General features: G+C 46.9%; 4 protein-coding genes across 6 annotated transcripts; 1 reads left to right on the top strand and 3 right to left on the bottom strand.

Annotated features, from left to right (window-relative positions):
* Positions 1-12,496: 12,496 nt before the first annotated feature.
* GDPD5 (glycerophosphodiester phosphodiesterase domain containing 5) lies at positions 12,497-72,224 on the bottom strand (the record flags this gene model as incomplete). Its single annotated transcript, XM_082279470.1, has 15 exons — positions 12,497-12,625; positions 13,954-14,066; positions 18,547-18,629; positions 19,591-19,738; positions 21,532-21,689; positions 22,387-22,605; positions 23,015-23,165; positions 26,081-26,163; positions 30,461-30,606; positions 32,391-32,484; positions 33,721-33,819; positions 35,861-35,920; positions 36,544-36,637; positions 40,089-40,192; positions 72,108-72,224. 15 exons carry the CDS (start codon positions 72,222-72,224, stop codon positions 12,510-12,512), a joined length of 1,785 nt encoding a protein of 594 aa, XP_082135596.1. The 3' UTR covers positions 12,497-12,509.
* A 68,478-nt stretch (positions 72,225-140,702) lies between these two features.
* On the top strand, positions 140,703-146,934 carry SERPINH1 (serpin family H member 1). Of its 3 annotated transcripts, none has more exons than XM_082279324.1 (5): positions 140,703-140,831; positions 143,427-144,040; positions 144,276-144,374; positions 144,720-144,952; positions 145,101-146,934. In XM_082279324.1, exons 2-5 carry the CDS (start codon positions 143,458-143,460, stop codon positions 145,401-145,403), a joined length of 1,218 nt encoding a protein of 405 aa, XP_082135450.1. In that variant the 5' UTR covers positions 140,703-140,831; positions 143,427-143,457; the 3' UTR covers positions 145,404-146,934. The 3 variants fall into 3 exon arrangements, with proteins under 3 accessions (XP_082135450.1, XP_082135451.1, XP_082135452.1); XM_082279325.1 differs by having other exon boundaries at positions 140,785-140,831; positions 143,424-144,040; XM_082279326.1 differs by lacking the exon at positions 140,703-140,831 and adding an exon at positions 142,247-142,274.
* A 2,565-nt stretch (positions 146,935-149,499) lies between these two features.
* Positions 149,500-154,331, bottom strand: RPS3 (ribosomal protein S3). Its single transcript, XM_082279351.1, has 7 exons — positions 154,268-154,331; positions 153,304-153,434; positions 153,103-153,196; positions 152,378-152,472; positions 151,649-151,836; positions 150,275-150,471; positions 149,500-149,568 (listed from the first exon to the last, which is right to left on the bottom strand). Exons 1-6 carry the CDS (start codon positions 154,295-154,297, stop codon positions 150,278-150,280), a joined length of 732 nt encoding a protein of 243 aa, XP_082135477.1. The 5' UTR covers positions 154,298-154,331; the 3' UTR covers positions 149,500-149,568; positions 150,275-150,277.
* A 12,882-nt stretch (positions 154,332-167,213) lies between these two features.
* On the bottom strand, positions 167,214-287,449 carry FCHSD2 (FCH and double SH3 domains 2). The gene is made up of 20 exons (XM_082277343.1): positions 287,318-287,449; positions 284,974-285,071; positions 260,926-260,971; positions 225,630-225,706; positions 224,370-224,514; positions 221,416-221,549; positions 220,511-220,565; positions 219,985-220,113; positions 198,856-198,978; positions 194,696-194,791; positions 186,058-186,174; positions 185,253-185,357; positions 175,472-175,633; positions 171,368-171,502; positions 170,977-171,060; positions 170,674-170,851; positions 169,814-170,034; positions 168,764-168,893; positions 168,536-168,618; positions 167,214-167,501 (listed from the first exon to the last, which is right to left on the bottom strand). Exons 1-20 carry the CDS (start codon positions 287,336-287,338, stop codon positions 167,418-167,420), a joined length of 2,223 nt encoding a protein of 740 aa, XP_082133469.1. The 5' UTR covers positions 287,339-287,449; the 3' UTR covers positions 167,214-167,417.
* Positions 287,450-288,358: the final 909 nt, after the last annotated feature.

Raw genomic sequence — 288,358 nt, 5'->3', positions numbered from 1 at the left:
GTAAACACAAGCGTGGTGCAAACAGCAGGGCTGATTTCTCTCAGAGACTGCTGAAGTTCTAATTTGCAGGACATGGAAATAATTAGCAGAGCAAATATAATTTAACCACGTTATTGATTAATTTACAAACCCATTAAAGCTCCCATATAAATTCATGGTGGGATTGTGTCTGAGCCAAGGATTCAGTATTCGTACATTCTTGGAAGGATTAAATTTAAGTGCCTTATCTTGCTCAAAACCATTTTGCGAAAGAAATGAGGGGAAATCTTATTTAATGTTATGAATTGCATCTGCTTGTTTATAATTAAAACACAGGAAAGGGGTAAGTGATGAATCTCATTATTCGTTCTCCTCTCTATTCAAACATGTCATTTCATCATGGGGAAATATCAAAAATGCCTGTGAGTAGCTAACCACAGCTCACTGTCGGCCACAGGATCCTAACAGTGTGTTAGAAAACAAATATGTACAGGCAAAATCTAGCCTTTCCTTTCCTCCTTCCCTTGCCTTCCCTTTCCCACTACGTTAAGGAATTAATACCCCTGAAGTCAGTGTCCAACTTCTCTGTACAACCTGTGTGTTTTCCTGCTCTGCGCTCCCAGCTCTGCCCTCCTCCCCTTCCTGCTCCCCAGAGCAGGTGAGAGCTGAAGCACTTTTATTCTCTATATTTGGACCTAAAATGTCCTAAAAATATGGGCCTAAAGCAACTCCAGCTCTGCCTGGGCAGAGAATACACAACATTTCAGGGCTGCTTTGGTGTGTGTTGGCTCCAAACAGGTCCCCATGCTCAGGACATTCTGTTCCCTGTCCCTTCGGCACTTCGTATTCCGGTTAATCCCCTCCTGTGGGAGCAAGAAGGGATTGTTCCTCACCCTCCTCATGGCTCTCCTTCCCCTGCTGCTCTCTTTGGGGAGGAGGTAACCCTGTCACAGCCCCCTTTCTCACAGCTCCCCTGGGAATCCACAACCCCACTTAAATCCCACCTATCAAACAGGTGACAAAGTGATGATGCCCCCCTTGGATCAACACGTGGTGCAGGAAATTCAGTTTCCCTGGTTTTACCTTCTGTGTGTTTTGTGAGGTGCTAACACAGGACATTTTCCAGGCTTGGAACAGTGACCCTGTTCCAAAATAGGATTTCTGTAGGCACAGTGGCTAAAGAGCTTCAGAGGCTGCAACTCCCTGAAGCCTCAGAGCTGCAGCCTCAGATGGATACAGACACTGCCTGAGCTGATCCGATTAAAAGTTTCACATCTGTGGACAAAACCGATCATTTGTGGCCCTTCTGCCCCAACCTACTGGAGGTCACAACACCATGTTACATCTCATTTCCTTTTCTAACAGCTCCCTGGGGTTTGGCATTCGGCATTCCTGACATTCTTGCTGTGAAGGGCTGCCCATCCTGAAGGGCCCTCCCAGCACTTCCACAAGTGTGACACGACAGCTCATTGAAGATAAGAACCACTGGCAAGGCTGCCCTTCTGTTACAGCCCCAGTGCCTCGGTGGCTGCAGCAGGATTTCACAGGTGGGAATTAGAGCAAAACTTCCTATTTACCTGCTTGCCAAGAGCCTGTACTGGGAGTTCAGCAGAGGAAATGCTGACTGGGCAGAGAACGGATGGAGAGCCCCTGTGCTCAGGTGAGACCCCACCTGCAGAGCTGCCCCAGCCCTGGGGCCAGCAGCACAAGGACCTGGAGCTGCTGGAGAGAGCCCAGAGGAGGCCCCGGAGATGCTCCAGGGCTGGAGCCCCTCTGCTCTGGAGCCAGGCTGGGAGAGCTGGGGGTGCTCACCTGGAGAGGAGAAGGCTCCAGGGAGAGCTCAGAGCCCCTTGCAGGGCCTAAAGGGGCTCCAGGAGAGCTGGAGAGGGACTGGGGACAAGGCATGGAGGGACAGGACACAGGGAATGGCTTCCCACTGAATAAAGGTAGACTTAGAATGGATGCTAAGGAAGGAATCCTTCCCTGGGAGAGTGGAGTGGCACAGCTTGCCCAGAGAAGCCTTTGTTACCTGCCCAAGCCCTCTCCTGAGAAAGCTTCTCCCTGCCCCCTTCCCTGCTCTGCCCCCAGGTGTGGAACCCCTCCAGTGGGAGGGCACAGCAGCTCCAGGGCAGTGCAGGTTCACATGTGGGACCATTCTGAGAGCTCAGCCCTGACAGGGGGAGCTCTGCTTTTATCTGAGACACGAGAGCCCTCCCTCAGCCCCGAGACGAGGAGCACACCTGCAGCAGGGATCCAAGGCAGCCTCTGACTGCTCCTGGGAGGGCTCACACAGCCACAGCTGTTCCTGGCATCCCCTGAGCCCCGGGAAACACGCAATGTCCTGGGCTGGAAGGGCCCCACAGGGATCACCGAGTCCGGCTCAGGGCCCTGCACAGCCACCCCAACAAGGCCACCCTGTCCCTGGGAGCACTGTCTCACAGGAAACACAAGGGAATTGTCCCACAGCTCCTCTGCCCTGACGTGCTGCTCCTCAAGCACTGCAGCAGTTTGCTGCCAGCAGCAGTGAGAGCGTTCCTCCTCCTGGCAATGCTGACCAATTCCACTCCAGTGACTTGAAAAACTGCTGCCCCTAAAATCACTCTCCTCGGCAGATTTAAACAAAACCAAATTTACCTTTTGGTCAAATGCCTTAGACAAAATCAGGAGTGTTGGCTTCTATCGTGAAATTAAAGATTAAATGGGTAATGGCTGGGAAACAGCTCACACCCATGGCAAACTCTCATCTACCTTGTTTTTGCATTTCCACATTTGTATAATAAAATAATTTTTATATTCCTGTTTTCTATAAAATACTGATATCAATAAATCTATGACACAGGTGTCATTAACCCACAATTTCCCCTCTGTAGGGAAGCAGGGACAGGGAATTGCTCTTGTGAAAAACCAGCCAGGTCAGGTTCCTTCCCTTGGTGGGTTCTGCAGCGCCGTCCTCGCTCAGTGACGGAGTTTTTGTGCAGCTCCAAGGAGAACAAACACAGGGATGTGCTGGAGAGGGGTGAAGGGGATGAGGAGCATGGGGAGGAAAAGCAGAGCCCTTCACTTCCAACCCCTTCTCTTCCCTCCCCTGCAGTGTCCCAAACAATCCATATCTCAGTATTTTATTCTGAAGCTGTGTTGCCTCTTACCTTGTTACACCGTGGTTTTGTACTTGATCTTAATCTTCCTCTGTTTAGCGGGTACCAGCCTCCGGCCTCCTCGCATTCAAGGATTTTCTGTCTGCAGAAATTTCCCATTAGGAGTAGGGAAAACCAAAGTGTTTCTGTGGAGAAATCATCACATAGGATCCAACGTTACACGGAGGGGGAAAAAAGAAAAGATAAGGCCATTTTAGCATGAATTCATTTTCCTAAAGCTTAAAGAAAGATCACATCATTTATTTTTTGCTTAATGCTGCTTCCCATAGGATGCAGGCAGGATGGAGGCAGTGCAGTGAAATTACACCCATTTACAATCCTGCAGCACAGCAGACTCCAGGCTTTCTCCAGAGCGTGCCTCCAGCTCCCACCAACAGCTCTGGAGTCCTCTGGAGGGAACATTCACTTCATAATTTCACCACAAACCCGAGAGTCAACATCAGCTCTAGTGCTGCTAAATTATTCCCCCCTCACAAAAGCAGCTGTGAAAGAACATTATCATTACAGATCTCAAACAAGCTTTCCTTTGGTTGTTGTTACAAATTCTCATTTACGACTGTTGATGAATATTAATTCTCATTATCCCAAAATACCACCGAAGGTGCGTTCAGTCACGAATTCCTCACAAAGATAATCAGGACTTCATACTTGCAGCCTTCCAGGACCTACAAGTAAAATGGAGAGAGATTGTTTACAGGGGCTTGGAGTAGCAGGACACAGGGAATGGCTGCAAAATGAAAGAGAGTGGGTTTAGATGGGATTTTGGGAAGGAATTGTTCCTTGGGAGGGTGGGCAGGCCCTGGCACAGGGTGCCCAGAGCAGCTGTGGCTGCCCCTGGATCCCTGGCAGTGCCCAAGGCCAGGTTGGAGCAGCCTGGGACAGTGGAAGGTGTCCCTGCCCATGGCAGGGGCAGGAACGGGATGAGCTTCCAGGTCCCCTCCAACCCAAACCACGTTTCTATTTGAGCAAAGACAGCCGGTGTTGCACTGATTCATCTGCAAAAGCTCTGCAAAATATTTACCGTGACTGATGAGTCCTCGGGCTTTTATTTCCAGGAATTTGGCCTCAGCTTTCCTGGTTTCATCGTTTCCCAGAGACCTCCTCCCACTCAGCCACCCTCACACCAGGCTGCCTCAGCTTTTCTAAACCCAGGCAGCAAATGAAGGCACCAGGGTCAGGCAGAGCTGGGAGAGAAACAAAATGTGCTCTAATGAATTCTGCCTGGCCGTTTCTTAATTCTCCTCCTGCAAAACACCCAAACAAACCCACTCAGGATGTTGACCTCCAAGCAGTGCAGGCTGAGGGCTTAATTAGCCCAGAGCTCCCCAGATCAATCAGCACTGCAGTTAGAACCCAAGAAAGGAGGCAGGAATGGCCCTAGGATCTCTCAGTGTGCCCTGGATCAAAGGAGATGCTGAACACCTGAGATCAGGTGATAACATAATCCTTCTTTTAAAATCGTGAGGAAAACTGTCACTGCTGGCCTCAGGTCTCTTTGATCTGCTGGAGTGGGGCCCTCCTGGAGAGCAGCAGGGACATCAAACCCCTCGGGCACCCTGGGGCTGAGCTGTAGCTGTCACATCCTCATCCTTCTGGGGCTGCTTCTGGGAAAGGTGGAACATCTTGGCACACGGGGTCACAGCTGCCTTTGGATGAAAAATAAACGGGAAAGCCTCAGGAGCAGGTGAATGGCTGCAGCCACGGGTGTAAAGGATGCTGCTTTAGGAATTCTCTCTGGAAGCCATCCCTTCCCTGAAGATGAGACTCCCAAAGTGTCTCAAAAGAGGCGCCTGCTCTGTTTGTTTGTCCTGGCTCCTCCTGGCTGGACTCCTCAGGGAACCCTTGGCAATGCAGCTGTCTCTGGTGACAGTGCCGGCTGTCCTCCTGCCTTCCCAGAGCACCAACTATCCTCTCTCTGCTGCCTTGGACAGCAGCATCCTCTCCCTGCTCTGTTTTGCATTGAGGCCCCCATGGCTCGGGAAGAGCCACTTAGTGCTGGGAAATGAAGGGAAATCTGTGCCTGGAGCTCGTGCAGCTGCTGATCCGATGTGAGAGGCTGGAATCATTGCAAATCATTTCAAAGCAGGGAATCAGCCAGTCCTGCTTTCCTGGAGGCTGAGGTGAGGCGCTGCTTTCCCTCAGCTCCTCCCGGCCCTGGGACAGCGTTTGTGCAGCACCTCCAGCCCCCAGTTGGCCAAGTAAAATCAGGGGCTGCTCCGTGCATCCTCTGAGGAACAGCTCCCCTAAAGCTGCCCCTTTGTGCCAGCAGCACTCCCTGCACAAGGGGGTCAGAGTTGTCTTTCTGCTCAATGCAAAGTTTGTCACGGGAGGATTCTGGCTGAGATTGATCAGATCTGAGATTTGTCATATCTGAGCTAAGCCTCTGGTCTGCCAGTGACAACCTGTGCCAGGTTTCCTTCCCTTCAGTGTCCAGCTGGGAACGGCCACAGCAGCACCTCTTTTCCTCACAGTGAGAATAAGCACCTCTCTTGAGGGAGAGAAGGTTGTGAAGTGCAGAAATCTGATAGCAGAACCAAGAGGTTCATTTCAAAAGGAAAAAAAAACTAAAAGAAGGAATTAAAAAGGTGCTTACAGTAAACATCCAAGGAAAATGCCCAAGTTCTCCCTCATCCTATCTCCTCCAGGCTTCTTTCCCAGCCTCCCGGCAACCAGGTTTTCCCTGCTGCACCGAAGGCAGCAGCGCAGCTCCAGGCAATGCAGATGGAATGATTGTGAATTGTGTGCCCATCAATAGACTCCTGATTAGCAATTTTTCTTCCATTTATGCCTGCAGTGATTAAGAAACATCCAACTGTTTCTTTCTTTTTTTAGGAAGAAACCTTTTTAAATCATTTTTTCCTCTTCTGCTGGAAAACGACGCGTCTGGGTTGGCCTGAGCTCTGCTGTGGCCACACAAGGAGCCGGAGGGGCTGTGAACGCAGCCCTGAGCGTCTCCTGTGCCCCCCTTGGGGATCCCTGCAGGACAATTCCTGGGTTTATCTCCCTGCTCGGGGGCTGGGCTGGGGCTGAGCTGCTCAGCATCTCCAAAGCTCAGCTCCTGGTGGATGGGTTCTGCCATTCTCTGGACTGGTGGCAGCTTTAGTTCCACAGCCCAGGCTCTCCCATTTAGGGGGAGCTGCTGCCCCTCTAAATATATTTGCTAAGGCAGGTTTTGAGTGGTTGTGTCAACACTCCCGTGGTACCAAACCCTCTTCTAACATCCCTTTTTCACTGCCAGCGAGTCAGGGGTGCCTTTATTCCCGGCCAGGGTCTGTGTGTGTGGCTGACAAAATTCCAGCCTCCACACGGACACTGATACAGAACTTTTCACTTATTTATGGATTTTTAGCAAAAAAGAAGAAATTCATGCTCATTGGTTCTAGATTACATAATTCTCTTTCAATAATTAGTATTCTATCCTCTATTGGTTATTATTTCTCACTTCTCATGTTAATTAGTCTGTATTTTTAGTATCTTTTTCCTCCACTTTCCCAGACATCTACTGAGTCTTTTTTAGCCTCTCCTTTATCTTCTGCTTTCTTCAAAATGTCCTTGTGGTCCATAAATTCTGCATTCCAGATGTCCAACCTCACCAATCCATCTTCCTCTCCCAGGCTTTGTTCATCAGAGCACATCAGAGTTAGTTATCAAAAGTCAAAGTTTCAGTCATTTTCCCCAGCTGTGTTCCCACAAAAGTAACTTGTGACAACTTTGCTGAGATTATTCTAAGAATAACACCCTGTTTATAATTTTTATATGTGCTGGTTATGATTAATTAAAACAAGGATTTAAAAGGGTAATTAAAACCATTACCTACAATTATTTAAAAGCTCTCTCGTTTCCGGCACGCTCAGACCTCCCGCGTTGTGTCAGCTCAGGACTCCAGAGGTGGCACAGGAGCTGCCAGCAGATCGCAGCCTGGGATTCTCCTCCTCTGTTCCTGCGCATCCGCAGCTCACAGAGCCAGGGTGCCACCAGGAGCACCGACGTGGAACCGCCTCTGCCAGAGCAGACAGGGAATTCCAAAGGGCGCAGAGCTGCTGGGCACACCCAGCCCCTTTCCCAGGGAATTGCAGGACACAAACACAACCCAGGCCCCGCTTTGCCTGGGGGCGAGTCCCCGTGGGCTGAGCGGCACCGACCCGAACACAGCTGAGCTGCAGCCAGTGCCTCTGTGTCCACCGGCTTTCCTCTGCAAAATGGGGAACTTAACCCCAGGACTGGGATGCACAAACGGGTCACAGTGAAATCAGGAATTTCCCTAAGCCCCAAGCCAGACAAAATCCCCCACCATGCTGGAGAAAAGGTGTATTTGTTGGAATGTATCTCACACAACCTAAAGATCTTCTGGTGTTTTGTCTTTCAAGGAGAAAATGAAGCTGTTTGCCCTCTGCACTGGAGGGACCTGCACACCCCAGTCCCAGCACACCTTCTCACTTCAGCAGGGTAGATTTATTTGTGCTCCCTGTGAAGTCTGAGTGGGAAGAGCTTTCCCCAGCCACGGGCGGGCAAACTGAGCTACCAGTGTCCTTTGATTTTGGTTTACTCCTGTTCAAATTGAGGCTGTCGGGGATGCACTGAGCCTTCTGCCTTCTGTGGTGTTTCCCAGCTCCTGTCTCGATGGTCTGACAGCAGTTTTCACAGGAACTGGTGCAAAACCTCCTCATTCCCTTAAATCCATTGCTGCTTCTGGAAGGGCTCTTCTGCTGTCACCAAAACAAGAGAGCCACCAGCAAAGATGGCCGTGGTGGGTTTTATCACCCTGTGCTTGAGCACAGGCGTGTGTACCTGCATCTCTCAGCATTTCTGGGCGCTGTGCTAACAGTCCCTCCAGGCCCAAACTCAGCTGAATTTCATTAGATCAGCAAAGTGACAAAGTGACACTGTCCCTTTGCACCCGCGCTTTTCAGAAACATGCACGATGTCCCAAGGCTGTTCAGTCAATAACCTGCAGGTGAGGCTGGCTCTGGCTGCTTGGACAGTGATGGAGGAGTCCGAGGAAGAAAATGCTCCCTCAAAACCAGACACCAGAGGTGAGCGATGCAGCCCTCAGCTTGGGGGGACTGTTGTTACCTCCAAACGACGCCAGTTCCTTATGAGGCAGAGAAAAGCCCTTTCCCTCCTGAAAAGAAACATCATTAAACATGAGGACAGCCCTTCCTCACCTCTTCCTGATTTCCTTGCCTTCAGGACCGGAGAGCAGGAATCCAAGTTCAATCAATGTGCTGTGCCTCCCCAAAAAGATCTGTTCCAGAGTCCAGGCGTAACTGCAGGTATTGCTAGCAGGAGGATGTCTGGCAGGTTCAAGCTATTCAGCCTAAATAAAACAGCCCTAACTCCCCCACAACCGAATACAACTGCTCTGTGGGGCTTCCTTTTCATTCCTCTCCACTCCCCAACCACATTTTCCCTCTGCCCACCCTCTCACCCCAATCCTAAGTCTCCACACTGATGTTCCTGGCCTTCCCCTGCTCCTGCCCCAGCACATCAGCATCGTTCTGAGCCACCTACAGAAGCGATGCCAATAATTCTTTCCCTGCACAGCCTGGAAATCCGGTCCTGAGCTCCCTGGGGCAGTGCAGAGAGCTGAGCCCACAGCTCCAATGTGTCTGTACCACGCTGGGGGAATCTTCCCACACTCAGCTACTGCGACTTTTATCGCCACACTCTCTTTTTTATTATACCTTTAACAACAGTTCTGCCTCTGCCTTTTACACAGGAGACGGGCAAGGAAGGGTCATTTATAAATCTCTTCATTACCAGCTGCTCATTTTCTCGTGTTTTGTGAGGGTTAGAGGGGGCAGAGGATTGGATTTTCTTAACTTTTCAAGTAACTGTTCTGTTACAGCACCGGTTTTTTTGATGGGAGCACCTGCTGGACGTTTTAAGGTTGGACACTGGGATCTGACAGTGAAAAAATGCGAGGTGCACCCAGCTGAGAAGGAAGGCGCACAGCCCCAGGGTGTGGTGTGCTCATGGAAGGCTGCGAGGCGGAGGGGAAATGGAGCATCTGTGTGTGTCCCGGCACATTCTTGTGTGCGAGAAGCGCGTCAGGCTCTGCGAGAATCTAAGTGTTGGTGCACAGCTAAAAAGGCCGTGCAGAGCACCACGGGCTGTGTGCAGTTTGCAGGCTGCAAAGGAAAGAAAATCGTCATTTGGTTGTGGAGTGAATACAGGTTTCCAAATACCAGGCGCAAGGTCTGAGCAAACGTTTTGTCCTCGTTTACCTCTCTGCAAGATGTAGCTGGAAACTTTTCAAGTGATCACTCCTAAGGGGGAAGGTCAGCGAAGCTTTCCGTGCTGGCACATTTTCCTTGTCGAGTTTTCAGCCGGGAGCAATTTGGTTTAGCTTCGCACTCCGCGATTCCGGGAATGTTACGGTCCGTGTCGCCGAGAAGGGCAGTAGGCAGCGCAGCGGCGTGTTCAGTGTGGTTACAAGGGGACGCTGCAGACCAGTAGCGGATCTGTCTTTTAGTACCTTTTCTGCGGGAAGAGCTGCCGGAATGGGAAGGTGTGGAACTGAAACACCCTCCATTCCCGCAGCGGCCGCTCATCCCGGGATGCGGCGGGAGCATCGCTCCGGGCGCCGCGGCGGGGCCGGGCCGGGGCTCGGGCCCGCTCCTGCCGGTGTCCGCCGGGCGGAGCGCGGGTCCCGGGCCCGCGGCACCGAGGCGGGATCGGGGCCCCGGGACCCCCCCACGGAGCCCCGCGGGCGCCGTCTGGCGGACACGGAGCGGCGGGGCCCAGCAGGGCCCTCCGGTGGGCAGCGGCGGAACGGCAGCGCCTTTCAGGGGTTAATTGGTTTGTGGCTATTATTTATTCACTTACGTGCACGTTGAGCTTCTCCGCGCGCACAGGAGATGACGGGTTTCTTGCCAAGGGCTCCAAGTGACCAGCTGAACCCATGTGACACCATCCCAAAGCACCCTAAATAATTTGGAGGCTTTTTTCCCAGCCTAGGCAGGGAATTCTTCTCTGAGAAAAACTCCAAATTAGAAGGTAGAGGCTCTGAGGGGAAGAGAGGGGTTCTGCGTTAAATTAAAAGCGCACTGGGAAAAGGAAATACCTGGAACATCTCATTCTCTCCCAGCCTGGCTTTTGTGTGATTTGCTCTGATTCCAGCTGCTCCCAGGGGATTTTCAACCTGTGGGGTTAAAATGAGCTGCCAGGTGCTGAGCACAACAGAAAATAATGGGAGAACTCCCTGGGTCGGGCGCTGGAGCCCCTGTGTAATGCCATAACACAAAACAACGATAGACTGGCAGGGGAATACTGACAGTTTATTTCACAGAGCATTGCAGAGTTTATTTTGGTCTAGCTCTATTCTCATCAGAAAAGTATCATCCTCTTTTTTTTCCAAAAGAAAAAAAAAGGTAGCAAATATTCAGGACAGTAACAGTCAGTGCATTATGCGTGAAATTTGGGTCTTGTCATAAAAAAAAGAAAAAAAGTTAATTGTGAAAACAATTCTTTGTTGGTTTGCTTTCAACACTTCCAAGCTTTTAAGCACTTAACCTCTCAATAAAGTCATCTCCAAGGATAAAAACAGAACATGCAGGTGATCACCAACAGATGCCGAGGTTTAACAACATCTCTCACTTGGCAATGACAATCCACCAGGAATGTTTCAATGCAGCACCACATCAAAGGGAGAAGCAACTCAGTTCTCAAAATACCTTCAAATCCACCAAAATCTTGCAGTTCTGCAGAACAAGACACACTGTATTTCACAGACTGGGGAGTACCATGGAGGAGGAGAGTATTTGGGCAAGGTAAGAGGGAGCATGGACCAGGGCCTTGTTCCACATACATTCCTAAAAACCCAGGGAAGATGCAAAGGAATAAAGTTGGATTTTACGTGGTGCTTTTTTAGGTGGTGGAGCACCAAAATGCACACTCTCATTATCAATGGGGTTTTTCACAGAGATAAGTCGGCCACTTTTGTCCCCAACTCTTACACACCAAGCCCTAAACTCCAGGGCTTCAAAATGCCACCGGATCTCAGCTGAAAAGGCCAGAGCAGTTCCAAAGCAAGAACAAACTGCTCAGGGCTGTTTCTCTCCTGCCTTTAGGTGTGGAATGTGAGGTGTATCGGCATCCCCCGGACTGCCTTCTCCTCTCCTTTTTCAATTTATCTTTTTTTTTACTTTTAACCACTGGTCTAAGATTTTGGTTTAAAGCCTTTTGCATTGGAAACTTGCTGATGGGAGCTCCTGCTTTCAGAGCCCGTCAGCACTGGCTGCAAGACCATCGCTCCTTTGGAGGACATGAACCTGCAGCTGTAAAGATCCTGCTTTTACAGCAAGGAGCAAAGGTCTCCTTGCAGGAATACATCATATCCCGGGGTTGTTTTGCCTTCCAAACTATTTACAATTTCTTCACCCACGGGCATCTCCTTGGCCCAGACAGAGGGAAATCTCCCACTGCACCACCACATCCTCTTCCAGAAGGGAAGCAAGGAGTGACTGTAAATGCCACTTGGAGTGGCAGGCACTTCAGCCAGATGCCAGGAGTGATGGTGCCCATGGCACTGCCTGTCTGTCACAAGCCATCTGGGCTCCCAGCAGAGCCCAGCTTGGGGAGAAGAGAGGAAAAAAAGGAGAAAAAAAAATCCAAACCTGCTGCCAGCAGAGTCCAATCTACAGGAAATGCTCAGGATTTGCCTTCACAACTCTGGCAGGACATTCCAAGAAGGCCATTCCCCATCGAGCATCCAGGCTTTGGGGAAAGAGGATGGGACAAGGAGCAGGTGCCCGAGCGCCTGAGCCAGTGCAAGCCCTTCCCCGGCTCTGAACTTCAGCAGGGAAGAGCAGCGTGAATTCCTCTCCTGGCAAGCCTCTCTTCTCCCAACAGCCTCCTGGTGCATCAGAGCTACACTTCCATTGCCCAGGAAAAGGGGAATGAGGGAAAACCAAAAGAAAATAAACCATAACAAAAGGAACACTTCACAAGAACATCACAACATTCAGCTACACAGTCGCTGCACCGGGGAAGGACTGGATTAGGGAACGGGGGAGAAAGGGGACACACGTCCACCGTGTTGCTCCCAAAACCCCCCAAGGGGACTCAGGCTCTCACATCAAGATCCAAAGAACTTCAGCCATAAGGTTGAGGATTTAATGAACACAGTGTTTCCACTCATGCCCTGGAAAGAATTACACTCAAAAAAAAAAAAAAAGACAAAAAATTCATTTTTTCTACATATTTACAAAAATAAGCCCCCCAGCCTCACAACCAGGGAGGTGGAGCAGCCAGTGGTGGGGAGCGGGAGGGGGTTTCTGCCCGACCAGCAGTTCCTCGGAGGTTCCCATCCCGCAGGAAGCAGGAGAGCACGGCTCTCGCTGCCAGAGCGTGCGCAGGGCCGGAGCAGAGTCCTCAGTTGAGCCGGAGTTTGGTGTCCCGGTGGTCCGTGGGTGTCACCATCTCGTTGGCATAGCCGTTCTCGGAGCAGAAGGACAGCTCGTCCGTGGTCTCCACACCGTTGCTGATCTCTGGGAAGGGCAGAGAAAGCAGGGATGTCACCGCAGGAGCATCCACCCTGGATGGAGAAACTGAGGTGCTGAGCAGCCCTGCAATCCCAGCACGTGGGGTCCATCAGATCCTACAGGGACTTAGGAACACTGCACTCATTTCCAACCACTTCTGAACCGGATCTGCCTCCAGTTTGGAGCTCCACATTTCAGCTCTTCACCGTGGTGCCACCACCAGAGGCAGAGCTGGATCCCCCCCTACACCTGATGTCACTGTCACAGGCTGAGCAAGGCACCTGTGGGAGAGTGGTACCAAGTACTGAACCAAATCCCTGCCCAAATGGCCATCCTGGAAAAGGACTGACTCCTTTAGTCCCTGGTTTCACTGGGAAAAGCCTACACCCACTGATGTTTTAATGGCAAACATCCACCCTAGGCAAGAACAATTGTTCCAGAGGCACAAAACTTCAATCTCCATCCCCCACCTTAAGGATATTTTATGTCTGGAATGTTTTACATCTGGGACACATTAGGGAAGCTTAATTCTGCTGTGCCCAAGCTTTCCTTGTCTGGGTTCCCTGGATTTACACCTGATTTTCACCACCTCTGGTTGGCATTTCACACAATAAGCAAAGTTGCCTTTTTTCTGTGTCTGTGCCCAGTGCACTAAACCCTGATCCCTGCTGGGCATCTCCCGACCCTAAATACAAAAAAAAAGAAAACCCATAACAAAGCTCAGGGGGTGGAGGGATTATATTCACATTCCTTCAAAGGTGAGTTTTTCAGCTTCATGCACCACATTTAACCTTTTAAAGCTAAAACATTTCCATCTTTGCTCACAGTTTTGATATCTGTCTTAGAGGTGGCATGTGATGGACACGTTACAAATTTGTTCCAACAGAAATAAACTCTGGAAGGAGCACAAGGATATCAGGAACCCCTCAATCTCTAATGCCACTGAATTTCAGGTCTACCCCAAACTCATCACCGTATCTGTGGCCACATGTGCCATTATTAGTGGGTTTTATGGCTTTTGACAATGGAGAGTGGAGAAGATGTGGGACAGTGTAAGATGGGATAACTTGGGAAGCTAAATGCAGGACTTCTGAGCGTATCAGTGCTCAGACATGAACCAGTTTGGGATGGATCACAGAATGGTTTGGGTTGAAAAGGACCTTAAGGCTCACCTCATTCCAACCCCCATGAGCCTTGCCCATATCCCTGAAGTGCAATGCAGCAAGGTCAGCCCAGTCCCCTGACCCACAGAAGGAAAAGACCCCCAAATCAAGACCAGCTCCTCCCTCAGCAGGGTGACAGCTGAGGGAGGGACCCACCAGCCCCATTCCTACCTGAGAAGATCAGCTTCTCCTTCATGATCTTGACATCCTGGCTGGAGCGGCGGACAGCAGCGCTGAGCATGATCTGCTCCGGGTTGTAGGTCCTGATGCTTCCCAGGCGCCACCTGCAAGACAGGAGCAGGATTTCAGGGACTGGTCTCTCCAGATACAGGAGCATCCTCTGTGCAAGAGGCCGCCAAGTCCCTTTGCTCCCTTGCACCTACACAACCCCACATGGCAGGAGGACGCTCAGAGATCAGAGTGTTACCTCAGGAATCTGTAACCACCCTTCAGCACCCAAATTCCACCTGGGAATTTGACCCATGCATTCACATATCCATGAACTAATTTCCCCAAGAACTGCAGCTTTTCCACAGCCCTCTCCTGCTGTACAAAGGAGACAGAGGTATTTTAACTTTGAGAGGGAAGAAACAAGAGAACAAGGCAAGTAAAGAAACCACCACCTTTCCCTCACTGAGTGCCAGTCAGGCTTGTGAGAGAAGAGAGCTCAGAGACAATTTAAAGTCTCAAACCTGAGACACAGCAAGGAAATGGTCTCAGATTGTGTCAGGGGAGGTTTAGATTGGGTATTAGGAAATATTCCTCCCCCAAAAGGGGCTGCCCAACCCCGGCACAGCTGCCCAGAGCCATAGTGGAGTGCTAATCTTTGGAGGGATTTAACAGCCATGCGGATGTGGCACTTGGGGGCACTGAGAGCAGCCCTGTGGCAGACCCTCATTAGGAGGGGAAGATGGGCTGCTGGAATAGGGAAAACATGGCCTGGTGGGCTCAGCCAAGGCCCCTGTACCCAAGAGCCCACCACAATGGGATTATGTTTAGGCCAGGCTTTCATAGTCCACACCCCACTGACCCATCAGTAAATCCCACTCTCCCTGCCAGAGCCAGGGATGCTCTAAAGCTATTTAATAAAGAAACAGCAGGGATTTAGGGTGGCTTATGAAGTTTCTGATCTGCTGGCACCATCTAGTGGCTCACCCACACAAGAGAAGGTGATCAAAACAATCACCTTCTCTTCAATTTCTAACCCCCCTACCCAGCAGATTTGAGGAGCTCACAAATCTTCAGCCTGGGTCTACAGCATGAGCCTGACAAATCAATATCCACAAAAGAGGTTCTGCAATTTTTTTCCCCCAGGTAAATCTAGCTGGTGTCAGTTTTGTGGACTCCTTCCCAAATCCCAGTGGTTGACACTGGGTGACCATCAGGCTTTGACCAGGGTACAGATGAAGGCTACACAGAAAAGAAGGGGTGGGATGGCAACACAACACAACTCACAGACCCATGGACAGAAGCAATGAAGAGGAAGCACAAGGAGGCAAAGACATTAAAGTATAAAACAAAAATTAATTTTTTTTTTTCTATCATCATCATCATCTAAACTGAGCCACTCTGACCTGGAACATATTTTTGGCCTTAGTGTCCCCTGCAGGCAGATCCCACTAAGGCCAATGTGATTGCAAGATCACACAGGATAAGATCCTCCTTAAACTCTAAATCAGGACCAAAACACATTGGTACAACAATGAGCCTTTTCTTTGCCCACCACACCAGGCTTTTCAGCATCAAGTCACTCTGTGGCCAAAGGCGACCTCTTGCCCACAGATCCCAGCCATTCCATGGAGGACACGGGTCATTCTGAGGCACAGAGACCCAGCCTCAAACATGTGCAGGGACCAAGGGCTTTTCTCCTCCTGCCAAGAGGAACAAGCAGTGCTCTGTGCTCTCCATCTCCCGTGGTGGCTGTGGGCAGCCCCAGAGCGGTAAAACATGCACAAGGAGATGATGGCTCCTCTCCCAGGGCTGCATTGCTCTGACTGAGCCAGGAGAGGGTAACCCCATCTTCCAGGGGTGCTTTGAAATATCCTCTTAGAAGAGCCACCAGTACATTTAACCACGATGCAACTCCAACCAACACCACGTGAAACATTCTGTGCTGCGCTCAGTAGCCCTGGGGTCTCCAAAAAGCTGGTTGAATAGAAAATAGCACCTCTCCTACCCCCTTGGACTCTGTTGTGATGGACCAGGTTTGGGACTGCAGCGTGCAAAAAGGCCAGAGAGACAGCAGGAAGGTCCTGTTCTGGGAGGCTGGCGTCAGAGCAGACCAGACGGACACGGGGTGGGAACAGACTAAAAAATACTGGGACAACAACACAGAGACAGCATACACCGGGTTAGGGCCACAGCCAGACCCTGGGTGGGAGGGGAGATGCTCAATGCCATGGAAAGGGGCTGGGAGAGGGGTCGAGATAAAAGTGGGGTTGATCAGCACTGAGGTGATAAGATGGAGCGAGCACAGAGCCAAGCCAGCTGCAAAGAGTTCCCCTCCTGTGCCTGCTCCTGCCTAAAGCCTGCCCAGCTCCTCCATGCTGGCCTTCTCTTCATCCACAAGCAACAGGAAGGCGAGAAGGGGGGACCACCCGACCTCCCTGCACCCACAAGAGGGCTCTGCCCAGCCCCACAGCCAGGCCCTGTTTCGGGGAGATGCCACGAGGCCATAACACCGCGATCCAAAGCACCTCATGGACCCCTGCAAGGGCCAACCCTGACCCTGAGGCAGTGGGTGGGGGCAACAAATTCCTCAGGAATACAAGCCCATGGCACAGAGCGGGAGCAATGGAGAAGGGAACGCGTGGAGAGTTTGGTCCGAGTAGGGCGGCAGCGAAGGCTTTACTGCAGACAAGCGACAGCGCTTCCCTCCAAAGGGATGGCAACAGCCAAGGCCAGGAGAAACCTGGGAATCAGACTGCTGGCGCTTCAAATCCAGCGCCCCAGGCTCAATTCCCTCCCCTACCACAGTGCTCTGTATTTTCACACTGTATTTCCAGTTTCACAGTGGTGTAACTTGGGAAGATCCCAAGCACTGAGGGCAGCAATTGATGAGCCAAACCTTTCCAGTTATCAGCTCCATTAATTCAAAGAATTAATTAGAGAAGCACTATCGTATGTAATTGACTAGATTCCATGGTTTTCTTTAGGATAGGCCTGTTCAGAAGAGGCTGATCTCAAATACCTGTGGTAAATACAGGAAGGAAGGGGATATTTTGCATGGGATTATTTCCACAGAGAAAGCATTACATCCTCTGGGAATCTCCCAATTACAACATGCCCCAAGACCTCAGAACTGGGCTGTTTTAAAAGGCAGTGACTTAGATCATTGTAACAGAAGGTCAGATTGCCTTCAAAACATCCACTGGCTTCAGCATCAGACCTCCATGGTAGCTCATGGCTATGGACTATGCAATGTTCAAACCCTCATGGTCCCTTCCTGAAGCCAGATGTTGGAAAGCATCAGGAAAAGCTGCATCCTACCCTGTCCATCTGCAGTGAAGCCATAGCAGAGAGGGAGAAAGAAAGAGAGAAAGGAAGATTGAATGAAAAAGAGAAAGAGGAGGAAAGCACCAGAATTACCTGATCATGTGATAGCTGTGAGATGCCAGAATGCAGCAGAGAGAGAAAGAGGAGGAACATGCACAACAGTCAGAGCAGTAAGAAAATAACAAGGCAAAGAGGCAAAAAAAGGTTAGTCAGAAGTCATCACAGTTGGTATTTCCCCTCTGGAGAGGCTGCCACGATCCTGTCACCGGGGCTGGAGCAGAAGAGCAGGAGCAGCCCCTGCCCTCGGCTGCGGAGAAGAGAAAAGCCATGCGGAGGAGAGGACGAGCACATCGAAGCCGTGTCTCTGCTCCCACCCACCCCCTCATCCTGCAGCTCTGGTTTGCCCTAAAAAGGACTTGGGGGAAAAAACCCAACCAAACCAAACAAAGACACACCAAAAAAACCAACCATGACACTGAAGGCTAAATGCCAAGCCCAGCTCCCCACAGCTGAATCCCATCAGCAGGTGGTCATTGGGCAATCCTGCTCTGATTTGGTTTCGACATATCCTCAACGCTGCTACCAATTCTTTCATGTGGTGGAGAAACTGGAACATCAGGGAAAGGGGTCTGTCCTGCAAAAGTCTTTTGGAAGAGCAAGCCCTTTGCTGCAGGAAAGTCCAGCTTCTGGAGTAGAGCTTCTCCTCCTTCTTTCTAACAAAGCAACTAATTTGAGTTGCAGTATCGTAACATTTCCCATAATAATTCCCTGCCTCTGGCAGGGGGGTTGGAACTAAATGATCTTTAAGGTCCCTTCCAACCCAAACTATTCCAATTACTCCATAATATTTCTAGTTCTTCATCCAAACAGGAATAACTGATTTAAGAGAAGTGTAACGGGTTCCTTTTGAACACTATAATGGTGGAATCTCAAAAGCCCTCTCCTCTTCTCCCTTTAAAGCACTGTAATGTCTTTCTCAACACCCATTTCCCTAAAGCATTTACAGCTTCTCTTCCACAGATTTTAGGAGCAAAGCAAGGCATCTGACACTACTAATCTGTGATCTCTCGTTCTGAAAAGGTGCATCCAATTCTACATCCCATCTTGGGAGTGAAATTATTGTTTGCAAGGATTTTTTAATAAATATTTCCTCTGCTATTGCAATCCAAGAACTGAGGGTCAGGGTGCTTCTCTCTCCCATCTCCACCCGACAATCTGGACAAAAACACAGGTCACAAATACCCAAGAGCAGAGCTGTAACAAACTTACTTCTGGAATATAAAAACTCCTACAATTACGAGAAATGAAATGAGATCAGACGTGATCCAGATTAGGTGGTACTCGTCTGGAGGCTGCAAGACAGAAAACAGAAGCAGACCTTAAACATTTGGGTTTGTGCAATCACAGGGAGACCACACATGGCTGGAGTTACCACCAAGGAGCAAGAAAAGCACAGAGCTGCAGGGGTCAGGTATAAATCACAACATTTATGACCTTCCTAATGCCAGGCTGTCATCCAAAACTATCAGGGAAAACTGCAAACGGGAAGAATTTGAAACTCTCCCTCCTTTTGTATGCTGACATTTTCTCAGAGCTTTCTGGGCTGAAAGTTTCCTGTCTCAGCTGTACCTAAGGGTGAGGGCAAGGTGCTGTTTGGCAGTCCAGGTCTGGAGGAAAACAGGGAAATATATCCATGCAGGGTCCATTTTAACTGCAGATGGGAGCTTTTAGGCACAGCCCCCATGCTGCAAATGCAGTTTCTGTCCTTTCAGGCACTGGTAGGTGTGGTTCCAGGTGCCAGTCTAAGTGGTCATCACACCAGCTGAGGCCAGGTGAACCATCATCACTGGGTCTCTACTTGTTCTTGCTCAGCAATGGGGTAGCCAGAGGTAAAACTTGTCTTTAATTTGGGATTAAGAACAGGCAAAAACCTAATTTTGCAACTTGGCCAAGACAGAGGCCTGGTTTGCTGGTTCACCTGCGTGCCTGCTTCTCCTGCAACTGTAACAGCTGCTCAGCAGGTCTGCAAAGGTGTTTTCCCTCAGAGGAAAACTGGAAAAATCATGTGGGTTAAACAGGGAATGCAAGGCAGTCTCCAAGGGTCCCACCCAAACTGAAAGGACTGTGCAAGAGGAGCATCAATTCATAACCATCTCAGGGCTCAGCTCTACAGAGGGGGGAAAACCCTCAAGCCCAACCAAACCTCCCTGGAAAATCCCACTGGACACAGGGCTGCAGTGGCCAACACCTCTACACCCCCCCACTGCATTTCCTCCTCCCAGATCCCCCAGCCCCTCCCAGGGTGGTGCTTACCATGAGCCAGATGGGGAAAGGCACCTTGCGGAGGACGTGGGAGCTGTCGGAGGTGACCGAGGGGACGCCGGCGCACCACAGGATGGAGAACAGCCAGGGCTCGTTCACCGTGTACAGGTTCACACTCAGGTTGGCCATGGCATAGTCCCTGCCAGGGGACACACAGCGTGACATGCAGGACCCCACCAAACCTCATCTCCAAGAGCTGCTCTTGCCATCGACCACAGACAGCTTTATGTGGTTTGAAACGCGTGAAATAGAGTTTTGAACAGGGCGTGGGCACTTCAAGAGCGAGCCGAGGGCACTGCAAGCCAATGGTTTGATCCTGACAGCTTTCCTCACCTCTTGGCTGCTGTCTGGCACAGGCCACAGCCCATCTCAGATGCCTCCCCAGGAATGATGGACATGGTGTGTTTCTGGAACAACCATCTCATCATGCTGATGCAAAATTAGCATCTGCCTCAGACGCCTGTAACACTTCAGGGGCAATTTGCTTAATTAAACACTGACAGACCTGTCTCCAGCATCAATTCCTACAACTTCCATGCCTTTGTTTTGGGGACAATTGCAGAGTTACAGCTCCCAGCCTCCTGAGGTCATTTTCCAAGTACCTAAAACTGCCAGCTGGAGTCCGGGAGCTGCCAGCAGCAAACCAAGCACTGGCAGCCATATTACCAATTACCTGGTACCCAGATAATACACATAATCTGTTTCCTTATCTGTGAAGCAGAAGCATCAACAATCTCCCTCACACGGGCAGCACAGGTTAATCCCTGCAATTTAACACTGGCAAAACACTTTGAGGTGGAAGGCCACAGTGCAAAACATGGACATCTCTAAGCTCACAACAGGAATAAGGTGCTCCAAAGGGGTTCTCAGGGGCAGGGGTGGTTGCAGCAGTGTTACATCCAGGTGCTGGATTTGGGGAGAACTGAGGGAACTGTGTTAAACCAGGACTGCAGCAACATCTGACTGGGCACCACAGGGTTCAAGAAACATTCAGGTGACAGCTCTTACAGCTCAGGTGGGATTGATGGGAGATTGAGGCTGATAAACTGGGATAGAAGAGCAAGTTAGCATAGAGTCCTCTCCATGGGACAAAGAAAATAGGAGGAAAAATAAGCAGGAATTATTCTGCACGTAAAGCAGAACCTTGGTTTTAAGGAGCTGGACTGACTGCTGGCAGCCACAGAAAGACACAGCTGGATCACCCTGAACAGGGCCATGCTCTCAAACAGCTGCAGGCTCAGCTCTTCCCTACTTCCAGCTCTAACATGCAGCAAGACAGCTCCTTTGGAGGTATTTCTCTTCTGCAAACCTGTTTAATTTAGATTTTAAAAACCAGGAAAGCCCTACTAGAAACAATCTGCCCTCCCTGAGAAAGGGGGGCAAAGCTGGGAGCTGAAACACCACAGAGTTCAAATACAGGCTCAGGCAGGACAGGAACCCCTCGCTGTGCCAAGGTCATTACAGAGAAGAGCTGATCAGTCTAAATGGATGATACAGGACAGGAATTCCTCTTCCTGCAAAGAGAACTTTCTGAAAGCACATCCAGACTTCAGGCTAATCAAAATTCTGTGCTAGCAGCTCTGGAGCAGACAAATGGACGCAAAGAGCAGCTGCTAATGAGGATGAAGCAGCACTCGGAGGGAACTCAGTGTGAAAGGCCTTCACTTTTTCCCAGAGCTGTGAACGTAATAAGAATCAGCCAATTCACACATTTGTATTTCAAAGAGGATCAGCATATCCTGAGACAGCATGTAGACATGTCAGAGGCAGCTGTGCACTCCCAGAAACAGCCTGGATTCCGGATGATGGGTAGTGAAAAGCTTGCACAGCTCAAGCTTTCAAGAGCAAATCCATCTGAAAAGATCCCTCTGTGCAGCCAGACAGGCTGGGACGCTCAGGAAAGGATGGTGTGGGCTCTCACAGAGGCAGTACCTGACATCCTCGTTCGTGACCTTGGTGTAGCGCAGGTTGAGCTTCACGATGCCCTTCTCCCTCAGGCGCTCTGCATCCAGCTTGAGGCCAGAGGTCTGCTGGAAACCCGGAGCAACCCGTCGGACCAGCTGCCGCTCCGCGTCTGGCAGCCACATCACCTGTGCGGGGTGCGAGACAGGGCACCGGTTACGGCAAACGTGGCTCCCGGATCTGGGAACACTCCAGGGCGGGGCATGGAATAGCCCTGAGCTCACACCACGATTCCAAAGCATGTCAAATCAACAGCTCGTGGCCAGCTGCCAGAGGTGAAGTGGATCATTGGATCGCAGAGTGGTTTGGGTAGAAAGGGACCTTCCAAGTCATCTCGTTCCAACCCCTTGCCATTCCAACACCTTCCTCTAGACCAGGCTGCTCCAAGCGCCAGCCAGCCTGGTCTTAACTCAGTGACACTCATCTACCAAAGCATCAGAGTAGCACAGAAACAGCCATGTGCATTTTCAATAGGGAACCAAAAACCTGAGGGAGAAATCCCACTTCACATCCCCGTATCTATGTTTCAACTATTTTTCTCTTGCTCTTCAGCTCCATCTCTGTTGTGGCTTTAGAGGGAGCTTAAAAAAACAGGGAGAACCAGTTTCCTTATACCCAGAGAGAACCTCTCCTGAGCTGTACCAGGTGGTCCATTCCAGCCTCTGGGACCACTGGTACAGTGCCCAGCACAACTTCCTGGCACAGGCGGCATTTCAAATTAGAGTGAATCACCCAGGGATTGATGCCCAACTGGAGACACCCAAGGATTCATGGAAACCATAAGGAGGCTGATTCTGGAAACATCCCCAACCCCACAGAACTCACAGCCTGCTGCCGAATTCCCGATGCCAGGATGGTTTCCAGGGTGATGTTGATGTAAGTGCTGTAGTAGGGATGAGCTGCTGGCAGGTCCTGGAAGTTCAGGATGAGGGATGTGTTGCCCTTGATCACCTCCAGCATATCTTCCAGCTTGCAGACTGACTGGTTGGCAGCCTCCAAGTAATCAGCCCTTGAGAGAGACCCTGCTGTCCAGAAAGGGTCATTCTGAAAGCAGAGCACATCCCAGGATTACTGCCACAAAGCCCAGACTCCCCCAGTGCAAAGGCTGAATTTCTTACTTTATCTTTGTGGAGATGATTGTCCCAAAATTAAATTCAAAAGAAGGGGAACAGTGTATAACACACTGCTTTTTCTGTCTTCCTTATAACCACATTCACCCTCCTGGGGGTCTTAAAGTTCTTTGTGGTGTCAGCCAGGCCTAAGGCCCCTTTTTCCAAGTGGCAGAAGAGGCACAGAACTTAGACCAAGCCTAACTTTAATAGAGACAGAACTAAACGTGGTCCATGGACACCTGGTCTAGCTGCACCACATCACTGAAGAGATGGATCTACACCTTTCCCCCTCAAAGAGGACCTGGGAATGAGCTGTGATCCCATGGCTCCTTGGCACCCACCTGCAGGAACCACTCCCCAGCATTAAGCTTTTCCAGGTCAGTCCAGTTGAACATGGAGGAGTGCTCGTAGGCCCGCTCTGGAAACACCTCCTCCACGTTTGTTGTTCTCCTGAGGGTCTTGTCATGCATCAGAAAGGGCACCCCATCATAGCTGCAAAGACAGGCCCTGTTACAGGTGGAGGAGAGAAATGCCCCTTTCCCACTCCAACCTCTGTTAGGGCTTCACATCAAAATCCTTGTCCAAGTGTCAAGCAGCCCAACAAACCCCCTCCATCCCCAAGAGCACCTGAGGTGCATGCAGAGGAGAACATCTAAGAGATGTTGGCAGTCATTGCTACACTGACATAACCCCATTCATGCCTCATCCACCTCTCCCTCTCTCCTCTCCATTATCCCCTCAAAATTTCCAGCTCAGGTAGCTTTGACAGGAACACCCACCCTGAAGGCTCATCAAAGCTTCTGCAGCTCCCCAAAACATCAGAGGTTTCCCTGGATGCACAGACACACACAAACTCTCCTCAATCTGTCCAGAGCAGATCAGGAGGGAGATTTTCAAAGCCTCTCAGACTATATGTGAACATCAGGCTTTCAGTGAGATGCAAGGGTTCCAAACTACCAAAAATGCTCTGAAATTGCCTTCTCCAACTGAAAATTGGTTTCATGCCCACATGAGTTAAGTTCAAGCTTAAAAAAAAAAAAAAATCACCTCTCAGATGAAACTGAACAGCCAAATGCATGCCCTGGGGTTTTTAAGTCACCTAGATATTACGGAATAATGGTTCTGGAAAGCATAAAAAGCTTTTTAAGCTTTCTTCCACTCAATTTTCTGGGACCAGATCAGTGTAAAACCACGCAGGGCAGTGACAGTTTTTATCAAGGGCAGGGGCAGTTGTCTGCACCCAGAAATCAAGACAAACCCAGGGCAGCCAGCCTGATAACAATGACATTTTCCAAAGCAAGGAGACGCAGAAGAAGTCTGAAAAGAGGATGGAGCGAAATGACAAATCCCATTTGAATTAGGAGATAATCCAGAGCTGTTTCCCAGAGGGAAAATGAAACCCAGTTGTAGATGATGGAGCAAACATTGCCTCAGCTTTACCACTGCCCTCACAAGTCCCTTCTCACAAAGGTCACTGGCATCTTTATTTGCTATTTCGGGCCTGTGCTGTGCCAACTCCTTCCCCCCAGCCCAAAGCAACCCGCTGACACGGCAATCCCACACTGCTGCAGTCGGAAGGGGTTTAATAAATACAGTTAAAAATAAAATCTAAAAAAAATGCCAAGCAACTGCAGAATGAAGAGTGTGGAGTGTTTAAAAGAGACAGGAGCTCGAGTTTAACATCTCATAGAAGAGCAGAGCACTGCTAAGCCTTAAACACAGTGCAGAAATCCTGTGGGGCTCAACTTGACATTTGCTCCCTCCTTTCCAATCCTCCCCTCACAGTCACCCAGCACCACTCAGGGCTAACCACAGCGTCTTGGCAGGCCTAGGTTTGAAGCAGTAATTCAGAGACAGGAACCAGAGCTTTAGAAGAAGAGATGTGGCATGGGGTAGAAGAGAGAGAGGAACAGGCAGCAATTCCAGGCTTCTGCTGCTTGGAGCAAAGCTGGCTTTGTAAATGGTTTGGGATGTGGAATGGGTATGGAGCAGGATGTGATGGCTCTGAGTGCAGGTCCAAGCTGCCCACCCATGCTGATACATGCCTAGAAGAACATGGAAGTATTCCAGGAGGGATGGACCCATCCAGCCACAGGCACAAAGAGCATCTTCCTGAGGGATAAGGACAGCAAGGGGTGTTGTGCTGCAAACCCTTCCTGAGGGTGCTGCCAGCTGCACCAATATCCCACTTTTCAGTCTGAAAGTCAATGGAATCCTCTTTTTCTGAAGGCACTTGGGTCTCTTGGAGAGGGCTCAGGAAACTGGGCCATCAAGGGCATTGTTTAAGCCTGGAGTGCTCCTCTGGGATGGCTGATGAGTGGCAATGGGGAAGGATCTTAGAGCTTTTCCAGCTCTCCTCCTCCCAAAGCCCACCTTTCTCCTTGGCCAGTGTTAATGGATTCAGCCACATGAGCCAAGTGCTCATCTGGGAGCTGGACAGTCAAGTACTTGTCCCCTCACGACAGCTGATGAACTAATTTTGGAAAAAAACAAGAACTGTATAACATACATCCCAATTCATCCTTCCACTGTGACCTTCCACTCACCAGTGGAAAGAAATTCCTTCAGTTTTTAAATCATTTTCTCTCAAAAAAAAAAAAAAAAGATGAGAAGTAAAAACAAAACAATTAACAATTCAACTTCCTTCTACCAGGCAAAAATATGTATCCATTGACACAGACCTCCCAAGCAGTCAGGGAAAAAAATAAAATACCTGCTTTGAGTCTTTCTTGTATTTATAAGTGGTACCAGGAGAAACTGGGAGCAGGAATATCAAGGAATATTAAGGAGCTATCAAACTTCTGGAACAAAGCACAGCTCTTGAAATAATCCTCTCTAAATTCTCTTTTAATTGGTCTTGTCCACTCAGCTCAACACTTGTCAGCAAGGAACAACTTTCTGACAGTCACTAGGTTCCTCCTTCCCTAAAGATTAATGCCTTGGGAGGGAGATGAAGAGGAGAAGGAAGGGTTTCCTCCTGGTGTATTCTTGGGATGGTTTTTCAAGGTTGGTGAAGACCCTCCTGTGCAACAAAGTCAATTTGGGATCTCTGCTCTGTCTGCACCTGGGGTATGCCAGAAAAAGTCACATCTAAGCAGCTCTGTCTCCTCCCAAGGCCAGGCTGTTTCACTGGAATAAAACAGGCTCTAGGATCAACTACAGCCTTCCTGCAAATGAAAGTGACAAAGGGATCCAGGTTCCCTCATTTGGACAACTCCACCTTGAACCATCACCTCAGTGAAATAATCAGCAGCATCTGATGGAGACGCAGGAGTTACTGGAGGAGTTCACCAGGACAGCCCTTCCCAATGGGAAAAAGCTGCAATGACCAGACACTGGATATGCTGGACCATTCCTGGCTTGGATTACCCACAGACAGCCTCAGAGCAGCCAGCACACTGACCTACCTCAATACCACATCAGCCTGGACTCCATGCACCTTCTGCTCCACTGCCTTCTGGAAGGACATCAGAGTGTTTTCTGGTGCCAGCTGTTAGGAAAACACAAAAAAAAAAAGCAATGAGAGATCAGCAGCATGAGGGAAGTTTACAAAGCAGTGTCAGCGAGGATGCTGGGAGAAGGGTTTGGAGATATCAGGGTGTCCTAAGTGGCCCAAAATGTTATTATTCCACATCTCTCCATGCCCAAAAATTCCTGTCTCTTCCATACCATGGAGAACAACTAGACCACATATTCTGTAAGATACATTCTACTCCCACATCTACCCATTCCATGAAGTCAGCTATTAATCTAAAAATCAGACAGTTTCTCTAATAATAAATGTTCTAGTTAGTTTTAACAACAATTTAAAAAAATAGCCTTAAGCCTAGAAAATTTATCCCTGCGGCTATCAGAGAGAAGGGCTCAGATTTTACTTGATATTCCTCCCTGTTGAGGAGCAGATGGTAAGAGAATTAGGGTTCCTTTAAAATAAAAATGGTGTGGAGACAAATACTTTGCTTTTCTACAAAAGCAGTACAGTACAGCTACTCCCAAAACACCCATGAAACAACAACAGGAAGACCAGAAAAAAAAATACAACTGTGGAAAGGAAACCTGGCAGGTTTTCTGCACTGAATCGCATCAAAATAAAGTTATTTTTGAAAAATAAATTACTTTTTCCCCCAGTTTTTTCAGGCTTAGAGCACCTGTAGCACCCTGGTTTTCCACCACCAGGATCAGTTCCATCAGGACATAATAAGCATTCAACAGCCCATGATTTACTCAGGGACTGCAAAGAGCAATAATTAAGGGCAAAGGCCCAACTGCACCATGTGAGCAAGATATAATGATAAATATAAAAACTTGCTTAAGCATTTAGAGTGTCTCTAAGTGACATTTGTTTTCTGATCACTTCACAGGCTCAGGTCAGCAGAGCTTCAGAGTAAAACAATCAGAGCAAATATCAGCACCAACCTTCACCCAGCTCCGGTATCTCAGCACTGAATTCCTCTGGCTCCAGCCACACATCAACACAAGTTCATTTTTATGTTTGCTCATCAAAGGCAGCACAGAGCCACATTATCTTCCTAAAACAGCTCCCAATCAAAGCCAGACTTGTTTAGGCGAAGACAGAGGCGACACCCCCAGCGCACAGCCCCGCGCTGGGTCACCCAAGGTCGAGCTCCAAGAGGAGTTCTCCACACATTCCCAGAGCCGTCAGCAGAGAGCAGCAGCCACAAGGATCTGGAGAATCCCAGCCAGACTTGCTCAGATGGCCTTGGGTTGCTGTCACCAGCTCGGGTGTCCCTTCCTGAGTAGCTCAGGTTTCTGCAGGGTAACCCTGCAAGGTGATCCTCTCTCTACAGTTCAATATTTGCTTTTGCACCCACCCTCCTATGAAAACATCTCCTACAAAGACAGGCTGGGAGAGCTGGGGTTGTTCAGCCTGGACAAGACTCTGGGGAGATCTCAGAGAGCCTCCCAGTGCCTAAAGGAGCTCCGAGGAGACCTCATTGCAGCCTTGCAGTATTTAAAGGGGGACTGGAAAAAAGGAGAGCACATTTTACACAGGCAGACAGTGACACAACAAGGGGGAATGGCTTTAAAGTCACAGAGGGCAGGGATGGATGGGATATTGGGAAGGAATTGTTCCCTGGGAGGGTGGGGAGGCCCTGGCACAGGGTGCCCAGAGCAGCTGTGGCTGCCCCTGGATCCCTGGCAGTGTCCAAGGCCAGGCTGGATGGGGCTTGGAGCAGCCTGGAATAGGGGAAGGTGTCCCTGCCCATTCCAGAGCAGAATGAGATGAGCTTTAAGGTCCCTTCCAACCTAAACCATCCTGTGATTCTGTGATTATAACCCTTCAGGCAAAGACAGATCTCCCTGTGAGCATGTGGCGAGTCCCCAGCCTGTCACCCTCACATAAATAATTGCCTCTCCCAGTGGAGTGCCTCTCCCATCATCGATCCAAAACCTGCCCTCCCCGGCTCCTGAACCTCTCGGTCGATCCCAGCCCTGAGGGAACTGCACAGGCCACTGACACCGATGATGTAACTCAGTAAAGATCAGCCAGAAAGCCAGGAGAGCAAATTTAACCCTTCCCACCAATATCAGATGCTGCCTATTCCCAGAGTTGGCACCACTCTGGAGGCAGGATTGCTCTGTACTAGGAGTTTATATACCCTGCCATGTGAGGGGTTTTGTGAGAAAGGACAATGTGAGATACAGGGATTTGCATCCTCCCAGCCTGTCTATTCTGCTAAGAGGGAGCTGAAGCTCCAGATTCAGCATGTTTAAGGCAAAGATGCATCCAAGCGGGGCAGCTGCTGGTACAGGAATTAATTGCTTGGATTAATGTTATTTTTTTAAAAAGGCTTTACAGCCAAACTGAAATAACTACAAAAATGCACAATCCTTCTGTTCGTGTTTCTCGCTGCCTCTCTCCAGGTTGTTTTATGGGACACCTCCTTGGCACAATATATTCAGGTGTGCTATGCCTAAAACCTAAATCCAGGTTTGTAACAAGGGACACAACCAACTCTTGAAGGGAAAGAAACCTTGGGGCACAAAGCAATGATTTCCAAACCTCCTCTCTTTTATAAACCATGCCCATGTCACTGAGAGCCAGACAGACCCAGCACAGGATTTCTGTGAGCTCTTCCACCTCTCTGTGCCTGGTTTGAGAGACTCATCCCCCGCAAAAATCAGGCTACTATTCATTTCTTCCTGCTGCAGAGACACAGCAAGTAATTTCTAGAAAATTACCGTGAATGAACTCATTTTGGTTATTTTTGTGCTTACAAATCAGTTGCAAATGCATTCAAACAGAGCCAGGAGCTTTGGGGACCTTCCTTAAAGAAGATTATGAAACTGTGTTAGAGCAGCACAACCTTGCTGCAGCTGGACATCACCACATTGTGTTTTTCCCTTGATTAGCCAGGGCTTAAAAAAGAAACTCATGGCATCATTTGTTGGGGAGGTTAATGAAGAAGCCTGGACAGAAGAACCCAATTTTATTCCAAACTAACTGCAGCCGCTGCAAACCTCTGGATGGTCTAGGGGAAAGTGTTGGAACGAGGTTTTTATGGTCCCTTTCAGCACAAACCATTCTGGGAATCTGAGATTATGCACTAAAGGATCTGATCTTTTGTTTCATCAACAAGATTTAAGGGTATTTTCTTGTCCTTTTGGAAATATGGCCATCCTTTTGATTTATTTTTTATTAATTTTTCCTCTTTATCTCTCCTTTCCCGTATTAATCTCCTTGTGAGCTACAAACTGGACAGAAAAACCCCACAAGTCAGGGTTAAAGTGATACCTAAGAAATGGAATTTTCTTTTTGTGTAAAACGATGCCCTTTGGAAGTTCCCTGTGTGGGGCTTAGTGTGGGATCTGCTACTCCACTGGATTTCTGCATTAGTGTCCCATCATGCCAGGTGAGTAACGCGCCAAGGCAGTGACAGTTCTGTTTAAAACATACAATAAAACATACCTTTAATCCCCCTATTTTAGAGAGCATCCATAACTAACCCTGCCCATGGAACTCAATGGCCTTAAGGTCCCTTCCCACCCAAACCATTCTGGGATTCTGAGGCCTAACTTTTCAGGAAATTGCTCACCCGGACTGAAAGGAAGTGAAAAAGCACAAAACAAACAGGAAAAACAACCTGCCACGGACAAGAGGATAAACTCATAAGCAAAAGGCATTAGGGATTTAATAACTAGATACAGGAGATGAGACCTCATTATTGTACTGCCCACACAAGAAAACTGAAGCTTGATTTAACAAAAGCTGACCTGACCTGACACAGATTTATTTCCCAGACAAGCCTTTCTCCTGCTCTGGCAGAGATGTTTATTGTGTTTGCTGCTATCAATCAGGCCGGCAGCCAGGTTAACTGCCCTTATTTTTAATATGTAAAGAATGTGTGCAGCAAAGCAAATGCTTCTTGATTTCACCTGCACAAGCAGCACAAACCAAAGCTCTTCAGAGTCACAAAAAGAAAAAAAGGCCCCCTCAAAGATGGTGGCAATGTTTTGGTACCTAAGAGAAGATGAAAGGAAGGATTCCACAATTCTAGGAAAAGCAGCAACCAGAATAATGCAATGGCACAAACCAGCCTGAGCAAGGCAAGAATTGCCCTTTTGTTTGTATCTAAAGCATCTGGGGTGTCACTTGACTCTGGGTTCAAGCCCTGCTTTACTTCCATGGATATCCTAGGCAGGAGTGCCTCCAAGTTGTATTTGTTGTATCCATTCCCTGGAGAGCAGCCTGGAGACTGCCAGATCCAGCAGCACCCTTCGCACGGGCAGAGGAGCCAGAGCACAGGGCTCTGGTCACTACTCACCATCGGTGCCCCACGGTGCCCTAGGATGGCTGGCTTGGGTCCCAGAGCCTTCTTCTCCATGATGCAGGGGGAGGAGATGGTGAGGGGGACGAGGTAAAGTGCAACTACAACCGCCAGGTATGCAGTGAACATCAGCATCTGGGAAGCTGGGATGGAGAGAGAGACAAAGAGCTGGTGAAACTGTTGGCCCTGACCTCCTTGTGCCACAGGAGCACATTCTAGAATGCCTCTGTCTTCCTCCGGAGGGGAGGACTGATCTACTGTCAGTGCCTCTAATGTAAGAGCAGAGCTCTGTGTTTAGGGGAAAACATCTTCTGTTTAATAAAAATCAAGCCCTGAAGGAGGTTTTCACTTCATTTTGTATTTGGGAAACAGTAAGTTAAGTGAATTGCTTAAACCCCAGAAGTGCCACCCAAAACACTGTTGGCTTTTCCACTCTTTGGGTGGGACAGCACCAAATTTTTCCCTGCCTGACAACAGAAATAACTCATCAGTCACTCATAGCTAAAAATAAACCATGGCACCACACCAGTGCAATTAAAGCTTATATTGGTGGTTTACCACCACCACCCACTTCAGCCAGGGCAAGGCCGCTTCAGCTGCTTCTGCCTTGAGATTTGTGCCAGAAAAATGTAGTAATGCTTTACTGATCAAGTTGGAGACCTTTAAATAAATCCCTGGGCTGTGATGGTGCTGCAGTGCTTGGGGCCAGAGAAGCCCCCACACCACCCATCAGCCACCCAATTCCATTTATCAGTGACTTCCCACAAAGTCCAGGCTCTCTGGGAATCTTTGGGAGGTGCCGACAGAGCAACAGAATCACCCCTTGTACCCCACAGACATGTGTTCCTTATAAAAAACAACAGGCACCTTTGAACTCCTAAGATATCTGGAGCCACTAGAAACCACAGATGTTACAGCAAAAGACTTGATGTTTAAATTTTTAAATTATTATTTATTATGCAAACTCATTAAGGCTTTGGAACTTAAGGGATAACAGCCAAAAAAAAAACCCCAAACCCCTTAAAACAAATATTTGCAATGGATGCAAGATAGAGAAGGTGGGGTGTTTTTTAAGGGAAGGACAGAACAGCCCAGCTCTGCTCCTGGCCACAACTGATCTGGTTTCCCTCATAAATAGGCTACTTTTTGCTTCCAGCACCTAATAGGCTCATTCATACGTGTTCCCACAAGCCAGAAAGTAACTCTAGGAACTCTGCCAGGGCTTTTTCCTCCTCTCTGGCAGAGATGTCAATCACTCACGGAGCACTCAAGGAACTCAATGGTACCTTGCTAAGGGAACTCACGCCGTGTCCTGCACCTTAAAGGCGTCACACCAGCACCCAAACCTCCAGGCAGACACAGAATGTGATCCTGACCCAGTTCCTGCTCACCCCAGGAGCACCACACACCAACCATGCTCTGAAAATTCAGTCTAATCAGAACAAAAAGCCCCAAAAAATTTGCTCAGAAAAAAAGCTGAAATGCCACAAAGAAACGGCAAGAAGAGGCTTGCACCAAGGCCGGCAGCTGCACCTCATTTTTCCAAAAGATTGAAATCCCATTTTCCACTAAAAGTGACTGTAGTTCACATTCTCACAGATGTTTTGGTTTTTTTCTTCTTTTTTTAACACCACCATGTCTGCACCAAAAAGTCTGTAAACTATTCCAGGTAAGATGCCTTCCACAAGTAAAACGAGTCTGAAATACTCTTAAGATCAAGTGATACCAATGTTTTTCCTTAAAAACAAACAAAACAATCCAGGAACAGAAAGAGAGAAGGAAAACAGCTCCCTGGCTTATTCAAAAGAAAATAAAAAGGTAAAAAGTAAAGGAGAAACAGGGGGGGAAAAAATAGAATCAAGGAGGGAAAGAGAAAAGCAAGAGGAGCAGCCACTCCCCACCCTGCAGGGACACAGGAGGTACTCACTGGCTTTCTCCGTCCGTGCAAACTGCCCCGCCACCAACCACGACAGTGCTGTGACAGCTGCCAGGGCTCCTATATGCAAGAAAGGGGCTGTGGCCTGCAGGGCACAAGAACAGGAGAGGAAAATGTGATTAAAAACACCCCAGCACCTTGAAAATGCGTTGACTTCACAGGTTCTGTTTCCAGGTGGATTCTGCAGCATTCCTCCATCAGCCTCCTGCAGCTGTTTTGGCCATTGTTTCTTCCAAATCCTGTCATTGCCTCTGGCATTCTGGCTGCTCTGAAGGGAAAGGAGGAAAGCTCTAACCCCCTTTTAGGGGAATTTCCCCCTCAACAACAGAGATATTTGGAATAAGGGCTGCTGGAGTGAGTCCAGAGGAGGCCGCAGAGCTGCTCCAAGGGCTGGAGTCCCTCTGCTCTGGAGCCGAGCTGGGGGTGTTCACCTGGAGAAGGCTCCAGGGATAACTTATTGTGGCCTTTTAGCACTTGAAGGGGGTCTGTAAGAGAAATGTGGACAGCCTTTATTAGGGCCAGCTGCAGTAGGACACGGGGAAATGGTTTTAAACTGAGATAGTGCAGATTCACACCACATATGAGTGGAAAAAAAAATTATGATGAGGGTGGTAAAACACTGGCACAGGGTGCCCAGAGAAGCTGTGGCTGTCCCTGGATCCCTGGCAGCGTCCAAGGTCAGGCTGGACAGCACTTGGAGCAGCCTGGGATACTGGAAGGTGTCCCTGCCCATGGCAGGGGATGGGAATTAGATGAGCTCTAAGGTCCCTTCCAACCCAAACTCTTCTGGAATTCTCTGAACACACCGGTCTGTTAATCACCAGGGTGCATCACCATGACACAAAGCTGGAGATGTATCATCTGAGTCGTGCTTCTGCTCTCCAATTCCCTGCCTAAATCTTAAAAAAAAACCGCAGTAAAATAAAGCACTTCTGAGAAATGTTAGTCATTCATGTGAATGCCACTTCCACCCCCTGTATTTGCATAGATTTGCATACTCCCAAATACATGTCAGTGATCACCTCTTAAGCAAGATAGGCAAAATATTTTGGGACTTTTTTTTGAGGAAGAGGGGAAAAAGGAACAGAGAGCAGATCTAAAAGAAATTAAGTTTGTAAGTATTTTCCTCTGACACTTCTACAGCCCTGCAGGATACCACAAGTCTTTGTTAAAACAATTTTCTCATTGCCAAGATTTCAATTTGGGGAGTGCCAACCATCAAGACAGAGTTTCATCTTACAGAAATTCATAAAACACTCATGGCATTCAGCTGCTCTGGCCCCTTTTCCCTCCCAGGGAAACATCCTTGCAGACAACTTACCTGCAATGAAATAAATACCATCTCCCACTCATCGTCCCAAAGCTGTGCTATCGATGACATGGTCACCACAGTAGTTATCAAGGTTGTCACCAGGCCAATCTGCAACAAATCAGAGGGTATTTGCAGCCTGGAGACTGTGGTTATTATATAAATTGTATAGGTTGGGAAATGGAGAGAGAAAACCATTGCATGTAATAAAAGGCCTGAAAAAAGCAGCACGAGGACCCACAGGGAAGGAGGTTGGGCTCATGTGCTGTCACGTTGTGACCTGTTATACCAGGGCCTGAGAAAGGACTCTGGATGGGACAGTGGTGGCATGGAGAGGACAGACCAAGACCCAGCCCATCAGGACCTCCCCCAGCTGCCCTTTCACATGGAAGCACTCAGAGGTCTGAGCAAAGCAGGCAAAATGAAAACATGACCTCCATGGGGAAGGTAAAAAGTTCAAACCATCCAAAAGTGCCACGGAAATAACTCCAGCTGCAAAGACTGAGAATCTGGGCTGTCTGTCTAAAAATAATTCCCACTCTCTGCTCTGTCTGGTATCCAGCCCCTGCTGTTCTGCCAGAGCCAAAGGATGCTGCTGCAGATCCAAAATCTGTGGGGGAGACTTGGCAGAAACTGATCCCCAGGAAGGAACTGATCGTCTTGGTTGCACAGGGCACCTCTAGGCCAATTTCAGGTTTAATATCTCAGACCAGCAAATAAAACCCCGCATTCCCAACATTTACAGAAATCACTTTGGTACATATAAACAGGATTCCTCTTTCTGCAGCCCTAATTGCCCTTGGTGTGGCCGTCCTGTGTGGCACAGAGGTGTCAGGACACAAATCTCCACTCCTCCCTTTCCTCCTCCCATCAACTCCAATTTATTGCTTCTACCCCTCCCCTCACACCCATCTTCGACTTGGCTTACAACCCTCAGCTCTTCGCACAGAATTGCAGGAGAAAATTGGACAGAGTTGTGTGGTTTGCACATAGCAGCCTTTCCCCCACACTTTAATCTATATTTGAAGTTAATTCAGTAGAGTTCAGAGAAAAATATTAACTTATTCCAGTCGTGTATCTCAACCTCCTTAGGAAGCTGAGGGAGGTGTTGGGGAAGGGAAGAGACAGAGCAACACATCTGAGCTGTGATGAAAAGGGGGCTTCTTAGGAAGAAGGGGAGGAAAGGTGGGGGGTCCACAGGGTAGAACTGATCTCCACCAACACACCCCTCTTCTGGACTTACTCATCTAAGCCCACCAGGGTGCCTGAGAAATACCATTTTCCCTGCTGAAGAAACATATGTCAGGCTCAAGAATTGATAAAGTATTTGCAGCAGCAGTCAGACAGTCCCTGCCCCCTCTCTGATTGCATCCTCCTCCTCCTCCCCTGAGGAAGCATAATTTCTACCATCTCTAAGGGAAAGAAATAAAGATAAAGGAAGGGTGGGGAGGTCTCTGCTCTCCCTGTCCTGGGAGGTGTTCAGGCTGTGATCCTGCAACACCTCATCACGGGCAGAATTCCAGGAGGGGCTGTGTATTGGCAGATTCAGGTCTGGTCCCTTCATTTCCAATTAGCAGATTGCCTGCTACAGTGGGATCCTGCCAACCCATTTTCTCTCCCTCCATACCCTTCCTCTCCCCTTCTGTGCTCCAAAGATCTTCTCTAGTGTTTCACAGCAGTGTTTTTCAAGCTGCTTTACACACAAATCTCCTTGGGCCCCGCAAACCTCACCCTGCATGTTGCCCACCCCCAGTTTTAACAGCTACATCTCCTCCCAAGGCTTTTCCAGCTGGTCTCTCCAAGCACACTCTGAACAGCTTCACGTCTGCTCAGCCACTCTCCAGGGCTGGGTTCAGCACAGAAAGGAGCCCCAGAGAGGTTCATGGAGCACCTGAGCTGGGACTGAACCAGGCTGCTCTAACCACTGGTGTTTCTCCATCTTCACGGGTGGCCTCTCTATCAGCAAGGGCCAAAAGCATTTCACCAAATTCTTTGCCCCCAGGCTTTGATGGCCTCTCCTGAGCAGTTTGCTCATCCACCACAGTCATTTTGTGCTCTTCCCAAAGGCACAGTGACAGCAAGTGCCACCCCCCGCCTGCTCCTCAGGCTCCCGCATTCCCGAGATCCTGCTCCCCTTGAAGCTGAGATTTACCTTGTGCAGCCAGTGCAGGTTCATCTGCTGTCCCACAGCTATGTGACACAGTGCCAGGATCTGGGAGGGAGAAACCAGCAGTCAGACAGAGGCATATCACCACCCTGAAGCGCTTGAGCACATAGGGACACGTCACCCACCCGAGGGGACAGCCACACAAGCCAGGGCAGCCAGCAGGAAGGGAGGCAGGATGGGCCAGCAGATCCTCTCCAAAGCCAAGGATGTGAAGGAAAAGGCTTTGCAGGGAGCTCAGAGTCTGGCCCAGGGGTGCACAGCCCCTGGGGCTGCAGGAAGCAGTGGCCACCTGAATGGACACCACCCTGAAGGTCCCAACCCCCTGGGATGAAGGGCAACAACTGCCCCTTGTGCCTGGAAGTAGAAACTGGGCCATACCATGGGAAACAAGAGCTGTATTCCTCCTCTGAAGGTATCTGTCTTTTACTTTTGATCATCTGAGGCCTAAGAGTGTCTATTTTTCACTTTTAATTTTATGCAAATTAAGGCTAAGAAAAAGAGAATAAGAAAGAGAGAAAGAGAACGAGAAAAAAGAGAAAGAGAAAAGAGAGAGAGAGAGAAATCACTTCTGAGGGAAGATTGCTCAACTTGCAGATGGCCTGAGAAGCTCGTGGCCTTTTTAAAGCCAACACACAAACCTCTGCGAAAGGGGATTTCATTCTACTCACCAGTAACATTGTAATGTAGGTAAAGCCAGCAGCAGTTGTTACAAGGATTGGAATGGACCAGTCACTCCAATATCCCATTCGGTTATATAAAAACCTGGAAGAGAAGTGGGAAGGATAGATTAAGAAGGGATTCAACAACAGAACAGCTTCACTAGGATTAGACAAGACTTTAGAAAATGGATCTGTCAAGAAAAGAGATAGGCAGCAAAAAGCACAAGTGACAACCCAGTGCTTTAATCCCTTATGGAAATTACCTGGATAGAGAGAGGCAGAGAAACCTCAGAACCCTCCTTGCAGCTTCTGAGAGTTCAAACCCAACCTGGATTAAAGTTTTTCCAATGGATTTTTAGGAAAAAAAAATCCCCAACAGCATCCCTAACTTGGATTAGGGTTAATGTTACCTCCATGCAAACCCTTTGGCACAACAAGGACAGGGTGGTTCTGGGGGGAATCAGCTCATGCAGTGAACTGGCTGGGTTCTTTTGCTGCCTGCTTTTTGGTTACAACAGACAGAAATGCTGCATTACATACATGCAGGTCAAAGAGCCAACCTCCTCCCCAGCACTCAAATCCAGCATCAGTCATCAGACAGAACATCTGCTCTGTTTGGACAAACTCTGGGGTGATTTTTGGGGCTGTCCTGTGCAGAGCCAGGAGTTGGAATCCATGATATAATCTAGGATATTCTCTGATTCCAATTCTGTCCAGGAGTAAAGCTCCGCTGTGGGATCTGGAAAGCAAATCCTTGGGCTCAACAGGCATGGCCCGTGTCCAGGTTTTGCTCAGGAAGTCAAAGAGCACAAAACCAGGGATCTGCAGGCATTCAGACATGCTGTTAGGAAAAAAGAGGGAAGAAAGGAAAGAGGGCTCTTCTGAAGTCTTTGCTGATGCCACCACCCAGAGCTTCCTTAGCTCTCAGTCCATTTAAGTTTTTGCTCTGATGTCCCTTCAGTGCCCCTCTGAGAGCACCAGGCCTTCACTTGATGTGCAAATGAATGTTTTAAAATGCTGTGTCCATGGCAGTTATGAAGCAGGTGAGCTTTCTCCAGAACTGAGGAGGAACACATATGCTACAAGCCTTTCATTTATGGTCCTGCTCCAGGGAAACACAGCCAGGTTCCCAAATTACAGCATCCTCCACAGCCCACCCGAGCCAGAACTGGTGCAGTACAAACCTTATACAGTGCAGATCTAAATTATAATGCAATCAAGTGTAGACATCAAAAAGGGACATGCCAGAAGCAATAAATTAAAAAAAGAAATTTACTTAAGGGATACAAAGCACCTTCACTAACAAGGACCTCACTGATACCCAGCCTCAAGGAAAAAAAAGCTGAAAAGCCTGAAGCAAGACATGCTGGGCCACAATTTTGCCTTGTCCTTCTAAAGCCCATTTCAATCCCAGAATAGTCCCTTTAGTCCTTACAAGTTGAAAAGCCCCAACTGCTGCCCAAGATGCCTGACAGACAGGTAAAAAGATGAAAAACCTCCTCAAGGGTGGCAGAGGGAAAAGGCCCTTAGAGGTCTGGGTTGAAAAATCTCTTCCCAGAGGGTGGTGCAGTGCTGGAACAAGTCCCAGAGGGGGGGAAGTCTTCATCCAGCCCTCAAGCCGACCTGCTGCTGGCAGTGCTCCTCCTTGAGGGGCTGCTTGGACAGACACCTCCAGTCTTTCTTCACCTGGTGGGACAGGCTGAAGGAGTTCAGTGCAGCTGCACATGACATGAGAGAGAAGAGCTCCCAAGGATGAGCTCTGGAGGGTGGGAAGAAGCTCAGCAGCTCCTGACACCAATATCACAGCAATTCCTTCTCCCAGTTCCTCTGGAAGGCCCTGGCAGCAACTCAGTGTGCTGTTTGCCCCAAAGAGCCCTTCCTCTCCTCTGGGGGAGCTCCCAGCTTCCCAGTAAATCAGAGAGGAAGGCAGCAAGAACAAGCAGCAAAGAAACTTCGTCCAAAAGCATGGCCCAGAAGCGACGACCACAGAGGAACAGCAAAGGCGCCATTTCTAAACACCAGCCCCTCACTGTGCCTCATCAGCAACAGGTTCACAGCCCCACTGGGAACAAAATGATGCTTTCAACTCCCTCACACCCTGTCTGGCCAAAACTGCTCTGTTTTCATGGAGCCCACGCAGCTGGAAGGGAAGAGGGCCAGGCTCAGCCTGCATGGACCCAGTGGAAATTACTTCCCCCTTGCCTGGAACTGGCATGGCTGTAATGAAAACCTCACCCCGTGATCTTCTCCTCCTCCTTCCCAGCCTTTCCACAGCTGTTCCCAGAAACCCTGCTCAACCTCTGGTGCCAGTGCATGGAGCAGGGATCTCACTGGGGTTACAGTACACACATAGCACCAACCCATTTCCAGCACTGAATGGCAGTGCCTGAAATGCTGTTTTCCATCCAGAGAGCCTCTCCAGAACTTGTGCACAAGAGGGAATCCTTTCCCAGTGTTGTGCACAATCCAGATGTGCTTCCAGCACCCTGGGTTGCATGGCAGGGACAGGGCTTTGGGCTGCAGGTGACATCTGGACGTGTTAAATCCCAGCTGCCTCTTGCATCCAGAGCAGACCTGCAGATGTCCCCCCTTTCCTGCAGGAATATCTGGGGAGCCACGCCTTGGCAGCACTGCAGCTCCAGTGCCCATTCACAGCATTCCCAGGGCTTTCCTTCATTTCTGCAGGATTGTTTTTAGCCCTTTCACAACTTTGAGCTCAGTGTTGGTCTCGCACTGGGGCGGACTTGGAGCACTCACATCCTCTCTGAAGGTTTAACTGAAGAGGAGAGAGGTTCCAAAACACCATTTTAGAAAAGGCATTTTTATCATGCTGCTGTTACAAATAATTCACAGCAATGGTGATGGTTTCACTTGCCACAGTGTGGGTGTGAGCAAAGAGGAAAAACCCATTTCCTCCTGGGAGGAGCCAGCTCACATCACCATGTTGGTAAACACGCTCCCTTCGCACAGCTCCAGCATCTAAAGCAGATGATTTATTTAAGGGATCAGCTCCCCACTGTGTTTTAAAATACACTTTACATCTTATGTTTGACAAGAAGACGATGTCAAAGCAGTTTGGTTAGAACACAGCCCAAGGTGCTGTCAAAATGTTTTAAGATGCGGGAATAATAAAAGGGAGTATAATTTCCAGCATTGGAGGCAGCTGGCAACACCCTAAATTCCAGCACATCCCACAGCAAAGCTCCTTTTCAGCTCCTTCCAACTTTGTATAATATTTTCCACACCCATGTGCTTCAGGCTGAATTTTTGCCACGGATATGTTGTGGAATAGTTGCAGCCAAATTGCTCAGCCACTTCCAAACCCAGCCGACCATAGAGACAAACAAACAAAAACCCAGCCACGCAGTGGAGATGTGAGGCCACGTTACATCTACACATGGACCAGGCAGAAGCAGCTCTCCTTCAGTCCCACTTCCCACCTCATTTTCCCTTTATCATCTTTGCAACTCCATCCAAAGGATCCAGATGAATCCAAAGCTGGGTTGAGCAGGTGCGTGATGGCAACCAGATTTCCTAAGGGAAGCTCTACTCACCAGTTGATTTCATTGTAGTCATTGTGAACTTCCCACCAGAAGTAAAACCAGACCAGGGTGAGGAAGAAGGATGAGGTGAGGATGAGGAACCAGAGGCGCTCCCACTGCAGAGAAAAAGAGAAGTCAGTGTCCATAGGATGCCACTTGATCCCAGCTGTGGAGTAAACAGGCACTTCCAAGGGCAGGTTTCACACCTCTGCTCCCTGGGAGATGCAACCCTGTTCCCCAGCTCTGGGCAGAGGGTCATTTATATAGATACATCTTATGGAGGGCTGGAAGAGCATTTCTCCAGCTGTCAGGGAAGAGGGAACACTTCTGGATATGGAGCTGGGGTTTTGTTTGGTGAGGGGTCTTTTGTTGAAATAAATTCTGCATGGAAAATATTCTAATGAATCCTCTCTTCCCACAAGGAGCAAGGAAGGATGAAAACTGGAAAAGAACAGGAGCAACTCTACCACCGTCATTCCCTTCTGGACCCTGAGCACACATTGATCTTCTTGGAAAATGCTCTTTTCTCTGGTGAGCTCTCCTGGATTTTTAATTATGCAAAACACTGTAACCAATATAGCGAATAGAAACACTAAAATTTACTAATTTTTGCGTCCCTTTCCATGCTAAGGGCTGGAGTTATTTACTTAACTGTGTGTTGACTATTTTGCATCACCCTGGATACCAATCCTGTGATACACAGCTCCTCCTTGTATTCTCCACCACAGGAAAAAGAGCCAAAAGAAAGAAATAAAAAGGGTTGGAATTGTTTCATTTTTTGCTATGCCAAAAAATGATGTTTTCTGCTAGAAATTCCAAATTCCTGGCTGTATAACTCAAATCAAGACACCCAATTTTGCCCAGAGAAGCCATGGCTGCCCCTGGATCCCTGGAAGTGTTCCAAAGGCTGGACAGGGTTTGGAGCAACCTGGGATACTGGAAGGTGTCCCTGCCCATAGGACTGGATGAGCTTTAAGGTCCCTTCCAATCCAAACCATTCCCCTCCTTCTGGATGCCTTGCAGCCTGCACATTTCCAGGATTCCAAACCTCACTTTCCCCATTGTTTGTTGGGATTCTCTTTCCCCCTCTCCGCTTGGGTCTAACACCTCCTTGCACATATAAGTTAAATATGGGTTATATTCCCATATATATTTGGGGTTCTCCAAGGCAAGTGAGGTTTTATGCCCTTTTTATGCTGAAGACCAACATTGCTAAAAAAATCCCACCCTCCAGCTCTTTAAAGGTCACTCTGGGCTGAGCTCTGCTGATGTTCGTGCACTGGATGACACTGATTTGATAAACAAGCCAAGGAAAACATTTCAAAACCTTTGAGCTTTTTTTTCCCATATATATAAACACAATTTCCCCCTTCTTATTTACATGCAAGCAGCAGAGCTTGTGGCAAGCTCTCCAAATGCTATTTTGGGTCTGCCCTTGAGGGTGCCCTTGCCATGCCTTGCTGGTTTTGTGAAAACCCAGGCAAATTCTTTTATCTTAAGGCATCCTTTAGTGAGTTCAGGCACAGTTCTGGGTGGGCTTTCAGAAAAACACAGAATATTTGATCTTTAAGGTCCACTCCAGCCATTCTCTGATCCAGTGATCAACAGACACAATCAGAAGAGCCCCAAAAGGAAATTAATGATGACAGAGACATTTTACCAAGTTGTAGTTTGCCAGAAAATTTTTGTCAGAAAAAAAATCATAGAATCCTTAATAAGAAATAAATAAATCAATCAGTGTTTCACACACATTCTCCACCCCTTTTGCACATCCCCAGTCCCCACACTATGCCAGGTGGGAGCAAAACCAACTCCAAGTTAAGGGATTTAGGGGGAAAAAAACCCCACAAATTAAAGGAATTTGCCACAGAAAAGCCAATGTTTGATTCATTTGTGACGCTGGCTCACGGATTTTACCCACTCTTGTGCTGGAAGATTGAATCTTGTTTAAAACAGCACTGAAATTCATTATCACAGGGGACAGATTTTCCAATTTAGGGATTAGTTTTGGTCAACTGAAGTCTCTGCCAGTCCCTTTTGCTGCAACTCCCCAAGCCAGACAAAGCATTATTTACTGCAGTGGCACAGCAAAGCAGAGAAGGTCAGGAAGTTTATTTATTCTAAGATCTGTAGGAGATGTTATGAGGTTTAACTATACACGCTCCCACCAACCCCTCCTACGAGGACTTTCTCAATTTAGTCAAACTTCCTATATCAGAAACAGGAATTTCTCACCTATTTCATTCCAGATGACCACACATATGCCAGGAGACACCTCCCAGCATGGTACCACTTGTGAGCTAAAGAAATCCTTTGACCAGGATTTCTAAAAAAAAAATTCCTTTAGAGGAGGTTTTCCTAGAAATTTATCCTCTGCCAAATCCAACCTGCAGAGCCAATGCAGGTTTAGCCTCTGCCCCTGTGCTCAGGTGAGACCCCACCTGCAGAGCTGCCCCAGCCCTGGGGCCAGCAGCACAAGGACCTGGAGCTGCTGGAGAGAGTCCAGAGGAGGCCCCGGAGATGCTCCAGGGCTGGAGCCCCTCTGCTCTGGAGCCAGGCTGGGAGAGCTGGGGGTGCTCACCTGGAGAGGAGAAGGCTCCAGGGAGAGCTCAGAGCCCCTTGCAGGGCCTAGAGGGGCTCCAGGAGAGCTGGAGAGGGACTGGGGACAAGGCATGTAGGGACAGGACACAGGGAATGGCTCCCCACTGCCAGAGGGCAGGGATGGATGGGAGATTGGGAAGGAATTGTTCCCTGGGAGGGTGGGCAGGCCCTGGCACAGGGTGCCCAGAGCAGCTGTGGCTGCCCCTGGATCCTGGCAGTGCCCAAGGCCAGGCTGAACAGAGCTGGGAACAGCCTGGGACAGTGGAAGGTGTCCCTGGCCATGGCAGGGGGTGGCACTGGATGGGCTTTGAGGTCTCTTCCAACCCAACCCACTCTGCAAATCTATGGATTTGTCTGCCAGACCTGTTCCCTGCTGAATTACGGCCAAATTCCCAGCTTAACACAACACAGTTCTAGAGAATTCTAGAGAAGCCACACTCGTGGTCCATTTGATGTCTACTTGATGATTCCTTATCAAGGCTCCAGATCACCAAACTGCCCACTTTCCTCCCATAAAGCAGATCAGCACTGTATCAGGATTCAGAGTGTGATTTGGACTTAGAACAGAGAAGCAACACTTCAGATCTTAAAAACCAGGACTGCCCAGGGTGAGACTGCATTGCTCTGAAGTGGTGATCACTGCATTTACATGTGCCCCTCTTCCTGAGGTTTAAATATTTTAACAGGATTATTAATCATAGACTTAGAAAGGTTGGAAAAGAACTCTATGATCAACAAGCTTAACCGTATAATATAATTAATATTCTTCATAGTATGTCTTAAGAGTAATATAATTAATATTTATATAGTGATAGAAGCTATAAATAAATTCAATATATTTATAATTAACATTGACTTAAATTACATAATTAAGCTGGTTCTATCAGAAGTATGTCCCAAATCCTGCCTGGGGCCTGCAGGCAAAACAGAGGGTTCAACATGTGAGACATATTAAATTCCTTATTTACTACCACATATATTCCCCAAGGTTGCTGAAATGCTGCCCCATGAGCTCAGCTGCCCCCTCACTGCTCCTTTGGACCCAGCTGGGAAGCAGGGGCAGTGCAGCACTCTTGGCTCAAGGTCTGATCCATGAAAGCCAAGAAAATCCAAGGCCAGAGCCAGATGATCCCCTGTGGAGTGACAGTCCGTGGAGTAAACAGAACAGATGGATTTTGCTCCACTGAAGCTGCTGGAGTCACCCCAGTTGACACCAGTCCTGAAATGCCATCCTCCACCTGTGCTGGTTCCTGGAGTCCTTGTCATCTCATCCCAAGCAGGATTAGCATCCCTGAGATCCACCTACACCTCCCAGCCTCGGGATGAAACAGCAGAACCCTGTCCTAAGCAAACCCACGCCTCCAGCATCCGCCCTGGCACCCAGAACCCACACAGAGCTTGAAAAGGAACTGGAAAGAGAGAAGCCTGCTTTGAACTGGGAATGGGTCTGAGGAAATGCCAGTGCTGGATGGATTAGGGCTCCATTCCCACACAGATGAGCTCACAGCAACCATTCCATCAACGTGGGTGAAGTCCAACGTGTGCACCCACAGGAGCTTTCCTGTGAAGGAACTCAAATGTCACTGCTGGAGCGTGCTGCAGTTCATCCCAGTACAGCTCAGATGGGAACAGATGGATTTTACATTCCCTCCACACACAGCCAAGTGTGAGGATTGCGCCGTGCTCACGTCACCCCCGCTCTGCCCCCAAGATCTCCCAGAGCAGCTGAAACCACAGCAAAGGGTCCACCAAAAGATGCCACCTAAAGATTCCACCTTAAATACAGGGAGGAGGCTGTGGGTGCTTGGAATTGAGGAGATCCACCTCAGAGCAGATGGATCTTCCTCAATAAAAGGTATTTTCTTTGAAAGACCGAAAACCAGAGAACATCAACAGCTTGGAGCAACCTGGTCTGGTGGAAGGTGTCCTGGCCCACGGGCAGGGGTTGGAACAAGATGATCCCTAAAGTCTCTTCCAATCCAAACCATTCCATGGCTCCTGCCAACTTTAGAAGGAGCCACCACTGATGCTGGGCAGAGGAAACAACCTAAAGTTGTGCAGAAGTTTAAGTCAGATGAGTGCGGCAACTGGGGCATGCCTTTTGTTTTAATAAAAAGGAAAAAAGAGGAAAAAGGGAAAGGGGGGGGGGGGGGAATGAAAAAAAAAAAAAAAAGAGGGGAAAAAAACTGGGGAAAAAGAAAGAAAAATGGGGAAACGGGGGGGAAGGGGGAAGCCAACCCTCTTGTTTCTGGAACTCACAGTCATCCACCACAAAGAAAGCTCTTATTCAAGTCAAAGCCTCTGGGAATTCATGGCTTTCAGTCCCTGTGGAGGACTCTACCCATCCTCTGTCTCCTGAGCACAGTAAACCTCCTGTTCATTCATTAAAAGTAATTAAATAATGAAATAAAAATCAAACTAGAACAGGAAGAAGCTTTTTAACAATGTCTGCCCCCTCCTCTCCCCCCGCTTTTTTTTTTAAATCAGAAAAAATCCAGTTTTGTAAAACAGAAGCCTTTTATAGAAAAGCTAATATTTTAAAGCAATTTCTTGCTGAAGGGCATCTTGGCTTGAGGATGGAATTTCTGCTGAGAGGAAAGTGGAAGGAGACTGAGCCCTCCCAAAAATCTGGCAGTGCACTGGGCAGGCAATGCACGAGCAGATGGAAAACAACAGTACGTGGAGCTGATCACACACACAAACAAAATCCAGTTTGGGCATCTTCCTCCAGCTCCACACTGTAAATCTCCCTGCTGGAAGTTCTATGTGCAGACAACAATCAGAGATATCCAACACAACCACACCCTCCAACTTGGAAATGCAACAAGGCCTCAAAGGTGTTTTATCTCCCTGCAATGCACACCATCCTTGTGTCACTAAATATCCACCAGCCCAGGCACCTGCCTTTAGCAAATAAATGGGTTTTGTTGAGGGATCAAGGCCATGCAGTCCTGAGCAATACCTCTCTACCTCAGGAGCAAATCCAAGACCTGGACTCTGACTGGAGCACCACCATCACCCAAGAGTGTTTTCAGATCATTTTAATTCACTCCTGGATACAAAAAAGAGTTTATTAAGGAGTCTGCACTCCACTGTTTTCTGACATTTTCAAGAATCAGTCTGCTGCAGGCATTTGTCAGTATTAGTTTGGAGAGGAAAGGAGGAGAGCTAACATTTATCCAGAGAATACAAAGGAAAAACTGACGGCGCCATTCTTCATTTCGGGATTACCCAATCAGACCTCGTCCAAACAAACAAAATATTATCTTCAAGCAAGTTCTTAAATCATCTCTGAGGATGAAGGATGACTCCATCTCCAACAGAACCAGAAACTGAGGATCACCAAGAACAAATGTCAGCTGGAGCATTTTGTCAATGGGAACAACACCCCAATTCCTAAGGAGAAGTTACAAACTTTCATTACAAACTCTCAGTATGTGAATGCAGAGTCCTTAAAGCAGTGGCTTGTTTTCAATTCCCACTCTCCTCTGGATTCTGCTCCAGGGTTTCACCACCACCCTCATGGGGAGAAACTTCCCGACTGTCTGACTGGATGTTCCTTTGATGCAGACTGTTCCTGTTGCCTCTTGCCAAGGGCCATTATGGCTGAAGGTCTCAAGGCCAGCTTGGATAGGGCTTGGTCCAGTGGAAGGTGTCCCTGCCATGACAGGGGGTTGGAATGAGATGATCTTTAAGGTCCCTTCCAACCCCCAAAAAATTATGATTCTGTGACTTTCTCTACAGCTACTCCTTAGCTGCCAAGAGCAGCAAAATCCTCCTTTCCCACCTCCAGCTGCACAACCCCAGCTCTCAGCCCCTCCTTCTCTGCCCCTGGCTCCTGTTCCAAACAGTTTGGTGGCCCCAGTGGGTTCACTTCTGTCTGTTCTAAGCCTGCCTTAGTTATGGGGAGCCCTCAGTGCTCAGATGTCTTCTCTCAAGTGTGCCTGGAGAGGAAAACCCACATCCGGCTGCACTGTCATCGTCACAGCCCAGGATGCAATCAGCCTTCATTGCCAAAAGCACATCCAGCAGCTCAATCTCATCTTGCAGAGGAACAGAACTAATGGAAAGCACCTTGCACTCCAAGGATTTGAAGCATTTAAGTGAGCAGATCAATATACTTCAGCAGCAAATGTTGGCCTAAGACCCTGTGCACACCCAGAGCAGAACCAAGGTGCCTGGGATGAAATTCCCTCACCTTGACAGGCTGCAGAGGGATCAGGCTTTCATCCTTCTCTTGGACTGAAGATTTAGGGACACAAGAGAGCAGGAGGAGTCTGCAGGACTCCACAGTGCATCAGGCAGCTCCCACAGGACTTTGTAACCTGCCCAATGGTTTTGTTTTCTCTCCATCCGGCAACTGCGACCATCTGGTGCAAAGCTCTGCTTGAACACCTCCTCCACCTCTTGCTTTTTACTCCTCATCCTCAACTTTCTGCCTTCTCCCTGTCTTGGCTTACTCCCTCAAACTTCATAAGGAATGAGATTTTCCCCATTTGCTATGGCCCTCTCCAGGCAAGAGAGGGACTGACTGGAAGGAGAAATTTGGGAGCACAGCAAATTTGAGCCAGTCTGGTCACTTCAGAAACACTGCCAAGGTTTTTTACTCCTTGTAACACGCTGTGGTTTTGCATAAGAGGCACCTGCCAATCATTACAGAAACGGGAAGAAAAAGGAAGAAATTGGGTCTGACAGACAATGGGTCTGAAGTAAAGAGCAAAGAGAAGAAAACCCTGCTGCTCTGGCTGCTGAGGCTTTGACACTTAACCAGATGCTTCCTAAAGCAAGTCAGTGCACATCTCAGACACATCTTACTTGATTATGGCAAAGGCTGGGCTAATGGTTCTCTGCACACCTTGTTAGAAAAGGCCATGAATGAGATTTCTGAGCTGTGACACGCTCCATTTGCAATTCCATTTAGCAGGTCACAGAAAGTGGCGGAGAACATATTCCTGAAATATGTGCTCCTGCTGGGGCTGCTGGAGCTGAACTGCAGCTCAACAGATGCAACTAAAAGAGAGCCAAATCTCTAAAAATATCATTGTTACACTTTGTAAAACACCTCGAGCTCCCAGACTCCAAAAACACAACCAGAAAGGGTAGGGCTGATTCCCTCCAGGCTCCAGGGCTTGCAAAGCTGGGAGCAATCAGGCAGTTTTCCTTGCCTAAATAGCAAGGAGAGGGATAAAGGGATCCAAACTGAGGGATAACCCACAGCTGCCTGCCCCCCCCTCCCCACACAGTCTGCCAGAGGACCAGTTTCTCTCTAGGTGTCCATCACCCAACAGAGGCAGCATTTCACTGAGTCCCCAGCATTCATCACAAAAAGCACAGGCAACCCTTGATGGCACCAAGATGGGAATTCCTGTGCTGTTCCAGACACAGAGCACAGCTGGAGCCAGGGCTCTTTCTGGCTGTTAGTGGCCCCTGGGGACCTTCAGCAGCAATAATCATGTCCTGGACCAGCTCTGCCTCCAGCAATTACGTCCTCCCTCTTTCATTGAAGGCAGAGGTAAACAAAAATCCCTGAGGGAGCCTCTGATTCATGAGGAAACAGGACAGAGTGATAGGGGATCCCCAACCTATCCCCCACAGAATGATTTACTCCCGCAGCTCCTGATGATGTGTTTTTAACTGACTGGATTCTGCCCAGCCAACGTAACCAGGGCTTCTGGGCAAACTCATGGAACGATCCAAGTATTCCAAACCCATTCCTGATGCTAACAATGCACTACAACCTCCTTTTTTCACCAACACTTTGCATATTCAGATGCCAAGGGGAGACAGATTTCTTTCCAGACGAAATAGGTCCAGATTTTTCAGTCGTTTCTGATGAGGCTCATCTAGGGAAGGAAACCAAAATACAGCCCATGGTTCTTGCAGAGACCAACTGGCTGAGGTCCAAGGCTTGCCTGAAGTGGGGCACCTTGCTGGGCACAGCATCCCTGCTGAGCACTCATCAGCATCAAGCAGCAGGAGGATTTCATCCCCAGTGCCTCCTGGGGGTGTTATTCCTGCCAACTCATCCCAGCCTCCTGACAGTCCTTCGCAAAGGCACATGATGTTGCTGACTTGCATTCAGCTGATGGTCCACTTTAATTAAAGCAGCAGCATCCTGGGGCAAGGGGGTGAGGATTAAAAGCAGCTTTAATAAAAGCAGGCTCAAAAAAAAAAAGGACTATATAAGCTACCTAAGAACACAGCCAATGAAGGCTATTAAATGTAATGGCCCCAGTGTTACATTTTACTCAAGAAATCTCAGAAGAAAATTATTATCACCAGGAGGAACATTTTGTGCGTATCCTGGGGGTTTTAAAGGCATTTCCTTAATGGCCAGCTTCTGGCTCCAGGTGGAAATAGGACATTTGGGCCCTATACCAGGCCTAGAGAAGATTGCAGTCTCTAAAAACCCTCAGCAAAGCTGTGACCCAACTACTCCGCACCTCAGTGGATCACTCAGTGCCAGGGGAACCAGCTCTGCATTTGCCTTTGCTGACCCTGTCTCTGTCCTGGCCCCAGACTGCTTTTGCCCTTTGTCCAGCTCAGGCTCAGATGTGTCCCCAGCTCTCTCCTGTTGGGTGTTGATGAGTTTAGTAAGCACGGCTTAAATATGGGAAGAACAGTGGATGAGCGAAATCCTGAATATTTATCCCTATTTCAAGAGAATGACTATATTTCAGAAGCATTTACAGGAATTCTGTTGTAAAATGCTCTGTAAACTATCCTAAATAATCTGACATAGATGTCAAATAGATCCAAGGGCAAATGATTGGACTGGGAGAAGAAACACACAGTAAATTCATTCCTTGGACAATTTTTCCCTTGCATCTTACCCTTGGCAGCAAATGTCTGCAAGACAACATCTAAAAATACTATTTTGTCATGATGCTTGGCACAACAAAAACAAACCAAGGATTTCTGTGCTGGTTGAAAGGGCAGGAGCAGCAGCCCATGCTGGAAGACAAAGTCCTGACAGTAAAAGAGGCAGTGGGTGCCACTCTTGGTATCAATATCCACTTTCCTTGGATTACACCCAGTTTGGGTCTAGGAAAACCTTGCTTGACATGACCAACAAATATCAGCCTGTGGTACCTCCACAGCAAGCGACATCTGCCCTCCCCAAAGCCCCCCTTGTGTCACAGTGGTCACTTTGATGTGGCTGCAGAGTGCCCACATCAGCACATGCAGAAGGACAATGCTAAACCAGGAGCATCAACACCAAAAGGCAAAGCAGAACACTTCCCCACATGGAAACCCACACAGGTTCATTCTTCTCCTTCCATTGGTGGCACAAGCGACAAGGCAATGACATCTTAGAAAAGCATTTGCAACGGTTGATCATCCAGCAATTCTGCCTGAAGGGTCAGCTGGTCTCCAGCTGAGGAAGCAGCAAGGAAAATGGTAAAGCAGTAGGTGTCTAAATGTTTGTGTTACTCAGAAACCACTGGGAGGCACAAAAATGAGGACTAAAATAAGCAAAATTTATAGGCTAATAAAAGCTGCATCAAAGAAATGGAAGGTCTGACTTACAAAAAGTCCCCTTCCCACTTCCCAGCAGCTCTGACACATCACACTCACATCACTGTTGTTGCAAGAGGACATCTTATGTGATGTTGATAAATTCTGGCATGGCAAAGTTGAATTATGTAACAGCTCTGCCATGCGTGTCTAGACAGGAGCCAGGAGGTTCCCCTGCAGCTATTCCCTCTCAGTACCCATCACCATGGCTGAAAGGCAAGCAGCCAACTCACAGACAAGAGGAACAAGTTGTTACCATCCTGTTTTAAGCAGGAGCAAGAGCCTCAATGCTCTGTTGAAAACCTGAAATGCCTCAGTGCATGTGCTGAAAAAGGCCCTGCAACTGCTTAATCTCCTGCTGCTTTCCAGGGCCAGGGCAGCACCTGAATGGTGCCAAGCCCAAGAGAGGGGCCATGCCCAGTTAAATCTGTTTTCTCTCTCTTCATTTAAAGTTGGAGCATCTGCAGCAAAAGCACAAAGACAGGCTTTGAGCAAGAGACACAGCCTGGGAGATGAGGAGTTCCCAAGGGAGGAACATTCCTGAGTCACCTTTCCGGAACCAGAGCAAATTTAACATTTCACAGAATGAAAGAATGGTTTGGGCTGGAACACACCATGGGCAGGGACACCTTCCACTGTCCCAGGCTGCTCAGAGCTCCATCCAACCTGGCCTTGGATACTGCCAGGGATCCAGGGGCAGCCACAGCTGCTCTGGGCACCCTGTGCCAGGGCCTCACCACCCTCCCAGGGAACAATTCCTCCCCAGTATCCCATCCATCCCTGCCATCTGCCAGTGGGAAGCCATTCCCTGTGTCCTGTCCCTCCTTGTCCCCAGTCCCTCTGCAGCTCTCCTGGAGCCCCTTTAGGCCCTGCAAGGGGCTCTGAGCTCTCCCTGGAGCCTTCTCCTCTCCAGCTGAGCATCCCCAGCTCTCCCAGCCTGGCTCCAGAGCAGAGGGGCTCCAGCCCTGGAGCAGCTCTGGGGCCTCCTCTGGACTCTCTCCAGCAGCTCCAGGTCCTTGTGCTGCTGGCCCCAGGGCTGGGGCAGCTCTGCAGGTGGGGTCTCAGAATCCCCCCTCCCCTGCTGCCCACGCTGAGGGATGAGCCCAGGAATCTCTGCTGGGAAGCAAAGCAGCACCCCAGAGGGCTGCCCTTTGGGAAGGAAACTCAGTTCATTTCCTTGCCACAAAGTCGTTTGCAATCCCAGAAAAGACATTTTAACCTGGCTCATGTTCTCAGCTCTGTGGAAGTGGGAATAATTATCCCTCTCATCAAGAGCTGCACGTTGATTAAAGCGCCTCCAATGGAAGGTGGCACAGAAATAGCAAATCTGCCACACTGCTGCTCCTGCACCTTGCTGCACTCCAGAGTTTGTCAAACACCAGCACAGCCAGCCTGACTTTCCACTCCCCTTTCAGAGGACAACCTGGAGAGGGCAATTTCAGCAATTTCAAAAAACGCTGCACTGAAAATAACCCCAAGCTCAAGGTTTTTCCTACCCCATCACTCCCTGATCGTAAACCATGCCAGGAAAAAGGTGCTAATCCTGCAGCTCTCCCACATGACTGGGGACAATTTGGATGAGCAAACTGCTCTCAAACCATCTCTTTGCACAACCCAACGTGGAATTCAGCAAGTTGGAGATAAAGCCCTTGTGGTGGCCAGGAGAGGGATGGACCAGACAGATCCCAGCTTGGAGAAGAATGCAGGGAAAGAATTCCCACAGCACCACTGGTCTGCAGCCTGGAATTTTACAGACAATGGCAAACGTGGCTTTTGGCTTCACATCTGGGATAGATAAGAAATAATTTCCAAGCTAGTAACAAATATTTCCAAGCACAGGAATAGATCATGCCCAGAGTGTCCACAATGCCATCCCAAAGGAAACTTGTATCCCAACCACACAACCTCTCTCCTGCTTATGGAAGAGACTGTGGCCCAAAATGAGGCACAACCTGTGCCATACCAAGGTGTAACACCTGCATTCAGTGATCCTTCTCCACCTTTCTCATGGAGCAAAGCAGCTCTTCAATCTACTGCATGGAAAGGAACCTTGGCAGACATCAAAATGCTCTAAGGGCTGCTGACCACACTCAGAACCAGTTTTTTCTCTTCCTACTCTCTTCAGATCTTGACAAACATCTTGGACCTGAAGGAATCTGAGATAAATGCATAGTAAAGAAACAAAAGTCGAATTTTACAATAATGTGATTTTTACCTCCCCTGCAAAGAAAGCTTTCCAGCCCATTTCTCTCCTTCTTCCTGCAAGAGCAAAACTGCTTGTGCAGCAAAACCCATGGCAGGGAAGTCACCTGCAGAGTCACTGCAAAGTCATCTGTCACCTTTGTGAGCTTTGTCATCACAATCACTAAGCAGAGGTTTGTACCATTGAGAAAGGGAATTCTGGGGAGGAATGGCCTTGAACAACTTCTGCCTTTGGCTGGGCTGGGTTTTTTCAGTGCATCTGAGAGCATCAAAGCAGCTTCAGTGAGAAGCAGCTGGTGAGAAAAATGCCTAATTTTTCAATCAACAGCTAAAGCAGTCATGGTTCTTAATTATGACTAATTATATCAAGGCACATTTGGTATAAAACACCTGTTTGTTTTTCAAAATGAAAATACAGCCAGCACTGCCTACACAACACACAGGAAAAGTAAAACCTCATTTACAAACCCACTTGAGGGTGTCAACTGTCTGCCTGCAGGACACCCACCCCAAAAACTCCAGTCCTCTGTCACAGGAAACACCAGGATTATCCACGGCTCCCATTTCATTGGGACTGATGGCATTTCTAAATATAGCATGTGCTAAGCCAGATTTCCCATTTTTTACAGCCTCGTCAGCAGTGTGGTTATTATTGCTCCAGATCTGCTGAGAGAATATCAGGAGTATTTCACAGAGATCCATAAGGACTCTCTGTTCCTTCCTCTCCGAAGGCAGGCCAGGAAGCTCAGAGGTGGGAGGTGCATCTGCTGTTTCAGCCCACAAGGAACCTCGCCTTGGATTTACTCCAGCACCAAAGAGGCTGCAGCTTTCAGAAGAACCAGGAGAAAAGGGAAAGCAACAGCTCTGACGCCAAGCAGGAGCAGACTCCCTGAGGGATGTGATCTTTTACATTTTCTTGTTGCATTTAATACCCAAACCTGGCTGCTTTTTCCCTTACCTGTCTCATCACCGGGGGCATTTCCCAAAGCATCTCCTGGGCTGTAGCCAGCAGCTCTGGGAGCAACACAAAGGATGGAGACAAAAACAGGGAGGCCTGACATTTAAAACATTTTTTTTTTCCACCACACAAATCTTTGATGAGCAAAGCTTTCCTACCAACTGTTCATCCATCAAGGAAACAACATCAGAACTGATATTCTCCAGCCTAGGCCCACCCCTCCAAAAGGTCCTGCCTAAAGCAATGACTGCACCATGCCAGAGTGGAAAAAACCAAAAAAAAAAATAGAAGCAGTGTCAACAAATCTCCTGGCAGCAGCCTGTGACCACAACCCAACCTAATTTACAGCTGACCTCGCAGGAGGAAGGAGACAGGAAAAAGGTGGAATATGCCCCCACCCCAACCTCAAATTAGGAAGCCACAGGGAGAACTGCATATGGATGTTGGCATTCCCAGCAGGAGAACTGTTGCCAGAGGCAGGCACAGAACCATCCAGTTTGGCCAAGTCTCCAATAGTACAGATCTGGACCATTTACAGGAGCAGATCAAGCTTGAGGTCACTTATATGATCCATTAAAAAAAATCACACTTTGGAGCATGTCCAGGGAAGGGAACGGGGCTAGGAAGGGGCTGCAGCACCAGGAGTGGCTGAGGGAGCTGGGGAGGGCTCAGCCTGGAGAAAAGGATGCTCAGGGGAGATCTTTAGGCTCTCTGGGGGTTTTGTCTGGAGAATCTTGTCCAGAAGTTTGGGCTCTGCCCACCAGACAGCCTGATGTTTTCTCCTCACACACCACATGCATTAGAAGGTCTCCAGCAGAAAATCTGGTCTTGAGAGGAACTGGAAGATTTATTTCTGTGGCCAAGTCTTTTTCTTCTTGCTGTGCTCCATGCTGAGTGCAGAACTGAGTTATCAACATGCAGTGCTCCCAGCTCACACAGCTGATGCATATGGGAAACCAGCAGACAGACGTGGCAGCTGCCTGAGGCCGTGCAGGAACACAGAATAAATATGACAGAATCAAACAGTAGCTCAGAGAGGGCTGAACTCTGCTTTCTGTTGGCAGGTGTTTAAAAGAAGCAAATAAACCTTATCGATAGAGCCTTGTCAAAACTATGGCCTGTGGCACACAAAAAATGCTTCAAAAAACAACCAACCAACCCAAAACAAGCCAACCAAATAAATAAACCAACCAAAGGGAAACCTAAAAACCCCACAAACCAAAACTCAACGAACACCAGTTACAGAGTGAGAATCAGCAGGGCACACAAACAGAATCACAGAATGGTTTGCGTTGGAAAATCCAGCTCCAAACCCCTGCCATGAGGGCAGAGGTGTAGGAAAGCAACTCGTGTCACCACTGGACAGCTCAATTCCCCCATCAGGAGCAATCAGATGAGCTACTGCTGGGATGCAGCCATGGATTCAGGACACAGCAGCACCCGGGGAATAAACCAGGTGGTGCCAAATGGGACACACCAGCCCATAAAAGCAATTGCACCTTAGATGCTATTGAGCTTAATGAACTGCTCCTAAATTATTAGGCCTGGCCTGATGTAATATCCCTGGCCTGCCCTGAGCAACAATCTATAGGTTTATTGGATTATAAATTAGAGTCAACAACTCGAGCAGGGTACAAATTAAAGATCTGCTTTGGAAGCAGAATTACCATAATGCCATAAATAGTGACACATTGCACCTCCCTTCTTTTATTCTTCATTACATCAAGGCTGTGCTTTAATTTTACAACAAGAACCCTGCAGCTTGTGAATCTTCCCTCCAACAGCATCGTTTTTAACCAAATTATCCTTCTCTGCTGGCTGAGAACATCGGGACCAGCACCCCCGGGTCCAGCAGCTGTCTGGCCACTCATCCCCACTCCCAGAGCACTGTGGGGACCCAAGGGCACTGGACTTGTTGAACCTCATCCCACTGGCCTCAGTCCATGGATCCAGCCTGTCCAGACCCTTCTACAGAGAATTCCTGCCCTCAACATTCCCACCCAACCTGGGGCTGCGAACTGAAGGTGCCCTCAATCTCCTCCTCCAGATCATGGATATGGATATTAACCAGGACTGGCTCCAGTCCTGAGCCCTGGAGGGCACCTCTGCTCTCTGGGCCCAGCCGGTTTTTGACCCACTAAACAAGCCATGAGCAGCCAGTTTCTCCTGGGAAACGCTGTGGGAAGCTTTACTGAAGCCCAGATGGGAAAATCTCCAGTCATCCTGTGGAGCTGACACAGGTTCCTTTGTCCCTTGAGGACACAGCAGTGTTTGGACACGTGGCAGACACTGGGCAGAGATTTAGAGCTTGTTTAGTCCATAACTCAGCCAGCTCTCCACCCTTTCCGAGCCCTACCAGGAATTCAGTCGATCCAGTCCCCACCACCTTGGGTACCTGCTCTTCTAGCCTTGCACTCTCCAATATTCATTTTTAGTGTAACATATTCAAAGAAAACCCCTCAACCTTTCCCAAAGGTGAACCATCATCAGATGCTCCAGAGGGAAAGTCACAGGGAGGCCACGGGAATCAACAGGTCTCATCAAGGCTCAGGGAGCAGCCAGTAAGTAACAGCTGGAAACCACTGGATTGAACATCCCTGGACACAGAGTGAAGCCAGGAAGAACCAACCTGCCAGTAAAACACTGGGATTTTCCCTAAAAAATCACCACCACAAAGCTTCTCCAGAGGAATCATTACAGTCAACAACTTCACACAACATCTAAGCATCTGTATTTTATTTTTGCCCCTATCCTGCAGTTCAGAAAACAGGGAAACGCGGTTAAATCTGGAATTTTTACTGCCATCTCGCTGCCTGTAAAAGGCACAATACTCTTTGTGAGCCCTGAAAACAATTAAAAATATTTCCTGCTCAGGTTGAGGCCACTACAGGGTCCTGCACTTGCTACAGACACAAGCAATTTCATCAGGATAAGCCAACCCATTCCATTTTGCCCACCAGCCTTCTCATCATCCCTACCGGAAAAGCAGTGTTTCCAGGAGGAGACTGATCTGGATAAGTTGGTTTTCAATATTCACGAAGCCTCTGAAGAGACAAACAGTGACCCTGAGTTTGTCTTTCATGCTCAGAGGCCACAAAACCAAAGCCTCTATTTGCAGACAGCAAATCAATCCTGACACCCTCTCCAAACCTCTGAGAAAATTAAAATCATTTTTAAACCCCAGAAAACTCTGACATCTGGAATTTGACTGCAGCAGGACCTCGAGGAGGATAAATAGCTGCAATTTTGCAGGCAGAAGTGACAGCACACAGCTACCGAGGACTCCTTTCCTACCACTGGAAATAATTAAATTCATATTTAAATCACCCTCCTCCCACCAAATGATATGAAAGCAAATCCGCTGTAGAAAGTTCTAACAACCAAAAAGCAGCAGCCAAGCACACCAGGAGCACATTACTTATTTCCCCAGCTTTCCTCACCAGTGTCAGTGTTCCTACATAGTAAACACGGCTTAATAATGGAGCTAAAGTCCTCCTTAAGCAAAATTTCGGGAAGCCAAGGAAAACAAACCCTAATCCTATTTCAAGCCAGCGCTGTGATGACAGACAAAAGTGTTTAAACAAAGCTCAAGATGTCCATACATTAATTATTAAGCTCAAAGCCTCTTTTCCATCAATGCAAAAAGCATTTCATCCCAACCCCACAAGCAAGGCAAGAGTCCAAAAACTTTGGAGTGCATGAATTGAATGATTTTTCCCCAAAGTATGTCCACATATTTGTTTTTTCTCCCCTTACTAATTCCTTCCTGGTCATCTTTTGAGGTGTTTGTAGAAGGTGGAGCCTGCCAAGATCAAGACCTCCATTAAAAAGGCACTGTAATTCAGAAAATATCAATTTTCCACCCGGAAAATGACTTTCCAGAGGTAACTGGGTGGCATTTAATGCATCTCCTGATTCTGAAGGCATCCACAAACTTTAACCTGCTCCAAGGAGGACAAAACATGTCCAGAGGAAACAATGATATCTGAAATTTTAGTTTTCTGTTCTCCACCAGGAGTTCCCACCCAATTTTAACACCCAGCAGCCTCTGAGCAGGTCAGTTCTGAAAAAGTAAAATAGGAAAAAAAAAAAAAAAAAAGCATGAATAGCAGAAGGAACACTCTGCCTGTTTCTGAGAAGCACCATGAAAGTCACCCAGATCTTTTCTTTACAGCTCTCAGAGCAGGGCAAAATAAAATCTCTTTCTTAGTCCGGTGTTGTCTTTAAATCAGCATCATCAGGAACAAGAGGACAAGAACTCCTTGTCCTCAGCCAGCTCTGGTGCAAATGAGATACCTGAGTTAAAAGGGGTTGCCTTTGAGCAGTCAGTCTGGTGTTACTGCAGCTCTTAGGAAAGAGATTTTGGGTATTTCTCTCCTTTCAAGCAAATTAAAAAAGAAAAAGGAGATCACAGAAAGAGGAAGAAAACCAGAACAGGTTAAAAAGAGAGGGAAGGAGGTGAGCACCAATTAAATAAAAACCACAAAGCGACATGAATCATTGTACTGCCAAGAAATGGGGAAAAAAAGGAAGAAAAAGTTCACTCAGGGCAAGATTAGCTGTTGAACAAGCCCATGCTGGTGGAAGCAATGCAGACGTGGAAAAACTGGAGAGTTTCTTTTCCTGACTTCAAACACCCTGGAGGCTTCAAAGGCACTGTCCCCTCACCTCACAGAGCATTTCAGTACCAGCGATGGGAGAACTTTCTCACCGACCACATTCACCCCACCCCCCAAGCTTCACTGAAGGCTTCTGAAGAAGGCAAGTCCAGAAGTTGCTTTAAAAAATTCATTATTGCCACCTCTGAAAAACCCTTCAATCAGTGGTGAAATTATAATGGAGGCCATTTCAGCTTTTTACCCCTCTAATAGCTTTAAACATTGGTTGCAAGTGTTGAAAATCTCAAATTTAATTTGTTTTCAAGCCACAGAGGCACTGGACTAATAAGAAGCTAAGTGCTGGCTTCTCATAAAGCTGTTTTAGTGCTCATAAACCACTTAATGTGCCAGCACCAGCAGATGCTTCCCAGATTCTCCCTGGGGTGCAGTATCCAGGTTGGCGCTGGGATCCATTTACAAGGCACAGGTAAGAGCAGCATCTTAGGGGGAAGATGACAATTCCCATTTGGAGATAAGTCAGAAAGGAGGAGAGGAAGACAAGTCTTCATCTCCAAAGCTGTCCTGCAGTGCTTTACAAGCCCTCAATAATAAGGGGGTGCAAGATTTGAGAATAAAACAGATCCAAGAGCATCTCGTGCACAGCAGAGAAACAAGCCCAAAAAGGGCCCAGAAAAGCGACCAGAAATTCCCTGCAGCCTCCACCAGGAGCTGCTGCAAACCCCACCCCTGCAGTAACAGACTGCCCCATCCATCGGGTCTGATGTGCCTGCCCAGCATCATTCTGAAAGGAGCGACGGGAGCATTTCTAGGCAGCACCTGACTCGAGGTGAGCCCATCCATCACTGCTGGCAGCGTCAGAGGCAAATGCGTTCCCTTGGGATGCCACTGGGGCCAGCTTCCGTGAAATGACAGGCTGGAGAACAAGTGGTAATTGATAAGGAAAACAATTTGGGAGCACAGGCAGTGTATCAACTCATGAATCACAGCCAGACAGAGAGGGCAAAGAACTGCTCAACTTTAACCCTGCTGCAAAATATAATTGTTCAGCAGCAGTTACCAGTTGATTTAATACCTTAAAACATCCTGACAAGTCTGTGAGGCCTGGGTCACCTCTCCATCACTTTTCCCCAGCTGCAGCTGCTTTAAAGCTCTCACACGGATCTGCTTTGGAGGAACACATTCAGCCCAGGAAAGCCTTGTTTTCCAGAGCAAAAAAAAGTGTTTTCCTAAATTTTGCAAGATTTTCTAGAAAAATGAGTGAGAATCATGGGAATATACAATAGTTTGAGTTGTAGGGGACCTTCTAAAGCTCATCCAGTCCAACCTCCTCAGCAATGAGCAGGGACACCTTCCACTCTCCCAGGCTGCTCCAAGCCCCAGTGTCCAGCCTGACCTTGGACACTGCCAGGGATCCAGGGGCAGCCACAGCTGCTCTGGGCACCCTGTGCCAGGGCCTGCCCACCCTCACAGGGAACAATTCCTGCCCAATATCCCATCCATCCCTGCCCTCTGGCAGTGGGAAGCCATTCCCTGTGTCCTGTCCCTCTATCCCTTGTCCCAAGTCCCTCTCCAGCTCTTTTGGAGCCCCTTTACGCCCTGGAAGGGAACTGAAAATGTCTATTTCCACTTCATTGACGTGACGAAGAAACACTGACACCTTTGAAGGCAAAGATTGGTGAGGTGAGGGCCAGACCCCAAGCCTACATTTAGTTCATCTCATCATATCCATCATTCAGGGCTTTGAGTACAATTAAAAAGAAAAAGCCCAGAGGAATACCAGATATTACAAAAAGCAGCACACAGTGGCAAATCCCAAACCCACACAGAAACCTGAATAAGGAACTTGGGTTGAAAGGAACCACCAAATGCAAACATTTGGGTTTGCATCACCCAAGAAGTGGTGACAGTTCAGTGTGTGGGTTGTTAAGAGCATTATCCTACAACCAAATCAGAGCTTGGGGGGTTGAAATGGCAACAAATCCATTGCATCAGCTCTGCCCACATTCCAGAAGTGGGGAGAGGAAAGGCAAAGCACTCTGCCTGCCTGAATTATGATGCTATCAAGAGGCCTCCAGGCTGGCATGTCACACTGCTGAATTACAACGCCCTTTTCCCAGCACACATTTATCTCCGAGGATGGAGGGCTGGGACAGAATCCCAAGGGAAACACCCCTCATTAGTTCCTCTGACCCCACTGAACCAGCTCTGTTCTAGACGGAAATGAGACTGAGTGCCCTGACTGCACATCCCCCACTTAGGAAGGGGCTTCTGCAAAGATGCACAACAGAGCCAGGGCCAGAAAACAGCTCCCAGTTCCTTCTTCTGCCAGTTCCCCCAGTTCAGGTCAGTTTGGGCTGCTCTGAGACTGAAACAGGAAAGGACATGAGGGGAAAAATACAAAGAAAAAACCCCAAACACCTTGAGATTAGCATTTCACAGAACCACAGAATGGATTGGGATTGAAGAGACCTTGCTGGTGTCACCAGTGATGAATTCTGAATCCCTGGGATCATCCTTCTCCCTGGAACCTGGGAATGTGCTCAAGCATTTCCCAGTGGTGCTGCCTGCTGCCTGTTGGTTTGGAGGTGAGGCGTGTGGCACTGGGGCTGATGCCACCAGGAATCACAGCTAACCTGGAGGTTTTACAGGGGTCTTCTCTGCACTTTTAGCTGGTTTGCCTTCATATCCAGGCTCTGGATAATATTCCAAGTGGCCCCTGAGCAGGACCAACCTTTTTATAGGTGATTGATTGGTTCCTATAGCAGTTTCAGAATTTCTAATCCTAATTTCTAATCTGGGCACCCTGTGCCAGGGCCTCCCCACCTTCACAGGGAACAATTCTTTCCCAATATCCCATCCATCCCTCCCCTCTGGCAGTGGGAAGCCATTCCCTGTGTCCTGTCCCTCCATCCCTTGTCCCACATCCTTCTCCAGCACTCTTGAATCCCCCTTTAGGTATTGCTTTGCAATTAAGAACTCTTGCAAATCTGAAGCTTGTGAAAGCAAATACCACACTCACATCAATCTCTTCATTAGTTATTCCCACTGAAGACAATTAAAACCCTTAAGAGGCTCACTCCAGCTGAGTAACTATTTAAAAGACAACTCTGAGTAAAATTTTTCTTCAATCCCAAAGAAATTAATTTACCACCCATTCCTCTGTTCAGCTTTGTGGGCTCACCCCAGTGAAACTGGTGCTAAGATGCCAAAATAAAAGCAGAGGTTGCTTTAAATTTTTTGGCTGCCATTTCAGGCCAGGCTGAGCAGAAGGATTATTTTTATTTGATTTTCTCAGTTTCCTTTTATACAATACACCAAGCCACCTCCCATTTGGTTTAATATCCTTGCACAGGGCAGACTGGCCCCATCCCCAAATGCTCCCATCACAAGACCAATAATAAAGTTTGAAGCAGCAGCAACCCCAGTTTTCAACAGCTGCTGGTGAAAATTAACTGTCACTTCACTCTTCTTTCCAATGAATTCCCACATTCCACAATCATAAACTGTCCAACTCAAAGAAAGCAAGAAAAGCAATTTTTTTTTTACTTATCCTGAAATAAGAATAATATAAAGTTCACCTTAAACAATTGAATATATAAAATTCTTCCCAGATCTCTGCTTGAGGGCTCCTACATATGCAAAAAAAACCAACCCAAACTTTTCACAGATTTATAAATGTTGTGGAAACAGTGACAGGCTCCTGGCGAGGAACCGGTGCCAGAGGTGATGGAAGTAAACCCAGCAGGAACAGCCAGTGAAACACAGAGCAGGGAAGGAAAAAGGGAAGGAAAAAAACAATCACAATTTCCCAGGTTGGCTGGAAGCTTTAAAGACTTGAAGTTGTGTTTCAGACTCAGCAACAGGATTAAACAGAAGAGGAATAACTCAGCGACTTTTGAAGGAATTTTTGCTCTCAGAGGAGCCCCGTTCCCCAGCTCACCTGTTTGGTGGAGGATAAATGGTGCCCTGGGTTGTTTTTCATGCCAAGCATTACAAAGATGACCCAGGCTGGCAGACACTGCTCATGTCGCCCCTACTGTGTTTCTGCTGTCAGGCAACTATTTAGCTACCAGACCCAAAATCCCAACCAGCTGGGGCAAGTTCATCACAAAATAAACAAAAGCAACCAACAAACAGAAAATCTTTAAGCAACAACAGCAGAAATCCAGCAAAAATACAGCCAAAAGGTGATGATCCTGAATTAATTTCGACTCCCAAACAGGTAAGCTCTGTCTGAGTCCTACAAAAGGCTCAGAGCAGCTGAACAATATCCTAAACTAAGAAGTATATGAAAATACAATATATAGAAGGAGGTCCCTGGGACCATCTCCAGTTCTCTGTTTCTCAGAGGGAGTGTGCTCAGGAATAGCTGCAATGCCTTTTTATCTCTCTAAGAAGTCCACGTGACCACCCAAAGCAATCTCCCTAGAAAACATCATTTTTTCCAATTAAGATACTTGTCAGATTTTATCTATTAAACTGGAAAGGTTTCTCCACTCACTCTTCAGGTGAGCTGATGGACATCAGATAACTAAAATCAAGACGAACAGACAAATATTGGATCAGATTGGATCCAACTACTGGACTGCTTTATTTCCTTGCCCTTCATCCTCCCTTCCTCTTCCCTAGGCTGTATCTTAAGTTTTCCACTCTCCTCTTCCACAAAATCCCAGGATGGTTTGGGTTGGAAAAGACCTTAAAGTCCATCCAATGCCACCCCTGCCATGGGCAGAGACACCTTCCACTGTCCCAGGCTGCTCCAAGCCCCAATGTCCAACCTGGCCTTGGGCACTTCCAGGGATCCAGGGACAGCCACAGCTGCTCTGGGCACCCTGTGCCAGGGCCTCCCCACCCTCACAGGAGGGTGTTCCTTCCCAACATCCAATCTTTATTCAACCCTTGCTTGCACAAAGGCAGGAGGGGGAAGGAAGGAGCCCAGAGCCCAGCAGGCTGATCTCCTGCTCCTCCCCAGCCCCATCACTGTGCCCAGGCACAGACAGGATGTCGGGCAGGACGACCTCGAGTCTGACCCAGCTGGAAAATCCTCAGTGCTCGCATTTTGCTCCACAAAACGCTGCCCCATCAAAACACAGACTTATTTATCCCACAGGATGGTCCAGAGGGCAGAGACACATCTGGTAACAAAAGCCACTGAATGGGCTAATGTGCCAAAGGCTTTCTGCGCCAGCTTTGGTGGCAACCCAGTGACCTGAAGGCCTAGAATAAAAAAAAAGAATTAGAGCAAGGAAAAACTGAAATGCCTCTCTTTCAAGGGGAAAATTGATAAAATCAGGGTTTTGCCCAGCCTCCAGAGGCACAGGGGACATGAACAGAGGCTGTCTGAAACAGTGGACATGTCAGATTTACCAGCAGGAGGTTAGGGCTTCGCTTCCCAGAAACAAGGGTGCACTTGTTCCTGTATCTGCCAGACAAGGGGATGCTTTGTGCAAGTCACAGAAATCGTGCATTTCTCTAATACTTGACATATGGAAGGCATTCACCTGTTTTTCCCTAAGAGAGTTCTGAACGGGTTCGGTGCACTGCCAGAGGGAAACCAACAAGGCCCAGCAGTGGCTGGGTGTCCAAAGCCAGCATCCCTCTGGAGAGGAGGCAGAAGCTTGGCTTATTTATTCATTACTGTTTTTTAAATCTCAAGGGTGAAGTGCTGGGGAAAGAAAATAAACAATCAGCCATCCTGGGAGTAATTTAAATGCTGCAGTTGGCTCATCACACAAGAACTTGGATATTGCAAGCCCAGCACATGACAGACACTGGCCCATCATAGGTTCCTCTTTGCCTTCTGGTGTTTATCCCTCGCTTCTGGCTGGAGAAGCAGGAATCCCTGATGGCTGCAGACAAGAGCAGCAAAATAGTTTGGTCAGACTTGAGCACACAGCTACTAAATCCTGCAAACACATACAGAGTAATTCTGCATCAACCTCGAGGGGAAAAAAAGCAGTGAAATGAGAGACCCTTTCCAGATACTGCTCAGCTAAAAGTTCCACCCCCACTTCTGATACAACTTGATGCTCTTGAGCCTTTTGGGGAAGGAAAACACTCAGACAAGGAGGCGCAGTCACAGAGGGCCGGTTTGCTCAGGATGTGGGGTGGTTTGAGTGGTGACAAAGCAGGCGTGGTAAGCAAAGCCTCCAGTAAGGCACCACAGCGAGTTCTGAATTACAGGAACCAGGTTTGTTTTTCCAGAAAGGCCACAAGAAGTCACGTCAAAAAACGTCACACGTGAAGGGACAGCAGTGAGCAAGAACCAAAGAGCTTTGTGGTGAAAGGAGCAGTCTGGGGCAGCGGAAGAGCCGACACGTCACCAGCACCAAAAACATCCACCTCTCCCCCAAGCATTATTAGATGGGATAGTGGGAAGGAATTGTTCCTTGGGAGGGTGGGCAGGCCCTGGCACAGGGTGCCCAGAGCAGCTGTGGCTGCCCCTGGATCCCTGGCAGTGCCCAAGGCCAGGCTGGACGGGGCTTGGAGCAGCCTGGGACAGTGGGAGGTTGGAATTACATCATCTTTAAGGTGTCTTCCCACCCAAACCATTCTGTGATTACAATCAAGGGAAGGGTTGGTTCCTACCAAAAGGGATGAGAAGAGGAGCTGGGTCTCCCCCCTCTACCTCTGCTAAGCATCCAGCTAATTTCATCCCACTGAAAAGGCTGAGTTTTAAATCACTTTGGGAATTTTAGCCCAGCTAAGACACTTTTGCATAAAGGGGATGTTAAAGTCACCAGACTCCTGCTGTTCACATCCCCCTCAGATCAAGAGCTGTCACAGCCTGGTCCCTGCCCAGCAGCCTCAGACACCCAACTGATGGACAGGGAGGTAAGAGCTGCTCTCCTCGGACCCAAGGCCATCTTTGGCACATGCAAAGTGATTTACCACCCACCCAAACTTTACTTGTTGGTCACCCAAAAGTCAACCTTGACTTTACAACCATCTTCAGGAGAGCTCACGAGGAAGCTGATTCAGTTTCTAAGGGTCACTGGCTGCAAGCCTCAGTTGTTTCATTTTTTGTTCCATAGTTCTTCCTGGAAAAGGGCCTCATCTGATTTCACTGAAGGCAATTGACTCTCAAGTGCTTGCTGACATCACCTGCAAATAAGTATCTGCCAAATAAAGGCTCAGAACTGCACATCAGGTGGAAATGATGGGCCCAGGGCAGTTCATGAGCTTCTCTCTCTCTAACACTTCACTGCAGACATGGCACAAAGGCAAAAAAAAAAAAAAAAAAAAAAAAAAAAAAAAAAGTTAGAATAATTTTCAAGGTTGAGATGAGTACAAAGAGTAACAACCAAAAAGTAATTAAAACCTCCAGCCATGGACAAGCACATCTCCAGCTGCTGTTATACCCTTGAAACCCCACTTTGGAGCCTGGCCATAGCTCTTCTGGAAACAAGCTGGAGAAAAAGCTTAAATCTGCAACCAAACACCCCTAAATCCAAGTTCCCTTTCCCAGAAGGACTCATGAGACAGCAAATACAGATTAAAATCACCAATCAGCTTCACAGCCAACAAAGAAGAGTCAGTATATTTTTCAGCTTTGCTAATCAATTTTGTTAATAAGACATGTCAGCAGCACAAAGGTTCCCAATTCAAAAACCACAAGCATTCCTGGAACCCAAGCACTTTGGATCCCCACCCAGACCCCACAGGCAGCAGAGTCCTCTCCAAAACAACAGACTGGCAGATGACTGAAATGCCTTGTGATGAGTGCCAGGAAAGCCACACCTTCATGTATTACCAAGTTCTTCCCTGCTGACCATGATTTCAGAGAGGGCATTTGACAAGGGCCTGGAATAACAGCACAGAGGAGGATGGCTTTAAACTGAAAGAGGGCAGGGATGGATGGGATATTGGGGAGGAATTGTTCCCTCTGAGGGTGGGGAGGCCCTGGCACAGGGTGCCCAGAGCAGCTGTGGCTGCCCCTGGATCCCTGGCAGTGTCCAAGGCCAGCCTGGATGGAGCTTGGAGCAGCCTGGGATGGTGGAAGGTGTCCCTGCCCCTGGCAGGGGGTGGAATTAGGTGGTCTTTAAGGTCCTTCCCAACCCAAACCAGTTTGTGATTTACTCCCAGACTATTCCTAACTTCCACCTCTTCCTCTGCACACCCTTCTCAAGGCTCATCACCACAAGCTAATCCTGCTCCCCTCCTATCCCCTTCATGTCATTCATTTACTCCCACGGGGGCCAGGTTTCCTTCTTATCTAGGTAATTTTCGTGGTCATTTTGGACCCACAAGCATCCTTGAGGCACTTCCACAAAGTGCTTTTTTGAAAGACAGGAAAAAATACCTTCTATTTGGATAGGGAAAAAAAGAAAGGACCAAAAAAAGCCTTTTCCACTGGCGCCTGCACTCCCCCAGCGCATCCAGCCACCCAGTAAGGACACACTGCGAAGCTGCTCTCCAGCATTTTCTGCTCTGTCACCGCCCAACCGTCCTTGGATCTATTCCAGGACACCTGGGAATTCACGAGAGAGGCTGGAAAAGCAGAGCTGGCGAAGCAGGAGACTGGCAAATGCAACCCCAAATGTAAAGGAAATCACGCGAGTCCAACTCAAGGGCAGCAAGGGCATGGCTCACTTCCCTCTGGGTGAGAAGAATCCAGTCTCCTCTGGAAAAGGGCCACAATTTTTCACTCTTCTGTCAAGATCAGAGAGAGAACTTCTGACATCAAGACTCCCACAAGTCAACCTCCCATGATGTTAATGCCATTTCACTTCTACGCTTTTCTCTCCTCAAAATTCACACTCATGGCTCCACCCCTGGGAAAGGACTAAATATCAGAGTAAAGAGAGACACAATGAATTACCCTGGGATTAATTAGCTCACAGGTTCCCACTGCCTCTTTGGGAAAAGGAGTTAGATAATTCAATTGTAAAAGTCTAACTGTGACAACTACACAGCTGAGAAGAAAAATGCTTGTTTAGGAAAACAAGAAGAAAAACCACCTCATTTCTCCCCTTCTTGGAGGGAATTTAGAAAATATTGTACCTTGATGCTGTGTAAACAATCTTCAGCATTAGCTGTAACACTGTTACAGTCAAACCCCCAAAATTTAGCACCATAGCAGCTGCTGCGCAGAAAATTAACTGTATCCCAGTCAAAACCAGTCCAGGGAACTCACAGGGGGAGCCTGGAAAGGCTTTGCCATGTGGGTTAAACCAGGAGTTTACTTGGCATCCTTCAAACCAGTTGAGATTTTACAAGAGCGGCTGCACCACTGTCCTGAGACTGGAGGAGTGCTGCTGTACCCAGGAGTCCAGGGGAAAGAAATCCCCGGAAAAACCCAGGGATGGACCTGCCAGCTAAACACAGGGCTGGCTCTAAGGGACCATGGCCCAAAAATCCCTCCTTGTCCCCTCTTCTTCCCCCTTTCTCCAGAGGCAGCTCAGTTCAGTGCTGGCTGTTCAGAGCCCAAAGCCCCATTTTGCAGATGCTCTGCAGTAAAAACCTTTGACACCTCTAAAGCTTTATAAATCCCAGGGCACGTTAATCCCCCAGTCTGAGCCCATAATCCCAACCCAGGCCCCACAGTCAATGGGTTTTGCAGACTCTCCCCCACAGGCATTCTGCCTGCATCAGGACTACGCCAGAAATTAAGCATTAATCAAACAGCCTCACCCTGACAATATTTAGGGTGCACCACAAGATTAGGCTCTAAAACTGGGGTTTCAGGGACGTGGGATTTCCCATCCTTCAAACCAGCATTGCCGAAATAGGGAACCTCGTGGGCACAGAACACCAGGTTCATCCCAGCCTTTCTAGGAGCTGTGTGAGGGTGTGGAAATCAAAGAGAAGCAAGCTCCTGGCAGGTTAATCCCTGAGTTCCTGAGGCTGGAAAAACTCTCTGCTCCTTGCCAGTCCTCTACAGGACCCTGCCCTGTCTAAGAGAGGTCTTGCTCCTTCACGAAGGCCAAAATCACAAAGGCCATTCCCAGTCAGACCCAGTAACACCCCGGCAAAGTCTGGTCTGATGGCACCACACACAGCAAATGCAATTCCTGCCTGGCTCAGCTGACACGTGGATCCCAAACAGCTTCCCTGGATAAGCATCCACCTCACAGCCTCCCTGTCAAATGAAGGACTCAAAGGCCAATTTTAAAGGATGTTTAAGTGATGTGTAAAACCCTAAACAAGCCAAAACAGGTTTTGCTTTCATTTCCAAGCATCAAGGGGAAAAAAAAAACCAGATTCATAGAAGCAGAATAGTTTGGGTTGAAAGGGACCTTTAAAAGCTATCTGGTCCAGCCCCCTCTAGTGAGGGGGGCACCTTCAGGAACAATAAGGAAAAAACACATCTATATTTGATGGAATGACTGGATTTCCCTGCATTGAGCCCATGAAGCCAACATGATTGGACACATCCATTCATGGGGACTCAGCTCTGAATCACTGGTCACGGCCAACGTGCAGCATCCAATGCTTCAGTGCCCAACCTCCAATCAAACAACCTTGAAAGAGCCTCTTCCCCTCAAAAGCTCCTGTGCCCTCAGGCCTACGGTCTGGAACACTCACAAACTGAAAAACACATGGAAAAGGGCAAATTAACCCATCCTCTAATAGCAGATTTCAGCAAAGCAAGCAATTTCTGTGACCAGTGACCTCTGGCCGTTTGGGAATTAGCACTGACAAAGTCCCAGCTCCAAAGCCTGTGGCTGAGATCATCTGTTCAGGTCATTTCACAGCTCTGGCCAAGCGGGAATTACAAGAGCATTTCACCAGAGAGTGAATTAATACACGCAGCCCAGACACAGCTCTGCAATTCATTATGCTGATGGATCACAGCTCCTCATTTATCTTTGCACAAAAGGACCCCAAAAAGCCATCAGAAGCCTCAGTTGGAGGTCACATGATGCATTTAACCAAATGGACTGTCTTGAATCACACACATTTCACTTGAAGGGCATAAATCCTAACAGGGACTGCCCAATTCATGGGAAGGGGTTGGGATCTCGTTTATACATCTGCAGCTACATGAGCAGCAGCAGATGAAAGCAGGGAGAGGCTTTATTGGATATTTCCCCTCATCTCCCCTCCCACATGCTCACAGTTCAGACAACTGGCAATTAAGAAGAGGATTAGGAGATTTGTGATGTACAGAAAGACCATGCTTTGATAGCTCAGCCCAGCCAGTCAATCAGAGTGGCTTCTTCTTTTTACTGGATAGAATAAAAAATTATCATTGCCATTTCCTTTGGCAGGAAATCTCTTTCCCCTCTCTCATTTCCAAGGTGGGATATTTGCTGTGTACAAACAACAGGGGTTTGGAAGCAATAAAAAAATGGTTCCATGCACTGACTTCATAATATCCTTGGTGGAATATGTGATGAACAAGCTGTGGTTTGATCAGAAAATCCTTCTTCACCCCAGCTACAGAGATTATAATGATCTGAATCTCAGCAAGACCATTTTCTCCTCCTTCATGTGTCTTTCATTTAAAAAAGCACTAAAGATTTAAAAGATAAATGTGAGAGGGGGTCTTGCTGTTAAAGCTGAGGGCCCACAACAGAAAAAAGGAATTTTGCAAACGTTCAAAATTTAAAAAGGAGATTGGACTGTATGGGTTGTGTGCCTTCAGCCCCACTCTTCCATTCTCAAAGGTCAGAGTAAAGCAAGAGATAATGACAATTCCAGAAAACTGCCTCAGAAAAACTAGAACTCAGGTGTCCAATTAAAATTCTCATTCTCATGTAAATTTTAAATGTGGAGTAGAAAGCTTGATGTGCATTCGTTTGAAGGAAAAAAGAGAGGAATCATTAAAATTCTGGCTGTTGAGGTGCAGCACAATTCAGACAACCAACATTCACAGGCATCAGCTGAAGATATCACAGAGGCAAGGCTGGGTCATGCCCCAAATTGGGGTGAAAGCCTTTCATTCTGGGGAGTTTGATGCTTTAACAAGAAAAGCAGATAAACACGCTGTGGTCTACACTAGAAACTCCTCTTTGAAAGCAGGACTTGCTTGCTGAGAATTAAAAAGTAGGAAAACAACTCGTGCACGTCCAGTTCCTTCCTTTCCGGGTAGCTCTGGATTTTTGCAAGACTTGAGAACCTCCCTGGTGTGCCACGGCCATTTTTATGCTCAGGAAAATGTGTGATGCTACAGCTGCTGGGTTTACAGAGGCTGAGGTAGGATAAGGTCACATGTTAGGCCATACTAGAGGTGTTTTCATCACTGTGTCACTGCCTTTGTGTCAAGTAAAAAGGCTCCTAAGCTGTGGTGTTTTCTTTGTTGTCCTTTACAGATCAGTGTTTTTAAAAAAAGTAATAAAATCACAGAGTGGTTTGGGTTGGAAGGGACCTTAAAGCCCATCCAGGGCCACCCCCTGCCGTGGGCAGCAACACCTTCCACTATCCCAGGGTGCTCCAAGCCCCGTCCAACCTGGCCTTGGACACTTTCAGGGATGGGGCAGCCACGGCTTCTCTGTTTTGCACAGCCTGCAGCTCGTTTTAGGCTTTCTTCTCTTACTTCTGCTGTTGTCTCCATCTCTCTTTCACCAAAGTGGAAGTTGAGGCCTCACACAGACTTTAAAAAGAGCAGCTCAGACTGGACATATTTTTATGCCTGGATCAGCTACCTTTAAACACAACTAATTCCTTTCCAGCACTAGGAAAAAACCAATGGAAATTCCAAGTAGACTTGGAAAGCTGCCATCGATATTTTTTGGTAGCGCAAGCAGAGGCAGATTTCACTGAAAAAATTCATGGCAACTTTCCTGTAAATTTTTAGCTAAGAACTGTAATGTTCTGCTGGCTCAAAGTGGTCACCCAGACCAAGCTGGCCAGGCTGAAAGCAGAGTGAAAACAGCACCAACATTCCTACTCTGCAAAAGGAAATTTGTTTTGGGCTGCACAAACTCAAGCCGTGACTTTCCAACTCACAGGGGAGCTCCTGGCCAAGCTGCACCACCAACAATGGCTGCAATTCACAACCAGGAGCATTTCTGGCACAGGGTCTGCCACACAGCCCTGTTTGCTCCTTCACAGCTGCTTTTCCAAGAGGAAAAGCACTCCAGAGCCAAGAAGATCCCTGGTTATAGACTTAAAAACAGAACAGAGGAGCCAAGCGATACCAGAGCAAAATTAAGCATTCAGAAGGCAACCAGAGGGTCTCCAGGGAGCACTTCCAGATGAAATGAGATTTAAAGAAGAAAAAAAAACCCCAAAATTTAACTTGTAAGCACACTTAAAAAAACATCCCAGGCAACACGGGAGTACAAGAGAAGAGTGATACAAACTCCTTGCCCAGAGGATGTAACGGGGGGGCTTTGACAGCAATATTTTCACACTTCTCCTATCAACACATCACAAGACCTCATCTCCCAGCCCAGAACAAGAGAGGAGGTACAAGTCGAGCCTCACTGCCCGGATTCCCTCTGCCAGAGCTCGTACAATCTATGTTTATCCAGGGGAGGGAAGAGTCACCTGCAACAGTTTTCCCATTTACCCCCAGCTTGCTCTCACCTTCTGTTGCCTTCCATCAAACCACAGAAGGGTTTAGGCTGGAAAGGACCTTAAAGCCCATCCAGTCCCATCCCCTGCCATGGGCAGGGACACCTTCCACTATCCCAGGCTGCTCAGAGCTCTGTCCAGCCTGGCCTTGGACACTTGCAGGGATGGGGCAGCCACAGCCCACCCTGTTGCCTACCTACAAACTCATTTTCACATGCAAGAACAGAATCATGAAGGTTGGAAAAGGCCTCCAAGATCATCAAGTTGCCCCTTGGACCAAATACCACCATGCCCACTAAAGGCACACCACAAAGGCAGAGATGCTGCAGAAACACAGGACCTACAGATCCAGCCAAGGGTGCTGCAAGCACCAGCAGGACACAGAGCAAGGAGAGAAAAACCACATGGAAAGTGTTCCCCAGGACCACAATATGGACAGATTTGGGCACATTCTATCCCCTGGAGCTCCATGACCAACCTCCCTGTGCCCATCTCTACATCAACCACGTGGGGAGGACATCTCAGACCTCCTGCAATGGGGTCAATGACTCTCATCAAACCTCCAAGCCAATAAGTAAGAAAAACCCCAAATATTTAACACTTTCAAGGAAGACCTACAATGCAGCAGCCCAGGGAAGAGGTGCCAGCCAGCTGCTGTCACCTGCTCACCTTGGTGGTGTCATCATGTGACCGCTGGTACCGTTTCCAGCGGCAGCCGTAGATCCCGGTCAGACAGGACAGACATAGCTGGGGCTCGTAGTACTGCAGGGGTTGGTGTTTAACCATGCTCCTTCCAGCCCCTCCGGAGCCAGCTACCACAAATCCATCAGCTCCTGGGAGCGCCCTGAGGCAAAGGAGAGAAAACAACAAAAAAAGGAAATTAAAATCCCGAGCGATATTTCAATACATTAACACACAACTTCATAATTAACCATGTCCTCTGGCTACTGAGAGGAGAGATGAGAATCAGATCTATTCCCAGCCCTGCCAACATCTCCCACTCGTAACTCAACAAGACCAAGAAGTTTAATTAGTTTGCAAGTTTGATTTCCTTGTGCAGCTTCTCCCACACCACCAAAAGCAAATGTGTTCGTAGGAGTTATCGGTAGGGAAAGCCACGTGAGGACAAGAGCAGGAGGACGACGATCTGCAGCCCAGGTGATTGGGTTTTTATGAATGACTGAAGTGTAAAGACCCAGAGCCCCTACAAGAACAACCTGAAAATCAATTCGGAGACCTCCACAAAGCTGAAACCCAGCCAGGCTAAAGCAGTTCATCTGCAGCATCCTCTGGAGCCTGCAAAACAGTCCCAGACAAGGAATAAACACTTCCATGCCTCCTGCAGAAGGGGCATCACAGAATCATGGACTATCCTGAGCTGGAAGGCATCCAGCAAGGATCAAACTTCTGGCCCTGGACAGAACAGGCCAACCCCAAGAATATCGAATATAGTGTGTGTATACACAAAATATACAATACAGATATTACCCTCTCCCTTTATACAGCTCTCAAGCACTCACAGGAGTGCAGAGCTGGATGCTGTGCCTGACCCCACAGTGCAGGTTTTCCACAGCTTCCTGAAGCGCAGGTGTGCACCCACAGCCCCACACACTGCTGCTGTGTGGATCATCAGTGGGCTGGGAGTGGAGTTTGACAGCAGCTGAGCTTGCAAAGTGCTTGCCCACCTTTCCCGAGAGTGCAGAGTTGAGTGCAGGGTGTGTGGGCAGTAAATCCTCCCCTCTCCAGGGGAAACACTTCCTTACATGTGGGATTCCCAGCACTCAGGTCTTGGGAAAAGCTGCGAGAGCTGAGTAGCAACATCCTCGCTGGCATCAGCAAAGCGTGGCTGGGCTTAGGGAGATAAGCCAGCCACCTAAAAGCTTTTCCTTGACACATGCCATGGAAGGAAGCCTCCAAAAGCAGGGCTGACCGTATTTTTCAATCCAGCTGATGCACAAGGGGATGCTGCAGGCAGTGCAGACACGGTGGTGGAGTCTAGAAATGTCAGCAAGGACACGGACAGCTCAACCCTCCCAGCTCCTGCCCGTGTCTATGCCCATTCACGCTCTGTGCTGACAGCCCAGGACAGCCTTGCCCTGACTCTAATCAGCACTCAGCAGCCCGGAGGCAGGAGGCTGGGGTGGCTCCAAGCCCAGCAGAGTGTCACCACGCTGTCCCCAGAGCCCGCAGCCCTGTGCCTTCCTGTCCCCCGGACACAGGGGCAGCTTTGTGCTTCCAGCAGAGCTCTCTGTGCTGCTCGAGGCGCTGACCCTGGCAGGGGACACGAGGTGGGCACAACTCACTCACGCATCCGTGTGTGGCCAGCCCAGCTCCCCACGTGGCTCTGCCCATGCCCTCGGGGGTGACAAGCAGGACAGAGGCACAACCACAGCCAGCCTGACACTGTTTTGGGCTGACCACGGCTCCCCCCCAGCTCTGCTGTGCCACCTCTGTGGCCTCGTGTCGAGGTCACCTCCCTGCCCGCATTTCACCTCTCCTCTTGCTATTTATAAAGCTCAGCATTAGTCACTGCTCAAGTTGCCTCCTATCTTCAGCTTCAAGACCATCCCTAGGAAATGAGTCCCCCCCTCTGCCTTCCCACCACGGATGCAGAAAAACCATTACAATGGGACAGAAACACTGAGGATGCGCAAAACTGGATGCTACTTAAAGGTCTTGGGCAAAACCATCCTCTCTGCCCTGAAGATTCCAAGTATGGAGTGATATACAAGACGCTGGGGCATCTGTGCAAGATGTAAAAATCATTCGCAGCCTATTAACAACTCCCCAGCCAAACCCCTTATTCCCGCCCTGAAAACCTAGAAGCCAACAGTTGTTTCAAGTAATCCTGCACGAATTAACTTCCAAAGGACATCATCTCTCCTGATTTCCACCTCTTCCTGCTTTAGTCATGCAAGGCAAGAGGGCAGACAGGTCACCTCCACCTACAAAAGCTTCCACTGGGTATTTTATGTGATCACTTGCAAGAATTGTGTCGATTTGATGTTAGGGAGAAATCCTTCCCTGGGAGGGTGGGGAGGCCCTGGCACAGGGTGCCCAGAGAAGCTGTGGCTGCCCCTGGATCCCTGGCAGTGTCCAAGGGAAAAAACAACTGAAAAGGCTGTGTGAGGCACCAAGTGAAGCTCCCACCCTGGATCCTCTCACTGCAAAGGCAGGCACTGTGGGAGCCCACAATTCCAGGCTGCTCTCCACAGAAACTCAGGAAAAGCACAATGACAAAAAAATCTAAGATGAGTTTTAAATAATCCCTTCCTAAATACAGTGTAATTGCATGAGGCACAACCAACAAGTCTAAAACCATTCCCTCTTCTCCATGAGCATCACAAACAGATCCATAAAAGTCCGAAATAGATGGGAAAGGACAAAATGCAGCACCCACCCTCCCCTCCACACACACGGACACCTGAGCAGGAACAGGAGCTGCAGGGAGAGAAACCACACTAATACCATCTGCCCAGAGAACCTCGCTTGGCCAAGAGCATGGACTCAGTACTTACTGCTCCTGCTTCCAGAAATGGATTTAGAAAGTCTGCAGCACCTCACAATCACTGTTCCCATGACATCTCCAGCTGTCGAGGTGGAGAAAGCAGCCTATGAATGATTCAGCCCACTGCTGGTTAGCATTACATACAGAAATGAAAACAGGAAGCAAGACAACAGGCATTAATTATTCAAATTCAGCAACGTGCACCAGGAGGGAGGAGGGAAAAAAAGAAATAGAAAACACAAACCCACACATTCTCAACCTTGACTTTAAAAATGCATCATCTGCCAATGGCTATGAGCTTCTCAGAGCTGAATAACCAGCTCGCTTGTCCAAAAAGGGGCAGCAGGGTAGATTCCATCTGCAAATACAATGGGAGCGTTTTCCAAAGGCTCCAGGATGCCTAATTAGCACACACTGCACTTCTGAGATACTGAAGTGGAGGTATCTGTTACACATTATTCCTTTCCAAACAGCTTTGGCGAAAAAGAAAGAAGGGAGAATTGGAGTTGCAAATTTAAAAGTGAAGCTCTCTGGGGAGATCTGGCCTAAAAATTTTTGATTTTTGTCTCTCTGAGTTAACTCCTCCATCCCTGTAGTCTCCGGGCAATATTCAGAAACCTGGAGTGGAGAGGGAAGGCAGCAATCAAGACCAATCACTAAAGCATCTCAGTGCCCTCATTTTAGTGAAGGGAAGAGCAACAGCACAAGTCCTCAAGTGCACTGAGTAAACAGTGGGGCTGAAGCCCCAGAGGAGCAGGTTTAACAGCCTTTCCCAAGGCTTGCTACAGTCCAAGCCCTCCCCTTTGATCCCCCTTCGAGGAGACTGAGGGGAGACCTCACTGCAGGTACAACTTCCCCATGAGGGGAAGAGGAGGGGCAGGCTCTGATCTCTGCTCTCTGGGACAGGGACAGGACCCAGGGAATGGCTGGAGCTGTGCCAGGGGAGGTTTAGGTTGGGTATCAGGGAAAGGTTCTTCCCCCAGAGGCTGCTGGGCACTGCCCAGGCTCCCCAGGGAATGGGCACGGCCCCGAGGCTGCCAGAGCTCCAGGAGCGTTTGGACAGCGCTGCCAGGGATGCCCAGGGTGGGGTTGGTGGGGGGTCTGTGCAGGGCCAGGGGTGGGACTGGATGATCCCTGTGGGGCCCTTCCTGCTCAGGATATTCTGTAGTTTTTAACAGCCCAGGGACAAGCAGCTTTAGTGCATTTCCAGCCACAACATGGACAGCTCTGAACACCCACCACGGTTTGCTCAGGATGCCTTGGGTCAGCATGTCCAAGAGAAAACCCAAAACACAGCCAAGGATGCTTTGATGGAGGCTTATGAATAATGAAATCACAGAGTCATTAAGGCTGGAGAAGCCCTCTAAGATAATGGAGTCCAACCATTAACTCAGCACTGCCAGGTCCACCTGGAATAAACTAACCCATGGAATCCTGAAGCCTCAGGAGACATTGGAGCAAAGCCAAGCACTTGGAAAGAGGCAGACACACATTTTTCCCCAATAACTCCAGCCCTCCAGATGTGGAAGACACCTGTGGTCTCCTACAACATCTCCATCTGCCAAGGCACAGCTGGGAACATCCATCCAATGGAAAAACTTGGCCTTCCACAAGGAGGCTCCCGTGGTTTCAGAGAGGCAAAATTGTGGGGAGAACCACGTGCTCCCCCCGTATCTGGAGAGGCAGTGGGACACTCAAAACCAAAGCAAGCCCTGAGCACACAGGCTCCCACCTCCCAAAATGCAGGCCCAAGGAAACACACCCCACTTGCACTGTAAATAAAAATAAAAAATAGAGACTCATGGGGTGTTTGAGATGAATTTTTTAAGTTCACTCATTTCAAAAAGAGCTTTGACAGATTCTACTGATTTCCATATTAAAAGAAATGTTTTTCCTCTTGCTGGTGACTCCTGGGATCACTGTTTATCAAGAATCTCTGTAAATTCAACATCTCCGTCTCTACTAAAATTTATATCAATCTAATTATGCTTAAAGCCATGTTAAGCAAATAATTTCCTATGCCAATTAGGTGAGAACATCCCTGATAATCAATTAGCCCTATTGATATGCTTGTAAGCCTGCTTGTCAGTCATTTCCCTAATTACACTGGAAAATCCCGATTTTCCTTAAACACTTTCTAAACAAATTGGGCTATTCCAGAGCAAACTCTCAGCTCTGTGAACAAGAAAAAAAAAAAAAAAAAGACAATTAGAAGAGAAATCTCTATTGCCCAGCCAGGGCTGAATTCATGTAAATTATCTAAATTCTTGTGATTTTCATGGACTCTCCACTGGTTTTCATATACATCTTTTTATTAACATACTGAACTCCTCCAAGCCAAAGTAATGCAATTTCATTTTCCCTGGCTTGGAAAATGGAAATGGAAGAGGGTCAATATCCCCATCTGTTTAATAACAAGCTGTTACTGAGGGCTGTTTGCTCTGGCCACTCCCACGGGAGGAAATCGAGAAGCACACACACACACAAACACACACTGAGCAGCATTTTCCACGTTTTGCTGGCACAAACCCAAAGCAGCTCAACTTGCAAGATCCCAGATTTCATTTCAAGGTGGGAATGGGACACCCCAAAGCCATAAAACGGCCTCAGGTGATTCATTCTGGGGGTGGAGGATGCGCAGGCAACGACCCCCTTGATGACCCAGCAGGGTTATTCTTCCCAACGCACTGTTATTCCCCACTCTGGAAATTAGGGTGGCTCAGAGGTCTCCCACCCACTTTTTCCAGGCTGTAAACATTCCTTTTTACACTGATAATCCTGCACAAATAAAAGCAGCAGATAGATCAAATCTCCAGTCAGCTTCCATATTTTTTTTTCCCCCTGGCAAACAAACAGAAAAGATAAACTGCAGCAAAGCATCCCTTGCCACGTGCATATGGATATATGGAATCCTTTGGATGAGAACTCAGGCAGCAAAGCACAACATCCTTGTCCTAAAAGCTGAGTGCTGCTGCCTCAGTGACAGAAAATAAGGGGGGGGGGGGGGGGGGGGGGCGGGGAGAGAGGGGGGGAGCAAATTAAAAAACTGAAAGCAAGGTCTACAGGCCACGTGCTGGTCTAGCAGAGCACTCAGAAGGGGAACATCACTGTCTCCCTGAGATCCCAAAAATCCATGGCTACATCCCAGCCCAGGGAGACAGCCTGCAGAGCCACTTTGATTCCCCAGAGTGGCAAGGGATGACCCAAATAGACACATCCCAACTGGGATGTGGCTGACGTGGAGCCCCGATGGGTCTGACCTGTTGTTTATTGTTCTTAAATGTTTTCTGCAAAAAAAATTACAGCTTTGAAACTAGGGCAGCGTGTAGTTTGGGGTTTGTACACTTCCAGTTAATGAAAATTCAGACTTCAAAAGATAAATACTTCAAAGGGATTACAAAAGAAAACCTTAGACTTTAATCTCCCTAAATAAATAAGCACAGGACGGACTAACGCCCTCTGCAACAGATCTTCTTAATGTTTTCCACGAACTGAGGCAGGAATGGGTGCCTGGAATTTTGAAAGGGTGGAAGAAGAGGAACAGGGCACCGGAAAACCCTGTGTAAACTTCTGGCAGAGCAATAATTAAACACAATCTCTGCTTTCTGCACAAACCTTGCAGGTCAAGGTGTTGGCACAGCTCTGAAAACCCAAAATCTGCTGCAGATCTGAAAATACGAGGTGAATCCACAAGCAGGTTCTGAAGTGACTCCAAGCAGCAGACAAAGCACAGGTGGGACACGAGGAAAAACGTGGGACACTTCAGGTCCCCTCTGCCAAAGACTTTCTGACAACCTGAGTATAAAAAGAGCTTCATCTTCTGGGGGCTGGTGGAGAGATGGGCAACAACTCATCTATTTCTCATACCTTTAAGTCTAATGAGGCTCTTGGCTTCTAGAAGCAGCAAGGAGAAATGTTAAGCAGCCCAAAGTGCGTGAAATCATGTTTCTGGCAGAGAAAGTCAAACCTTTCCACCTCTCCAAGGGTATGTCTGGTGGAGTCTCTTTGGGACAGCATTCCAGAAACATTCAGAGCAGCACAAGAACCCAGCAGTTCAACAGCAAAAAATCTAAAATAGCAGCTAAGGTAGGTGAGACACCACCAGGAGCCAGACAGCGCTGTTGATCTTGGCAGAAGACAGGGAAGTGCAGGGAATCTGAGCCACAAACCCAAAGATAAATGCAGGAAAGCACCAAACAGGTCTGGGAGAAGTGGGAAGGGAAGGGAAGGGAAGGGAAGGGAAGGGAAGGGAAGGGAAGGGAAGGGAAGGGAAGGGAAGGGAAGGGAAGGGAAGGGAAGGGAAGGGAAGGGAAGGGAAGGGAAGGGAAGGGAAGGGAAGGGAAGGGAAGGGAAGGGAAGGGAAGGGAAGGGAAGGGAAGGGAAGGGAAGGGAAGGGTTCGAGTAAGAGACCCCATGTTCAACCTCTGCTGTCTGAAGATCCTCTGACAGAGAATGTCCTGTGATGTTGGGGTATGGTCTGGGTGATGACACCACATCAGCAGGGCTCAACAGAGACAGCCCAGGTGAGGAAAAGCCAGGAAAAGCCAACAGTGGAAGAATGAGAAGATAACCCAGGAAAGCACAGCTGGATGCTAAAGAAAACTCATGTACCAACAAGGAATTTTAAAATATTCAAAGAATTAAAAAGATTACACAGTATTTTTCCTCTCCACAGACTCCAGCAGCTTTGCCATCCTCACCAAGCTGCAAAGCAGAAGTTTGCACCAAGCTTTACCCACTACTAGCATGTTTTTGCTGAGGAATTAAGTGGATATAGAGCTGGGTTTGAGCATGCACACCCTGACAAGCAGCTTCCTCTTCAGACAACCATTCCTCCCTCTCCTGGTTTTCCCTTTCCAGACACAGCCCTGAAGAGTTCACCACGCATTGTGTCAGCTGGCCCTGCAAGGGGCAGGTTCCACCTTCCCTGCAAGGTGCCAGCAGCTGGAGCCTGTCCCACACAGGGCTGCAGAGCTTCCCTCAGACACATTCCCTGCTGAAAGCCTGGCTCCTGCCAGCAGGAAAAGAAAACTGCACGAACAAGCCCCGGACACTCACCGGAGAGGGAGCCAAGCGCCTCCACACCCACCACACGCACTCCAGTGGAAACAGTGAGGGAGGGGGAAGCAAGGAGAACAAAACCAGCAAGACTCACTTTCCAATCCATACCCTGCACATCTGCTGTGCAACTGCTACCCAGAGAATTAGGCATGAACGTCTCTGGCTTAATGAGAGGTGGAAAGTCCTAGTTAAATGGATTACAGGCTCTTTATTTCCTATGATTGATTCCTTCCATGTGGCTGCAAGAAACATCACTCACGAAAAAAAATGTTCTTAAGCAGCAGAGGAGCTAAATAAATAGAGAAGGAAAAACCTGCTTTGACTTCCTGAGTAACCTGGGATAGTGGAAGGCGTCCCTGCCCATGGCAGGGGGTGGAACTGGATGAGCTTTAAGGTCCATGAGGTAACTGATGAAGCCCAGGAGAGGTTCAAGAAGCAAAGTCAGCCCTTTATCACCCCCACTTCAGCTTTGTGATCGCTTGAAAAACACGGAAGCAAAAACAATATTGGAAAAATGAGATGTATGCATCCCCCATCCCCTCCTTACCCCTGGGGCACAGAAGATATTTGATTTCTACCAGGGGAAGGGCTAACATCCACTTGATCCCTCTTCTGTTCCAATGAAGCAGAAGTTTGTCTCATGTTCCTAAAGCCTCCTTCCAGTTATTACTGATTTTTTTCCAGTTCTGCACCAATCAGTCTCTGCTCAATGCAAGGAGACGGACAGGAGAGTTTCCCTGTCATGAGGGAAAGGAAAATTGCATCCAAAGGAACAAACAGGTAACGAGAGACTGGTCACAACCCCCCATTCCAGTGTCACTCAGCTCCAGGTAAATGCCTGACCCTGTCAAAAGCTGGTGTTGATCTTTAGGAAGATGTGAATAAGGGCAAAGGGATTTCACTCTGTGTGCTGCAGCATAAATCCTTCAGGAGAAAGGAATTGTCTCAATTGACCTGGCAAGCAGTCGCATCAGTCTTAAATGCTTCTTGCTTTCCAAAAAACATCTCCAAATGCTGGCTAAGGTCACCCTGACACATCAAGGGGTGGGAGAGAGGGTGAAGTCAGGAAGGGAACCGCCCCTCCATCCACAGGGTCACTCCCAGAGTTCGAAGAGGAGGCTCACAGGCATTTCCAGCTGCTGCCTGGAGAGTCCTGCTCTAAAAAAAACCACAAAACCAAGGCTCCATCTGCCAGTTACATCAGCTCCTATCTTGTTTTCCTTATGGAAAGGCCCAGTCATGAGGGATTCATAAACTCATTTACTGATGCAAACCCAAGGCCTATTAGTCCAAGTGCTTTCAATCATTTTTTGAGAACTTTTAATAGGATGAGCATTGATTCTCTGAGCATTAACCCACTGTGTCCCAGGGCCCTTTCCAGCACCAGTGACACTCTTCCAGGTGGTCACCACTGGCACATTATCAGCAAAATGATGTTTTCAATATAATCAGTGTTAGAGTGAAACTGGGACACCTGCAGACATCTGTCTTCAAAGTGAGATAGTCATCTTCCCTCAGAGGCTGCCCAGAGAAGCCGTGGCTGCCTCATCCTTGGAATTGTTCAAGGTTGGACAGGGTTTGGAGCAACCTGGGATAGTGGAAGATGTCCATGGCAGGGGGTGGAGCTTGAAGGTCCCCTCCAACCCAAACCATTCTGGGATTGATATCAAAGGCATCCAAAACAAACCTTTGCAGGGTCAGGATGAGCCTGGGGGCTGGGGATGCTGGCACAAAGTTCTCTCCATCTGGGAGTCCTGAAACACTAATCCCAGTGAGGTCATTATTTATGACCCTCAGCCCCGTGCTCCAGAGAACACAACCCTGAGGCAAGACCCCCGCGGGTCCATTAACACACAGCAGTTTGGTGGGAACTGCTTCCAGCCCAGAGCAGCTCATCCAAACATCTGGAGCAGCTAAATCCCACAGGAGCCCAGGATGCAACATCATTTCTCTCTCCTCTACACCACTCTAAGCTTTCTAGGAAAAGGCCTAGGAAAAAGGACAAGTTGGAAGTTCATTTTTTTAAAGTAGCTCTGTGATGCTGGAGGAGCGAAAAGAAAATACAAATACCCAAGAGATCTGGAGCAGGGCAGGTGCTCAGCAGCACACACTCAACACCAGCTCTGCAAACATCCCCAGGTCAGTGAGGCTGACTACAGGGAACACATCCATTCACCACAGTGACCTGCCCTGTCCATCCCAGAAACACATCCATGGCACCAAAACACCAGGACACTGCTCAAGGCACACCTTTGAGCACCACACAAGCAAAAAATTCAATGAAAAGGCTTCCTGCACATCTTCTGATGAGCCAGCCCTAGGAAAGCATGAGAAAAGTGCAATTTTCAAGGTGACATGCATTCTGAAGACAGAACCCCCTGCCCATGTGGGTCAGGCATCTCCCACCTGGAATACAGACCAAACAGTAGCCACATCCCAGGGAAGCAGAGAAGGGCTTTCCAGAGAACAGAACTCCCACAGAAAAGCTGTTATTACTATTATTTTTATTATTATCATATCCATTTATTTAAGAGGTTCCCAGGAAAATTAGCCTGTGGAACTTGAAAGGGCAAGCCAGCTCCACAGAAACACAGCACTTTCAGGATTAAACAGCTTTTATCCCACTTCCAGAAAGCCACTCCAGATTTCCATCTTAAATCCAGTCAGATTAAGAGCCCGCCTTGAGAGCAACTACTGTCTGGGTAGGAGACAAGCAGCCTTCCTTCCACGAGCCAAAATATCTTTATTTCCAGCTTATTTTCCTACCAAAACACAGTGTGATTGCATAAGTACCTCTGTTCCTGTTCCTTGCTTTCTCCTACCTTTCCTTCCCTCCCCAGGCAGCAATTCCCTGGAGCTTCAGCCTCTTGCAGCCCAGCTGGAATGCTCTCCAAGAGTTGCTGCTGGGTGGGAAAAGATCAAATAAACCTTCCCTCAAAAGGAAGAGCAGCTCTAGCCCAGCCTGCTGTCAAAGACTAATCAGCAAGTACAGCTGGAGAGGGGAAAGGATGGAAGTGGGAAGATTAAAGATTTGAAGTAAGTCCCAAAGCAACCGGACCACGCTTGCTCTTGAGTCAATATTGTTTGGTTAAGTAGGAAAACACAGAGGGCATTGGATAATTAACTTCACACTGAATAATTTGCTGGCCAAGCTAGTTCCTGCCACTGTTTTAAACAGACTGAAAAGGTCCTGAAAAACACTGGGATATTCATCAAATTAAGAGAAAACACCAAGTACCCAACAAACGATCGCTGCCAGTGGGAAATTTCAGCAAGGAATTGCAGGATTAGGCTTCATAAGCATCAGAAGCAAATAAAACAACAAAAAAACCCCAAACCCAAACCCAAAGGAAACAAAAAAGATCACCAGCAATACCCTTCTTTGTGCTGGAATGGGTCTTATCCATTATAGAGACTCAAGGGCAAATCAACATCAAAATTGCTGCTCCCTGGATGAGCACACCAGGGTTCCAAGCCACCAGAATCCAGACTGGATAAACCACAATTCCAGAGGCAAAGAGCTGGCCAGGAAAGAATGAAAACAAAAGGTAGAGAAGTGGAGGGGTTTTTTCCCTGAGAAAGTATTAACTTCCAGACTAGCAAAGTACACATGGGAGCAGGAAACAGAAGGAATCTCTGTGCCATATGAAAGCAGAAGGAAATGGCACAACAAATCATCAGGCAAATCTGTCACAGGGAAGGGGAAAAAAGGCAAAGACAATTGGGAAGAGGGGGAGAGGCAAGTCTTGGTTCCCAAATCTAGCAGTGTAGCTCTTTGTCCGTGTTTCAGGAACCGTTTTCAACTGAAAAGAGTAATCCATGGATGTGTTCAAGACCAAATTGGACTTGGAGCAAGTGGAAGGAGCCCAAAATGATCTAGTTCCAACCCCGTGGCAGGGGGGCTGCAACAAGATCGTTTCGAAGTCTCTTCCAGCTCACCCCATTCCATGATCCTCTGGATCTGAACATTCATTCTGCTTCACCCCTGCAGCAGTGCCAGACCCTCCAGCTCCCCCTGCATGCCTGGGATGGGAGCATCCTGGTCCAGGTGAGGCATGGCCAGAGCTTGAGGAGGTTTTTCTTTGTCCACCCCAGCCAGGACACAATTTATAAACAGCACAGGTATCCTCACAGCAAGATTAGGGCCCAAGATTGGGGTTTGTCTGGCTCAGGGCTCATGTGAGTCCCTTGAATGTCTGTCAATCTCCAGATATTACCTCCAGCAGGTTCTCCTTTGTTCCCCGGAGCCTGATCCTATTTTTGGATTCTCTGGGCTTATCAGCAATCTTTCACTAGTGTGCTTTTTTTATTTCCCCTCCCCACCTCAGCTCTCTCCTAAGCTGGTTTAGAACAGTTACGTAAGAGTCCTCCAGGGTTACAAGGAGAAGGAAGCACTTTCCTCCCTGACCTCAATCCTGGCATTATCAGCACCTCTTCCAGACCTTTACCAAGCCCAGCCTTACTGAAACTCCTTATTCAGAGACAGAAACCAAACACTTCACCTTCCAAATTCAGTATTTGAGGCCCCAGAGCAGTTTCCTAAGCAGACTGTGACTGTTTCTCCTGACAAGGCACTGGATGGAAGCACTGAGAAACACCCCCCGAAGCAATGCCTTACTTTGTCCAGTACAGCTCTTCAGCCAAGAAAGCTGGGAAGAAACAAATCCATGGATCCTCAAGGCAGCAAGAATCAGGCCAATAAATCCTAAGGATGGATGAGACAGAAGGTGCCTCATTCATGGAAAAAAAGCCATTTTAACCTCTGCGCCAACCAAAGCCAGTGGAGTGAGACTGGTTGCCTTCCTTGGCTCTAAGCCCACAGGTGAGAAACACGAATCCAACTTTCCATGTTCTCTCCCTGTCCTTTCCAGCTCGATAAAAAGATGGAAGTGGATAAAAATAAAGGAATAAAAATAAATACAGTGATTTTATTATTTTCATCTCTAAGGAGGAGAAAAGAAAACCATGCAACTGCTAGGAGACATCTTTTTCAACCAATTCTTGATTTAATTTTGTGATTTTTGTGAATCCTGGTGAGAATTGCCTATCAGTCAAAATTAAAAAAAAAAAAACAAAAACCCTACAGACTCAGACCCCTTGGCTCACACTCTTTTAATACAGGCTGGAGTTGTGGTGGTTCCTGCTCATCCTCCATGCAGTGCTTCTGGAGTCAGCCTGCACATCCTTCTAGATCACACCAGGCTCTGGCAATCCACAGGATCCAGCTGCCAAGGTTATTCTATCAGCTTGCTCTTCAGATGATTCCAGAGCTGACCTGAGCAGCTGCTTGGGCTGCTGAGCTCCTCCCAAGCTAAACTATTTGTTATGTGATTTTTTTATAAGCAGGGATCACTTTCTTCAAGGAACGTAAGGAAGGCACTGGAAAGAGGACGCAGCAGGAATTTTGTATTTTACCCCTTTCCTTCCTTGGAGAAAGTAAGCCTTTCTTCAAGTTTTAAACCAGCCTGGGGTTTACAGCCAATATCTAAACTCCAACAGAGCAAGGCTGCTCAGGTTGGAAATCTCTTTTTTTCCCCAGCAGAAACCCCTCAAGCCAGCAATGTTGACAAAACTGCTGCAAGTCATCATCTCCTCTTTAATCCTGGCTATTCACTTTCAGCTTTCCAAGGAATTTTACGTATTCCAGCAAGCTGGGGGTTTGGGCCATGCTGCTTTCCCAGAAGGTTCATTTCTCTCTTTAGCAACTGCAAGCTTCGGAGGAGCCTGTGAGATTCAGTTCAAGCCCTCATCCCTCAGCTTGGATCAGCCTCAGCAGTACTTAAAAGAGGGTGAGAACATGTTCACTGAGCTAAAAATGAACACACTGTCCCAGCATTTCTAGTAAAATCCTCTTGAATTCCAGGTATTCTCCAATGGAGCTGTTTGCTGTTCAATCTTCTGCCAAGCCCTCGAGAAATTCAAGTTTTCTCTTTTTTTCAATTTTATTCCAGTTCCTATGGGCTGACTGAAGCCCCAAAAACCCTTCCCTTTTTGTTTTGGCAGGCAGCTGACACCACCTGCTTGCAGCAGCAAGGCTGAGTTTCTATTCCAGGGACATTACCCAAGTGCTTTCCTCACACACCACCCACGCTTGGGTCCCCAAATCTGTTGGGCTCCACAAGATGCCCACGGAGCGAGGACGCGGAGGCGGCTCCGTGTCTCGTCTCGCTCTGTCTCTCAAGAGGCTCTTTCACAGCTTAAGGACATTCTCTCCCCCACACCAGATCATCCTTGCCACCCAACCTGTTCAGCCCCCAGGTGTAAAGCCACAGCTCAGCCCCGCTCCAGAGCCCTCTCCCTGCAGCAGGTGGCTCAGGTTTTGTGGGGATTTGAGTGTGGTTCCTCTTAAAATCTCTCCTTCAGCTCAACAAAGGCATTTTAAACACAAGCTTCTGAATGTTTTCTCCTCAACTAATGCGGCTGATATGCCAGCCCCCCCTCCAGCCAACACCACAGAACAGCGGCTGGAGGTCCCATCACGAAGTCACCGCACAGGGAGTTCCCTGCCACATGCTGGAGCAAAGTCCAACAATCCCAGTACTGCAGGAGAGGTCAGAACACAGCTGGAAGAGGTGCAGAGGAGGCCATGGAGATGCTCCAGGGGCTGGAGCCAGGCTGGGAGAGCTGGGGGTGCTCACCTGGAGAAGAGAAGGCTCCAGGGAGACCTCAGAGCCCCTTCCAGTGCCTAAAGGGGCTCCAGGAGAGCTGGAGAGGGACTGGGGACAAGGGCTGGAGGGACAGGACACAGGGGAGGGATCGTTGGGATAGTGGGAAGGAATTGTTCCCTGGGAGGGGGGGCAGGCCCTGGCACAGGGTGCCCAGAGCAGCTGTGGCTGCCCCTGGATCCCTGGCAGTGTCCAAGGCCAGGTTGGATGGGGCTCTGAGCAGCCTGGGACGGTGGAAGGTGTCCCTGCCCATGGCAGAAGGGTTGGAATGAGATGATCTTGAAGGTCCCTTCCAACCCAAACCCTTCTATGAATGTGTTTAAAGCTTCCAGCCCCAGTTTAGTCTCGCCACACCACAGGCTCCATGTTTATCTCTGGGAAAGTTTCCAAAAAGAAAAGGCTGCTCAGCTTTCAGGCAGGAACAGTCAGTGGTGGTGGCCAGGGAAATGCTTTTGCTTTCTTCTGGAGTAAGATCAAAAGAGCTGATCTGACTCTCAGCTGGGAAACCCCAACCCTGGGCCACCAGCTTTCACCTCAGCTTCCCCAGCACCTGGTTCCCTGGTCAGAGAGTTCAGGAACTGGACAAGATGCAGAGTAATGGGATTCTTTGTCAAGATGAGGAGAAAAGGACAGCGATCCAGGATTATATTCATATTTTTATTTCTATTTTTTCATTATTACTATTTTTTAAGAGGAGTGAGCTAAGTGGCTACTAACTTAATCATCTTGAAAGAGCCAATACCCCTAATTCTCAGAGCTTCCTCCTGGTACTGACATTGCTTTAGGATGTGCAAAATACACAAACAGCAACATCCTCAGAGCTTCAGCTCCAAGCCCCTGCTGAAATCCAGGGATATCACTGGAGGAAAGAGCTGAGCACAAAGGAGACTACTCTCTCCTATCACATTGAAGAGCCAACAGGATCATCTCTTTTGCCCCAAAAGAAAACCGAAATCATTTCACCACCTCAAAGAACAAAACAGTAACAACAGGTACAGGATCAGCTCCAGCAGATCCAGTGCCACCACCCACCAGACAATCCCAGCCGCAACAAGAAGTCTGAGATTTTCATTTTTTAATTCACATCCATGCTTTGTACCAGCTGGGGAGGCTGAAGCACTGGGTGCCCCAAACCAGGAGCTGTCAGCAGCTTTGCTCCTTTTTATGGGCAAATACTCTCCAGAGCAGCTTGCCACTCCTGCGCTCTTGATTTTTAGCTTGGCAGCCAGGAATCGTTTTCAGGATACATAAATTGTGTTCAGGATCGGCCCCACCTTTGTATTCTGACAATTCTGAATTTTTGCTTTAAGTTACAGTGCAGTTTATTAGTCCAAAGCATTTCCAGCTCCAGTTATTGCCTGGTAGGAGCTGAGCTGATACCCATTCATCAGTCCCCTTGCTTACAAGACAGGATTGTACAAGGAAGCCAAAGTTCACATCGATTTCCTGCTAAAATCAGGTCCTAGGGACAGAAAATGCTTCCTTGTGTATTTTCATCTTGTTGGGCTTGGAAATTCTGCTCACGAGACAAGCACGAGGTGGCCAAGACTTCAGCACACAACAGCCCAAGCATTCTGCCTGCTGTTACCCACAGAGAGGAGACTCCAGATCGAGGCAGGGGATGGCAGGTTTAGGCCTAGATTGAGTTTAAACCAGAGGTTAACTGGTTTACTTAAACCCCACCTGGAGGTGAAGAGCAGGTCAGATACAGCCCAAGAAAAGCTCTTTACAGAGACAGGAGTGTCGAGTGAAGGATAACAAGACCTTTGCAGCACTCTGGGTCGACCACAGCATGATCCAGGGATTCCAGCCACATCCCACATTTCCAAAACCAACACTCAATTCCCCCTTTTGTTTGCTGAAAACAGGAACACACAATGGAGGAGGAATATGACACCCTCAAATCCCAGGGCAACAACGGGACATCCGTAGGATTTATGCAAACAGCAGGTACAGGACAGAACAAAGAAATCAAAAGTGATTTCACTGCAACTCCCAAATCTACCCTCCAGTAAAGTTCATCCAGCTTAAAAGTAGGGTTTAAACCCAAAAATTGGGATTGAACTTGAAAAAGACTCAACCTTCTGTTTATTTCTACTCAGCCTTCCGACTGTCAAGGCCTGAACACGCCAAAGCCTCAAGGAAAGAGATCAAACAGCAAAGGCAGGATGGGGAAAAGCTCAACTCCCAAAAGATCATCCCTGTGCAGAACCCTCCCAGAGCTGCTGACACCTTTTGGCAGCTCAAGGGGGCACAGGTGGGAACAGACATGACAATTCCTGCTCTCTGCACAAGGCTCAGACAGATCCAGGTGGCAGCTTCACCAGCATGAAGCAGACACTGCAGAAAAGCCTGAAATCTCCTCGGGAAAACAGAGGGTTTTGGCTAAAAACGTGTACATGTGAGAAAAACAAAGCAAAATCTCAGAGAAGTATTTAAAAATATTTTACTTTAAAAATGTAGTGGAAATTCATTAAAATAGTGATTTTGTCATGGCATTTCTGTCACTTGTACCCATCCACCTGCCTTCAGACCACACAATCTGCTTTATTTCAGACTGACAATAATGCAAACGAAGCCTCTGGAGGATTGAACCACAAAAGCCCAAATCAAAAATCACCTGCACAGATGGAGAAAGACCAGAATCGTGCAGCAGGTCTGTCTTTCCATCACCCTCTGGAAAAATCACCCAATCTCAGGATGTGACATTCCCTTTTTTGCCAGATTACTGAAAAATCTGCCAGAGATGCTGAATCACACATGAATCACCACGGATTTGTTTGGGTTGGGAGGGACCTTAAAGCTCATCCCATTGCACCCTGCCATGGGCAGGGACACCTTCCACTGTCCCAGGCTGCCCCAAGCTCCGTCCAGCCTGGCCTTGGACACTTCCAGGGGTCCAGGGGCAGCCACAACTTTTCTGTCCCATCACATCAGACCTCATCTGGCTCATCACAGCAAAGCTCTTTTTTCTCACACTGCACAAAACGACGCCAAAATCTTCCTTTGCTGCCCTGCAGCAACACTTGGATGCTTCTCCCGTTGCCACAATCCTTCTGTGCTCCATCTCTCCTCCCCCACCCAATCAGGACATTGCAAACCAGAAAAAAAACCATACAGGGAAGCACTGAAAAGAACTCTCACCATCCCAGTCTGCAGTACAGATGATTTCACCCCAAATCCTCGCTCTTGTCATGCAAAGAAAGAACGAGAGGAGAAAATTTAACTCCTGATCTAGACAACACAACAGCCAAAAATGGAAGATGCTGCCCCCAAGCATTTCTTCCAGATTCTTACACACTGGGATTGGTCTGTCAGCATGTCAGGAGTCTCCCAAAAGTGTTTTTGGAAGGAAGACAGATATTAAAGCCCAATTATACATCCGAGTTTGAGTCTTTACCCTCTAATTCAGGGGAGCCCGAGGAACTCGCATGTACAGGAACAGGGCATTTAAAAGAGGAGGAAAAAAATGAAAAAGTGCTCAAGTTATGCAGAGAATCCGGGCAAAGAATGCAAATCCTGACCTACTTCTCCCTCCTGGCTGGGAGAGGGCATGAGGCAGCTGCTGCTGCTGCTCTGCAAGCTCAGGAGAGGAGCAGAAGCCCTGCCAAAATTGCTGCAGTGATGCCTCTTCTGGATGCAGGAAGGTGAAGGCCACCGTCCTTCTGCCCTGGCAACAAGGCCACAACCCTCCAGCCCAGCAGCACCCCCTCCCAGGGAGCTGGGAGGTCTGGAACCTTCCCAGAGCCTCTCTCCAAACCAGTTCCCAAGGTGGGAAGGGGACAGGGACAAAGCCACAGAGCGGACGGACACAATGGCTTGACTGCAATGCCAGCCGGACACACACAGAAAGCCAAGGTCTCCATGAGGGCCATCCACTGTCCCAGGGGCAAGGGAAATTCCAGAGGGGAGGAACAGCCAGCCAGGAGAGGAAGTTTGGCTCAGCAACCCCCTCCAGCAGAGGAAGATTCCCAGTTTTATTATCCAAGCTGAGGCTCTCAGCCACACCTTCACAAGGAGCCTGCTCAGGAGCCACTGACCTTCTGCAGGAAAATCCCGGCCTTCAGCTACTCCTCACCTGAGCAGGATGGTGCTCATTCAGCCCAGTTCCTGATCCCAACTGGAACCAGCAGCAAGATTCACCCAGTACTTTCCACCTCAAGGGTCAAGAGTTGTCTGTGCGCTCCGAAAACCAGAGCGACCTTCAGGAGCCACGAGAAGTCTTCCTCCCAGTACAGAACTTTCTACAGGAGAAAGCCTTTATGGTGTAAAAAAACCCATCTGATCTCCCACAGGACAGGAGCTGACCAGGTTATCCCCCAGCTTAGGTCAGAGAGCCCAAGATGTGTCCCTGCAGAAGGTTTTATTAAAGCACTGAGCTGCATCAGCACAAGGTGACAGAGAACAGAAGCAATCAAGAAGAGGAGCCATCAGTGTCACCCCAACCAGAGATCCAACTCATTTCCCACTCATCCCCATCTTGGAGCAACCTGGGATAGTGGAAGGTGTCCCTGCCCATAGCAGGGGGTGGAATTAGAGATGGTCTTTAAGGTCCCTTCCAACCCAAATTATTACATGGCTCTAAAACTGTCTCCAGTGAAGAATTTCCATAAAAACACTGAGTTTTCGTCAGGTTCTTGGCATGCCATTCCTATCATAAATTATACACATTCATCTCTTAATGATGCAGTCTAAGGTATAGGATCCAGCAGCCCCCAGACCTCCTGCCCTTGGCATAAATGCAATTATGGATAGAGCCATAAAATCCGTGCTGCACTGGCCAGGAATTGCAATTTCTGCCCAAAGCCTCCTGCAACCTGTGATTATAGAGAAGGCTTTGTCCAGGCAGTCTCCTTCTTTTCCCTTGGGAAACCTACATGTCAAAAAACCAATAAATGCTGGAAATTTATTACGTGGAAAGACAGAACTGGGATCTAAGCAGAGTTTATGTTTGAAATGGTCACAGAGCCCTGGGATGGCAAGTCAAAATTGTTGCTCTCTGTTTAGACACACATAAATACCCAGGGATGAAAGAAGGTCAAGGAAAGAAGAATTATCAGCATCACAGGAGCATTGAGCAAAAAAATGTGGTTCAGATTTAAAGGTTGTCCAGGGATTGTACTGCGAGAAAATAAAAAAACTCAGGGGAAAAATTTATAAGGAATAAGATAGTTTCAGTTTGAAAGTCTATTTACCTGCATCGATTAAGGAAAGATTTGTTTGATCCTAAAGGAGAGCAGGTGAATCACTACAAGGCCTTGAAGTTCTCCTCCATCACCCACAGATGCCCCTGCCCTGGGCTCTGGAGGCATGTGTGGTGTAACTGTGATGTTTGAATAAACAAGAAACACACACACAGCATTTGGGTGTCTTCCAGCCTCCCAAACATCCAAGAAATCCTACAGCAGGCCCAAGATGTGGAATCCTGCTCATCACCACCTACGAAGACACCCAAAGCACACCCTGCCAGCTGATTCCTCATTTCTCCCTGGCCTCTTCCCCAGGGTTTGGAACATTCCAACACCTCCTGGATAACTCCCTTGTCCTTGCCTTTTCTGTACAGCTGCAGGCAGGGACACTTTCTCCAGCTCCATGGAATGCAGATTACAAAAATCTCCCTCACCCTACAGAAAAAAGACCTGGAATATTAAAGAAAACATTTAATCTTTCCCACCAAACCCAGACTGTAAACAGCCCGAGGGTTTAGCCAAGTACCTGGGATGTGGAAGAGACTTTCCAATCTGGTTTCTTCCTCCCATATGCCAGGTGAGCTTCCTGCCTAATCCATGAACAGATTTCCCACACAACCCAAGAGGAAGGGAGCTCTCAGCTCCGGGATGGATTCCCCAAGCACTTTAAGCCCCTGCTGCTTTGGGCTAGAAACAAGGGGATGCTTGGAAGAGCTCCCAAGGAGATCTGTCCCACCAGTCATTTGGGCAATGAAGACATTTCACTCCACGTGGATTTTCTTTGGGTTGGAGGAATTTAAGACACCCAACTTATGTACAAAGAATGGGAGGGGGGGGAAAAGGGTTCCATAAGGAGCTCAGTGCCTCCATTCCTAAGAGGAAGATGTGGAGATGTGGGAGATCGACTGGGAAAAAAGTAGAGACAATCACACCCCAACCACTCAAAATAAGGTCCTTTTTTGGTAACAACAACTTTGGCTGCAGGAGCTCAACAGCACAGCTCAAAACAGCCAGGGAGGCAGGCAAACCCAAAATCACCCTGATCCTGCTCCGTGAAAACGTGGCAATTATTGCTCTAGGGAAGACACAGCAATTTTTGTGCAGACAATTTTGTGCCTGCTGGATAAAGCACTGCCAGAAGCTTGGGTGGTTCTGCCCTAGTCGTGTCCTCAGCTTCTCTCCATAACTGAAGGCAAAGCTTTGACTGAAGGCAGAATCCTCTAAGCTGCTGTGCAATTCTGACTGTGGATTTCAGGAATACCAACAGCCACCCATCAGATTCAAAAAGGGAGGTGGAAATCAGAGCTACAAACCCATCACAGTGTGCCCCAAGAGGCTGGAAACTGGTCCCTTCTTCCATGGCATCCCTGGCCTCTCAGCCAGGCAATGGAAGGAGTTCTCAGGGAAATGAGGCTTCATAGCCATCCTTCCTTTTCTCCAAATTCTCTTCAACTCAGCTGGGATCTTTTCCTGGCCTTTTCCAAAGAACTTTTACTGATGCACTGATATATCTGAATTCAGGCACTAATGCACACAGACTACCTTTGGGACTCTCCCCAGCCTGTGCCAGGACTGAACAACCTTTTCCATGAAGAAATTTTTTCTCATCTCCAAACCAAACCTCCCCGGCACAATGTGAGGCTGTCTCCTCTTGTTCTGTTGTTTGTTACCTGGAGAAGACATTGACCTCCCTCACCACTTAGGAGGACAAAGGCACATCAACCCTTCCGTAACATTTGGAGGGACATAAGGATGTAAATTAACTGCCCAGCATATTTGCCTCAACATGATTTAACTGTGTCCCTTATAGGCAGTTGTAGGAGTCTGAACTGCCTCAGGTTTTAACAAGAAGGTCACTTCTGCATCTACTAAGACAGCTGATTTTGTTCCTCACCACCTTTAGCCTTGCTAGACTCAGAATTAAAGTCTTTTCACGTAGCTTAGAGCAAGATGCTGTGTTATGGACACAGGGGAAGAGGAGACTTCAAGGCACCATGCCCATTTCCCTTTCTGCATCCTTCTGAGACAGACTAATTCCATCCTCTGAAGTTTTTATTAAACCAGGGAGGTAAAACAACCTCTTTTTGCGGCCCCAACAAGAAGGGCATTCAGCAAACAAGAGACAGTGGTCATGGGGGATCAACACAGCACAAACATCCCATTTTGCCAGTTTAATCCCTCCAGCAGCCAATTAACATATTTCAGAACAGTTATCAGCCAAATATCAGATTTTCATTTGCACTGGACAGTAATTAGGACTCAAGTCTCCAAGAGTCAATAAAATAGCGTGAAACCCACGAAAGGTCTCAGCTTGGCCTTCTGTGACAGCTCTATGTCCCACCAAGCACCAGAAATGCTGTGTTCAAGGCTCTGCCTTTGCTAAGGTTTCCTTAATCTGCCCCAGAGGCTCATAATCAGAAGGAATCCTCCCCTCTGAGGGTGGGCAGGCCCTGGCACAGGGTGCCCAGAGAAGCTGTGGCTGCCCCTGGATCCCTGGAAGTGTCCAAGGCCAGGATGGACAGGGCTTGGAGCAGCCTGGGACACTGGAAGGTGTCCCTGCCCATGGAACTGGATGAGCTTTAGGGTCTCTCCCAACCCAAACCTTTCAATGTGTTCTAAAAAAAAAACTGCACACTTGGACCAAGCTGGTTTTCCAAGAGGCCAAAAAGAGGAGGAAGTTAAAGCTCTGATTTATAAAGATGGTGATTTATTGCTGCAAACACATGGCACAGGGGAGGAGGATGAATTAGAACCAACAGTGTCAGCCCAAGCTGGCACATCTCTGCTGCTGGCCTCCTGTCACCTCTGGGACAGGCATCCAGCTGCAGCAACAGACAGTGTGACTCCAACCCAGCGTCTGCGGGTGTGCCAGCCCCGGTGATTAACTCACCGATGTTAATCACAGGATGTAAACAGTGCCCTCCCCGACCCACAGCCACGCCAGGCACTCGCAGCCCCAGCAGTGCCCCGGTGGTTGCACATGTGCCACGCCTGGCACAGCCACTGCCGACCCCTCCCAGCTGGGGCAGCACGGGACACTGGGAACGGCGCCACCGGCACTTGGCACGCTGCAGTTCTGCCCCCACTTCTTCCACTCAGCAGGGAAAAAGCCCTTCTCAGTGCTGAGAGCTCACTGAGCTTCTCTACAAATAACAAGCCAAGACTAAAGCCTTGTGCCAGCCCAAACACCCAGGGAACACCTTGAGGGACACAGCTCAGCGCTTCCCAAGGTGCTGGGGGATGGACACACTGGGAAGAGCCCTGCAAGGCAGGAACTGGGAGTACTGGTGGGTGAGAGCTGGACACGACCCTGCCATGTGCCTCTGGCACCCAGAACCCCCCCATGTCCTGGGCTGATCCCCCAGCATGGGCAGCAGGGGAGGGGGGATTCTGCCCCTCTGCCCTGCTCAGGTGAGACCCCACCTGCAGCGCTGCCCCAGCTCTGGGGCCAACAGCACAAAGCTGTGGCTGCCCCTGCATCCCTGGAAGTGTCCAAGGCCAGGCTGGATGGGGCTTGGAGCAGCCTGGGATAGTGCAAGGTGTCCCTGCCCATGGCAGGGGTGGCACTGGATGATGTTTAAAGGTCCACTCCAACCTAAACTGTTCTATTATCCTCTGGTCCCTGAACCAGTTCTAGCCCACAGAAGCCACACAAGGTGGTGCTTCACTCACCATAACAAGATTCTTAAACACTTCCAAATTTGCTTTGCCACAAGAGCCCCACTGCTGTCAGTGAGGTATTAACAAGAAGGACCCCTCAGGCAGCAACCCACAAGGGCTGCCAGTTTGTGAGCGAGGCAGCCAACACTGGCAGCTTCACACGTGTCACCGTGACCTGCTGCTGCTGCTCAGGGACAGCATTCCTCCAGAGGCACAGCGAGATAACACAGAGACAAGGGCACTGAGGTAGTCATTGCTGACAAACACTCGTTAAACCCCTTTCCTTGCTATCATCTTCCCAAGCATCTTTTTGGTTTTTAACCGAAATGCCTCAGCGGAGAGCAGATCCCACCAGTCCAGGAGATACCCGGCTCTGCTAGCGAATAAACCAACGCCAAAACAAACCCACTCTGAGCCTTTCCACCAAAGGAAAAGCAAACAAGCACTCTCCCATCTCCCAGGAAGTTGTCCTCACGTTAGCTTTCCTCCCAGCCTCTCTGTAGGCAGCCTTTAAAACATGTGAAAATCCCTGTTTCATGTCAAATCCATACCCAGGAGGCAAGGACACTGAAAGAGGACATGAAGCAGAGTCAGGATGCCCAGGCCGTGTTCTGAGCTGCCAGCACTTAGAAGAGCAGATCACCTGAAGTGTGGAGGGCTGGTGTTGGTGGGATGAGCGTTCCATGTGTGGCACTGGGTGCTGAGCACCAGCTCTTGCCCAAAAAGGGGCCACAGAACTGCCTATGCCTGGCCCTTCACACACAAACAGAGGCTGAATCACCTCATCCTGCACAAGAAGATAGTTTCTGCTCCTCCATCCATCCACTTGTGCAGCACAGGAACTCCTGCTCCTCTCATTTAGGATCCGTATGGAAAAACACACAGGATCAGCAGCTCGTTCCTGCTTAAACCCTACAGTGCAGGCCCTGAAGCACAGCAACCTGAGGGGGAATTTGGTTATCCCCCAGCTTGGCCAGCAAAGCCCCAAAGCCCAGAGATTCATTTCTTCCCTGAGAGGTCACAAGGAGATGCAGAGAACTGAGCTGAGGCAAGGCATGAGCCACGTCCCTGTCACCCATCCCAGAGCCGTGGGCAAGTCCCAGGGGGAAAAGGAGTTAGAATCACAGAATGGTTGGGTTGAAAGGGACCTCAAAGCTCATCCAGTTCCACCCCTGCCATGGCAGGGACACCTTCCACTACCCCAGGCTGCTCCAAGCTCCATCCAGCCTGTGCCAGCACAGCCAAGCTCAAGAAGCCTTTGGACAATGCCCTCAGGCACAGGGTGGGAGTGTTGGGGTGTCTGTGCAGGGCCAGGAGCTGGACTCCATGGTCCTGATGGGTCCCTCCCAGCTCAGGACAGTCTGTGATTTTATGAACACTTGAGTGGTGCTACCAGAACACCTGTGGGTTTCTTAAGCCCCCCTCCCCTTCCAAAAGTTCAGTTTAAAAACTGTTTTCCCCCTCATTTCCCCCACAGGATGAACCATCAGCTACCAAGCTCCCCTCGGGCCAAACGTGCTGGGCACAGCTAAGCTCAGCCTGGTGCTTATCTCCCACAAAGCTGCCCGTTCTTAGCAAGCCAGGCTCCACTCTCCAAGCAGTGCATTAGGGTGGATCAGCCAGAGCAAGACACAGCCCAGCTGTCCCCTCGAGGGCACCTGGCTCGTGCCAGCATTCTGCAGGGGACAGCAGAGAACAGAGATGGTTCTGATGCACGATGGAGGAGTCCTTGCATGAGGCACTCGTGGCACTACAGCCCTTGAGCAGCTCTCTGTGAACTGCAGCAGCTGGTTCAGAACACAAAGCTAAAAAAAAAAAAAAAAAAAAAATTAAAAAGCAAAACGCAAAGTAAGAATTTGGGGGTCATTTTTAGCAATAGAAGATTTCAGTTTTGCCTCGGCGCTCTCGCAGGCGGCTGCATTCCCCCGTGGCTAATCTCTGCTCAGACACTCTCCAGTGACACTGATTTTGAGTAAGTCCAGGGATTAAAGGGGGTTATCCAGAGGGCCAAGGGCAGCCTGAACAAACAGGAGCTGGACCACAATCACTGCAGCCCCATTCAAGGAATTCAGTCCCCATCCCAAGGATATGACACAAAGGTCCCCCACGGCTTCCTGCAGCACCGAGCTAAGGCTGGCACCTTAGCCAGGGACAGGACAGGAGCCAAAAGCTCCCCACTGAAGGCAAGGAGCCTCCTGGAGTCTTCACATGGTTCCACCAAGAGCAGCAGGTCCAACACAGCCACCACACAGCTCCAAGGCATAAACCTCAACAATGATCACGATCCTTTAAAGCCTAAATGACTCCACACTAGGAAGGCCGAGTTTCCCAGACTTGTAATGGCTATGTGCTTTCAAGAGCAAATTCCACCAAGATTTACAGCAAAAAGAAAGAAAAGTTGTATTTAAACAGAATCACAGAATTATTAAGATCAGGAAAGGCCTCTAAGATCCAGTCCAATTATTAACTGGCAGCACAGTGCTGTCCCCATGTACCACACATTCCACACACCTTCTGAGCGCTTCCAGGTGCAGTGATTCCACCAGTCCCCTGCTCAGCCTGTCCCAAGGCCCGACTACTCCTCTAGGGAAGAAATTTTTCCTCACATCCAACCTAAACTTGCCCCAGCACTTCCTCCCATCCTGTCACTTGTTATGTTTGGGACACAAGTTTCACGCAGCCAACACAAGAGGTCCCCAAGCAGCTGGAGGCTGGAGATGTTTATCTGTTAACTCTGTTCCTCCGCTCTTTCCTACGCCCCTGGATCAGCTCTGCATTGAAGACTTTCCAGAAATCCCTTCCCTGGGGCCCAGATTCTGGAGCAAGAAAAGAAAAGGATTAAAGAGACGAGCAAACAACTTCTGCAGAGTCAGCACTGAGTTCTGGCACCAAAAATGATGGATTTGTTTTCTTTTGAGGAATTAGAAGGAAAGGAAGAGGATCAGTGCTTGAGAAAAGCAACACTGCTACAAGCTGGACCTGTGGAGCACTGCTGATCCAAAACAGGCTCCAGCACTCCAAGGGCTGCTGCAGATCACACAGGAGCTTGGCTTGCAGATTGATTTGCCATTTCTGGACACTTCTAGTGATGTTATCCCCTGGACAAAAGCACATTCATAGGTGCAGGGCTTAGAAGAGTACCCAGTACTGCACAGGACCTCTCCCAGATTTCTGCCATCTTCCTCCAGCAAGGAATGCCATAGGGAACATCACTATGGGAGTTGTGGTCTCCCAAGAGGAGGGAAGGAGGAACCTCACCCTGCTGCCCAGAGGCTAGCCAAGAGCCCCAGATCCTCTGCCTGACCAGCACCAGGTCAACACTTCAGTGTTAGGCCCTCTGCTAAAGAGACTCACCATTTCCTCCAGATCTCCTTTAAAACTGCTCCCAGAAGTAAATTTCTTTATTCATAATAACTTAATTCAAAGCAACACTAAGGAATCACAGAAAACAACCTGACAGTTCTGCTGCAGCAGCCACCACAGCCCCAGTTCCCACAGCCTGCCCATCACTCCTTCAGGGAGCTCTCAGTACAAAAAGTCCTTCGTGCAACCACTCTCGTCCCCCTGGGACAGCATCCAACAGTTTGGGCACTGCCTGTTTAAACTGGCTAAAAATACCGCTGGCTTTGGACCAGATGCAGGTAAAGCCTCGGTGACTGGGATGCAGCAAGGACAGATGCTCAGGCACAGCTCAGATCACACTGGGTCAGGGTTTTATCATCTGTCGAGTCAGCAAGCAGCAGCACTCCCAGGCAGCTCTCCAGTCAATAATCATTTCAGGGGATTACCTGCAATTCCTGACCACGGGCTGTGGAAAGGGCATAGGAAGGAGTTTTTTCAGACTTCCATGCAAGAAGGTCCTTTACTACTGCCCAAGGGAACGAGGCTTTCAACATCCACCACAGGCTTCCTTCTTATCCTGCAGTCCTGGGTTTCCATCAGAGCACCTCTCCCGAGTTCAGGCTGTTAATTACTGTGTTTACAGTGGGTGTTAGCCTTATCGACAGGATGACTGTCCTGCCTCTGCTGAAGCATGACATAATCCCTTAAAACAGGTTCTCATCAACTGTTGTTTAATTAGACCACGTGATTTCCACCTAGCCAGAGAGGGCAGAACCCCCCAGCCTGCTGCTGCCTTTCCCAGTTCACTCCAGGAGCCATCCAAATGTCATGGAATACTCAGCCAGATGCCCTTCCTCTTCCTCCCGGGACAAATCACCAACAGTTCCCGGCAGGAAGCTCCTCTGATAAATGGTGGGAGGACCTGGAAGTTCTCATCTGGAGTCTGGGGGATATTTTCCAAAGAACTAGGCCATAGTGGAGTTCCTGCAGAATCAGGTTACTTACATCCTTAAGCCTGGAATATCCAATGGTTTATTATCGCTGCATGTGGCACATGGAATTTTTCCAATCCAACTCAATTCATGGGCCCACTGTGAAGTCTAAGTGGACAGATCAGCATCTCTCCCATGCTGCTCTGTCTAGGCCTGGTTTATGACAGATTTTCCCTGGAAATGCTCCTGAAGGACAAATCCAAACTTATCTCTTGATGACTTCCAGGAATGGGGCAGCCACAGGTTCTGTGGGCAACCTGAGCCAGGGCCCAAACCACTGTCTTGGTATTCTTGGGCATTGAAAAATAAAATCAATTAAAAAATAAATTCTTGTCCCCCAAAATGGATGCATTTGAAAAGGTTTGATATCAGGCTTACAAAAAACCTATTTTTATTTCCCCAAGGAAGCAACTGTCTCTCCCAAGAGGAGATTACATGGACTCAAGGGATGAAACCTGGAGAGGCTGTGAGACTTTGCAGTCCCATGTCTCTGGCAGTAGAATCAGGAATCACCGAGGCTGGAAAAGCCCTGCAGGATCATGGAGTCATTAACCCAGCCCTGCCAAGTTCAAGGGCAAAGGTAGAAGCTGCTCTGACACTTAATTCCCTCCACCAGCACTAAAACATCTCATTTTGGCCACCCTGTGATGAGGACCCAGGCAGAAATTACAAAGCAAAACAAGAGAGCCGAGCAGGACAAAGGAAGGTAAAGCAGAGACTAAATCTGAGCCCATCTATCATCATCAGGAGAGCGCTTCCCACGATGGGGAGGAAGGGGAAGGAAGAGAGTCAGCCACGGGGAACAATTGCTCCAAGGAAGGGGAAGCAGCATTGTTTGAGAGATTTAACAGAAAAGCACATAAACCAATCCCCCATCCCTCAAAAAAAGGAAAGAAAAAACATTCCCATAGTCTTTGGGAAGGCTCAGCCCCACCTTGACATCACACCCCACTCTGAGCCAGAAGGGAAGAGAAGCTGCTTTGTTTGATGCTTTTCCCCCCAAGCTGCACTACCAGCCCTTTTCCCCAGGAAGGAAACCTTCCACACTCCCCTTCCCCTCCAATCTGCAAAGGCCGAGCCTGGCCCCTTATTCCAGCTCCCCAGGAGCCCTGACAGCACAAGCAAACAGGAGCAAAACGCAGCAGCTGCCCACTGGGCCAGGAACTTAAACCCTGGGATAGCAAGACCTCTGCAAGCTTCACAAGAACTTCATGGAACAGCCTTTCCCCCCTTCATTGAGGAGATGATCCCTCTCCTTCCAGCAGGGAAGACCTCAGGGGCAGGTGAGAGACCAGGCTGTGCACATCCAATGTGGAAGTGGCAAGAGTCCTTGCTCCATCTCGCTTATCTCCAAGCTTCCCTGCTGTACCATGACTGCAGCTGAATTTTATTCCACTTAAGCCTTTCCCAAAATACCTGTGCTCCTTTGAGGTACCTCTTCGTCTCATCAGAAGCTTTGCAGAAATTAAATCCTATTAGTGCATAGCTCTCATGCAGTAAGTGTGACATTCTGGGGACTTTCACCAGCAGGCTCAGCAAAAACCTGACCAGAGAAGTCCTTCAAACGCGAGACATCCAAGACATCTGAAGCCTCAAGGCTTCTTTCTGTGCATGGGATTTAGTGCTAATCCCAAAGCTCCCCAGCCCTTCACTGCTGGATCTCAGCTCTGTGCTCTGCCCTGTCCCATCATCCAGCAGAGCAGCTTCCCTACCTTGGACCATTCGTGTCCCGTCTCTGGAAGCATTCCAGGCCAGGCTGGATGGGGCTTGAAGCACCCTGGGCTAGAGGAAGATGTCCCTGCCCACAGCACCAGATGAGCTTCAAGGTCCCTTCAACCTAAACCAGTCTGTGATTCCATGATTCCAAATCCCTCAAAATACAGGACTTGAATGGATCTCAAATGCTGCAGGAGCCGCCCAATTGCTCTTCACCTGCTTTCTTTAGTGCTGGAAACACCCTGTCTTTGCACCTCCTCTCAAAGCAAAGTGGACACATCTGCTTTTCATCCACAAGCCCCATTATCTTTAAACCTTTTCCTACAAATACCTGTGTGTTTCAATGCTAGAGCAGCAGTATCAAGGCAGAGTCCAGTCCTTCCTAATGACATCTCCTCAAAAGCTCCTAGAGATTGCTCTGGAAATGAGCTTTCCTCCATAAGGCACCAACTGAGCAGATTTTTCAAGCTGTCCTGGCAGCATCAAGGAGAGGGACATGCCTGAAGCACAGGTGTCTGTCACCCAGTTCCTACCTCTGCAGACTCCCCAGGTCTCAGGCTGGGGAGGCCAACAGCCAGACTCTGTAAAGCAAAGTCACATTTCTGAAATTCTCCCCCCTGCTTTCCATTGGCAGCTCCACAGAGCCAGAGCCTGGTTTTTCCAGGGAACATTTTCCACCCAAACATTAGGGGAAGCAGCACCTGGTTCAACTCTGCCATCTGCTTTCCAAGGAGGCTTTCTCCTCCAAAAACTCATCATTAAAAGCACCAACCAAACAAAAAACACCCCCAAACCAACAAGCCCTCACCTCCTCAACCACAGTAGGAAGCCCTGCAACAACTTTGGGAAGCGGAAGTCTTTAAGGGCAGATCTTTTCTGTCCCTTATCTGAGACATCCTTCTAGGCTTCATTAAGCACATCACAAATTGACTTTTGTCAGTGCAAGTACAGACAGCATTTGAGCTAAAGATTAGGATCCCATTTCCTGCCTCTAAAGCAAAAGGCAAACGTTAGGAAGGACTGCTGGGGTTAACCTTGATTTACTGCATAAGAAGCCCAAGTCCACAGCTCTGACAGGCTCTTCAGACCTCAGAGCTCCTGCCAGGGCCTAAAGGGGCTCCAGGAGAACTGGACAGGGGCTTGGGACAGGACACAGGGAATGGCTTCCCACTGCGAGAGGGCAGGGATGGATGGGATACTGGGAAGGAATTGTTCCCTGGGAGGGTGGTGAGGCCCTGGCACAGGGTGCCCAGAGCAGCTGTGGCTGCCCCTGGATCCCTGGCAGTGCCCAAGGCCAGGCTGGACACAGCTGGGAGCCACCTGGATGATAAAGTGAGCTCACCTTTGAGGTTCCTTCCAACCCAAACCATTCTGTGGTTCAAGATTTGCTCCCACTCCACAGAGAGCTTGGACCCCTAAAAAAAGGGCTGTAAATGAGACAAGCCCAGCTCAGGGACAGCTCCAGCCAATGCTGAACTTAATCCCTTCCCCAACTGAATTAAACCAGGTGATAAATGAAATGGAGGCTTTGGGAACAAGGTTTGAGAGGGGCAAGTTTTGAAGCTCAGTGCTGTGCATGAACAGTGAGCACATGACAGGGGAAGAGGGGACCTCTTCAGGTTCTCATCCCTCAGATCCCGAACCACACACGAGCTGTCACATCCCTTCTCCCAGAGAAGCCTCCAGCTGTGGTATCTGGCACCAGATCACAGTTCCAGAAGATGCTTTATCACACCTTGCTCAGCACGTTCCCAAGCAGAGGCCTAGACAAAACACATCCAAGTGAGGTTTCTTCTCATGGCCAGGCTTCCCAAGACTGGAAATAATCCCTGCATGGCTCTCCACAGAGCTCAGTTTCTGCCTGTCAGCATCCAAGCTGTGGCAGCATTGTACCTTTCCACGTCCCCTGCTGTAAAATTGAGTTATTCTGGGCTCAGGATTGACACCAAGTCAAACTCCATCTGTTTCCACCACGACAAAGGCTCCTCTGAGGTTGCTCTGCTCAGTACCTGCGACGCTGCTGCCATGGCTCCCAGCTCAGCTCTCCCACAGCAGGAGCAGGCAGCTGTGTGATGCCAAAATTAGTGCCTGCACTGCTCTGGGTTTATTCTGGGCTGGGTGCAAGGCAGTGTCTTCGTGCTTTTTAAGTGTTCAAACCAGTGCTAAGCACAGCACCAGTAAGTGGGGAGTCTGGAGTAAGGACAAAAACACAACCATGCCAGGGAAAGCTCAGGAGACAGCTCCTTCCAAAGCCATTTCTGGCCACATGGAAGTTCCACAAGCTGCAGCATAGTCAGAGAAGCATCCCACCCACACAACCAAATTCAGAGCAGGATAGCAAAGCAAACCCCACGGCAGCATTATCCCTGCACCCAACAAGAAACAGGATTTAAAAGACACAAGAACTATCCCTACCCCTCAAAGCAGAGAGGTTTCATGGAGTGCTGGTGAGCTGCAGGAGCAGAGAAAGCCAAGCAGCAGCACGGCAGGAGGGCAGGCAGGGAATCAGGAGCAGGATCTGCTCCAGCCATGTAAATTATAAGCTGTCAAGTGCCCGGGTGACAAATCCATTTTTGCTGAGTAAATAAGAACAGCCAAGCCAAGCTCACCCATGGCCAAAACCAGCACCAGCAGGTCAAGGACTTCCTGCAGAGTCACTGCACTGAGGGACAGCTTGGATGTGACAGGTCACTGTCACAGCACCTTCCCCAGCCCTGCCCAGCAGCACCCTGGGGGAAGTTCTGCTGCACCCTCAGCCCTTGCAGAGCCCAAACAACCACTGACATTTCTAGAAATGCTGTCAGCAACCCCACTTGGGCAGCCACCCATCCATACACTGCCCGCAGTCCGTAGGCTGGGCAGAATCCTCACCTCTGCACTGGAGCCAGGCTGGGAGAGCTGGGGGTGCTCACCTGGAGAGGAGAAGGCTCCAGGGAGAACTCAGAGCCCCTTGCAGGGCCTAAAGGGGCTCCAGAAGAGCTGGAGAGGGACTGGGGACAAGGGATGGAGGGACAGGACAAGGGGCAGTGGCTTCCCAGGGCCAGAGGGCAGGGTTGAGGTGAGGATCTCTCTGGACCAGCAGTGCAAGTTCCTGCATTGCCAGAACAACACAAGCCTGAGTGACACACAGTTCTGTCACTGCTGTCCCAGCCTGGCAGCAAACAAACTCACACCACAGGGAAGCCCTTTGGGAGATCACATCTCAGAAAATTTACTTTATTCTCACCTTTTGGAATGGATGGACTGAGTACTTTGGCAACTCTGGATATTCCCTCAGGAATTGGACCCACCAGCCTTGGCCAGGGTAAGGGCACACACAGAACAGCCTCAAGCCTGATCACACCAGTTTTCACTTTGTTCTGTCTTTTTCCCCGTAACAGCTCACAGGTTGTCCTAAAAAGCCCCACGTTCTGTCTGAAAAAGCACATTTTTGCCAACAATGTTTCAAGAAGGCGAGAGGAAGCAACCCCCGTGCTGCTCCCACCCCCAGAGGGAGGTTATTCCTGTGAACAAGCGGATCTCCCGTGCTCAACATCCCCCCTCACTGCCACCCCCTCAGGGGAAAGCGCCGCTTCCAGATGGAAAGCAAGGAGCCGACACATTCCCTGCTGCCCTCCTCCCAAATCAGTCACAGCCACCCCCGGCGTCTCTGGGAAGCAGGGCTGGGGGAGCAGCAGAGCTGGGTTCAGCTGCCAGACACCTCCACGTGCCAAGGGCTCTCAGGGAAAAGTGGCCAAAAATAGCTCAGAGTCCTCTATCCAAGCCCCATAAGACCGGGATTTTACTCCTATCCCATTTATCCGTGGGATAAATGCCTCCTCCATACCCCTCAATCACTACAAGCAGGGAGCTGAGTGGGTTTGGAGAGCTCTGTTACATTCCCAGGCCAACCCCAAGGCACCGAAGTACACTCAGCCACCAGGATGAATCAAAACAACGCTCAGGGAATGGGTTTTAGTTGCAAAACCCCCCAGGTGAGCATCCCACGAGGTGGTGAAACACTCCCTGTGTCACTGCTGCAGCAGCAGGAGAATTTTCCCATCGCCACCTTCACACCTGGTGGTTCCAAAGATGCTCTGTGAGCTGGGATTGTTGGCTCAGGATAAATTCAGCAGAGCCCTTTGCCAAACACCTCCCCCTGCAGAGCTCTCAGAGCTATTTTGGGCAGGTTGTGTCCAAAGCTGAAGGTATTTCTGGTCTCTGCTTAATGTCCATCACGGCAGGGAAATAAGTAATAAATAATCACAAACCAAGGGTTCATCCTTTGGCTTTTGCACTGGAGAAGAGCTGCTAGAAAGGAAAAGGGAAGGAGAAAAACTGCTGCAGATTCCATTTCCTCAGTGGCTCTGTGTCACTGCTCATGGCAAAGAGTGACATTAAGATGAGGTTAGAATTAAAACAGAGCAAAAATTATGTACGACAATGTTGGAGCCAGGCAAAGGCTCCCACACAGCCTTTTCCTCATTCCCACCTCAGCCTGCACCACCCCCTAAAAATCCCACAACCAAAGAGGTTGTGACAGAAGCCAAAGAGCAGCACCCACAAAGGTGGATTAATAGGAATAAACCTCAAGGAAAAAAATCTCCATGTCTGCCTTGCTACACTATCCCAGTGTTCACACCCTCATCTTGCCCCACTGAAGCAGTACCACATCCTTGGTTTTGCAGCCATAAAACTGGGAAATACACTTTGTCCTTGGCCAAATCCACTGGTGTCTGTAAGGAAAAGAGGGATGATCCCAAATCTTTTCAATACCTGTCACCTTTCCTTTCAGAGTCATCGTCAGAGCACCACCCCAAGTTATGTCACATTATCTGAGGACAAATAACCAACACATCATTTCTTTGTGGTGCCCCAGTATTTCTCCATCTCAAAGGCAGGATAAAAAGCTCAGTCCCTCACTGTTCCCACGGAGAAACAGGTGGGAGATGGCACAAGCAAGAGCAAAACCCTCAGAGCTGCAGGATGACCATGGCAGATGGGTCTTCATTAGATTTTTCAGCATTTTAGAGTTCTCTAAAAGCCAGACAAGTGGCAAACCCTACTTTTTTTTTTTTTTGTCACATTGTAAATGATGGGCAAAACGAAGACATCAGACTCTGCAGCTGGTTTCAGCTCTAGAGCAAGAAAAATATTTAAATACAGCCCACAGGCTGCATGGCAGGGAGAGGATTTATTACTGCTGGGACACAGGACTTTCCCCACAGGCTGCCTTCCCAAATTCCCAAGCCTCCCACCTGGCAGTGAGCCCTGGGGGGAATCCAGACACCTCAGCAGTCCCTGCATATCCACTCACAGCACAATTTATTTCCAAGCTCAGCCACTTGCAGCAATATTTATTTCGTTAATCCCAGCTCCAGCACCTCAGGCCAACGCTCGTTCTCGACAGCTCTGCCACTTAGCAAGCATTAAACCTGATGGGGCATGAGACAGAACAGGGTTTTCCTCACAGCCCTGTCCAAGAGCTGCCTCAGTAGAGCTGACAGCCACAAGTCTTCTAGGCAGTATTTATTTCATACCTTTCCTTCACAGAATAAAAACCCAACACAAAACCAAAACAAACGTAACAGCCTTTTGGGCTCAAACAGATGCAATCGGTCGCCAAAGATGGCCAAATTGGGAACAAAATATAAACTTCAGGCAATGCTGAAACACAGCAAGTTTTGGAGTGGCCAGGTAAAAGCAGCCAGGAGAAGACAGACTCCAGGCTGCCCCACAGCTGTATTTCACTTCCAGCTTGAAGCAGAAAATTCCTAAAAAGCAGGAATAGGGCCAGGGATCCAGTGTGCAGCTGTGTTTAAAAGGGATTTGAGGTCACTGCAACCCCCATCCCTCCAAAGGCTGGTTTGTGTTTCCTGACTGGGGTGTTTAAACCAGAGAAATGTGACAGTGCCTTGAGCCTGAGGGGTTGGAGCTCTAAGAAGCACCAAGGATGCTCTTTTTCCCCAGCTTTAGAGTCAATTCAGACACAACAATCAGCCTAGCAAGTCTGGCACAAACCGGATAGCTTTGCCACATGAGGCACTGGAATTGAATAGCCCCAGGAACTCCTATTCCCACTTATTTTAGCTCTGGCACTCTGGGATTAGGTTGCTCTGACAAAGCCCAGTGAGAAGCACTGGAGGCTGATAAACCCCATTAGCTGCTCACACAGCTGAGCAGCAGCAACTGTTAGCTGGAAAAATTGCGAACAATTTGGGAACTCCACGGTCAGGCTGACCTTGGGCACAGCAGCAGGCAACCATCACTTGCTCCCACTTTTGTCCAAAGCCATCTCCTCCAACAGTTCTGGCCACCTGCAGTACAGCCAGGGCTGACTTTGCTCAGATAAAGCCTGGCTCAGGCACCCTAAAGCCTGGAGCGTGGCTTTGAGAGGGCAGGCACATCTCAGCCACGGTGCTACAGCAGGGACCACTCCTGCCAATTCCCAGCTCACTCCTTCCTCCATCTCCTGCCACACCATCAGTGGGTTCAAACAAACCTTCTCCCTGCCCATCCAGCACCTTCCAGTGCCTAAAGGGGCTCCAGGAGAGCTGCAGAGGGACTGGGGACAAGGCCTGGAGGGACAGGACACAGGGAATGGCTTCCTACTTCCAGAGGGGAGGGATGGATGGGATATTGGGAAGGAATTGTTCCCTGGGAGGGTGGGCAGACCCTGGCACAGGGTGCTCAGAGAAGCTGTGGTTGCCCCATTCCCTGGAGGTGTCCAAGACCAAGCAATTCTCCACCACTTTACCCTTTGCCAGCTTCGACCCAACGTTTTCCCATCCTTACAGAGGTCAGAGCCCTGAAGGAGCACCAGGATGATGCAGGAAAGCTGTGCTCCCTGCACCGCTGTTCAACAGCTGCAAAACACCTCCAGGATTTCTTTCACCAAACAAAGAGCAGCCTGGGGAGATGCAAGAACCCCTAAGTTTAACTCACAGCATCATCAAGTTTGGAAAACACCTCTAAGATCTTCAAGTCCATCCAGTAACCTGACTCCGCCGGGTCCAGCACCAAACCACGTCCCCAAGTGCCACACGTGCACCTCTTTTTGGAAACTGAACGCCTCCAGCCTGTTCAGACCATGCTGAGAGCAGCCACCACCTCATTACCCACACACAGAGCACCCAACAACCAGGCAGCTGCATTTCAGATACTCAACCAGTTCACAAACCTTGATCCCAAAATTTAAATTAAAAAAAAAAAAAAAAAAAAGCAGCACATTGGAGAGGGACTTACAGAGCAGCAGCAGTCCCAGCACAATTCCTGCTCGGATGTTCTGTGCTAAGGGACCCAGGGCAGCCTCATCCCTGAAGCCCTGCTGATATCCACGTTGAACAGTGCTGATAAGCCCGAGCAGGAACAGCTCTTGCGCACTGCAGGTTTTATCTGTGGCAGAGCGCACTTGTTACAGACCCTCTCTTATCAGCAGTGCAAGTATCAGCAGAGATAAGGAGAGGCACGTAATGCCTGGGAAGGTGCAGAAACTGGAGCTGACACATGGGGGTTTGACTCCTTTGGCCTCATCTGCCCCAGCTTGTGACCGCGAGGGCTCCCTGCTCCTCACCCTGTGTTCCCCCCACAGCCCGACATCCAGCCCCAAACTGCACCAGGAGAGGAGCAGAGCAGACTTCAAGCCAGTCCTTCAGCTCTGTCCCTCCAGGGAACACTGCAGATGAGCTGCAAAGTTCAGGGAGATAGGGAAAAAGCCATTATTTCTCCTGAGCTGGGAAAGAAGAAGCCAAGAGAGCAAAGTGATTTCCTCACGGGTCCAGTAAGGCTCAATATAATGAATTACCTCAGAAATTTGGATTTAAGGACTCTCACGACAGAAGGAATTTAACAGAGTGAGCTGACCCTTTCAAAAACATAGAGGACTCCCAAATTTAAGCTTATTGTGCTGTTAGATGTGGATCTGTAACTGCTCACTAAAGGGCAGCTCTAAAAGTCTGGAGTCCACGTTAGAGCTTCCAACAAACCCCCAGTCTTCCCTCCTGCCCAACCAACCACATTCTCACTGTAACACTGGGGTGCTCATCACATCAAGCACATCAACTCCAGGAGGGCTTTCCAGCCCAGCAGGAGCCTCAGTTTTCAGGTCAAATCCAATCCTGCTGCTAACAAGCCAAGCTTTCTCCTCACACCTCTCACCAGCAGGGACCATCCAAAGGGAGTGATCCCCCTGCTCCAGGTGACACGGGGACAGGGCACCAGCATCATCAAGGCAGAGATTCCCTTCACAGAACCACTGTGGAATGATTCTGCGCAGCTCCTGAGTCTCAGCAAAGCACAGGGCAAGGTTTGAGCTCCACGTTAACCCCTCGGACCGGAGCCAAAACCTGCCCAGGTACAAAGCCAGGGAAAGACAATCCCCTCCCACACTGCTCCTGGCTGCGCTGTCAGGGACAGCAGCTCCATCCCTCTAATCCCGCAAGCAGCTTTATTTCTCTTGGCAAAGCAAAACTGTCCCAGGAGCCCTGGCAGGGTTTGTGTTTCGGGAACGCACGGCCACGCAGCTGAGTGACCTTGTGAGGCACAGAGGTCTGTCCCTGCCAGCATCAGACACACCAGAGCACGCCTATTCCCACCACATCAACATTTGAACATCTCCAGCTGTCTTACACCGCATTCCTTTAATGTGCGGCTCTCCCAGAGCAGGAGCCTGGGGATCCAAACCAAAAAAACCCAAAAACAAACACATCCCTACGCAGAGGAGACGGATTAGGAAACAGCTGTGATAAGGGAAAGTATCTCCAGCCGAGCTGTCAACCTTGCACTTTAAATCAGACTTTTAATGAGGACTGCAAGCACTCTGCGTTTGGGTGATTAACTCACAGCTAAAGAGGGGTTGAGCTGCTTCATTCTGAAAGCAGATCCTGCCTCCAGGTTCCAGGCAGGAGCAGGAGATGATCCTGCAAGCTGTCAGACACCACCAGCTGATGCCAAAGCCCATGCAGGGAGGGTAAATCACCCCGAAAATAAGAGCCTGCCACCACTCTGTATTCACAAAGCATCGAATGCAGCACAGCAAGTGGTGTGGGAGCTCCCAGTCCCCAGCTCCAGGGCACAGGGAAAAGGGACACAGCAATATCTGTATTTTTGGCAGGCATTTTGATATCTAAGAGCTGCAAAACAGGGATTACAAATCCTGTGTCTCAAGTGCAGAGCAATCCTGGGTGATGAACGTAATTTGCATGTGAACAGGAACACATCTAAAAATAGGTGCTTGAGAAGGTCTCACCCCATCATCTTGGCTAGATGAGTTCCAGGGCTCCTGAATACCCCAAAACCACACATCACGAGGACTGTTCAGGCACTTCACTGTGCAGGTCTCTAAGGTCAACCATCCACAGCCATGAATGGAGAAATCACAACTCAAAAAAGCTTGAGAGAAACGGAGCAAATCATGCCTGGACACCCAGACCAGGACACATGAGCTGCCTCTTTGCTGGGTTTCAAACTGCAACAGGATTGACTGACAGCTTAAAGTCTCACCGACAAGGTTCCTGAATAATTAGTAGGCAGATTGATACCAAAATTCCCACAACACCTGCAAACAATCACTGCTGGATCAGGAAACTGCCTACAAAACATCACCTACATGACAGCCTTGAGGAATTCCTTTATGGGGCTGCTTCATACAACAAAGGAGAATGACAGAATCATCACAGAAAGGTCTGGGTTGGAAGGGGCCTTAAAAAATCGTCTTTTTCCATGGGCAGGGACACTTTCCACTAGCCCAAGTTGCTCAAAGTAGTCGGGAAGAGAGAGACTGGATTTGAACACACACTTCCCACCTTCTCCAAAAGAGCTTTTTCTCCTCTCAGAAAGGTCAAGGGGTTGGGTAACTCTTTCCTACACCAACAGCTGAGACATACCGGAAGTATTTTAATCCCAAGGAAAGCATTAATTACCTCTTGGCAAAAAAATAAAAGCAAATCCAGACAACACACCCCCCAAAATCCACCCAAATATCACACAGAGTAACCTCAGCACAGTGGTAAATCCCTGTAAACAAACCTAAGCCCTCTCCATCCGTCCCAGGGACTGGGTCTAAGCCATAACCTGGGCAGCCCCCAGCCCCATCCTGCCCCTTGGCAGCACAGTGGGGAAGCACTGGGCACAGCAAGGGGACCTGAGGCATGACCTGGGATATAGATCCCAGTTGATCCCCATTCCCCAGCGTTTTACTCAGACAGGAGCTCTGCAGTCAGCACACGGGGTTCAGATGGGGTCACACACAGGGACACCTCCCAAGGGCCATGCCAGGTCCCTCCCTCCTGGCAAGGTCCAGGGCTGTTTCACAGGACAGCAAGCCCAATCCTCTCCAAGCTCTTAAGTGCCCTGCTTAGGATTAGCTCTGCTTCCCAAGAACCGTGTGGAACACCCCAAGCATCCCCTGTCACCTTCAGGTGCCAATTCCCAACTGCTCACCACAGGCTGGGGCCAGCTCCAACTCAAAAATGTTAATGTATTTTATTTGTTTTGCTGCAATTCTGCTGAACACTGACTTACTTTTAGACTTGATTTATGATTAGGTGACTGTCAGCTCAAGAGATTCATCAATACAAGCTAAGTGGCCCAAATATAATCTCCTAGAGTGGCTCAGGAGAACACGTGGGTGCTGAAGAGTACAACAAGTCCAATACATTTTTTTTAAAGGCTACACCCAAAAATATCTATTAGAGGAAACTCTGAGTTTCACCTTGGACTATTTCAGTCAGATGCGAGCTGTTTTCCCTGGGCAAACGTGAGCCTGAAACTCAGCACAGCTAAAACCAGCCAAGGACCAGAATATTTCTGCTCTGTGCATTTCACCTCGGGCTGGGGGAGGGACAAGTTTCATTTCACCTCAGCGAGGAGGAAAGGGAAGCAAAACACAGGGGCCAGACATTTATGAAGAGATTTTACAAGTTGCAGCAGCATTTTAAGAGAAGCAGCAGGACTTTAAATAAATAAATAAACAGAAATTGAAGGCAAGCTGGTATCTAAGGGGGAGAGTAGGAGATAAAAAGCTGCTTTGGCACAGCGCCACGTGGTAACTCTGAAAGTGAAACAGATCCTTCTGAGCATTCGCAGACAAGAAGAGAATAAACTTACAGTCCATCACCTCCAAGCCCTCTGGGATCCAACAGCCTGGACCCCAAGCTCCTCATGGAAAGCGTAGCTCCGACACAGAGGACACAGTGCAGAGAGGGCAGCAGGATGCAGGTTTGTCATGACTAAGGAACTACATTAAAACCAGACCAGGCTCTTTCCAAGGAAGAGATGAGCCAGCAGCAGGGCTCTGCACAGATGGGGCGCTTGGGGACAGAGCTGGTGCCCAGATTTGTGCAGCACCCCAGGAAAGGTGTAATTTCCCCCTCTCCTATCCCCAGTTCACCCTTCACCCAGCAGGGGAAAAAAAGAAAGAAAGAAAACCAGCTCAAGACACACACACACACACAAAACACTCACAAAAAGAAATATTTGTGATTTTCTGTCATCAGGACTAATCCTGCCCAAGGAGCAGGAGGGCAAAAAAATCCAAACCAGAGCTCAATCCCAACCTGAAATGGATTCTGTATGGGAAAACATGGAATGCATCGAGCCACAGGCATAAAACCTTCCCAACTGCCCCCCACCCCAGAAGGTCCTTGCTTGAAGGGGAACACTCTGTACCTTGAAACCACTCCTAGGCAGAAATCTTCCACGAATATTTAATTGCATATAAAAAAATAAAGCTTTGTGTTGTTGTTTGTTAGGCTGCTGAGCAATAACAGACTATTGCACCAAATATTCAGGCAGTTGTCCTGCCAGTATCTGTGGGTGCTTCTGGAGGAAGTGGGGAGAACACAGTGGTTTGCTAAAGAGGAAAAAGCAGCAAAGCCAAACACCAATGTGCAGCTATTTTTTTTTTCTTTAAAGTCAAGCCCTGCATTAAAGTAGCTGTATCTGATCACTGCTTATAGAGGGGCTGGCAGGCACAAGCACCGACTATAAACAGTCTTTATCTTGATAAATACCTTTTTCCAGCATCCTGCTCAGAACGTTCCTGTAAAGGGCTCTGAAGCACCTGGAGCAGAGCTGGAGGGGGAATCTGTGGTTTGGGAAGGAGGGAGTAGGATGAGGTGCCTGTATCCCAAACCCACCCTAGTGCAGAACCCCTGCGAGACCCTCCGGGCCGAGGGCGGCAGCTCCGTGCGCTGCTCAGCACGGATAAGGAATGAGCTCGGTGTGACACTGCCCTCTCCTGAGCAGAGGGGACTGCTCAGCCGCACACCCAGCCCAGGACGAGGATTTTGGGGCGCCCCGAGCAAACACCCTGCAATAAGCGGAGAAGCTGAGACACCACTCACCCTCCAGCAGCTCCAGTTGGCACCAGCAGAGCCCACAGCAGCCACCGCCTCCTCGCACCAGCAGCACTAGCTGGGGTTCAGGACGAGAGTGAAATGGCCCTACTTGAGCTTTTGGGAGCCTAATTAGCAGCTGCTGCAGCCTAATGAAGCAACGTGGCTGCCAGGTACATCCCAGCCCTTCATCTCAAAGGGTGCAACTGCAGGAGCTTTCACGCCCCTTCCAAGCCAAACCATTCCATGAGTATCAGCGTGAAGGTGCAGAGCATCTCAGGGACAGGAGCACAACCTCTACGGGTGCATCATCTCAAGAAAAAGGACTTTAAAACCAGCATCGCAGGCTCCAGGAAAGCATGTTCCTACCCCACTACGCTTGTGGGAAAGCTGCTCTCAGGAGGAGCCCTAAGTGCCCCTCCACGTCCAGCCCCACATCAGTGACTGCCACACCTTCCCGCACAAGCCCAGAGCTGCACCAGAAGTATTTCAAAGGTGCAACCACTCCCTTTTATCTTCACCCTCGGGAAGACTCACAGAGCGAGTTAAAGGACAATATCCCCCCAGGTGTGTCTGGCTAAAGGGCACCCAGACCTAACTTCCACCACCTGTGAGCATCAAAGTGCCTCTAACACCAATCAGGGTGAAGGAGCCACCTGCTCCCGGCATCTTTAACCTCAACCTACAACAGCACTTGCACCTGTGAGTTACTCCAACCCACATGTTAAAAACATTTAAAAACCCAACAAAAAGCCCCACCAAATATACTGATTTTGGCATGGTGTTTTTAAGGCAGTTACTGGAGATCAAATACACCTAGGTACACAGTTAATGGGTAGAAGTACAACAAAAGGTTGTCTCCTCATAACCTTCCTGGGTTATAAAGCAATTTGTTGCCTTGCTAGAAACGAAACCCTTTATCATTAATTCCGAGCCAGCAGTTTCTGAATCTTCAACCTGACACCAAATCAATTGAACCTACCAGGACTCCTTTTCCTTCCAAGACAAACACCAGTTGTGCTTCGCCAAATTCATCACAGGGAAAAGTGTAACAAGCAGAACACGCTCATGTAGTAAAAAAGTACAGCTTGACAGAGCCACCCACTCTAAAATTAATTCTGCCATCAAAGCAGAGCTTATATTTGCCTCTGAAGAAGCATCTCCTAAATCACACAGAAATATTCTCCAGCTCCACATTGCTGGGATATCAGCATGAAGATGCTTCCAAGCTTGGCAGAGGAGAATATGTTAAAATAACAGGCTTTAAGGAATCAGGATGCATCACTGCTCCGGTTGATAAAGGCTGGATAATGAATTAATGGACCATTTTCCTTAGCAATCTGATGAGGAACATGGACATGCCAGACAAAATGCGAGGCAGGAAATCCATTTCCCTCAGCTTTTCCCCAGCCACACCTGCCAAGGGCAAGCTGGCAATTTGTAATAGGGAAAGAAGGGAAAAGGCTGTTATCCTGCATGGCTGGGTGATCCAAACCCCAAAAAAGCTCTCTAAGAAGCAGCACCACTCTAACTTCTACTTGCTAATCAGCAGCAATCTACATTTCCTGGCAGCTGGAGCATCCCGAGGAGACTCCAGCACCCAAACGGCGCAGTTGGATTTGAGTTCTCCATGCACAGTGTAACTTTCTCATGGAGAAAAATCTGTATGGGCTCCTTCTCACCGGGACAAGGAGCCAGCAAAGAGAACCAGAATTCATTATTTTTTAAATTTCACATGCAGCATGGCCATGCCTATTCCTGTCATCTATCCCTAATCCCTTTCCAGCCCCAAAATAACCCTTAAGCCAACACGATTACTCTTAACCCTAGTGGCTATAAGGACCCACCCCTAAAATCCCAAAGCACGGCAAGTTCCACATAGCCAAGTTTTTCCTGGCTGGAGAATCCCCATTTCCATCTCGCCAGGGGTGAAATTTCACAGCTTCCACACCAGGAATTGCTCCAGCAGCCCTTTTCCAGAGCAAAGCTCGCATGCCGACTGCAACTCCTCCGTGCCCAGTTTTCCGGGCGGGGAACAGACAGGACGTGGGTGAGGGCTTCAATGAAACAGCAACGAGAAGACTTTTTTCCCCCTCTTTTTCCTGAATTACTCTTTTTTTTGAAACAGTTTCTTTGCCAAGCATCAAGGCAAAGTAACACGCTCTTACATTCCCCTTTTTTCACCCTCTCTGCTCCGTGCTCGCTGGAAATATGGGGTCTTTAACAGAGGCTTTGCTGCTGGGGAATGTCACCAAGAGCCATCCAGGACATCCCTGAGCATCCTCAAGGGTGCTGGATAGGCACTGAGTGCTCCTCCAGCTGGACCAGCAACAATAAATAAATCCCTCTTGGGATTCTGCTGCCTCAGGATTTTACAGCTCCGGACAACACCGGTGTGAAGCCCTGGAACCGCGGGACGCTGCAGATGCCATTATTTTGTATCAAAATGCAGCGTTCCCTGTGAAACAAGCAGGGCCTGAAGGGAAAAAGCGGTGTCCAGATCCACACCCGGACAGTCTGGGGGTCTCAGAGACCACAGCGGGTACCCCGGGACCTCTCCCCAGGTGGGAGCCCACCCACATCCCCCACCACCGGGAGCACCCGGTCACATCCCAACTTCGCCTGGGATGCTCGCGGCCAGGTGAGCCACCCATGGGGAGCGGGGGCACACAGGGCAAAGAAACACCCTTTGGGCATGGAAAAGAAACACCTTTTGGGGCAAAGGAGCGCGGCTTTGGACACCGGAGCGCCTTTTGGGGGTGAAAGCCGGCAGAGCTGTCCCAGCCCCCCGGCTCAGCATCCCCCCGCAGCCCGGGCTCCCCGCGCACCCCTCGCCAGGAGCGGGGACAGGAGGGGATGCGGGAAGCCCCCAGCGCACCCAGCCCGCCCCTTCCCTTTACCTGCTGCCGCCGGGAAATCCGCCAGGTTCCCGAGCCCCGGGCAAGGGGGACCCGGCCCCGCCGGCAGCGCTGTGCCAGGGCCGGCAGGGAAGGGCGCAGGGACGGCGCTGGCACGGCCGCGGCCCCGTCCCCGCAGCCCGGCTCGGCTCGGCTCGGCAGCGGGGCGGGCGCTGGGCCGGGCGGCTCCGCCCCGGGCAGCGCGGGAGGAGCAGAGCACGGAGGGGAGGAGGAGGAGGAGAGAAGGAAGCTGCGCCCAAGCGTGGGAGCTCTTCGCTTTGGGGTGTCCCCAAGGGTTCTGGTTTGGGGGGCAAGGGAAAGGTTGGGGGCACCCCGATAGCGGAGAAGTTGGGGAGTGCTTGGCACTGTGCCAGGGGGGTTGGGAATGCTGAGCCCCTAAAGGGCAGCGAGCACCCGAGAATCACAGAGTGGATTGGGGTGGAAGGGACCTTAAGGATCATCTCATTCCAACCCTCCTTCCACTATCCCAGGTTGCTCCGAGCCCCATCCAGCCCGGCCTTGGACACTTCCAGGGATGGGGCAGGCACAGCTTGGGGTAGGAGGGATATTTTGTGTTCCCACCTGGGTGGATAGAGGTGGATAAAAAGGGTCAAGTGCAGGGTTGGGCTTTGCAGCCTCCTGATTTCGCCCACCCTTTTCAACTCACTTCATTTTTTTCCACCCCCTTTATCAGCTGCACGTGGTCCTACATTAGACCCTGAACTCCCAAGTGTGCAGGTGGACCTGATCTCCCCACTGAAGCTCTCCTGGTGTGGGGTCCTTGAGCTGTAGCATTTTGGGGGAAGGATGAGTGTTTTGTTCCGTGCTCGGGACTTGTTTTCCTCACACTGCAGCAGCACAGGCTATTTGGGATGAGAAGGGTGCCCAGGCCTGCCCAGCACTGTGGCCAAAGCTCAGCTCTGTCCTGACTGTGAATCTTTTGCCCTTCTTGGTGCAAGGTGACAAAACACTTGGCTAGAGCACTGGATTAATTTTTTTTCTGCAAATTGGCCATTTTCCACTTTTTTGGCCCAGCCCTGAAGTAGAGACTGATCCAAGCAGTGCAGAAGGAAGGGATGTGCTGTCAAAATAACAAGCGAGCACAAGCCAAATGCCAGACTCTCCTTTACTGAGGCAGACTAAGCTGAGAGGTCACTGGCTCTTCTCCTAGGAGAAGCAGAAATAATATTGCTGCACCCAGCAGCAGGGGAACACTGGAGGTGAAAAATCCGAATTTAGAGTCTGATCAAGCAATGAGCAGCACAGCAGAGGAGCTGTGGGGCTGAGGTACAGGCAGCGGTCCTGGCAGCCCTTTGCCAAGTGCTTCTCCTTGCAGCACTGCTGACAGCAGACATTTCGGAATCACAAGCCTCTGAGAGCTGTGATTACCTTAAATCCTGATGAAAATCTATCCTGTGGGAGCATTTTATTTGCTGCCTGGTTGTAGGTCTACGGCAGAGCTTTAGGATGTGTTTTCCTGCCAGCTTGGGGGTGGATGTGCAGGAGGGGACAGGACAGATGCAGGTATTTGAAGGCACTTAACAAAGCGGGGTGCCTCTGCCAAACTTTAAACATCCTTGGTTTTGTGCCTAAGGATTGTCTCCTTTTAACTTCGGCAGAAAGAGTTCAGCCTTTCATAAGATCAAGGGGAAAATATTTTTTTCTGGCACCAAGAGGAAACACTCTTCAAACTCATGAGGTTCCAGAAATCCTGCAGCTTCTCCCAGGACCAGCCAGTCAGTTCCTTACAGCATCCATTTGCTGAGGAAAATGCTTCTGAAAAGAAACAGAGTTTGCACATTTTCAGGATACTTCTGTGACTTGGCTGGTTGAATCCGACACAGGATCCTGCCAGGATGCAGGGCTGGGGAAGGATTTGTTCTCCAGTCACTCCAAGCCATTGTGAGGACAGCAAAGATTAACAGAAGGACCATCTTTGCCCCCTGAAAGCAGCACTCTGGCTGCTAAAGGTCATGCAATGTCAAAGAAAAGTCACTGAAGGAAATTGCACATGAATTTCCAGGCAGCCTGTAGGGAAAACAGATGCAATTTTAGACAGGGAAGGTTGGTTTCACATTTAAAAGCTCCTTGTCCCATGCTGAGAGCCTTGAATGCTCAAAGCTGCTTTAGGTATCTCCCTTTGGCATGGGTGTGCTCATTCCTCCCCATATTCCCAGACAGCTTCACTTCCAAAGGATGCCCCTCTAAAGCCCACCTGAAAACCCTCTGGACCCCCGGGACACTCCCTGGGTGTGATCCCTTTTTAAGCTGCTCCTTTAGGACCTGGCTTAGCTCTAAACCAGGGCCGAGTTTCAGGATTTCACGCCACATCCTGAAAGCATTTTGTTACATGCTTATGGAAGGGAAAATTCCTCCAGAAGGGACATTTTTGTTTCCTGGCAGGGAAATACGAGGCTGGCAGCTCAGAAGGGCATCAAGGCAAAGTCTCAGAGGAGTCACTGCTCTGGTCTTTGGTGGGGATGGATGGTGAGGGAGATGCTGCAGTTTCCTACACGAGTGGGATCAGTAAGAAGGGGGAGATCAATCCTTGAACTCAGCACCAGCCTCCTCCAAGAAAAAGCACAGTTCCATCCCCTCTGTAGGCAGAGAAAAACACCTTCTCTTGCTCCCAGGCTCACAGGTGGAAGTCTTTGCTGGAGAAACACTTTCCTGAGCCCTCCTGATGATCCAGACATGGCCTTGGCCACTGCCAGGGATCCAGGGACAGCCACAGCTGCTCTGGGCACCCTGTGCCAGGGCCTCCCACCCTCACAGGGAGCAATTCCCAATATCCCATCCATCCCTGCCCTCTGGCATGGGAAGCCATTCCCTGTGTCCTGTCCCTCCATGCCTTGTCCCAGTCCCTCTGGAGCTCTCCTGAAGCCCCTTTAGGCCCTGCAAGGGGCTCTGAGCTCTCCCTGGAGCCTTCTCAGAGATGTCAGAGCGTGTTGGATGTTCCTTTTCCTGCATTTGCTGCTGCACTCGGCAGCAAAACAAGGCAGGGTCTGGTGACAGCACAGCAGATTCCGCCATGGCTTTTTGGGGCAGAGCAAGGAACCCCGTATCAGTTGCCAGTGTAGGTGTGATGTACTGCCACATCTGGATGGTGGGCACCAAGCAAGGCTGGGGGATTCCAGCGTGTCAGTTTTGCGGAGAGAAAATGACGGATGCAAGAAGCGAGGCTGGATTTACAGGGGGATGTGTGCCAGGAGTTGAGCCGAGCCGTGTCCGTGCGTCTGCCTGCGCAGAGCAGCTCTGGGAGGCAAATCCCGGCTGTGGCTGCCCCGGAGCATCCGAGCAGCCCGGGCAGGGGAAGGAAGCGAGCAGAGAAACACACCATTGTTCTGCCCACTGCAGGTCTCGGGAATGCAGGGCAAACAGGAGGGAGCCCAGCGCTTTCCTGTGTTTGTGCTGCGAATATTTTCATTAAGGTCCTTTTTCCTACCTCTTTCTCCAAGGCCTTTGTGCCTCTAATAGGTGCAAGGAGGGTATTGATTGTAAGTGTCCCCTCAGGCATAATTATTTTACCACAGTCGCATTCACAGGGAGGGCTTGCAGAACCACCTTCCTGTTACACCCTCTGTATTTCAACCTCTCTTTCACTTTTTTTGCCTCCTCAAGCTGCCCCAACAAGCCCTTGCAAGGTCTCCATCCTGTAGCAGAAGCCGTGGTGAACTGGTGAGCCCTGAAGAGATCATTGAGGGTGAAAATGGGAATATTTGATGTTACCCAGCAACTAGAATTGAAGATATCTTTTGTCCACCAAGTCAGGAAACACAGTTTGCACAATAGCTGTGTTTGCCTTCTCTAGGGGAGGTTAACCAGCAACCCCTTCCAGGAGATAAGAGGGATGTACATAAACAGGAGGAAAGTCACTGGCAGGGATTACTGGAGCAGGTAAATCAGGTCCCTGTCACCCTCAGCATTCCCTGAGCACTGCACTGAAGTCTTGCAGCGTGGGGGAGAAAACAGGGATGGCTCAGTCATAAAAATAACAGATAAATAAATATGAAATAAATATAGAAATGAGAAGATGTGGAGGAGCCAGGAGCAGGTTTTGTGGTCATGGTGACCCACTGGCAAGGTGAGGAATGTCTGTCTCCATCAGCGCCCTGTGCCCCCCCAGCCCTCTGAAGCCCTACAGGATGTTGCCCTCTTTCATTGTGTTGTGCAAACAACTCCTGGAGTGGCCCCACAGCCCTTCAAAGGGGTGGAGAAACCTGGATCTGCTCAGTCCATGCAGAGCCCTGTGGATGGAGGGGAGCTGGGCAGTGTCCCAACAAGGACAGCCACTGCCATAAAGGGTCCCCAGCTGAGCTGGTGGCAAGACTTAGACCTGTGTCCCAAGCTTGTGACCCTTTATTTGCTGGCATTTTCCCCCACATTAAATACACAGTTGGAAGGAATGAAGCCATCCATAACCTCCAGCTCCTGCTCTCAGAGTCAAGCTTAGGATAAACTCAAGTCTCCTGTGGAAAAAAAAACAACATAGTAAAAAAATCCTGTTGATGTGCCACTTCACAATATGGTGGTTTAGGGGCATGGTGGGATTTGGTCAAAGGTTAAACTTGATGATCTTGGAGGTCTTTTCCAGCCTTAGTGATTCCATGATTCCAGATATATTGGGAGAGCTTCAGGGCATGTAGGTAAAGCCACCTCTGAACTAACTGCTTTTAAATTAAACTGTGTTTAACAGCATTTTCTAGTGCAGTCCACTCAATACACAAAGGCAGCTGAAGCAGCAAGGAAGGAAATATATTGGTCATCATGTGGGGCAAGATTTCCCTGCCCCCTGGGAAGGAGCTTTCCCAAAAAGTGCTTCTGATACTGGCTGGCCAGAGGAGTTAGAGAGGATGAATGTGAAGGCCAAGCCTTGCTTGCATCAAAATCCCACTGGGTTCTGCTGGAGGAGCTCCCATCACATCCACCCTGGAAAGCCAATCCCAGTGTTCTCCCAGGAGCTGGTTGCCGGCTGCCCTGTGCACACAGGGCTCCTTTGTTCCCTCTGCTCCCTGCCCATCCACCCCTCTTCTCCTCACCAACACATTAATAGAGCCTTTTGGCTGAGGCCTTTGTTCTGTGCCTGCACAGGAAGGTCTGGGCTCATGGATCACATTCCTGGTGCCAGCTCGGGATGATCTTTATTGACAAACCCGTCATCGATCTGGCTCCCTCCAGGAGGACTTTCACCTGCTCCAGCTCTGCTAACATTAGCGTGGATTTGGAGGTGGTGTTTGGATACAAACACAGATAGGCTCACAATCAAACCCTTCAGGGATGTGCCCTGCTCCAGTTAATGTTAAACACCTTTGGAGATATCTCTGCATTTCTCCAGGCCAGGAGGAACCTGCTGCATTCTTCTCATAACTCCTTTGCAGGTACTGAAATAAAATCCCTGACCTGGATCCCCGAACAAAGCCTGTGTTATTCAGCCAGGCCAAGGGGAAGATCAGTTTTCTGATCCTTCCCATCCTGGAGTTTTCTGGGGTGGAGATGCAGGGTTTGAAGGGCCCTGCTCAGTGACCCTGTCACAGGGGCTTTCCCTGGGGTGAAAAACCCCTCCCAGCCTCAGCTCAGCCTGCCTGGGCTGGAGCGTGTGTGTGCAAACACTGCTAAAATTAAAGCCCCCCGAGTTTAAAACCTCCCTGGAAAATGTTACGTGAATCCATTTCCCTCTATTTCTAATAAAACAACAGGGAATTTTCTGCCTGTTACAATATAATGTTGTTCTACACTATGCTGTTCCAGCCATTTATATAAATTTATATAAATGTAATCTGTAAATTGCTTTTTGATGGGTGAGACACAGCACCTGCATTCAGCTTTCCAAGCATCAGTAACTGTGCACGAACACCCTTCTCTGTTAGAGCCAGAGTGGCATTTTGGGGTATATTTGGCCCAGGAGGGATTTAATAAAAGATCATGGAAAGATGAGTCCTCCTGGCAGAGCACCAGCACTTGGGTGAGCACCTTAAAGTAGCCACAGACTCACAGACTCATGGAATATTCTGAGAGCAGCCAGGACTGTTCCCAGCCCGTGGGCAGAGCAGGGCTGGGCAGAGCAGCCCCAGAACATCCCACATTCCTGGGATGGGAGCGTGGGCTGCACCCCCGGCCGCAGGGACAAGCCCGAGTCTGGGGGATGGATTTTGCCAGCCTCAAAGATGGAAAGCATTGTGCCTTCATCTGCTGGAGTGTGAAGTCCACTGGTGGCACTGGTGGGAAGGAGGGAGCAGCATCCTTCACTCCACCCAGCTCCTGCTGGGCTCCTGCAGAGAGGCGAGGATTAACTCAGTCCTGGTGGAGTACAAGAACTGGGGTGTCCCCACACTGAGGGACAAGCAGGAGGGCAGGGTAAGCAAGGCCTAAATGTCCTGCCATCCTTTGTCCAAATGAATCCAAACCACCTCCCAAGCCAGACCTGGACCACTCTGAAGATGTCAAGGCCCACACTTCCCACCAGGCTTGGGAAAGCCTCCAAAGCACTCGTTTGGGCCCATTTCAGCTCAGCTCTCGGGCACAGGGTGGATCCCAGGCCAGGGATGTGCTGCCATCCAGGAGGCTCCACAGCCCAGAACCTGTTGGGCTTGTCTTCTCCCAGCTTCCTGCTCAACCTGCCAGGAGCTGATCCCAGGAGGAGGCATTTCAGCCAGGCAGCCTCCTCAGCTGCATGGAAACACTTCCAGCCTTTCCTCCCAGGGCCAGACCTGCCCTGTCTTCTGTTGGCTCCACCTTGAGCTTCCTCTCCTCTTCCTGGCCTTGGAGGCTTCTCCCTGCTCCGCATCTCTCTGGAGTTCCTGGTGCTGCAAATCTTCATCTTCCTGTTGCCAACCCAGCCCGGAAGTTGCATTTCACACCCCAAACCTCAGCTGGGGCCAGGGGCCACCCCAGAAATCACCTCATTCTTCGACACCACAAAGGGACCAGCACCAAACCCCTCATTTCCAGAAGCACAGCAGAGGCACAGCCAGGGAATCTCCACTCCTTGGGGCAGATTTCCCCTCCTGGTTTGTGGGACAGGTGGAAGAGGCTTTGAGACGTTTGCTTTGACCCTGAGGTGACATCTGGGGTGGAAAGGTCACAACAAAGACACTTGCAGTGTTTACCCTTCGAGCCCAGCAGCCACCAGCAAGCTGTGCCAGGCACTGGGGCTGTAATGAGAAGAGCAAATATTATCCTACATAGGTGTCAGGAGCTGCTGCTGCCTTGAAATGCTGGGAGAAAAGCCTCCTTAAATCGTTGGGATTCCTCCCACCAGCACAGGGGTGAGAGGAATAATATTTGGGAGAGGAACACACCCCAAATGACAGCATCTGTGTGAGGGTGGGAAGCAGAGAGCAGCCGGCATCTCCTGGCCACAGATGGTTCCCATCAAGAGGAATTTTTTTCTTGTTAATCCCAAAACAAGCTTGGGATGTATTTTTATTGCAGTGTTAAGAGGAGAAAAAAAGAAAGTCTGACATGACCCCCCGTTTTTCTGACCTCACTCCCTGCTCAGCCTCTGCTCTGAGCAAGCACAGAAAATTGACTTCATGTTAAAGGCAGGGACTCAGAGAACAAAAAATCCTGGGGTGGTTCTTCCAGCTCTTCTTGACTTGGGAATTTATTCCATTCAAGCTGGAAATGGAGGTGAAAATCTAAAGCTTGGGTGTGTATTTGAAGTACCCTCTGGTGTCCTCTGGGCCGTTCATCAAGGGACAGAGGACATCCAGGTGTCTGTGGGGGTGTCAGCAAGGGTGTCCACTCTCCCCTTTGAATCTGAAATCTGCTTTGAGCACCAGGGGTGGACTCCTGAGCCATCACATGAGCTCAGGAGCATCTCTAGCTCAAAAAAACCCCAAAAATGGTGATAAAAACCACAGTCAGTAGGAGGACTGGGAATTAATTATACTCAAAAGACATCCCAAGAGCCCCGCTTTGAGGCTTGTCTGGCATTCCTCCATGGCATGTTGGATACCATGGTTCCCCAAACTTGCCGTGATGGAGCTGCCAAGAGGAACCCCTTGGCATATCTCAGGAAGTTTTCAAGGACAGCCATGGGTTGGGGATGTGGCACCCCTCCAAATGATCAGCTGGGGGCCATCTGAAAGGATTCACATGGAAGGAGGGTCAGGAAATACCTTTTTCTCATGGAGTGACACTTCCAGTCCGTGGTGGTGGCCCTGCTGGAAGCAACCCTAAAGGTGCTGACCTGTCAATAGGAATTTTCTTTCAGACAGATCCTCCTGGGATGTGTACACCCCCAGATGAGGATGGGCACCCCCCCTCCTCTCTGGCAACTCCCTGGAGTGACTCAGGACATGCAAACACTGACTCATCCCAACCTCCCAGGAGCACTGAGCTTCCCACGCGCTCCAAGACAGGGTGGTGGGAGAAGGGAAGGGCTCCACTCGGCCTCCCCTGTGCCTCTGGGACACAGCAGGGAGGACTGCAGATGCATCAGCAGGGTGGGGCAGGCAGGGCAGGCTGGGGCAGCCGAGGACCCTCTGGACAGGGATCTACAGAGATAAGGTGATCCTGGTGTGGGAGCTGATGGCCAGTATGGGAAAAATGGATTAGGAGCTGTCCTCCAGGACGAGCTCTGCTGGCTCAGGACTGGTTTAGGAAGAAGCATTTGAAGAGCTGAGGAAGAGGATGGGGAAAGCCAAGGCTGGTGTCTTGGCAGCTGCAAAGGGTGGTGGCACTTGCAAAGTTATCCTGGCTGCACAAATGCTGGATTTCATCAGGACGTGATGATTCCATACAAGGATAAAAATATGTGGTTTCTGCAGCAAACAGCACCACTGAGAAAGCTGCCAAGCTCTCGAGTCTGTGACCACCCACTGCAAATCCTGCTGGAAAACTGTGGAGGAACCTGGATCTGCTTGCCAGAGATGAGGTGGATGGTTCTCCCAGAGACCTGAAATTTAAATGGACATTCGGGTATATAATTGGTCATCCTAAAAAAGCTGTTTCCTCATTCCATTGCACCTTGTGGGGGACAAAGCTCCCTGACCTGTCTCATATGTGAGTCAGAGCACCACATTTGGCTTTTCTGCTCCCTTAGTCCTGGGAAATGGTCAAGTCCAACCCCTAGCCCTGCACACCCCAACAATCCCACCCTGTGCATCCCTGGGAGCGGTGTCCAAACGCTCCTGGAGCTCTGTGAGACTGTACCCATTCCTTGGGGAGCCTGGGCAGTTCCCAGCACCCTCTGGGGGAAGAACCTTTTCCTGATATCCGACCTAAACCTCCCTGACACAGCTCCAGCTGTTCCCTGGTCCTGTCAGACACCAGGGTCCTTTCCCTGTTGTTCCAAGGGGGCAGGATGGAGCTGGGACAGATCTCCAGGCGACACCAGCACCAAACCTGGGCTGCCAAAGAGCAGCTGGCCCAGGCTGGGGAGTCTGGCAGGGGGACTTCCAGCCACTTACTGACCTTTCTGCCTTTGGCTCTCATGCCTGGTTAAATCCCTCTGTTCATTATGCTCTTCTGAATTAATGACCCAATTAGGAACTCCAGAGAGTCAAGCCTCCAGGTTTCCCCATGTTTAATCATCCTTTCAACAGCATCCCTGGACCATCCTTCTTCCACCAGGGGTTTAGTAACTCCTTGTGTTTCAGATGTCCTGGCACTATTTTAGGGTGAGGGATGCTCTGGGCACAGCTGAGTCACACCCAGGCCAGGCTGTGGCCATAGAGCATTTCTGCCAGGTGGATTCTCTGGCAGCTCATGAAGGGCTGTGCTCCTATTTGAGCCTTCCCCCTGTGGGTCATTTGTAACTTCCTGTGCCAGCCCAGTGTCACCAAGCTGGCACAAAGCTACTGCCCATCAAGCATGGCTCAAACTGGCTCCAAAAGTCAGCTGGATGGGACAAAGGAGCAGAAAGGAGGGCTCCTGAGTGTTTTCCCTTCACAGCAGAAGGGATATGTGATGTGACATCCCTGCCCATCGCTGGCCATTAAAGATTACAGCCCAGCCAGGCCAGAAGGATTGTAGGAGTCAATCCCATTTAAGCCTTTCTATTTTAAGGAATAAACTACCCAGGGAAAAAGCAGCCTAAGATTAGAAACTCACAGGATTTCCTCAAATTCCAGCCATCAGCCCCAGATTCATCCCGGGAGGGTGGTTTGTTATTCTCCCAGAGCACGAATCCTGCACCCCAGCAAAATTAAGCCTGGATTATGCTGTGCAGGCCCAAAAGCCACGCTCAAAGCTGTTTTAGTGCTGCTCCCTCTCTGCCCAAACCATCTCCAGTATTCCCTGATTAAAAATAGGTTTTTAGGCAGGAGAGTTTTGCCTTTATGCACAAGCAGATTCCATACTGCTCAGGAAGAGGCTCCTGTGCAGGAGAATCTTTCAGAAAATTTAATGCTAAGCAGGGTGGGAAGCAGAAATAAATGTTTTTTTCTTTCTCTTGGTTTGGGTAGGAAAAGAACTCAAAGCCCATCCAGTGCCACCCCTGCCAGGGACAGGGACACCTTCCACTGTCCCAGGCTGCTCCAAGCCCCGTCCAACCTGGCCTTGGACACTGCCAGGAAGCTGCCAGGCAGCTTCTTTGGGCACCCTGTGCCAGGGCCTCCCCACCCTCACAGGGAGGAATTTCTTCCCAATATCTAATCTAAAATCTCTCCGCTCAGTTTAAAATGACACAAAGGATGTGGGTAAACCAGACTAAGTCACCCTATGCTTTGTGCCTCAGCAGCCAGGAATTGGGAAGTCATTTGGGATTTGATACCTGGCTCTGCTGCTTCTCCCTAAGCTGGGTGAAACTCCAGCCTAACTTATCTTAAAGCAGGAAAATCCAAAGCCTGTCCCTAATGGGATCCCCCAAAGAAACGAGGGATCCCATCTGCCCCAGCACCGCAGCAGGATGGGAGCAGTTGCTTTTTCCAGGCATAGCACGCGGGGGTGACTCATTCCTGGCAGGAATTTCCCTCTCACCCATCCCCTCCGAGACAGCTCCAGCCCCTCTCTCTGCCTGGAGATCTTCCCCCAACAGCAGCAAGGGGTGAGGGCAGCTGTAGGATCAGCCGAGAAGCAGAGACCTTCCCTGAATCCCTGACATTTCAGCTGTCAGCAGCTGTGCAGGGATGTGTTCGACAGGCCCTGAGGTCCCCACTCCCTCCCAGCTGTGTTTGGGGAAGGAGGGGAGGGGAATTCTGGAATACTGGCAGAGCTGCCCCATCACGAGGGCGGAGGGACTGGGCATCAAAAGAAAAACATCTCATGTGCCAGTTGTCCCTGTGGTGGCCTCGAGGTGCCACCGGGGCTGGGCAGGGCACGTGAGGGAGCTCAGCCCTCCCAGGAAACCTCGGATCAGCTGCATGTGCACAAACAGGTCCAGCAGGGGCCACCCCGGGATGACCACATGCCCAGGTAGCCCATGATTCATGGGATAACCATCTGCTGAAGCTGCAATCGCTCACTTTCCACCTCCAATCTCCTCCAGGCCAAGCAGCAAAGCAACAGGGGCAGAAGGTGCCTCTTTGCCATGGCCATTGAGCACAGCCTGGTCCCACAGCCCACAGCAGCAGGAGCTGCCAGGGCTGGTGCTGCAGCAGCTGCTGATGTGACACGAGACCTTAACTCACCTCCAATCCACAGAAAGGGGTCCAACCCTGCGGGATTTAGTAGGTCCAGGGTAGCCTCAGGGGCACAGCTCAATTTCTCAAGGTGCAGAACCTGGAATGAGATCTTGAAAAGCTGGAGATGGAAAGAAAGAGTCCAGAGGAGGCTCTCATTTGCAGAAAAATAACAGGATCATAGAATCACTGAACAGTTTGGGTTGGAAGAGACCTTAAAGCCCATCCAGTTCCACCTCCTGCCATGGGCAGGGACACCTTCCACTAGCCCAGGGTGCTCCAAGCCCTGTCCAGCCTGGCCTTGGACACTGCCAGGGATCCAGGGGCAGCCACAGCTTCTCTGGGCAACCTTCACCAAGGTTCATCAACCTTCTTCAGCCAAGAATTCCTTCCCAATATCCCATTTGACCCCACCCTCTTTTGGTTCATAACCTCGTCCTACCACTGCTTACCCTGACAGATGCAGCAGCTTGGGGTTCAGGAATGGCAGAGATGTGCCCCCTCTCCAGGTGTGCTTTTCCTTCACCACTTATCCCAAACACACCAAGTCACCCTTTTTTTCCCCCACCCTGGGCAGCCACAGCTTGGACGTCAGTGGAAAATGATTCCTTGAATGAGTGTGGCTGGATCAGCTGACTGGGCTGGCTGCAGCAAATCTCGTGGTCACACAGCTCTAAATGTGCAGCAGTGTCTGCCTAAGCCTTTCCGTTTATAGGGCAGAGAGGGGAGCCAGGAGTGTGGAAAGAAATCCTTTGGAAGCAGAAGGGGTTTGGAGACAGAACAGGACTCCCCAAGGGGAACACATGGGGGTGCAGAGAGGGTGGGCAGCAAGCACGGATCAGGCATGGGATGGAGCTGATGGAGCATCACCAACTCCGTGCTTCCGATGGGCCGAGGTCAGGGAAAGGCACTGAGCTCTGGGAACCAGGATGAGAGCGCTGGGGCTGGGACCTGCCTCCCAGCTGGGCTGGGGGTGCAGTGCTGGAGTGCCTACAGGAGTGTGAAACGCCCTCCCTGCCTCCCTGCTGCAGCCTGGCTCATCCCTTCAACCCCTGGTCTCCCCACAGGAGCAGAACTCCGGCTCCGGAATAAATCCCAGCTGTCTCCCAGCTCTTCCCTGGGCAAGCTGCCATGCCATGATAAAGCAGCTCCTCCCTGCAAGGCAAGCCCCTGAGCTGCAGCTCCTTGGGAAGGCAGCCTGGTGATGGGCTGTGTCAGGGAGTAACAAATGCCTTTAATTCCCCCTTCATCCAGCAGCTCCCTGTGGGAGGCAGCGTGTCCTGATGGAAGGCGAGCAGGAGGCATCTGGAGCTGTGTGCACAGGCACTCAGATCCCTGGTAAATCAACCAGCCAGGCTCTAAGAACCCTGACAGGCTCTAATTTCTCTCTCCTGGATAGATACAGGGTAAAACTTGCTGCTTCACTTGGTTATCCCAGTGCAAGGGGCTGTTAGCAATCCCTGAGTTACTCTGCATGGATTTTCCTCACTGCTGGCAATGGCAAGGTCAGGAGAGGAGGGGATCTGAGCAGGAACTGCTGCTGAGGTTTCATCTCAAATATCCATCCCCTGAGCATGAATGTTTCATGTCAGACCTGTTGGGGCTTTTCAGGTCGATCAATGGGGTTTGCTGGCATTTGCACCAGCACCACTGGGGCTGTCAGCTCTGATCACACACACAGCTCGGGGCTTGCTGGCGACTGAGAACAGACTTGGGCTCCATCCAGTTCAGACTGAGTTCATTGAAGGAAATAAAACACTTCCCTACAAGCCAAACCCCCTTTTCTGGGTGGTGTTTAATGGGAGGCTGCAGTTCTGGACCAAGCTGAGAAGACCTGAAGGGTATTACTGCAAACCCCCTCTGGGGGCTCCAGCCTTGTCCAGTCTTGTAGGAAAACAGCCCTTCCCACTCCCTGCTAAAGGGATTGCCTGCTGCTTGTCGATCCTGGCACATCCCTCCAGGACACATGGACACGTCCCAGAACCTCATGGAGTAGTGATGGACACCTACAGCAAGGGAGGGCTTCATGTCCCCTTTCTCAGCACAGCCACCAATTCTGCGGCACCTCAGGATACCTAGGAAACACCTGGCCCTGAAACTTCCCAAGGGGCAGTCCCTGGCTTTGTGGGGTGGTGAGGGGCTGTTCCTTCTCCAGGACACCCAACAGAACCAGCTGCAAGGTGGGAACAGAGAGGGCATTGGTGGAGTAGTAAAACAGCAAAAACAGATCTCTGAGTGGTGAAGCCTCTGTTGGTTTGGTAATGGTCAAGCACAGAGGAAATAAGTAAAGTTCCCCTTCCAGGCCCGGCTGGACGGGGCTTGGAGCAGCCTGGGATAGTGGAAGGTGTCCCTGCCCAGGGCAGGGGGTGGCACTGGATGAGCTTTAAGGTCCCTTCTGACCCAAACCCTTCTGTGCCATTACGATTGTACGAGTTTGTATGAGAGGGCTGCTCTAAGTCACTCCCATCCCTACTTCCATCCCTACAGTCTTTCTGCCAAGATTCTCCTGCAGATCCCATTTGTTCCTTGCCTCTCTCCTGCAGGCACACTGCATCCCCAGCCAAGCCTGGGAGAGATTTGGGCAGCCTGGGGAACCCTCTTCAGGAGCAGAGGATCCTGCAGGTCCCTCAAAGAGAAGGAGGAGGACTCCCTCTCTCTGCTCCAAGGCAGAATAGCATCTTTGAAACTGAAACCTGGAAAGACATACGGAATCTCCTGGCATGCTGTGTGCTGCTCAGACATCCATGCCATGCTCCCACATTTTGGGGTTATCTACACTATCATCATCTTATTTGTAGTGATAACTCTAATTAATCAAATTTGAAATTGTATCTGGCAGAGTCTGAAATAAGTTCAGTTCCCTTTCCAGGCCAGGCTGGACGGGGCTTGGAGCACCCTGGGATAGTGGAAGGTGTTGCTGCCCATGGCAGGGGGTGGCACTGGATGAGCTTTCAGGTCCTTTCCAACCCAAAACAAGAAAAAGAAGAAACAACAAACGAGCAAAAAGCCATCTTTGCTTCCCTTTTTCCCTCCTGGCCCCTGCCAGCCTTGCTGCTCCTCTTGGCTCTGCTTTTCTCCAGGACTGGCCTGGGAGAGCATCATTCCCAGGGCAAGTGGAAGGAGACACCTCTCCCTGGCAGAGGGAGGCTCCCAGGCGGCACTGCGGGGGCACATCCCGGGGCTGTGCGCTGGAGCCCGAGCCTTTCCTGCTCCTCCTGCAGGGATTGGTGGCCGGGGAAGGCTGGAGCCAGCCCGGGATGGTGCCGGAGCCGGGCAGCGGGGGGAGCAGCGAGACCGGAACACGGGACCCGGAGCAGGAGGATGGAATGTCCCAGGCTCGGGAGAGATTCCCTGGGGGACAAGGGCCAGGGCTCTGCCAGTGCCCAGCGCCGCAGAGGGGCTCGGGGGGTGGGTCTGGGGATGTCATGGAGCTGGTGGGATCCTGGCTGGGCACCGCTCCTGGGGAACACCAGGAAAGGGGAGCAGTGCCAGGGCCGCGGGGGAGGCTCTGCAGGGGAACGCCGTGCCCAGGGCTGCTGTGCATGGGAGCAGGGTCTGAACGAGTCCTGCAGCGCCCTAACTGGATCTGTGTGCTCCCAGATCTCTGAAGCTCCTGAATCCCAGCCAGCCCGTCTGGCTCCACTGTTTTTAAATCCATCTAATTCCACTGGTCTCTCTGCTTTGGTGCAGCCTTTTCCACACTGACACTTCTGCAGCCCAGAAATCCTAAATATCCTCCTTCTGCCAACTGTTTAAGCATCAGCTGCACTGGGGACCACGGGAGCTCAGGGACAGCAGTGCAGGGTTGTGCTGTTTACTGTGGGTTTATGGCACTTTCTGAAGCATGGGAAACTCTTGGCCACAGCCACACAGAGCCAGCAGTGTATTCCCAGTGCAGGATTCAGGGCGTGGGATTGGAGCTGGGACTGAAGACAGAAACCCTGGTGGCAGCCAAGGCTGGGGGAGGTTTTCTCCCTGATTCCACCCTCAAGGACAGTGGTCCTGCTGCCCCGGGGATGTAGGGCTGGCATCAAGGCACACAATTATCTGTTTATCTGAGCACTGGGATTTTCCAGCTAATGGGACAACACAGGTGATGAGGCTCTAAAGGACCTCTGGAGTGCACTGTGCCGTGAGCCCAGCGCTTCTCATGCCCATGAGGATTTGTTTGCACTGACTGTGCCTCAGCCCTGTGGTGCCCAAGATTCCTGCAGGGCTTTTTGTCTGTCCCCCCATCCTGCCCCACCTGCCACTTCATACCTGCTTCCAAGGGGTGACCATGGACCTTCCTGCAAATGCCAGGGAAGTCAGGAAAGCTTCAGGCAGTGGCGAATTGCTGGATTCACAGCACGTGGTGAATCAGTGACAGAGCCCAGAGTGGATTCATTGTGCATCCCGCATTTGATGAACTTGCCTCCAGCAGATCCAAGTATTCTATTAGGTGGAATTAGGGAGAAAATCATAGTTAAACTGTTAATTCATCAAGACAGGCACCGTCACAGGGACTGAAGATATTCCTGAATTTGGGGGGTGGGGTGGGGGGGTCTTTGGAAAATGAAGACAATTCCACAATGCACAAATTGCAGTTTCTCCATTATTTTGCATTATTCAGCATGCAGCTTTGTCATTGGAAACTCCAATGACCAGAACTGGTTATTCCACATCCAACAGAAACCCTTGGAAGTTCAGGATTTGAGTGTTTCCCTTTCACTAAGCTGCAGCCCTGACTTGCATCCTGAACTGTTCAAAACTCAGGAGCTGCCTTAAATTCTTTGCTGCTGCTTCTCTGTGTTCAGGCAGCAAAGGAGCTTGAAATAATTCCCAACTGGATGGGGCTAAGCCAGATCCATGCAGGAGAGGAGCAGGGCAGCTGTAAGAGGCTTTGAGTCACACGTGCCCTTGTAACCACAGCATCCCCTGGGTCCCACACCAGGAGTGATCCCAGCGGGATTCAGGTCTTGACGTCAAAGCCAACCAAGTGCACAAGTGCAAATGATTTCAAAGACTGAATCCAAGCTGTTTGTGCACAGCTGGGAAACATCCAGCGCCCTCCTGAAGGGAATCAGGAGTGAAACAACGATCTTCATTCATCTAAACCTCCTGCCCCACCTCTCCCAAGCACCTCTGCCTCAGGCTGAACAAGAGACCTTCTATGCAAAGCCAAATTCAGCAGCTCTGATGCCTCCTCCAGCATTGGGAACAGCCTGACAGATCCAGGGACATGCAGGAGATGTTCAGTGTGCTGAGTGCTGGGCCAGGAGCTTGGACTGTGCTGCCTGGAGGCGCAGAGGCAGCTCCTGGAACTCTTCTCAGAGTGGGAAGCACAATTTGGGCATCCACACTGGAGAATGGCATCGATTGTGCTCCTACAGGCTGCAAAAACACAAAGCAGAGCCCGTTCCTGCCTGGGGTTTAAGGAAGAGTAACCAGGAGCAGGGAGAGAAGACAAGGATACAGAGGCTGCTCTGTGGCTGTGAGCACCTCCTGGCCAAGAGATCCATCTCTGCTGGATGAGATTGGAGCTGGGATAATCCCACACAGAGCAGCTCCACATCCTGGCCTCCCAGCCCTCACAGGTTGTCTGTGCAGGAAGGAAGAAGATGCCTCTGGGACTCTCTATCAAGTCCTCAGCATCCTTGTGGAGAAGGAAAGCAGCATAAACCAGCCTGGCTCTGATTCTGCCCCAAACTCACCTTCCATGCCTCACGCAGTTTCCCCAACTTTTACAGAGGATAATCAGCCTTGCCCAACTTCATAGAATCCTGGGACATCTGCAGATGTGATGAGTCAGATCTGCCTTGTGTGACTCTGCTGCCAGATCCCATCCAACAGCCACGGAGCTCCCCCTTCTCCAGGATCCGTATTTTCTGCTCTTACTGCCAAATGCATGACTATTCCCAAAACTAAACATGCCTGGGAGTTTCTAAACCCATTTGGGAAGACCAGGAAAAAGCCTTTCAAGCTTCATTCTGAAATGGGAAACAGAGCAAAGTTCACTGGACGATCCACAACTTTCCTCCCTGCAAGTTACAAAAGAAGGAAAACAGAGAGTGGGTTTTGCTTCTGAAATTAACGTTAACTCTCCCTGATGCAGGAAGGTGGCTCTGTAATACCAGGAGCTGTGGCAGGACAGGGATGTGACCCTGGCAAAATCTTTAATGTGTGGATGCAGCCTGTTGGCAGCTGGAATTAAATGGGAGCGGCTCCTTCTGAAGCTCCCAGGAGCGGGTGTCGCTCTGCAAGAATGCAGCAGGGTTGCATCATGTGGGCTCCTTGAATTTTCCAGAAATCCTGCTACCTCTTCCCTGCCAGGTTTTCGTGGGGAATCTATACAGTAGCTGGGAAAAACACACTGCGATTTTCTGTTGGCATATTTGAAGCAGGAAGGAGTATTCACGCTAAGTGGGGTTTGATGTGGGAACACAGGGAAGATGTCCCTTTTTTCCTAAGGGTCCCTGGCCTTGGAGATACATCCTGGAGACACATCCTGGCCTCTTGCAGATACATCCTAAACTGCCACGTTATGGGTTAAGCTCCCTGACCCAAGCTGGACCCATGGCAAGGGACATTTGCCTCCCAGGTGGGTGCATTTTGTCATCCCAAGCAAAGCTGCAGCAGCTCAGACCTGCTTTGGTCCCACCAGATCAGAGTAACATCCCCAGGGTTGGGGCAACCATGGTCCTTGGAAACTTGGGAAGGATAAAACCCCTTCTCCTGTTTGGTTTTACACTAAAGGAGAGATTTAGATTAGATATTGGGAAGGAATTGTTCCCTGGGAGGATAGGGAGGTCCTGGCACAGGGTGCCCAGAGCACCTGTGGCTGTCCCTGCATCCCTGGAAGTGTCCCAGGCCAGGTTGGATGGGGCTTGGAGCAGCCTGGGCTAGTGGAAGGTGTCCCTGCCCATGGCAGGGGGTGGCACTGGATGGGCTCTAATGTTCCTTCCAACCGAAACCATCCTGGGATCCTGTGTTTGCTGCTGTATCTCTCTGGGTAGCTTTTTGCTGCCTCTGTAAGAGCAGAGAAGACAAAGTGGCTGCCAAGCCCCTTCCTGAGCATCCCTGTGCTTACACATCCCAGCACGTGGCTGAGGAGGACTGCACACGCTGTTTGTTCCTGCTGGGCCACTGCCAGGCTGAACCCAGCATGTCCTTTCCAGGATTCATCCCTCCCCTCCTCCTTTCCTGCCTTAAAATTGCTGCACCAACCCCCAAAGCTCCCAAGGCAGCAAACCCAGCAGCCCCAGCCCTGTCCTGCACTCAGCCCCCTCATCCCACTGGCATCAACAGTGGCAGCTTTGGGGTTTGGCTTGTTGGGAACAGCAGTAGGACTGGGGAGACAGGCAGTTGAGTGACACACGTGCACATAGAGCACAGGCTGAGCCCGGCCCGCCTCCCACTCCTGAGCAGTGCTCTGCTGGAAGCAGAAGATTGGCTGGCAGAGGATCCCTCTCCAAGCCAGGGTCAGGTTTAGGGGCGTTTCTGTTCCCCCAGCTGGCTCCAGAATAAACAGTTTCCTTTTACATCCGGGTTTCCTCAGGAGAGGCTGAAACGCCGAGGGGGGAGCGCGTGGGGCTGAGCCTCCTCTCAGCTTCCACCAAATGTGAAGGGCAGGCAGAGCTCAGACCTTTCACATTCCCATATGCTCCTGGAAAGTGCCAGGAGGAGATGAGGGAGAGCTCACTGCAGCAGAGTGAACTCAGCTTTTAGCAAGACATCAGAGATTCCCCACCACAGCTCCACTCTGCAGAGCAGATCGACCACCTGGGCCTTCTCTGCTCATATTTTGTAATAAAGGGTGAAAACCTGGAATTGGCACATTCCTTGCTGCCTGTTTCCAGTGAGGAAACTGAAGCTGCAGGATCCCAAAGCCCTGGTGCTCTCACATCTTGCCCTTGAGATGACCCCGACACTCGTGGGGTTGACGTGGCTGACAAACCAAGCACTTGCTTTGCCTTTTGGCTGTTTTTTGGGAGGATCCAGCCAGTCCCAGTCACTGTGAGGCAGAAGGGAGGGGGTAAGGAGTGCACGTCACCAGTGCTCATCTTGGCATCACAGAGTTTAGGGTTGGAAAAGTCCTCTAGGAACACTGAGTCCAAACATTAGCCTGGAAAGGGCATCCTGGAGTCTCGCCATGACCCCAAACCAGAGCTCCTGACCAGTGTAGGAACAGCACAGGATCCCCACAGCCCTGTGGGTCCCTCCCAGGGACTGCAAACCCCTCCTGCCACATCCACAAGGATTCCATCTCCTGCCATAGCCCAGCTCCCAGGAAGATGGGGGATGCAGGGGCTTGCAATCCAAGCTGCCATCACCCGTGCTGGCGCTCTGCTGAGGCCACACAGATGTCATTCTTTCCACCCAAAAGCACCCGAGGAATTCCATCCCCCGCCTCGCTGGGTTGGCTGGAAACCCTGTGGATTTTGAACTTTTCTCTGGGAGTATTAAACAGGGATTACAAACTGGGATCAAGGGAGTCTCTCTGTGCTGTGCCCTGTGGGAAAGCTGCAGCCTCTGTAGTCTGTCCCCTCTTGTTTGTGCACCACGACATACCTGGGTGATGCCACGGATGGGGAATCTGCTGCCTCCATGGCAATCAGGTCTTCTCCTCTTCCTTTTCCTCCTCCACCACACCTGCTGAGGAAGCAAAAGGAGATCAGTGCTTTGCAGAGGATCCATTAAAATTTGCACCCTTAGGACATGCAAACCCAGGGACCTCCCCCTGGAGCTGGCAGGCCCAGCTCTGGGCACAGCAGGCTGGCACAGGGAGCTTGGCTCTCACTGCTGCACTCAGACAGGGCACGGATCCATGGGATGCAGTCTTTCAGCCCCACTGCCATCCTTTGTGTGCCTACTGCTCTCACAACGCTGGGCCCTCCCAGTCCTGCCAAGCCAGACATGGCCATGGGCATGGCTGAGAGCCAGAGAGGGGGAAAAGGGCTGGGATCCCATGCCAGTGCTGCCAGCAAAGCCACGGCCCCGGGATACTTGGGGCTGCATGAATGAGCTCACCATGCCAGAGGAGGGTGGGAGGGGGGAAATCAAAGTGCTGATCCCAAACTTGCCCTTGAGCTAAGCCAGGAAGCAGAATTCCCCCAGAATCTTTGCATGTGGGGACCTGGAGGAGCAGGCAAGCCCTGACTAGCTCTGGAGCAGAGACAGACCCAGGGAGAGCTTAGAGGCCCTTCCACTGCCTAAAGAGGGCTTGTAAAAAAGAGGGAGAGAGGTTTTTTGCAAGGGCAAAAAGTGACAGGACAAGGAAAAATGGTTTCCCACTGCCAGAGGGGAGGGATAGATGGGATATTGGGAAGGAATTGTTCCCTGGCACAGGGTGCCCAGAGCAGCTGTGGCTGCCCCTGGATCCCTGGCAGTGTCCAAGGCCAGGTTGGACACTGGGGCTTGGAGCAGCCTGGGCTAGTGGAAGGTGTCCCTGCCCGTGGCAGGGGTGGCATTGGATGATTCTGAAGCTCTTCAGTGCTGGCTCTGAGCATCCTTGCCCTCCTCAGCCATGATCCTGGAAAGCAGAAATGCTGCACCAGCACTACCTCCCAGCAGCACAGGAGATGACAGACTGTCTCCCACACAGGAAAACAGCATGAGTGTCCTGGGTTACTGCAAGGTGAAAGTGTAAAGCTGCTGGAGTTTATATTTAAAAAGTCCTGTCCAAAGAACACATAGTGTCTGCTTTCATAGAAATAAAACACTCCTTCAATAGATGATCAAGTGAATTAGTAACACTGCTTGAAACAAGAAGCCAAACAACTGGGGCAGCACCAACCTGGATGTTTCATGGCTGAGCATGGATTGTTTCCCACAGAACTGGACTCTGGGTACAGTTGGATTTCACTGCTTTCCATCCCAGCAACTTCTCCACACCTGTCCCAAGCTCTGCGACAACAGCCTGGAAATCTCCCTCTGCTCTGTCGTGGGGGCTGTAGGATCACACCCATCTCACAAAAACTTTGGGTGGCTTTTAATTTAAGGCTCAGTGGATCTGCACTGCCCTAAACCCACGGAGTCAACCCATGCTGGAAATAACTCCAGACAAAAGAAACTCGGGTTTTGCCCTGCGCAAGTGCGGTTTGGAGGGGAGGAGCTGGGCTGGAGGAGTGGATGTGTCCCTTTGGCAGCTGGAACCGCTCATTACAGAGCAGGGAAGACGGAAGACGGCAACTCCCAGTTTGGCTCCCCCTTCCCAGTCCCCATCCCACCGCTGGAGGAGCTCCTACGTGGCACTGTGGGGGCTGGGAGTGCCTGCAGAGCTCGACTGTGCTTGGAAATCACTGGAGAGCAGCAGGAATCTTCCCCAGCAATGCAGATCAGCCTGATTCCCAGAACTCTGGCCCTGGACAAAACTGTTCACAGTCAAGATGAAGCTGTTTGCCGACATTGTGGTAGAACTGACTCATTTTCTGCATATTCACATCCTAAAGCTCTGCAGGGTTTTTTTGGTGGCTCTTACCAGATTGTATTGTAGAGACAGCAGGAATAGGTTGAAATATACACTGAAAAATCTGAAATATCTTTATGCTGGGCTGCCAGCCCTCAAACACAAAGAACTATTTTCATTTTACTCCAAACCCATGTTACTGAGGCAAAGCCATTTCAAAGGACTGAAGCACAGAGCCCCAGTATCAAAGGACTCTAGCATTGGGAGGCAGTGAAAGAAATCAAGATTAAAAGTTTTAGAGTTCATTTTAAATTTCACAAGGAAGATGAAAAAAATCTTACATGGGAAGTAATTACAGAGAAGGGCTTGAAGGTGGAGCAATTCAGAGTTTGGCAGAGAAAAGCAGCTGACAGTGGAAGCTTAAAGGAGCTTTTCTCATTTCTCCGCTGGCACACACTGCTGGTACAGACCAGTAACATTTACCTTGGTACTGATGGTTTGATATCAGCAAATTCATTTTTAATAAAGCCAAAATTGTGCTATAAAAACTCTGGGACCCCACTGTTGATCATTTATGCAGACACAAAGCAAAGCTAACTGCACCAAGAAATACTAGTGTGCAAAAATCTGTTGCTTAAGGTATGCTAAAGCTCTTTTTCCCACTGAATCCCTCCCTGAAGGGAGCAGATCTCTAAACATCACTGATGTGAGGACACCACATTTGTTGAAGCTGACGGAGACTTTTTCTACAGGGAGGGCTCAAAGATCTCCCCTTGTTTGAGGTGTGGAATATCTACTCACATGGCACCATCTGAACAGTTCAGACAAAGAAAAATGTCGCTTTTTTATGCCACCTTCTAGAACAGGTGGGCTGTGAAGGGGAATGGAATGATGAGATGATTCCAAAGCAAGGTGCTTCCAAGACAACCAGCAGAATATTCAAAGCCAGAAGGAAAAACCAGATGCTGTTTTCTTACTACAGCAACAGGAGGCTGAGACCTGCTGAGACCCCTGGCTTCAGAGGGAAGCAGAAAAACTTGGCAAAGCCAAAATTAGGGGGGAAAATGAAATTACAGCATGATTAAAAGGAAGACACAGATATCAGTTAAACAACACAAGGATGCAGCACTCTTCTGCTGATGTAACCATCCATGGGGTGGGTGGTACCTAGAATATCCCTGTATCCCAGATTGCCATGAAAACAATCCTGTGCTGTCTTAAAACGTGACAGGCTTGAATCCGAGCTTCAACACTTGTGATGCAGCAGAAACCTCTCCATGGCACAGCTGCTCCGGGCACCCTGTGCCAGGGCCTCCCCACCCTCCCAGGGCACAATTCCTTCCCAATATCCCATCTATCCCTGCCCTCTGGCAGTGGGAAGCCATTCCCTGTGTCCTGTCCCTCCATGCCTTGTCCCCAGTCCCTCTCCAGCTCTCCTGGAGCCCCTTTAGGCACTGCAAGAGGCTCTGCAGGCTCCCTGGAGCCTCCTCTTCTCTCCTGGATGTCACCAATTAGGGGCACATTTCAGACAGCAGGATGGGGCAGATGTTGAACATTGGCTGCCTGTGACTGCTCCGGTCGAGGCTGAAGCCCTTTGCACCACCCCTGACTTCACGGAGGGCGACAGCCCAGAAACAGAAAATAAATACAGCACTCCCTGCCTTTGGTGCCAACAACCATCCAGCTGCAGGAGATGCCAGGGGCAGGGAGAGGATGGAAATAAGATGGGCCCCGAGCCCTGTAAAAAGGCAAAAGCACCGCTTTGGCAGGGAATAGTTCCCCATCTTCCTGCTGCAAGGGCTGGCTGGGGACAGGCTGAGGACGGGCAGGGGCAGCTCCAGCCGCGCCGGCAGGACGAGAGCGCGCACATCCCCCCATGCATCCCGACCCCCCTTCGGCGGCGCGGGGCCGGCATTCCCTGCCATTGGCGGCGGGCCGGGAGAGAGCTGGGACGGATCCTCCCCTTCCTCTCCCTCCCCGAGCATTTTTAGAGGGTTTTCCCAACTTCCAGAAGTTTCTCCCCGGCCCCTTATATACCCCCTCCGCAGGACCGGGAGGTGCACAGGGAGCCGAGCAAAGCTGTGTCCCAACCCCGCAGGTAAGAGGGGGCGAGCCGGGGGACCCCGGGCTGGCGGGGAGTGACCGAGCTGAGATTGTAGAAGGGTGGGGGCTGTTTTTGGGGTCCTGCATCCTCCTGGCTGGGCAAAAAAAACGGGGGGAGGGTTATGGCATGGGAGAAGGGGGTGCATGGGGGGTAGGCTGCAATGGAGTAGGTGGAAGTGGGGGATAGGGGTACAGACGGTGCCATGAACTGGCTCTGTGATTTTGAGGAAAAGTGGTAAAAAATCCCCCCCCATCGCCTCCAGTTTGCAAGAGGTGGTCACAGTGAAGCTGCAGGAGAAGCTTTCAAAGGGTGATGGAAAAGAAAAGGGGGATAAGGGACGTTTTAGCTTAGTGTGAGTGAAATTCTCCAGCCCCTGCTCTGACTCAGCCTGGGAGCCTCCAGGACCCTGGGCACCATCCCAGCACAGGAATGAGAGCTCTCCCTGCAGCCTTCTGCCACGGGACAGCCGGACCCGTCCTTCTGCTGCCCTAACCAAGTGCCACATCCCTCTGGTGACATGCAAGTGGCCTTTTGCCTGCGTGTCTCCGCCCTGCAGCTCTGCCCTGCTCCTGGGTGAAACACAGCCCTCGGAGGGGTGCACCTCCAAATCCCGCCTGGACAGCGGGTCCCGGCAGCCACAGAGAAGGCTGTGGAATGCCACGCTGGCACTGGGCGTCCCCTCGCTGTGGGAGCACAGGAGAGGAGGATGTTGCTGGCTGTGCATTCCCCACATTCCCTCCCGCCATTTTCACCCATAATCGCCGCCATAATCCAAGAAGAGGCAAAATTTCTCTCTCTAGGGCTGCGTGACTCAGCACAGCCCAAATCTGTCACCCATCTCTGAAGTAATGAACATTTTTAAGCTGAGGATAAAGCAGTGCAGGCCACCCCCTGCTCACAAGAGAACTACTCCATGTATCTGTTTTCTTTCAGAAAGAAAAAGGCAAAGGTTGACCTCACTATGAAACAGTTTCAAGGTATCCTTAGAAATAAAGGGGAAATAGAAAACCAGAAGGAAACCCCTCAGATTTCCAACGTTTTTCACCCTGGCTGCACTTGAAAAGAGTGTCGAGGGCACTTTTGAACCTGCTGCACAAATCCTTGCTCTTCAGGCAGCCGGGATGGCTCTTCCCTTTAACTGAAACCTTGCACCCATAAAGGATTTTAGGTTGTAATCCCCTCCCACTCTGGCAAAGTCCCTTGTGGAACTGCGCACTCTCTTTGCCTGGGGCTACGTGCTTCGTGTTTCCTTCCATATGTAATCCCGGCGGGCCATTCGCTTCCTGCCTGGAATACTTTAACCCCGCAGCAGCCCCGCTACAGCCTTTCCTTGCCTTCCCATGCCAGTGGCTGGGCAGGAGCAGGGTGGGAGGAGAGGACCACCAAGGAACAAAATGCAGCCAGCCTGTCGAGGAAAAACTCTCCCAAAAGCTGAAGGTGGGATTTAAGGCCTGAGGATCTGCCAGCAGGAAGGTTTGCTGAGTGACAGCAGGAGGGAGGGGAAGTGTGGGGCCAGGTGGGATGAGCTCCAAAGGGCTTCTAGGCACTTAGGACTGGTCAGGCTGCACATTTGGAGCTGGGAACTCAGAGCCCTTGCTGGGGATAGGTTCACCTACGTTGGGATAAGATCCATCCACCCAAGGCATGAACTGAAGGCTCTGCTGGGGAAAATGAGGCTCCTGCACCTCCCTCTGCTCTGGTACCTCCCTGGCAGGGCTGGACAGGCAAAACCAAGTCGAACAGAGCTGACCAGACAGTGCAGGATCTTCTCTAGGGGTGTCTGTGGCTTTGCTTGGTGGAAGCTCACGTGCTCCATCTAGTGCCAAGGAAGCTGAGAATTTGGGGCCCATGGCCGGGGTCCCCAGAAAGGACGGTCCTTGCCATACAGTGCCTGCAACAGCCCTTAGATCAAGGGCCAGTGCTGTGCTGTGTGGCTCCTGGGCAGCACAAACATCCTGCTTTCAGCTTTTCCTGGTCAGGGCAGAGCTTTGTCCTGCTCTGGGGACACAATCGTGGAATGTTCTGGGTTGGAAGGGACCTTAAAGCCCATCCAGTGCCACCCCTTGCCATGGGCAGGGACACCTTCTGCTATCCCAGGTTGCTCCAAGCCCTGTCCAACCTGGCCGTGGACACTGCCAGGGATCCAGGGGCAGCCACAGCTTCTCTGGGCACCCTGTGCCAGGGCCTCACCAGCCTCACAGGGAGGAATTTCTTCCCTATGTCCAATCTAAACCTGTCTTCTTTCACTTTAAAGCCATTCCCCCTCGCCCTGTCGAGATACGAGAAATACCTGTTCTTACATTCTCTGGCCCCTCCTTAAATCATTCACTGTACATTAACATTGGAATATAGGAAAACCGCTTAGGAAAACTGAAGGAAGCTGTCATTCCAAATGCACAAGGCCTTGCTTACCAGGGTGCAGATTGTTGCTCAGGGTGGACTTGGGATGGCTGCACCCCAATGAAGCACTGGAGCAATGTCACAGTCACTGGAACCAAGGAGTGGGTTTCTCTGCAAGAGTCCCTGGGATGTCTGGATGCTCCAGGAAGAGTTGGAATTGTGCTGATGGTGAGTTTTCTTGCCCAGCAGGTCCTGGGAGGCACCAGGTGCTACTGAAGCCATGTGGATTACTGTGGGGCTGGCCCTCCTGGGCCTCGCTGCGGCCGTGCCCTCGGAGGACAGGAAGCTGAGCGACAAGGCCACCACGCTGGCCGAGCGCAGCACCACGCTGGCCTTCAACCTCTACCACGCCATGGCCAAAGACAAGGACATGGAGAACATCCTGCTGTCCCCCGTGGTTGTGGCCTCGTCCCTTGGGCTCGTGTCCCTGGGGGGCAAGGCCACGACGGCCTCGCAGGCCAAGGCGGTGCTGAGTGCGGACAAGCTGAACGATGACTACGTGCACAGCGGGCTGTCCGAGCTCCTCAGCGAGGTCAGCAACAGCACCGCCCGCAACGTCACCTGGAAGATCGGCAACCGCCTCTACGGCCCCGCCTCCATCACCTTCGCCGAGGACTTCGTGAAGAACAGCAAGAAGCACTACAACTACGAGCACTCCAAGATCAACTTCCGAGACAAGAGGAGCGCCCTCAAGTCCATCAATGAGTGGGCAGCCCAGACCACGGATGGGAAACTCCCGGAGGTCACCAAAGATGTGGAGAAAACTGACGGGGCCCTCATTGTCAACGCCATGTTCTTCAAGCGTAAGTTCTACCTTCAATTCCTGGTACAAGTGACCCAAAACCTCCCCTGAGCCAACAAACAGAATCAGAGGATGGTTTGAGTTGGAGGGGCCTTAAAGATCATCTAACAGCCTGAAGGGAAGGTGGACAAATCCTGCGTCCACTGGAGGCAGCCCTTTGTCAGCAGTTGGGAACTCTGCATGGAATTACCGCCCACTCCCTTTTCTTACAAGCTGTGTTGCTCTCTCTCCTGTAGCTCACTGGGATGAGAAGTTCCATCATAAGATGGTGGACAACCGTGGCTTCATGGTGACCCGTTCCTACACCGTGGGAGTGCCCATGATGCACCGCACAGGTGAGTGGGAAACCTCCTGCCCCACACCAACACTGTTCTCCATTATCCCACCAGCTGCTGCCAAGATTGTTTTGCTTCATAAAGAGGGAACAAAGCAGGGGAGTGTTTGTTCTGCTGATTCAGTCTCTCTGTCAGCAGAAAGAATCCCTGTTTACTATTGGATGCTTGGCTGTTGGGAAGAAATCCTGGCTCATCACACAAGTGAGAGCCACCACCAACTCCAATAATGCTGGGCCAGTTCCCAAAAGGGTGTTCAGACTCTTCCCCTCCTGGTCAGGAAAAGTCCAGGCTCAATTCCCTTTGCCCCTGCACCACATCTCACTGTTCCCTGCTTCTGGTTTCAAGGTCTCTACAATTACTATGATGATGAGACAGAGAAGCTCCAGGTGGTAGAGATGCCACTGGCTCACAAGCTCTCCAGCATGATCTTCATCATGCCAAACCATGTGGAGCCTCTGGAGAGGGTGGAGAAACTGCTGAACAAGGAGCAGCTCAAGACCTGGGCTGGCAAGATGAAGAAGAGATCAGTGGCCATCTCGCTGCCGAAAGTCGTCCTGGAAGTCAGCCACGACCTTCAGGTAAAGGAGGTCCTTAAACAGTTGGGCCTTACAGTTCTTTGGGATGTGAGGGAAGACAGTGGGATGGTGGGTTATCCATGCCAGCTGTCTCTCTTACCTCTTGCACGGTCATCTCTGCGAGGGGTGCTGACCTCTTGTCTCCCCCTAGAAACACTTGGGTGGTCTGGGCCTGACAGAAGCCATTGACAAGACCAAGGCTGACTTGTCCAAGATCTCCGGCAAGAAAGACCTTTACCTGTCCAACGTGTTCCACGCCGCGGCTCTGGAATGGGACACGGAAGGGAACCCCTACGACGCCGATATCTACGGCCGAGAGGAGATGAGGAACCCCAAGCTCTTCTATGCTGACCACCCCTTCATCTTCATGATCAAGGACACTAAAACCAACTCCATCCTCTTCATTGGCAGGCTCGTGAGGCCCAAAGGCGACAAGATGCGCGATGAGTTGTAGTTGGGTTGGTTTTGGTTGGGGCTTTTTTCCCAGAGCTTTGGTTTGTGTGTGTTTTTAGGGGGGGATTTTGACAAATGGGAAACACTATTTTGTATCCTTCTCGAACCATGGGTGCTATTCAGACCAGGGTGCATTGTGAGGAGAAACCAGCGTACGCTTTACCTCACCCCACAATCCGGATTGCACAAGCCCACCTCCAGAGAGGAGCAGGGAGGCCTGGCACCAGAGGGTCACCGGGAATCAGCTGAGGTGGCCATGTTGAAGCCTGTACTCGTTCAGCCTCCTGCTCAGTTCCTTGCTGCTCCACCAGCCCGGCCAATGCACCATTCTCCCATCCCAAATGCTTCCATCCGCCTGCATGCTTAGCGCTGCCGCTCTTCTCCCGCTTGGCTGCCCCGTGGCACCGCTCCAGAGCTGTTCCCTGCTTCTCTCTTCCCTCTCCAGGGGTGTGCAACAGAACTCCAAGGGCCAGTTGAGCAGTCCAGCCGCTGCAGGGCCCTGGAGCTGCAGGCAGCATGGGAGAATGGAGATTGTATGGAGTTGTGCCCTTCTGTCCAGCCTCTCCCTGTGCTTCTGCATTGGATGCTTCAACCACAAGAGCTCCTCAGGTAGAACATCAAAGCCGAGAGCAGCCTGGATCAACGCTTCATGGACAACTAAGGGGCTTTGGGGTGTCGGGGAGAGCGCAAAGGGCAGCTTGGGCTTCTAGAAAGAGTAACCTGAGGTGCCTTCAACACTCCACCCCTCGGGATCACTGAGGGGCCAACATCTGTAATTAAACAGGCAATTGTACCAGGCAGAGAACTCACTTCTCTTGGAAGTGCTCTCCATCAGCCTGTAGGGCTGGGAAAGACTCTGTTCCCACTCCCACTTTATACCAGAGCTGGTTCCAATCAGCTCCCATTGGAGCTGACCCAAGGCATTCCTGGCTGGCTTCTCTCAGCGAGGCGGGATCAGGTTCACCTCCACTTTCTTGCTTAATTAAACACAAAGCTTTAAAGCTGCCATTACCTGACTTCCTAATTATGCTGTGCTGAAGCTCCATGGTACTTTAGCTCCCTGTCTGCTGACCTGGATAAGGGCACCCTGAAAAACAAAGGTATTTATAGTTATATTTATGTCTGATAATTAGCAGGTTTCACTGCTAATTAGCCTGATCCAGGCTATTCCTAACTTCTCTTCAAGGGATATCATCAGGTTAACAGTATTTTAAAAGGGAGCTGATGTCATCCCAGGAACATTGCAGCACTTGCCATGCACTGAGAGACACCACAAGGCAAATAATGACATTATTGAAATGAGGAAAATCTGTGCTTCCCAATGGAATTGCCATTCTCTGAAACCAGCATGGAGCACCTACATGGCTTTGCTTTATCTCCCTGCCAGTTTTCCCTGCTGACATAGAAGCCCAATACTGCAGATTCCCAGGTGCTGGGAGGCAGGAGGCAATACCGGGGATGTCCCCAAACGTGGGACCCTTCCCGTTGAATCAGCGCACTGAACCCACACGCAGAACGTTCTGGAGGCTGGGCTGGGGGGGTGAAAGGGGTGGGCAAGGCAAGAACACACTGTGGGATATTGTGAATAATTTGCATCATGTGGATGCAGGCGTCTGATGGCTTTTTTTGTCTGTTCTTGTACCACACAGTGACAGTTGTGTAATTTTGCAATAAAACTTTTTCAATGAATCCCTGGCAGCTGGAATCCCTTGTAGAGTAAAATAAACTTAGGGAGGTTCCTTGCTATCCTTAAATCCAAGACACCTTAATGTGGCAACTATGGAGAAAAATTAAACTTAATACACAAGACGAATTCCTATGGCACATCAATCGTGAGAAAGGAACACTCTCAGCAGCTTTTCCCTTCGTTGTTTTCTCCTGAAACTGCAAATATCCAACACCTTTAATGCTCCACAGGTAAGGGAACAACTGCCCTGTCCTGCAGTGCCATTTAGCAGAATAAAAAGTGAGCTGACAGCCAAAAGGACCAGCCTTCCTGACCCTCCAAGCCAAGGTTCTCCAGCTGGGATCCACTCTAGGGAAATAGAGGAGGAAAAAACTGCAGGCTAAAGATGCCTTCCCCAAGTGGAAAATCCAGCAGTGGCAGATCATGTTAATCCATGTTCTCCCAATTCTGGAAAGGGATGAACCTTCTGACACTCACATGCAAATCTAAAGGCACAGACACGTCCGCTTTCCCTGTGCCTGGGCAAGCACACACATCCCTGTGGAGCTCCTCCCAGACTGGAAAAGCACTTGGTGCTTCCTATCTCTCACTACACGGGAATTAGTGAAGCCACCTCCAGCACCAACCACAGCAGGAACACATCAATCTGGAATAGCAATATTGAAACAAAGTCTAAAGCTTTCCAGAGTTCCTGAGTTCATCCCACCCCCAGCTGCTCTTCCAGGGCTTTCGTCCAAGGGAAGCACCCAAAGACCCAGGGAACTGAATGAGTTCCCTCCTCTTTTGGAGCTTCTTCAAACAGCTCAGGACGGCGCTAACTCCAACCCAGGCACTTGGCAAAGGTGTTCAGTTCACACTTGCACCCCTTGACTGTTCCGGGATAATCACAGATGGGTTTGGGTTGGGAGGGAACTTCAAAATCATCCAGTGCCACCCCTGCCATGGGCAGGGACACCTTCCACTAGCCCAGGCTGCTCCAAGCCCTGTCCAACCTGGCCTTGGACACTGCCAGGGATCCAGGGGCAGCCACAGCTGCTCCGGGCACCCTGTGCCAGGGCCTCCCACCCTCACAGCCAGGAATCCTTCCCAATATCCCATTTCTCCCTGCCCTCTGGCAGTGGGAAGCCATTACCTGTATCCTGTCCCCCCATCCCTTGTCCCTCTCCAGCAGCCCCTTTAGGCACTGGAAGGGTCTCTCTAAGGTCTCCCTGGAGCCATATCCCCACTACTTGCTTATCTCTTGATCCTACCAGTGATCAGCACTGTCAGATTAACAGGATCATAGACAGGGTTGGAGAGCTTTTAACCAGGAAAAAGTGGAGCCATCTCCAGGAAATCCAGCCCTCCCTGGGAGGCAGCAGGAGACTCCTAACCATCACCATCTACCACATAGGACTGTTTAAGAATTTAGAGACAACATGCAAACCTGAGTGTGACTCTTTACTGCTTTAAGTCTTCCCACTTTCACACACTTCCTGCTCCTATGATCTCACAGAACTGCTTCGTCACCTTTTATATTTTCAGTTATTTCCAAATTCAAATTTAAAAAATAATGCTGGCATTAGTCTAACACTTATATCAGCCGTTTAAAAGCTTTGCACTGAATGATGTGCACCTGAAATCAGACTCACTGACAGCCTGAGAAGGCACGTCTTGTTTCTGAAACTCAACCAAATTCCCAGGTGTGCCAGAGAAGCTGGGAACAGCAAGGCCAAGGCTCCCTGGACAGACCAGCTCCTGAGACCATCAGTTTAAAATTCCAGTTCCTAAGTTGCCAGCCTAGTTCCTGCAGAGAAACCTCCTGAAAATGGAAATGTGGATGCGAAAGCTATTCCTAAAAAACAAAGTTTGCATGCAACAAAAAGGCTTTGAACTCCTCAGATTCTGAAGTCCTTGATCCTGCACACACCTCATCTCCTATGATGTGCCTGTCTCTTCCCATTCCTACACCAGACTTCCACCAGATATTCCCTCCTCACAGCTTAGGACAGAAGGTTTGAAATCCTGACTGTCACTTTTGGTCCCACCCCACAAATCCATGCCTAAAGTTACCTGACCCTAACAGGAGCTGCATTGGCCTGGATACTGCCAAAAAAGCTCCCCCTTCTGGAAACCTTGGATAAGGGACTGGGATGGTAGGGAACAGCCACCAGTACTCCATGGAGCGTTTGTTACTCATGACCCTCTAAACACGGGATTGCTGCTCCAGCTCTAGAGAGATATCAGCACTTCATTGCCACTTTGTTTGGATCAGGATCTGGTGAAGTTCACTCCAGAAGGGGAACACAACAGCAACAGAATTCCTTCCATACCAAAGGTGGGAGCAAGGTCTTCCCGGAGCACATCTTGAGAAAATAAAAAGGGAAAAAAAAGGGAAAAAAAAGAAAAGAAAAAGCACCTTCACAAACACTGTCTTTTGTCATTTTATTAAGAGATGTTTTCAGGACAGACAAGCTTCTGGCTGCAGATGTTACAAACCCTACAACGAGAAACAAAACACTCAGTAAGCCGGGGGCAAACTTTTCCATAACCATTCTCCTACCCCAAACAACGAACAAACCAAGCTTTCCAATTAAACTGCATCTCTCACTTCCTGCTTTTTGGCCAGTGATCCCCCTTTTTCCCACTGAGGCAGATCTTACCAGTCAGATCCCTTGACAGGACTTTAAACTGTGACTACTTCCTTAGAAAAGCAGCCTACAAATCATTCTCAAGTGGCTTCTAAGATTATCCCAAACTGGATCCTGGGGCAGGATGGGAGGGGTATATGAGGATTACATTCCCTGTGCTGCCAGCTGGACAGTGGTAGCAGATGCTACAATGCAAACACATCCAAGGCACCCAACCCTTCTCAAACAAATCTCTCCAACTGTGATCCAAGGTCCCCAAATCCATGCTGTACAACACAACATGGAACAGGGCATGTGGATAGGGATATTCCCTTCCAGATCCATCATCTCATCTCCAGAGGAGTGTTCTGAGCTGCTTTGCCACATGCCTTGAACCCTCTCCCCTTCATCAATGCTCAAACCCAACCCTGGTCACTGTGCCAGGTACAAGGCAGCAGCTTGTCTTCCCAAAATCACAGCTTCCAGCGTTTTTGGTGGCCTTTTATGGAAAAGGCCTGACACTTGTTCCACATGGATCCTCAGCACACCTCCCTCCCACTGCTCCCAGGCACTTACCCCTCAGGCAGTGGGCACTGGCTGAGGCATGGCTGGCTGCTCTGGTTTGCCACCCTTCTGCTCTGAAATGGGGGTGGTGGGCAAAATCTCTTCTTTGGGTTCCACGATGCTGACATGGTCTGGCAGAGGCTTTTTGGGGCCAATCTTTCCACTGGGGTCCCAAGGCAACATAATCTTTACTTTGATTCCCAGTACTCCTGCAAAGAGTGACAGGACAACAGGGACACAAAACAGGATCAAGCACCAAGGTTACAAAATATCACTGCACATGAATGATCTCCTGACAACACTGTAACACAGAAATGCTACAGCTTAAAAACCTAATATTGTGATTTTATATGTGTTGTAAATTCAAGGAATTTAAAGTCGGATAATTTTCCAACTCATTGCCTTTGCTGACTGCAGCCTGGGACTGCAGTTCTACCCTCAACTCATTCTAAGCCTGGTTTTAAACTCAGTCCTCTTCCTCAGCTCATTTCTCTAGGAAATTCCACTGTTTTTTTGCATCCCTTCTCAGACAAATGCCTCTAAATCATCCAATGAGCAGGACATCCTGGCCAAGGCAGCCGTAGCACAGCACCACAGAACGTGGCACAGGGCAGGCTGCAATGACACGAGGACATCCCTTCTGACTCGTCATCGTATCATCACCGAAGGGAAGGTGGAGAACAGCTCGGGCTGTGTTGGTATCCCTACACCAGGAGTTCTGCAATTAATTAACCCAAAGCCAGTTAAGATGCACAAGTCATTTGTGATTTACTGGGGGGGTGAAGACAGGTGGAAGCGGGTTTAGCTGGGAAGACTGTCTGACACTTGTAGCACCCCTGTTCTCTCTGCCCATCCTGAGGAACCAGGAAAACCAGAATCCCAACTGCCAAGAGCTCTGAAAACCAGACAAAGAGGCACTTCATCTGGAAGTTACCACCAGCCTCAGAGGCCCCAGGACACCAGGGACAGTGTCTGGAAAATCTACAGCCACATTCCCAACTGGAAACATTCAAACCCCATCAGCAGAGAGGTGGCTGACCTGGTATGACCACACAGGCTGCTGAAGGCCCCTTCGCTTTCCATTCCCACATGCACTTCTACTTTAGATGCAAAGTGAGAGCCCAGTTGCAAAGGCCCAGAAAACAGGATTTTCAGAGTCTGAACCATGCACAGCAGCACAACTGAACCACTCTGCGAGATGAGAGATGCATCAAAACCATGCGAGTTCCACCCCATGGGTACCAGCGAGAAACCTCCATCCTGCCACTGAGAAAGCTCCAACTGGCAGGCATGGGTGGGATGCCAGGAGCTGAGGATTTTTGTCTCTGATGTTCTAGAGAAGGAACCCAACGGGACTGCACAGGGATTTGCATGGCAGGCACTCACCCTGCCGGAGTAGGACGTGACGCACGGCTGTGTCCACGTAGTAGTTCACTGGGTCCCCACTGTGGATCATCAAGCCATCCACAAACTTCATGGATTTGGCCCGCTGACCTCGGAGTTTGCCGGACACGACGACCTCACAGCCCTTGGCCCCGCTCTCCATGATGAAGCGGAGGACACCGTAGCAGGCTCTGCAGGGAGAGGACAGCCAAGCCATGAGCCTGTGCTGGCAGACCCACAGGGCTCCCTGGAGGAATTTTACCACAATTCCAATCTGAGTTCCCTGTGTCAGGAGTGCAGCTCCCCATCCCTTCTCAGACAAATGCCTCTAGATCATTCACTGGTGACAGGAGGCTGCTGCTGAAGGACCTCACGCAGTACCACAGAACGTGACACCGCGGAGGCACTGCCAGCAGAGCCACCCGCTTCTGACTCGTCATCGTCTCATCACCGAGGGGATGTGAGAGCAGGGCCACTGCCACCTGAGCCACACGGCCTGAAATGCTGCTTGCTTCACTCCTCCACCCATTTATTCTCCAAGGAACACATGCAGCTTTATGCCAGACAGACAACCTGCCACCAGACCTACTCTAAAGCTCCAGAAGTGACTTTGTACCGAACAAAAGTTTCAGCGCAGCATTACCAGTTAAATCTTCAAACTGCAGAGGAGTTGTTTTTTGGGAACGGCTCTGGAATCGCACACTTGCCCCACATTCAGGCTGCTGTACTCACCTGCGCACAGCCAGCCCTCCCAGGAGCTTGTAGCGCAGGGACTCGGCCTGGGCGATGGCACACAGACCCCTTGTGGCCACCTTCTCGGCGTAGAGCTGCACGGGAGAGAGGCACGCTCACAACAGGGCTGCTTTAAAGGCATTTAATGGCAGAATCACAGCATGCTCTGGCTTGGAAGGATCATCCAGTTCCACCCCTGCCATGGGCAGGGACACCTCCCACTAGCCCACATTGCTCCGAGCCTCACCCAACCCGGCCTTGGACACTGCCAGGGAATCCAGGGGCAGCCACAGCTTCTCTGGGCACCCTGTGCCAGGGCCTGCCCACCCTCACAATAAACTTCACTTTACCAGAGCACAGGAGCTTCATTCTACTCTACACCCTACACTCAGTCCAGTTAATCCTTCCGCATTTACAGGTGTCAACTTTACCCCATGCTCCCTTCCCTGTATAATGCGATCCAGCAGCACCAGCCAAGCTGGAATAAATGAGCACCACCCCAGCACACACATTCCCCCTCTCTCCCTGATTTGTTTTACAGCCAGGAACTAGTAAGAGCAGATTTCAGGGAACAAAACCACAGAATTCTTTGGCTTGCATGGACTCTTTACAGGACACCTAGTCCAAGCTTCCCCTGGGAAAACACCCTAAACAGTAAGGATCAGCTGACACCATCCTGCCATCACAGACCCAACTGCATCACCCAGCTCCTGAGGCAGTTTTACCTCCACGCTTCCCTCGGGGAACCCGAACCTCTTCTGCACCACAGCCGTCAGCTCCCGGATCCGGCGCCCCTTCTCTCCCAGGACATTCTGAGTTCTGCGGGAAAATAAGCATGGGACAATTGAGAAAAGTGTCCTCAGCTGTGAGACTGGAACCATCCCAAAGCATTTCCAGAGCACCTCAGTTCAGGAAGGCTGAGTTACCTGGTGGCAAGGATGATAATCTCAGTCCTGGTCGGAGTGACCCGGACTTCCACTCCGGAGTATCCATCCTCAGCCAGTTCCCGAGTCAGGAACTCGTTCAGCTCAGCTTTGAAAATGCCATCAGCGACAAACTAAAAGACAAATGGACAAAGTCAAGCTCTTGTTCCATTCCAAATTTGGGTGCAACTCACCCAAATTCCTCCTGCAGCTTAACAGTCTCTCCTGACAGCTTTCCTCTGCTCTGAGAGTAATCACAGAATACTCTCAGCTGGAAGGGACCCTCAGGAATTACCAAGTCCAACTTTTACATGAACAGCCCAGGGACTGAATCCACAACCTTCACGTTATTAGCACTGTGCTCTGAGCCAACCGCTGGGTGCAGCAGTGGGGAAAAATGGAACCATCTCCCCTGAAGTTCCCAGAAATAACTCAGTCCTAGCACAAGCCTACACCAACCACTGCCTGACCCACAGCTGGCCACAGCCAGCCTTCACGCTGAGACCGCAGCTCTCTGCTGTATTTCGGGAGTAATTTAAGGGAAGTAACCAGCGCGGTCACATCCCTTTCCCATCCCCACAGGGAGCTGCTGCTGCTGGAATTCCTGACAGCCCAAACCTCCCTCCCTCCCAGGACAGGCAGCGCCCCGCGCGCTCGCGGCCCACAGAGCGGGGCAGCCACTAGCCGCAAACCCTTCCCACTGAAAAGCAGAGGGAAAAGCCCGCAAATCCCGGCTCCCAGCGCCGCTCCGCGTCCCGCAGCGCAGCCCCGCGCGCGGCCGTGGGCAAGCTCCCCCTCCATCCCGCCGCCATGTTCCCTCCCCGCCGGGCCCCGCGCCGCATCCGCCGCCATCCTCCCCCGTCCGCCGCCGCCCCCCGCCGTGCCCCCGCCCCGCCGGCTGCCGGGGCCGCCCCGGGCGATGGGGCACCGTCCCGCGGCCGCGGCCGACCCGTGCGGCCGCGCTCACCTTGCGCTTCTTGGAGATCTGCACCGCCATGATGAGCCGCGGCCCGGCGGAAAGGAGGGAGCGGGCCCCGCGGGCAGTGCTATATCCGCCTTCCGCCGCGCCCCATTGGCTCGCCGCTTTCACGTGGGCGCACAGCGGGGCCCGATGGGAGATGTAGTCTTTGCCACGTGGCCATGTTGGGGAGGGCTGAGCCCTGTGGATGTTCTAAACCAGCGCTAAATGGGCTCTAAATTCCGTGGGAACGGACACGAGAGTCAGCAGTGTGTACAGTAAAACACACAAATGATAATTCACCCCGGGCTTATACCTAGAAACCTGCTCTGCTGCCCAGTCGTTGCTGTCAGAGGATGCTCTGCTTAACAGGAAACACAGCATGGCTTGGTTGGGAAGTGACCTTAAAGCTCATCCCGTTCCACCCCCTGCCATAGGCAGCAGGGGCACCTTCCACCATCCCAGGCTGCTCCAAGCCACTGGCCTTGGACACTTCCAGGGATCCAGGGGCAGCCACAGCTGCTCTGGGCACCCTGTGCCAGGGCCTCCCCAGCCTCCCAGGGAACAATTCCTTCCCAACATCCCATCTCTGCCTGCCCTCTGTCAGTGGGAAGCCATTCTCCCCCTTGTTCTGTCACACCACTATTTTTTTAATGGTTTAGGGATTGTAGGGGATTACAAAAATAATAACGATAACGGGTAGAGCTGATGCACAGCCTCTAGGAAGCGGAGATTTAAACTGCATTTTATCATGGATGTTATTGTGGTTTGCAGCTGGACGCGATGATCTCAAGGCCTTTTCCAACCTAAATGATCCTGTGAAAAAGCCCACAGTGCTCCTGACTACAACCACAGCAGGAACAGCAGCAGGACCGGTAAAGCACCGGAATCCCACCCATCCCCCGGAGGATCCCGCTCTGCTCTTTTCCAGGGAAAAGCCTGGTTTGCCACTAGATGTCAGTGCAGACGGTTTCCAGAGCGGGAAAAGCCTCTTCCCGGGGGTTCATTTATCCAGAATTTGAGGGATGGCCGAGCATCTCACGGTGCACTTGGCAGAGACAGGTGGCGGTGGCGGTGAGGAATTGCGTCCCCTCCTGTCACCAGACACCTTTGTCTCTCTCTGCTGTGCCCAGCCATCCTGCCCGTCCCTCAGCCAGCTCCCTCTGCTCTCCCTTAGCCTAGGATTCTCTTTCCCACGCGGAACAGCAGGCTTCAGAGAAGCGTCCAGCAGCTGGGGATGTCTCTGTACAGCGATTTGAGCCCTATCAACCAGGGTCTCAAATAATTTTTCAGGAAAGACCCTCCCAAGCTGCACAAACCCCATTCTGCTGTTTTCCAGCGTGGGACTACCATACTTTCAGAGCACAAAATATCTGCCCAAGATCATCTTTTTTTTAGGCTGAGCTTACCCAGGAGAGCCTCACCCAGGGTATTCCTGAATCACACACAGACAGGGAAAGGCACAGCACGAGCAAAAAGCCTGACCCTGATGCGTGTCCCCTTTTGAATGCCCTATTAAGGACAAACTATGTGTTGTGTCAGCATTTCAGGTCAGCACCGAGGGCTGGAGCCAGGCACAAAGCAGGGGCCTGGGTGGTGTTTGGCACCAAGGGAATGTCCCCTGTCCCCCCAGACATGGCCTGGCTAAGCCAGCAGGGTCCGAACCGTGGCCTTCACAGCTGGGGCCATTTCAGTCCCTTCCCCAAATAGCAATGCGGGATTCCTCCCTCAGCTCCAGCTGCAGCCCAAACCAGCCTTGGGTGATGCTCCCAGGTGCTGGGACTGGATTCTGGGCTAGCTGGAGATGTCCCTGCTCACTGCAGGAGGGTTGGATTAGATGACCTTTAAAGGTCCCTTCCAACAGAGCCATTCCATGGTTCTGTGAATTCATCTCTGCTCCATCCCTGCTGAAATGGAGGCTGGCAACATTCCAAAACAGCTGTGACATGCCTGCACCCCTCTGCAGAGAGCTCAGGTGTGGTCCAGCAGGTCCCAGTGGCTTCCCAGGCCAAGCAGTGGCTTGGATCTGCAGCAGGCCTGGGATTATCCATAAATCCCATGACAGACCCTCAGGTTTCTGGGTCCCCACCCTCGGGGACTACACCTCTGCTGTTCCCCATTTCCCACTTTTTTGTGGAGCCACAGGCACAGGAGCTCCCTTTGTCCCCAAAGGACATCCAGGGGGATGGAAAAAACTTCGGGGTTGCTGCAGCAAAATCAAAAGGTTCCTGACTGACCTCCTGGCTCCCTCCCTCCTTCTCCGGGAGCACCAGGCAGTCCCCTGGGTTGAAGTGGGGTGTTCAGGAATGTGCCAGTGATGCCAGCTCTGCTGCAGAACCCGACCTCACTCCACTGCCCAGGAGCTGGGATTAGTCTCCATAGGCTGCCACACAGATGGAGCCACCGGCTCTGGCTCCAGCCACGGCCCTCCCTGGCTCCGGGCACAGGACAGGCACCCCTCACATCCCACCTGCCCCCAGCCAGCACTAAACCCTGGGCTGCAGCCCCTGCTCTGGCAGCAGCGCTGGGATCTCCTCCTGGGCCGTGCAGCCACAGGCAGGAGCCAAAGCAGGGCTGCAGGGGAAGGATGTCAGCCCGGCTGCGGCACTCGGCAGCAGAGGAACCCCGCGCCCACGGGGACGGCCCCGGCAGGTGCCAGGGGTGACGCCAGCTTCCCTCGCTGTGGGGGATGCGGCTCGGAGCAGGTTCGGGAATCGGGAGCTGTCCTGCCTCCCCCCAGCTCCATTCACTGCCCAGACAGCAACATGGTTTATGGCAGCTGAAGGCCATTGCACGGGCTCAATTAATCCAGTATTCCAGCGCTTTCTCCCCGGGAAGCTGGCTCCTGTTCAGAGCAGGCAGGAGGGGCTGGCAGCCCTTTGCAGGGAAGAGGCCAGGACAGACACCAGCTTTCCCAGCTTGCAGGCACACTGGATTTTGGGATACCTCCTGCTTTCTGTGGGTCATGACAAAAGGTGGCATTGGGAGCGAGTGTCCTGCCTGGGAAAGTCCCTGACTGCCATTGCTGCTCCCAAAATAAGGGAGATCTGCAGGCACCAGGGACTGTGCTGGCTCTGCAAAGGAAGGATCAGGGAACAGCCTTGGGGGCATCAAAAATACAAACTGGTACAGGCAGAAGCACAGGGTCTGCCCATTCCTGCTGGGGTCCCTCCAGCTCGGACACCTGCAGGATTTGGGGTGACACGCTGGGTTCCCACTCATGCCAGGCCCCATCACCTCTCTGGATGTGCCTGAGGAATTCAGGAATCCCCCTGGCTGGAGCCTGTTCCTTATGATTTCCCTCTGTGCAAACACAAGCCATGGTGCTCCAGGGGGATTGGGACAGCCCCATCCCAACCTACATCCCACCACCTTTTACTGCAGGAACCAGCAGCCAAGGACAGAAAACCTCCCAAATCACCTTCCTTAAAACCATCAGAGGCACTGCAGAGCTACTGAATTTTCCCAGGGAGTAGCTGTGGAAAACGAAACCTAGGGTGGAGATGGACAAGATGAGATAGTTTGCATTAAATGAATGGAGATGGATCCTGGAAGGTAATTCAGCAGAGATAAGATGAACTGCAAGCAGCAGTTGTAAAGCATTTGTAAAGTCTGACTCAGACAGGAATTTTACTGCAGGAGATGCAGTATTAGAGTTTACTGCTGCAGCTGGAGCAGCTGCTACTGCCCAAGCTATACAACCCCCTCACTGAGTTACTCACCGCTCCCTGGAAATCTTCCTGGGAAACGTGTTCTGCCTTCCCACATGGAGCAGCCCCTCAGAGCAGGGAGAGATGGAGGGAACAGGGCTGGGAGGAGCAGGGGTCAGGGCCACATTTACAGGCCTTCTGTAAACATTTCACACCCAGGAGGATTTACTGGTTCTGGCAAGAACACAGGGAATAAGTCCAGCAAACTTTCCGGCAGTATGGGAAGGTGGCGGGATCCTGCAGGACAGGGATGGAAGAGGGCACCGTGTTTCCAGGCAGAGACAGCTCTCAGCTGCCCCAGTCCCATCCCCTTCCCTGCAGCTGGAAGAGCAGGACTGAAATGGGGGCAGCGCCAGCTCAGCTCCAGGCTAAGGACGAATAACTGCTCCGGAAAGGTGTGTGTGACCCTCCAGGAGAACTCACACCTCTGAGGACACGCTAAAGCTTGAAAATCAACACCCCTCAATTGCCAAATGGGTAAAACAGAAGCTGTGCACCAGAAGTCCTCTGGATTTAATCCAGGAATTGCAGCACTCAGCAAGGTGTCAGTGAAGCACAGAGCCTGACCCAGCAGCTAACTCGATTGTAATCCCAGCCTGCTACCTCCAGTACATCCGATAAGTCGTTGGCAGTGTTTTAGTGGCTGTTCCCAAACAGCTCCATCACTCCGACACTTTCCTTTGGGCACCTGCCCCGCTAAACAAGATTTTGCTTTGCTGCCTGGATTCACTTTAAGGATTTCAAGCAGACTAGTAAATAATTTATACTTCCTTTAGAAACAGGAAATGGAAAAAGGATGCTTGGTGTGCTGTTTAGCTGGGAATCCTTGGGCTTGTTACTATTTAATGAACCGAGCAGCTGCTGGGAGAGGTCATTCCAGCAGCTCACACCTGGCCCCGCGGCTCTGGGTGAGGGATGTAAATTGAAACTTTAATGGGCATTTCCAGGAGAGCAGTTTGCCCTGGCACTGTCACCCGAGACCCAGCAGCTTCAGCAAGTGATTCTTAATCAGTTTCCAAGCCCCAGGAAATAGGCTGAGGGCACGAGGGGCTGGTTTGCCCCAGCACCACATTTTGTGATGATTTACAGCTGCACTGAGATAAGGCTGGTGACAAAGGCCATTCCCTGCTCTTCGTGGTGGAACTGCCGATGTGACACACGAGGATGGGCCTGGAAGGACAGAACAAGGGGGAATGGCTTCCCACTGCCAGAGAAATCCATGGAGCCATCCATGTGAGAGGACGACACCCTCGAACAGTTGCAGAGCACTGGAGGCAGTAAAGCTAAAAGGACTTGCTGAGGCTGCAGCAGGAGCCAGCAGGGCTCAGGTCCCAAATCCCAGACCCTCAGTCTCAGAGCTCCCAGGATTCCAGCTCCCCGTTTGGACAAGGGGAAGCAGAGCTGCTCTGCCAAGCTGTTCCCAGGCGCTGCAGCAGCAGGGAGGGAGGTGCTGGTCCAGGAGCAGCCTGGCAATACCCAGCTCCGTGCTTTCCCTGCTTTCCCGTGTCTCCTCTCCACCCCAGAGACACAGCCAGGGAGCAGCAGTGATAAACTGGCTGTTGGTCCAAGCACAAGGTTATTTTCTAGGACATTAAGCAGAACCCTCAGATGCCAGCTTGCAGGAGAGCCACGAAGAGCGACAACACACCTGACCAGAATGCAAAAGCAGACCTGCAAACTTAACACCTCTTTTCCCCCCCCTTATCTGTTAAAAATAGCTTTAGAGGGGGAGCTCAAAGCAGTGTGAGGGGCAGCTAGCTTTAGAAAATGAGCAGTTTCAGCAGAAATATCCAGTGACCACCACCCAGAGAGCTCTGATTTTTGGTATCTCAGCCATACACATCTCAAATTAAACATTCAAGCTGCAATGCAGCCCAATTGTTTGGCAGGGGCTAATAAAAACCTGAAAATCTTTACCCAGCCTGCTTTTCTGCAGGAGTAATACCACTAACATCCCAGAATTATCTCCATCTATGCCTGGCTAGGACTCCAAATCAATAAATTGTCTCCTCTCCCTCAGATTAGCTCGGTCAGGTAATTTTGAAAGCAGCAGCAGCAGTTCCCCACTGATAGGCAGAGCAGCTCTGCCAGCTGAATTAGCACGGGATCCCTCATTATCCCTGAGCAATCCCACTCCAACAGTGTCCTTGGGGAATAATTTGCACTGACCTCAACAATACTTTGTGGCAGTCCAGGAATCAGGAGTGCTGTGTTTATTATTACCCACAGTTATGGAATTTAATATTTGGATTAATATTTGGAATTAAATTTCTGTTTGGAAAAAAGAAAAAACAGAAAAAAATAACCCCCCCACCTGTTTCTCTGGCAAAAAAAGAAAAAAAAACCAAGCACACCCTTTTTAGAAAAACATTACATTTTGGTTTTCCCTCCTGCCACTTTCTTTCCTGGCTCAGCCTCAGCTCCAATGTCCCAAGCACCCCAGGAGTGCTCAGATCCTTTCACAGAAATTCCTGGGAAGTCCAAGCACTCACTGCTTCCAAAGCCTTTCCTGCAAAGCTCTGCCCAAAGGAGCATCCTGTCACTGGCATCCTGTCACTGGCTTTGTCACCTCCCCCTATCACTGATGTTCTCAGAAACACACAAGTCCTTCAGCCACAGTTCCCTCTCTGTCCCTTCTCTTGATGCCACACAAAGCACCCCTTCCTCCTTTTTAAGGAGCACCAATGATTTCTGCCATCAAATTACCAAGAAAATTGCCAATTCTCTTTTAAACCCCCCAGCAGAACCTGCAGCAGGAGACCCTGGGAGCATGAACAGTGTGATGGATCAGAGCTCCCTCCTCAGAAACCAAGATGTTCTTATGGAGGAAGATGTGGGATTAATACCAGAATATCCTTTTTTTTAAAATCCTGTAAACCTTATTTTTAAACCATCAGCTTCTCATGTCTCTTCATGCAGGTTTACTCCAGGAGTTAATCCAGGGTTGCTGCTGTTTTCCAGACAGTGCCCTCCCTCCATCCCTTCCCTCTGCTAAGCAAAGAGGCCCCAGTCTTAGAGAAATTAATTAGTGCAGTAATTTGCCCGGGACACAGAGGAGAAGCTGAATTTGTCCCACTCCGCAGGATCCAGCTGAATAAAAAAGACAAATAGCTGTGCTGTGGGATTTAAAAAAGCTGCTGTCAGCATTCCCAATGCAACCAGACCTGGAAATTCATTCATCTTTCACTAAACAATGGCAAAAGGAGAAGCAATTACAGTAGACAAAACTAATTACAGCAGAGCTGAAGCACAGCTCACAGCGCTCACTCTTCAATCTGCATTCAAAAAGAAAAATCCAACCCCAAAACCACTCCATCAAAAGAAGGTGAGAATCTGGGAGTGCAATAAAAGCAATTTTGAAATAGAAGGGGCACTTCAGCATGGCAGAGATTGCTCTTTGTATGGGGAAACCTTCAGGTGATGCTGGCAGTGATTGGCAAACAGGACGCAGGGGTTGGGAGGATTTGTCCAGGGGTGATGCTGGAGTGGGGGCAAGAAATGAGCTCCCAGCTCCTTCTCCGTGGGGCCCATTCCACGTTCACCTCGCAGCCCCGTGAGTTTTGGCGGGATGTGTTTAGCTGCCGAAGAACTGGAGCACGGTGTTAATAATGCCAAGGCCTGGGGTTAGATCCCCAAGAGCTGCACTCCATGAGCCTCGGGGGTCCCTTCCAACTCAGAATATCCTGGGATCCTTGTGGAGCTCAACTTGCACACTCGTGGCTGAACAGCTTCTCCTTCCATAATGAAGACAAAGCACTCCAAAGGCAAGTTAATCCCTGTTTCCTGATCCTCACAGCCAGCCCTGCCTGATCCAGAATGCTCCAGGAATATTCACATCTTTGGGTGAAATGATCTAAGAGAATCCAAAGCCTTCTGTGAAGCCCATTTAATCCCTGGCCATGCTCCAGGCTGGCAAGGGGCAGTGACAGGTTCTGTGAGAGGCAATTCCTGATCCCCAGAGCTGGATGTCCCTCCAAGCCTGGCTCCTGCTCACTTTGGATACCAGCTGTGAAATCCAGCAGACAGCAAAAGGAATTTTGAACAAAGTGGCAGAAGAACCGCTGCTTAACACACTCGAGACAGACTGGAAAATGGATTGCAGGGAGAAAACTTCAAGTGGGAAGAGCAGGAGGAATGGGATTGGGCTGCAGATGGATGTGGCAGACACCACCTCAGGCCTCACTCCCTGGGGATGTGGGCCAGACTCTGGGGATTTGAAAGCCTCCACACGCCATTTCCAACACACATACCTGCCACTGGCTACAGCACATGTTTTATTCCAAAGAATTTCTGGGAGCAGACACAAGGCCATGGCAGAATGCTGGTTTTTTCCATGGATCCTTAAGGAGGTACAGTCTGAAGCCTCGATCCTGGAACCCCATTCCTGAGTCTCCGTGGCCACTGCACAGCACCCAGCCCAACACTGTTTAGCACAGCAGTTCTCCCTGTCAGAGAATCATTCAGGAAGATCCTTTCAGATCATGGAGTCCAGTAACTCCCCCAGCATTACCAGGGCCACCACTGATCTGTGCGCCCAAGTGCCACATCCAAAGGGCTTTAAATCCCTCCAGGTACTGGGACTCACCAGTGCTCTGGGCAGCCATGCCAATGCCTGACCACCCTTTCAGCAAAGGTTTTTTCCCTGATATCCACCCTAAGCCTCCCTTGGCACAACTTGAGGCCGTTTCCTTGTGTCCTCTGGTTCTGTTCTAGGATTCTCTACATTTTCAGCCCGGAGAGAAAAAGGCTGGGGAGAACTCTTTGATGTGCAGCAATGCTGGAAGGGAGGATGCCAAGAGGATGGAGCCAGGCTCTCCCCAGCAGTGCCAGGATCTGAGGAGATGCACAGGTACCTGTCAGACCCACTCTCCCCCTCCTCCCTGTGCTGCTCCAGCAAGCAGAGGGATTTCCCACCTCTCCATTCTGGTATCACTGCAGTGCTCTCTCTCCTTTTCTGGCTGAAATGACCTGCAATGCAGAGGCGCACTTGCTGCACTGATCCTGCTGCCAGATCCGTAATCCTCAATCCCCCTGGGGAATGCCTGGAGTAGGAAACCACTTGGCATGGCAAGCACGTCAGCGTTTTCCTGGCTGCATTTTTTATTGTCTCTTTGCTGCATCCCTGACTTGAGTTAAGTTTTCTTCCCTTTCATCCCTCACTTTCTGCAGCCTCCCCCTGTGCCGTGCACTGAGGTCTCAATATCCCTGAGCTCCCCCCTCTTGGAGACACCTGTCCAGGTGTAGGGGGACAGCACATTTACTCCCATCCATCCCATGATTTTCATGCAGGGCAACAGATCTGCAAATGGAAAAAATCTGGAGAGACAGAACTCTTCCCTTTACAGAGGCATCCCCTCCTTCCTGGGAGGCTCTGAAGGCTGACTGAGGTAGATTCCCTGCTAATCCTGCCCCTGCTGTGCTGGGATTTACAAGGTATTAATTATAGGGACCTTGCTGGAAAAGCAAGCAGGGAAACGGTGCAAGCTGCAGAGCAGCCAGGCTTCCAAGAAGCAGAAGATGCTTTATTTAGAGAAGATGGTGTAGTTTTTGTTTTCTTTTTTAATTACTATCAGCAGTGAGAGACATTTGTGCTGTATGGGAAAGAGAACTCGCCCACTTGCTTTGGTTCCTTTTAATATTTCCATAAAACAAACAAAAAGAAACCCTGGCACAATTTTAGTGAACATCACATCGTTCACCCCATCTCTTCTACCCTCCTACCCATCTGAGTCCTATTATTCTTTTTGAAAATCACTGAATCCCAGACTGGTTTGGAACAGAAGAGATCTTAGATCACCTCTCCCACCCCCTGCCATGGGCAGGGACACCTTCCACTGTCCCAGGCTGCTCCAAGCATCAATGTCCAGCCTGGCCTTGGACACTGCCAGGGATCCAGGGGCAGCCACAGCTGCTCTGGGCACCCTGTGCCAGGGCCTGCCCACCCTCCCAGGGAACAATTCCTTCCGAATACCCAATCCATACCTACATTCTTTCAGTTTAAAGCCAAAATCTGGGAACCAAAGCAATCAGAGGAAACCTCGGCTCGAACAGATCCTGCTGCCAACTTCCAGGGACCCACATTTCACCCTCTGCACTGGGTAAGTTCCCCAGACTCCTTCTCTTAACCATCCCAGGCAGGAAATAGAGCCCTGGAGCCTTTGTGGTTCCTTAGCACCTCTTTTTACCTCTAAGTGGTCGCTGTGTGCTGCTCACACCGTGCTCATCTCTCACTGGCAGGAAGGCACTTCAGGGAGAAGAGGTTTTCACGGAACATCAGTCAGTGGCAAGAACGATGGGATCACAGCACAGCTGCTGCTGGCTCTGTTTTGGGAAGGAGGAAAACTAAAGGCATGAAGGGGGTCTGTTAAAAATGGAAGAAAGGAAAAGTGGCTCCGCTGGTGGATTTGAGGATTAAAATAGTTTTTAAGTCGTAGTGGTTGTGAAAAGGACTCCAAGTAACAAGCAAGAAATGAAAAGGACAAAGCTGTCAGAGCAGCAAGGCAGGACAATAATTCTTAGAGGAGCACCGTGAATCCATATAAAAAGCAGGCAAGAAGGAATTTCTCAAAGGAAGAGGCTGCAGGAGCTCAGGGGAAAAAAGTGAAGGCCTGTGCAACAGCTCTGTGGGAGGAGCGAAAGCCTGAAGATCCACCCCAACCCCACGGTAAAGTCCTGTGTTCCATGAGGGAAAAAGAGTCTTCAAAACCAGGGAGCACATGGAAATGATGGATCATTTGGCACCTTCCACCTGTAGGAAAGTGGGATTAGCCCAGAAAGGAGATGGTCCCTGGTGGGCGGCTTCTCAGTGCAGGAAGAAAATCCAACATGGAAACGCAGCTCACAGAGGGATCCCAGAGCTGGAGAGGCTTGGGATGCAGTGGGAATACTCCTGGCACAATTAGGCAAATCGAGCCCATTAAAGGACAATCACTCTGAAGGGTTGTTATCAATCACTCCCCTTGCTTTCTTTAGGCAATTATCCTAATTGCATCAGGGCTATTAAGCAATTATTTTGATAACTGGAGCTTTGTTGCTGGCTCTTCATTTTTGGCAGCGTTTTGTCCCTTGTATAAATGCCCCCTCTGAAAGATGTTTAAAGCTGATTTTAAGGATGTGCTTTTCCCGAAGCACAAGATTCAAATTTCCATGTAAAAGCACAAAACCCCTCTCAAGAAAACGCTGATTTTTATCCCTGGGTTTTCCCTCAACCCCCCCACCCCCCAAATCTCCCATGGCACCAGGGATTTAGTTCCACTTTTTTATTATTCAACTTTTTATACATAATAAATACAAACTTTTTACAGCCAATATAAAGAAAGCATTTGCACTGATGCTTTCAGGGTGTACTGAGCTGTACACGATGCGACGGCCGATACATGCCCTGTATGAAGAAATCATAAGTAAAAAGGAGGCATCTTTTTACAACTTTTCTTCCTTTTTTTGCCTTTTTTTTTTTGCTTTTTTTTCCACTTTTGTTTTTTAAATAAAATTAGCAGCTCTTACAGAAAATATTTTAAAATACAACTAAAGAGACTTTTAAATAAAAATTTTCTGGATTTTTGAAAGTCCGAGTGTGAAGGACACAGAAAAACTGGCCGAAGGAATTGAACATGAACATTTATGGCAAAAACTTGGTTTTCTTCTGCGTTGTGAAGATCTCAAAAGATTTGCAAACAGTTAAATCTTTTTTTTTTTTTTTAAACTTTTCTTTTTAAACTTAAGAATAAGTTTGATAAACACATAAAAAGACCTCAAACAGATCAACAGGACAAGAGGTGCAAAAGAAGGAATAAAATGGAAAAGACTTCATTGGACAGTCACTGATTCCATAACTGATCCATGAATCGTTGTCCTCAGACAGCCCCACTCTTGGTTAAGGATCCCACTGGGAAAGGAGACTGGCAAGCACTGGATGTCTCAGAGACCCAGCCTGGGTTGGGATTTACAAGTATGTGCAAAGTTTATGATAAAATCTTGTTAGATGAGTTGTTGGGTTTTTGTTGTAAATGCAGCCTCAAAAAATAGCCCTTGTTAGTAAACTAAAGGTAGAAAACTTACTGGCTTTGAAAAAAAACCATGAAGACACAAGAGAACCCACAAACAGCTCCAAATCTGACCTCGGGATGCCTTTGATCCGAAGTTTTCATCTGATGGAGAATGCTGACAATATTTTAGTCAGTACCCGAAGAAAAACCTGTTTTCATCCAGTTTTTCCCTCTCCTCCAACCATTCTGCTCCATGTTCAACCTCAGAATATTCTTTGCCCTTTTCTGTCAAAAAGCCAAAATCCAAGCTCCCTTTACAGAGCTCTCTGAGGGAAATGTGAAACTCTTTCCTCCCAGTTTCTTTCCTGAGAGGAATTGGACACATCTCGGGCACGAAGGTGGTGTGAAGGCAGAACCCGGAGCTGCTCCTGGCTCCCTGGCTTTGGCTGGTTACTGGGACTGGGGTGGGAAAAGGCTACAGGACCATCCAATGCAACAACTAAATGCATGTAAATACTCTAAATGGAACTGCTAACTCTAGAACTCAGGTGGTTTGATGACAAAGATACACTGCTAATGTTGGATAATAAAGTACACGGCAATAACTGGGATAAGAGTGACCCAAATGCTTTAAAAAAATAAAACAAACCCAACAAAAAAAAAACCAAAATCCCCAAAATCTGCTAAGAAAAAAAAAAAAAAAGAAAAAGCAGCTCAATTTCCAGATCTAGACAAAATCTCACTTGCTTTTTTGCTTGTCTACCTGTTGGTTTCTGCTTTGGAAGAAGATGTTGCTGCTGGTTCAGCACCTCCATGTTAGATCCTCTATGAGTAAATGCACCGAGTAAACACAAAAATCCAAGGCAGAATGTTCATCTGTGAACCACTGACGAGGGGAGCACCCATGGAATGAACACTTCTGCTTCTCTGGGAGATCATTTCCCATTTCTTCCTTTCTGCAGGGAGATTCAAGAGGAGCCAGCCTCTCCTTTAGACTTCTTTTTCCATTCCCTTTTTCATTCATCTGATGAATACCTGATCAGGCAGGTGATGCTACTGGAAGGATCCACAATCTTTAACACATTCCTATGGCAACAGTAATATACTGTACTAATGCACAGGAGCAAAGGATGCTAAGACTAAGCTGCATGAACAAGGCTCTTTCTTTGTCTCCACATAAAAATGGAGCATCTTCTGCCAAGAAAAAAAGCCAATCTTGGCCTGTCTTGGTTTGTGCTAAGAGAGGAAGAATTATGTAGAGAAATCCAAACAAACAGACAAAAAACAAAAGGCACAAAATATTCATAACTGTGGGAAGGAATCCGCCGGGTCACTGCCACATAAAATCCTCCCTACCACTCGCTCTAGTCCAAGTCTTCATCATGCAAAGGTGCCTAAAAACGAGATCGACCAAAAGCTGTGTTTGGCCTTGATTGTAGCACTACTAATTAGCCAGTCCCCTCGTTACACCAGAGTGATTTCCACGTCCTCGATCTTCTCCGCGGGCCGGCGGTGGTGCTGTGTCGGGGGGGGTGGAGCTGCTCGCACCTGCAACAGCCAGAACCAGCCTGTGACTACCACAAAATGGCCAATTTCCACCAGAAACCCCTCACATTTCCTGCACAGACCTCCAGGCTCACCCCTGCAGATGGTGCAAACAAGCAGGTTGCGTATCCAGCGGGATTCAGCTCCAGGGCTCCTCAACTGAGCCATCAGGGATTTTCCTTATGGCCTGTCACAGATTCTCTCCAGGGAGCAATCCCACATCTATTCTGCCTGTGTCCAGGGATAAGCCAGGATGCAAAGCTGGGAAAGACTCATTGCATGCTGAATCTGATGATGCTTTTGCCTGTAACTTCTGTGCAGTGGGAACTACCAGAACGTTTGGCTGCATCTGACTCACTGGTATTTCATCAATCACCAACCTCAACAATACACACCCAAAATCTGATATTGTTTTCACTCTCTGCCACATCAGTCAAGTTATTCTTGCTCCTGACAGAGATCACCTTTAGTGCCTTTAGAAGGGTTTTTAGGATACCATTTCAGAATACACCAGACTTGCTACGGAAAACATGAACTGTGGAGCAATCCTGCACCAAACTGCCCAATACTACTGGAATATTCAGAATGAATTTTTGAACATTCCAAATAGCTCTTTTTCTGCAAGCTCATTCACTAAGAAGGCCAGGAAAAGACAAATGTTATATTTTAGTATGACTTGGTTTAGGGCTTTGGAACCCCCCAAAACTTGATTTCAAAGTTAACTGTAGGAGATGGATTTTGTCAAGTTCTAAGTGATTAAATTCTTCCTTTCCTTTTCTAGCAAAACTCCTTTTTCTAGGCAGCAAAGACAACACAAAATCCTCATCATTAAGAATCGTGAATCCAAACCCCTCAAACCAAAGGGGCTGGAAATAAATATAATCCCAAATGTGCAGGACACTGATGGAAAGCAGGAACTGTATAAACCATAGGACTGACCTCTTCTGGCATTTACTCCCCACCTCTTTTTCAGCTCTGTTTAAGGGCTGTTACCCCTTGAACATCAACAAAAACCAGAGGATTTGCTGGTCACTTACAGGCCGCAGTTTGCCATAGGAACTTTCCGGAGGAATTCGTGGAGGTTGGGAGAATCCGGTGGACTCAGAACCAAAGCTGTTTTCTGAGGGAATAAGCAACACCCCATCACAAAGAAGGCCCTCAGTATTGCTGAATTTATGTTGCAAAAATGCTCTTTTTCTCTTTTTTGGCCCCTCTGAAAGGCTTCTAAATTAAGCCTTTACCCAAAATGTTTACAAGTTTCTCACCATTCGTCGATGGAGATCTGGGGAAAAACTGGGATCCTCTTTTATCCGGGCTAGGATAGGGACTGGTGGGAGGCTGGTCGTACAGAGGCAGTGGTGGCAGGGAGTTGTTGGCCTTTGGAGTTGGGGATACCTGTGCCAAAACCAGGGAGAGGCTGCAGCAAATCCTCCTCAGCACGTTTGACACACACACACCCACACACCCCCCCCAGTTTTCCAACCCATCCCTACTCCAGCAAGTTCTCTCCACAGCTGGCAGGAAAGTTTGGGAAGCAAAGTCAAGGCATCCAACAGGGATGCAATTTTTTTAAATCATAGGCTGCCACTGAGTAGAAATTTTCAGCCTCTCCCAGGTAACTCAGAGAGGCTCTTTGCAGGTTATTTGAAACAAACAGCTCGTTTGGCCGAGCTGGGTTGACACAAAAGTGTTGGGACCAGGAGCTTTATCCCCACCCAAATGCACTTTAATGTTCATTTTCACAGTCTTCTTAAATCAAGGAATAAAAATACTGAAAAATTCCTTTGTAGAAAACATGGAAGTGCAGTTTCTAGCCCCAATCTCCACATGGGAATGTGTCTGATTTCCTAATACGATAGAAGTATCATAGAACTACGCTGTAGAAATTAGGACACTTGTGCAAAAATTACTGTAATCCAAAACGTGGCAGTATCCTGCCCCTCAAAAATGAGAGGATCCAGAACAGATTTAAGTATGAAAACATTACATTAGGGCTGAAAGAGCCTGTAATTCTCTTTTTGCCAGGTTGTGTCTGACATCTCAGTCTCTCATAAATTAGTGACAGGAAGTAAACTGTGAGTCTTCTCCTTTGATTCATTTTTACCCAAATACCTGCCTTCATTCACAAATCTGTTCTATTTGCAAAAATACATCCGTTGATAATTACTAGGCTGGGTAAGAAACTCAAATGCAAGCACTGACGACTTGGCTGGTTTTTTTTTCTTAAACTGGTTCTGATTTTTTTTCCCCTGAAGAAGTGACAGATCTTTGCAAACTGCCCAAATAATAAACCAAGCCAACACCTCTTTCCATACCTGGGTATCCCCAATCTTCTGAGTCTCTCCATTCTCCGAGGCCGTGAGCTCTTCGACCAACACCGAGGGGAAGACCCCGATGCGGCCGTTGAACTCTCCTTCCCAAAAGCCATCGTCATCCTGGTTTTCCTTGTTCAGGATGCGGATGATGGCTCCCTCCGGGAAGGACAGCTCGTCATCCGTCTGCCCCTCGTAATCATAAAGTGCTTTCACAAAACAGACTGCAAAATGGAAAAGGAAAAACCCAATGAGCCAAGAAAAAAATGTCAAGGATACACAAAGTTTTATAGCTGGAGCTGGTGTTTTGAAGTTCTTGTCAAGATTCTGTTATTGCTGAGCCAGATTATTTTGGTCTGCCTTAATTTTAATCTCAGCTGTACGAGCTAAGGAGGTGAATTATGCAGATTTGGCATGAGAGAGGTAATTACTGAGCTAATTACTGAGAATGGTTGTGCTCAGATACAGGTCAGTCTCTCTCTGCAACTCCCTGAAAGGAGGTTGGGGCCAGGTGGGGCCTTTTCTCCCAGGAAACCAAAGATAAGACAAGAGGAAATGGCCTCAAATTGCACCAGGGGGGGTTAAGGTTGGATGTTAGAGAATATGTCTTCCCTGGAATAGTAGGTAAACACTGGAACAGGCTGGGAAATGGTGGAGTTCCACCATGGTGGAAGTGTTAAAAAATGAGCAGACTTTGCAATATGGCGGGATTTGGTCAAAGGTTGGATTTCATGACCTTGGAGGTCTTCTTCAACCTTAATGATTCTGTGATTCCATGAAATCTGGGATAGTCTCCCAGCCTTGATGTCCAGACTGTTTTCAAGAGCCAGCTCAATACTTAAGCATTTCTAACTGGAATTTACCACTGGAGTCTCCGTTGAGGCTGCCCGGGACCAGGTCAGCCTCTGTGGAGTTGTTGGAGGTGTGGGATCGGGTGTCCAGCGCAGCCAGGGACTGCAGCATGCTCAGGAGGCTGCTGGAGGTCGGGAACTGCAGGTACTTCTCCGGCACATATCCCACCTGTCCCGCCTTGTTCCGTGCCTGTGAACGAACAACAGGAGCCATTCCCTGCTTGTGAACTCGGCTCTGCAAAGAACCCCACAATTTCCTCCCATCCCAGCTTCTATCCTGAAAGCATTGAGGGAAACAAGCTCAGAAAATCCTACCTTTACCCAGTCTTCCATATCTCCATCTTCAATGACCTCCAACACCTCGTGTTCCTCTATGGTCAGTTCATCTGGCTGAGAAGCCTGGAGTGTGGGACAGGAAGGATGGAAAGGAAAGTGGCTTTAAGGGCAAGGCATGGGCAGTGGGAAGAACATTCCCATCTAGACTTTTATTAAAATGGATGTTCTTTAAAAACCTGAAAGCTTTAATAAACTACAACATCCCAATAAAGGTTCTGCCATTCACAAGAGCCACTCTCCCTCCGAAGGGCAGATGGAAGCTCCCTGAATGCCACCCCACCAGCAAAGCAAACCTCAAGCTCCCACAGGCACATTTATTACTTTTAATAGAACTCATTCTTCTAATTTAAAAAAAAAAAAAATCACTAACCTTATAGGAATAAACAACTTTGCAGGTGAGAGGGTAATTTCTCAGAGTACCAGAAGGACTAGAACTGCTGTCATCAAAAACATCCAGGCTGTCTTCAAACTCTTCACCCTCTTCCTTTTCTGCATCAGCATTGACCTGGTAAAACAAATTGCAATTGGCATTACAGCAGCTGCTAAAAATCAGTGAAGAAATAACAGTAAAAATGAGCTGGTTAATATTTTTCAGTCTGTGTTTTTTATGACTTATTGTTATTGAAAGTAACTCAGCTGGACTTCTTTGTTCAAGCACAAGCATGTGGACTTTAAAAAGAACTGCTGAAGATTTTGGAAGCTCCAACGCAACTGCTGGACAGTTATAAAATCTGTTTTCCATATAAGCTGTGACTAAAGTACTTTGGAGATGCCATTGCAGAGGCACAGAAAACAGTTTAATGGTAAAAAGAGAATTTATGCTACTAAAAGATTAATGTACCAGTGACCAGGAGTTATAAAATAAATCTGCAGTGGAAATATTTAAAGTTTAAAAAAAATAAACCCCCATATCAACCTTCTAGCTGGTGTATTCTCCACAACATATTTACTGCAGTTTATTACAAAAATTCTTAGAGAAAGAAAGATTTGTAAAAACTTGCTATAAAAGTTTAAATAAAACCTGTAGTCAATATCCTGGAAAAATACAAGTTTGGGTAAGACTACCATGAGCTGTGCTTTGGCCTTGTGCCTGGGTTATGTTTTGAATAAATATGTTATCTCACATGAAAATGATGAATTACTCTGAGAAAACAGTCCTTTGAATCAAAGGCAACACTGCTATGTAGTTCCATCTTCCCTGTGTTTATTCCTGTTAATTTGGGAGTGAATTTGGTGCTCCCCGTGAAAAGTGAGAGGCTGATAAATAAAAAAAGTTAAGCTGAGCCTACAAATTTCCTGTGAAATTTCCCTAAAGCAGGTCTCTGACAGCTTTGCTCTTCTAGGCCTGGACTACAAGAGTACAAAGCTTCATCATTTTGTGACTCAATTAGTTTCTATGTTACTATTTCCAAACCAAATCCTTGCAATCCTGGTGATTTTTTCTTCCTCACTAACTCTCATTCCAGAGCAGTTTGCCTCCATCTCTCCTTTGGTGTATTCCTGGATGCTGGGATAACCAAAAACTGTCCTACAGCTGGGTAATGCTTTGGGACATCAGCAACCAACTGCAAATTGTGGCAAATTGGAGGTTTCCCCTCCTGTGTCTGCCTTTTGCTGTGCATGGTCCCAGCAGCCAGTGCTGACATCCAGCTGGGACATCATGGAAATCAGCAAATCATGTCTAGAAAGTCTGGGCAGCATCTGCTCCTGGCTTTCTACCACGAGCAGGAAAAACACGCCTTCATTTTCAGCACGTGGGCTGCTCTAACTCCTTGGCTGGAATCATCTGGGAAGCAGGCACCAAGAGGGAAAACAGGAAACTGAGAGGTTGGCTTGAGAAAGCTCATCCTTCTGCAGAGCCTGGGATGGAAGATGGCAGCAGCAAGGAATAAATGTACGGGACAGGATGACACTAAAGGGGTGGGACAGGCAGCAAACACAGGAAGAAATGCAGGGCTGGTGATGAGAAAGTGGATTACACACATGAAAAAAACGACAGAAATGTATTTCTGTATAAAAATCTGTCTTGGGTTGTTGCACATATACACAGAAGGGTCCTGTCCCCGTTCCCTGGGAGCAGAGCCCAACCCCCCCAGCTGCCCCCTCCTGTCAGGGACTTGTGCAGAGCCACAAGGTCCCCCCTGAGCCTCCTTTGCTCCAGGCTGAGCCCCTTTCCCAGCTCCCTCAGCCGCTCCTGGGGCTCCAGCCCCTTCCCAGCTCTGTTAAACACTGACCACTCCTCCAGGCTGGAGTGAAAGTGCTGCTTGTTACAAACTGCAGTAATTCCTCTGAATTCTGGTGTAATTTTGGTCCCAGCTCTAAGAATTCCATCTCTGGGCTGTCCCTGTCTGGCCTGCCAAGGTCAACAGAGCCTTTTTTAAATACAGGAGCCTACGTAAGTGTAAAAGGGGAAAATGAGACTCAGAGCTGAACCTCCCAGGCTGTGGCATCGCCTGGGACCAGCACGGGGGGCTCAGCTCCAGGGCCAACTGTGCCTTGTCTGGGGAGACTGGGAATGAGGGCTTGGGAGCAGCCCAACAGGCACACAGGGGAGTTAAAAGAGGTGGAGTACAAGAAGAAATGGAATAAAATCACTGTTTACCACAGCTACGCAACAAATCCTCACCTACTGTGACCAGAGAGCATCTGAAGTGAAACCAGAACAGGATTTCCTTTGGGATTTGGGAGGGCTGACACTCAGATCTGCACACTCCAACTCTAATTCCTAATTATATTAATGATGACAATAAAGCCTGCAACAACCTTCAGTGCAAATCACCACCACGAGCTGGGTGTGACATCCGAGGAGAAACTTCCCAACAGCCTGAAGGAAGCAAAGAGGGAATTGGGGAAGCATCTGCTGAGATTCCAGTCAGTGCTCTCTTCTCCAAACTGAAGTTACCACAGAGGGAAACATCTGTACCTCCAAAAAAACCCTCTCCTTCTAAGGGTTTGCTACCACTACCAAGAAAACCTATTAAAAAAAAGAAGGAAAAAACATATGAAGAGCACAAAGAAATATGGGAATGAGCAAAAAACCCTAAAAGCTCTTTTAGCAGTTCCTCTTTTCTGAACAGCGTTTCTTTGATTCAGTCATCACTACTGATTCTGAAATATTTCATCCTTCCTGGGGAAGAGGGGAGGAAAATTAGAGTTTGCTTTTTATTCGTCCTTGAATTACCTAAAAATATGCTTTCTTCCAAGCTAAACAAGTGTACAGACACTACAAATGCAATTAGTCTTATGTACAACTCAATCAAAAACATCATAACCAACCTTCCACTGATCAAAGCTGCTTTTTAGATCAGTTTTGATGATATTGGATGAAATTTTCCAAAGAGTTAGCTTGGAATCACAGCATCACTTTGGCTGGAAAAGGCCTCCAAGATCACTGAGTCCAACCATTCCCCAGCCCTGTCTACTGTACCTCAAATAATCTATGAAAGATCTTTGAGGGAAAACATCTAACCCTGGTCACAGGAAAGGAAAGTCTGTTTTCCAAGCCACACACTGACTGTTTTAATGAATTAAGGTTTTTCACCTCAAAATATCGGAATCAATTTGGAAAACAGGCTTTGGTCTCCTGATGACTTTCCCCACAATCTCCACATAAATGATTCTTTAAGGAATGATGTAGAACTTTGTTTTCTAAGGAAGAATAAAGACCTTATCTGGAAGAAGAAAGTCTCTAATTCAGGGATCTCAAGATAACAACCTCAACTATTAATGAAACTTTAGAGAAACACACAGACATTTTTCTTCTCAGGAAATGGCAAATAAATACTATGGCACTTACCCAAGGTCAGAAAAATCAATTTAAAGTAAACCCAGCAAAGAAACCCAAAAATCCTTTTTTTTGAGCTTTGTTTTTTTTTTAGTTCCTGTTAAATTCAGCCATGTAAAACCACAAGATTTTCTCTGTTGGTTAACAACCAACCAACCATTTTCAGTTTTTTTTTTATGGAATGCTTTGGGTTAGGAGGGAACTTCAAAATCATCCCATTCCAACCCCCTGCCATGGGCAGGGACACCTTCCACTGTCCCTGGCTGCTCCAAGCCCCAATGTCCAGCCTGGCCTTGGACACTGCCAGGGATCCAGGGGCAGCCCCAGCTGCTCTGGGCACCCTGTGCCAGGGCCTGCCCACCCTCACAGGGAACAATTCCTTCCCAATCTCCCATCCAACCCTCCCCTCTGGCAGTTGGAAGCCATTCCCTGTGTCCTGTCCCTCCATGCCTTGTCCCCAGTCCCTCTCCAGCTCTCCTAGAGCCCCTTTAGGCCCTGCAAGGGGCTCTGAGCTCTCCCTGGAGCCTTCTCCTCTCCAGGTGAGCACCCCCAGCTCTCCCAGCCTGGCTCCAGAGCAGAGGGGCTCCAGCCCTGGAGCAGCTGCGGGGCCTCCTCTGGAAGGGCTGTATTCCAGGAGCAGCCCCTGGAGAGACCCCCCGGCCCTGGGGGAGGTTCCCCCCGGATCCGTACCAGGTGCGCGGAGCCGTTGTTGGTGACCGAGGGAAGGCTGGCCCAGCGCTCGTTCTCCAGCTCCTCCATCACCTGGTTCATGGCGCTCTTCAGCCACGTGTCCACGGACACCCCGATCTGCTTCAGCAGCTCCAGCCGCGCTTCTGCCTTCAGCTTGATGATCTGGGGACACAAACACACACGGCTCAGAATTCCTCAGGATTCCACCTCACCCTGCGGGATCTTCCCGTCCAGGAACGACCCAGGTGGCTGCGATTCCTCATTTCCTTGCCTGCAGGAGCGTGGTGTGAGCCAAGACACAGGGAATGGTTTTCTGGAGGCCCAGCCAATCTCACCAGTTGGTGTTTTTAAAATAACACCTCTGAGTTTATGCTCGCTCCCAATTCACACCCTTAAGTAGTTCAATGTAGCTTTGAAGTCCAACAACCCAGCGCTTCCCAGGATTTTAAAAATTAGGAACATCCACAGAGCAGACCCTTCCAGGTGGTGACTGAACTGGATGTGAAACACAAATAAATCTCGTAGGATACACACACACACCAACCCACCAACTCCCACACGAGGCTCTTTTCCACCAGCACGTGCCAGAGATCACAGGAAACTCATTTGTTATGGAAGCAGAGTATGCTAATCATCTCAAAATTAAATACGTATCGCACTCCAACAAACAGTTTCAGGGTTTTTGTCTTCAGAACAGCATGAAAATGGAGGTTTTCTGACAGCTGGGTTCACTTCAGCATCCTGGCACACTCGCTGGCCAATGGAGCCAAAGATTTAACAAATTCATGGCAAAGCACCACCCTGATCCAAATTAGCTCACAGTCTAAACAGGAGGGATGGGAAGAGAAGCGTGAAGAAACTCAGGACTCCAAAAAAAGCAGATTTGCATCAAGAAGCGGAGGGCAAACCCAGGGATAAAACTGAGGATATTTTTGTCCAGTCCAGCCCTGTCAACACCCTCCTGCTGCCTTTGCTCATCAGAGAAACAAAAATCAAGTGATTTCCCAAAAATCCTTCAGTGAGTCACTGATGGAGGCAACAACAGAAACCCACTGAACCAGCCTGGAATTTCTCCTGCATTCCCTTTCGTAGCATTCGTCATTTTTAGCAAGTAGCAAAGCTTCATCTCCTTTCTCTCCCCTCCAGCCCTTCCCACAGGGATCCAAAGCACCTCACTGCAGCATCCCTGACACACCAAGCTCCCAGCAGCACTGGGAATCCAAGCAAAACCAGCAAAAACAGATGGGTTCAGGCATAAATTAGAGGGAACTTCCCTTTCCAGTAGTGGCTGAAGCACAGTAGGCTACGGAGAATACGTGTACAGTGAATTACAATGCCATGTAGGTTTTTCTCTCTTACACACATCCTTACTCTACACAAAACTTCGTGTTGAGCTGAAGTGATACAGGTATTTTGCTCACTTCTGACAGGCTGCTGCACTTACAGAATCAGAGAATCATCTCTTTCTACTAAGAAAATAAACCAGAAAAGAAATGACTGTTAACTTTATGAAGCTGAACCCCCAAACACGTCTCCATTTTCACTTTATTTGTGAAGGTGACTTTAAACCTGTCTAAATCAAACCACTTTTGAGAGGCATTATTTTAAATTCTGCATAGAAGAAATGCGACTTTAAAGAGTAGGTAAGCTGTAAAAGGAGAATTTATGATGTCAGATGTATCTTCATGTGGCTACAGCTGCACGCACATGGTCTCCCCCTTCATCAGGGATGGAGAAAGGAGGATGGGACAACTTTCAGAGGTATTTCCCATGGGAAAAGCCAAAGCCACTGAGCCAAGGGAAGTTTCCACTTCTTCATGCAAGGGGTCTCCAAGTGAATGATTAACAGGTACTGTAAATAGTGTTCAGAGAGCTGAGAAAAGGAGGAAACACTAAATACGTTCATGTGCATCCCCTCTCTCCTGCTCCTAAGCATTCAAGATTTTGAACAAAGCCACTTCAGCCACAGAGCTGCACAGGAACATGCAGGACAGGGAGAACAACCTTGTCAAAGGCAACTTAGTCACAGAATCCCAGAATGGTTTGGGTTGGAAGGACATTAAAATCATCCAGTCCCAACCCCTGCCAGGGGCAGGGACACCTCCCACTATCCCAGGTCGCTCCAAGCCCCGTCCAACCTGGCCTTGAATACATAAATATATACATATTAATGTATATATTTACTTGTGGAGTGAAGCAGCTTTCCCTTTATTTGTCTTTACATCCTGACACCAATTTACAAGGACTTTCCCTGTGCCTCCACCATGGAATTGCCCGGCCCCGTTGTTTTGCTGTTTACCTCGTTATGCAATTTCCAATTAGGCTGAGTTATGCTACAGCAATAAACATTGGTCCAGGCTGCTACAAACATCTGCAGTTGCTTTTAGTCCTCACTCTGCCGTAGTTTGTTTGTACAAATTGTGAGCTAAAATAAACAAGCTGCTCCAGAATTCTTGAGTGTACTTGACAAGAGGTTTTAATTCAACGTACCCAGCAAATCCCATGGAGTTCCCCCTCCCTATTTACACCCAGGAGCCTTAACAGTCAACAAATGTTTGTTCCAAACTACAAATGGTTTGAGTTTCATTCCATTGCAGACAAGCCATAAAAGCACCAAGAGCACTAGGTCAGGCCTGCACTTGAAAGTCATTTACAAGCTGAAAATATATTTTTACCTAAATAATTATGCTGGTAGACCAGAGTTAACAGCTTCCCACCTATAGGAAAAATACAAATAAAATACCACTCAGGAATGTAACTTTATTCTGCTTCTCACACAGGAACAGCTACACATTTAAACATAGTTTAGTGGTGGCCTTTGCAGTGCTGGGGTGGACTCAATGATCTCAGAGTGCTTTTCCAACCTCAATGACTCTGTGATTCTATGAAGATACAAACACCTCATTCAAACACCACTACACCTAAATTAGCTAGGGTTTGATGCTTTCATTATCCCAAAATAAAATGTTAAGTAAGAAGGAAAGAGGGCAATACTGTTGATTTCACCAGCACCATGTTGCGTCACAAGCTTTTCTGAAAGCCTTGTTCCCTTGCAAAGATCATCCCATTTAAAACTAAACAAGGCTTTAACCACTGGTTTTCCCTCTCTCCCAACGGATGCTCCCCAGGGACACTCGTGCTGTGCCCCAGATGAGTGACCTCCACTGACAGACCTGAAAATATCTTCAATCAAGTGACCCCTGGCATTCCCAGCAACACTGAGCATCTCCAGGAAGGCAGCTGAGCTTCCAAAGCCCAGGAATGCTGGAATCCAGCACTGCCTCTGAAATCTGGGTGCTGCCCAAATTTCATTGTTAGGAAGTCTCACTGCAGGACAAACACTTTCCTGTGTAACAGTGAAATTGCTGTTTACAGTCACCAATTACTGGTTAATAGCTGAGGACTGGGGTATTTTTACACCGATTAAAAAACCATCAGCCACCCACCACATATACAAACTCTTCTGGGGGGTTCCTGCTTCTCTGAGCTGTTCTTCCTGCTGGGAGGTTCTAGGAAGATGAAAGGAAAAACCACCCAAGTTTTAGAAAATATAAACACTGTTATCTATTCCTCACATACCTGACATTGCTCCACATGGGAGATGGAATAGTTTTGTTTATTTACTGTTCCACTCTTAATTAAGCAGTGGTTTTAGACCCACAGTTTACTCAAGATGAAGATGCACAACTGCTCTGCAAGGCATGGAAATGAAACCCAGCAGGAACATTACAGAGCTGCTCCCTGTTCCCAGGAGGAAAAGGGCTGGAAAGAAACCCAGAGTTCCTTCACATCCCACAAACACCTTGGATCCAAGTCCTTCAAAGCCATTTATAAAGGTGCTGGGCTAAAAACAGCACAGAAATGCAGCAAATGCGGCCCCTTCAGTATTCTGGTTTAGGATTGTTAAAACCAGTTTTAAATGGATTTTCCTGAAAACAGAGCTGCTTTACCTGCCATGGCTTTTTAAGGTGCAGAAGAAACCCTGGGCCTTGTCCAGATTTTTTTCTCCTGAAGAATTCAGAATTATTTATTCTACACAAGAGTTGTACTTAGGAGCTTGGTCAGATACTAAAATCAGATTAAAACAGGATTATGAGGATACCCAAACCATCTTTTGTGAGAAATGTTTTATTCCAGTGCAATATTTTTTTAGTGGCAGGAACAAAATCATAGAATCATAGAATCACAGAATCCTGCAATCACTTAGGGTGGAAAATCCCTCTAAGATCATTCCCTCAGCACTACCAAGGCCACCACTGACCATGTCCCCAAGTGGTTGAACACTCTCATTTGGCAAATTCTTTTAGCCAGGAAGAAATCAATGTGGAAAGATTCTGGCAAAACATTCTGGAAAGCCATTATCTTTATTTCTGTCCCCATTAAGAAACACTTATTGTTGAAATTCCAGGCTTTTTAATTGGAAAAGTTATTAAAATGAAATAATTCTCTTCAGGAAAAGTTACATTTTGGGCCACTGGAATCATGATACAGAGATAGGCAGACATGACTATAAATTAATTTGATTTATAATTAAGTCTTGGAATGCCCTAAACTTCTCAAAACCCAAAGTGAGTCTTATTCCATGCAGTTCAGTTTTAAATCACAGCCCACTGTCTTAAAGTAGGGGTGTATGAGGGAATAAACCAAAAAATTCAACTTTCACTGCCTTGCTGGGGTTTGGAGTGGAAAACCCATGGCTGTGGCAAAACCACCCCAACCAAAAAGATAAATCCTGTCCAACACAACTCACCCAAAATCTGGATCCTTTTTCTGCACTAGGTGGGGAATTAGCTCATAAATGACATTTCCCACCACAACACGGAGTGTGTTTCTTTTCTAAGTGGGAGGCTGGGCAGGAGGTTTGTACAGCTATTCCAGGAGTTCATTTATAGGCTAAATAATCTGCATGGACTGAAATCCAATGAGGCTGCTGGGGTGAAGCAAACAGGAAATGAGGGACTGGCACAGAGAACACCTCTCCCAAGGGAATTCCAAGGTGAAGGAAACAGAGGGGAAGCTACTCATGGAGAAGAATCCACAGCTCCAGCCCAACTGGCAGATGGATTCTTCCCAAGCTTAGGCACATGAAACATTAAAGATCCCTACAGACTGAATTTGTAGAGTTTAAAAAGGGGCTCCCAGGCTGCTGAGAACAGGGCTGAATGGAAATCACTCAAATTCTGTAAGGAGATAATTAAATGGATATAAAATAAATGAATGCAAACATCTATTAACACATTTCTCTGTGGTCCTGGGGTGAACACTGGTTCTTCATATGGTGAAAAATGTTATGGACACTTCATAACCAAAAAATTCAGTGAGGTTTAGGCAGAGGCTGGACTAGAAACATCTCAAAGCTCATCCCCTTCCACTGTCCCAGGTTGCTCCAAGCTCCATCCAGCCTGGCCTTGGACACTGCCAGGGATCCAGGGGCAGCCCCAGCTGCTCTGGGCACCCTGTGCCAGGGCCTCCCCACCCTCACAGGGAGCAATTCCTTCCCAATATCCCACCTAACCCTGCCCTCTGGCAGTGGGAAGCCATTCCCCTTGTCCTGGCACTACCCACCACAAAAAAAGTCACTCTCCCCCTCACTAAACTGCTTTTCACCAAGGGAGTTTGAAATTCCTGCTCTGTGGATGTCCCTGGCATTTTCCCAGGCCAGTCCTCAATCTGCTGACCTGGAAAGAGCAACAGCTCCTACACATGTCCTGCAGGGATGGCACCTGGCTCCCTGCACAGCTCTCCCAGCCTTTGCTTCCTGAGCTCAACCAGAGCTGGAAGCAAATGGCATTTTACAAATTCCCCTTTTCTTTGGATTAGGAGCTTTATTCCCTGGAAGTGCTCCAGGCCAGGTTGCACAGAGCTTGGAGCAAGCTGCTCTTGTGGAAGGTGTCTCTGCCCACGGCAGGGGGTGGAACTAAATGATCCTGAAGGTCCCTTCCAACCCAAACCATCCTCTGATTCTGCGACTCCATTTCATTTATTTTCCTGAAGCATATGGAATTTGCTTTGTTCCCACTGTGACACAACACAGCAATAAATATCCACAGCCAAATACAAGGAGAGGGGTAAATCGGCCCTCCACGTACAATTAAAAATGGCCCCACATCTCTGAGCTGATCCAACCAAGCCAACAGCACCGCAATGAGCCTTAACCAGATCTAATCTGGTACAAACACTCTCTGGAGAGCTGTACATATCCTGATGAGGAGATAAAATGCATCCCCTTACAAATAAGTGGGAACACGATTAATTGCTGCGGAGGCCCAAAGACCTGAGAGCAAACAGGAAACCTCCCACCATCCCGGCGAAAAATCACGTCAGCCCTGGGACAACTCAACTGCTCGGGGAGACCCACGCTGGGGTCTTTGGTCTGAGAGAGGAAAAGTAAGATGAGAAGAAATCTCCCCTGCTGGCACTGCTGAGGCACCTCCAGTCCTGGGGGCGGTTTCGGGATCCTCATGACAAGAAGGACCTGGAGGGGCTGGAGCGTGTCCAGGGAAGGGAATGGAGCTGGGAAAGGGGCTCAGCCTGGAGCAAAGGAGGCTCAGGGGGGACCTTGTGGCTCTGCACAAGTCCCTGACAGGAGGGAGCAGCCGGGGGGGTCGGGCTCTGCTCCCAGTAAATTTCTGTCTCCAGTCATTGAAAGATAAAGGGATTCCAGCACTGGGAAAATGGAAAGCTCAGTTCCTTCCTTCCTTCCTGCTGTTACAGAAATCAAAGCTTAAAACACAGATGTTCTACTTCAATTACCTGAATTGGCTGAGTCAGTAGAGAGGAGCTCCAAGAATGGTTTATTTTCACAAATTATCAGTTTTCAGTATCAATTCCCATTTTTTTCATTGATCTCCTTTGCAGCTGATGCCTGATCTGTGCCACTTTCAATTTGAAGGAGGCACCTTGTGCTCTAAGAGCTTGTCTTTACCAAAGTGGTTCAATGCTGCTGGGACAAGGATGGAATCCCTCTGGATCTGAACTCCACAGTGAGTCATTCACTACAGTCAATTTTACTTCTTTGCCAGTGCCAGAGGTATTATCACTCAAAATGTAACATTATTTTAACATTTCCTTTTAAAACAAGCAATCAAACAAACAAAAAAATCCTTCAACAAACCCCAAATTTTCCAATTTCAACACAAAAATGTGTGTTCTGGTTATCAGTTACAGTCACATCTGCCATGTATCACCTGCATGGCAGCACTCTGCTGGAATTCCTAATTTCCCCCCAATTCTAATCAAGGAGTTTGCTCCCTGAAAACATCACAAGGAAAAATAGCTGTTATCCCAGGGAGAAAAAGATGAGAAATAACCCACTGAGCTGTGGATGTGCCAATCTGAGGGTTTACAGTCATCTTGTGGAAGACAAAAACCTTGGGATTCTCCAGTATTTCCTGATCCTGACCACATTTTTACTCAATTCCTTTGCTGTACTTTCAATTTACACCTGTTTCCACATCCCTGTGCTTGTTAAATCCAGTTATCCATATGGAACAGCTCCTCAGTTCCTCCTGGGGCTTAGATTTCCCTGGATTCAGGGTCTCCAAGGAAGAGGGCAGTGAGATGAGCACATCTATGCCCAATATGCCCTGGAAAAAAAACCTTTACCAAAAAGAATCCTCTTTAAAAGGCCCTCACTCAGCTCCTCCTGCTTTGTAAGGCACACTGAGACTCGCACTGGAGCAATCTGTCAGGGATATAAAATTCCCTAAGGAGAAACAGGCAACTGGAAGATCACCAAACCAGAAAAAATTAATCCCAATCTGTCTGTGAAGTTGTCTTCCCCTTCAGGAATGATGAGGACAGAAAAGAAGGAAGGAAGTGGATTTGCAAAGGAAAAGGAATGATTCAAGAAACCAAAATGGCATAGAACAGGTATAAAAATTTCCATAAAAATAACAAGCATTTCAAGAGAAAAATAAAATAAAAATCAAATCTCTTGTGTCATCCTCACACACCTACAGATGTGATACCAAAAAAAACTCCACAGCCTCCCTACAACCTAAATAACTTCTTGCACAAATACCACACCCCAACCCAACCCTCAGTAATTCCAACTCAATCAGTTGCACCTAAATATGCAGGAATGTTTGGTTTTCACACACTGGAAGGAATTATAATTGCATTCCCAAAGAAAAGGTTTTAGCTCAAAGCTTAGGTTGTTCTTCTCCAGGATTTTATGTGTGCAAAAACCTCTTGTCTAATTAGTGGGCTTGAGCTCAGTCTTAGAAGAGTGGGGACTAACAGGGCTAAAAGAAAAAGCCATTCCTAGGTGGAAATAAAAGCTCCCTGAATTCACTTACTGGCTTATCATAAACAAATAAACAATGCTATGCTATAAACAGCTTTGGTGGCAATACAGACAAGTCCCACAAAGTGGTTTCCACACCATTCCAAAAACTCAGGGATAACTTCATGCCTTTAAAATATGCAGCAGAAGAGAAGCAAGTTGGCAAAAATCCCTCAGTCACTGAGTTTTATCCTCAAGTCCTTGGCATTGGCACCATATTCCCTTGTAAAACAGGGCACGTGTTAGATATTGGAAAGATAAGGGATGGTTTAACTCCAACACACTGGAAAACAAGGAAAATATTGTATCAGCTGAAACTATTTGTATTAGCTAAAACACATCTTGACGAAAATAATTCATGTTTATCTATAAAACTTCCACTTTTTGGCACTTTCCCTCTATCCTCGGTGACTTAAGTTCCAGACTGATTTAATTTGTAATTGATTCTAATTTTATAATATTTTGTTGTGAGATCTTTCTTTCTGGCAGCTTCTTATCCTGATTTTATTTATTGCTGCTGCTGCCTTTATCTTTTATTCTTATGCTCTCTGTCCTTGCAGATTTAATAATTAACTACACATCTATATACACAAGTATTTTGGAGTATGGTCTGTTGGAAATAATTTACTCAAAACAGGTTTTCAAACCTCTTTCTGTAAGAATTAGGTTTTAAAAAACCATATCCTGCATTTGCTTTAAAAAGGGAGCCTGACAGTTCTCCCACCAGGAAGAGGAATAATTTTGCTCTGTATTTTCTAACCCCTCTACCTGTAAATCACATTCCTAATTACATCAGGTACTCTGAGGTATGAGAAGCACTTCACTGCAACAATTAAGTTTGTTCTACAGTTTTAATTAAGCAACCCACTCATCTGTTCCTGCTGCCTGCAGTGGGGTTTTTCAGTCAGTGGCCATGAAAACAGTTCACTTTTACAAACCCAACACTGGCAGCCAAGTAAGAGGTTAATTTTTTCACGAGTCTTAACCCACAACAGGTCTCATAAACCTCTGTAACCCTTTGAAAGCAGCTCACAGTAAAATCAGAGATAAAAGGATTATTTCCAATGTTTTCCTATCAACAGCCAGAATCAGTTTGTGTATCAAAACCCACTACAACAGCACATGGCAGTTGCTTCTAGAACCTAAAAATATGAAGACAGAGATAAAATCGCCATTTTCTGGTATTAATTCCTTCAAGCAGAAGGCAATTAGTACACCTGAGATTCTTTTTCAATCTGTTTCAGAAAAAGCCCAAGTAGAGAGATTCTCACTCTTCATCAGGAGGTGTCTTTAATATCACTCTTCTGATCTGGACTTTCATGAAGTTGATTCAGTGATTTGACAAATACCAAATGAAGGGGGAAAAAATAACACCTTAAAATGCCCTGGCTTTTGATGCTGAAAATAGGCATTTCCATCAACCAAATGCAACAGCTGTAACGAAGATGTCCCTGTGGTAAGGAACTGAAAATGCCAAAAGAATCTCCTCCTTACCTCAGCCTTGCGAATGCTCTCTCTGGCTTCATCTATTTTCTGCTCCAGTTCCACTCGGGTTTGCTCAGACATCACGGGCCCGTGGCATTCCAGCTCTTCCAGGGTCTGCCAGGAACAAGGAAACACAGCACAGATGAACTAAATGCCAAAGACAAGTATTTGTGACAATCAGGGAAGTTACTGTTTGACTGGGTGCTAGGGATGACCAACAAAGGTCCACCCCAGGAAAAAAAAGGTGATGACTCTATCCCTGCCCTCTGGCAGTGGGAAGCCATTCCCTGCATCCTGTCCCTCCATCTCTTGTCCAAAATCCCTCTCCAGCCGTCTTGGAGCCCCTTTAGGCACTGGAACAGGCTCTCAGGTCTCCCTGGAGCTCTCCCAGAGACAACAGAGCGTTCTGGATGTTGTTTTTCCCCAGCTGATGCTGTGCTTGTGGGTTGGAATAGTAGGGATGACAGGGAAACTGGGCAGGGTGTGGTGAAAGCACAGCAGACTCCTCCATGGCTGGCTTCTTTGGGAAGAGCAAGGAACTTTTGGTTTTATTCTCACTCCTAATAGACACATTCCAAAATCCAGCTGCCTGATGCCCAAACACAGCCCTTGGCTCTTCTGAGCTGAGGCACAGACATAAAGTTATCAATTCACATCTAATTTTATATCTTGATGTTAGACTTAATAGCAAATTCCTCATGGATTTTCCTAGTGCTGAGCAGACTTTTGACACCCACGTGAACACAGGCCCCAGACAATTCCCTGGTGCTTGCAGCAGCTCCTCTTCCAAGAAATGTGCTTTTCCCAGACCTACCCGCTGGCTGTGGACGATGTTCTTGTGCTCGCGGGCCACCCGGGTCGCCCATTTCCGCGCCTCCTTGTTGAGGCTGTGCTCCTCAGTCGTTCCCGTCTCTGACTCCAGCTGTCGGCTCTGAACAGGGAACAAGGAATGAGTCGTGGCCCAGACCCTGGGCTACCTCTGTGTTTACCTACAGGGTGATTCTGTATTACATTTATCAGCCTGGGATCTTGTTTCTTAGGAAACAAGGAAGACAGGACAAGAACTTCCTTCTCAGCTTTGGGACTGGGTTGTGGGAAGACAACTCCAGAAGCCAGAAGATCACAAGAATTCAATTCCCAAAGTAAACAGGCATTATAGGAAGCAAAGATCATGGAATCATGGAATAGTTTGGGATGGGAGGGACTTTAAAAGCCCATCCAGTCCCACCCCCTGCCATGGATACCTTCCACTATCCCAGGCTGCTCCAGGCCCTGTCCAGCCCAGCCCTGGACACTGCCAGGGATCCAGACGCAGCCACAGCTTCTCTGGGCACCCTGTGCCAGGGCCTCCCACCCTCCCAGGGAACAATTCCTTCCTAAAGATGAAAGGTTTAGTGTGACCATTCTTTGTAATTTGTGATCAAACCACAAAGCCATAAAATATTTTAGTATAGCATGGGAATTTCTGTCCAAAAATGTTTGTGTCTGCAAAACAGAGGCTGAAATTTCCAATCCCATTTTTGATATTGTTCCATCTTATTCCTGCTTTTGTCATGTCAATGACAAAAAGTAAACTTCTCCCCCTCAACAAGTTCCAACTAAAGCAAGATGAAATAGTTCTCTGCTGTCTACAGGCTGAACAGAACAGACACATTTCCCAGCATGGAATTACTGAAATCATTCCCAATCTTTCTATCATTTCCATTTGTAACGGAGTCACAGAATCATTTGGGATAGGTCCCATCTTTGAAGATATCCAAAGACACTCGGATACAACCAGTCCTGGACAACCAGCTCTGGACCAGACAACCTCCAGAGATCCCTTCCAACTTCAACCAGACCCTATGATTTTTTATTCTGAGCCAGCCACTGCAATCCACAACCCCCCAGCACTCCTTTTTATCACAAGTCCTGACATAATCCTGCACAGCCTCTGAGATCAACCAAAAACAATCCCTTATAAACTATGACCCAAGAAGAGAGAATACGCACAGAGCTGTTGAAGTGTGAAAGAAATGCCCGAGTCACAAATTTCTCACTCTGTATGGTTCAAAAGACACCATTTTTCTTCTTCAGGTGGAGTTTGAAACTAGAGAAGAAGCCCACAAGGATGAAAAGGTTGTTTAGGCAGGAGAAATCCAAGGTTAGTCAGGAAAGGGTAAGAGAGCAGAAAGACATGGAATTATTTTCAGGGTAGCTGGGAAGCCTCCAGCTGTTACAGAAGAAGAGATGCTGTTATCAGGTATTTTAGCAGGAAAAGTGGAATGATTTGTGTCAAGGAAGGATGACAGTTCAATCATCTACACCAGCACTTGACACAGACTGGAGTAAAACCAATAGACACCAGGAGGCAAATGGAAGTCATTCTGAAAACAAGATTTTTCTGGCCTTTAGACTGCACTGTCCTCATGGAAGAGGCAAAAAACACTATCTTAGGTTGACATCCTATCAGGGGATCTAATTGAAAAAGAGGCAAAATTGGTTCAGCTTGTTACTTTGTTCAGTGAAGTTCCTTGCCATCAAAACTGAACCTGGCCTTTATTCTTAGTGTCTGAAATGCCCATTTCAGTGTTATTTTCCAAGCACAGAGAATTGTCAGACAAGGTGTGGAGCAGCCCAGAAGAGGAGGAGGAGAGGTACACGCACAGGGCCAGCTCTGGGATGAACAGGGAGGAAGGTGAAGCTTCAGGCGAGGATCTCTTCACCCATCCCCTCAGTTTAATTGGTCAACTGGCTTTTACTGAAGTGGATTTATAGAATCATATTCCTTCATTACTGACTTCTTTAATTACCTCTATTAAGCTACTCCATTGTAAACTTGAAGAGGACAACACATGGATATATTTAGGCACATCCGATCCTTAAAATAACGTTTCACCTCAGTTTTTCCCTAGCTTATCACACAGCTTCTTCCACAGCTTCTTCCACAGCTTCCACCTGTGTTTTAACCTGAGCAAAATCTTTGACATTCCCTCTTCCCTATTAAACATCTCAGAGTGAAAACAGCCCATAACATATTTTTAGTGTTCCCACTGCTCTTGCTCCTACTCAGCAGCTCATTTTCATATGGAAAGAACCCAGACTTTTCAGTCACTTGATAATCATTTTCATTATCCCAAGTATGATTTTGGGTTTTAGTCTATTTATCAAAAGCACTTGACTAGAAAAATGAATGCTGACTTCATGGCTACTCTTAAGGGTCTACTAAAAAAGAAAGGAATTTTGTTGGATCAGATTATTGCACATAATATAAGAACTTGTATTAGTTACTTATAAAACAGTATTGCACCCAGGCAGACCTCACCCTTGCTTCAAGGTCTAAAAATAAAACAAAACAAAATTGGGGCAATGTAAAGCCTTAATTCTGTACCCTCAGAGAAAAACAGACTGGAGGGGAACGTCAAGAAAATGAAAACCCAACTGCCATTAAAATAGGTGAGAAGAAAGGAGCTAAACCAGATTGATGTGGACATTGAAGTCCAAATTGTAGGGAAGAAGGTGGAGGAATTGAAGGGTCTGATGCTGACCTGAAGTGTTTTCAGGACTGGAATCTGGTGGTGCCAAGACGTCCAATGACTCAATTTAACCTCTTCCAAAAAGAGAGGGAAACCAAACCCACTCTCCGTGGCCAAGAAATGAAGGGAGAGCCAAAAAACCTGAGCTAAACATAGATGGACACTCTGCTGTTCCCTCACGGCTTGGATTACAATGAAAACAGTGTTTAGTGCTAAAAATTCGATCAGTAAACCAACAGAAAGTTCTGGATGGCTCCAAGCAGCTAAAAAGCTTAGGGGCAGCAACGCTGTTTCTTAAATTAACAAAAGCATTCAGGCTGCAGACAAATGTCACTTCTCCATTTTGGGCTGAAATGTTGGTGCAGGTGCAGGATTTGCCTCCCAACAGGGCTAAACTCAGCCTGTATTCTTATTTATCCAGTTATATCTGGAAGCAGATGGCACAGCCCTGTCTTGAAAGCAAGAAAACATTGGCTCTTGAGCCTCAACGTTCCTTATTTTTGTGGCTGAGGCCTAAAAAACTTCACTTCAACCAAGGCACAAAGCAGGGAACATTTCTTGCATGCAAAGCACTGACATGAAACACATCTAAAAACCGGGCATTTGTCTTAAAGAGGTGAAAACAAGAAGTTTCCATGCCAATGCTGCAGAGCAACACTTTGGGGAGGAGGAAGGAACACACATGACATTTTTCACACGACTCACTGCTAAACTCAGCAGTTCTGAGAAAATCGTGAGCCAAGTTTGGGGCTCCTTTTAGTCTGTTATTGCTGAACTCATTTGATTTTAATTTAGCCAAGAGTGAGCTGGGGCTGACTCATATTTCAGTCAATTTTCAAACTGGACACTCCACATCTTTAAAAATTACGATTTTTTAGGGCTTTTTCCCCCTCAGAATAATAAAAAAGGACTTCAATCCACTATTATTATAACCTGTATGTTACAATAAGGCTAAATCCAAGCCAACCTATTATTGCTGCTTTACAGAACCACATTCTGCTTTTTAAATGAACAAATCAGTAATATATTATTAGGACTGAACAATATTATATTAATCTAATAAATGAAGCACTGATGGGGCTGCCAAAGGAAAAGGAACATCCAACTGGGCAGGGCTGGTTTGGTTTGGTTTGCTTGCTTCGGGGTTTTTTTGGTTTGGTTTGGGTTTTGTGGGTTTTTTGTTTGTTTCAGTTTGGGTTTTGGGATTTTTTTGTTTGTTTCGGGTTTTTTTGTTTTGGGGTTTTTTTTCTCTGTAAGTATTGATTTTTATTAAATATCATTGATCAACACAACTTTGTTATTCCTAGGCCTTGATGTTTCTGTATCAAGAACTTCTGTTATAGAGAAGAGAGGAAAAGCCACATCCCTTTTTTAAAATTAATTCGAATCTTATTTATTTTCAAAGGTTTTTACTGCTCTCACTGCAATTAATATTGAAATTAGAGTGCAGAGTATTTTTGTTAATTTACTTCCATTCTCACCCTCATAATTATCCTCATTTGCCTCAGCCCTCACACCAGCTGCATTCCCAGCCAACTTTTCCAAAAATCTATTAGAACTAGAAATACAGAAAAATTGCCCTCACTAAGTAACCAAAGGCAAAAAAAAGGACTTTTAAAATCAAGTCTGACACAGAAAAAACTGAATTTGTAGCTACTTTCAATGAAATATAAACAAATTTCTAGTTTTTAAGTGGCCACTTCTTTCAAGTGTAACTTCTGCTCTCTGATCTTCACTGTTAGAAATCACCCAGAGCTTTGCTTAAACTGCGTTTCCTGACTGCAAAAACCCCAAGAATTCTAACTGTATGCTCTCTAAATTAAGATTAGGTGGTGAAAATTAAAATAAAGTCAACTAGGCAGTGAAAACTAAAATAAAATCCATTAGGGTGGGAGCCAATTTCAGCTCATTATACTTAGAGAACATGACACTCACATTCAACCTAAGCTAAGTCCCAAAGTAGATCCAAAACTTTCATTTTCTTCAGTATCAACCTCAAATATAAATATTAGATCTCAGATCTTATTTTAAGCACAACTGTGGCAGGAGGGATTAAATAAAATCAGTTTTAGACAGGCACAAGACAGGTCAAGTCACAGAGGGAAGGCAGAGCTTTGCCCACTTGCACCCACTGATCATTTCTTGACCTGAATGGTTGTAACTCTCCTCAAAAAGAATTCCTAATGCTGAATAAAATTAAATAATAAGCTCTTTTTAATATATATGTAGCTTCAAAAAGGTTATACTTAAACCCAGTCTGTTCCGGTATTAAAACAAGAGACCACTGTAAATACAGAAATATGGGGCCCCTTTGTACTTGTTTATGTAACTTATATAAAATTCCTTCATAGAAGATTCTGAGAAACTCCAAGATGTATCTTCTGAGAGTGAAGGGAAATTCATCCTTATTTTCACAATCTACCCGTAAAACAGCCAAGTTACTTGGAGGGAAACTGCAAATCTTTCCACTGAACTTCCTGAAGTGTTTTTGTGCAAGTTAAGAGGGAAAAAGAAGATTATTTTCATGTCAAGAAGCTGTGGGACAAATCAGCTGGGCCACAGCTCTTCCTCGTGCTCTGAGGAAACAGTGAATGAAAAACAGGCAGAAGACCCCAAAAATGAAGTGTCAGCTTTTCAGGGCCCTTCTCCTCTTGCTCCAAGGACACTTTTGTGTCACCTGGCTCCCTCTCTCAAGTGATAACCCCAGGATCAAGGAAAAAGAAGTTTTTCCAAATAGGAAACAGAGAAAAGCTGGCGAATTTCCTCTTTCTTTTGCCCTGTTCTCGTGGCTTATCTGTGAGCATGGGGACAGTGCGTTTTCCACACACTGGATTTTTGTGGAATTAATAAATATCCCTTTCCTCGTGGGAGGATGGGAGGTGATTAAACTGTGGAGTCTCACAGCAGCCTCTGTGGAAGGCCAAGATGTGCTGACTGGGTTTCCTTGGGAGGATAAAGGTATTTTAAAAGACTCTTTTCCATTCTCCACTTTGCTGTCTATAAATCCACATTGGGAATTCATTTCTGGAGAGGATTAAAGCTTGTTAGGAACTGATCAATCATTTCTTTCTGAATATTTTTAAAACAAACCATTTCTTTAAGGCTAAGTGGTTTGTTTTAGGGGTTTTTTTGAAAACTTTCTTTTTTAAAAGTAAGAATGTCCATCAAAATGAACCAAGACACTGAAAGAATCTAAATAATTTAGTAACATGAAAAATTGCCTCAATTCAAGCTCAAAGCAAAGTTCTTAGACAATGGAAAATACCTGATTCATGTAAAACATTTTGAAGAGGTTTTCTCTTTGTGGGCACTCAAGAGGGTACATTTCACCTAGTGCAACTGGGATATTTGGGATCAAAAATCCTGGCAGTTGCTGGAAAATTGTTTCATTCCTTCCTTTCTCAGGAACAGATCCTTTTGGAGGCTCTGGCTGTGCACCCTGGGATCATTTTGAAAGCAAACTGACGTGTCCCTGACTCAAGGACTGCACAGAAATCCTGGGAACAGCTCTTGTCTTATAAAACCAAAGTTTGGGACAGACCATGTAAAAGTGGAATTTACACCACAACTCAGAGCTCTCCATTCAGAGCTCCATATCCATATGGTTTATAACATTCTTCCTACAGCACTCACAGCTCCATTCCAGTAATACTTAAATACTCCAAATTTTGAGCCCAGTCCCAGTGGATCAGCCCAAAGAGAGCCCACAATTTGTTCTTGGAAAAGGTTAATATGAAACTTTTGATGAGATCTATTTATGACTCTACTTGGTTCTTTCAGTCCTTGGTGTGAAAATCATCATGCACAACTCACAGAAAGTAAAAGCCAACTGATAACCAGAACTCTGATAAACTCTGCAGAACATCCACAAACAGAACACGTGGCAAAAGAATGCTTGGTGATTGTTCTCCTGCAATTACATGTTGCTCCATCAGTTAGAACACATCCAATTTCTGACCAATTCAAAGCCTGAGCAAGAGCCCTCATTCTCATGTACTCATTGATTAAAAATGGGATTGCCCAGGCAGGATCCTGTTAGCTGAGCAGAATCACATGGATCGTAAAGAAGCATTATTTCGTTATTTTGGGGAAAACTGGTAGAGCCTAAGCAGCTGAAGCTTTAAAAGCTGCAGTGCACTGAGGAAATGCAGGAATTCTGCAGCCCAAGTGGGTTAACCAAGCAAAGGAGTCGCTGCATGTGAGGAACTGAGACATGAACGACCCATTCATTGCTTCTTAAAATTCCTGGAGTGAGGCTGCACCAGCAGTACACATGGACCCTGTGAGCCCACACAAGAACCACTGCACAGAATCCTGGCATTTTTCACACTGAGGAGTTTAATGGGAGTGGCTTACAGCTCTACTGGCCATGGGGATGGCCCTGTGGAAAAGGAGCAAAATTAAATCAGCAATAGGGCTGCATTTCATCAGTGCACACCAAGAGCCTGCAGTTGTCAGACACCCTTCCCCTCTCACAGTGCAGCAGCAACCAATTACACACAGCACTGTCTTGAGCTGAGAAATTTTAATTCATGCCCCCAAAAGATTACAATATCAATTACAAACCCTGTGCAAGAGCACAGGAAAAGTGTGAAGCTGCCCCCCACAAATAACACCCTTAAATTGATTTTTCCTCCTTGAAGTCTTATTGTGAAAAATGATTTTTCCCCCCTTTTTTTCTGTTTTATATATCTAGAGATCGTGCATTCTGTTGCCACCTCTCCAGAGTGTAAATTCAGCATCCCACATGCACAGGGATAACACAAGGCTGACCAGAAACACCCCCAGGTACCTCTGCTATGGTCATTCTCATAGCACTGACAGGTGAGGGCTCAATCTCCACCAGCTGAACTGCATTAAAACTCTGGATGCAGGGAGTGCACAGGGACGAGAACACACAGCAGCAAATGTTAGAGAGGCAGAGCAAAGACACTCAGAAAGATTCTGCTCACTGTTATCAAGAACAACCTCAAACTTTATCACAGAATATCCTGAGCTGGAAGGGATCCATCAGCAGCATCGAGCCCAGCTCCTGGCCCTGCACAGGACACCCCAACAATCCCACCCAAGAGAATGCTCCAAACGTTTATTTATGAGAATAACCGACTCTTTCTGGAAGAAAAATCAAAATCAGAGATTGTTAAAAGGGAAATTCAAAGGAAGCCCTGGCAGACATATCAGGGTGACTGGGAAAATCACTCCTATACAAGTCTTGATCCGAGTCACCTGAACTGCGGATCAAGACTGCCCAAGTCACTTCACTAATGAATTCAAGTAAAAAGAGGTTTATATTTTTTAAAGATGCAAACTTATTTTAAACAGCTGATTCTTAAAATAACATTAATAATGTCAATGGGACATCAAGAACCCACTTTAATCAAGGTGCTGTTTGGAAACGCACTTACACGCTCTGATTCACTCAATTTTAATGTCATTAATGATTGCTTTGGAAGCAACACAGAAACCAAGATAAGATTCTTGGATATTACTTTGGAACGCAGTGTTTTAACAGTATTATTTTTAGTAATTCTCTACATATATCTCTAAGTATTCCTTGAGCAATTGAGGTGTGTAGGGACACTTTATTTGGCACAGTTGTAACCCAGTATTAGTGAGTATTATGAGAACCTTGCAGCAGGACAAAAAGGCAGCAAAATTTAGTAGGAATTAGGTTGAAAGCAGTGAAACACAGGACTGTTAGTCACAATCTGGATGCCAAAAAAAGATTCTGCTCTTTTGTGGATGATGTAGAGCCTGTTTGATGCTTTTTTTACCATCACCCACCTCCTGCAACCAAGGCCACTCTCCCTTTCTCTCCCAAAAATACAGCACTGGGTTAAACCAGATTGGGATACCAGTGATTCTCTCCCCATTTATAACAATCTGCTTTAAAATAGAGCAAGCCCAAGCAACTGCAGGGATTCACAGGGCTCTTACAGTGTCACTGTCACTTGGCTGGAACTGGAAAGGCTGAGGTTTGTGGAACGCGGAGTTCTCCTGTAAGAACAGCTGGAGATTGTAATCCCGCACCACCTGAGGAAAGAAAAAGGTTTATTTAGACTCCTTGCTTTGTGAACTGAAAAGCAGCTGGAGAGCAAAACCAGCAGAGAGTTTCCAACTGAGATTAAACCTGCAGCAGGAGCTTGGGTGCACCAGCAGGGAACTGAGGACCTGAGTTGGTCAGAGGTACTGGCAGGACACACACTGGGTGACAATGACCTAAAATATCCCTGCCATCCACCTACAAAATGGGGGGAAAAGCACCAACTATTAAACAGACACTCTGTGGTGTCGCTGCCATAAATATTTTTCTCTCCTCTTGTGGGTAATTTCCTGTGCACTGCTCTTTCTTAAGCTGAAAAGTCTTAATTTGGCAGAAATTATTAGTTGTGGGAGCTGAAAGGACTATTTGGAATAATGCATCCAAAATCAGTAACAAACTTCGTCTCTCTTTATTAAATTGCTTTCAGAGAAACTCTCCAACCTTGCATTTTGCTGAAGCAAAACTCCTTCAGCTCCTAAATTTGTTTAATGATACGTTTCAGGCAGCATGACACAGATCCCTAAACAAACCTCTTATGTCACAATTTACACAGATTTACAAAGAAATACCCAGTGATTGCAAGATGAAAAAAACAGGATCACTGCTTGAAGAACTCTTAGAGAGCATTCACTGCCTCAATTGATGACAATGCATCAAAATTATATCAATCTATTACCAAACTGAGGGTTTACATGTACAAAGGAGATAATAAAGATGGTATTTATCCAGAAATAGCAGCATTGTGCATGACCGAGAACTCTGAGCTGGGTGGACAATGGGAAATAAAACTTGTTCTCTAATGCAGCAAAATGTTGATGCTTGTGTTGCTGAAATACTGAACTGTAAAAAATTAATCTCCAGTTAAAGAAAGTAAATAGTCCTCCAGGGCCAATAATACACTCATCTAAACCAGGAAAGTACATAATTACTGCTCCAATTTGAGCAGTTGAACATAAACACACTCAAATGGGGAGAAAACAGACAGGGATTTGCATCACGAATTCCCAGAAACAGAAATTCAGAAAATATTAAAGAAGGAAACATCTGCAGCTTCAGAGGATGCTCAGCACTGATCTGGCATCAAAATCATTTCATTTAACCAGCTATTCCACTGAATTGTCCCTTACATCCACACTGACCATAGCACACAACCCTGGCCAAATATGTGGAACTATTTTAACTTCAATTAGGAAAAAAAACCCAAAACGAAGTTACTGAGGACGTGAAAACCTGCATGGATATTTTAATACACTCTCCCCACAGAAATCTGACTCCCAAGCAACTCAGTTCAAAGAGAAAAGTCATTTTTCCAACAGCACTCCTAAGAGACTTCCCCTCAAAGCCACAATAAGTGGTTAAAAATGGAAACAACTGTTATCAGAACAGGAGGCTTGGGAGAATGTGCAAGCCCAGCACATGAAATCCTGCATTTGCAAAAAATAATGGACAATTGATAAAAAGAAAATAAAAATACTCCAAAGCAACACTGTATCCTTGGGATTAAAGTGCAACTTTTCCAAATAGATTTCCTGTTACTCAGTAATTAAATCTATGTTCTTACACAGTTTCTTTCTGAAGTCAATGTCAATTGACAGGTCAAAACAGACCTGAAATCGAACATGAAATGTATCCCATATGCAGCAACAAGGCACAGCCAGAGATGTGCAGAAAGGAAATTACTTGCCCTCTTACCAGAAACCTCACAGAAATGTTACTCGAAACAGCAAATGGAATTTCAGAAAATGCTCCAAAGAAAACCAGCTTTTTTCCAAAAGAGAAGTGCAAGAAGTACAAGTCTTGAGTAAGACTGTTCAAGCGAAACGGAACTTAAATTGCATTTTCACAGAATCACAGTCCCAGACCGGTTTGGGTTGGAAGAAACCTTAAAAATCATCTCATTCCACCTCTGCCGTGGGCAGGGACACCTTCCACTGTTCCAGGCTGCTCCAAGCCCCAATGTCCAGCCTGGCCTTGGGCACTGCCAGGGATCCAGGGGCAGCCACAGCTGCTCTGGGCACCCTGTGCCAGGGCCTCACCACCCTCACAGGGAACAATTCCTTCCCAATATCCTTTACCCTCTTTGGGGTCAGTGTTCCTATTCCAGTGTCAAAGGAATGACAGGAGCCACCCTGACCCAGGAGTAATAAAACAGAGCTCCAACAAACATTGTTGCGATAAAACTATGGAAAATCTGCATTTTATACAGAAAATCTGGTTTTTAGCCGTTTCCCTCAATCTGCATCATGTGAGGAGACCGCCAGCCCTGCCCAGCCAAGGAGCCATCCCTGGCACTTGTGGGAAGCAGCTTGTGTCCTTCTGAAGCAAATACAATTTAATTCCATCCCACAAACAGAAATACAGTTCAGATGGAACAGCTGAAGTATTCCTCCCAATGAACTGAAGTGTCTCTTCTAAGCAGAGCCTGCCCAGCTTGTACTGCAAACTAACAAAGAACAGGTGAAGCATTCAAAACCTCCAATAAATATTTAAAACCTTTGCTTTGATGACAGGTTTATTCTAAATTGCTAACAAATTTATTACATGTTTAACAACTCAAGCTGCTTTTGAAGACATGGGTGGGTTCTGGTGGAGAGAAAATGGGTTTTTTTCTGGATTCACCTCTCCTTTTTTTGGGCTGATTACTGCACCCTGGACCTGTCACGGAAAGAAAGGATAAGCAAAGCCTGTGGAAAAATCCACCAGTCAATATATTCAAAGCAAGACACACGTTTTCACTAGCAAAGCAACACAATTTTTTCTCCTCTGCATTCCTGAAGCACAAGGAGAGAAGCAAATCGAGTTGTAAAAAGCAGTTGTAAAAGCCCTGTTCAGACCTGCCAGCTGGATTTACATTTCTGTCCCCTCTCCAGGCATTGTGCCCACGGACTGAAGCAGAAACACAACTGCCTCCCTCACACACACAGCCTGACTTGGTTATTGTGTAAAATAAGCCAGACCTGGAGCTCCCCAGCCTGGGTAACGCAAACTCAGGGCACACAAATGTCCAAGGAAAGGATTCCTACTCCAACAAACTGTTTGGATGTGACAGTTTAGAATTGGATCAAAGTCCCAACCAGGCAGCTCTCCAAGTATTTTGAACACAAAGGATCTGATACAACAGTGAAAAATTAATTATGCAGACATTACACAGAAGCCTGTTTAGCTAAAAGATTCCAAGCCAGCATTTTTGGGAAAGGTATTTGAAGCCGACCTGAATGATACACCCCAAGGTAAATTACTGGAAATCCTTCTACAACTGAAAAGAAAATGGTATTTTGATTATTTTTACAGTTGCTGCCAAATAAATTCAAAGCTGAGGGTGAAGCCCATTTTTCATGCCCTCACTTCAGATCTGTGAAGGTGTGAGATCACTTGCTTGGAGGTAAATAAGGAACGTGTTAAATAAGCTTTTGCTCCACATCTCTGTGTGAATGAGCTCTGTTTCTGGGTGGGTGGGTAAGGTAAATGTATAAAGGAATATTATGACTGCACCAAAGCAGCTTTTCTGAGCTCAATGGCAATTATTTTTTTTTTAGCCCAGCAGATGAATTATTTAAGTATCAAAATTACCCTGGAAGCGATCACGCCTCTCTGAGTCTGGCTGCTCGACAAAGCAAACAAACCACGTCTATGACAAGGCTCTAATTTGTTTGCTGTGTTTGCCACTCTTAATTCCAGGGAGAAAACAGCGTAATAGTTTGGATTTTAAGTTGACAGACAATTATTAAGAAACGATCCAAGCAGTTACCCAGGGCTCTGCTGCAGATTACACCGTGCAGAGCCCTCAGCTGCAATTTCCGCCCCCAAGCACGCAGGGTGAGGAGAACTGAGCATCTCTGGATGCAAATGCACTCAGGGGAAGGCAGTTTGGGTGCTGGAGGAAAAATTCTCCCCAAGAAAACTGTCTGGTGTCTTCTAACTTAATACCACTCAGGAGTAACCAAAAATAACAACCCTTCAGTTTTGTCATGATTTTGGAAGCAAATCTTAAGCCATGGGGATTTGTCCATACTGTAAGGATTCAGTTACAAAGGATCATTCAGTTCAAACTTACCCTGCTGGAAGTCTCCAGTAAAAACTGGAATGTGTTTTGTACAGCTTGGCATGTCTCTAGTTCAGTCCTGCTGAATGCCATTAAATAATCCTTAAGGTGATCATATACATTTCCATCAAGAGCCTGTACAAGGGAAAGCAAGAAACAAAGAAAATCAGGAAAAGCAGGAAGTAGGTCTGTACACAATTTATCAGTGTCCATGTCGAGATCTGCAAGATGCTCACACCATTTTTTTCCAGCAGATTTACACCTGCGTCGAGTGGACAGAGCCCGGTGGCCATTCCTCCCTCCTGGCAGAAGGAATGACAGTGCTTGGCTCCCATTAGATGGCAGCACACAGCACTGGAACAACATCCCGGTGATTCCCATCCAGCTGTTTCCATGGCCAGAGCAGCTCCGGAGAAGGGAATATGCTCAGGGAGACGCCACTGAGGTCAAGGAAGATGCCCAGGAACTGCAAGGTCATGGGGTGCTGCCAACCAGAGTATTCCTCAGGGAATGGTGCCAGGACACTCAACATCTGGATGTGACATGCCCCCAGCTGTTTGCTTATCAAAAACAGCTGAGAAATAGCTGCCTCTTCACTTTCTTTTGTGCACAGAAATACCAAATAAGTAACAAAAATTCATCCTAAACGTAGCAGTGACAGCAAAGTTCAACCCCCAAAGCTCTGTTGTAAGCAGAGCTTTAATATCACATCACACAGAGTAGGTTACACAAGTTCTGTGATAAATTTGACCTTGCAAGTAACTGACAATGTCATTTAAATATTTAACTCAGGATGTATTTAAATATGTATCATATAGATTTTTAAATAGGTCGTATTTCACAGATACCCATTTAAAGTGTACTCATGGAAACTGTGCACACTCCATTCCAACAAACTCAACAGTGTGTTTCTGTAGAAAATTAGATTTGATAATTTAAATAATTTTGAAAATCTGGGAGGGAAAAAAAGAGGGAAATTGTGCAAAACTTAGGAAATTATTTCTGCCCCAGAAAAATCAAGCCCAATGTTTAAGGTGAGGTGAACAGACAACAAATCAGACACGAATCCTGGAAGTGCCAAAGGCCAGGCTGGATGGGGCTTGGAGCACCCTGGGATAGTGGAAGATGTCCTCGCCCATGGCAGGGCTGGAACTGGGTGAGCTTTTAGGTCCCTTCCAACCCAAACCATTCCACAGTTTTATGAAATCACTCAGAACTTAGGAGAACAGAAGAGATTTTCCTTCTGCAAAGCTCTCCCAGGTACAACCACCCTCAGCACACAGCCACCCTCAGTGAGGGATGCTTTGAGGGGATAATCAAATTGTGCAACTGGAATTCTCATGTCCAAACTCTGATATCCCAAATCCACTTCACGCTACACTACTTGCTTCATCCTCCACCTACCAAGTGTAAAGAAATTTTTAGCAGAGGCTGATTCTTTTCTTCAACCTCACCCATTAAACCGGCCTGGAACTTAATAGTTCCATGGCCATCAGGAAGCCATTATGCCAAACCAGTAGCAAACTGGGAATTTCTTCCAAGCCCCCACACTGTAGCTAGCTCTCTCAGCTGATCAGAGGCCGGGCTCGAGGGGTCAGCAGCCAGGGCAGCTCCTGGAGGCCCTGCCATGGGAAGGACTTCCCAGAACGGCTGGGGAAGAGCTACAGGATAACTGCTCCAGGCTCTGGAAGTGATGTCAGCTCCACCAAACACTCTGTTAAACAGAATTTTTAAAAATTCTTATTAAAAGAGTTATGTTATATGAGCTTAGAGCTGGGATGTTCAATTGAGGGAAACATCAGGAATCCCCAGCAGCAAATCCACAGAAAGCGGGCAGCCATACACAGACACAGGTTCAGTTCTTGCCTGTGCTGGTGCGGGCACAGCCTTGCTGGGATTCACCCTGAGCTGGCTCAGGAGGCTCAGTCCCAGGCCAGCAGCAGGATTTGAACATTCCCTGTGCTTTTACCCCAAAAGGGACGAGCCCTCAGTGTCACACGAGTGCCGGAGTCACCATCCCATTCCAAGGGCACTCACTTTCACATCAAATACAGGCAGCCCCAACAGCAGCTCAGCCCTGTGCTCACAGAATACAAATGATGGATAAAATTGCCAAGACTGCCTGTGCTCTCCCTGGGGGACCATGGGAAGCCTGAAACTCCCCCAAAATGGAATTGCTGACTTTTATCTGTTCCTAGAGCTTCTCAGCTCAAACACCAGGGCTGGAGTGCAACTCTGCTAAGAAATGTAAATAAATAATTTCCATTTGGCAAAGCAATTCTAAGTGCTCAGTTTGCAAAGCAGCTGTGATTTTTTTCATCCCACAATGCCATAAATGAGTATTTCAGAGCTTCACATCAAACCCAAAAGTTGTTTTTATGTCAAACCCCACACGAAGGGTTTGTGTCATTACATTCAAGTCTTAAATGCTGAGATCTGCGTTGCGTTTCGACACTCCGGGTGCTTTGCAGAGCCAGGGGAGAGAAGTTGGTACTTGTGTGTTGTGATTGATCCCCCTCCAAGATAGATGGCTAAAATAGGTCAGCTGTAAGGCAGGATGCCAAGGGCCTATTCCTCTTCACTGACCGTAAATAGTGCCCCACAATTAGCTCAGACAGACACGTCAGGCACACACACAGCCCAGCCCCACACGTGTTTATTCCCTCCAATTATCATCCACGCAGCACTGGGAATTAATTCATGTCCAGCTGCAGCCTGCAGTTCGAGGAATATTAAAAAAAAAAACAACAAAAGAGGAGAAATATTAACTTCATTATTTCCCCCCTCCTCCTGCAATGACCACAGCTCTGCTGAGATGCCAGAAACCCCCCCAGTGTGATATGGAGATAAAAAATAAAGATATTTAAGAAAGGACATCAGAGCAAAGTGTGGCAAAACATTAGGGAGCACACGGGTCTGCCAGCATGTGAGAACTGCATTACAGCCTGGCTCCTTTCATTAATTAAAAGCAGTTTTGATATGATGAAGTTCTTAAACACCGATGAGAGCTGCCAGAACTGAAGTTCTGAAAGTCACTGCAATATCACACAAGCAGGGCTGAGAAAGCAGCTCCAACACAGGCTAAAAAGCTCCTCATGGCGCAGAAAAGGTGACATCCCATCAGCCACAGGATCAGAGAGATGGCTGGTTCCAGACTCTCAGTAATAATGGATTTATCCATTCTATAAAATGGTAATTATTACATCGAGCTGGATGTGTTCATATTAAAACAAAAGACTTGACTTGCTGAACTGTAGGATATAAATTAACATTCACGTGGGGTTTTATCAGCTGAATCTCATCCACTTACAAACGCTCTGACCCAAACCACTGAACATCACAGGTTTTGAACTGAAAAGTCTTTTCAGAATTTCTCATCACACAACTTGAAGGGGAAGCTGGAAAAAAAAGAAAATCAAAAAATCCCAACACCCATTATTCCTCTACAATGGCTTTTGTTCTCTTTCTGACTCTCCAGAGAGCACTAAATCACTTACTGTATTACAATCCCACTGAAAAACCTGTCTTTTTGTCAACTTCAAAAGGAAATCAAGGGTTTAAAAAAAAAAAACAAATCTGGCATCAAACCCAAGATAATACGAAGCTAAGTAGCACAAAATTACAATTTCCAAGGATAGAAAAAAGTCAATGTTTTTTCAGAAGTAATTTCTTTACAGCAGAATTGTCATACTAAGGGTGCAAAACTACTTTCCCCTGTGTCCAAGCTTGAGAAGTTAAAGGCTGGAATTCAGGCTGAGAAGAGCAGAAGTTGTTAATAAAGGCAATGGACACACAACCGAATTAAAGCCTATTTTTAGAATAAATCCTATATATTAATTCAAACTCATAAAATTATATAGCAGGGAATGGGACAAGAACATTGTTCTTATTTCAATATCCAAGTCTCACGTATAACTTTAGAGAGTTTCTCCCAGAAACAAAACTTCAGTCGCTGTTCAGATCATAATTTTCAGGGGGTTTTTTTACTCCAAGAAGCTAAAATTTTGGGAAGTTGGATGATGGGCTTTAAACATTCTACATTCTATGAAAATTCCCTCAAAAGCAAATAGGTAAATGGAAGTATTTTAGCTATTATTGGGACATTTGGTTGCCTTTGGGATGTTGTTACTCACTGAAAATAACACACAATGTAGAACAGACCCTGTGTGGAATTTTCATCTTCATTTATGTGACTGATTTCAAGGTCTCTTCACTAAAACATTTACAGGTCTCAGCCACACTCCATTTAAAGATTACCATTTCAATTTCTTAAAGACACAGAACAAGCTAAACTACTCTGTATTTTTTATTTTAAAAGCAAACAAATTAAAAATTGGAAGTATCTGCCCCACACACAACACAGACCAGAGTTATGTGAAGCTACCAAGGTGAGCTTTACCTGTTATGCCATTTATTTCTGAAATAATCCTAGTATTCTGTTCATGTTTGTCATGCACAGAAACTCCTAAAAGCTGTGCTGAAGCTCTGGGTAAAAATTCTACAGTTTAAACTCAGGTGTTCAAACTGAACCTCTCATTTAACCACCAGGAACCAAAACCAGTGTGGGTTAAAACCCCCACAATTAAAGGCACACTCGTAAAGCCATGTGGGTTTCACTGACTAATTCACACCAGTCTCATCTGAGTCATCACTGCCTAGAAATAATTTGGTATTTCCAAACACACATTTATGCTTTTATGCATTTTACACTCCCTAACCCCACACTTGTGATCAGAACCATCGTGATCAGACTGGGGTTGGAACGGGATGATCTTAAGGTCCCTTCAAACCATCCTATGGCTCTGTGAAATTAAGTTTTCATTTCAAAACATCCATCCTTCCCTGAGCTGATGCAACCCAACAGCTTTTGTGGGCTAATTTTGCCACTGAAACCCTTGGCAAACTCTCCCGAAGCTGCCACCGCTCAGCCGGAAACAATAGAACTGATGTGGAAGGCAAGGAATTTCCTTACATGGGTGGAGGGAACAGCACAAAATTAGAGCTGACCCTCCCCTGCCTGGGCTGCAGCCTGAAAACAGAAAGATAAGGGAAAGAAATGAACTGAACAAAAATCATTGTGTTTGTGGAGTGATAACTTTCCTGTGGAGTCAATGGGATTGCATCTCTGTAATGTGACTTATTTTCCTGTTCAGAGTCAAACCCCCAAATCAAAAGGGAGATCTGTATCACAGATTCCACCCTCTATTTTAAATTTATATGAAAATAATTTTATATATTAATACATTTATATTAAAAATTAAAATTAAATTCTTTTACCACCCTATTCTCATTTGCATTAAACCCCCTGTTTTATCTATTCCTGATCTGCTTTGCCTTGAAAACCACTTGGAATCCATTAAGATTCAAGTCCCATTAAGAACAGGGACTTGAGTTTGCATCCTTTATTTTCTGTAGTATTACTGAAAACATTTCCTTACTTAAAATTAAAAACCCAACAATCTGAATTACAGAACAAATATGCTGAGTGAAGCTTTTTGAGTGTTTGTGCTCAAAACTCCTGACTCCAACCCATTAAATAAACAGAGTGATCTCACGGATGGCACAGTCTGGGAATTTTCAGTTGAATGATTTTGGTAAATGAGACTCCACTGAGGGTTTTGATTTTTATGTGTCAGAAAAGATAAAATGAATATAAAAAGGAAAGGTTGGGGTGCAGACAATAATAATTTGTTAACAAGTATTCTTAGAATTAAGGCATCAACTTCAATCTTTCTAGGGTGTGAAGGGAAGTCTCTGTATTTTAGCCCAAACAGAGCAACAAATCTCCTTTTATCAGACAGTGAAGGATAAAGTATTTTAAAAACTCATCTAAAACTCAGAACAAAGTCAAGAGCCCGAATCAGCTGGATTTGCCAAACTCAGCACTATTCAGAGCAGTGAAATGTAACAGCACTTCCCAAGGACGTGAGGAGGAGAAGGAAGGAAGGTCAGGAAAACCCATCCTTTCTGGGTAACAGCTCAATTCCACAGTCATCTTCCTTTAAAAATGCTGCTTCCTGGTATCAATTTCTCCTAATACAGAAGAAAAGCTGCCTTCTCTTCCTTTTAAACTCTTCCATCCCTGCAGCATTTGTCACTGCTGAAATCCCTTCCTCTCCATCAAGACCCCCCCCAACACAAAAGTAAATCAGGGCTGTGTTTGTCAACATAACACGACATCTGTATCTGAATTCCCAACAAACCCCAGATCAAAGCACCAGCAGTGTCCCCTGAAGAACCTGCCTGGAGCAACGTGGAGCTGCTGGCATCAGGCTCTGGCATTCCCAGAGATCCCGCAGGAACAACTGCGCCGTGTCTGCACCTATCATGGATTTGAGGGCTGAAGCCTGACTCCCAAATGACAGGAAGCTGCTGCCCAGCCTGCCCTCTTCAGGCTTCCTCTTTGGGGAAAATCCTGGTTTTCTGCATAGTTGTGCAAGTAGAGAAAGCTGCTAAGAAAAGCTGAGGGCAGAACCCAACCCTCTTCCCTGATCTAAAAGTGAGTGCTGGACTTCCTCAGCCTACAGGAAGAAAGCAGCACCTAGGCTTTAGCTCTGTAAAATCAGGATTAAAGGTTAACAGGAGAACAGCCATAGTTTGCATCCAAAGCAAAGCAGGGCTAATCTAAGGCTGTAAAATGATCTGTATCCCAGAATAATCTTGCACATCCCAAAGCTCTATTGTTAAGTCAGCTTTAGTGAGGTCCAGATCCAACTCACTCTTCAAGGATCACTACCTAGTTCTGTCTGGGAATATCTGAAATCCAGTGAGACCCTCCCACCTGCAGCACTGCATCCCGATCCAGAGCCTTCAGCACAGGAAGGACAGGGAGCTGTTACAGCAGGCCCAGAGGAGGCCACGAAGATGCCAACGGGTCTGAGTGAAGAAGGGTTTAAGAGGCCCTACAAAAAGATCCTCTCTGGCTTCCACTCCTTCTTGCACTTCCACAGAAAGTAATTTTAAGGAATTTTTGTAACTGTCTCACTGTCCTGTCAGTGTCAGGCTAATTAGTTTCTCCTGTTTCTTTTCGTTTTCCCTAAATCCACATGCTGCATGACCACACGTTGTTCACAAGTGCATTTGTTCAAGCCAGCCCTCAACAAGGAACACAAGATATTCCAGAGACGTGCCCACCCTGCTGAAGAGCAGAGACAAATTAAAAACTGGGAATAAAACCAGCACACCAAGAGGTAGGAAGAGAATATGATGAAATAGGCTGTAAGACATAAAAGTGCCTCTTTAAATCGACAAGGCTTGATGAAGCTGGGAGTTTCCTCCTCTCACACACCCTAGAGGAGCTCTCACCACAGCAAACACGGGAACAATGAACACTGGAAGACCACGAGAGCCCCAAGTTCCTTTCAGCTGGGTGCCCATGAACACACTCTGCACTTTCCCTTACCCCAGAGCTTTGTGTTTTCTGCTGTCAGGAGTTTGGGGCTTGTTTGCCAGTTCTTTGTTTGCTCTCATTAGTCACTTGATGATTGTTCTGCACATCATTTTGTTCCTTTACAATTTCGCCAGGGTCATTGTTTTTACTGACAAAACCTTTGTTGTTGGGGCGCTGCAGTCTCCTCCGAGCACAGAAAAATATGGAATGGCCACCAACAGATGCCTGTCACCCTCCCCCAATCCAGGGAAAATGTCCCTTCAGAACATGAATAAGCAAAATTAATGATAACAACAAGATTTGCCTCCCCCATCTCATGGCAGCACCCCACGGTTGTCACACTTTAGGATTAGGGTCTGGCAGGTGAACACAGGCATAGAAGGAAATCCCCTTTATAATTCCTTGTAATTCCCACAAGGCTGACAGCAGTGAGAGTTACCTGGTGGAGACACCATTAAATTAACCCTCCAGGCTTAAAGGATGATTCCACTGAAATCAGTGAGAACATCCTGATATGAGACTGCCATAAGCATGGAAAACCAGATCTTCGAATTCTACCACATAAGGCTCAAAACCCCTGGAAGATGAAAACAGATTCTAGGAATAACTAGAAATACATTCCCCAAAGCTATCTCCCAGGACTTCTTGGACCTATTTTGCTTTTTCTTGCACAGCTCTGGAATAAATCCCAGGGGGATTCCACTTTTGACAGGATGAATTTATAATAAACTGCATCTTTGCTTTTATACTTCCTCATTCTTGGGGGGAAAAAAAGTGTTCTGGCTCAAATCCAACACTTGGAAGACGACTTTGTGGCAGAGCTGCCACCCTCATGATCTTTGCATCTGGAGAGTACAGAGTGCTCTATGCTGCTCATGCCAGTAATAATTGGCTTCCTTCACATGGAAAAATGTGCATTTAAATCCTTCAGCACTTCGACACCATTTCTGCTCTTCAAGGATTCTTCTGCTGACCACAAGATCATCGCCATCATCACAAAATGTCTGAGGAACAGCAGTGGGGGGTGTGTGCTCTGTCTGGATTTTTTACTTCTTCTTACCCAGAAATAAATTATTTTGCTGCTTAGCTCGACAAATATTTTGGTATTTTGACATGATGTGGAAGGTAAGTTAAAGAAATGCACTTGGCTTGAGAACAGGCCAGAGCCGATGGGTTTTAGCTCCTACAAGAGCAAATCACATGCAGAGAACCACCTCCAAGGAAGCTCTGGGAATTCCTCCTGACAGAATTCCACTGGGTCAAAGGTGTGGATTTACCAGCGAGTCTCCATATGAGCTCTCGTGCTACAGGTGAATCATCCTTGACTCAGACACAAACTTTGATAAATCCAAATTTTTTCTGTATCACAACACCACAAACTAAGGAAGACAAACCTTAAACTGACATAGATGGGCACATGAAAGCGCATTTCATACCAAATCCCAATGTTTCTTAATAAATAATTTCCTTGAAAGATTTTCTTAAAACTGTTTTCTTAATAACATTTTCTTAAAAAAATTAAGAAACGAATATTCTCTTAAAAATACTCCCTTGGCAAATAAAATGCACAAAAAAAGAGGATAAAATAAAAGAATAATCAGATACTGAGCATAAACATTCCTCAGGAGCTTTTGTTTTCTCTTTTGCACTTTTCCTGGTTTTTAACCACCTGTTTTTCTGGGTTTAGGTTTTCATTTTCATTCAGTCGATTCAATCCCTGTATTACCATTTTAACAGCAGGTAATTTTTTGTCCACTGTGATTTTCATTTACTTCTTCAGATAAATCCCCTCAACAAAACCTTTTCTGCCCCAACACAGGCTGTTGTTCCCAACTGCTCCTTGGATTTATCACTTCCATCTGTTTTCTCTATGTGGGTTTGAAGTCACCTGTATTCAGTGAATGGGCTATTCAAAAACTGCTCACAGAGTAGGTTCATGGATGGAAATATCCCAGTATTAAAAATTTTAAGAATTTAATATATTCCCAAGCATTTCAGATTCTTATCATGCCAACGAGACACAACCTGCAGCGTGATGTGGTCCTGCAAATGTAACATTGCTCTATCTCATCCACAACATGAATGGTCTTGTTGGGATATTCAGAATATTCACGCATTTCCCAACTCAAATTAAAAATTCAATTAAGTTTTATATTAATATATGAAATAATTAAGCAATATGAAAAGGGCAGAGTGTATCTCACACAGGAAACCCCATGTTCCTGAACAGGTACCCTACAGAAGGATTACTCTGCCAGTCACACTAAAATACAAGGACCAAATCCAACAAAACTATTTTTAGGAATTTTCGTAATATACACAAACATGTTCTTAAAAGGAAAATGGCCCAGAATCACAGCACCGTGATGATTTGCAATAATTATGGAATCACAGAACAATGACAGAAATTATCTGCCACAATGAAGGCAAAAACATGGTGGGGGTAATGCCAAAGGTACAGCAGCTGCAGTGCAGCAGAGAAGATCAAGCCGGGCTTCCCAAACCCCACTTGGGAATTCTGGGTGCCAATTATGCTTTGTTACTTTTAGGAGTCCATTCTCAATTATCCCCAGGGGAATCACACTAACAATTTATGCCTGCACTCCCTGTAAGCACCAGTGGGTGAGGACAAAGATAATTTGAGCCTGAAGTCCGTAATTAAAAATATTGTGAAAGGTTTTTCCCTTTTAAACAGATTCCCCCCACCCCCATCCCAAAGCCTGGCACAGAATCCCCATTCCAAGCAGTATTCCTGAACAAGGATTGATGGAATCAGCAGTCATGCCATATTCTCCAGAAGCTGAGAGGGTTTTATAATCTTCTATTATTCAACAGGACAGTGATGGGTAACAGAAATCAAGAGAAAAATGAACAAAAATGGGATCTAGTGCTGTGAAATCTTTTAATTAAATCACTTCTGAAGTGTGGCCTGACTGGGAATACCTAAATATACTTTGGTCTCCCAACTGTATTTGTTGAACATAACTGCATTAAAGTTAAGCTGCTTTTCAAACTTATTTCAACCCTGTAGGATTAATGCTCAGACCTTTTTAAAAACTACTTAATTTCACAGTGCCACTGCTCAGAGGCCCTCCTGACACCATGTGGGCAGAGCAGAGCAAGAGACTGAAATCAGACAGCAAGAGACATCCCAAGGATCTGGCATGGCTGGGATTTCTTTGATACAAGGCTGTCTTTAGTGCTTAGTCTTTGCTATTAAATAAATTGAGCCTTTCAGCAAAGTTAATTCATTGAATGCTCCAATATCCCCTTCTAAATTAGAAATGGGGCTCCCCTCCCAGACCCAGCCAGAGAGAAGGGTCTGTGCTCACTGGGAATGCTGAGACACAGAATCCAGGGATCTGTACCTGAAGTCACACATGAATATCATAAAAATACACTACAGTAACCCAGCTGAATAAACTGAGGCTGAATCCAACTGGATGAACTGTCCAGTGAGAAGAGCAAAGCCCGACCCAAGTATTTGGGTATACACAGAGCCACAAACATCTGTGAAGATTCTATGTAGAAAAAAAATGTATTTCTCAGATTTGCCATCTTCTTATAATGCACCTTTTTCTTGGAATTCTGTATTTCTTAAATTTTATCTTTTGTTAAATTGAATTCTCATCTATTAAATCATTATACACAGTATCTATAAATCTAATATATTAAACACTGTACAGTTTTATTAGTAGAAGCAGTTTAAAAATTTGATTTCTAATACTCTTGAGCTTGAACTAGAAACCCGATTTCTACCTATCTCCACATACCTGGTTTAACACTCCAGTCAAAAGAAGTATGTCCAAGAAAATTCAGGCACCCAAATCCCAGAATATTGTCACGATTCCTCCTAACAATTTTTAAAAAATTTTCATTTTGAATCGTTTTCAGCTCCCCATGACTTTGATGTGAGATTAAAGCCTGGAACCCAAGCACTGAAACTTTCCTCAAGTTTTAAAAATCCATGAGGATTTTTAAAAGGTCCTTCTGGAAGGGTGCTGCTGGATGCCCTGGACAATGCTGCTGCCAAGGGAGAAGCGAGCTGGGACGAACCAGTGCATGGAAAAAGTTTTTCCCATTATCCATGAGCAAGGCTGGGAATACCAGAGAGCGATGCACTCCTCTAACTAGCATTCCAATCCTACAAGCAATTACCTTAGGGCTTTGATAACTGGTAAAAGGTTATAAAATAATACCCTTGTTCAGCGGGATGACACCACTCCCACAGGTCAGCCACCAGGAATTATGGATCTAAGGAAGATAATGCCAGGGAATGTTTGCTCTCCTCCATGCCAGGGCCGTCTATCCTGGCTGCAAAGCTTTTTTAGCAGAGATGACAACTCGAACAGATGGGAATTTTATTTTTGGGGATCAAACCTGCAGGGAGGGAGACAAATCACACTGAAGCATTCTCACTGCTCTTCCTCTTCCCATGACTGAGCTTCTGGGCCAGCTTTACAGTCCATTATCTCCTTAGCAATTTGTAAAAGCTAAACAGGAATTTTCAGCTGCAGGAAGGGATTCCAAGGCAAGGAACTTGTCTCAAGACTGTGCAAAACCCAGAGCTCAAGCAGCTCTTGGCCACACAGCAGCTCCTCACCTCCAGCCATCCCCAAACACCTGCACTGTCTCCAAACAGAGCAGAGCTTTGGAAGCTGAAAAAATAAAGAACCCCTTAAAATTTGACAGCTGGGCCCTATGAAACCCTCAAAGCTCTCTAAAAACTCTTCCCAGGTTTGCCTCCCTTTCAGCAAAGCAACTGTAGATTAGAAACCATTTTTCCCGTACCATTTTTTAGGATTTAATTAAACTCCACATTCAGCGTGACATTTTCTATCTCACACTTATTGGCCTTGTGCTATTTTGGGCTTTATCTCCTTGTTATAATTCTTCCACTGCTTTCATTAGTGAAGTCACTCAGAAACGTTTTGTCCTGCCACTGACGACAAAAGATGAGTCACAGAATCACAGCACAGTTTGAGTGGGAAGAGACCTTAAAATCATCCCATTCCAACCCCTGGGCAGGGACACCTTCCACTGTCCCAGGCTGCTCCAAGCCCCAATGTCCAGCCTGGCCTTGGACACTGCCAGGGATCCAGGGGCAGCCACAGCTGCTCTGGGCACCCTGTGCCAGGGCCTCAGCACCCTCCCAAGGAACAATTCCTTCCCAGTATCCCATCCATCCCTGCCCTCTGGCACTGGGAAGCCATTCCCTGTGTCCTGTCCCTCCATGCCTTGTCCCCAGTCCCTCTCCAGCTCTCCTGGAGCCCCTTTAGGTCCTGGAGCGGGCTCTGAGGTCTCCACATTTTCAGTAACTCTTACAGTTAAATATCTCATTTAAGAGGACAAAAGCCGTGCACACATATGCAATTTTAAGAATAATCCACGAGTTTTCCCCCCAGTTTCAACGGAAACACATCCATTCCAGGTAACTCACTGAAACATTGGTGGTTACAAGTAACAGCAGGAAAAAAAACGCTGAGGAAAAAAGTAACTTTTCCCTGCTTCTTCAATTCTTCCAACGAATCAGGAGTAGCTAAAAACAAAGCCCTCAAGCAAACAAAGATGTGTTTGGGATGCCTTTCTCCATGAATCCTAACCCAGGAATGTTTCTAGTTAAAGTGTGGTCACCCCACCTGCCTCCCAAACGGAGCAGACCAGGTGCTTCCTGAGCTGGGCCGGTGCCCCGGAGCAGCTCCAAGGCTGCTGTCTGGCACAGGGAAGTATTTTGGGAACTGCTCTCATTGTGTTACAGTGTGGCTTGGAAACAAGATGGCAGTTTCATTTCCTGCTCAGAATGAGCGGGTTTTATGACAGCTGACCAAAGTATCCTGAAGCCCCATTCAAATCCTGAACAGTTTCTACATAAAATCTTAAAATAAATAAAAAAAAGGTTCAAAGTGTTCTGCTACCTTCCTCAGCTAGACTTCTCCCAGATTCCCATTAAATAACTCCTTCCCAATCCTAATCCTTACACTGCCTTCCTGGTGCCCTCTTTCTAGCAGGGGCTTTGAATTCTTTTTTTGGTTTTCCAGTAATTTTTCTTGTTCTGCTTTCAGCTTAAGTCCCTGATTTCATCCCTGATCATTCTGCCCCTCTGCCCTGCTTAGGTGAGACTCCACCTGCAGAGCTGACCCAGCCCTGGGGCCAGCAGCACAAGGACCTGGAGCTGCTGGAGAGAGTCCAGAGGAGGCCCCGGAGCTGCTCCAGGGCTGGAGCCCCTCTGCTCTGGAGCCAGCCTGGGAGAGCTGGGGGTGCTCACCTGGAGAGGAGAAGGCTCCAGGGAGAGCTCAGAGCCCCTTGCAGGGCCTAGAGGGGCTCCAGGAGAGCTGGAGAGGGACTGGGGACAAGGCATGGAGGGACAGGACAAGGAGGAATACCTTTCTTTCATAAGCATCTGTAAAATCACACTCCATGCTTTTACAATCAACCCTTTTCTTAAGTTATTTCTGTGACACCACCAAAGGAAATCTTGTGAAAAGTCAGCAGCACTACCAAAAAATAATTTATTTCACCATGAAAAAATGGTCATTGTTTTAAGATAATTAAGTTGCCCTGAGTTTCGTATCAGACTTTGCCATGCTGCTTTTACACTACACTCCCCAGCCATGGAGGAATAAACACCTGGATCCCTGAAATAAATGGGCTTCTTTGGGTCAAATGCTTTACCAAGGGATTCATTTGTGATTGAAACACGAGGTGGGACAAACTGACTGTCACCAGGCCAATGTGACCATCACATTTTTTCATTTTCACAACAGAAATAGTTGTGACTCAGACCCACTCCTGTGCCTCAAGGTCGCATGAAAAGGCTGCGTGATGAGCAATGTGATTTCTCAGGGGGTGAGTGGTGGATTTGAAAGTGAAAATATGTATTATATCTATGAAAAATTAAAAATATAATTGGGAACATAAGAAATGGGGGGCAGAGGGCAGGGTTAGATGGGATATTGGGAAGGAATTGTTCCCTGGGAGGGTGGGCAGGCCCTGGCACAGGGTGCCCAGAGCAGCTGTGGCTGCCCCTGGATCCCTGGCAGTGTCCAAGAGGCTGGAAGAGGCTTGGAGCAGCCTGGGACAGTGGAAGGTGTCCCTGCCCATGGCAGGGGTGGCACTGGATGGGCTTTAAGGTCCCTTCCAACCCACACCATTCCACAATTCTATGCCATACATGCAGCATAGTTACTGGTAGAAGAACTATTTCTTGTTAAGGCCAGTAAACCTCCCTTGCTTATTACCAAAATTAACACCAGAAGCTGCATTTCCAGTGCAAATCCTCTTTTCACTCCCCTGCAAACATTAACTCACAGTCAGCTGGAATCCAAGTGCTCCCAACTGGAGTTAGCACATATTCCATGGACTGTGAACTCCTACAATCCTCCAAGGCACTTCTCAAGTAGCAACTGGGAATGTGAGAGATGAGCATTTTGGAAAAACACTGCACAGGAGACCACAACTGTGTACTAATGATCCAATAATTCATGTGGATGCATAATTACACTACAACCTGGAATTCTTCTCCCCCAGGCTTTATGTGCACATCAGCACAGGGACAGACATCCCTGGATGGGAAACCAGCGTGGGATCAGGATCAGCTGTTGTGGAGCCCACAGTGAGCATCCTCTGGAACAGCGGGATCATGTGCTGGGCATGATCCCTTCAGTCACCTCCCCTTTGTGGGAATGACCATGAGGAAGCCAAGCACACTCATGAAAGGCCTGGGAAGGAAAGCTCCTGTGCCCATCTGATGCTGGAGATAATGCCATCCATGGCTGCCTTAACCGGGATTACAAAATATTTGTGGCTTGCAGCTGACAAGAACCGGAAGTGAAACAATAGTTCTTTCACTTGCACAAGTCCCCTCTGCATTTTTAAGGGAGTTTTACAGGATCTTAGAAGAATTGGTAGCACTGAAATAATAAAAGAGATTTATAGAAGCAAATGGAAATCTCTGGTGACTTCAGAATTACTTTATCTTAATGCTATTTTTTCGTTGAGGGGCAGACCTTCCATTTTAAAAAAGGAATCCCCTGGGTGCTTCTAAATCATTCCAGAAAGTCTAAAAGAATAACGTGGACGTAAATTGATTTTTTACAATGATAATATTGGGTCTGCTTGTTCCAGAGGCTACAGAAGTATGTGCTGATGCAAATGGCACCCTTCTATTTCCACAGGACACAGCAATGCTGGGATAACACTCCTGAGCCAATTTAAGACTTTCAGCTACCGTGTCAACTTATTTTTCAATTCAGACAGAGCCACCAGGGGAAAGAACCCTTTGCCACACACACCCTATTAATTTCAGGGCATAAAGCAAATTATTAACTGAAAGCCACCAAGTCCTCAATTTGGGGTCATTTTTTTAAACACTGCCAGCTCCAGCTGAATCTCATTTGTGCAAGTCATGTTTGGAGCCTGCATTTCCATTTGTTTTAAATGATCACTGAAGTGCCTGGGAAAAGTGATGGATGACTGTGCTGAAAACAGAGAAGTCAACACAGCCTCACAAAAACTCCCAACCACTCTAACAAACAAAAACCAGGGCTCACCAGAACATGAAGGTTCCAGCACCGCTGGAACTCATGGAGTTACTCCACTTAATGGCAGAAAAAAAAACCAAAACCAGAAAGCAGAAGGCAGGGAATCCCAAGGAGAACCGCTTAACCAAAAACAGTTGGTTTAAGGAATGATAGAGTAATTCAGGTTTAAAAGGAGATATTGGTTCAACCTCTGCACTCAGAGCAGGGTCAAATACACCAGGCTGCTCATTCCCTGGAAGTCAGCCAGATCTCCTCCTCTATCAGAATCCTTAAAAACAGGCAAGGCTGTGGAAAAGCCACACTTCACCCATAATTTTATAAAACAACCTCTCAAATTAACAAAGCACTTCTGTACCTTGTGTTGTTCCTGTCACCCACACCTGAGCAAAGGGCTCTTGCAGGGAAATGATGTAACAAAGTTTTTATTCAAACCTGCCAAATCATCACAAGAACTCTGATCAAGAACAAGAGCCAAATTACACAACTCCACTTCCTCGTGTCAAGCAAACTGGAGAGTGCAGAAAAAACCAGAAAAGCAGCCTGGTGATTACAACAGGATAAAAGAAACCACCAACACCACAAAGACAAAGCACCAGCTTTTGACACTGTTCTCCCTCAAACACCAAAGCCTGCATGAGCCATGATATTAAGTATTTTTGTTTTTTGAAGAGCTTAGTTTAGAAAGACCTGCTGCTACTGCCTGCTACCTTCTCCAGAACCTTTCTGTGCTCATAAAAACGCAGCACTACCTGTAACCTGCTCCTCAGCTCTGGCACAGGGTGCCCAGAGAAGCTGTGGCTGCCCCATCCCTGGAATTATTCCAGGCCAGGTTGGAGCACCCTGGGATAGTGGAAGGTGTTCCTGCCCATGGCAGGGAGTTGGAATTGGATGGGCTTTAAGGTCCCTTCCAACCGAAACCATTCTGTCATTTTGAAATCTAAGTTTTTGTTCCCTCTTTCTTTCTCTCTTTAAATAACCTCAGGACTATTTGAAGTGTCCAGCACACCTGCCTTTTCTTTTTTTCATGTCAGCATTTCCTCATCATAAGTTGCTGTGTAAAGTCATTCTTTGAGGTGCTTCGTGAGGGAAACTTACAGAATTAAGAGCACAGCATTAAAAAATGACAGTTTCTAAAAGGATGAGTATCAAAACAGTCCTGATTTGACTTCAACCATCATCTGAGACTTCCTTCTGACCTCAGTTTAAAGTAAAAACCTAAGCACCAGGTAGACAGCTTATTTTTAAAAGGGTTTGTGGTCCGTACTTTCACACTCAGGTGATGGCAACTCTTCCTAAGCAGCTTGTCAGGAAACTGGCGAAGAAGAATAAAACATTACCAGGCTTTATTTAGTCTGCACGTTGGGGGGTTTTAATTTCACTGCAGAGACTGAAATGGACATAAAGACCAGATAAAAAGGCAAAAGGATTAAAATCTTTTATGAACAGAGACCTAGAATGGCTTTGCTCCTTATTAAGTGGTGTAACTGGAAAACTAGGAAGGCACAGTAGGAACAATTCTTCATCCTACTAAAAAAGCTGGAAGCACTTTGTATTTTCTTTCCAAGCATTGCTCTTCAGTTTGTGATAGCTTTCACAGTTACAGCAGAGCAAATAACTTTTCTTTTCTGCATAAAAATGTTGCAAAATAAAGTAACATATTCTGCACTACTGCAAACGAGCAGGAGCTGCATGTACCAGGAACCCAGCCTATGAAAGGGTCCTTTTGTTGCCTGTGACAGAAAATGAAACAAGGCCTCAAGGTGGATTTGTGATTTATTGTCATAGGACAGCAGCAGCATTCCAGAGCCAGACACACAGAACAAACCCAGCAGCAGCAGCTTCCTCTTGGGAGCAGCCCGAGGTGCCTCAGCCCAGCACACGTCACACTTTCCCCCCGGTCTGCAAACATCTCGTGCAGGCACAAATCAACATTGTGGCTGCAAAATACGTCCACCCCTCCTTTCTCCTGACACCAGCACAGCCTTTTATTGGATTCTGTTGTTACAAACCACTGAAGATCCATTGTCCAGGCTGGCAGCAAGACAAGGTGTGCAAGAACTCTACCCTGTCTGTGTTCAGCTCAGCTCACACAGGATGCCAGGACTAACCTTTGATGTCCACATCCTATAACAAACATTTCATGATTCTGTTTTAGGCTAAGTAAGACACCTTTCAGCCTACTGAAATAAAAGGTAAATTAATATAAGGAGAAAACAGATGGAAAGAGGCAGCCAAATCAGCTGAGTTTTTAGCCCACTATTTATCAAGGCAGACAAGTCGATGTCAAAGCTGAGAGTGAAATCTCCTGTTTTCTAGGAAAGTCAGCACTGTCTGCACATGCAGATGGTGCAGAGGGATGGTCTGAGAGTGCACTGCCACAACTCCAACCCAAAGGCAGAAGCTGGATGCACGTCATGGCCAGGGACTGGGTGTGCTCCAGCCAAGCCAGCCCTGGCTTCCAACAAACCAGAGGCAACAGAACCGCCACAGCACCATGCTAATTCTGGAAACAAGAACTCCATGAAAACTGAAACCTGTGGAGAAACTGTTTATGATGGATGCAAACAGAAGCAGCTTCTGAAACACTTGTGAATGTTATATACAGTAATGCAGCCAAGTATCAGCTGAAAAGTTTTCACGTGTTTTTTCCATCTCTAAAGATTCGGATAACAACTAGAAAAACAGGCAGTGGATCCAAAATCTGAACAGTCTGAGGAGATACTTGATGTGATTTAGAAACGTGGAGAGCCCTGAGCAGTTCAAAGATCAGCTCAAGGGCAGCTAAATGGGGAAACACTTACAGACAGCACGTGGCACTACAGGAATACCTAAGGACTTACTAATACTGAGATAAAAGGGACATTTTCAGAATATTAATGACAACACAGCAGTAAAGATGTTTAGTTTAGACACTACAACTGCATTATAGCATGTAAAACATACCGGGTCACACCACCACTCAAGCTATTGAAACAGAAACTGTGCTGGAAGGGTGAAACTCCCTTCCAAAATCCTGCCTTCCCAGTGATGTCGCCTAGAGATGAGAAACGTTGCACAGCTGTCTCCATTTCTTTATCCTTCACTCCATTTTCCAGTTCTAGCATCTCTTTCAAAAACAGTAATGGCTGCTCCCAGTTCTTTATTCTGCAGGCAGCAATTTTTTCCCCCAAGTTACTGCGTTTCTCTTTTTAACATTAATTTCATGTGCTGTTTTCTGCCTGGTCAACCAAAATGGGCAAGATCTTGCTCCATTTCTCAGTTATTGTACAGCTGCTTGCACCAAATGATTCTTCACCTTCAAACAGTCTCCTCTCCCTCCAGCTCCTTCTCCATTTGTGTAAATCATTCTGCTAAATAAAATAATCTTTCTTTCTGTACTATATACAGTGTGGTTCCCTCAGGAATTTGAGGAGGAGGAGAAGGAGAAACCAGGACCCTGCCAGCAAATCCCCTTCCAGATTACAAGCTGCTGTTTCTATTATATTTATTTATATATTTAAGCAGTTTCACAATTCAACTTGCATTAGAGTTCCTGGATGAAGGAATTTGAGTCCAGTGACGCATTATCCCTGATTTTCCTGAAGATTTTCCCCTTCTCTCCTCAAATCTCCAGTAGTCACTTCAATTTGGGACCTTGCCTGTGACTTTCTCTGCCTTGCTCCAGAGAATGACCCCATTCCCAGGACACCTGGGTGTGTTCCCACGGAGATTTACTCATGACCAACAGTGCAAGAGACCCGAATTCACAGCTCTTCATTAAAAACACACTTTTGTTTACCAGACAAAGAGATTCAACTGCTATAAATATCTGAGAGATGCAGGAAAATAAACCCTGAGTCCTTTCCTTCCAGAGTAATTTGGCTGGATGAAAGCACTTAGGCTTTCAGCAAACCACAATTATTTATATCGAAGAATAAATTGTTATGGTTTTTTCTGTATGAAAAAAAAAGGTTCAGCATGAGAAAGGCTTGAAAAGAAATCTACCAGGGCTATTTGCTCATTTTTAAAAATGATTTTCAACACCCTTTTTGTTTGTTTTGCCGTGAACATATTCAATTCCCGTCTGGAATTGCTCCCAAGTAAGAGCATTAAGTGATGACAGCCAACCATGCATGTAAGGATGGAATTATCTTATGTAAGCATCAATTAATAATTTTATCTGCACCACCACAAGGAAATTCTTTATAAGCATTTCCATGTACTAAACATTTAGTCAGCACAAATATTCACGTTTTATTAACAGAACAGCACAACCATGCACACACACAGGGAAAAGCAGGAGGATTCCTTTGGTGCTCTCATTTTTTACCTCATTGACCTGCTTTTCATATCAATATATCAGTATTTCCCATACCAAAATGCAAAGCACACTGATAATACAGGGATTTGTCATAATTCTATGCTATTTCTGCAATAAAGCAGTTTAAAATGCAAATGACAGACTCCTAAGTCACCCTGCCTGGAAAGAGTTTGTAAAGAGCAAATTAAAGTAAAGTTTGAAAATGTCAACATGTGAAATGCAAACAGATAAAGTGTGAATTAGCTGATTTACAATTTATCTTTAACTCTCGAACTCTAGAACACAGGAATAGTGTATATTTAATTAATTCTAGGGTGATGTTTAAGAAAAAACAACCATGAGCAATCAGGTTTGAACTTTTTAAGTGTGCCATTTCCTGTGAGTTCAACCAGCCTTTACCTGGCAAACTGCCACAGGTGAGAACAGGAATGCTGACTGCTGCTCCCTAAAATCCTTAGTTTGGAAACCAAGATATTTAATACTTCTAGTTCATTAATCACATCATAAAGAAGTGTTCTGATGAGATAAAAAATAAAAAGGATTATGGAATATGGTACTAAAGAACCAAAAACCCCTCCACTTCCCTTCCAGAAGGAAAATACAGGGCTTAGTTTGACAAACCTGATTCCTTTAGCCAAGGGAACTTTATCCAAGTGAGTTTTTCAGTCAAGGTTTTCTTAGTCCTTTATCCAAGTAAGTTATTCAAAAAAGAAGAGAATTAAAAAATGAAACTGACTGCTCAGTTTCGGGGCCTGAAAGCCGGTTCCAAATTTTTTAGACAGCACTGCAGGCTCTACCTTCCCTCTCATCCATGGCAGCTCACTGGAAAAGTCAATCCAGGACTTTGTACCCTCCATCTGCTCCCCAGATTTTCCCAGTTCCCAATGGCAGGCACGAAGCAGCCTCCTCACCTTCATGATGTTCACGAGGTCTGTTTGATAGTAGCGATCCTGGTGTGCATTGGCAGCTGCTAACGTGAGAAGATAATCATTCCTGGCATGGATAGCCTTGGAATTGCACTCGGATCGTCGGGCTTTTAACTGCAACAAGTGAAAACACAGCCCACAGTGACAATCTGGATGACCCAACACACATTAACAGCCAATTAATTGTGTGGATATGTGTTAGTACACTGAAAACTTCAGGGCGTTTATAGCTTTTAAGTCTTCCTAATGATGAGGGGATTCCTGATAAGATTTTTCTCTCCTGCAACCGGAATTTCACATGTGGTCTTCAAAGAACAGTTTTAACTCTAATTAGAAAAATAATTCCTTGTATATATTCCATATATAATTCTATACTCTGCCCAAAGAGTACTCTTAGCCCATCCCTCGTCCTACCAATTTCCCTTCCAATCTGTGCCTCACCTCTACATTCGAGACAATTTGGGGCATTTGCCTAATGAAATCAGCAGCAAAATCCAAGTTTTATACTCACCTTCACACTTGCCTTCTGCAAGCTAATCCTTGAATGAAAAAGACTAAGTTTGGACCTGGAACAGAAATGAGCAGAAGGAATTGAATGTTTGCCTTACGCCGTTTCTACAAAAGTGTATTTTAGCTTCTGAAGGATGGTGGTTTAAAAAGTAAGTAAGAAAACAAAATAACTCAATAGCTACTTTAATCTGAATAACACTGCAGTATAAATCTGCTCTAAAATTCCCAAGCTCAAATTTTTGGTTGTTTTTGTTTGTTTACTTTCTTCAGGTATTACAGGTAATTTTATTAAAGTTCTTTTCATCATCCCTCAGAAAGACAGAAAAGATCTGTAATGAAATCATCATTTCATTCCCTGAGAGCAGTTCTGAGTAACTTCTAAAAACAAAAATTAAAGGAAAGAAAAAAGCATGTGGCAAACATAAGCCAGGCCAGACTCCAAACCCAAAACACGTGCTACTTGTTTTCCTGGAAGGAAGGAAATCACCCTCTTTAGGATGTTAAGGAACAGAAAAAACCTAAAGCCTCAAAAATTTACCTTGAAAAATGAAAAAAAAGTGTCCTGTTGCCTCTCCCCTCTAAATGGACTGATACCAAATTTGAGATGTGTGGACAGAAAAGGAAGTCAGGAGGCTTTAATATCAAACAAGTGCCAGCTGACACACTGTCCTTAGAAAATGCCAAATTAAAGCTGTTACTTGAACTTCCTTCCTGAAGAAACCAACACAAACAAGTTCTAATTTCCTCTCAGGGTGTGCTTGAAATGGCTACAAAAATGTATAGAAGCAAAAAGCAAAGAAAACCTGGAAGAATCTCGTTGAAAGTCAAATATCAAGTGCAAAAGCTAAGAGAAATGTGCTTTTTGGGGCTGCAATTATTTCTACATATGCCATTATAAAAACATACTTGGCCTCAATATCAGCTTTCTCCCGCACCGCCTGAGCCATCTGTTCAGTCTCAAAATATTTCTTTTTGCCTTTAGCTAAATCTTTGACTGTCTCCTGTAATTCAGCTTGGATCCTTGTCAGCTGGTCCACGCACTGAAAAAAAGCATTTGGGAAACAAAATATTACTTTTTTTTTGCATCCAAATAATATTAGCATTATTGTTTTACTGCTTTTTATGGTAGTTTGTAAGGAAGGATGCAGTCTTCGAGTTACTCCTGCTCAATTATTCATGCAGGTCTTTTAAACTGCATAAAACCTTCTCTCTTCCTTTCTTTCTGCTGCTGTTTAAACTGTTCAAAATCAATGATAACCCACTAAATAAACATAAAAGTTCTGAAAGCTTTGGATGAAGTAATTAGTTGAAGTCATCGGAATACAACTGGGAAAAATCCAACGGCAATATACTGGAAGTGATACCAAAAAATGATTAATCTTTTCTTCTTTAAAATTTAAAACATGAGGCAAAAGCTGCCACACAAAACACAACACATCAGGAAGAAAAATGATTATATTCAGCAATTCTTCAGACACCCTGCCAGCTTAAGAAAAACCCCAACAAACTGGGAAAGGATCTGTGCTAAGCAGGATCTAGGTAAGAAAACCAACATGAATCATCAATGTCTAGAATTAAAACTCTCTTTAGAAGAGATTACTAAAGATTTTCTTTTACCCAAACTGGATTAAGCACACAGGAGATTGATAGTCCAGAGGAGTTCTATTTAATTACAGATATCACAGGCTGAATGTGGTCAGTGAAGACTCCAGCAGGTACCCAGGGGTGACTTCAAGGAAACCAATCTGCCTTTGAGTCCTTCCAACACCACCTAAAGGTCCCAGCTCTTTTCATATCCCCCCCGGCTTCCCTCATTCCAGGGGCGCTGCTGGTGAACACCCCTCCAGAACACCTCAGCTTCTTCACTGCACTGATTATTAATGCATGGAACCTCCTCCAGGAGCACTGCAGGACTAATGAGCTGCTGTAATGTGTAACATTAACTTCCCCATGTCCCACTGGGAAAAAAGAACACCCAACCACCTGTGAAAAGCAAACTGGCAGCCAACAGGAATTGCTGGTCCTCTCACCACACAATCCTGCTCTCCCTGGAGCTGTCAAATTGCTATGAAGTACAGAAGAATTCACACTAAAGTCACTGCTTGATGTGTGCAGACCAATAAAGCAATGGGCTCCAGAGGGTGCATTCCCTGGAGGCTGGTTTGGGGAGTGGTGGAAGGCACGATCGGGATTTTTGGAAACCTCTGCGTGCATGACTGAAAAATAAAAGGTAAAAAAATCTGTATATAATGCACAGCTGACTAAGACCTAAAAGCCTGTGAAAAGGACTGGGGTTTTGCAACATCAGTGGGGATTTTGATCCCCAAAATCTCCTGCCAGCATCAAAAAATTAAAATATCAAATAACCCCAGTTGTTAAAAAGATCATTTGAGAGAGATAAATAATCTTGGTTTGCATCCCTGTAGGATAAAGAACTGTCAGGAGACTGGATGCCACTTTAGATGTATATTCCAATGTAACCTTACTAGTATTTTGCTGACTGAATTTTTATTTTGATAAGCTTTTGTCTGGATGGAGGTCAGAACAATTATCTCTCTGTCCATTGTTTATCTGTTTGGGAATTCAAAGGGAAGGGTGAGAGACTGCCCTGTGTAAAACAATAAACTGGTTGTGGAGGAAAATTAATCCCACCAAGTGGATGATAATTCCATGTTGAAGGAAAAGCATGTTATCACTGTGAACCAAAATACTGCCCTGATATTTGTAATAACTTGTTCTGCTGATTCCAAAGTGCAGGAATAAAGGAACTTCTATGACTTTTAGAAATTTAAAGATCCCACTTCTACTGCTGCCTCATAAACACTGAGCTATCGCCACTTGCAGAAGAATGAAATAAGATTATTTACCCAGTAAGAATGTTATAAAATTGCCACAGCATTGTTTGGAAAGCTTCACATGAAAATAAAATTCACAGGACAACAAAACAGCATTAACAAAGTTAATTTTTCCCTCACAAAACAGGTATTGCACATGTTTCTAAGAGCTGTAGAATAATTTGTTCAGAAACAGAAAGCTCACATTACACGAACATCTATTTAAATTTGTAACCAAGCATTTTACAAAATACTACTCTAGAACACAGAACTGGGTACATTCTGGGTCTCTGCTGTCACTTTCTAACAAGCAAAGCTAAAATGATTGTTGTTTGGGGGTTTTTCTGGTCATTCAAGGGACACCTCCCACTATCCCAGGTTGCTCCAAGCGCCGTCCAGCCTGGCCTTGGGCACTTCCAGGGATCCAGGGGCAGCCACAGCTTCTCTGGGCACCCTGTGCCAGGGCCTCCCCACCCTCATAAAGGACTCTCAAATGCAACAAGCAATTAAATTAATATCCAGCTCACTGGAACTACACTATTTTCTCTACTAGGATAATTACAGATAATTAAACAGATAATTAAAGCAGCTTTTGGAGCACTTATTTGTGATACTGTTACAGGACGTGGCTGGACAATCTCTACTCTCCATCCTGCAGATTGCTCAAGCCTTTCCTTCAGGTTTCAGATGGATCTTTTCTTAAAATCAGAACTTTTTCTAACAAAAACCACTTGCAATTGTCACTGCAAACCAAATCCAACAGAATTTCTACAGCACAACGCCAGATTTGCTGAGACATGTTGGACCCACTGAGTATCACATTTTTAAAAGACTCATTTCCAAGCAGGTATAATGTGGGCTAACAGCTCAGAAATTGGATCCCTCTCTCACAAGCTGGATATTTACACCTATGACATGAAGAGTACACGTGTTTTATAAGTGTCACACTAAAAGACTTCTAAAAACCATTTTTTCCCCTCGATAAAAATGACGAAAAGTATAAAGATTTTGTTAAAGCACAAATACCTTCTTCAGCTGCTGCTCCTTAAAGCACCGCACACTCCTGGCTGGTTCAGAAATTAAGTTTTTATAGTTCTCACAGATATTGAGTCGGGACTGGGCCACCTGCACAGTGCCTTCTAAGAGTGATTTCCAAACTGAGTACATGCTCCTAAAATAATGAAACACAGAGAGGGTGTGGGAAGGAAGAAAGGGAGGTCATTCCATTGAAAATTCAGATTTACAGAATCTCCTGAATTGGAAGGATCCTCCACAAGGATCAGAATCCAGCTCTTGGGTTGGTTTCTGCAGCAGCAGCATTTTTCCAAGGACTGCTTTTAAAACTAAATCTAAAGCACAACCCTTTAGGCTGAACTAGCAAATATCTCCACTTATAACAAAAATTTTAATGGAAGTTGTACCAAAAATAAAGATTTTCCTGCCTGTTCCTATCTCATGATTCAACTTTTTGCCAAAAACTTTGGGTTCAGCACTTGGTGATGGGCAAGGGTTTGGAGAAGATCTCTGGGCACTGTGGGATCTCGTGGCATGGAAGGGAACAAGCTGCAGGTAGAAGGGGTTGGGTGTTATGGGAGTTTTATGTACACTTGAGATGATAATTCAGTTTATTTCTTCCTAAACACACAAACGATGTGAGGGTGCTGAAAGTCCCGAACACAAATAGGTCAATTTCTTCCTGTTTGAAATAAAACTTGTCAGAACACAAAGAAGACATAAAAACAAAGCATCTGAAAGCTTATTCCAAATATTTAGGAGGTGCTGCTCAAAGGCTTTCAGCAACTGAGTTATTTCTGGTTTCATGTTTTATCCACCTTTCATGTTAATGAAATAAAGTTTTGTAAACAACTGTCTCTTGCTCTGCCTCCTCCCGGCTGTCAGATTTAATCTTCACAAAGAACAGCCTCTTAAAATGAAATCTCTTCCTGTCTTTTCCTATGAAACAATCCACACACTTATCCCTCTAACCTTAAAGTTATTTACTAAAATCTATATTCAGATACAAGCATTAATACCCAAATACATGCAAATTACAGCTGTCCTGTCAAGCTGTTTTGTTTCTCCCATGTTCCTAAATATTCAAGTCATAAACATCTATTTAAGACTTATCTCAGGAAAACAAAGCATCTTTTTTAACTGACAATGCTCTACTACAATGGAAAAAGAAAAATTAACTACAGAAAAGCAGTGGTTCATTGTTAAGTAAAATAATGACACAAGTTGAAATGATAAATACAGCAATTTTGAGATATTCAACTGGTAAATTACCTATAATCACTTCGTTCCTCAGCTCTTATTCCAAGCCAGTCCTTCTTTAAGTATTGGCTAGCCAGCTTCTGAATGCTCTGTTAAAAGAAGGGGGGAAAAAAAGTTTTTAAAAAAAATGTGATTAAAAGAACATTTCTGCTCTTACACCAGACAAATGAAAACCCAAAGAAGCAAACAATCTACAGCTCCAGCAAATGCACAGCAGCAGAATCAGAGGTGGGAGTGTTGGAAGGGAAAGGGCTGAACTTGTCCCAGCTCTGAGAACCCCGATTTCCATTTCCCTGGATGAAGACAGGGGGCTCCCAGAATCCAGGAAATATCTGCTCATCTATGAGCCCACGCTGACATGCCCAGCTTGGATCATCCAAGGCTGCAGGAGCTCTGCTGTTCCCAGGAGGAGCCCATTACTCAGAGGATTACACCACACAAGAGATTGACAAATGCAGCTCATCTTTAATTATTAATGTTAATTGCACCCTTCAGTCTCTGTGTTTCATTTTGCACGGCCTCAGAAAATCAGTAACAACATTTTCATTTTCAAGGTCAGAAAGCAGCAGGATTTCATTTACAACCACACAGAGAAGGGGAGCTGCTGACACACTGACCCCTCCTCTGGCTGCTGATCCCATTTTCCTCACCATATCACTTTGGAGTTGGGTCCCACCACTGTGGAAATCATGGAGCTGGAGTTCATGAACACTGAGCAGCATTCCTGGGTTTGGGCTCCTGCTGGGGAACCACAACCCCATGGAATACTCCAGGCTGGGGCAGAGGGGCTCTGAGAAGATCTGAGGGTGCCTCAGAGGAGGTTTAGGTTGGATTGGAGAAAATTCCTTCCCCATACGGAAAAGGACAGCACAGCTGCCCAGGACAGTGGGGATCCCCCATCCCTGAAGGATTTAAGAGCTCTGTGGATGTGGCACTCGGGGACATGGGTTACTGCTGGGGGAATGGTTGGACTCGAAGACCTTGAAGATCCTTTCCAGCCTAAACCAACCTGTGACTCTTCATCACCACAGAAACACCCTCCAGCTTTTGCATGTTAGTCCACACAGCAAAGAAGTGGGAGACTTGGGTGAAAATTCCCTTTCCAGCTAGGAATCAACCCCCCAGGCACAGCACAGTATTTTGGCACAGCAATCCTGAGGAAGAGCCTGAGGTGAGACACCTTTGCCTCTCACCCACTCAACGAGAGGCATGACCCAGTGTTATTTATTTACACTTTTCTCACCATGTTTAAGATGCAACAACCTTTTAATTACTCCTAGAAAAAATATCAGTAGTAGCTCAAACAGCACAAGATTTTATTCATGTCACACCAGCCCACACAACAGTAAAAATTTATTACTGACCTATGATTTGATCGATGTGTTCAGACATAAAAATTAAATGTTGCTAATAGATCATTAGCAGCAGTCATGCTCCTCCATATTTAAAAAAACCCACACAAATTCCATTAGGTAGCTGTTAAAAAATCCCAGATAAAACGAAAAATAACATTTCCTTTAACCCTGGCAGAGCAATTTGTGATGAGATTTGGAGCTTTATGAGATACCTCCACCTGGTGCTACTTTCGTGTTTCCACCCGTTCTGCCTCAGACTCCACTACGAGATCTGCCTCAAGATGCTGAACAAACATTTGCAAACAGGAAAAAAAGCTCGCTGGCAGCTGAGGACAAGCTCTGCCAAAATTAAGACGCAAAAAAAGTCACAAGAGGGATAAATAAAGCTATTTTTTCTCACAGAAATCCTACCACTGATGTCAGCAAATAGACCATAAACCCAGAGGGATTAACCATTTATTTCCAAACTGAACCACCAGCACCAAAACCACTCAAGAGGGCGAAGTATTAGTGAGGATAAAAGAATCATGGAACATCCTGAGTTGGAAGGGACTCACAGGACCACAAAGTCCAACTCCTGGCCCTCCAACAATCCCACCCTGTGCCCAGGAACGTTGTCCAAACACTCCTGGAGCTCTGGCATCCAGGAAAAAATCAGCACAATTTCACATACACTCAGATTTGTATTTCCCAGGGCTGCAGCTCCTACTTGATGTTCCCCTATCACCAGACCTGACCTCAAGTCTATTTACTGATCTTTTCTAATAAAGCCAGTTGTGACAGCTATTGGAGAGGAAAAAAATGTAAAATAATTGCTATAATACTTACAAAAGGAACTACCACTAGAAAAGGAAAGAGGGAGATGGCCCAAATTAAAAGATCATTGTTAGAAGACTTTTTAAAAGTCGTATTAACGATACTTTCCAAAGCAGTTGTAAAGTTTTTATCTGTAATAATAATTGAGAGGTGCTGGTGACAGCCAGGTGCCCAAAAAACCTATTATTGATAGCAGAAAGCATGACAGACACAGCTGATGTAACACTGAGTTTTGGGACTATCAAGCAGGTAAAGTCAGTGCTGCTTTTCATTTAGGTGGTTTCAATATCTTGCATCATATTTTGATCCCTTCTCGTTATCACAGCAGCTTTCTGGCATGGGTTGGGTTTTTTTTTTAATAAATAGCATTATTTTGTTTGCTAAGTCTTATTCTAGCAGGCAAACACTCCACAAGTGAGAGATTTTAGTATCTCTCTTTATTTCGTTTCTTCTGTGGGAAAAGCAAGGTTACTCCCAATTAAACTGATTTCACAAAGTGTGGAAGCCACTTTTACCAATCAACAGCTGCAAATTAACACTCTCCATCAGCAGCACGAAAAAGTACCAGTTTTATTATGTATAAATTCTTATTATCAGACCCATCCATTGCTTATGTGCAAGAGAGCTTTGCTTTGTTTTACTTTTAAATGGGGAAAAAAGCGTTGGCAATGTTGTACCATTGTCATTATTGTGAAGTGCAGGCACTGTGAAAAATTCTGTTTTATTTCAGTACTGCTGCTTCTTCCAAAATAAATTTGACAGCTACACCAAGACTCTCCTGCTGCTGTAAAAACAGCCTTTTGACTGATCTCAGATATTTTCAAACCCATATTTTTAGCCGTAGGAGAGTAAGACTGCATGGGTCGTTCACTGATGATCCTTGTGGGTGCCTTCCAGCTCAGAATATTCTGTGAAATGAACGAAGTAATCTGTGAGGACTGGCTGAGGATGAAGGGAAATTGGCATACACAGAGACTCCTCCAAAAAAAGAAAGGAGAAAAACCCCACACACAACCAAAATGCAAGATGCCTACATCTTGAAGAATGCGTCTACTACAAAAATGAAGAAATGAGATGTATCCAAATCAAGACATTTCAGGTGCTTCCCTGATGCCCTCAGCTTTTTTTCTTAAAGCAGTGAGATCTGACATGACTTCAGGGAGCCTGACTCAGTCAAACACAGCTACTCGGGGTCCAAAATTCAGGAGGCAGCTTCATCAATCACACAGATGTTTTCCTCACAAGCTTGAAGAGTAACTTGGAACAGATTTTATGCCCATGCCCATCTCTTGGAAACATTTGGACAGGAAGGAGGGAGCATGCAATGCAGCCTGTGAGGGGAGGACTCTGGTTCCTGAATACAGCAGAACCATTCAGTACCAGCACTAAAGCCTGAGACAGTTTTTACTGTGATTATTTCAAGTGATATTTTATTTACCAGGGCTAGGTTCAATAACAGTTTAATGAGAATGAAGAGACTCAGGCAGGGATGCCAGGCAGGATGTGACGTGGCTCTATTTGCATCCCAAGCTGCCAACACAAGCTCTGTCAGACACAGTTATTTTGCTGGGAGCTCACACAGGGCCCTCGGTAGCAGCACCGTGACCGAAGCGCTGCTGCAGCACAAATGGAAATGAAAACAGTCCCTGGAACAGGCAGCACATGGACTTCTCCAGGGCATCCTGGTACTTTCCAAAAGGTGCCCTGAGTGTTCATCTGCACTGCCCTTAACACGGTCAAATGAGAGATAAAAGAGGTTTCCCTGTGCCTGCAGCATCAATTGCAAAATTCCCTGGAAACATTAGGAAAGGCTGGTTATCTAAGGTAAAGCTGCATCCCTGACCATGCTGCTTCTCCTTCCTGAAGATGGGACGGATATTCCTTCCTACCATTAGGTGACTCCAGTTCCAGAAAATACGGGGTTTCATTCTTTCATTCATTCACAATTTTGTTCCAAGCTGCTTCCTTTCTCTTTTCATTTTCAGATGTTTGAAGCATGACAAGAAAGCAAAGAAAACAAAGCGGGAAGCTAAAAAATTCATGTACAGCAGTTAAATATCACCTCAGGCACTCCTGCAATCAGGTTTAGCAAAGGAAATGTCAAAGCTCTTCTCATTCACTTTGTTCATTTGTTAAAACTGTTGCTTCATTTGCACCATCTTAATTCTCTCCAAACAACCTGAATGAAATATAATTTAACTTTTCCTCTCTCAGCACTCCTTTTAAAAAACCCTGGCACTAAGTTGGTTCCTTTTTTCCAAAGGTTTCACAGTTTTCAAAGACAACACTCAGAGCGCTAAGACAGGAAATGATCAGAGGATAAATCCACTGCAGCCAAGCTGACTAGACCTAGAGCCAATTCAGATTTATTCATCAAAATATCCTCTAACCTATTATATTCCTGACCTTTCATCAGGCCAGGATCCATAGCTAACCTAGGGATTCATATTCTGTATTACTTGGCACAAACCAATGTTGGAAGTTTCTTTCTCTGCCTTATTATGTCTCCCTTATTATGAGTACCCTGACAGATTTTAAGCAATAAAACCATACCTCACTAAGCTTCCAACTGCTTTTTCTCCAAATTCTCCTGTCTTTGGCTTCCAAATTTTAGGATTTCAGGCATCAGAAAAAAGTAATTGTGATCTCCATGACGTGGCACCATGGCCATAACTTCATCACAGGTACTTCCATCTCTGAGCAGGTTACAACCCAGAATAAATCCAGTTACACCAAGCAAGCTAAGCATTCACGGGGAGAAATTATTTTCACTTTCTAAATTACATATTTTAAATTGCTATACTAGGGATATGCTGCCATTTGGAAACATTCCAGGTCGTTTTTAAGACCTTTTGCTAAATGACTCCTTAAAAAATGTCTGCGCTGATGCTCTCACTGCACCGCCCAGTGAGTATTTATTCAGTGAGTGTATTTCAGGCAGCCTGAAGTTTAGGGACTCTCTTCTTATAATTCTTAGCCCCACAAACCCTGAGGAGGTACAATACTCCAAACAAATAAAAATCCCCCAGCTTTCCAGGCACCAAGTGAAGAAGTCTGAGCAAAATTCCCCCCATCTTTGAGCATGAAAGTCGGAAAACGGCTGAAGATTGCTTTTAGTCTTCAAAATACAAGTAGCTCCTGTTTAAACCATCTAAAATCACTCTCATACGTGAAGTAACTTTTCCTAGATTGTGAAACTGTTCTACATAAACTCAGAGTTCTTTTTCAGAGCTGGCTTTCTTTAAGTCCCTATGAAACTGTTAGAAAACCTCAGGAAGGGGCAGAGCCTCAGGCTGTACTACAAGATATCAGGAGGTTTCCACCACATCACTTCTCCCTGGAGCCAAAGGCACATCAGCAGCTCTGGCAAAGAAGTTTGTTTGCCTTTCAGTTCAAAAGTCTCTGTTTCCTGAGCAAATCCCATTCCTAATAGATAAACCAAAGTCCTGGATCGCATATCGGATGGGGAACCACTGCTTTACACAGCTCCATATAAACCACATTTCTTTTCCACCCCACTGCACTAGACAATGCAATTTTTGGCTGAATTAATTTTTAACTTTTAGGTAAACTTCAAACAACTTTGGACCTTGATCTTTAGACAGATCTTCTAAAGCTAAAAATAGGGAAATTTATGAGGTTCCACAAGGCCAAGTGCAAGGTTCTATACACGGGTCGGGGCAATGACAGGACAAGGGGGAATGGCTTCCCACTGCCAGAGGGGAGGGATGGATGGGATATCGGAAAGGAATTGGTCCCTGGGAGGGTGCTGAGGCCGTGGCACAGGGCGCCCAGAGCAGCTGTGGCTGCCCCTGGATCCCTGGCAGTGCCCAAGGCCAGGCTGGACATCGGGGCTTGAAGCACCCTAGGACAGTGGAAGGTGTCCCTGCCCAGGGCAGGGGAGTTTGAATGGGGTGGTTTTTAAGATCCCTTCCTGATATTAAAAGACTGAAGAGAGTGAAGTCATGGCAAACCACCTGTTTTTCTCCATGACCAGGTCTGCTTGCCAGCGTTAATTCAAAGTGAAGTTTCTCAGACACAAATGCAAAACACCACCCAACCCCACACGTGGGAGTGATGACAAACCAGCACTTGTGCCATTCCCTCACAAGAGGAACCACCTGCACACGGGCTGGACCCCCCAGTCTGCCCTGCTCGGGGACACTGATGCTACATCCTTCTGTCTCACACCAGCTGCCCCCACACACCTCAGCTGGAGCAGCAGATGGGGGACACATCTGCCACCTCCTCACCACCATTTCCTGCTGGTTTAAGGAATGCCAGCCAAGAGCATCCTTTTAATACCAGTCTGAAGGATCTTCTGTGGGGTTTTAACCAGTGCTGCTGTGAGGTCAAGGGATTTTTGTTCTCTGTTTGAACTGCTGAGAAGTATCACTTTCAACAAGCACCAAACTGGCTCTAAGGACTCCTGGAATGCTGATAAGCTCCTTCCCCCCATCCAAATGGGAGCTCTGTGCTGCTGGACAGAAACACAGACCACAAGATCATGATCAGAGCCTTGGGAAAAAGCAAAGCCCCAGTCAGGACCAAAAAAACAGTGTAGCTTCTCAAACTCTCACCTTCCCCATAATGACCTCCACAAGTTCTGTTTTGCTGAGTGAGACCAAAACCAGACACTTCCCAGCTTTGTAATGTGTGACAAGTGTAGCATTAAACTCCAAATGTCCCGTAATTCAGATCTTGGCTGGCTGATGAAGGATGGCAAAAATCTCACCTTCACAGTATTTTTTGGCTGCAGAACACTGTGCAGCCACTGCTCGCTCTACTAAACAGAAGGATCAGGATAGGATCTCATAGGCAAAGTCTGACCTAAGGATTAAAAATCCTTATTAACCAGTTCACTTGTCTCACGGAACCAGTTCAAAACTCCTGAAGCAGTTCCAACAGCAGGGAAGCACTGGAAGAGCTACAAAGGGAAAGTCAGGCTAAAACTGGGGCTGGTGAGTGACCTCTCTATCTCATTTCAGAGTCAAACAGCTACAAAAAATGTATTTAAGATCAGCAAGCTGGGGCTGCAACACTGTTGTGCTCTCATCCTCACTGTGGGACTTGGCACTGACCGTAATAATAAACCATAATTAATAGTGACCATAATTAATAAACCACAGCATGTGTAGGGTTTTTAAAAATAATGCCATCCAGGTGGATTCCATTTTTAAGTATTTACTATTCTGGGAGAAACCTTTCTGAATTTGTTTCATTCTCCACAGTGCTGCCACTGGAGCTGCTCTGTGTTATTCCCTGGAAGTGTCTCTGGCAGGTCGGCGTTTCCTAATCTGTGGGAACGTCTTAATTAAAGGTTCACATGATTACAAAGCACTGACACAGCTCCTGCTCTATGGAGCACAAAGCTGATTTTTTTCCCACCCTAAAACACCTGGCAGATAACTGAAACTGGTTGTTGTTCACGTAATATTTATTGATCAGTTTATAACAGTGGAAGTGTTATGGCTCTGAAGTTTATCATGTTGAAGTTTTAAAATTAATTTTGAATTTGGTAATTAGCTGCTGAGCTTGGGTCTATCTTTAGAATAAGGCACTCGCAATTAAGGCAGTTTTTGGTATAAGTTTAACTGGGCACATCATAATATGGGGTAAAATAAAAACCAGCCTGAAAACACAATGCCATATTTTTAAGGAGATGAGTACATTTTGTCTGTCTGGCAAAGTTTATATGAACAAATTTTGCTCTGGAAAGCATTACCACTATTCAAAATTCACTACTTATTAATTAAATAATTATTTAATTCGTATTTCTTGTCCATTACATTCAACAGTAACCCCTAAAAGTCTACTTCTAGCCCCGCTGAAATCAACCCCTCTAACAGAAGATGATAATAAAAATTGTGCACAGCCAGTCTGTTTCTACAGCTTTTTATTTATTAACTTATGCAGTTTGAGACCAACCAGCAAAGCACCTTTTCCTCAAGTATCTCAGGAAACACACACTGGCATGGAAAAGAAATTCTGGGATGCTATGGTCACACATTCCAAGTGTCATTGGTCCCACCACAGCACCACAATGCCTCAACCCACCCCACAAGCACCACCAGTGATTTCAACTAGTCCATTTGCTGCAAGAAACTTGTCCTTGATGGCAGTGAGCTTAAGGTCTCTCCCAACCCAACCCATTCCATGATTTTATCAGGAAAGGTTTGCCACTGCTCACCTAGTTATGCTCAGATCAGTAAAATGAGTCAATGCAGCCCAAACACTACACAACCAGAGAATTTAATCCCTCACCTGACAGTCTGGGTTTGTTCTGAACCACTAAATCTGCACTACAAGTACAGTTAACAAATGTCAAGGGTAGAAGACCAAGAGACCTGAATTTCTAAAAAACAAATGAAGATGATTCATCTTGGCTGGACAATTCTTCCAGCTGAAAAAACAACCCAAGTGCTCCCTGGAAACCAGAGAGACAAGTGTGCATGCTTCCATCTGCCAAGGAATTTTGGCACCATGATCCAGTTATGGAAAACAAAGGTTTGGACTTCCTAAATAAAACAGCTGGATTGATCAGCCAGCTTGCTTGAGGAGGAAGAGGTAAGAACACAGTTGTACCTAATAACATTTTCAACATTCGAGGTCAGCAGACACCAAAGCCACATTATTCTTCTGGTTAGTAAAGCTTGAAACTTGATGCAGGAAAAGGGACTGGAGAACTCATCATTTCAGTAGAGAAAAAGAAGAAGAAATACTTTATTTGTTTCTGGGTGAGGGGAACTCCAGCTATGTGGTTTTTAGGAAGAATACACATTCATAGAAGAGCATAAAAAATGGTGGGATTGTGTCCTGCAAGGAAATACAGAAGAAAGTGGTAACCTCAAAAAATTTCAGGAGAAATGTGGCCAAGGACAGGTTCTTTCCAGCAATTTGAGGCCGTTCCCTCTCCTCCTGTCCCTGTTCCCTGGGAGCAGAGCTCGACCCCCCCCCGGCTGCCCCTCCTGTCAGGGACTTGTGCAGAGCCACAAGGTCCCCCCTGAGCCTCCTTTGCTCCAGGCTGAGCCCCTTTCCCAGCTCCCTCAACAGCTCCTGAGGCTCCAGCCCCTTCCACAGCTCCATTCCCTTCCTTGGACACGCTCCAGCCCCTTCAGGTCCTTCTTGTCATGAGGAGCCCAAAACTGCCCCCAGGATTGGAGCTGCCTCAGCAGTGCCAGCACAGGGAAGAGAATTTGGTTTGGTTTTTGTTGGGTTTGTTTTGATTTGTTTTTGGGAAGAAGCTATTACAACAAATCCATTTTATATCCCTGAAAATCCTAAAACTCTTTGAGGGCTTTTTTTTCCATAGGAAAAAGTAAACAATGTCCACAGTACAGGGAAGGCACACAAAGTGTGCCGTGAGAAGATCCCAGGTGAATGTAGCACACCAGAAACACTGTTAAAAATTAAACTGGGTCTAAAGGAGATCACGGATACCAACACTGCCAAGCAAGGGGGCTCCAAAGCTTACATCCAGCTTTTCACATGCACCAGTGATTTCCAGGGATCGCAGCCTTTGTATTTGCCTTAATTTACCACAGAAAATTTCCCACCTTTCCAAGACTCCACTTGAACCCTGAAGCAGTAATTTAACAACAATAACACCTACTGCACAGCACATTGCTTAACACCTCATAGATCCTATAGGACACAGGATGTGACATCCTCATTGCTTCGGCTGAACTTGTAAAGTATTGCCTTCTATTTCTAGGGATTTGCTGTGGGTTTGTTTTGTCCTTCATAAATCAAACAGTAGCAGAGATTTAAAGCAAAATTTAAGGCTGTAGAACACAGTTATGCAAGCAATATTAATTAATTTTTGTAAAAACAAGTTTAAGTAATATCTTAGCCATCCTAAAGTGCCTTTACTAGCATTCTGTAGGGTAAATTTGCTGTTTCCAGGTACGGTAGGACCTTAAATCAAGGATATTATTTTTTAGGAAAAACCTCTATTTTCAACAGGACAGAAAAGCTGGCAGCAATAATGTAAAGATGTTAAAGGTTGTGTTCATGTTCAAACATCTGTAGAAAAATAGAAAGCCTTCCACAACTCAGGATACAGGTGCCAAAGCACTCACTAAGGGGAAAAACAGTCTATTAGAAAGCAATTTTTCTCTGAAGTTAAAAGGCAAGCCAACTCTACAAGAGCTGCCAAGAGCATCGGAGTCCAACTCAGTTTGACTTTGTTCACATGAAAAAAAAAAAAGAAAAAGAAATTTCTTCCTGCTCATTTAAGAAGAATTTAACAGGAGCAGTTCAGAAAAACAAAAAATCATCAAGTCAATCTCAGCTCAGAAAACACAGAGGGACAACGAAAGCTTGTCTTAGGGAGCTTAAAACACAGATTTACTCAGGCTCAACGTTTGCTAAGTACAGGTCCACCCAGAGGAAGGTTTTATGCAGAGATTTATACATCTATTTCACGTGTGAAACTCATGGATTCGGTATTATGAGACAAACAGAACAAATGAGCAAAGCCAGTGCCCGGCGCCGGGGGAAAGGAACCATCTGGTCTCTACCGCGCCGACACAATAGGGAAGGGGTTGAGTTTGGCAGCTCGGGATTGGGAAGCATATGGTGCATTTCCTCTGAACTGGGCACTTTCTGGCTCCTCTCACTTTGTGTCAGAACCTTCCCAGCCCTTGTGGGGTTTGTATGAAGCTTTGTCGTGGTGAAAATGAAGGCACAGAGAAGCGCGGGGTCCTTCGTGTGGGGTTATTCCAAACAAGGCTGAGAGGGGAAGAGAAGTACAAAAATCTCTGCCATCTCTTCAGATTGGTGTGTTGATAATTGTTCTGCTTTCTGAAAGGATTGTGGGCTAATTTTTCACCAGAGACATGCAATGTCCTCTTATTCTATTTCCAAAATGGGAAAATTCCCAAACCACTTCCAGGGCAGACCCAAAAAAAACAAAAAGCAGGAAAATAAAAGGGAAGACTGAAATCCGCAAACCAAGATTATTTGGACCAACTTGCTTGGGTTCTTATCCATAAAAAAGCAAAGGCTCAAATCCTAGCAAACTAAGATGATTTGGACCAAATTTTGGGTTCTTATCCGTAAAACAGCAAAGGCAATCTTTTATTTGTGTATTTACTGACAGTTACAAGGGAAGCTCTCAAGCCACAAGCTGAATCATGTATTAATAAAATAAACCAGAGAAGCCTGAAATTCAAAGTCTATGCTGCTAACAAACGTATTTCAAGATAAAATTAGCCAAGCACAGGACTGAAATGAGTTCCCTGGAACCAGATTTGTATTTCACACACGAGTGTTAAGAGACAACACCTCAGATGGTTTTGTCCAGCTTGTGTAGCACAAGGTTTTGCTACAACGATAAATGGAAGTCCTCAATTATAGTTTCAGATCAGCAAATTAAATTAGATAAATGCTGATTGCAGCAGATCTTTCTACTGTGGTTTCTGGGAGCACCAGTGCCCTGGGTATAGTCAGCACTCTGTAACATCACACCAGGCAGAAGGACAGAGACCAAAGCCTCCCAAAATCAAATACAACAACTATTCAAGTTTCATGCAAAAAATTATATGCAAAGATTAACATAATGCAAATTAAGCGAGCCCAAGAGGGAATGAGACCATGTCAGTCCCCACCTCACTGATCTCAGCACATCAGCTCCTTAATTTAATCCAAGATTACACAGCAGTTACGTGAAGTTGCACTATTTCACACTGCAGTACATTGAGTATTAGGTACCCAAAGCCAAGCCCTGATGAGTACTGCAAATTTCTATCTTGTATCGAACAGCAGCTTTCACTCTGCAGAGATCAGTAGATAGTATTTTTAATCCTTGTGTTTATAAAGATACAAGGGGGAAAAAGAAATCTGCAACTGCCATGGATAAGTATTAGCAACTACAAGGTTATTCCAACAGGAATAGCCCTGCACAAGCAAACCACAAATTATTCCTATTAAAAAATGAAGCAGATGAGCTGAAGGGAAGAGGAAAACTGCATACTTCAGTTCTTAAAGTAGAAATAATATTATCCAAAGGGTTCTATTAAGCACACCCACGGGCTGAGCAGGGAGAAGTAAGTTGTTTTTAGGAGAAAACTATTACATTTAACATTGGTACTGTAAGAGATGCTGTGCAAGGAAGCTCCCCCAAAGTGAAGAGTCCTTGGAAAAACAGATGAGTTTGAAGGCAAAAAGGGAACACACAGAATAATGTAGAGAAAAATGAATCCACGTTGTATTTCAGGGAACTGTGCCACTCTTCAGAATTGAATTCAAAGCAACATGAAAGAAAATACAGTTCTAAACCCTGAATAATATCCTTACAACAACGGGAATAAGCCAAAAAAACCCCAGCTATCGAATCTGGTCATCAAAATATCTCCCAGTGTCTGTATGTACATATTTATTACATTTAAGTATATATTTATATATATATTTATATACCTAAAGCAGCTGCACACTGACAGGAGATGAAACAGTCACATCCAAGAATATCAGCAACATATTTAACAAATATTTTCTTCTCCAGACAAATGCTTGACACGACTATCATTAGAAACGCCTCCTAGCTTTTTAATTTTGTAACTTTTCTAGGAGGGCCAGTGGAAACAGTTCCTACAGACAGTGTTTTGTAGGAGGAGCTGTCCACTTTATTTCTGGTTCTTGGCCTTTGTACATTTCCAGGCAAGCAGAGCCCCTCATTCTCCCACACCTGAAAACCCAGGTGGGCTTTTCTTCCTTTGATATACCAAAGATTGGGAATATCACTATTCCGTTAGATGTTGAATTACCAGAAGTTATTTTGCTGGAAGCTGTCTATATAAGTTCTAAGTCACTCATATAAACACCAAGAAGACTGAAATTACACCACGATTACTGAAATCTAGTAGATATACAATTGCTTTCCTCCCTTCCCCAGCACAACATTTTTTTCTAGTATAATGTTGTATTTATTGTAAATATTATACTAAATTAAGTATTATATTTAATATTTAAGGTGAAACAACATTAAAAAGTTACCAAGTCACAACAGAAAAGAATTTAAGAACAACAAGATTTGCAAAAAAGTCCTGTCCTTTGCTTTCTGCTTCCCAGAGGTTTTTCTGTATTCACAACACACCGCAGCTCTGAGAGATCTGAGCAAACCCTTATATTTAGGTAGCAAGACAAAGCATTAATTAATAGATGACAAAGTCATCTGGTTCTGGATTCTCGGCCACTCTTCAAAGCAAAATCATTTCTAAGCTCAATCTCGGCCTCAGAGAGAGCCCTGAAATGTTAAACAAAACCTTCTTCAGTCAAAACGCTTACAACCCTTAAGACAGCAAGCTATAAATTATTAAGTAGCTTGTCTAATTGCTCCATGATGGCATCCAAAGACTCCAGTCCCCCCTACCCCCATCCCAAGACGCAATTCCAGCTGGATGCACTTTCAACACAGACCATTATTCACCAGAGTCCGCTCTAATGTTAAAATGAGGTACCAGAGGTCAGGCTCCTAATCAGAAAACAAAGAGTGAGATTCCCATACCCACATCACATCCTAAATCTTGGAGCTCCACAGCGAGCTGACAACTGGAAAACCTAGGAAACCTCATCAATAAGTAATGGCGAAAAGGATCGGATTGCACTCGACAGCCCGACTCTAAATCCTCCAAATTCAGTCATATCTGGAGAAATGCTCCCATCAACACTGCTCTGATCCACAACTGTAAATCAGAAACTTAGGCTATGAATTAGAGAACTTTCAGGTCTTCACTCAGTGGGCGAGAGTATAAAATGTGAAATCAATTCCCAGTTATTGCAGCAGAGAGAGGCAAAGCAGGAAAAAAACAGCAGAAGATTAAAAATAAATGTCCAGTTCATCAACATGCCCCCATTCTCCAATTCACTAGCTTGCTGGGTTTTAAACACCACATTTCAGGCAGACAAAACACACCTTTAACAGCTCAGGGTTTACAAACCTTAGCAGGGACTGCAAATCAGACAAAATAGCTCTTTTTTTTAACCGGGTGATAATAACAGCACTCGTAATTTTATCAAATACATCTACAAATCATCCATTTGCGCAAAATGAAAAGGGATCTGCAAATTTTAGCTGCTGAAGTAGGAAGACTTGGCTTTAAACTTCTTAATTTGCAGACATTCAGTATTTTTTCCTTGCTGCCTATAATGACATTATTTTTTATTCCAGCAAAACACAACTGCCTGATTTTAATGTTCTCCCTCGGCAAAAGATCCATGGCAGATATTCCCATCTTATTTTAAACCAACACTACTGACTGACACCTATATGAGGGACTCATCAGCCATCTTCCTGAGCAGTTTCCAGACCAAATTCCATAATAATTCAAATAATATTCCTAAGCTGATACCACTGACACCAAATCAATCATAGTCACGTACAGAGTTCACTACGAGCATTCCCAAATGACTGCTAAGGGGAGTCAAAGAGCAGGAAGAGCTCTGGACCCAATCCATGGGACACGTGGATCAGGAATGAAACAGAAGCCAAATGAGGTAGGACAATGTCCATGGCGGATGCTCTTGTCTCAGGAATGTAATTGCAAGAGCAGTTGCTGACTCACAGAAATTCCCATGCTCTTATCTGCTGCCACCAAACAGCAAAGCAGAAATGCCATGGCCACTGCTGAGCTGAGGAAGGGCTCAAAAGCACAGCTAAAATAACAATAACGTGCTTTGGGTCAACGCAGCTCTTACCTTTAACTGCTCCGGGAGAGAGAAACGCAGGGGAAGAATAAAAACGCGTCCCTCTGGTTCGTAATTTAGCAACGATTACTTGGTCAAACTTGGGCAAGTTATTTTTTAATAGGGGCAATAAAAGATACAGGTATGAAAGTAAAATGGGAAATATGGAAATCTTACTGTCCAGGTTAACCTCCATGTTATTTATGGCCAAAAGATAGTATGGAAGTGTTTGTTTTGCTTTCTCATAACGCAGCAATAGAAACTCACTCTTGGGGCAAAGGTTGAGGTGCAGTAAAATTGTGGCACCCAGAGTTTGTCCTTCCCACACCTCGGCTGGCAAAAGCCCTAAACCTGCACACAGGAACACATTTTCTCTTTTTTTCCCTTTAAAAGCAGAAATTAGAATTAGTTTGTTATGATTTCAGTGACAGGGGTACCAGAGACCAAGGACTAACACCGAGACATGCAAAAGTCAAATATGTGAATAGTGAACAAGCTTAATTCTTGTGCTGAAGCCCTGGCAGGGGTGGTGTCCTCAGCACCCTCCTCTTCTTCCTTCCCTACGAGTCCAATTGTTTAATTAATTGTTTTACATAGGTGAAATGGACCATTAGAAAACATTAGACAACACTTAATCTATCATTTATACAAGGATGAATGCAAATCATTTTGAGGTTTGGGGCTGGGGTTTTTTTTTTTTCTTCCCACACCCCTAATTAATATTCATGAAGATAATTTCACAAAGGCAGTTATAAAACTATGTCAGAGGCAGCTTGAAAATATAGTTGTGCTAACAGAGAGAGAGGAAACCCTGTCCCCCTCCCCACCCCTGCGAGGGCAGATTTAAACCCAACGCAAACATTTACTGAATGATGGGGTTTTATAATATTTTAATCGAGTTATTCATTACACAAAAATAACACTGTGGAAAACCAGATAACGTTATACAAAAGCTAAGTTCATTTGTTCTGGACAGGTGGCCAGTCTGCAACTCCGTGCCGGCATCCAAAGCCCGCCCACAATAGCACTAAAGACGATTATGCAAATGCTCCCCATTCCCTGCTATTTTCCCAGGAATGGGAGAAGGGCTCCATGTGGAAGAAGCAATTGTTTCCCAGTCATGTGGAAAACAAACCAAGAGAAAGAAGGGAGGGAATGTGAACGGAAGATAGCAACACATCCCCTCTCCGGGCCGCGCCGAGCTGGGAGATGCCTGGAATGATCCTAACGGAGCGCGGATAGCAGGGGTCAGAGCCCGAGTTCAGAGCCCAGGAAATGTATTCTTCATACTATTCTACATTTTCCTTGTATTCTGCCGCGGGACAAAGCAGCTGAGAGAGGGCAGCTCTCCTTCAGCTGTAATGCACCGCTCCAGTGGGAGCGCTGGCACAAGCGGGAAGTTCGGGGAAGATGGGCAGGACGTCATCTGGTCATCTGGGAGCCCGGATTGTGGCAGAGTTTTTTCCAATTCCACATCTTGGTCACAGAATAAGTAAAAAACAAATGTTTTTGAATCTAAGACAATGAATTTGCTCCACTTCAGTCCTCCAGTGGTTATTAACATATTTTACTAAAATACACTGATGAAAGTGAGGTAAAATTTATCCTTAAAAACTACTAGAATGTTTCTTGTAATTCAAGCACACTTCTTCAAAGCCTATGGCTTGAATCATCCATTTTTACATCAAATGCTTTTCACCTCTCCCAATTTCCACCTATGTACTCATCTAGACAAATCAGCTCTCCTGCCGTCCCACTGAATCCCAGGACTCAGAAGGACACAAAGAAGACCGCAGGCAAATGAACACGATCCAACTAACCAGCAGCCTGCAACTTTATTAATTATAAGTTAGGCGTGACTAATTATAATTCTAAGGGCAGAACTTTCCCTTCCTACAAAGCACCAGGTATTAAATGGATGCAGAGCAGCATTAACGGGTCAGGAGCTGTCACAGATAAACAACCCGTGCCATTAGCACTGACTTCTACACAGGCTGAGGATTTAGCTCCACAGCTCAATTCTTTATTCTTACTTTTACTGCAGAAGCTGTGGCAGCCCCTGGATCCCTGGCAGTGTCCAAGGCCAGGCTGGATGGGGCTTGGAGCAGCCTGGGATAATGGAAGGTGTCCCTGCCCATGGCAGGGGGATGGAACTGGATGGGATTCAAGGTCCCTCCCAACCCATTCCAGTCTGTGACTCTGAACTAAAGGATCAGGTTTCTACAGCTGGTATCAGGAAACTAAAATAAGAAATAACAATCTGGTCAGTCTTGCTCAAATAAAAATGAAATCAAATTAAAATCTTCCCTCATTCCTCAAAAAAGGACATATCCATCAAAGTTAGAGTGGGCCCCAAAGTTTGCTGAATACAATTTAAAGCAGCAGTCTTAGGGATAATCCGTATTTAAAGACCAACACCTCCTTTGCTTCACAGATTTTCACCCTGTTCCAGCCCTGTAATTTCAGTTAGTAAAGATAAAAGTTTATATAGGAGGCAGTTGCCTTTTTTTTTTAATTTTACAAGTATAGCATTTCAGAACTTAATTTTTTATGCTTCTTTTTGCTTCACCTCAACATCCCCTAATCCTTGAAGCAAGTTTCCAAAGTCCACATGCTTTGTTTTCCCAGTTGATGGAAATTTGGCTCCACTTCCATCGCCACTTCTTTTCCATTCAGATCCCAACAACTTTACACTGAACTTGAATTCAAAAGAATTTCTTGGGCAGTTTCTGACATTATTTTAAAGTGATTTAATCAAATCCTCCTTCCACCAGTGATATTATTGTTACTTTTCCTCATTCCACAGCATTTACAAATTAATTGTGGAGACTCTTGCTCATGTGTTCATCACATGTACACAGCCTTTATCATGTCTCCTGCTTGGCTGGAATTCCTCCAGGATTATTGTGACACCCAGAATTCATATTCTCCCTTTTTCTGCCAAGATACCGAGTGCTTTGCATTTCCAGTAACTCCACTGTTCTCTCTCCCTCTTTCCTGTAGGGATCTCCTCTGGGATCAGCCTACCTGTTGGCTTCTGGGCCCTCTGTACATCTTCCAAGTATCTTTCACCCTCCCACTTTGTGTTCTCAATTATCACTTCTCTTTCAGCACTGACATCTTTGATTCCACTGCTCCACTTCAGGCTTCTCTTACCTTGCCATACCACTCAGTTTTGCTCCATGCACTCTCCTGCCCCTTCTTACCCCACCCAGGCATTTCTGTATTTCCATTCTCAACACCAACTGTCTGGTTGATCTCGTCAATCTCTTTTTTTCTTTCCCCCCTTCAGTTTCTAACACTTCCCACCTCTATTTCTTTGTCTTGGCCTGGTAACACAAAACTTCATCAGCCATTGCCATAATCTCATTTTTTATGCTGTTCCACAGCTCTTCACCATTCACTTCTTCTTTCACCAGGGACAAAATTCCACCCCCCAGCTCCTTTGTTTTCTTTCCTGTATCTGGCTCCTTCCATCTGTGCTTATCGTAGATCTTCATCCCTGACACTTTTTTGGTTGCTCTCAGCTTTGCTGCTGCCAACACTTGCTCAAGCTCTGGAGGTAACTCTGGGAGAGAGGAAGCCTTCGACAGCCCCAGGAACATTCCCTGATTTACTGCAAACTCCCTCTGGATTGCCAATCCTTGTTCACTGTCAGGTGCAATTCAATGAGCCTTTACAGGACGGGGTTTATTCGGAGACTGAACTTTATACTCGCTCAGGAAAATAATCAGGAACTTCAAAGAGAGTTAAAATAGTGAGCACAAGCAGGGCTAAAATAATATACACATTTCTTACTTTAATTAAAGCATGCCTGCAGGCCATGCCATTGGTTTTGGCGTCTGAGAGTACCACTACCAGCTTAATATATGATGGTACATAATTGGATTTTACTAATCGTTCTGCTCTTTCATTCAGTAGATTTTAGAGACTAATTATTACCGGTCTTCTGTTCCAGGTATTCACAACATTGATGGAAGGACAAAAAGCATTTAGGATATAAATAGGAGGACAGAGACAATACTGTTCACTGAAGGGGGAACAAACCCAGCCTGCTTTAGTAGAGTCCAACCCACAGTCTTCTCCCGTGACATTTTTCCTGCCCAAAACTCCCATAACCATGACCAGAAATCCCATCACTGAGATGCCACAATGCTGCTTTCGCTTTCCCTCTCAGGACTGTGTTTCTTCCCACGGGTACATCAGCGGGTGTACATCCCTAAATTGTGGCTGCCCCATCCCTGGGAGTGTCCAAGGCCAGCTTGGATGGGGCTTGGAGCAACCTGGCATAACAGAAGGTGTCCCTGCCCATGAGCTTTAAGGTTGCTTCCCATCCAAACAATTCCATGATTTTATGATTTTGTGGTAACACAGACATTCCTCCCCCTCCTCCTTTGCAATTCCTTGCCAAATCCATGGGATTAAAGGACACTTGGTGATTTACACAGCCAGGGACAGCTCCAGCTCATGCTCATCCAGCTCAGTGCCACACAGGCCCTTACAGGCACTCACATCAGCCTCAGCCTTTTCCAAAAATTAAACGGCACTTAAAAAAATAAGAAAAGGAGGCAGTAATAAAAAATTGTAACAAATTATATTTCGAAAGTCAGTTCCAAATCACTGCTTTTTCTTATTTCCATCATTATTATACCTAAAAGAAAACACATTTTCTCCTTCTCTGGCATAGGATTATATGATTAATTTGGCATATACTTAACACACGTTCGTCAACTCCTTGCTTCACTGCAGGCCTCCAGCCCAATATTTTCTGTACAGCTACACAGATAGAGCTACCATTCATCATTCAAAGGTTTCTTTGCTGCAAACCAAAGATGTTCTGGTAAATAACAGTTTTGGACTCATTACAAGGTGAGTCATGTTTGAGTTTCCAGTCATCACAGGTAAGTCAGTTATTCATTCTTAAAATATTTTTAATATGCTCCTTGCATATTATTCAGAGCTGTGCAGAAAAAAACCTTTGCTACAAGTCATAGGGAGAAGGGGAAAAAGAAATTCATTGTAAATTATCAGCTGCTCCTGGGAGACAGAGACACTGCAGTGTGCCAAGTCAAACTAGTCCCAGACACAAAGATGTGAATAAAGCTTTAAAACTGAGATCAAGCAGGGAAATTAAATAGATCACTCAGAAAAAAAATAAAACTAACTTCATTTGGTACTGTATTTTTACACACTGGCCAGTGTGTGTTTAAAATTCCATGGTTTTGCAAAGGAAAATGCTCTTCACAGGAATGCCTGAAGCCAAAAAGAAGCCAGTGCTGACACAGAGCCTGGAGAATGCAGATGGGCTTTCTCAAGTCTTGTTTTAAGCAAACACATCAAGAGCAAATTTCTGCTAAGGAAAACCAATGAAATCTGGTTTAAAAATATCTGAAACAGAATCAGAACCAAAGTGAACTGCATTCATATTTAAATCAGCATTGGCAGATAATAGATTTTAAGAAACAACTTTTATTTCGCCCAGGGCAAGCTTCAAATTTGCAGTCTGGGCTCATCTCTCCACTCCAACCTTTTTTTAGCCTGTTTTTCTTTAAATAAACCACGTGTTTCTGAACACAACACATCAAGCTCGGCTCTGATGTGACTTACTAACTTCCACTGGGCTGGGTCATTATAAAACATTTATATATTGGTGCAAATGTACATAGATAGGGCTCCACAAACACTGAAGCAAACAGAACCCCTACCTGGAAGCACTTGCAACACAAATAAACCACCGATAACCAGGGTAAATCAGAGTTCGGTGTGACCTGGCAGCTGCAGAATCAGGGGCACACAACAGAGACACTGAGGGCAAAATAGGCAAAAGACTGAAAGAAGTGAACTAAAACCCTGTGGAAAGTTAATACACAAGGGCTTGGTACTTTAAAGCCTCACAAACAAGGAGTTTAAGTGTAAAAAATTGAACAGAAAAATGCTCTGTATCAATTATTTCCATAAATATTGGAAGGAAGTTTTAGTTCAAGTCATTTCATTGCTACATATGGGATTTTCATACTTCAACAACTGAGAAAGACATTGTAGCACTAATACAGAGGCAAAAATGATCAAAACATATGTGAAACATGAAAAAATCATCACTGAGAAAGGTGACATCTCCCTCTTTTCCAAATCAGAATCTAATTTGTTTGGGAAGGGAAGACAGAAAGGCAGATTTAGAAGTTAAAAACAAATACTGGTTAAAGGCAGGGATGATCTACCCACAAGAGGACTGAAATCACAACACTGAATACAGCAAAAGAGGATTCACTGAAACCAGCAATATGAGATATTTAATATGTGGGCAAGAAAAGCCAGGGATGGCCAAAAACTGAATCACCTATGGCAAACATTCCTGAAAACAAAGACACCACCTAAAAACACACAGACAGAAACCCACCTTAGCAGCAGAATATGAATGATTTAATGAGCCACATGCAAGCAGGGATAATTATAAAATAATGTGGCATTGTGTGGTCTTGACGTAAATGAGGGGCAATTCATGGCCCTAAATTGCTTCTCACCTTTAAAAAATATCTGAAAATCATGCAGGATTTTGGTTTGTATCCCATTTTTTCACTTCCTGTGAAATCTGATCACAACTCATCCTGAGCTTACAAAAACCACTTGCACAAGGTCACCTTGGCACTGGAGCTGCTCAGTGGATTTTTATTTTTATTACTGTTTAGTAGTGGATCTGCACGTCCAAGCAAATACATCTTCCAGACACTCTGAAAGGCAGCAGTGGCAGCTCTTCATTTTGTTTGTCATTCCCTACTCCCACAACAGGGAAATTTCTGGGCACCTTGCCAAATTATATTTAATTAAAAGCTCCTCTGCTTTTGATTCTTTAGTAACTTGGTTACCAGCTCCATCGACCACTTAGGCAGGGAAAAGAATTTAATCTAAAAGTGGTTTTCTCGGGTGTTTACAAAACTGGGGACAGTATAATTTGGAGTGGGGAGACAGCTGCCAGTGCAGTTAGAGGGAAAACATTGAAAAAGTTGAGCTAGAGAAAGCCCAAATCAATGGAGCACACTGATGCTGTACAAACGCTGTTTATTTAAGCTTATCACCTGGCAAACCAAAGTGCTTTCTTCAGCAAGAGAGGAAGTTCTCCCTCAGTACCTGAGTAATTATTTAGTATTAATACCTCAATAATCCATCAATTCCTGTGCTGAAGGCTGATTTCAAAAAGAAGGAAAAAGATCTTTCATTAAAAGGCAATCTCCTGCACTCAAAGCAGGCTCATTAAACACATCCTAATCAGATACACACCAGTGGAAGGTACAAATATTTCTTGGATAATAAAGGCTGGCTGAAGAATGCACCAGTTTATTTCAAGGTTGGGGCGGCTCTTAATTTTAAATGGTGGAAAAGTATCTCTGATTTTATCAGGAGCCCGTGGTCATGGATTCAAACACTTGCCATATCAAAAACGATGAGTGGCCCCCCTGATACCCTGACTGCAGTGGGATTTATATCCCACAAAAGCACCTTCAAGTGACTCAGTGCAGCAGCCGAACGAGTTCCTGAGGATTTTTCCCTGAAATTGGTAAAGCAAAGTGAATTTCAGCCTCACAAGTCTGAGCAGAATAAAGGTGGTACCTCTAGAAGAGCTGCCCCTGTGCTTTCAATCCTAACTCCAAAAAAAGGAAAACCCTACAAAATTATGGGACAGGCTTGGGTACACACTCACTGATATGTTCTCTTTATCTTTACATGAAAATGCTTTTTAAATGTGCTGAACACTTGAAGCTTTAGATATTACGAGAAAAGAAATCATAAACCACGCCAAATTCACTGAACAGATCAGAACAGAATTCCCACAGGCCCTATCCCTGCTGAACACACAGGCTGATTCCATCAGCCAGCCAGGCCACATCCCTGCTCCCACCAAGGCTACATTCCAGCAGTGCTTCCTCAGCATGTCCTAATCCTGCCATGAATCAGCAAACATTTCACGCTCCTGAACCTGGATAAACTGTAAGAATAATCAGGGAGAGACTCTGTCAAACATGACATCAGAAAGTGACTGAGAGAATAAATCTATTTATTCCTGTTATATACAACTCTGGGAGGATTGGAGCTGTTGGAATTTTACAGCTGGCTTAGAGAGAAAAATATCACTGTTCAGTGAAAAGAAATTTTTGTGAAGCAGAGAGTATTTTATTTTTAACGATACGACTCAAATTTAGCTACGTTCAGTATCTGAATTTGGAAGCTGAGCCTCACTTCAGCTCTGTGGCTTCCCAAAAAGAACACACGTTTTAGGAACTGAAATTATTTCCCAGGAGGTTGTTTGCAGCATTTCTCCTTTACAAGTTCTTTGCCTCATTTCTTAACACCTGACACACACACACAGAGGGGAGAAACCCAAACAAAAACAGTAGATAAGCCATATGAACTTGCAAAACATGTAGTGTGAGGGGGGGTTTTTTTAAGTTTCAAGAGCTCAATTTACTAACACACAGCAAAAACCCTTTTTCTCATGGATTTCTCTCCAGAAAGAAGTTTAAGAAACCAAGGAGTCATGGCACAAGCGTGAAGGTCACCACAAAGCCAGTGACAAGACCCACTGCTAAAAAAATAAACACCACCCATTCACCCCAACCCCAGAATTTTTACCATTTATTGATGTGCATTTATTACTAGGGAGGAAATCAGCTTTGAAGCCAAGAATTATCATTTCTTAATCTTCAATCACAGAACATTGGGTGTTTGGAGTCACAAGGATCACCAAGTTCTTTGTTATTTGGAGGAAAAGAAGATAAATTTCTACCACATATATTCAATGTTCCGTATGTTTTTTGTTCTTTTTCCATGCAACAGGTACAGAGCTCTTTGCAGGGAAAAAAAAGTGGCACGGTGTAGTTTTAGCAACCTCTCAGTATTTCTTCAAGGTACTTCTAAGAACTCTTGGTGCAACCCTCAACCAAAAACCTTCTGCAGGAGACTTCCCAGAAGCTGCCTGCACCTCGGATCACATTGCCACATTTTGTTATGTGAGGGGGATTTTGCTTTCCAAAGGTCTGACACATGACCTGCAGCCTACAAGAATCATCAGAAATAAGCATTTTGATGTATTCCAGCTGTTTCTGACTCTCCATGACCTCTTTTAAGCGACAGCAAGGGTTAAGCAGCTGCTGAACAGAGACCTCCACACCTTTCATTTAAAGGGAAACATCATGAATGGAAAGTTGTGTTTAAAGGAACTTTGGGATCTTCAGAGAAGCCTCCCTTGGCCACTAATTGGGAGAAAACCTTTTGCTCCCAACTCTGAGGAACAACTGATAAACTCGGTTGTGGCTGTGGAGTATCTTCCCTTCCCAGACTATGGATGTCAGAGCAGAGGTGAGTTATGGCCTTGCAGGATTTTCTATCCCCTCACAGCAGCAGGTGCATATTTACAGCATCTTTTCCAAACCCAAGCCCTAAAAACGGGTGCACTGACCCAAAAATTTGCTTTCCCCCCTCAATTTTCACCAGATATCCTTATTTGAATATTTATATATATAATACATAACAGGTTGTATTATTATTCTTATACAAAAGAATTTTAGCATCATTACACCTGTAATAGCTGTATAATTGAAAACTCTTTTTGAAAAGGTACATAGTGTATTATCTGCATTATTTCACTTTTATGAACACGGAAAAAATAATCCTGCTTACAAATTCCACCCCCAACCAGATTTACTGGAAGTCATTCATAGAGATGCTTTGCTCTACCTTAAGTGAACATAAATTATCAGACAGAACAAAACCAGAAAGCCAACATGGGACAGAAAATATCTTTCAAGACACTGCTATAAATACAAGAAAATCCCACGTGATAGGAAAAATGCAAATTTTTGGCCAGCCTATTTGGATAGACAATCAAAAAGCAAACACAGATGTACCTGGCATCCTGAAGAGATATAAATCCAGGAAACCCAGGAGCTCACAAATTTCACATCTCAAAAAATGTGACCAGACCTTGGTATCTTTTTTTTTTTCTTTTTTTTTTTTTCTTTTTTTTTTTTTTTTTATAATTACCTCTTTATGGCTTGTGAAGGTAAAAAAAAAGCTCTGAGCCATATCTGGACACAAGCAGAGCTAAGAAAACCAGTGCTGAGATGGTTTTTTCATAATCTGTAGGCTTCCTCCTACTCAATTAGTTTCTGTTTGCAACTGGTATGAAATATGCTTTTATTTTTGTTGAAAATATGACAAACTACCCTTTAAACTGCAGAAGGCAGTGCAGAGTTTATTGCCAGAGAAATGAGCAGCAGGCAGGGTATCTGCCTAGCAGAAAACACGGAGTAACATTGAAAAATAAAAAAGGGATAGCAGGAATAACTCTATACCATCATCAACACAGTTCTGGTGATTGAAAAGAATGCTTTACATCTATAAATTACAATGCAAATCAATGTTAAGGTGCTGTTCCTGCACTATACCTACACTGGATTTCCCCTTCGTGTGTGGTACTGATGATGATGTCACTACCTTACCCATCAAACCACATTTTAATATATTTTCTCAATAAAACAGAATTTCTTTTTAAATATATGGAAATCTCCCAATACAAAGCTTCTTGCACTGACTTATTTTATTTTCCATGGGAAAAAATGGTAACTGATTAATAAGTAACTTGATGAATAACCAACAGGATACAACCAAACACTGCTAAAATAAGACAGCACAAATCCAGTAATCAAGTGGAGCCCATCCTCTATATGGGATGCCAGCCACCTGTATCTCTCCAGAATCCTGCTGGACAAGCATCTTCCCTCACCTAAAGCACCAGGATGTTCAAATATTGTTATTTATTCCTTCTAAAATGATGTGGAAGGGAATGACCCAGTTGAGCTTCAGTGCTGGCCACACACACCATAAAACAGAACAATAAATGTTTGGAGAAGTCTCAGAAATAACCCCTAGGATATAAAAGTTGATGGGTTTCCTTTCTCCCTCCTCTTTTTTTTGGGAGTGTAAGCTGGTAAAAGGCCTTTATCTGTATAAAACTGGACAAGTCACCTACTGTGGATGCAGGGTCTGACACTGAATAATCATTATGGGGAGATTTGACTTAAACATTCTCTGTTGGGGTTTTTTCTTTGAGCTGTCAACACATCCTGGTTTATCCAGGTCTGAAAGCAAACTGCCAAGGCTGGAAAGAGGAAGAAGGGAGTATAGTTTTTAAAAATAGTTAAGAACACATCTACTGTATCCTTTAAATAATCCTCTAAGACAAACAGCTTCAGTAGCCAAGAAGCTCTGCCCAGTTCTCCTTACAACCATCTAATGAACTCCTGAGGGTCCAACATGAGATCTGGATCCCTGGGGTCAGGGACTGCTCTAGAATGGAAAGGATGACAGGCTGCTCCTGCAAACCCATGTTCAGGCCTTTTTACAGTGTTAACACAAGTTTTTGTGTTTAATTATTGAACAGTGAATAAACTGAGCGCTTTTTTTTCTTTTGTATTTTTTTTGTATTTTTTATTTAACCAATGGAGACCTTTTCAACAGTAAAATTAAGGTACTGTGGTCTGAGAAACATGCACAGGAAGAGTAACTTTTCACAAATGTCACTACCTAAAATAGAGTCACACACAGCCCAAAACCACTTTAGTTACTGTGCAGAAGGTGCAAACAAACAATTTTTCAAAGTCCCACAGAAGAAAGGAACACCAACTCCTACGAATTACCTCCGTATGCCCACCATTTGACAACCAGCTGAACCAGCTGAATTGCAGAAAATTTAATCAGCTGAATTAACCAACTGAACTATACAAAGAATGAAACTCTCCATACCTTTTTTCAGTGTGGCTTATTTTTTTAAACCACTTTCTTTTTAATTGCACTCTCCTGACCACCATTTTCAGGCAAAGCAGTGATTGCTGGGTTTCCCTAAGTTATGGTCTTTTGTTTGTAACAGAGAAGGTGCTTATTAGGTAAAGAGGCAGAGTTATGTTGGATACAAAGGGTATTTTTTCATTTGATGGCTCCAGAACAAATGCAGGCCTAACAGAGGTGGTGAAGAAATGCAAATAAAGGCAAAAGAAAGTTAAAAAATATAAACAGCTTTCGACTTGCTTATGGCCTGCTAGAAAATACAAGGACAGGATGATGGGTGATGTTCATGCACCAAGTATTTGCCTTCTTACCTAGAAGCTTTGGGGTTAAAAATCCCCAAACAAACACCCCCCAATGCACATCCAGAGCATTTCTGGGCATATTGACTGCTTGTAGATCCCTGCACAGCCGTGTCCAGCAGTGGTCTGCAAGCCAGGATGCATTTCCTGAGGAACTGATACCAACCCAAAAGCGGGGAGGAGAACATGGCACAGGCATTACCAGGAAAAACAGAGCAGGAAAAACAGCCAAGGAGGTGGCTCAGGTAGGGCCTGGGCACTCAAACGGCCCTGAGAACAAAGACACATTTTTCCTGAGGGATGCAGTTTGGGGATCAAGATACTTAAAGATTTTCCAAGTTGAAAAGGGATAAGGGCCTCACAAAACTACAGTCTTGACCAGGAGGTTGAACAGGCAACCTCCAGGAATCTCCTCCACCCAAAGAACTCCGAGGTGAATGTGAGATGTGCATGAGGGGTGGAAAGCTAGGAAATGAAAGAGTATTGCGTTCCCAGGACAAGATATAAGCAAAGACGTGGAAAAGGAACCCAAACAGAGGTGGAGAAGCCTTGGCAGGGTACGGCTGGCACGGACTCATGACTCAGCGCTGGTGTTGCTGCTACTTCGGAGGCCCAAAGTTTCCACTGTGCTTATTTTTAAAGCCTTGAGTTGTGACTCGCCTGCCCTCCTAAATCCCAGGAAAAGAAAAGCAGCTGCTGGGAAGGATGACTGGCTTGAATGTGTTGGGAAAGAGCTGAGACGCTGAGGCAGCGCGAGAAAAACTGAGGCAGCAGAGGAAAAACGATGCCCACTGAAGCAACTCACGGGTAACTCCACAGGCTGCAGGATCCACTGCCTGGCTCACTGGTAGAGCTGAATGGCCAAGCAAAGAGCAGCTCTGAAGAATAAAGTTTTTCATCTGCAAGCAGAACCACTTACAAGGATCCAAATTCCAGGCCCTGGATGCTTCTGAGCACAGTAATCGGAAAGAAAAATAAAAGCTAAAAGCAGGCTCAGAGAAACTTGCTTGCATCAGTTCAGCAAAAAATGGGGTTTCTTTATGAAGGGCTTTCTTTGTAGGAATAGAGTAATTCTAAGCTTACTAGCCCCTTTATAAGGAACTAGATGTTTTCACTGAAAATAGAAGCTGACAGTCCCCCTCTGTTCTTAGAGAAATATTATTTTAACCTAAAGAATTCCATAAAAACTGCAGCAGATAGCTTAGCATTTTTAAAAGGCTGCCTTTTAAAATTCTTTTTAAATGGACTAATACTGCAGTACAGGGCATTTCCATCGTTCTTCTAACAGAACAGCCAGTGAGACAAGACCAAAAGCAGATATCCCACTTTTCCCCCCCCACTTTAAGTTCTGACATGTGTTTCTTGGAGACAGAAAAGTACACGAACAACTGAATGCAAAATCTACATAAAAAGAGAAGGTCAACGATAACATTGTTTGGAATGTCACTCATAGACCCAGTGTCTTTGTTCCAGGCAAAGTATATTATATTAAATGTTAAACGGACATTTAATATAGAGAATTATAAAGAGCTTCTTGTTTGGGGGAAAATAGGGAAACGTGCACTAAGAGGTTGAACTGTGACAAGTGCAGAATAGTATCAATAATCCCATTATAACACCTGATTTGTCAAACTTATCTCTACAAGTTATTCTAAAATTCACAATAGTGTTCCTAACCATTTATGAAATGGAGCAGATGAGTCTTTGTGGCCTTCACGGCCACTGATTCTCCATGCTTTGTCAGGAAGAATGGCCTGAATAGCCACAGAGTCCTACACTTCGTTTTCCTGCCCCCCTTATGGATATCCTGGTGCTTTGAATGGAGAACATAATCCAAAGGTAGTACCAGGCAGGTGTTTTCTTTCTGGCAGCAGTAAGTTCTGTTGATGTATTGTACACCACCATGGCTGAAAGGACCACACCAGGCCATCAATATGCATGATCTCCACACCGGGCAGCGACTGGGAAGCGCTACAGATCCTCTCCCAAAAAATGGAAAGTCAGTCGTGCTGAGATTTAAAACTAACTAAACAGTCCAGGCTCCAGGTGCATCTGAAATCACAGGCATTCCACACATCTCACACTAAATATGAGACTTTTTCAGGGATATGGCAAGGAACAAAGACTCTTAAAGTGATTCCTCATAATCCCAGTTGAAACACAGGTCTTCCTCTGAGTTTTTTTACCTAATGAATCCAAAGCTCGTTTAGAAAACACCAGTGATTATCCAAAAGAAATATCCTAAATTAAGTCACAGAATCTCAGAATGTCTTGGGTTGGATGGGACCTTAGAGATCACCTAATTCCACCCCTTGCCATGGGCAGGGACACCTTCCACTGTCCCAGGATGCTCCAAGCCCCAATGTCCAACCTGCCCTTTGACACTGCCAGGGATCCAGGGGCAGCCACAGCTTCTCCGGGCACCCTGTGCCAGGGCCTCCCCACCCTCACAGGGAACAACTGATGGGTATCAACCAAAAACATCATCTCCAAGCAAGTATCAGCTCCTTCTGAAGGCTCCACACCCTCCCTGGTTTCCAAGGTCCATGAAAAGAGCAGGCGGAAGTCCACAGAGAGCAGCACAGACTGTTTACAAGCAAACCTGCCTGACACGGTTCTCTATGACAGACGAGAGCAACCACAGCAAGATTCCAAAGGAAGGAAACAGAAGAACCTCACAGCCCTTAAGGATCCATGGGGGAATATCACTCAGTGCAGGAGTGGGTCTGAATGGCATTTTTGCCATTGGATCCAGAGGTTTCTTGGATACAGCTTTTCCCCCTCCCCCAAGTAGCTGTGCCAACTAGGCTTCAGGGAGCAACATCCAAAAAAAAGTCACACATGAAGCTTCTGTGGGTCTGCTGCCTTCTCCTACAGAAATTCCTACAACAGGAAAGGCAGAATATTCAAGTCAGACCTTGGATGATACGATTTCAGTAGCTGTTCCCTTTGTACAGGTAAGAAATGAACTCTGCTAAGAGAAAGAGGTGCCACATTCACACAGCCACCACTGGGAAAAAAGGGAACTTGAATAAAGACCAGAACAAAGTCACCCTCCAGGCACTGGGCTGGGAGGAGAACATTCCCCAGTGCTGGTGGATAAAACCATGATTTTCATATTCAATTAAACTAACACACTGAATGCCTGCTAAAATGGTCTGCAATACTACCAATAAAGTAGAAAGAAGATACCTCAAAGCTCTGCCACACTTGTGAGTGGTGCACATGAAGCACCTCAGGCCTCTGGGGTCACTTCATCCAGGTTGGGTTTGCTTTATTTTGTCTGTCTTTTAAAACACGATAAAACCAACACTTGCAGACACTGAGTGAGTTCATTCCTGGAAAAACATTTTCCAAATGTTTCCTACAGAAAGTTTGAAAATACAATAAATGCACGGACATGTTTCAAAGCAATTTGTTGTCTTTCAAAGTAATTGCTATCAAATATATCCAGATACAGCAGCCATTCAGCTCAGCATACCCAAGACGGAAATTTCAACATAGACCACTCATGTACTACAATTGAAAGTTCCTCTGCAGAGAAACCACAGAATGACAACTAAATTCCTTCCAAAGATAAGCCTGAGATTAAAAAAAAAAAAAAAAAAAAAAACCAAAAAACCCAGTTTCTGCATATGGGCTAATTACAAACTAAACTCTCCTCACAGGATCTGGAGTACAGAAGTCAAAGATCTTAATTCCCTAAAAGTTGAAGGGTCCCAAGTCTTAATAACACATCTTCCATACACACACAAAAACTAATTTCCCAGTTTTTTTTTAAATTACTGCTTGATTACAAAAGTCATCGATTTCACCATAAAGCAAAACCAAGACAAATGTCTTAAATAATACAGAAAAACTCTAGAGGGAGGTTTAGCACTGCAGTAACTCTAAAATCATCCTCAGAGGAAGAAACAAGTAACTCAAGTTCATCTGTGAACAAAACAGCTCCTGAGCAGTCAACCCACGGCTGCTCCTTGTTTGTCCCCAAGTCGGGGACCCACCCTTAAAGTCCACAATCTCTTCCTGCTCTCCCACAGCAACCTCTGTATCCTTTGGGATTAAAAATCCAACACATTCTGCCCAGACTGCAGGGAATGATCTAATGGAAAGCTGCTTGCTGCGTTTGCAAGGCAGGTACCTCAAGTTATTTTTTCCTGCTGTGCCAGGGGTTCCGTAGCTTGGAAGCAGAGGAAAGACTTTGCTTCACCCTGGAATTTTTTTTGTATTCCAAGCCTGTTGTAAGGCTGTGTTTGCCATGCTGCAGCTGTTTTGCCTCGTGGGATTTAGGAATCAACCCAGGTGACTGGTGTTCCATGCTGACAGGGTTCTATTTACAGAGCTCCCCAGCACCATTCCCAAATCTCCCAGCTGTTCCTGTGGAGTATCTGCCATCCTCCTGCTCTTACAGTCACCACTGGAACGTTGCAATAAATCGGTGTATTTTCAAAAGAGTTTCATTTCCATTCTATCAGAGACTTGTGTTATTTTGGCTAAAATTCACTCAATTTCTCTCATTCCTTAAGAGGGAAATACCATCACCTTCCCGGTCTTCACAGAATAAAGATAAATCAGTTAATTTTCACAAAGTGTTGGAATACCTGATAAAGAACAGCAAAGGAAAAAAATGAGCCATGGCACAAGTTACTAAGACATGGTGGGAATATCTGACTTTAACTCTTACAATTTTAATCCTCTGAAAAATTGTTCAAAAGGCCACTGGGCAGCTTGGCATCCTTGTCAGAGGTAAAAGAAATGGTCAGCTTCTATTTTTGATTTTAAGCAATGGAAAACCAGTACATTCTGGCAAATATATAAGTGAATTATATATATATATATATTAAAAATGTAAAATAAAGCATGTTATGTTTATTTATTACATATCTGCTTTATATATTATGTATACACATGCACAGGTTATACAGATCAAAATTGCTACAGGAATACTGTCGTTTTTTAGGAAATATGTATGCACGTATTCTGATGCCTTGGAACGAGTGTGTTTTCCAGGTCTGGTGAGACACAGGGTGAGGGAAATGGGTAAGGGTGACCTGGTATCTGCTTACATCCACCTCCCCACCTTTCCTCCTGCCTTTCCTGCTTCTCTCTCTCCACCTCCAGCTGCTTTTCCCTCTCTCATCCATTTCACCTTATTTAAGGCTCCTCTCCTGACCACTACCATGGACATGAGGAGCTGCCAACGGGACTGTGTGGCTATGAACTACATTAACTTTCATTTTCTCCTCATTTGAAAATGTTTTAAATGTATGAAGTTTCTCAGTGCCACAGACACAGAAATCAACACCGAGTGCCCTGTCCCCTCTTGATGACAGATAAGCTGGTTTTACTCAGCACTCACAGCTCTTCCATGTTAATTTGACCTCTAGAAAACACAGAGAGGAGAAAAAAAATCCTAACAATTACTGCGTCTTTAAAAAAAAAAAACTGGACACTTCTACTTGTGCCTCACTTAAAATGTAGCTCAGGGAATGGGCTCTCCCACCTTTTTTGTCCAATATCAGTGCCTTTAGTTGAGGTACTACAATTAGAAACTCATTAGCATGCAGGGAAACTCAACCTCCTTGCAAATTCCAAGGGGCCAGGCCATGCTGATTGCCTGGAGTCACGTTTTACTCTGAAACAATGATAATGAAACATCAAGCAAAACAAAAACATGACAAGGAAGGTCATCTGTGTGTTCCCAGACTGTGAGAAACCGGTCTCTTGAGTTGAAAGTGTGAAATAAACAGTAAGCATAGCAGAGATGTAACTATCATCTCAAACGCCTCAAAAACCAACATTTTACCTATTTAACATGCTGGCTAAAACAGTTTTTTGGTAGGTAGCAGTAAAAGCACCCATTCAGTAAATGTGTTCTTTCACCATAAGAGTATTCTCAGCCACTGATTTCAGGTAGCTTATTAATCATGGAGAATAGCTAATAATAACAATACAAAATTGCAATTTAAATGCTATTAGCAGGCTTACTGATAGTGGGAAATGAGAACCTTTCTGAGCTCTCATTTCTGAATATTAAGGTAAGCCTCTAAGCATATATTAAATAATGCAGGACCAAAATTACAAGTGGAAGAGCTGAGTGCAGAATCCCAGCTGATCTAGAAAACTGCGGAATTGCTGATACATTGGGTACTTCTCCCATTTATACCATGGCACAGCCTGGAAAAGCCAGGAAAAAACCAACTGGAGATGGACAATAAGCAAAAAAATAGCTCCAAAAACCTTCAAAGGCAACAGGTACTACAGGGTGAAAACACTCCACAAAAAAACCTTGACAGAGTAAGAGCAGGGAAATTTAAATACAGGCCCTGTAATTCATCACATACATTTGCACCACTTACCATGTAATTAGGGGCAAGTAATAAACACTGGGCTGGGGTGTTTCATTTGCCTTTGGACAGGTTCTCCTGCTCCCAACAAAAGCACTCTGTGTTTAGAAACTTGGCACCCAAGTGCAGGGCACCAACCTACAATTTTTTTTAAACCAACAAAGCGTTCAGTTCTGGGAAACTTATTTTCACTGGCCACTCTTCCACTGCTTCTAACTTGCCAAAAAAAAGTCAGATGTCAGAATATTCCGAATTCCCTAAGGTGACAAGAAGCATTTGGAGAGTATCTGTGAAAAGGTTTAGAAATCTGGCTTCATGAACTACTGAGCATTTCCAGCTCCCTTTATAACTGGTTTAAAAGGAATATCCCACTGCTGATGAATATGACTTCCCATTTATTTGGAGCACGACATGTCTCCCGAAAAGGCTTTATGGGAAATTTTATTACCACCTCCAAAACAGAAATCCTTTTAGAGGCCCTCGAAGAAGCATCCAACACTGTTTTGGAGCTGTGCACTTATCAGCAATCCAAGGAAGCGATCCCACAAGACTTCATTCATATAAACAGCCATTCAGTGAATCTCAAATGCTGCAGCTGCATGGCTGCAAAGTTGGGGAGGGGGGGTTTTAAATCCAAGGAGCTGAAAGCCTCAGTTGTTAAGTCTGAGCTTTCTGAAGCGCAGAGTGTAATTATTTTTCCAACTTATCACTAATTCCCTAAATGCAGAGACTGTTGTGTCTCTGCATATAAAAGACATTCCCAGTGTCTAATGGATAAATGTATTAAGAACTGATGTTAAATTTTCTACATCAGTTACAAAATCACTCAAGAATACACATTTTCAACCGCAGTTTCAGGAGGCACTGTCATTGAAAAATTCAGGTATTTAATCAAATTTAGTTCAGCTGCCAATGGAACTGATACTTGCCAAGGTAAATTCACGTCCACAGAAAGAACTGGAGCACCAAGAACTTATGGCACTATTGTGAGTGGGCTTAATTCAGCAGAAATTCCACGGGATTTAGGAAGGGTTTTCAGAGGAGTTTTAGGCTGAGAAGACGTGCAGAAAATCCAGCACTAAAACCCTATCCATCACAGGCACAGAAATCATCTTTTCCCAAGCGACAGTGAAGTCTGGCCCCTGGAACACATTTGCTCTGTGTATTTTGGGGGTGATGCAGCACTGAGGACTAGAAGGATGTTTAACATGACATCCTACAAACTGCACTTGGAAGCAGCCTAGTGACAGCTTGTGTTCTCACATTCCACGTCAGGCACATCTCCAGTTGGATTTATGGCACACTGAGCTCCACGAGCTCACTCACTTGGATTTTATTCTACCTTTAATCTATTTTAAAATAAATTAGTATCTTTTTAATCTGTTGTACTTGGGCTTAAGCTCCAAGAGCCTTTACTGTAAATTAAACAGGCAGCTGCCCCTTATTAGATGCTCTCTAATTTTGGACCAGGGGAGAAAAAGCAATCCTCCCTCTTTTCTCACAAACAAATCAAAATTCATTCCACTCCCTATCACAAGCATGAGGCCAAATCCGCCTTTATTTCAGATGAATGGGAAGCTGCTCTTACTGAAGAATGTGAATTTAAATTTATTTTGGATCGACTAAGCCACAACATTTCCTCTCCCTCTGATTGACCTGATTTTACCTTTCACTCAGGTTTCACACTGACTTCTGAGAAAACCACATGGAGCTTGACTTTATAACAATTGGGAAAAAATGTTAAAAATGTTTTCTGTACTCGAGAACTTCCTCAAGTCAAAATACATGAAAATATGGAATGGGCCTAAGTCCTGTATAGACCAAACTGATTCAGAACTTCAACACATTTTCCTAGTAAGGAACTTACGGAAAAGATAAATGAAAAAAACAAACACTGTGATAATTTGCTGATTAACAAATTATCCCAACAGAACAATGCCACAGCCATCAAAATTATTCCAGAACCTACCTGTGCATATTCTTTCTCAATTGCAGCTCTTTTCTGACTGAATGCTCTGAAAGAAGGTAAAAGAAATCCCATTAATACATAAAAGCAAAACACTACAAATTCAATAATTTAGTCAAAATCCATTAACACAGGGAGCAAAACTCTACAAATTCAATAATTTACTTTAAAAGGACCTTCTGCTGGACAGTCTGTAGAGTGAAACAGCAACAAAAAAGGGAAATGGTTTGACAAGTGCACATCAGTAGCCCAGCAACGACCGTGTGTGGACTCCACATACGTGGCGGCTGAATTTCCAAGTTTTATTGGGCAAACTCAGTTCCCAGGAATACTCAGTTCCCAGGCAGAAATAGCATTTTCCTCATGAAAAGCTCATCAGCTTTCCAGTGGTACAGCTGAGGGAGGAATTTGGGAGCACAGAACAATTTGGCTTTATGTATCTAAACAGACGTAATTTTCTTCAGAGTTTTTTTGATCAGAGTTATTTTCTTGAAGCTGTACCACAAACTACTAAGCTTAAAGCTACACCATAGGCACAAGAAAAAGCTAATTATATTTAAATTAGTTACACAATAATTCTGGTGACATGCCAACAAAAAAACCCACCTCAGGAACATCCTCTAATAAAGTTAACTCAGTAAAAAGGAGCTCTGGACAGGCTCCTCTTATTCCTGTCTACTCCATTTCACCCATGAAGAATATCCACATGCTACATGCTCAGCTTCCCCAATGGGATGTAAAACAACAGTTTAAATGCATCATGATTTCTTAAAATTCTTCCCAGACCAATGACAGCCCAAAAGATCTGGTCACATTCCAGCTCCAACAGTTAAACTTCCTAAATCCCCCCTGTGTAGCCCAGGTGGGTTCCAAGGGCCGTGTGACTCCCATATGAAACACCTCGATAGGAACACGTGAAGTTGGCTGAGATGCCTGTGAATGAATTCCCTTTTGCAAAGCATTCCAAGTACTACAGCTAATATTAGAAACCAATTTCTTCTAGGATCTCCTGCTCCAAAATCTAATATCCCAGTCAGTTTAGCAAAGACCTAGAGACCACATCATTCCTCTGAAAAGACTCTCTTTTCTCTCGGAAGTACAAAGAACTGCACAAATAACTACAAGGAATAACTGAAATGTGTTATCAATATTGAGAAGGTAGAAGAAAAAAAGCAGCTGTCTTTGGAACATAAATCTGGGAATACTTTAGGCAAACAAAGTTATTTTCCAATTCTCAGCTAACTGCCATTTCAAAACATAGAATCCCAGCTAAATTACACCAAACCTGGATATTTGTGTATTCTCACCTGAGGTTTTTTCCCCACCTCATTCAAACCCAATTCCACTTAAATTAATTGCAGAATGACAACTGTGACAAGCTGGAAGCCCGAGATATCCCCAAAAATTTTCTACATTAAAAGTTTTGCACCAGAGAAGAAAACCAAAAGCTTTCAACCAGCCCTTGTGCAGGATTACAAAATAACATGGGAATCAAACTGACTCCCAAAAGCAACTGAAATCTTGGAACTGGATCGACCGCAAGCTCTGGCAGGAACAGAATGGACTGTACAGCAGCACCTCCTTATGAAAAAAACTTTAGTTTTAGACTTTGTTGTGTATTTTAAATGGGGCAATAGTTGGCAAGGCGATTTCTCCAATATTTAAATTTGTTTTGCTGAATGAAGAAAATGGTTAAGTAAGGAAGGGCTGTCGGGATCAGCCGTCTGCATTCCTTGGAGCTGGTGCTCCCTGTGGCTTTGGGACTGCGCTTCCCTCCCTTGGTCCAGCACAAAGCTGCCTTTAACCTTGGGACAGTTTATACAGGAATCCTTCTATGACAACTATGAATGTATTACAAAACATGATGAAAGAGGAGACTGAAGTCAACACATTTCCCAGGAGAAAATTATTTTGAGCAAGGGAAAAGAAAAGTCTGACTAATAAATGCATCATAGTTTCTTAACTTGGGCAGTGCGAAAACTTTGATGTGTGTATCCTGATTTTATGTGCAAAGCTGGGATAGTCTTAACCTTACTGTCCTTCAGGATGGACTTTCAAATGCATTCATATAAGGAAACATTTGTTTCCATGAAGTAATAGAACGTTCTCTAACTACTGGTAACTTTTTAAGACATGAATAGTGAGTCGGCAAGAAAGCAGGAACATTATTTAGTGGTTTATTAAACCAGGGAGCACTAATACCTACTTTTACATCTTTTTCTCAAAATAACCATTAACTAAGTGCAGGAAACACCAGAACTGCACTCCCCAAAAAATCATCTTGGTCTGTGGACAGTAATTCCTAAATATCATCTTTATCCTGCCAACATTAATGCAATACATTTATTCCCTTTGCCCCACTTTTCCTCAGGCTCTGTGAGACCAGGGAGTTCTAAGGGAGCAGGAGAAAGAGAACATCCCTTCCTGCCATTCCCACTTTGCTAATGCCACTTTTTCTAGTGTTGAGCCCTCACTGCAAATTCCCAATCCCAAATTTCAACCACTGGCATGTATTTCCATCACTCATATCCATTGAAGGTAACAGATGCTATGCAATATTGAGGTATCCTTCTACATTCCCAATGTAAATGAGCATAACAATGTGAAGTAAAGAGTCAGGTCAGCGGAGAATCGTATTTCATTAAGTTTTCCTACAGGGAAACAGGGGAAACAGATGGGCTTAATTATTTCATGGATGTCCACTTGGGCTGGAAATGTGTAAAGCTCACACCTTCAGGAAAAATCAATATAAGGGCATTAAAACATACATCAGTGTTTTATAAGACAATGTCACATTTGCCAATATTGTGCAGTTGTACAAATCTGAAGATCAAAGTCACAGCTTGCACAGTAAAAAGTTAAACCCAGTGACACCCTGAAAACCAGAAAGTGAATTAGTCACTGTGTAAAAATTTAACTCCACGCAGAGCTATGCAAAAACGTAAACACACACTTCATGTTCAGGGCTACTGAATAAAAGAAGAGCCTAAATTTGCATCAGTGGATGTATTTCTATTTAAAGGCTGAGAAATTCAGCAATGAACCAGGTGAGGCCTGAATCCCATTTGGAACAACTCCTCGTGCAAGATCATGATAATGATCAAAAACCCAACGGATTCAGTGAAAAATTCATACAACTCACCCAACACCAGCAGTTTGTGTCTGTGGTTTTTTGGGCTATGAACATTCTGACAAATTGTTTGGAAATTTTAATGAAATTTTTAAATCCTTACAGTTTACACAAAGCATCAGAAAACATATAAATTAGTATCACATCCAAAACATCCAAAAACATTAGGCTAAAGAAACACACCTTCTGACTGACCTTGACCTGAAATTAATTCATTCCATCAAAAATTCTGGAAGTACATGTCCCAAGGAACTGCAAAGCACATTGCAGCTGGGTTAAACCTGACTCAATCCACCGGCACTCGAGAAGATGAATCAGTGAATTTTGAAATACACAAAAATTTCCAGCTTCCCAGAAAGTAGATCAAGGATAATTCCTGACATCTAGAACACATGCCAGTGGAAAATCATGACTTTACAACTTGTGCTTGTAATGTACACTGAGAGCACACACACTCAGTGTACCATCACGTCCAACGTATTACTATCCTTGTATTTTTCAGTATACACTCATTCCAAAATTTTCCATTAAAAACATGCAAACAGACAGCTCTCATTATAAAAAAGAAAAGAAAAAGGGGAGCAACCCCAGAAAGCTCCAAAGCCAGTATTATGGATTTGTTCATCCTTTTTGTCCCAGTGACAAAAACCATGCCACCAGCTCGAATCAACCCCAAATACTGTTGAATTTCTTTGTCTTTATTCTTTCTCATCCTCTTTTTAAACCATCAGAGACTTTAAATGATTTTGAATGATTTTTAGTGGGGCAAAGGGAATAAATAAGTGCATTGCATTAATGCTGGCAGGATAAAGATGGCATTAGGAATTACTGTCCACAAATCACTCCTGACCAATCTCTTTAACAGTGAAGACATGCAGTGAAGTATTTGTGTCCAGGATGGCACTGGAATTCCAACCTGGAGTCCCAGCCCAGCCTGCTGCTCAAGGCTGGAGTGCCCCTGGACTTGGCATTCGCCTTTGCTGACCTTCCTGAGGTTCCTGCCAGCCCCTGTCACCCACAGCCCAAGGCACAGCCCTGCCTCCAGCCTATCAGTGTTCTCCCCCAATCTGTCTCTTTCAATTTGCTAAGAGCCCCATCCCACCATCCAGGTTGTGACCGAAGTCATGGACCAGCACTGATCCATCGACCTCTGAGGGATTCCCAGCTGCCAGCTGCACTTGGCACTGCTCCCCACCACTTAGATTTGGGAAGCTCAGCCAATCCTCCACCCAGCTATCAGTCCACGTGTCCCCAGCATCGCTACAAAGGTGCTGGAGGTCTGTGTCAAAGGTCTCACTGAAGCCACCACATACAACACATGCACTGCCAGCTTTCCCAAAAGGCAATCAAGCACTGTTTGCCCTTGGGAGTCCACGCTGGCTGCTCCAAATTCTTTGGGACCCTTCAAGGAATGGAAAAGCCTGAAAAATGGTTTCTAGGAGGTCTTGCTCTGTAATTTTCTCGGGAATTAAGGTAAAGATGAGCAGCTGCTGTTCCCCAGATCCTCCTTCCAGCAGTCTTTGAAAAAGGGTGCAGCGTTTGCCTTTCTGCAGTCATCAGGAAGCTCTCCTGACTGCCATGACCTTTCCACGGTGACAGGCAACTATCCCACTCCACTGCTGGAGTCCCAGTAAGCTCCAAGTTGTGCAGCTGCACCTGCATTTCCAGTTTCATTTGCAGGTCACAGCTCCCAGTGCTGGGCTTGGCTGGGATGGAGTTAATTTTCTGCACAGTAGCTGGGACAGGGCTGTGCCTGGGATTTGTGCTGAGAACACAAAGTTGCGAGCACAGATAACTCAGGGATGTTCCCACTATTGCTGAGCAGTGCTTACACAGCTCGAAGCCTTTTCTGCTCCTCACACCACAGAATGGTTTGGGTTGGGAGGGACCTTAACAATCATCTCATTCCACCCCTGCCATGGGCAGGGACACCTTCCACCATCCCAGGTTGCTCCAAGCCCCATCCAGCCTGGCCTTGGACACTGCCAGGGATCCAGGGGCAGCCACAGCTTCTCTGGGCAAACTGTTCCCATTAGTGATAGGCTGTGAGTGTGCAAGAAATTGGGACGGGACCCAGTCAGGACAGCTGACCCCAAGGGACCCCAGACCACACCACACTGTGCTCAGCAATAAAAGCTGGGGGAAGAAGAAGGGATGTACAAAATGATGGCGTTTGTCTTGCCAAGTCACAGAATCATTAATGTGGGAAAGACCTCTGGAATCATTGAGTCCAAGCTGTGCCCAATGCCCACCGTGTCCCCAGCCCAGAGCACTGACTGCCACATCCAGTCCTTCCCTAGACACCTCCAGGGTGGAGATTCCACCACCTCCCTCGGCAATCCCTGACAATGCTCGACAATAATTTCCATGAAGAAATTCCTGCTGCTGTCCAACCTGAGCCTGCCCTGGCCCAGCCTGAGGCCGTTCCCTCTCCTCCTGTCCCTGTTCCCTGGGAGCAGAGCCCGACCCCCCCGGCTGCCCCCTCCTGTCAGGGACTTGTGCAGAGCCACAAGGTCCCCCCTGAGCCTCCTTTGCTCCAGCCTGAGCCCCATTCCCAGCTCCCTCAGCCTCTCCTGGGGCTCCAGCCCCTTTCCCAGACTACAACACTGAATTAAAACACCCTTTGGAATGCCAGCTCCCACTTAAAAAATCCAAAGGGGAGCAACCCTGAAATATTTGGGAGGAGGGAATGGGCCACAACGTTTTGCCCCCCCTTGAAGGCAAACAGGTTTTCTCAAGGAATGCTAACGTCCTTGTTTGGTTTAATTCAGTACTTTTATGTGGATGCCTCCTCCCACTTCTCTCCAGCAACATGAAAAATGCACCATAATAAATCAATATCGTACAACCAAACAACTGCTGTTACCTGGTTTTTAATTTAATGACAGGTGCATCACTAACAAAGGCACAACTGAATCCCAAATACTCCAGCCAACATAAATCATCCCCATGGCTCCATTCAGGGCAGGGGCTGGCAATAAATGCTGAGATAAGGTAACACAGCAGCAGCTGCATGGCTAATATGGGACTCCAGGAACACCCATGCGTGCAGGGACACACTGCATTAATATTCCCTCCCCGTGTCCAGCAGAGACAAAAACAACATACCTGGAGCAATAATTAATCTACAGAAATTATTCATCACGACAAGACTCTCAAATGCTGCATGTAATAAGCTCCTCTTCGTGGTTTTACTCTTTACTAAATGGAATTACCAGTACTGAAATGTTTTAGAAGATTTGCATAAAACTCTGAGTGTCTGAAGGGTAAATTATTTTTCAGAACACCACTGATTTCTGAAGTTATTTGTACACAGGCTGCAGAAACCATGGCAGTGCAACAACCAGGTTATTAAAATTTGGAACATGCTTCACAGAATCCCAGAATGGTTATGGTCAGGAGACCTTGAACATACCATTCCACCCCTCGCCAAGGGCAGGGACACCTTCCACTATCCCAGGCTGCTCCAAGCCCCCTCCAGCCTGGCTGTGGACACTTCCAGGCATCCAGGGACAACCACAGCTGCTCTGGGCACCCTGTGCCAGGGCCTCCCCACCCTCACAGGGAAGAACTTCCTCCTAATATCCTTCCTCCTAATATCTAATCTAAACCTACTTTTTCCATTCCCCTTGTCCACCTTGTCACAAAGCACCCAAGACTTCAAATTCAGAGAGTTTTGTAGACTGACTTTCCCTTTTCCCAGCAAAACTCCTCCAACATTCATCACTGAACACCACTATTGATATTTTTTATTTATACATCAAAAATTTCACCTCAGACAAAGTGTGGCAAATGAAGTTTCATCTTAATTACACACTGTAAAAGAATTAAGTCCTTTATTACAGCTTGCTGTACTGTCAGACCACCTGACGCCTCACCTGAGAATCCAGGTGCCTCCAATCACTTTCTGGCCAACTGGATTCTATTTAAACATCCCCAAATTTCAGTAAAGCCAGTGCTGACTCTAAGACTTGATCTCATGCCCTTGCTCTTGCAAAAAGGCAACTGAAGAAATTAAAAAGTTGTAAGCAAGGTGAAAGTCACTTCCACTTCATTTAAGACCAGAGTCTCCACTCACACAGAATACTTTAGGTTCCTCTTCAGCCACTCCAAGAAAAAAATCACCAGAGGTCACATTACAGCAAATCCCAGCCTCTATGTTTGGTTTTAAAAAAACAAACTCTCTTTTGTTCAATGGTTTTAGAACATCTGAATGAAACAGATCCCTTCCTAGAAAGATGACTCTTATATGCATGCTCTCACCTGCCAGGTTTATGTTATTGCCTATAAATAGGCACTTCAGCAGCATTTTTATCAAGGAGCAAAAGTTCCATGTCAGATTTGAATAATATCAGCACTGCCACTATTGCCTTTCCTGCTCAGGACTTTGCACCACCTGTTAAATAAACCCCACAAGAAGTTACTGTACTGTGTTGGGCATTTAACAGCACTGTTCAAACACAGTTTTGCTGCCTGGATTTTGGGCTGGCTTTATTTGCCTGGTCTCCAGCTAAACGTGCTACCTCCCACATGACATCACATCCACGCCCTTTACTACAGAGATACACACGTGGAATTCTTCCCCCAGGTCTTGCAGAAATATGTTCATCAACATCAGAGCATTACCTTGACTCTTCTCTTCAAATTACATGTTAAGGATTTCCTAGACATCAGGAAAGGGAAAGACTTCCCCTGCAAAGGTTGAGGGGGAGGAAATAAAACTGCTGCGTACTGCAGTCCCTTCCCCAGAGCCCATCACTAGGCTGCCTCAGACAATGTCTTGCTGCTCCCATTCCCAGAGCATCCCTCCTTCTACTCCTCATGTCCCTGCCCAGCTGGAGGCGTCACTGATACCGTCCTTGAGCAGCCAAGCAAAGCTTTCATACCCCTCCCTTGCTGCCCACCGACCTCGCATGCTGGCCCTGCTCAGCCACAAGGGGCTTCTGCTGAAATTCCTGGCCTTCCCACACAACGGGATGTGCTGCTCCTTAGCTTTCTGCAAGTCCTCCTTAGGAAAACTAAGCTGAACCCATCCATCCTGGCTGCTTCCCAGGAGACTCTGCCCACCAGCTGCGTGAAGGAGCTGAATTCTGCTCTCATGACAGCGCGTCTCCAGGTCCTGAAGGCAATTTGTGGTCACAGAAGCCCAAGCCACCACCAGACCGAACACCAGCCTCCCCTCCCACGGCAAGTACGGACAACTTAGAGTTCTCACACCACAAACATCTCAACACAGTGCGAATGTGGCTTCCAGGCCAAGATTTTTAACAAGAACGTTGCTGGGCAGGCCAAGGTCCCGCCAGCTGTGAAAGCACACGAGGCAGCAGAACAAACTCAAAACCACCATGGCGAGGTCACCCACAGCCTAAATTTTTGCCCACAAAGAAATTCTCTGACCCAGCACGAGAAGCCAGTGACATTTCCTGCTTATGGATCCACTTGAGGTCTGCCTGATCTCAGCAGACGTGTGAAGGGCATCTTTACAACTTGTGAAGCACAAATATTTGTAACATCAGGAAACTCTTTGCTTGCTGAGTCAAGGAATTCAGCTCTCCTTCCTGCAGCTCGCTGGCAAGCCAGCCCTCACTTTCTGCTTACCTCAGTGCACCTCCAGTTCTCTGGCGAGCAAAAAGAAAAAAAAAAAGTGGCCTTTTTTTAAACTTGACTTTAACATACATACTCTGTACTGTCTCCTCTTTAGTCTTAAAATAGCTCTTCCAAATAGAGCTTCAGAAATTCCTGCAGAAGGGAGTAACTGGCAGTTCAAACATCCTGCAGCACAGCAGAGCTCTTCTCTCCTCTACAAATTCCTTTCTACACCGCATCTCACCATTTTCTAACAGCTTTTCCCCGAGCAAACAGGAGCTACAATAGCCAAGCACACAGTAATCCCTTGTTGATTCAGCTACTACAGAACACTTTACCACCCTGAGGAGCCCTGCTCCGTCTTTCTGCTCCACAGAGGATTTACAGTAACTCACATCTGCACTGGATTCTGCATCTCTGCCCTGCACTTAGAAGCCTGTTCATCTCACACCTAAAACTAATCAGCTCCGACAGCTTTGCGACCATTTGTCCTTTGGAATGTTTACTCTTTAAATCTCCACTTATCCTCAACTAAGATAGAAGTACATGGAAGGAAAATTCTCCCGAATGTAAACAGAGGTACTGAAGCTGAAAATATTTCAACCAATATTTCAATACATCAGGATATAGCAAACTATATAATCAAGGAATCAAAGTTGTGCATAATATCTTCGTGACAAAAGCAGTCTCCTGCTTGTCCTGCCAGCAGTCACCTACAAGTGTTTTTACTCCAGTTTTCACACACAATTTTCATTACCTGGATCATCCTCCTGCCATCCCCTCAAGCAACTGCAGGCACTACTGTTCTTCTAACCCCACTCAACTCTAAGGAGTAAAAACCCTGCCTGCCATGCCCACTGAGAGCAGATAAATGAGCTCCTGCTTCGAAAAACAAACGCCAGACAGTCTAACTTTGAACTTCCTGACTTCACAAGTTCTCACACACAGAATCGTTCAGGTGGGAAAAGACCTTGAAGATCATCATGACCAACCATGAATGATTTCCTGCTGTTACAAAAATGTCCCTTCCTAAAAAGCCCAGTTGGATTTTCAAGAGTGCATTGCTTACTCACAGTAGTTTGACTGATGCACTTCAAACCTGAAACTTCCCCACACAACGTGTTACGAAGTCACAATTTTGAGCAGGACGTTTAGAGGTCAATCACAACTGGCACAGGCCAGGGGTACAATTCTGAGTGCTCTTCAGAACAATTCTCAGTGCTCTTTACAATATACAGGACATATTAGAACATATCTTGGCAGCGTTTCTAAAAGAAGATTTTTAATGCTCAGTAAAATTTATTTGATTTAAACAAAAACTATTACCACGTGCAAAGTTCTTGGTGTGAAAGTACCCACAAGCAAATCGGGCCTTAAACAGGAGGTAGTTGTGATTTTCATCAGCACAAGCTCCCAATTAATAAGAAATTTCTCCTTTATAAATCTATCAAAAACAACAAAGCAGTTTTCTTCCAAATCCACTTCCAAGCTATGATTTTATTCATTATTTTCAATATTCTAATCCACACCACCTATGATAAACCATGAAATAGCTTTACCTCGTGCCTGAACAGTGCCCCTGTAGCAATGCACAGAGAAAAAAATTCCAGACAACATTCACTAGCGAGCAATGTACTCCCCATAAATCACATTACTGTACAGTTTGGGATTAGGATGAGTTGCCACTAGCAACAGAGCCAAAAAAATCAATTCTGTCACTATATATAGAGAATTCTTGCAACCTCAAATGTAGCCAATGTTTTCAGCAATTTGTCTCAGAGAAGTATTAGCAGTCCAGCGTGTGATCAGAGGAACATGACATCCAGACACAAAACAATGCTAAAACAATAGTTTTTCCTTCAGTAGAATAAAAAAAGAAAGCAAAAAAGAACCGCCAGAAAGCTGCTGGTGAATGTGAGCATTTCATTTACCCTTTTCAAAATAAAAGCGTGCCCTCTTTATAGCATTAACATTCACAACAAATCAAGGATTGATTTCAGAGCTGAAGTGTATTTAAAATGATCACTAAGGAGTTTTTGTTTTAAAATGGGAAACTAAGCAAACATTAGGGAGAGATACAGTTTAGACAAATACAAGGGTACTTTTCTATAGCTTTCCCAAACCCCATTCATCATATCCAAGGCATTTCCCTTTCAGAAAAAAAACAGCCTAGGATATTATAATTCAGACTGTCTACCAGGAGCTTTTAGAAAACAGGAATATGAGGAGTTTCTTTGATCCCCATTTGCTTAACAGCAAGAAGCCAAGACACATTTCATCATTCATGCTTCTTATTCCACCCTGGATCTGCAAAAGGCTTTTTAGCAGGCAACAACCACCTTGGAGTTCTTAGTTTACTCATCTGTCACATCTTAGGAATCTTGACAGTGCCACCCAGGTTTATTACAAAGACTTTTCTCTCCTTTCTTTGCCTACAATCTTAATATAAGCACTTCAATTTTCCATGATGCCCTTCACAAGGTTTCATTGTCACTAACACTGACGTAAGTCAAATTCTGTATTTTAATGGATTCTACAGGTAATAATAATAATTACTATAATGGGTTTTTTCCTCAAAGCACAATCACCCTGTTTTAGAAGAGTACAGTAGATGTACTGTTATTTTTTAAGTCAGTAAAATGTAACAGCTCACTGAAAACATGTGGCCCAACTTCTAAAATCTTATCTGTAGATATGTGTCAGAATCACAGAATCCCTTAGGTTGGAAAGACCTCTGAGATCATCGAGTCCAGGTTTTGGCTGATCACCACCTTGGCACTGCCAAGTGCTAAGTCCAGTTGTTCCTTTAATATGAGTATTCCTTATAAAGTTTTTCCCAAAAGGAGAAACTTAGTCTATTTCCAACCAAAAAAAGATATGGAAAAGATATTTCAAAGGGGTCAAGTCATCCAGTCTTCTTGCTACTGACAAGAATATTGATCTTGCTTACTATCTGCAGCAGCACTGGCTGCTCCAAACACATACAGGAGTATAATGTAGTTACAACCATTTTTCCTGAGCTCCAGCAAAACCAGAACAGGGCTGTTAATACAAGTTCATCACAGAATGGTTTGAGTTGGAAGGGACCTGAAAGATCATTAGTTCTACTTCCTGCCATGGGCAGCGACACCTTCCACTATCCCAGCTTGCTCCAAGCCCTGTCCAGCCTGGCCTTGGGCACTGCCAGGGATCCAGGGGCATCCACAGCTTTTCTGGGCAGCCTGTGCCAGGGCCTCACCACCCTCACGGGGAAGAACTCGCCCACCAAAACCCAACTATCCCTGCTCTTCAGCAGTTTGACATCATTCCCCTTGTCCTGGCACTCCATGCCATTGTCCCAAGTCCTTCTCCATCTTTCTTATGGGCTCCTTTCAAGTCCTGGAAGGGGCAATTAGGTCACCCCGAAGCTTCTCTTTTCCAGGCTGAACAATCCCAGTTCTCCCAGCCTTTCCTGTTGGCTGCCTCTGGGCTGCCAGTTCAGCAGCACAGCTGGGTGCAGAGAAGGCAAAAGGCATTTCAAACATCCAGCGAGCTGTGTCAACAAAAGGGCCCAGCCCTCCTCTATCACAGTATTGAGCTAACTTGCTAAATTTAGAACAAAAACAAATCAAAACTACAATGGATAAACTCCTCCAGCAGAAAGATCCATTTGCTCTCTGAAAGCAAAGAAGTGTTTGGATGCGTGGAGAGATGAGATCTTGGTTCTTAACTGGACAACAGCTCTGCACTGCACCTCCAGCAGAAGGACTTGGCAGCCAGCGAGCAGAGAACATCAAAGCACCCCCACCAACTCAAACGAACTTCTCAGGGCAGATCAAAGCTCGAGGCACTTCATAACGCAGGCCCGGGGTGTTTCAAACACCACCCCAAACTCGGGAACAAAGAGCGCCGTGACGGCTGCGCTCCTGCGGCACAGCAGAGCCCCGCGGAACAGCAAACCTTGGCTGCAGGACGCACAAGTCACAAGGCCAAGTCTCCCCAGGAAATTGTGAATAATAACACGGCCACGCTCGATTTCAGGGAAAAGAAACATACCTTCACTCCTCCTTGCGCTGCTCCTCGTTAAGATGGAAAGGAAGAGAACAGCCTCTTACTGAAAGAGGAGGCAGCACGCAGGAAGCACGTGCAGGAGAAAGGATTAAAGGATATTTTTACCAGTGACACATTAGAGGATGATCCAAGTCTTTATGCAGGTTTTGAAAACTATGTCTTGAGCACCAAATGCCCAAAAGACAAATAGAGGATTCAGTTCCTCTGGCATCAGGGATCAAGTCCAGTCACTGTTTGTCAACAACAGGCAACACCAACTTCAACCACTCTTTGGATACTACAATCACAATTCTGCAGATTTCCAAATGAAAAACTCTTGTAATCACAAAGATTTTGTTCACCTCCTCAGCAGAAAAGCCTAAGCTTCAAATGCTTAGGAAAACTAGAGTATCAGGCCTTCTTTGTTTTCTACGCAGCTGATTAGCTCACAGCAATTAACTACAATCTGCTTTCACATCATTTAATACAAATACGGATGAAAAATGTCTAGAAAAAGGGTGTTTGCATTTTTTTAACCTATGTGAACATAATGCACATCATTCAAGCATACATTCAGCCAAATCAGGAGGTTTCAGGTAGATGCTCCCCTGAAAGCCGGTACATCACAGGGAAAAGAAAATGAGATTCCCAAAGAAAACTAGTGCACTTCCCAAGCCTTCCCAAGTCCTCCCAAGTCTGCCACTATTTATAGTGATTCGAGAGACTCAACACCTCCCACACTGTTACAGTTCTGAGCTTTTTGCTTTGATTTGAAACACACAGAAAAGAGCTAAGAAGGAGGTACAAACCAGTTTTACTGCAACTGCAGAAATTACTTTTCTCTCACCTCTTTTCTACTACTGGGTGGGAAATGTGGGATACAAGGAATAGCTGCAACTCCCACTAACAATCCCAAAAATATTAGTCATACAAGTACCCCAAAAACTCTAATGTTTGCTACGCAGAGAACTGATGTTCTTTTCACTGGAAAGAAAAGATGAGATTGCTCAAAGATCCAGAGGAAATCAAATAATGAGCCTTGAGTTTTTTGCTCCCAAATTCCCACATTTCAGAAAGAGAGCATCAGTCCCTGGAACAAGCTCCCCAGAAATGGGTAGAGTCCCCATTGTGGAGGTTTTCAAGATACAGATGTGAGGTAACTTCATCCAGGCTCCTTCTGCCTTGTAGGGTTGGACTAGACAGTCTTTTGAGGTGTGCCCTGGAGCCAAATCTACTTTTAAAGAGCATCCTGGTATTGTTGGTACAGTGAAATATCTTAAGTTTATCACCTTAAACCAGTGCCACAGGAGCTGGTTCAATAAATTTACTGAAATTCAAAGGTTTGGGCTTTGCTGTGACTCATGTCCAAAAACCCCCACCCTTGTGATGGTCCTCTCTTAATCTCACCAAATCATACAACCATGAAATGGTTGGGGCTGGAAGTGACCTCTGGAGACTCCCCAGTCCAAGCCCCCTGCCAAAGGAGGTTCACCCAGAGCAGTTTTCAATAAGCCCAGGTTAGGAGATTGCAGAACCTCTCCGAGCAGCCTCCTCCAGGTGCTCTGTCACCTCAACAGTAGCTTTTTCCTCATATTCAGGTGGAACTTCCTGCACTCCAGTTTGTGCCCATTGCCCCTTGTCCTGTCACTGGAAAGAGTCTGTCCCTGTCCTCTTGGCACCTGGCCTTAAAATATTTGTATGCATTGGTAAAATCCTCTCTCAGCTGTCTGCTCGCGAGGCTGAACAGCCCGGTTCCCTCAGCCTTTCACTGTAAGTGAAGTGCCCCTGTCCCTCCTCATCTTCGTAGCCTCTGCTGGATCCTCTCCAGTCATTCCCTGTCCTGTGTCTCTCACTCAACTCTGAGGCTGAACAGAGCTGAGAACAGGGGAAGAATAAGAAGACAAAGAGGAAATTCAAAAGCAGGACCTCTTTCTTAATTAGGTGTTACTAGGCAGTGATATTTACTTGTCGTCTTACTCAGCCAGCTCAGATCACAGAGAGATAATTAGAAACAATCACACAAAATCAATTAACATGAAAGAAAACTTCATAAACAACAAGCACATTAAAATAACATGGGAAGCCACTGCCATCTACGCCCTTTCTCACCGCTGGCAACACAGCTGAAAATGAGCAAAGCCTATTTAGAGATAAGACAGGCTAAAGCCAGGCTGGGAACATGTCAGGACTATGAAAAGCAGCCGCTAGAAATCAAGACACCGTAACACTGCCTATTATTGCTCTTCTGAATATTCCTTTTAATTCACAAGGCAATCTAGCCTGTCTTTTCTGCCTCTGCCTGGCTTTAGGATGGAAAGACAACGATTTTCAGGTCAAACATGAACAGAATTTCAGCAGCCTAACAAATGGCAATGTCTCAAGACAGAAATTCTCAATTATGTCAAGAGATTACAACTACTTTACTCCCTGCTGAAAGGCTGAAAAATAGGAGTCAATTTTACTTCATTTTTCAAGAACTTCAGACCCCCATCTCTGTCACACTCAAACCCTGAAATAAAAGCAAAGTAATTCCACCTTTTATACAGTTAAGTGATTTCTGAGATTTCCAGTTTGCAGAGGACGCCAAGCTGAGCAGTGCAGTTGACACAACGGAAGAACGGGGCCATCCAGAGGGCAGGGCTGAATGGGATATTGGGAAGAAATTCCTCCCTGGGAGGGTGGGGAGGCGCTGGCACAGGGTGCCCAGAGAAGCTGTGGCTGCCCCTGGATCCCTGGAAGTGTCCCAGGCCAGGCTGGATGGGGCTTGGAGCAACCTGGGATGGTGGAAGGTGTCCTGGCCCATGGCAGGGGCGGCACTGGATGAGTTTTAACATCCTCCTCCCACCCAAAAACATTCTACACATCTATGATTCATTCTTATATTCAAAGATCTTTAAAAGCACTTCTGATCTGAGCTCATCTCAGAGTATCATACCCTCAAGAAAAATTGTGGCTTGTTCAGTTTCTTGCCTCCTCCCTTTTTTTTTTTTTCTCCTTCAAAAATGCAAACAGAACACAGCAGAACCCCCCGAAAAAACCTTATTTATGCTCAGGACTGTATGTATTTAAACACGGCCACAAGTGCCAACATTTTCCCCACTAACATTGGCTTGCATCTGGCCAGAAATAACTATACTTAGTGGCTTTACCACCATAAATCTTCGAAAGTCTTCTGCATGGCTGAGCTCCTCTCATAAAATTAGACACCAGTGCGTTTTGTCTGTCTCATTAAAAGGATGTTTGCTGGAGCCGGCGCAAGAGGAGAGAGGAGTGTGTGAACAACCTTCCCAGAGCCACTGGGGATTGGCCCAAACTGTTCTCACAGTGGCACAAAGAAAGGAACGCTTAAAATAACTCCAAAGGCTCTTAGAAGGAATGTCTCCGAAGGTTATGAATAATTTTGAAAGTCTGAGAATGGAATCTCCATGCTCACAGTAGCACATAGGGAAAAAAAGCTAGATTTCAATTGATTATTTTTTTTTTACTTACTCTCTTTCCTCAAGTTTCAATTGGAAATATTCCACTTGCTTCCTAAATAAACACAACCCAAAACTTACAACCATTAATTCAATACTTTAACTCTCTTTCCTCAGGTTTTAATTGGAAATATTGCATTAACTCCATAAATAAAACACAACCCAACACTTACAAGCTTAAAGTCAATAACAAGCCCCCAACTTAACATATTCCTACCATGCATTTTGGAAAAATGTTATTAAAATTTTAAAACCTACTATAAAAAACAGTCAGAAAAACACCACACTGAGCCATTATAAACTGGTTTCATTTTACTGCAAATATCTGACCAGAGCAACTTGGGTTTGATAAGGTTTTAGCCATTTTTCAACAGCCAGGTTTTAGAAGTATAAATGCAGAACACCTTTTCTGTGTGCTTTCATATGCAGAAAGCAATCAAGATGATTAAACAAGGTCACTGATTTTACTAAGACAAAAAATAAAAAGTCAGATGCACATTCACCAGAAAACCGAAATCACCACGTGTTAAGATAAGATATTAGCTGGGTTAAAAGTTCACTGGGAGCAGGAGAGGCTGATCTCAAGGACCAGCTGGGAATGACAAGAAAAGTCAGAACACCAAGTTCTCTGCAGCCAAGATAACCATGTTACATTGGCCCTTTTCTGGGCAAAAACCCAACAAAACAAACCCACAACCTCCCTTTTTACCTCTGCCTCCCCTACAAGGAATATTTACATGGTGTGTGATTTGATAATCCCATTCCCCTCACTTTTCAGGATGCTACCATTGAGAAGGCACAAGGTTTCCAAGGTCTCCTGATGGGAGACTGGCAAAGGCAGCAAAACCTGGAAAATAAACCTTCTGGCACCAAACTACACAGAACAAAAGCCTGAGGCTGGATATGGGGAAAGATTCTTCCCCCAGAGGGTGGTCAGGCACTGAACAGGCTCCCCAGGGAATGGTGACAGCACCAAGCCTGACTTCAAGAAGCCTTTGGACAACACTCTCACACATGGGGAGATTCTGGGGTGTTTGTGCAGGGCCAGGAGTTGGACTGGATGATCCTGATGGGTCCGTTCCATGAGGATATTCCATGACTCTGTGACAACACACCACCATAGGAAATCAAGCCAGGCCACACTAATTGTGTCTGGAATGGGAAGAATGCACTTCCTCTTTCCAAGCACAGCTTATCATGACCTTTGTGGGATGTCCCCGTGTCTTCAATTCCCCTTACACACAGGGGTTTCCAAGCAAGAGCTGGGATTAAAAACTGTGAGGAAAGCCTTCATCACAGAAGTGATGTGATGAAGAAAGACAACCCAAGAAGCAGCTTGCGTTTGAACAAGTGGATCAAAGGAAGAGCTTTTTGTTCCCTTAGAACTACCCTGTGCCATGTATTTTAATATATATATTGCAATTGTCCCCATAAAAATCTGTACCAAAGGCAACTTTACAGGACTTCATGGCAGCTGCTGGTTTCCCAGAGCTCTGCCAAGTAACATCGTGGTGAAAAACATGAGTTAGGTCCAGGAAAAGCCATGCTCGGATAAAATTCAGGAAGAAAAAGAAATCCAACCCACACGACTTTCTGCAAACTGATGACTTCGTTCTTAAAAAGGGGGCATTGAGTCAAAAGTGAAAATGCAACTTTTGGCAAGGAGCTGTTGTACTTAGAACCCAAATCCTCTTGTTATGTCTTGGAAGACAAACTCGCACTAAAGCCACAGCTTAGCAGAATAAGCCCAGGTTCTCCTGAAAGTCCTTAAAAATCAGACTTCCAGAGCGTGTGTTGGAATTGCTTTAAGAAGAAAAAGCTCATTCAAATGCAACCTCAGAGAAAAAAATGGAAAAAAAAATTAATTTTCATTCTGATGCGAGAAGTGGTTTGTTGGGGGTTTTGTACACTATTAGTTCTGCTACAAAAAAGCAGAACTTCAACTTTCATCAGTTGAAAAGTACTCAGAAATACTAAAACAGGAGATCCATTAATTTTTGTATGTCAGGGATAAAAAAAAAAGAGAGAAGGAATGTGGTCCATTTCTCAATTCCACTATGCCAAGACAGGCCTGAATCATTACACTGTGGCCATGTTTATACTAAAACTTTTCTTTTTTTGCTCCGAACTTGGATTTCCACACCCAGTAGGCAACCGCTTTTTTAGAAGTACATTCCAAGCTTCCCTCAAACAGTTCCAGTCAAAACATCACCAGATTTTAATTCCATCAAGAATGTGAGCATCTCATTAAAGCCCTGCCTAATCATAGGTAACGTGCCCAGACCACAGATTCTGTGGTATCTTGATATGGCATATTCCTCAGAAGTAACTGCACCAACTTTTCTCAAAAATTCTGAAATTTCTGCCTATTTAGAGTTATAGCAATGAATTGTGTGTCCTCAACTAATTAAGAGAGCCTGGGAAAAAAAACTGAAAGTACAAAAATAAAGTCAAAACAATCACTAGTGGTGAGAAAGATCAGCCCAGGAGGAAAGAAATGTCATCAGCTCATAAGAAAATGGAAAGTTTTAAAGAAATAAATATTCCAGTCACACAAAGGAAAGCCTCAAGTGTGAGTCAAAACACAGAAAAAAATAACATTTTGCATATTGTTTTCGGGAATTTTTCTGATTCTTCTGCTGCTTCCCACTTCGGCAGGTTGCAGGTTTCAGAACCTGTAAGCACAGCAAATCACTCTGCTCCTACTTAAATAAAGCCCCAAACACCAGAGGCAAGAATTGCATCTGCTGAATGCAGGGAATGACCTTGAAGGAAAAAGGAAGGACACATTTCTCAGCAGTATAAAGGGAAAAAAGAGCTGGACCTCCTCATGGACAGACGAATTTTTTAAAAAGGGGCTTTATCAGACACCCACTAGCCAGAGGCAAACATGCTCTGCAGCCCAGGTTCAGGAATATCCAAACAAATTGCATTCCCTGCAACTGGAGACTGGAAAGAACAGGAAGAAAGGTAAACTCCTCACTACCACCACCGTGCCTGGGGGCAGGAAAAGCAGAGATTTCTTAATATTATTCAGAATCTCTTAGGGAATTCTAATACATATGGCTACACACACATATAAATACATATTATTTTACAGCTTTTTTCTCCATCTGCTCCTCCTTCCACAGCACCACAAGGCTCTTCCCTAACACTGCATCTTTTAAGGGATCTTAAAGATTTGCTGTATTTAAAACTGGAACTGCTGCTGATCTCTACTCCAGACTCAGCCCCAGCTGCCATAAACCTTACCAGGAACCTGCCAACACAGCCAGCCAGATTCCAGGAGCACAAAGTCCACCAGGGAGTACAAAGTATATCCAACAGCAAAAGCTTCCACTGAGCATAATCTGAGCACAGAAAATGACATGTTCAAACGAGCAGGAACTGGCTGGCTATGGATGTAAATTCATTCATACTTTTACTTTCTTTTTTTAAATATCTCTGCTGCTCGCTCTGGCTTGTTATGACAGGCTGAGGCATCGAAGGAGCTCTCTGTCCTCATGCTGGGCACAGAAACACAAATCCTGCCCTGGAATTACTGCTTCCCTCACACACATCTAACCTGCAGAAGGGACAGCCCAGCAACAGCATCCAAGACAGGGAAGGGCTCAGATTGGTAAGGAAGAGCCCCAGGATCTCCCCATTTGCCTTAAGACACCTTCAGTTGCTCTGCTGAACATTAAATAGGAGAGAATCTCAGAAATTGAGAACTAATTAAAATTCACAACGTCAGAACTGGATAAAGAAAAGGAAGAGATGAAGCACCTGGGAGGAAAAAAAACAAAAGAAGAAACTGGCAAATTGGAAGGGAGAAGGAATCATCAGAAGGCAGAGCTTTGGAGGGAAGGGTGGAAGACAGAAAATCACAGAATCACAGAACGTTCTGAGCTGGAAGGGACCCACAAGGACACCCCACAAAGGCAAGGCAGCAGCAGGAGAAAGGCGAATGACACAGAGAAATGCAGCTTTATTAACAAAAAAAAAGTCAGGAGGCAGAAACCACAAGGACAGAAGAGGGAAGGAAATAGAAGAAAGTATTTGTACATAGATTTGCATCCACATCAGGAGCACAAGTAGATTGTGAGCCTGTCATTTTGGCAATTCCTTTTAAACTGTGAATGTGAAAAAACCCTGAAAAAACTAAATTCAGGATACAACAAATGAAAGGACTGTATTGTTACTCTGTCTCAGCCAGCAATCAGGCAATCCTTACATCTCATTTCAACTGACTTAAAAGGATGAAGCAACGTAGACCAACACATCCAGACAGCCAAAACGAGTTAAGACTCAAATAAGGTGAATCTTCCAGAGCTGTAACTCACAAAGCAGCAGCTGTTCCTTCTATAAGGGCATCAGGCTGGGGTTACATAGTGACTTTAAACCCATGTGAACCTGGGCTGCTGTTGGGTAGCTTTGCCTTCCTTCCCTCTCCTTCCTCAGGTACTCATCACTCCTCCTCCCTCTCATGCCACACTGGACCAGGGACTGGATTTATCAAAATAACCTGGGAGAAAAGCCAGGGAAGGTTTGATTTCAGGTGGGCGAGTTCCCCAATCCACAGAACTCACCCACCCTGCGCTGCAGCAGAATTAGTTGGGCCAGTGGACCTGGCCCTACGTCCTTCATCCAGACTGAAGTTAAAACAGACACATAAGCACGACTTCATTCTCTCTAGCAAAACACAAATGTGAAGAAGTTTTAAAAAGGACATTTTAGGATACCTCAGCAAAACCTCAAAAGGCATCGCAAGTGCTTTGGAAAAAGCAGACCCCAAGCCTTTGGAAAAGCGGGACCCAATGTTTAAGGTAAAGCAACTATCACTTAATGGAGTTTATAAAGTCTGCAGCATATAAATACCTCACAGAAATGCCAAGTTGAATTAACATGTGGAGCATACAGTCTGCAGGCACACACACACAAAAGGAAAGCATCCCCGTGTGTGTCCCAGCAAACCAAGAGCATTTGCAGACCCTGGCTGTGACTTAGTTACTACCATCAGTCAAGTAAGTCAATCTTAAAGCCAAAATGAAATACATTAATATTGCTAACACCTCTGATAAATTCAGTCATTCTATAGCCCAGAAAAAAAATAGATAACTCACTGTCTAACAGCAGCCAGTGTAGATGGAGTGAAGGACTCCTTGCCACAATTGTTGAAAGGTTTCTGGATCACAGCAACAAAACCTACATTTACCTGTCAGGGAGAAAACTCCTTCTCCATTCCCGTGGCAGAGAGACAATCTTTTTTATGGTAATGCCAACACACATCTCCCACATGAAGGGATGAGATAGCTTTAGTGAGCTACAGAAGATAAACACGTCATGCCTAAAAGTAAGCCAAAGACCCTAAAAGCATCCTGAATCACTTGTTCCCCCAATTCCCCAGTCACTGAGCATGAAGAAATGTAATACAAAGAGCCAAACAGAGATTATAAACACAGAAATCTATTTTTAAATCTATTTGCTAACACACTTCAAACACATTTTTTATTAGAGTCTTGTCACTGAAAGAGACTTCAGCTTTAGTGCTACTGAGCTCCCACAGAGGAACACAACACAGTTTGTTTAGACTGAAATGGACATTTGGTATTTTTTTAAATAGATACTAGAATTTTACATAGCGTAGAAAGCCATGCAAAAAAAAAGGGTAGTTACACACATATACCTCAACCCCAACCAAGAATCCCTAGCTTTGCATAAAGATATCAAAGCTACTGGAACTGCAAGCATGCTTTATGGGCTGGTAGACTGCCAAAAATCATCTGCTAATACAGCAGACAATAGATGTATTCTGCTGGAGAACTTTCTGATCTTTTCCTCCTATCACTTCTCTTTAGTTACACACGAAACCCAACCAAAGTGATACAAAAAATATGATTTGAATGCTTGCATTGATGTGCCAACAAATGAAGCAATTATTCACAATAAAGTAACTTTTTCAAACATGCATTTTTAATCACTGGTTTGCAAGCCCTGATTCAGTGTTTCCCGTTGCCGTTGCAGCATGTCAGTTGCTGGAATTCCAAATACAAAGTTGTGCTCCTGCAGTGCCCAAAAGCTTCAAAAATGCTACCAAAGGACCAAAGTCTTCTGAGTCTCGATAAACAAATGGCACTCTGCTAAAATGCCATACTTTTGGATAACAGCAGGGTGTTTACTATAAAAATAAACCTTCCTTCCAGAGACAAAAAGATCCTGTGTGTGGTTCCAGCTTTCTGGAACGCTCCGGAACCACGGTGGCTGCATATCCTGAATCCAGCCATAAATTACACAGGATATTAGGGCGAGGTTGATAACCCAGCTTGAGGCACGAGCATCACACCCTGACCAACACCATGGAGCCCCCAAAGCTTTCCCCCTTCCCAATTCAAAGGCCTCTGCATCACGCCCCGAGATCAGGGCTTGTTCAGCAAATGCTTTTAACCCCAAATTCCCTGGTTCTCTCTGATTCTCTTATCTGACACTTGAACAAATCACTGACACCACGGAGCTGTCATACCCCATCTCATCATCCCACACTGAAAGAATGTTTAATCTGTAAATCCATGCAGCAATTCTGCAACCAGAGTGCTGAACACACTCAGTGACCACGGGAGTGAATTAAATGTATTAACTTGGCTTCCTAATCCCCAACATTAAAATTCAGAAAATTAATTAACTGCAGAAATTAAATTACATTAAAGGAAAACATTTTAAGCCAGCATTTTCACGTTTTCCTGGGTTTGTATCCACAGGCTTATGACATCTTTCAGCTGAATACAGACTGCAGTGAGCATAAGCTCCTGAAAAATAGCAAGTGCTAACAAAAACCTGGGCTAGAGCAGCAGTACCCAGCCTAGATGCTCTGAAAATAAGTTTCCATCTAAGGGGGGAGAATTCCTTGGATCAGTCTGTTACTTATTACCCAGCATTTGCGAGTTACACACTCCCCAGAATAATGTTAATCTGAGGAAATGAATGCTGTGATCTTTCCCATACAAAAAAGTGTTTCAACCCCCAAAAAACAAGGGGGAGAAAAGGCTCAGGCCTTGACATTCTGATTTATGGAGGACACTGATAGTGAGACAAACAGAACTTCATCTGTCAAAGCCAAACACTTGCATTTAATATACAAACATCAAGCAGGGAATCTCATTTAAATAATTAACATGTGGACTATCCACTGCCAGAAAGAGCAGGGCAACAATGGACTTACTGCTGAATATTGAAATGGAATACTGAAATGGAATGATTAATCCTTCATATAATGCCAGGTACCCACTCCCACCATATTTTGTTAAAAGCAAACCTTTAATTTCAAGAGAAGCAAATCACATTAGGTAAAATGAATAATGAAACCTCCCAAGCGATGTCGTGTGGATTTTCTCTATTGTTTTGAACCCGTGCAGAGTTTTAAATTATAAATGCAAATATCTTCTCGCAACTTTCTGGTAAAAAATGCAATCTGCTTGAAAGTGCTTTTCAAAGCTATCTCTAGTGAGACATAAATCATCAGTGGCTTTAAAATATTTCAATAATTTTAGTGGACTTTTAAAGCTGGTAAATCAAAGTCTCAGTATATTATATGAAGAAATATTGCTGAAAAGACCAATGCTTTTTCTATGTTGTTTGTGAGTTTCTTTTAACATTTCCCCCATTGAAGACAAGAAAAAATGGTTTGCATTGTGTTAGCTCCAGTTATAATTTCCAGCTGTGTCAAAACTAACAGCCTAAAAGCAGGAAATCCAAAGAGGAAATTCCATCGTCAGTTCCTGAATTTTGTAACTCAAATGTTCTTCCAAAAACTGGACCTTAAAGGAATTTTGGTAACATTTTCTGTAGCCTTACCTGATATCTTCCAGTAGATCACATTCTGCCTGATGCTTGGCCTGAAGTTTTGTCATTTGCTCAACCTGAATGTTTTTCAGCACTTGTGTAACTTTCACCTACAAAAAAACCAAACAAACCCAAGGACCACTTACACGCTGTGTCATTTATGTCACATTTCAACAAGAAAACAAGCAAAGCCACAGACCACTTATATTTCCTGTAGTTTATGTCACATTTCAATGAGAAAAGAAACTAACAAACTGGAAAAGGCTTCAGAAGGTCGGCTTTACATTTTTAGTACTGGTGTGGTTCTCCTTTGAGCCTGGTGGTCCTGCACAGCTAAAATTTCAATACTTTGGGAACCTACTTGGTAACTGGCAGACAGCACTAATGGCACAGGTATTGGGAATGGTTTTGTTTCGCCGGGGGAACCTTGGAAATGTTTTGTTCTTGTTTTTTATAAAACAAGAGCTCTTGGCATTTAAGCCCTCTAGTGATCACAGGGAATCCACATATCGGCCTAAAAAATGATCACCAATATCTCTGAACACATTATGCATTCATGAGGACAGAAATGGCAAACTGCTACTGCAGAGGGATGTGAAATTCACAGAGGAAAAGGGCACCCAGCTCCCTCTTCTTCACTAGCCAGGCAAAAAAAAAATCCTGGATCTCATCGGCTTCTCTGTTGTAACTCTGAAAACCATGACACCAAAAAAATAAATCACATGTATGCCCCTGACTTTAAGCAGAAAAAGTGTCTATTTTTAACGTGAACTTTCAGCATTTTTGGTTTTATCTGTATATAAAAAAAGCCCAACTCAAAATAAATAAACCCACACGACACAACCCAGGTAATGGAAATAAGCTCTAATGAAGTAATACAGGCAAACAACGACACACATGTGAAATAAATTAACCACCAAACACGGAATAAAATTGAAATGATTGAAATTAAATTGGTTTTCTTTGACAAAAGCAGAGTCCACCCCTAAAACAAGAGGCTGGGAGGCAGGAATGAGCCGAGGAGAGACTTTCACTGCAGCTGCCTCCCAGGGCTACTAGGGAGCTCTGGGCATGACAAGGGAATTCTGTTTGTGTTCCCTCCGCTCCTGGTCACTATTACCCAGTTCTCCACCTGGCAAACCCCTGCAATCTCCTCTCCCCACGGGGAAATCCCAGCATCAAGGCGGGAATCTCCCTGGGGCCGCAAACCATTACCGCCCATACCACCCCAAACCGAACAGCATCACCGACATGGAACAGACACAGATCTCAACCCCACAGAACTCCTTCCCCTGGTGCCTGCACAGGAGCAGCCTCTCCCTCCATCCTCTCCAGCTCTCCCTACTCCCCACACCCCGACCATGCCGCACAACCCCCAAAATGACCAACCCAGAAATCACCACGGACCAGCTCAAGAGCCCGCTGCGGCTCCGGCCTCCCAGATACCAACCTGCCTACCCAGACAAGCCACACACGGCCTGTTCCCCAAATGTCCATTCCTGCTTGCCTCTGTTCCCACACCAGTCCCCCCGATGGGCAGCACCCCACATTCCCACGGATCCCAGGGATCCCAGGGTCACCGCAGAGCCTCCGGTGCATCTGCAGGTCGCTCCCATGGCGCATGGGAACGCGTGTGAAAATGCTGTACCATTCCGGCTGTCCCTGCTCCCGTGTGCTCCTGGCACATGCCGGGATACTCTGCGTCCCTGGATCAACTTCAGACGTGACCTTCTTCCCCAAAACCACCAACCCCTCGCTGTTGGCACCCACACACCACACGAGCCCCCAAAATTCCCATGGTAGCACCCCAAAAGCAGCGCAACCTCAACGCCTCCATGCAGCCAAGCCCTCAGCAGCCACTGACCGCCTCCCAGCCCTTCCCTTGGAGAGCCTCCGCCGGGGATGGGGTCCCTGACCGAGCGCTGCTCCCCTGCACCTCCATCCTCACCAGCGCGCCCCCATCCATGCCCTGTCCTGCTTCCAGAGCTGACTCCCAACCCAACCCATCCCACCCCACGGCCACCCCGGCCATCCGTACCCAGTCCCCAACACCCCCCCCCGACATTCCCTCACGACCACCTTGCAGGGCCACCCTCGCCGAAGCCCCCCCAGCCCCCAACTCGCCGCTGCACCCCCCACTCCCTTCCCAGCACTTGCACTCGCTCTCCAAACCTTCTTCCCGCAGCCTCCCCCACCGCACAGCCCACCCTGCGCCCCCCTCCCCGCGCCCTCGGACCCCAACATCTCCCTCGTACCCCAAACCCACCCCACCCCACGCCGCACCCTCCTCAGAACCACCCCCAGCGGCCCCCCGGCCCTCCATGCGCAGCCCCCCTGCGCCGGGCGGGGGTCTCACCTTCCTCGGCGGCGGCTGCATGGTGGTGCTGCGCTGGGTATCCACATCAATTCCCTCCCCTCCGGCAGCAGGATGCGGCCCCCGCTGCGGGAGGAGGAGGAGGAGGAGCAGCAGGAGGAGGAGGAGCGGGCAGCGACCGTCTCCCTCCCGGTCCGGGGCGAGTCCCGGTCGGCGGGAGGAGCGGGGAAGGAGGGGAGGGAGGGAGGGAGGGATGGAGGCGGGGAGGGACGGCGGGGGGAGGCCGCCTCTTCCTCACGGGCAGCGGAGCAGCGTCCCGGAGCTGGGGAGCGGCGGAGGGAGAGAGCGGCGAGAGACTTCGGAGAAAGACGGGGGGAACAAAATAAAAGGAAGAAGGGGGGGGAAAAAAAAAAAAAAAAAAAATTAAAAACCAACGCCATGAGAGTCGCGCGGCGGCCGCGCGCGCCCCCCAGTGGCCGCCCCGGGGCCTGCGCCGCCCCCGGCGGCCGCCATTGGGCAGGGGCGGGGCGGGAACGCCCCCGGCGCGCGCGGGGGCTGCGGGGCACGCGGCGGCCGCGAGGGGGCGCCACGGGGGCGGCGGCGCCGGGGGAGGGGCACGGGGGGGATGGGGGCGTGAATGGGGCGTGAATGGGGCGTGAATGGGGTGTGCAGGGGGTGTGCAGGGGGTGTGAATGGGGTGTATGGGGTGTGCAGGGGGTGTATGGGGTGTGAATGGGGTGTATGGGGTGTGAATGGGGCGTGAATGGGGTGTATGGGGTGTGAATGGGGCGTGTATGGGGTGTATGGGGTGTGAATGGGGTGTGCAGGGTGTGTGCAGGGGGGTGTGAATGGGGTGTATGGGGTGTGAATGGGGCGTGTATGGGGTGTATGGGGTGTGAATGGGGTGTGCAGGGTGTGAATGGGGTGTGCAGGGTGTGCACAGTGGGGGTGTGTATGGGGTGCGCGGCGGGGCACAATGAGGGCGGAGGGGATGCACAAGGGGGTACACGAAGGGTTTGGGGTTTGCGCAAGGGGGTGCACAGGGGTGAAGGGGTTTGCACAGGGAGGGTGCAAGGTGTTCAT

This window comes from Coloeus monedula, assembly GCF_965178545.1.
Source record: "Coloeus monedula genome assembly, chromosome: 3".
Lineage (NCBI taxonomy): Eukaryota > Metazoa > Chordata > Aves > Passeriformes > Corvidae > Coloeus > Coloeus monedula.
The sequence above is the reverse complement of the archived record's forward strand: the minus strand, read 5'-3'. Positions and strand labels throughout refer to the sequence as shown.

Bases quoted from the DNA above. Each gene is read 5' to 3' on its own strand.
- SERPINH1 (XM_082279324.1), top strand. From the start codon at position 143,458: ATGTGGATTACTGTGGGGCTGGCCCTCCTGGGCCTCGCTGCGGCCGTG. The intron at 144,041-144,275 runs GTAAGTTCTACC...TCTCTCCTGTAG, and splicing joins CAACGCCATGTTCTTCAAGC to CTCACTGGGATGAGAAGTTC. The intron at 144,375-144,719 runs GTGAGTGGGAAA...TCTGGTTTCAAG, and splicing joins GCCCATGATGCACCGCACAG to GTCTCTACAATTACTATGAT.
- RPS3 (XM_082279351.1), bottom strand. From the start codon at position 154,297: ATGGCGGTGCAGATCTCCAAGAAGCGCAAG. The intron at 152,473-153,102 runs GTAAAACTGCCT...TCTCCCGTGCAG, and splicing joins TCCCCGAGGGAAGCGTGGAG to CTCTACGCCGAGAAGGTGGC. The intron at 151,837-152,377 runs GTGAGTACAGCA...CTCTCCCTGCAG, and splicing joins GGAGGGCTGGCTGTGCGCAG to AGCCTGCTACGGTGTCCTCC.
- FCHSD2 (XM_082277343.1), bottom strand. From the start codon at position 287,338: ATGCAGCCGCCGCCGAGGAAG. The intron at 225,707-260,925 runs GTAGGTTCTGGA...TTCTTTTAACAG, and splicing joins TTGAGAAAGAATATGCACAG to AGCATTCAGAAGCTGGCTAG. The intron at 186,175-194,695 runs GTAAGAGCCCTG...TTCCCTGTTCAG, and splicing joins AGCCAAGTGACAGTGACACT to AGCCGACAGCTGGAGTCAGA.